The sequence below is a fragment of the Hirundo rustica genome, chromosome 2 (genome assembly GCF_015227805.2).
Source record: "Hirundo rustica isolate bHirRus1 chromosome 2, bHirRus1.pri.v3, whole genome shotgun sequence".
Taxonomy (NCBI): Eukaryota; Metazoa; Chordata; class Aves; order Passeriformes; family Hirundinidae; genus Hirundo; species Hirundo rustica.
This window is the reverse complement of record NC_053451.1, coordinates 111,906,103-112,162,016: the sequence shown is the minus strand read 5'-3', so window position 1 is coordinate 112,162,016 and position 255,914 is coordinate 111,906,103. Positions and strand designations below refer to the sequence as shown.

The window sequence follows — 255,914 nt, the reverse complement described above, 5'->3', positions numbered from 1 at the left end:
CAATGAAGACATGGAATACTTTTTGCCAAGAACCTGGGGGAGAAATAGATATAAAAGTGATCTCCTGACCCAGTATAACCCCATGAGAAGTTTAGTAAAAGGGTAAAAGTACATCACCTGTCCTGTTTCCAATTCTATCCTACTTTGATGGCTGGAGATACATTATATATTATATATGTCTGGGGGATTATATTAATAAAATTTCCATAAAAGTCCCCTAGCTCTGCCCTTGTCTCTATCTAATGGAAAGTGAAGGCCTCAGCCTACAAAGATCATCCTGAAATTCACTTCTAGCCTATCTTCTTTTATAAATATTCTTGGCAGATGCTGGCAATGAATACACTCAAGCAGTCATTTAAATTCTGCTGCTTTCTCAGGAAGGGAATTCTTTACAAATTATATTTGGTAGCATCTACTAATTCATTCATTCTCTTTCAAATGCCAACTATAGCCTGATCCTGTAGGAATGTTCACATAAAAAACGTCCCTTTTAAGCACTGAGACTCTAAGACTCAGCAGCGATAATACTTGAATTGCTGATTTTATTTTCTAAAAAAAAGTTTTATCCTGAAAACAGCACATTCCTGTACGATGTTTCCACCTTGCTTAAATTACACACTTCCCACTGGAAAAAAAAAAAAAAAAAAATCCATTTTCCAGTCTCTATTTATGGAAGAATCAGTCCACCTTCCCGAGGTTTCTCTGCAGTTCGGACAAGGGCAGTTTGCACTTTGCACCAATCAGCTGTTTACTGCCTTAAAAAATTCGGCTTCTATAGAATGAGTCACAAGGCACGGAAGATTCAAAGATCAGGGAACACTTTACTGTGCCTAATTTAATTGCTAAAGTATATTTACATCCTTTTCTGCATTGGAGATCTCGGTTTAGACCACAACTTAACATTCACTGGACAGCAGGTTTTGGTGAAAATGCCGTGGTGCAAAAATCAAATGCCCACTCTGGAGTGACATTTCACGTGACAGCTAATTAGGAACTTCAGCAGAGAGATGATGGACTTTGCACTGCCTGCTTCTGGGATTTCTAACACTTTTTTCATCTTTATTAAACAGCCTCATTATTTTGAAGAACAATAAATGGTTACAATTAAATCTTCTTTATGGATCACAGTCTTTCCTGAAATTACACTGTGCAAATATTATTACTTGTGAGATGAAATGAAGCTTAGTGAGTAAACCAAACAGATGCACAAATAAATAGACGTTCTTCAGTGAGCCACTCCTTTCTGAATAGTTTTGGGCACGTCCATTGATTTGTCCTTCCGCAGGCAGTGAACAGTAATTCCACGACCCCAATTCTGGACACTGAGGAGCAGAAGGCTTCAGCAGTCCTTTAGGCAACCTTTTAAAATCATCCATATTTTTAAGCAGAATATGAAGTACCTTCTAAGCAGACGTCTCACCAAGGCACACATTTGTTCAGAAACATCCATGTGGTTATCATCCCATAACTGCAGCGTCACAGGTAATAAAAATCATGAAAACTTACATTTTTGCATCCCCTGAATTCCTAAAATTACCCAACTGCAAAGCCAGTTATGAAATGGAGAGGGAGAAAGTTATAAAACTACAATAAACTCTGAAGTCAACACTGACAGAAAGAGGTGGCAGGTGTCAGATTAGATGAAATAACTTGTGATTGCATACCACGATGTGACTTCATTAAAGGTGCAAACAAATTTAAGCCTGAGGTTATGGAATTGACTTTAATTTGTCTTCATAACAACATCTAAAGCTTTCAGAAAATGTTGGCAGAAAAAGAAAATAAAGACAACTGTAAAGAAGCTCTATTTTTTTTTTTTTTTTGTCAGTATATAATCAAAATTAAAATAAGCCTTAGGTTGAAAGTCAGAAACAAGATGTGGTTTCTAATTAATTGAGTAAAATCATGTAATTAGGTAAAAAATCATTTGTGCTACTTTGAGCTTGAAAGAAAAAAAAAATATATATAACTAAGTGAAGAAATGCATTTTGCTTGCTGTGCTCAGCTGAGTTCACGTTGCTTATCTGTTCAAAGGTATTTATGTTTTTTACGTGAACCATGTCAGCAAAGGGAAATCTCTGTTTTTCAAAAAAGGTACCCACTGATCCAGTGCAATCACTGATCACTCCTGATCATTCATCCCAGTTAACTCCTAGGGTACTGCCCGGAAAGTCCTATTTTGGGCTGTTCCAACCAGGCATTTCCAACACAGGATTGCTGCTGAGGGACACATTCTTAGCATTTTATAAATTCAGGCCCTTCCAGAGAACTCAGCTACAGCACCCTCTTTGTGTCCTTTCACTGAGCCATCCAGGCATGGTCAGGGTAAGCTGTACCACTGCTTTTCAAGGGGTTTTCTTCAAAGGGTTTTCTTCAACGCGTGATCAGAGCAAGGCTTTGCTAACTCAGCCACCCCAGCAGAGATCCTGCAGCACAGGGATGCTGCTGCACTCTCAGCACAGGCATGGATCTGGAGGGAATGGTTCATTTTGCTCAGGAAAGTAGAGCCACAGGGAAGTTCCCAGTGTTTTTGTTTTGATTTATTTTGCTTTGCTTTAATCAAGTATAGCTACAACAGCCAAGCTCAAGTTGCACAGCATAAACAGGGGGACTTCTTCAGCTTGTTCCCATCCATTGCACCGTGCCACACTTTTGCTAACGTGATTTTAAAAGCCAAAACTTTTCTTTCTGACTGGCTTCTGTCTTAGACAAATTCCACACATCTGAATACAAAGATCATTCCAGTATAGTTTTAGATATGAGACTTCATTATTAAACATTACCGAGGTATTTAATCTCTGTTTGACAAACAAAGAATATTAAAAAAGATAAACTGGAGTATTTGAGCCACAGGAGGGTCTCAAAAGGTTCATTAGATAGAAAACCAACAGGAATTTAACTCCTAACCCCAAAGGATAATGGCAAATTGCTTCTCTTGGCATTTCAGCCGGATTTTTTTTCAGATTTCTCTACAGGTTAAGGAAAAAAGATTTGGAAAGAGTGACTTCTAAAACAAACTGAACAAAGATTTATATCTATTTGCAGAAGTATTAGTTCTCAGTGGGTCTGTCTGCATTCAGCAGTTTCTATATTATTATATAGTTTCAGTGTTGCCAGAGTCTGCTCAGTTACTCTAAATTTCTTTTGCTCAGGTATATATTTTATATCTGTTAATGGGAAAATCTGAGGTTTGTAACTTCCTGGGCTACAAATTGATAAGTGACAGTCAGACATGAACAAAATTTCTCTCTCTTCAGTACCTCAATAAACAGGAACATGGAAATGATCTTTTAAGTGTAAGCAGAAAGTACTGATGTTAAAGTGTTGTTTCAAAAACTGTCAGGAAGAAACAATGAAATTCACAGGTATTCAACACAGAAGACTAAGAGACTAAATTCATCCATTTTCAGCCAGAGAACATGACACACTTTAAGAGACCAGCAAAACCAAGCTCATGAAATAGGATTCCTCTAGATGGAACTCTTGAATTTGAAAGATGACAGTTGTGTAACAAAGCATCAAAACTTAGGAAATTATTCTCTTCCTCCACTGATTATTTCTCCTTCTGAAACACCTCCTCAGAGGAAAATGAGTGTATCTCACCTACTCAGCTCATGGCATGATGAGATACAGCTCTCCTGTGCAGAAGACTTGAATTCAAAGGACTTGAATAATGCCGTAAAATAAATAAGGTGATGACTATGACAGAGGTTTTGACAGGTGCAGAGAGCTCTTTATCTGTGTAGCTCTTTTCAGAGTAGCATTAAAGCTGCTAAGCAAAAATTCTAGATTTTACTCAGCTCTTGCCGTTGAATTTCCTACTAAGACTTGTCAATGTGCCTGGACTAGAAAAAAAGGGGGTTTTTAACATTCTTTTAATTAGTCTGTAAGTAAAACAATTATCTAAAACTACTTGGTAAGGTAATGGGCAACAAAAAATCAAATTCACTTAAACAGAACATGATCCTTTTCAAGTAATATGAAGTACTCACAGAGCCACAGAAGAGTATTCTACACCAATTTTGTAAGCAGTACCAGAACAGTTCTGCAATAATCTTTAAGACAAGGGTGATATCTTTTAAAACGAATCATTACAAATATATTGGAGAAAATGGGATTTATCTACAGGTCTAAGTGGTACCCTTCAGCTTCAGAAAAACACAAAGGTGCCAGCAGTAACACCAGAAATATATTCAAGGAGAACACAAGTGCAGATAAAGCAGAAGTGCTAAAACGATGAAGAGCTTTGCAGGATAACGTGTCCCAGCTGAAGCACTTGCAAGGTAAAATAAAATACTGTGAGGCAGCTGCTCTTAAAGCCTCCACAGTCACACTGAGGGGCCCAGGAATCAGCTGGATGTCAGGCCCTTGAACCCTCCATCAACACTGCGAGGAAAGGAGCCGCCACAAACAAGATCTCTGCACTCCAGCACAGCACACGCTGCGGAAATAACAGAGACGCATTAGAAAGCACAACGTGATAACAGGTGGTGCATGCTGACCTCTGCCAGCGACTCTGCAGTGTTTATTCTTTGCATTTTTAGCTTCACCTCTTGCCTGCTGAAAAACACGTTTTCTTCAGGCTACCTTTGAAAGGTACAGAGAAATCTCACCTGGCAGAAAGCATAATGTGCATGACCTCCTGTGGGGCACACGAGCATGGCTGGGCTCTCTCCTCGCTGTCTGCTGGCTTCTGGCTGTTATTAGAGGTGCCAGTCTCCCTCCAAACCCCCTACTGCATATGGAACGCATTTACCTTCAAAAGATTGCTTCCCTCATTGAATCTCTCCCAGCAGCAGCAGTGCTTTGGCTCCCTGTTCCTCTGGACACATCTGGAAATGCCAGTAGCCAGAGAGACTCCAGCACGGGCCACGGGCCAGGAGCTGCCTTTCCTCTCTCAGGGCTCCAAAGAGGATCCCAGCTCCTGCAGTCAGTGAAAACATCCAGCTCAGCTGTACCTCGCAGCAAGAATTAAAGCCTTGGAATACATGCACAGAATCATTTCAGAGACACCCCAGCCCAGAGTCAGCCCCAAGCACAGCCCCTGAGAGGAACAAATTGCCACGTGTGCTCCAGCGAGGCACAAAAACCCTGCACATGGGAGAAGATGGTGCATCAGGCACAAGACATATCAGCTGATCTGTTTCTAGTCTGACCTGAGCACTAAGGAGGGCCAAAGCCACTCCTGAGGGGTAACAGAGACCTCTGTTACTGCTGCCAGAGGAAATGGTCCCTGCCCACGCGTCCCACCGTGCACCCTGGTGCAGGAACTGGTCCCAGTGCTGGTACAGCTTGAACCAGAGTTTGGGGTGGGCCCTGGGTGCTCAGCAGGTGCTCCTGAGCCAGCAGGTGCCCATCCAACACACCCCATGCCAGGTCCTGGTGGGGACGGCTTCTCAGGAGACGTTTTGTGATTGCCACCGCGAGTTTCAAATGCAGCAGCCGGATGCTTGGGGGGCAGGGAGGGGGGAGAGCTGTGAACCTACAGCTCAGTAATGGAGTGTTGGGCTATGAAATCCATAGATTAACCTGGGAGAGGCTCTCCCTGTGGCTGCATTAACGCCAGCACAGCGTGCAGCTGTTTATCGCTCCCAAACAGCTCCTGCCTCTCGCCACAAAGGCTGCACGGGGCTTGTCTGGCCTCCTGCAGGCTCTTGTCACGCTCACCTCCGGCCATAAAGAATTAATTCATCACTGAAATGGTATAATCAGGATCTCAGGCTCCACTAACACCTGCTTAAATAGTATGACCATGCCTCAAATAATATGACTATGCCTCATGGAACACCAACCCCGCTGCTCTCAGAGTGCAGCTCGGTGCCCACTGCCTGTCTGAGAAGTTTTGGGGGAACAAGAAACACAGGGGAACACCTCAAACCCGTTTCTCCTCTCACGCTGGGCCCACCCTCGTCATCAGACACCCCAAGGTCACAGCAATATTACACACGCTTGAGGTAAGTCTGTAAGAGGATTTATTGGCCTTGGAGAACCACTTGTCTTGGACAAGCCACCGGTCTTGGATGAGCCACTCCTGGCTGTCAAGTAGGGACTGATCTAAACCTGCAGCAGCCTCTCCAGGGAGGAATTAAAAACTCCTTAAAGACACCACCAGCAGCCATCTGCAGGCTCAGAAGGTGCTGTTGCTGTGCATCCTGGACCACCCAGCAGAGCCACATCCATCTTCCCAAAGATTCCTGACCCACAGCCCCCTCTCCCCGGGGCACCACAGCGATTGCTGGCACCCCTGGGGCAGCAGCTCACCCACTGGGAAGCCCCAAGCCTGTTTCTAACCCCTCTCAGGGAGGGACAATGCACCCTTCTCCTTGTCCTGCTGCCCAGCTCAGCACAAGACCTTCCTCCAGGTTTCCCTGCCGAGGGCAGAGTCCATGGAACGTGGGATCCTGCACTGTACAGCAAAGGTACCTCCCTGCCCAGCACGCCAATCCTACAGCTTCTCTCCATTTTTCCTGTCTCTTACCCATTTTTTAGTGTTTCTCTGACTGATTATCAACTTCCATCATGAAAATATCCACGTGCTTTGTAGTTTCTCACTTTATTCCTCTGCCAAGGGTGCTCTCAAGCTCCTGTCACTGGAAGCACCGTGTGTTCTCTTTGTGCCACAGATCTTTAAATGCAGTAGTTATACATTACTTAGGCTGCACATATTTATCCCGAAAATAACACAGGCGTCTCTGCAGACCTTCACTGGGCCTTTGATGCACTCCAGACATCTTGCTCTCCAGTCTATTACTCAGTAGCACAACTAAAATAATTGGTACTTTCCAAGCCTTGGCTGTGTTTGTTTGACTCCTAACAGTGTGAGTGGTCAGGTGTGATACTGAGCTCAGAGGAAGCTGGAAGAAAAGAGAATAGATGAGTATGTGAGGAATTAGGCTGGTTCTTGTTTGCCTCTGTAGAGGGTGTAAGGCCTGCTGAGGGAAAAATCATGAATAAATGCCATTCTGAAAGCAAGTGAAGAAGATGAATGAATGACTTGGGGTTAAATGTTTATTAATAAAACAGAAGAAAGTCAATACATATCTTTTTATTGCAGTGGAGATTTGAAGTATTCTAACTTCAAGAGACAAATTTAAGCACTGAAGAGAAAAACCACGAAATATCTGCTAAAAAAGACCCAGGGTCTGAAATAGGATGGACTGGTTGCAAACATATTCCATTATTTAGCTGCACCAAGGAAGCTACCATGGGATATGCTCCTTACACGGTCTGTTTTCTACCAGGTTTAGGAATCAGAACTGCAAACAGAGTTGGAAAAAAGATCCAGCTTCATCCAAGGCTGTCAAATAAAAGGTCAGGAAGTTTTTCACTGAGTTTGGGTAAGGCCATAGGATTTCTCCTCAAGCAAAGTGTAGCACACAGTAATATCCAAAGCAGAAAAAATGCTCCATCATTTAAAAAAAAAAAAAAAAAAAAAAAAAAAAGAATAACTCAAGAGGCAGGCTCTTGTTTTATTAGGTGTAAATCAGAGGTGATATTAAATCCATATGGTAAAGGTTAACATGTAAGAAGGATTACATATTGATTGCAGCACTTTAGAACTGGACCATTTTCCATTAACATTTTCTCAGCTTCACAACAGGCAGCAACAGTGCTGCAGAATGCCTAGCAATTAACCACAACTGTAAATGCTAATGCAAGTTATATAAAGATAATAATGCCTCCCTTGCATTTGTGATGGTAACAAACAGCAGAGATTCCTAATATCAGCATCAATTCTGTCTCACAAACAAGGAAAAACTAAGAGCAGAAAGAGAAAATATCTAGACCTACTAATAAATTCATAAAGCTGAAAGTAAAATGATTCATCAGCAGAAAAAAAATGCAAGATCAATATAAAATATACTAATTATTTCCTTTTCCATTCCGCTGCGTATATGTCCTGCTCTGCTGCTTGCAACAGCAGGAAAGATTGTGGTATCAGGGCTCCAGACTCTGCAGCTCATCTTTCTGTGGCTGAGCAATTGTCCCTGAAGGCCACTAAATTAAACAGAGGGAGACAGAGCAGTAACACCTTTTTTCTACAGATATCAGAGGGTTAGACATCTCCCTGACACTCCCCTCAGTGGAACTGTAACACCCTACCCTTTTCCACATGTTAATATCCCAAACCTTCCAAAATTCCTTCCCAGTGGGCAAACTGGACTCCTCCCAGGCAGAAGGAGTTGGGTCAGACCCCGTTGCTGTGCATGTAAAGCTTGGAAAAATTCTCTTTTTGGCCTGCTTTCCACCCATCAGCACTGAATTTCACCTGCTGTTTCACTTTGTGGTCATGCAGACACATTTTCACTGCCCTCAGTAACTTGGTGCCATCACCCAGAGATGAAGTTATTTTGGCAAGTTATCTGAAATGTCTTCTTCTCCCCACAAAATAAAATCATTCTGTCAAATAAACAATCTCTCTTCTGTGAGCACACCACTCCAATTAATGGAGGTTAATTGTCTATAACAAACAACCATTCAATGTATTCATTACACTAATGAGATTTCCTTTTTAGAGGATTTATGAGTTGAAAACTGCAGTTCTGTTCAGTCAGCTTTTAACTGCAGGAAGGAAACGTGCTTGAATTTGGGAAAAACTTTCACTCCAAGAGAAAATTACAACCTGCTCTTAAGAAAAAACGGATATTCATCCACTAGTTGACAATTGGATATACCTGAGCAAAAAACAAAAAGAACTGCTTTCAAAGACATTCATTAACTCTATGTTTTGTAATACAAACGTGTGATACCACCTGTTACAATGTCTACAAGGATTTATTTTTTTAAAGCATAACTGGCCCTGATGAAGCAGTCTGTCTTCTTGTGTCACTCTCAGATTGCCACCACTGAGCTAAAGTCACCCGGTTCTAACAGCAATGTGCTGGAAGGCCAGCGGAAAGTAACAGCTACGATATTTTCCGTTCCCTTTCTTTAATGGTTCCACAGTTAAAATAATTTGCCTGATTAACCACTCTCTGTTAAAATTAAAAGGCAACTATCATCAGAGAAATTACCCTGGGTTTGGCACTGCTACAGCCAGACCTCTACATCTTGTTAATTTACAATTAGGCTGCGGATTGCTGTTCTGCTCTCCATCCACAGCCATGTTGGCAATGCAGACTATACCCCAAATCAGAACCGAGTGCTTTCAAGATTAATAAAGATATAGTGAAGCTAATCCATTAAAAAAAAAAAAAAAAAAAGGGCATTTCTGTACTGGAGAAAAGGAGGCTCAGGGGTGACTTTATGGCTCTCCACTGACAGGGAGGGTGCAGCCAGGCTGGGGGTCGGACTCTTCTCACACGTAACCAGAAACAGAAGGAGAGGAAATGGCCTCAAGTTGTGCCAGGTTAAGATTGAGTATTGGCAAAATTTTCTTCACAGAAAGGGTGTTCAAGCATTGGAAAAGGCTGCCCAGGGAAGTGGGGGAATCAGTCCCTGGAAGTGTTAAAAAAGACACATAGGTAGGGTGCTTGGAGACAATTTAGTGGTGAACCTGACAGGTTAGTGGTTGGACTCGATGACTTTGGAGGGTTTTTTCCCAGCCTCAATGATTCCCTGGTTCTATAATTCTTTGCACAAATGTCTGTGCTGATCCCCCTACATCAGTGTGGGCCACACACTGAGCCACTCTCATCAACGAGGCTCCAGGCTAAGCAAGGCCAGTTGTTTGTTCTGCAAAGGCCTGTAAAGACACTTTATCCCAAGAAATTTGAAACTAGGAAATCTGAAAAGCGACCACAGTGGTGACAACTTTTAGTCTTATGCACATGACTTTATGGAATTTACCTGCCACTGGTCTGGATTGTGCTTGGCCTCACATTTGAGTCAAACTCCACCATGAAGGGAAGTTCCTCCAGTGAGGTTGTCCACATGGAAGTGCACAAACAGTCATCCCTTGCGAAAGGTGTGTAAAAGCTAGACGACAATGTATGAGGGAGGTGCTCTACAGTACTGAAAGCAATTTCAGTTTGTTTGATGATAAAAAAGGCATTTATAGCATGGACAAATATCAAGAGAAATGGGAAAGGAAAAAATAAGAGAAGCCCCTCTAAAAAGATAGATTTAAAGCCTCAGGTATTTCACTATGCCAGAAGTCAAGTCATTCTGAGTCACTTTCACAGGGCCACTTCCACTTATCTTTTCCAAATAATCTGTTTTCAGCTTTCAAGAAGGGCTTGGCTGTGGAGACTGAAAAGTAGCATGGGCCACAGGGCAAAGAAAGGTGCATGAATGTTTATAAGCATGCCTACTTAAAAGTAAAAATTCACTTTCATTGTATGTGTAGGTTCATTTCTCACTTCAGCTACGTGTGAAGAATAGATCATTAAGAGCACAGACATGAGAAATGAAAACATTTGACTGCAACTCATCAGATGTTAAACTGGATGAGGTGTGATGGGGAACACATCTCTGGGCATGGCATGGACTCCACCACTGCTCCATTTGGGCTGAAGGAAGCAAAATACCAACTTAAGATCAATTGTTTCAGTCCAGGAAAAATCGCTGTGGCCTTATTCATTATGTTCAATTGTCCTTCTCTTCACATCTCCCAGACAGCTCCTTCTCCATGAATGGAGAGAAGAGCCCTCTGTCAATTGAATTTTGGTATTTTTAAAAAACTATGGTATTTTTACCAAATACAAGTTCCAATACGCTCTTCCAGACAATTCTGATGATGAAATAGTTCTAAATATAATCCACTTCTCTCAGTTCCCCTTTCCAAAGCCTTCCCACTAGTTCCATAAGCAATAAGTAAAACAAATATGAAACATTATCACATCCAAATTTGTACTGAGATTATATCCTGAGGGTCTGCTGCCACCCTAGATAATTTCCTAGAGCTACCTTTTCCAAACCAAACCTTTATCATGTGCCTTGGATATGTGATACCTTCCAGGTGAATGGGATTAGGAACATTTACATTTTATTAATGCCAATGAAACAGCAGGAATAGAAAAGGCATAAGTTTTTTTAAAATGAAATGTTTAGTAAGAGTAAATAAAAAGAAAAAAGTGAAAAAAAAAAAAAAAAGAACTCGCTATCACTTGATGAGGTGATACTACTCTAAACAGCAAATTGCAATCTTGTTTCAGACTGAAGATTGTTGCCATGAAGAGCAAAAGAACAAACTAAATCATCACACTTATTTAAAATGCTGCAACACCAGCAAGCTTATTGCAATATAATACAGTAGTAAAGCAATTACACTCTGAGATTAATATTTATAGAACATAATCAGGTTTTCCTTATTCAAAATTTTATTTAATAATTTGTGCGCCTTAAAAGCGTTTTCAAAGTCGAAGTAGGCTTTGAAATAAGTCTTTAAGGAAAGGTATCAAAACCCTGGCAGGAGTCTGGAACAATGTTCACTGCCCCTGGGAGGCCACATGTGGTGTGGCTCCTGCAAGTCTTGGCTTTAAGATTGAGGATGTGACTTCTGACTTGAAGGAATAATCACGAGAGAGATCAGGGAATGGATTGAAAAACGGCATGAATTAGGTGACGTGAAAGGAATTTGCAACACAGGACAGTGGCCATTCCATGACAAGAAACACACAAAAAAAAAAACCCCAACAGAAGCCAGATGCAGAACTTCACTAGGAGGAGGGAAAGGAGGGTCATTTTTGAATCCAAAATACTGTGACAGCGACAGACCAGCCAGAGCTTCAGAAAATTAAGTGTGGACATCCAGCATGACTGGTCAGTGACACAAGGACACAGTGACACAGTTCTCCAGGTTTCTTTCCTCCTGGTTCCTTTCTCAAGCAGGAGCTGTTGGTCACTGAGCACACAGTGCAAAGCTGTGACCAGCCAGGGCAAAAGTCTCTGCGGGCTATTGCAATACAAACTGTGTGCAAAAATGACTATTATTTCTGGAATACACTTAAAACTAACATCAGAGCACTAAATATATTCACTTTCATAGTGAGAAAGGTGTATGCCTTGATGTCCTCATCTGAGCCAGAGAAAGAACAATGCCCAGATTAGAAAAAGGGAGCGGGTAGCAAATCCCTTATACCCACAGCACAGGGGATCAGTGTCTGCTTTCTGCCAGCAGGAACTGACAGTATTTTGAGGTTCTAATTGTCAGTACTGCCAATTCTGAGCAAAATGTCTTCTGCTGCAACAAGCCCTGCTTCAAATTCCAAAATGCACATACACTTTATAACAGGGTGTGGGAGGGTTGTTAATTGCCTAACTGCACTCTTCAGGAAAGCATTTCTTACAGCTGAGTGTGTATAAATACTGATCATTTTAATTTTTATCTTGTAATTCTCACTTCTTTTTACTCTATAGTAAATTCCCAAAGTGCCTTATAAACTTGGTATGTAATGCAACTGATCAAGATACGATCTTGCTTTACAAGCATGTGGGGAGAGTCCTTCACTTTCCTTGTTTTCAAGGCACATCCTGCTCATAGACAGGACAAAATATCACCTGGTTCTGGGGTGCTCAGCATCCACTTTCTCTGGTGTTAACAGAGATTCCCAAATCCCACTCCTGGGACATCTCAGTGGCACTCAGCACACAAGTACTGCTTGTCACTGTGAAACACGAGCTCAGTCCAACACCCCCTCAGATGAGCCTGGTGAAAACCCCCTCCTTTGTCTCTGGAAATGGTCTGTGACAGCAGTGGAGCAGAAGACAGGCAGAGGAGCAGAAAGTGCAACCAGGCACCTTCATTGAGTGTAATGAGAGGTCACAGCAGACACAGAAATTGAGAAAACAGAACACTTGAGATTAAATGAATTAACTTCATTGCTGACACAGCTTCTGGCTTCAGCAGACTTGTGTTTTCACATCTCACCAAACACACAGCTCCCAAGCCTCCCTTTTTTTGTCTTCAGAATGTAAGAAGGCAAAATTTCTTGGTTTTACGATCTGGTCAGCTTCCTGGCAGTGGCTGTCAGCAGTGGACATCTCTCGACACCAAGTGACTAATGGAGACAACTTGCAAAGTATCAGTGCAATTCAGAGCAAAAAAGTCTCTCAGATTTCGTTTTAGGAACAGAATGTAGCATCTACCACATGATTCCCCTCTACAGTCCCTGTTAATAGCTCAGAGGTTCTCAGTACTTTGGAAACCATTGAAATGAAAGGGCATTTCTCTCCTGTGACTCGATCCAGACATGCCCAGGCTGATTGGGGTTGTTGGTAGAACTGAAAACAGTTTTGCCTTCTGCATTTTTTAAAACAGCAGCCAGCCATGTCAATCCAGCATTGTTTGTGATGTGAGTAGAACCAAGGGACTTCTATTGTTCAGGATTTTTTTAATTTCCCTCCATCTTATTTCCTTTGAGCTTCATATCTTGCCTAGCAATCCTGTGATTCACAAACGTATCTTCTTCATCTCTTTAGCAAAGATATTCTAGTAAAAATATTAGCTTGACTTGGGTGAACAATGCTGAAGTGTACTTCCAAGTGTTAAGTCTGGATTGAAAATCAGGAATTTGCTTTGATATTCACAGCACCTTTCATCCCTGTAAATATTCCTCTATAGGTTTTATTTCAAAAAAGGCAAGGGCAAATAATATGTTTGCAAGTTCACGTGGAGATATATAGTAATAAACAACAACTACAGAACAAAACAAATGGCAGGGGACTTAAGTGGCTATTCCAGCACTGGAAAGAGTAAGGTACAAATGGATGACAATATAAATGTTAACACATGCAGGAGAATAAAGGTGTAACTTCTCCTCACCTCTGTCAATACATTAATCCATATCTTACATATACAGGTGAAAGTAGAGAGGACCTGGTAATTCTGTTTTCAGAAAATGGACCAGACTGTGCTGGATCGCTGACTCTGCACCAGAGCTCACCATTTCATACAACCACAGATTATCTCAAGATGGAAGGGGTCCGTAAGAATCACCAAGCCCTTCTCCCTGCTCCGTTCACAGCTGCCTAGAATTAACCACATGATTAAGGGTGTTGTCCAGATGCTCCTTGTACTCTGATCCTCTGGCAGGCTTGGTGCCACGATCATTTCCCTGGGGAGCCTGTTCCTGGGACCAACCACCCCCTCCTAATGTCCAGCCTGAAGTTCCCTGACACATACTTAGCTCCAGGTATCTGCAAGCTTTCTTTTTAACTTTTTGTTGCAACAGTTTTTCCTTCTTTTTTTTTTCTTTTTTTTTTTTTTCCTTTCTTTTTTTTTTTTCCTTTTTTTTTTTTCCTTTCCCTGTCTGAAATAATCCCTGTGTTTTGCATGTGAACCTGGAGGGTGCATCAGCCAGAGCATATTCATTTAGCAGTTCGACTGGAAAAGTGCATTCTTGAACGCAGACTCATTCCAGAATGTCAGCTCCTGGTGCCTCGTGGAAGGCAGGGAGAACACTTCATGGTTTGTGACTTGCATCTTGAAGGGAGAGCTCTCACAGTGCCTGGTGCACTCCCAAGGAAATCACACCGGGCTGCAGACCCAGCGAGGGCCTAAACTGGAGTTCTTCTCTGGAGGCGCACGAAGCAGGCGAGCAGAACAAGGCAGCACAAGGCAGCACAAGGCAGAACAAGGCAGCACAAGGCAGTGCTGCTGCAGCCTGCTCAGGGTGTGTGCCCCCTCCTCCCTCCCCCTTCCCACAGCTCAGTGATGAGCAGGCTGCTTCAGCCTTCAGCAGTGACGAGGATGGGACTGCTTTGTGACTTTTTTTTTGCTGCCTATGAAATGCTTTCCATGAAGACTTTTTGACAGGTAGAAACTCCTGTGGACTCCAAAGCCCTCTTTTCTGCCTTTTTTTTTTTTTTTTTTTTTTTTTTTTTTTAAGGAATTCTTGATTTTAACGGGAGGATATTGACTCTGGCAACCAGGAGAAAGGTTACACGGTGTCAATCTCAGGTATGATGTGGAAGGAACTTGCACAGAAAAGACTGCAGGCAAATTAATGCACGCTGTCAATCTAAACCCACTGTTGCCAGGCATTCATAGCTTGTATCTAAATTATATTAATTTTTGACTGTCCATACTGCCAGCCTGACAGATGACTGGTTCATCTAATTGTTGTGTTTTCTCCTCATTAAAAGATACTTGCAAAAACCCCTCTAAGCAAATGCACAAGCTGCACAAGAAGAAGACAGTGGTGTTTTTTCCAGCCACCTTCGCACTGCACATTTCTGACACGTTTTTGCACCACGTTCCACATCAATAATGCTGCAGCAACCAAAAGGCCATGTAGGTATTTAATCTCTGAGTGCTGAGGGCACACAGCTACCGGCCCAACACTCTGCAAACATCCTTCAAAATGTGCTTCCACACCAGGGAGTTGCCACTGGAGACTCCTCAAAGTCTTAAGTTAGACTCATTTTAAAATAAAGCAGTTTTTGACACTAAATAAAACAAACTCCTAGCTTTATTGAATTACATGCAGTGCTAGAGAAAGAAGAAGAGAAATTGTGCCTTTAAACCATATTCTTGTGTCATCTGAGAACAGCTAGCAGGAGCAGAACTAAAACTTCCAAGTGATGGCAGACAAAAACACCCTTTGTCTGATTTATAATTTGTACGTATCTTAATAAATACAAATATCTTTCTTACTGCACACATACACAGGTCAGCAGGGGAGAAGGAGCACCAAGAGACAGTGGAGAAAGGGAGCAGGGCTACAGAATGAAGAGGGTAAGGGATAGACAGATCCTCTCTCATCCAAGGAGACTGAAGCAATATAAATTATTTTCTCCAATGGTGTCTCCCAGACACAGCTGAAGATGCTTTATTTGACCTTGCCCTATGCTTTGAGATTGCTCATTTCATTAAACCAACACACAAATCCAAAAAGTAATTATTTTCGTGAAGCGTGCCTCAAAGAGTGAAATATTATTGACTATAACTGGTATCCATTCTATACACATTGCCAAAGTGCAATTAATCATAGGCAGACATTGTAAACATTAGAGTTGTCAACGTTTAAAATCCATATAAATGCCTTTCCAGGTAATTAACATAAGGAAAGTATTCCCTCAGTTAAGGAAAGAAAACACTTAAGGAATAGCATGGTAATCTTAATTCTCTCAAAGGCAAAATTGTAAAGATTTTAGCGGTGACACTGTCTGAGTAATAAATGTAGGCTGCCTGAGATGAACACAAGAGAATAGATATACATATCTAGATATAGATATATAATGAAATTTTAAATAAAAGTTAGATTGTTTCCCTCAGAAAAATAAGGGTGGGGTTTTTTTCCTTTTTTTTTGTTCCTTTTGGTACTTTCTGACTCCTGAATACCATGAAGTTGAAAAATAATAATACAATATACAATGCCTGTGACATTAATCTTAGATAAAAATCCAGTCCACAAGAGGACCTTATTTTAAGTGTTATTGTGCAACTGCAAAAAGAGACACACAACCCTCGTTTTCTCTTCTCAGCCCCAGGAGAAGAAATAAAAATAGAAACTCCAAGGGGAGCAGGGCCAAGACAGCTCAGAGGGTGAGGAACTGGGTGGCCTTCACCTCTTCCCTCTCACAACGTCACAGTCATCCGCTCCCGCTGTGATCCTAAGGATATTGCCACTTTCCGAAATAAAACCGCTGTGGTTTACCAGAGGGAAAAGACGCTGAGAGTAATGAAGTGAGAGGACAGTCCTTCCTACCCATGTGTACATATACTATAATTCATGTGTGCTGCTTCTAGAACACCCAAGAACTGAGTCTTTGCATGTTCTTTGAAAAAGGAAGCGTACATAAACACATGGCAAACGCGCTCCCAGAAAGAAAGGCAGCTGCTAACAAACCAGCACCGAATGAGGTGACAAATAAACGGATTAGGTGAACTTGTCACTGAATTAGGTGACAAACCCACTGCAGGGGGAAGCAGAGGAAAGATCGAGTTGTAGCCCCAGTGCACTGAGGGAGCTGGAATTGCTCCTGGAAGTGCAGCAGCGCAGGTCTGGGCTTGGCAGCCCCAGCCGTGCTCAGAGCTGGTGCCACCAAGCTGCAGCAGCGGCTGTGAGAGAGGATTGGAAACCGACTTGAGCATCCTTCCAACACAGTGCTGCAAGAGCACTGACTTCGGGCACCATCAAAAAGTATAATAGCATTATATATAAAATAATGATTCATGTGCAACAGGTAGATGGATGTTCCTTAATTATTTTTTCACATAAGCCAGCACTAGGGCAGTGTCAGTAAAATAGAAAACAAACACATTTGGAGTTGCACGCAAGGTATAGTTACTGATAGAGTTTCATATTGCTAGGCATAAAAAAATAAAATAATTCCAAAAAAAGGGTAGAAGTTTGTATAACTTGAAAGAATAGAGTGAAAGAGACAGATCACAACACTAACGCAAAGCAAACAGCAAAAACTCCCTTTTAACTCTCAGGATTTAGGAAGACTACGCATAATATATTTCATTGTTTTCTGCACCATTTTCTAAATTGTTTGGCGTGGGCTGGTCTCAGAAACCGCCAGTGTAGTGGAACAGGGGAGTTTCCACCAAGGGATCCCATAAAGAAGTGCTAATGATGCTAATGAACGCCCCAGTGGCTCGGCAAGAACTCCTGATGCAAAGCGAGTCTGCGGATGCTGCTCCTGAGCACACTTCTCCTGTTGTGCAGTGACACACTCAACAGCCCCCTCCTTCACTCTACTGTTTTTATACTCTTTAAAGGCATGAATATGACTTTCCATCTTTTCAGCAGCGCTTTTTCTTCTCTGCTTGCATGAGTGGCTCCATTTCATTATCCAGTGGCACGGTAGATCTTGCTTGTTTTGACAGGGACTGCTCTGTTACAATTACCTGCTGTCGTTGCGGTTCAAGTGAAGGTGCTGCCAGCTGGACAGAGCTGTAAAGCAACACGAGTGAATTTCCCAAATGTTAAAGGCTTTTTTTTGAAAATCCAGGAAGCAATTAGCCACTGCTATATTTAGAAGCCTGCTTGTATGGGAAGGAGACACTGCCAGCCAGGGGTTGGGGGCAGACAGAGCCTTGATGCCTCCCAAACTTCAGAGATGCTTGACCTTTGCATCACATTTAAAAACCCTCCCTCTCATCTGGAAAATGTTTAGCGTACAGGAACATGTGACACTTGGCCACAAAATTACATGGGAATAAACTGCACTAAATCTTTCCAGAAGGATGTTCCACACCTTCATGTTCAAGTTCATGGCAGGCAGCAGAACTGGCAGAAAGAGTTTGTTCATCTGATGGGCTCAGCACCTCTTGCCTCAGCTAATCAGAGCAGGAACAGACTCTGGGGATTGCCAGCACTGCAGGTCTGCAGTCAAAAACATGGAAAGGAAAGGAAGAGGAGGTGGGATATGGCAATGTGGGCTGCTACAGGTCACCTGCTCCTCTGCCAGTGGAAGTTCCTCATGCCCCTGTGCACTCTCCTGGAGGGACACTGCCTCAGGACATACATGACACCTATCATCTCTTTAAAGGTTTGCCCACACACTGGAATCATGAAAGAAAAAATGAATGCAGCCTCATTCTAAGAAATGAACAAAGCACGATATTTCAAAGGTGCTTTTCTAAAAGATGACTAGAAGATGACAACTCCAAAGCCTTCTACATTAAGCCAGAATTTGCAACAAAACATGCAACAAAAGATACAGCTTCAGCAACAGATGAGTACACAAGGCTGAAGCCACTCATGAGAGGCCATGATCCTACGTGTGGGAGAGCAGTCTTGAAGAAAAGGGAGGAATTTCAACTCTAACGTGGCACCTGAAGCTAATCAAAATCTGGTACAATTATCTCAGTTAGAATGTTTTGCCAAATGAACCTCAATTATATAAATTATCTTTATTTGACATAAGACATAAGAATGCTTTTTGACATTTTTGCAACTAGTTTCTATTGAGCTACTAAGTACAGAAAAAATCATTACTATCTGAAAAATGAAAATTAACCTAACTTACTAGTTCCCTCTAAAAGTTCACGTGTAAGCCATAATTACATCATTCTTTCCTTTTTGCAGAATACACTAGGAAATATTTTCCTTCTCCAAAGCAGCTTTGTTTTCATGGAAACCTGGAGAGATTTCTGTAATTTTCCAACTATTACAGTCCCCAAACACTTTACTGTTGAACATGATTATTAGATCCACCAGTTTTGTCTTTCATTTGTGTGCTCCTAACAGATGAGCTGGTTTTGTGCCCCATCATAAGCTTACAAATTAAACTCCTACATGCTCTCCTGCTTCCTAATTTGGTGCTTTGGGACAGCACTGCTGTTAGCTCTCTTAAGAACAAAACCATTATTCAGATGAGCTACAGCAAGTTGTCTTCAAACAGTAAACTGCGACTTACAAAACAAAATTGGATTGCACTCGGCATTAGCTTCAACATTCAGCTGAACACAATACAAGCTTCAGAACATTCAATTTAACAATACATGGAAGAAATTCTTGCCAGAGAAGAAAAGGGAAATTTCCAGCAGAAGTCTCTTGCGTTAGTGAAAATGTTTTTGATGAGTCTTTTACATTCAGGTTCACCACTGGTGCCCCTTGCAGGCAGTGATATGGGCAAGTGAATATGGGCAACTGTTCTCAGGAGCAGCCTGTAATTGTCACTTCATACGGCACAAATAATTGCTTAGGCACAAATAAATAAATAAATAAATAAATAAATAAATAAATAAATAAATAAATAAATAAATAACGGTGTACTGTGTTTTCCCTAGACTTTAAACTGGACTATTAGTTTTTTTCAACCTGGAGAGACATACTGCAGACTCCCATTGGAGTGTGATCCAGTAATGAAGCATAAGAATAAGGAGACAAGTTAATCCATAACTCCTCGAGGCAATTAGGGTTCCTAAAAGTGCCAACTGCCAGGATGATTCTTGTGGTGTTCCAGGGATGCTCAGTAAATAGAAAATTCAGGGATAGCAAGAGCCGTGTCTTTGCAAGCTCCTGTATGCTCCAGGCCCAAAGCCACCAGCCATTTTAGGGGAAAATACAGTGATATTGGTGTCCTTGGTTACATGAGAACTGGAGTGTGCAGGATCAGGCTGAATCTTGCTCTTTCCCTAATGCTGCACTCTTGTTATGTGTGGTCATTTACTGGTCAGAAATATTTTCTAACATTTGCATAACTGCAAAAAGCAATAATTATTGACACTGCAGCACCTGCTGCGCTTCCAGGGGGGTTCGTGTGCCATGGGGGGAGAAGCTGAGCTGGAAAATGGTTTGGTCCTTCAATTTGTTCCCAGAGATAAGACGAGGCATGCAACAGCCCAGCCTGGGTCTACAGACTGAGACAGAAGTAAATTTGATCTCCTGGTGGTGAAGTTCAGAGATTAAATGAAGGACGCAAACACCAAAACCTGTGATGTCAGCTGAATAAAGCCTCCATCTTTTCAATTAAGAATTGTTTTCCTTTCAGGAGAGACCTGGGACCCACAAACCTGAGTGCACAAGCTCAGGTCCTGCCTGAGGCTCAGTGGAGAAGAATCTTCCCCCTTCAGAGGAACAAACTCATCCATCCTGTGTCCCACCAGGATGGCTCCTGGACAAATCCCAAGGCAGGGGTCAGAACAACACTAGGCTGCTAAAAGAAATACAGTAATGAAGGAAACAAAAAAAAAAAAACAACCCACCACCAACAAACAGAAAAACCCACCCACTCCCCCAAAAAATAGTAATTAAAAAAAACCCCACCCAAACAACAACACAACCAAAATGAAAACAAAAACCCAGACAAACAAAAATAACAAACAAACAAACAAAAAACCAAACAACCAACCTGGCATTTGTTAAAAACTCCAGAGCTAAAAAGTGGAACTTTGATTATAGAAAGTTAAAATCTTCCTGTTTCAAATGTTTTTAGTAGGAATACAGGGAACTACATGAAGGTTTTCATAAACCAAAGAGCACTGCACTTATGAGGGCTTATGGCAATGCCATTTTAATAATAATAATAGTCATGATTATCATTTTAGTTTTGTAAAAAATATCTCTTAATATGATTTGTAACTCAGCAAAAAAGCCTCTTGTCTAGAATGCAATTTAATTTTTCAAAAGAAATTACCAGCTGTGTTAGAATTTGAATCAGTTGCTATTGAAATATGCACAGCGCTTTAAGCACATCATCTTTCACAGGGTCTTGTTTCATACATGTATATATATCCTAGGGGGGAAAAAAGTCAGTTTTGTCTCTTTGGACTGGTAGGTGATGGGTATGGCTCTCTGCACCCTCATCCAGGTGAAATCAGGTCATAAAATCACTGTACCAAGGGGTCTGGGTACCTGTGGTAGGCTGACACTCCTGTCTCCCTGCTGCCCCTTCTGTGTCTCCCCTTCCACCTCTCACCTCTGTGAATGATATATTTAAGAATTATCATTAAAATCCACATTCGTCGCACAACCTTCATGGATGTCAACAAACCCAACTAAAAATAAATAAATAAATAAATAAATAAATAAATAAATAAATAAATAAATATAATTTCCCCACACTTAAAAACCAAAGTAACATCATCACAACACAGAACAAACCAGACAATTTACACAAAAACTACCCCTTGTCCTTTCACCACAATTAAAACTGAAGTTCCCCATCATTTTTCTACTCTCTAACATTGTTCAGCCTATGTTTTGCCCATTATCTCTCCCAATTACCATCCTTATCTCGAAATCCTCATGATCCCGGGTTTCAGCACCAAAAAGACCGTGGGGGGTTGAGCCTGGCTGGATGCCAGACACCCACCAAAGCCACTCTGCCACTGCCCTCCTCAGGTGGAAAGGCAGAGAAAACACAGCGAAAGGCTTCATGAGTTAAGGACAAGGGGAAATCACTCACCAAAAACCAGCACTGGCAAAACAGACTCAGCTTGGGGATATTAACTGAATTTATTAGTAACAAAATCAGAGTAGGATAATGAGAAGTAAAAATAAATTGTAAAAACTACTTCCTCCCATCCCTCCCTCCTTCCCAGCTCCCCCCTTTCCCCCCCAGTGGCACAGGAGATGGGGAATGGGGGTTCTGGTCAGTTCATCACACGCTGCTCCTGCCACTGCCCAGGGAGAGGATTCCTTCCCCTGCTCCAGTGCGGGATCCCTCCCACGGGAGACAGCTCTCCATGAGCTTCTGCAATGGGAGTCCATCCCACAGGCAACAGTTCTCCATAAACTGCTTCACTGTGGGTTATTCTTCCTTGGGGTCAGTCCCTCAGGCACAGCCTGCTCCAGTGTGGGTCCCCCACAGGGTCACAGGTCCTGCCAGGAAAGCTGCCCCAGGGTGGGCTCCTCTCTGCACAGGTCTGCAGGTCCCTGCCAGGACCCTGCTCCAGCACAGGCCTCCCAGGGGTTCACAGCCTCCTCTCAGCATCCCCGTGCTCCATTTGGGGTCTCCTCCACGGGCTGCAGGTGGATCTCTGCCCCCTGTGCCCTCCACGGGCTGCAGGGGCACAGCCACCCCAGCACGGTCTCACCGGGGGCTGCAGGGGAATCTCAGCTCCAGCCCCTGCAGCAGCTCCTGCCCCTGGCTCTGCACTGACCTTGGTGTCTGCAGGGCTGCTGCTCTCACGTCTGCTCACCCTGCTCTTCTCTGGCTGCCACTACATCTGCACAATGACTTTTTTTCCTTCTTGAAGTTGTTATCCCAGAGGGGTTACCGTCTTTTCTAGCTGGCCCAGCCCTGGCCAGCAGCAGATCCATCCTGGAGCCATCAGGGAATGGCTCTGCTGGACATGGGGGAAGCTTCCAGCAGCTTCTCACAGAAATGACCCCAGGAGACCCCCTGCCACCAAAACCTGGCCACACAAACAGGATACAGTGCCCGAGTAAGTTAACAATGACATCTCCAAGCAATGCCGTGAAACACAGCACTGCTAATTCATTTTCCTGGAAGGCACAAGATATTTGGGAAGAAGCACTCACACAGTGACTGATGTCCACAGAGGTACATTTCCTTGCCCTGGTTTAAACTCTACCACCCTTAGTTCCAGGAGACCCACTTCTACCCAAATCTGAATTAACAAGTTGTTACGTTTGATGCACCTTTCTTCCTCTCCACCTCTTTCTCTGTGTAGTTATCAGCTTCTATTTGGTGTAAACCCACTTCTTATTTCTGGGATGAGAATTGTGAGGTTAAAGCATTCTTTTTTAATTTCCAGCCCTGGGAAGAGTAAACACTCCTAGACTGGATGAAGCCAGGCAGATGGGTTTGAGGGTTTTTTCCTCACTTCGCTATTTTTCCTTAGGCAATAATATTTTCCCCATTGTTAAATCTCCCGTGTAATTTTCCTTTACTGCCCTCTTCTGATTTAGCACTTGGATATTAGGCAGGTTAATAGTGAATAGATAACCTGCAAGTTGTCCAATATTGTAAATATATTGTAAATATTACTGGCACTTGCCTCACTCTGCCCATTAGCAATGCTCACCATTAAATCTTCAATGATAACATACACATAAAACACCACCAAGGCTGCTAGACAAAAGCATCCCCAAGTAGAGTGGATAAATCAGAAAAATTTAAACAATATAAACAGGAGCTTCCATACCTTCTACAAAGTTCCATCACTGCCAGCAATACATTTTGAGATGATGTCATAACACATACATCACAAATACCCAGATAAGCAAGGCTTGTAGCAATCTTCCTCCCAAACAGCCAGCCTGCATGTATATTTGAATATCTTTTTGACAGTACTTGGGCTGGAGGAAAAAACAACATTTTTTTCCAGCCTCATCAAAAAGCAATTGACTTTTAAGCACAGGGTTTCATCCATGGCTGTTTATTTAGGGGTTTTATTGGGTTTAGCATTTTGCCATTTCACATTGATGCAAACAACTTATTCTATGTATATTTCAATTTTTTTTCTTTGCTCATTATGAAATTAAATAGCCTGGTATGAAATTTGAAATTACATGCTTTTATTTCTGTGTAAACAGCATCTCCCAATAAAATAACCTGTAATACAGTTATGGAAGGAAATTATTTTAGAAATTACAATTCTCAGTTGAATTTGTCTGCTTCCTTTATAGACTGAGTTACAAAATCTTTATAGACAAATGTTAATCTTTACTACATTTTGCTTTTGGAGTACTGCGTAGACTCCTGGGAGCCTAAACTGGGGTGTCTTTATCAATCATTGGACTTCAAGAATCTCACTGAAAGTCATTTACTGTGTCCCCAGCTCAGAAATGCTGCTGCTGGTCACTCCCAAGCCGTAGAGAAGCTCAATCTTCGCTTGCAGGATACGTTTGCTGAGCTGGTGTCTCACAAAAGAACACATCTGTCCCAGGAACGGCAGGCAGGCTGTCTGGAGCCCTCGGTGCCCAGTTTAGAGCAGCAGAGGGCTAACAGCACTTCTGGCCAGGGGTTTCTCGACTTTACAGCAGGTTGGTACCACCCCTTGGTTTGGATCACAAGAGCCAGGCTGAATGAAGACTAAGCCAGCCAGAAACTGGGAGCTCGGGGCCTGACTCCCGGGAATTCTTATCAAACCTGCTGGATTTCTGGGAGGGGATTGTCTGAAGCCAACCCAGACAGACAGACAGGAGATCCTTCCCCAGTCTGCCAGACAATCTTTAAAGCAGCTGCTTTAACCTTGCTGAACCAGATGTAATCAGAGCAGGTGAGACTCATCTTCTAATCACTCAGTCATTTAAAAAAAAAAAAGCCTTTGTGGCACCGCATGAGGAAGTTTCCTGTGAGCACAGAGGACAGGTGAAGGGAGAGGCAAGGGGGCACTGAACAGCACAAGAATGTGGCCCTAGAGAAGCTGAAAAGCCCTTACTGCAGCCTGACTGCCTGATCGTCGTGGGATGTGACCTCTTGCTGGTGGCACTTGGCCCTGGCGCTGCCAGGCAGCTGCACCGAGCCACAGGTAGGGATGGAACTGCACACATCCTGCTGCCACCCTGAAAAAAGCTCCTCCACTGTGGGCTGGAGTGTTTCCAGGGCCCCAGGTAGTGTCTCACTGACAATGCTTCTCGTGTTTAGAAACCACTCTCCCTTAATAGCCAAGTTAAGACTCTGTGTATTATTCTTACAGCTTTCACTCTCTGACTTTTTAATGGCCCGGCTATTAAAAACCAATGGAGTTTAAATGCAACAAAAGTAGAGCTTAAAAAAAGAATCCCCAAAGCCTTACTATTGGTAGGTGGTAATGGCTGAGTTAAAAGGGATGGTATTTCTGGGAAAGGATGGCTCAAAGGGAAATTAGGAAATTCTGGAAAGCTGAGCTGTCCATTAAAGAGAAGGTCCTGGCAGTGGGATGAAGTGTCACAAGACAGACACTGGCTGAGTGAGGTTCACGCAGGCTGTGGGATAAACTGGACAGAAAGAGAAGGGATTGTAGGGAGGTATGAGAAAAAATGTAAGAAATTAGGTAAAAATCAGAATGAGGCACTTGGCAAACATGGAAATATTCTCTAGAAAAGGTTTCGAAGTTCAGCGGTGTGCCTTGGATCAGGATTGATACAGACAGAGTATCATAGACACCAGGATTGAGAGAAAAATGGTTTTATTTACAGGTAAAATTAAAGAACAAAGCTATGCATTTTTGGACCAAAGAGAGGACAAAGGGAGTTTAGGAGTATTAAAAACTTGAAATTAACTCTGAGGAACTGTAAGTACTGGTTTTAGGTACAGAACTAAGAAAAGGCTGGGTATAACTATAAGCCTTGTTTCCATAACAGCAGACCAAGCTCTCAGAGCAGAATCCCTTCATATTTAAGGAGCTCAGCTGTGAACATCCCAAAATAAGGATTCACCAGCTTATGTCCAGTCAACATCAGGTCTCTAGAGTAAGAGCTATAACGTGCCATAGGGGATGAAGGTGTTTCTAAATAAGCTGTAATATCTGAGGAGGTGTGGAATGACTCTTTAATGGCCCCACGAATGCTGTGGAAATACTAACTGGTGTTTTGGCAGAGGTAGAGTGTGCTCATGAAGTGCACTTCAAGCTGTAGAGCAGCAAATGGCTAAGCAGACGCATGCTCACGTCTTCTCCTCTGCCTAACATGATTCTTTCTTCACCCTGGTGGAGTCTGAGCAAACTCCACTGCCTTTGGAGCACAGCAGTGGAGCATGATCAGCTCTGGCAGGAGAGCAAAGGGGTCCCGGTGCAGCTGTCAGCTGAGTGCTCCTGACTGGGAAGCTGTGACACTGCTGGCACATCCTCTGCAGAAGTCCCCACATAATGGATAATGCAGCAGTAGATAGGAACCAGTTGTTTCTCAGTAGAAATTTAAAAAAAAAAAAAAAAAAGGATATACATATGGACTGAAGAGCTACAGGAAGCTACTTAAATGCAACTCTTTACATGCTAATTGAGCTATGTATTAAAAAAAAAACCCCTATTCTTCATCATGAGAAAAATGTAAACTCTTCGAGGTTCTGCTGAAATGTAATTCTTTAATGGGGCAAGGTGACTACTTTTAATAAGGTGTTTAAGCAAGAGCAGGATGGAGGGGAAAGGCTTCTGTAACACCTGGGTCAGGAAACTCTTGGTTATTTACACCCAGTTACACTCAGCTAGAGGCAGCCCCAGGTGAATGGGGGTTTACAGCTTGGCAGTCACTTCTGCCACTAACCTGAGGTGCTGCTGAGTTTTATGTGACCAAAAGGACTCAGGGTCACCACACAGGTCCCTTTAATTATGTGTTCTACCTGCCCAGAACCCACGACATGTGAATCTCTTTCCAAAGGGAATATATGCTAAAAAAATCCCATCTGTGCTGCTTAATTTTTGCCTCCATTCCAATTACATCAGAAAGTGAAAGCTGTCTTCCAGATGTGTGGTCTTTATTTCACATTGCATCGAGCCCATCAAAATTTAAGATTAATTGACAAGACACAGCTCCATGAGACTTCTTAGTTTATGGGCATCCACACTGTTAGGGAAATGGAAAAGTCACAAACTCAGCGGTACAAAAAGACAAGATAATGAGCTGGGACACACCTGAGACACATTCTAGTGTTCTTTTCTGCAGGATGGAGAACCCATCCAGTAAAACAGACAGGAGGAAAACAAAAATGGAGACAGGAGTCTTGGTGGCTCTGTGGGATAACCTGGTATTTTGCAAATGATTGTTTATTTTGAATGGAAATATTTCTGACCTCTGATTTGCTCAGATAGCTACAGCCATGGTCACGGTGCAACAGCAAACCCACTTTGTTCTGATCCTTGTTCTGGCGTTTGTAAGACAGTTGAGGATTTCTGGTTATTAATAAATTGGCCTTAGCTGCATTTCCTTTCTTTTATGAAGTAGTTCAGAGAGGCAGATTTACCTTGGCGTAAGAGATGGGCAGATGGCAGGGCTATATAGGTCATGTGCTCCTCAATGCTGACAGAGGAACTGCTCTGTGCCTATACACTGACTGTCTCCTGCTGATTGAGACTGAAAATAACCATAAAAGCATGCCTTATAAACAGAAATACCTGAATCTAAGTATAAACATACTGCCTAAACTAATTATTATGGTCAATTTTATATATCCCCTGTGAAAATAAACTCCCTGATTAAAACGAGTGAAGCATCTGACTATCCCAAATATGAAAGTGGCACACTCTGCTGGTTTTTCTATTGTTCCTATTGATTCTTCTAATTAGCACCTTTGACTTCCAAATGGGTAGACTCAATGACACCAGCTCATCTAGGATCATGTCAGCAGCTGTTGACAGTCTCTGGTGCTTCAGATGAGGAAGACAAAACCCAATTTTTCAATGCAAAGATGAAATAGCCACTCCATTTCCTTATTTTAAGGTTTGTTTTTACTATCCTTTCTCTTCAGTTCTATGCATCTTGTAGTATGTTCTAATTGAGGACATAAATATCTTTTACGTTCCTCCATCTGGTTCTACTCCTGGCCTCAGAAGTATAGTACAGGATTGCTACCTATGATCCATTCTGTCTTTAGTTAAATATGGTAGGTTTTATCTTCTTTGTTTGATGTTTGGATTGTTTGAACACCTTTTTGCTCTTGTATCACAATTAAAAACATAAGAAGTGAAATATCTTTCCTTAGCTTTTTTAATGTGCACTCTACAGCTACATTTTAACTTCTTATCTAGATAATCCTAATACAGAAATCTTTTATATGGAGATTTTCCATGTCATTCCTCCCAGTTGCTTCTAAACTCTTCTGCCACCTATTCCTCTCACATGATATCTCGAATTGAAAGGTTCCAAATAAACATGCCACACTTTTATTCCATATAAATCCATAAATTCTTCCATGCCGCTCCTAGGCTTGCACTGACGTTTTCACTCAAATTTTTTTCCTTTTTACTGGTTGCCATTAACTTTGACCTCTGACAGCAGTTCAGGTAATTCTTCCAAAATGCAATCCCCACATTAATTTCCATCTGATGCTCAGTGACCTAGCTTAGCTGTCTCTGTAGTGCTCTTTGGTCTTCTCTTGTTTTAATTATCCCAGACAATTTTGTCGTATCGCAAATGTTGCCACCTCACTGATCATTCTTTTACAGATTGCAAATTACATTAATCACCAAGTACTGGTACTCAGCCTCAGGCCATTCTGCCACTTCTTCTGACATTTCTGTATCTGTCTCTCTGTGTTTCTGTAACAACTTTCTCTTCCTCCACAACTAGCTTTTTTCACAGGTTCCTACAAAGAATTTTTCAGAAATCAAGTATTTTTTATCATTATTCACTTCTGTAGAAAATCTTGTATTTTCCCTGATGGAAAAATGTTTGTTCCTACCACATTACATCCTCTTAGGTGCCTCGTACCTATTCATAATTGTTTAATCCAATTTACCCAGCAGTTAAGCAAAGCTCACAAGGGCTGTAATCACAAGATTGTCCAGAGCACTTACAATCTGTTCAGCTGTCTAATACCTTTGCAGTGTCTCCCATTCCCCATTTGAGCTGTAGCTCCCTGGAATAAAAGCCAGCCCTGTGACGCAGGCACAAGGCTCTGAGTTAACACCGGATTCTTGCTCCGGCTCTGCCAGCTCCTGGCAGTGTCACCTTCAGTAAGTTACCTAAACTTCCCACATCTCTCTCCTTTCTCCAGAGCAGGTGGTGCTTAACAACGTCCCAGATTTGCCAGGTCTCTGTTTGTCTCAGTGCTGATTCCTGGGGGTTTCTCTGATGCCCCCATCAGAGCATCACAAGCCAGGGTACGTGAGCACAGAGCAAGCAGCGTCTTGCTCCTCTGCGCATCCCTGAATACTCTGAGAGCTATCCAAGGATTTCCTTTCTGGGTGGAACAGGGAGCACTGAGCAGAGGCACAGCTTCAAACCACCAGCCCCCAGAAGCAGACACATCTGGAAAAGCTGTGCTTGAATTTTTTATGAAGCCTGATTATTAACGTTTTGTAAAATGCTTGGAGATCCTTGGTAGGAAAGTTTTACCATCCGCTAAGTATCAGTCTTCTATAAATATTTCCAAGTAGGGCAAAGTTGCCAAATGTTTGGGTTCAACTTTAACCATTCGAATGCTGGGCTGGAGGAAGTTCTCATGAGAAACCAAATATTCTTGCTGAACAAATGTTTCACACCACCCATGCTTCTGGTTTCTGTCTCAATAGCCCCCACTGCTTCCTGTCCTTTAAATGGTCCTTGTAAACATGTATATAAATATTTTTTGTCAAATGTGCGTCTTCCTTCTCAAATCCAGAACCTGATAGTATTAAAGCACTGATATGCTGCAGATATTAGTTTCAAGGTCTTAACATATTTAACATAATTAAATCATTTGAACAGTTTGTTCCATTATTGTCATTTTAGCACTGTCTTGGTTTTTGACCACATGAAGTATTGCACAGTACCCTAACTGCGGAAGGTCTGAGATAAATTACACCACTTGAACTTTGAATATATTTACTCAGGCAGTAGCTTGAAAGAAAGTTCATAGAAGCAAATCTATTAGGTAAATTAGGGTTGTAACTTCTTGGCAGCTTCATTTAAAATATTAGTCAAAATTAGTGAAGCAATTTAGTCCCATTCAAAATTATGCAAGACCAATATGCAAATAGAAGAGAGAGCGCTTTAGAAATGTAGAACAATTACTATTTGAATATATATGTATTTAAATAAATGCACCACAGAGAGACCAGCCAATGGCAGCTGGTTATCCTACAGTGTAGGCTGGCTTTGATCTCCATGTTGCACATATTTCTTTCCTTATTTCAGCAGAACTTTTGACTTTCTCTCTGCCAAAGCATCTAAATGGCTGACTTCAGAGCAAACTTTTTCTCTTCTCTTCCACATGCTGATACTTGAATCAGAAAATATTATTCTGATTTTGCGTGATATTTGTATAGGACACAATTCTTCCTTACCTCTGTATGCTGGGTTAAAAACAGATTAATAAAATAGTTTGATCATTCGTGCTGAGTTCCTGGCAACAGCCTGTCACACTGTAAAACTTTTCACTGAGTATCTCTCCCATAAGTGTATTAGGAAGACAGGAGAAAAAAAGCACATAGAATTGTGTTTGGGAGTAATAATTTCTTCATGTTTATGTCCAGTCTACGTGACCTGAAGGTCCACTCTAAAAGCCTGGTATTCAGCAGCGAGAAGAAGCAGCAAAGAAATTTTCCAGGGCAGGCTATATACTGAATTTGCTGGGGGATTCCTCAGGTCGTATTTCCCCTGCATTATCTCCCCCTTGGAGAAAGGTCTTTTTACTGTAACGGTTGAATATGAGCCAGGCATGCTTTCAGAGGGCACTTGAATTTAATTATCACCATCCAGAGGGCTGATTCAGGTAAACAGACAACACAAAGTTTGCAGATACTCAAATACACACTTAACCCTACATATTAGAGGTCCCAAGTTTAAGGAGCAGATTATACATGTGATCTTTCACCGTGCTACAGAATGGAACCCCAGGGCTTTAGAACTGTGTGGGAACAAGCTTTCTCTGTGCTGTTTCTCCTCAAAATGTTTTTCAGAACATTGTGCCTATCTGTCGAAGAATGACAAAGGTGCTTAAAATTGACCTTGAGTCAAACAAAGAGGAAAAAAAGATTTAATTTTTAGTCAAGAACCAAGTTTAATCAATTATTTTAATAAGATTAATTTAAGGGAGTCTCATGAGCAATCTTCTGCTATATTTAGGGCTACCGTGTCATTTGTGTAACACGGAAAATCAAAGAATAAAGAGGAAAAAGTAAAATAAAAAATCAGGCAAATGCATAATCCAGTATTAAGAAACGGGGCAAACAATGTAACCAGCTTCCTCTTATTTGAAGTGAGAGGTTAAACTTACAAGAAAACATAACTTTAAATTTTATTTCAAATTTAATTCTAACAAAAGCAGGGTATGCTCAGTAACAGCACAGAGGTCTGCTGAGGGTGACAGCTGCCGAGACCTGTGATGTTTTTGCATTGAAGATGGAAACCCTTGAGTGTTGAAATGGAAAAATTTTAATTACTATTAAATTGCCAGCAGTTTTTTGCCTATCTACAGTAAATTATTTCTGTAAACACTTTCAGCATTGGGGAGAACATTTCAGAGATGAGTGATTAGTTATGAGTGACAACCAGAGACTTCAAAGTGCAAGACCTGAGCATTTCCTGAGCCACAGCTCTGACAGCAGCAGCTGTAGAGCGGCCAGGGCAGGGAACCACAGCTTTCCAGAGCTCTGGAAAATGCCAAGAGCTGGTGCACAGAGCCAGGTTAAGCCATGGCAGTCACAGAGATGTCAGACAGGAATGAATCACTCAAACATCACCGTTCTGCAAGCTTGAAGAATAAAGCCCAGGACCAAAAATAAAATTAATTAAGGGTGTAACTTCACTGAAGACTGCAATGGACAGCACAGATATCTGTGGCAATTTGAAATCAGTGAGTTTTCAGGGGAGAAAAATAACCCATGCATAGCTTTGTGCTTTCATATACAACTAGCTTAGCATGTGAGAACACTCTCAGAAATGTTCTCATAGCTGCTTTAGTTTATGAGGTTTGAACAAAAGCATATAATCTTACAGCTGGGATGTGCTGGATGCTTGGGGACTAATAGACATCCATTCTGGTTGTGGCAGTCGTGGCAGAAGCTCCTGTGTTCAGTCAAAATGAGCTGGGTACCTTCAGCAATTTAAATAATAAGTCTTCATTAATCCATCTCATTTTCTAGAATGGTTTAGGAAATGATCACACGAGGGAGGTTGATGTTATCATTAGTATACCTAGCCTGACAGACAAGAAAGGGTTTAAAGATTCCTTGGAGAGACAAACGTTGCATGCAAATTTGTGCCTGACAGAGCTGCCAGAACCAGCTTTCTAAGCCTGGCGCTCTGCAGAGCAGAGGACACAGCAAAGAACTCCAGAAACAAGTGCCTCTGCCAGTGACAAAGCTCTTGAGAAGCTGAAGGAGTGAGAGGCCTGTGAAAGCAATCACGACATAAAGTTTTCTTCCACCCACTCCAAGCATGACAATGGTGCAAGTTCTCTTACGGTGATGGTGGTGAGGAGCTGGCACAGAGTGCCCAGAGAGTTGGTGGCTGTTCCATCCCTGGAAGTGTCCACGGCCAGGTTGGATGGGACTCTGAGCAACCTGGGATAGTGGAAGGTGTCCCTGACCATGGCAGGGGGGGTGGAATGAGATGATCCTTCCCAACCCAAGCCATTCTGTGACTCTGTGATTCTCTCTGAGCTGCATGTGGGTGTCAAGAGTTGCCAGCGCCACAACTAAAAATGTTCATGCTCTCATTCCCCAGAGATAAGTTTTAGCTGAAATTGACTGTCTGCCACAGGGATCTGGGAAATAGTACTTTAAAGAACAATATTCAGCTACAGAAACATGATTTGCAAGTTAAATGCAAACCTAGGAAAGTTTTGGTGGCTGCAGGCACACTCATCGACGTAAAAACTGGGCTGTGGTTCAAGGTCCAGAGTCAGACTTTACATGAATCAGGCAGATAAAAAAAACAGAAGTAAACACAGAATACACACTTCGTTTGTCAAACCTGCTCTTGCAAACAAGTTTTTTACAAAATGTAATTAAAACTATTTACATACTGTGCCCAGTATATTATTCTGTCTTTACTGATAATCTTTATCAAGCTCTAATTCGGGGGTGCTCTTAATGTCAGATGGATGCTTAGAGAGACTGTGATCATTTTTAAGACGTCATCGAAAAATTATTAAATGAGCAAAGGAAATTCATTTAGGGATTGAAAATGCTAAGAAAAGGGTATAGAGATTTGTCCTGATCCTAAACAAATTAATTCATCAAGGAAGAGGTAAGACTTGTCATGTGATACAGCAAGTAGTTGCTCCCAATGCAAAGGAGAAACAAGCTTGCATGTCCTGGCTGGAAAGGAAAATCTACAGCCAGCAGTCCCTTATCCTAGGTGTGCATTGAGAGTATTCTCATTTTCCTGGGACAGTGCTGCTAGAAAAGATAACAGCTTAGAATGATGACATCCCAAATTTCAACCCTTACGCTAGAATTGGCATTCCTGATACAGGAATGCCTGACATTTGTCAGGGTCCTGTTTAACCATTCTGCCCTGAAATATAAGTTTAGTCTCATAACCATAACCTCCATCATCTCCAGCCTCTACAGGCCAGCAGAAAATGTTAAAGGATGCACAGGAATGGATGCCAATTCTGATCTGTAGTTAGTGCTGTTAATAATGGAGTGGTACCATTGTAACATGACTTGTTACTTGCTTACATCTTATTCAACTGGAAACTGAAAACAAGAGCGCCAAAACAAGCTCTGGAGTGCTTACTAGGAATTCATGTCAAAGTCATAGCAACCAGCAGATACATGGGATAAAAAATGAGGTGGGGGAAGGTAAAAGGGAAGCATAATCTGGGATACCAGGAGCTGTCACCATTTTGTAAGAAACAACAGTGGGAATGCCTATAATGAAGAGCAATGACTGCAAACAGCAATAATGCTGTAAGAAATATCCTGTGGCCAGAGACAAACTTGACACACCAGGTGGACAGATGCAGAGGAATACGTGACACTTTTCTCCAAAGGAGAAGTATCAACACTGCCATTTCACCTGAGAAATTCTGACAGCCACAGCAGCTTGAGAGGAATTCGTTTCAGGACACGGCACAAGTGGAGAGAACAGACTTGCTGCCATCTGACAGCAAGAGTATTGATACTCGGGGAGATATTTCCAATTCCATGAATCAGTGCAGAGAACCTCAGAGACTAATTGAACATGTGCTTGTTCATTAAGTTAGATTAAGTTAGGAACTGAACTTCCTTATTATGTTAATGTTTAATTTCATGATGCAGAGGGAAGTTGCTGAGAACCTTGTCTTTAAGAGGTTCTGGCTTGAACCAGTTGTTAAACACGAGCTACAAATTGCACTGCTCTTGTTAGGAGCTCACACTCCAAGTCAGACAGATCCCTATCAAACTCCGTGGTGCCTGCCAGTTCCAGAACACGGAAATATTGAGGAGACATTTTTTTTTTCATTTCTGTGAAAGCCAGACAAGGAAAAAAATTCCTTTCTCATTACTTTTTTAAAAGCTAGTAATCTTCTGCTTCTCTTTTAGGGCATCTATTACTATATTAACAGAAGAGTTTAAAGCATCCTCCTTTGAAAGATCAAAGGAAAAAAATCCCTATTTTTTTTTTTTTTTAAGGGAAACTTGCTGGAGCTCCTTACTGCCTCCCCAGCATATCCAGAGTGATTATCCCTCAGAAATGTCTCTATCTGTTGAGTGTCTGTAAAGGACGCCCAGACAATTAGCTCAGATGGAGACCATTGGTGCCTAAAGTTAATGAGATGATTTCTACGTGATTCTTTGCCAGAAACCCACAGGATGAGAAAACAGACTTGACCACTGCTTGTCAAAATCTTGCTTTACCTGACCAGCTGGGCACTGGGTGTATTTGTACAGCAGAGGCAAACCAAGTGCCTTTCCCTATACATAATTCATTCCTGGTCTTTGTGCCCTTTATATCCTTGAGCTGAAATGCTTCTGGAGATGTACAGCTACTCTGGGCCACTTCTGCTCTCTGATTATCTTCATACCTCCAGCCAAAGGCACCAAAGGAAGGACAACACAACCCCAGTCAAGCCTCTTAGTACTGTGAGTCACAGCTTTTCCACTTATGGTAGGATTTACCAACTGATCTGACAATTACTGTAAATAAGTACTTAGCAGTTTGAAGATTTTTAGACAGCATCTCCTTTCTTCTGAAAGGAGAAAACACTTGGCCCTGTCCGGCTCTTGTTTGAAATAATCAACTATTATGACTGAAGTCAAGCTTCCAGTCTAAGAAATGTCCTTTATTAACATCTGTAATGACTGAGCACAGGCACAGCCGAAGTCTGTGGGTGTGGAGCACAAAATGGACATTATGGCACGGCACTGGAAAATCCTCAAAGAGAACTCAAACAGCAAGGGAATCTGAGGAATCTGAGTGGTGACAGCATGGGAAGGACACCAGTGTGCATTTCTGCTCTGGGCTGGCCTCAGAGATGCTTCTCTGTATGTGTGCCTCTTACAGGACAGAGGTTTGGGTGGACTGTCAGCAAAATGTGCTACTTCTGGCTATTTTCCTCACAGAAAAATTAATTATTCCTGAAGTTTTGTCCTTCTTAGGTTCCTGTAAAAATATAGTCCTCAGAATTTAGTTCTGCTAGATTCTTTTGTATTCCTTGTGCTAAGGACATCACCAGCATCAGACAGAGCTTCTGATTAGGAATCATCATGCATAAGATGAGGTTAGAACAGGAATTTGCAGCTCTTTAGAAAGTGTTTACCTATTTCCATGATCCTTGGGTTTCCTCTGCTTCTATGATAAGCTATATTTTACACTGGTGAAGGAGCAGAGAGATGTCTGATGATGCTGTACACCTGAAGCTGAGAGAAAATTGAGGGCAAGTCTTGTCTCCAGATGAGCACTGATGGCCAAAAAACCCCCTGAAGCTGGGCATATTGGCCCAATGTAAAAACACCGAGCAGAGCGTCACTGGGGACCACGCTTTACTACAACATAAATAACAATTTGCTCTCACCTATGTGTCACTCTCCTTTCCTTACATCAAGCTCCTTCCCTCTCTTCTTCCCACCTTCTGTTATATTCTCTGATAGTGAGAGCAAATAGGGCAGCAATCACAAAAATAGTCTTGCACTTAGCACACAAGCGCCTTTCCCCAAGGAAGAAAAAAAATGCCTTTGTGGGAGCATTTTTTCCTTCTAAATGAAAAGGTCCCAAGCTACTCACAGAAGTCTGCTGAGATTTGGACCATGTGCAGTGCACAGGTGATGATCAAGGGAGAATGGCTCAAATTTCTTCAAAATAAGGGAGAGCCCATAAAGGGAGCGAGCAGAGAGACGCTCTGTACTGGGTTTAGAGAGAGCTGTTACAAAGTGTGGCAGCCTTTTTCCTCTCTCTGCTGTCTCCAAACTTCACTTCCACAACAGCTTTTCAGCTTCAGCTGGAGTGTCAGGCTCCCAGCATAATGTGAGTGCTGTGGACACTGCCAGGGATGAGGATGCCCATGGCCAGTCCCCCTGGATGGCTGTCAGAGCGCTGCTGCCAACACACGCCAGAGCAAAACACGGAATTTTTCTCCCAGTTTTTCCCTCTGACAGACCTGAACAGAATTTCATGGGATGTGGTAAACCTTACTCCTTTGCCTTCCAGGAGAGTTTTTCCTCCTGCTAAATTTCAAAGATCTGTTGCAACGCATCTATGGCTTGGATTCCTGCAGGTAAAAAGTTTACAAGAGTTTTCTCAATGGTAACTTGGCCGGTCTGAATCAGGCAGTCAATACCAACTCTTTCCATTGCAGGTGGTTTTGCTCTTGAAGTATAAAAAAATCCTTGAAGTTTGGGTGTGAAGAACCATGCATAATATTCCAGAAAGGGAAAGCATAAGAGGGAGAAGGAAGTGGGAAGTAACTAAATGGTCAGGCAGAGGGTATTCACTCTTCTGTGAGGGTATTTCCCATCTAAAAACAACAACAACAAAAAGTAGGCTGCAAAAACCAGGAGAAAAAGAAAAAAGCTGGATGACAAAGAGGATGATGAAATACTTAGTAAATAATTATTTACAGAATTAGTATTCTCTTCTAAAGTTATAAAATGTGGCAAGCTTAGCTTACCCTGAGGCTATAGGGTAAGTGGTAAAGCCAAAGCTGTGCCTTAGAATCCTTCAGCTGTAAACCTTGTCAGCTTTTGTATTGCATTACTGCACATTAACAGAATAGTCATCTGGGAAATGCGGTAAGAAAAATTAGGTATCTTAAACCTCATAAATAGGGTTTGGAAAAGAAATTGGTGGCAGAATGAGGACAAAATAAAGGACAAAGTTTGGAAAGAAAAATGAAACACAGAATAAAACCAAGAGGCTGAGAACATAAGAAATGCTCTAATGGGTTCACCTAGCCCTCCTTACCCAAGAGGGAAGACTGAGATCAATAATGTGGCCTTCCTGGGTAAGGATATTATTTGAATTCCAGGTGAGCTGACTCTTAGGATTTATCTGAATGTGGAGAAGCTGGCTGTATAATTTGTACTGAAAACTGAATTTACACCTTTGAAAATGAAAAGAGTGGTGGCAGTAGGAGATACCTTTGAAAGTGCATGAAAGCCTGGTCACAACCTGCAACTCTTCCACTACCCCAGCACCTGCTGTTGTTGTACCAGGCCTGCCTATTCCGTCCAGGGTTTGGGGTTTTTTTAGTAATGATGTGTCATCCCTGAAATGCTTTTATTCCTCTTTGAACCTTCTGATGTTATTGGTGTCTACACCTTCCTGTGACAGCAAGTTGTCAAAAAGTTTGCTATCCAGTGTGTGTGTATAATATTCTTTTGAAAGTAGGGTCTGTCTTGAACTATCTTCCTCTTGCTTTATGGATGATCCCTTAGTTTCAACAGTGCAGGGTTTGAACAACAATTCTGTTCTCATCTTCATGCTTTTGTAAACCTCAAGTATACTCTACCTCAGGTGTCTTCTTTGCAAATTGACAACTTCAAGACTTTTGCCCTCTCTTTGCAAGGCAGCTGGCTCATCCCTGGGCTGTTTTTGTTGCCATTCTATCTCTGTTCCTTTGCAAACTCCTTTGCCATCCTCCTGGAGATGGGAAGGCCTGAAACATCCCAGCTCTCCAGCTGTGGGTGCACCAGAGTTTTATGTGGTGTGAAATATTTATTTTATTCTGCCTAGTTTTCGTGCCTCTCCTGACACACCCAATACTTCCTTGGCTATTTTTTTTTTTGATTGTCACTGCACCCCGCAGCAGTGGTTTCAGAAAACTGCCTGGTTGAGTCTGAGGGATCTTTCCAGAGCTGCAACCATCAGTTCCAAGTTCAGCATCCAGCAGGGATGATGTAGATGAGGATTTCCTCTCAGTGAAGTATTCCCTGCCACTTATTACACCAAAGCTCTTGTGGGCACTTTCTCTGCTTTGTGGGGCCCTTCTGGAGTTTCTATTAGGGTGGCACCTGTCCAGTCAAAAGAGCTTAATGATCTTGTACAAAAGAGAGGAGAGTGAGAAATGCAAGAAAGAAGGAAAGAAAGATGTGAAAGGAAAATAAAAAGGTCATTATTTTTCATTTGTTTGTGCTAGTACTTAGCATTTTGATATTGTACTTATAATGTGATTTTTAATTATTTTTCTCTATATAGGTGCATAACTGTAGCATATGGTTGCAAATGATGAAAAGATAAATGGGATTTTCAATTAGTTTTATTACCTGGTTTTAACCCCTCTACGACATTTTTAATTTAAAAAAAGTTTCAATAAAATCATCCTGGAGAGATTTCCTCTACAGTTCTTATAATTTAATCACATCAATGAGGAAAAGCTGCAGTTGGGGAGAAAAGAAATAAACACCTCCAGTAATGCAATCAAGACACAGCTACACGGTACACAAGGAAGGGGAAAATCAACGGAATGGCAAGGAATAGCTAAAGAAACTCCATTAAATAAAGGTTTGTGTAATTTTACAGTATTCCTCTCTCTTTTGATGTCGTCAGTTATTCTCACCTGGGACTGTTTCACCTTTGGAAGTTGATTTTGAAAGGTGACTTGTGATACTTCTCACAGTATCAGACTGGGTCAGCTACCCATCTTCAGTAGTTACCATAATTTCTGTTTAATTACGAGTACAGGCTAATTACAGATGAGGAAATTGACTTTTTCCTCTGACCAAGACCTGACTGGTTACTGGGTCAGTGTGAGCCGAGTGTCAGGGGAAGGGGATGTGGTCACCAGGCCTCAAGGGCAGTGAAAGCAAATCCCTCATTCCAAAGAGGCACCTCTCAGCCTGCTGCCCAAGGAAACAAGGTTCTGCCATGTTCACACTGCAGGTAACTTTCCCAGGAACTTTTGAACCTGGCAGTCAATTCCAACAGAATTAGTTGGGGGCAAGGTACACATCCCTGAGATAAGCTCCAACTGCTTTTTGAAGAGAAGTGGCCGCAGAAGAGACCTGGTGGTGGCTTCAGTGAAGAAAAGTGGCAGTGAGAGTCCTCTTCTAATTGAGCAACGGTAGACCGACACTGTGAAGGAACTTAAAAACAACTCCACTGGGGCAAAAAACTGCAGTTGGAGATTTATCTTCCCAGACAAACATCAGCCACCCGTCAAGACAAGCATTTGTGGGAAACTTGGCCTCCTTAATTACAGCGTGGCACAACTGGTGTGCTACACCTGAGCACTGCAGCTGCAGCCTACCCTGCCACACGGTAGATTCCGAGCTGATTTAATGAGAGACTTTTGCAAGAAGTCATCCAGGCCTATTCCAGGTCAACTGATGGCTTTTTAGGGTTCTTTTCACTGACAGTTTTTACAAGGACTAAAAATGCCTGTGCCTGTTGTCATCAAAACAGATCTTTCTCTTTTCATTTCAACCAAAACACATTTCTGCTGCCCAAAGTAGGAATTATTTTCAGCTCATAGAACTTGTACACCTAAACAATCTGGCAGCTTGTCAGAAAACTGGTAGGCCTGCAATATTCCCTCTTACAAAATACTAACAGCTCATGCTTCTCTTCAGTGTCATTCTCAAACGTTGTAAGAGGGAGGGAATTAATACCTGGGTTACAGATCAAAGCACCCAGGACCCCGCTGTAATTGGAATCCAAGAACAGGATCTGGTGCTTCCAACATCTCTGGGATAACAGAACGCTGTCAAACCACTGACATTTTTTGTTCTTCATCATCATGTACCTTTTACATCAAACTTTTAAATGAAAACACCATAAAGGCTCGGTTAACTGATAACTACTGTTGCAAAACCAACTTTTGAACAACTTACCTGCCCTGTGGTTCACACTGTGCAGACTGAATGTGTAAACCCTGAGAAGACCCCAGGCAAATAAACTTGAAAACACCACAAAGATTTAAGACATAAGTTTTCTAGTGCCCAAGCCCACACTCAGCTACTCCTTAGCATTTTTTGAGTGAAAGAGCGTTTAACCTAAACGTGCACAACCTTAACCACCCTGTCCAGAATCTGGCAGACAGGCAGCTCAAACACAGGCAGTGCTTTGGGGAAGGCCTACCAGGGGCTGTAGCACATTTCCTCATGTGAACACTCAGTGTCCTTCTCTTGCTCTTTCCTGATCAAAAAATCCCTCTCCCAGCCCTGAAATGACTGATGCCCTGATCTGTTTTCAGGCCATTATCTTGCCAGTAAATAATTTCAGGCCTCAAATGAAAAGTTTATTCTGCTCATATGTCAAACATTATGGTTACACATTTTTGATGAGATGTTGGATGTACATATTTCAGAATTATTAATTGAATCCCAGAATTCATAAGAATCCGTACTGGATACGTGGGTGAAAATCAAGAATGCTTGCTTGTGAAAGGGAATGACTACTTTGGAACTTGTTGGAATTTCTGATCACAAACATACCTGTAAATGCTTTGCTTGGATTATCATGCTACTGGGTCCTAGCTGCTGGCAGACTAATGCTCATATTTTCCTGAGCCCATTCAATCTGAAACAGAGTTACAGCACAGTTCACAATTGTTCCAGTAACTGCTGATGCAGTGGTATCCTTGCTGCGTTTGCTGGCTCACTATGCAACTTTTTATGATCCAGATCTACACACAAATTCTGCTCCAGACAGATTCTTCCCATGCAAATGAAACGGGAGGCAGCACCTGTGTTCACTCTCCCCCTGTACTGAGTGTGGACAACTGACAGGTTTGATAGATCCAACTTGCTTCTTGTGAGCCGAGTAAAAACACTATGGCTGCTCTGACAAACGCATTCTTTGCTCAAGGATGGGGGAAAAAAAAAACAAAACAACAAACTTCCTCCCCCCTCAAAAAAAAAAAAAAAAAAAAAAAAATTAAGTTCAGTCCATCAGGTAAACAATCAGCCACTACGCTCCTTCCTGCAAGGTACGTAGCAGGACCCTTCAAGTAGGCCAGATGCCCACTGGCATTCCATGGATGCTAGAGAATGGACAACCTCTCTTCAGCAAAAGCCCATTTTTGTTCAGTGTCTGCCAAGAAACTTCCTTCCCAGGACTACAACTAACCCCGAACCTGTGCCCCAGGATCTTGTCCTTTAGCAGATAGCCACATTTATGTGCTGCCTACTCCCAAAACCAACCCAAGGGTCCTCTGAAGTTCTTGAAGGGTTTGCTCTGTTACAGTATTTCAGCACAAAGGCTCCCATACATTATGCCTGCTAAACTTCTATTCAGTTTAAGCTGCCACACCTGGGCAATGTGGCCTGGTGTGACAGCAAGCACTCGGCATCCAGAGGAAGGCAACACCTCCATCAGGTGATGCTGCTGGAGCAGCCAAAGCATTTGCCCCATCACCAGCAATTTTCTTCCTTGTGCATCTTTTAGTTGTTTTTTATGTTAACTTCTCACGATGAATTTGCAGACAATTTCAGCTCAAAGCATTAAGTGAACACTCACCCATATTCTAAAAATTCTTACTGAGTGGCCTGTGTGGGACTCAGCCTTGTGGGCCAAAAGGAAAAAATGGGTGTCCACATTTAGCTGTGTGAAATTTAGAGAACAGTTTAAATATATCGGCGTTTTGTTTGCAGTCCAAAGAGCAGATGGTGGTTTAAATATTTTTTAAAGGTTTGTATGGGATGGAGCACAGACCCACAGGAATGCCTCTCACCCTGTAAGACAGCACCCTGCAGTGATGTAATTATTAGGCATAATTAATCAGCGTCATTATTTTCAGTGATTTTCTTGATTTTTTTTTTCCTTTTAAATTTGTCTGGAGACAGGAACAAGGTAAAGTCAGCTCTATGTTTTAAAGTCAATCTTTAAACCATTTCATTGGATGATTCTGCTCTGATAGTTTTTTTGTCTGTCTGGGGATCAATTCCATAATTCGCCCCGTTAATGAGTTTTAAGAAGTCGCATATGTGCTAAAGCACCCTGCCAGAAACAAATTCTTTTTGCGCACTGCAAGAGTTCCCGACTAATTCCTTCAAGAGACCTTAGCTTTCCTCCACAAAGCATCCAAATTTCCAAAAACTCGGAAAAGCACACACGTGCAACGTCTTAAAAACCACGGAACAATGAGCCAGGTAAGCACTCAGGTGTTTTTAAAATCCACCCGAAGTCTCGCACAGAGTTTTTTGCGCGGCTGTTGTGAGAAACCACAGCCACCGCTCACTCGCACAGCGGGAAGAGCGCCTGAAGGCGCGCTCCCAAAAGGTGAATCCACTACTTGTCGGGATAAAAGAGCGCTTTTCCCACTAACAAAGACGCTTCAGATCGCGCTGCAGAAAATACTCACATCCTGTTGGAATGCACAGAACGAAAAATACAGCACGGGACAAAGCCGTGCAAGCCCGGTTCGCACAGAGCTCCTTTATTGCCACAGCCCGGCTCGCGCACAGGCGGGCGCGCGGCGGGAGCCCCTCGCGCGCGCCCCGGGCGCTCCAGCCGCGATGAGAGGCGATGTGAGTGACGGGGGCGCTAACGCCGATAAGGGCCGTGAGAGCGATAAGGGCCAGCGGCACCCGCGCCCCGACCCCCTCCCCGCGCCATGACGTCACAACCCCCCTCCCCGCGCCATGACGTCACCGCGCCCCGCGCCTGCGCGAGCCCCCACCCCACCCCTCTCGCGCCCCCCCCCCCTCCCCGCCCCTCGCGCCTCCCCGGACCCCTCGAGCGGGCGGTTGGGGGCGTGGCCCGCCTCGCGCGTGCGCGCGCGCCCCCGGCGGCGCCCGCCCCCGTGACGGGCTTGCGTGACGGCGGCGGCACCGGGAGCGCGCGCGCGCCCGCCCGCCCGCCTTTCGGTACCGCGAGCGCCTATCGCGACCGCCCGTCGCGAGCGCCGCCGCTCCGCCGCCGCCTCCTCCTCGCGCCCGGGAGCGCAATCGGCGCCCGCGCCCGGACTCTTCCCCCGCCCTTCCCCCCTCCCACTATTATCCTCCCTCCCGGCGCTCCCGCTCGCCCGGGAACGCGCGCCCCGCTCCCGCCCGGCGAGGGAGCGACCCGGCGCTGCCGCCCGCCCCGATCCCCTCCATGGCTCCCGCGCCGCCCCGCTGAGCCGGAGCCGCCCGCCGGGAGCCGCGGCTGAGCGCGGGAGGGGGGCGGCGGCGCGGGGGGTGCGACGCGCGCGGGGAGCGGCGGCGGCCGCGGCAGGAGGCGGAGGAGGAGCGGCGGGAGCGGGGAGTCCCGGCGCGGCCGCGGGAGCCCCGGGCGGGCGGGCGGCGCTGGGAGCGGCCGGGATTTACCGTGGTGGCGGTGGGCGCTGAGCGGCGGGGGAGCCGGGCGTCCCCGGGGCCGCCGCCTCTCGGGCTGAGCCCCCCCGCCCGGACCATGGCCGACGACGACGTGCTGTTCGAGGACGTGTACGAGCTCTGCGAGGTGATCGGCAAGTGAGTGCGGCGGGGAACGGGCAGGGCAGGGCAGGGCTGGGCAGGGGGAGCGCTGCCCCGCGCCCCCCGCCCGCACCGGGCACGGGGATGCTCCGCCCGGGACCCACCTGAGTCGCCGCCGCCGGCGGGGTCCGTGCGGGGTCCGGGTCCCCCCCCGTGGCCGGTGCCCACCGTCCTCGTCACACGGGAGGCGGAAGGGGGAGAAGTGACCCCATGTTTCCTCAGCCACCATGATTAACCACCTCGCCATCGCTCAGCCTGGCTGCAGCAAGCGGCAACCACTTCCCACCCCTTTTCTTCTCCTCCCCCCGATATCCCATTCCTGGCACACCCATCGAGGATTGCCTATTGGGGAAGGGAAGGGGAAGATAGCTCTCCGTAGATCCACCTATTCCTTGGGTGTCTGCGTATTTGTGCGCCAGGTGTTGGGTTTTCCTCTTCTTTGCTGCATAATAACCGGCGTGGTAGTGACGCTCGGGTAGCGGTCGGTTCTCGTCCAGATCCATCACTCTCGTTCGTGTGGAAATGGAGATGTACAAGGCAGGAGGAGTGCTTGGCCTTTTGAGTCTTATTATGCAACTGCTGTTAAACCGATGCTCGAGGCTTGTGTGAAACCTGGGAGTTGAGGCAGTGGCTGGCGTTCCCCAGCTGCTGTTTCGGGTTACCGCTGTTGGATGAAAATGACAATTCGAGTCACCAGGAAAATGCAGAGACTCCCCCAAATCAGATGGTGATAAAGAATTAAACCTAAACTCCATTCTCTCCTGGCCTCGTATTTCTGTGACTGCTCAACTTTGAAATCCTTTCTTTATTTCTTCACCGTCTTTCATGTATTTTTCTGTAGTTGTGTCTGTGTTGCAAAAAGGACGTGAAAGATACAGTGATCCTGAGGCTGCCTAATTTTCTGTGTGTCTGATTCCGAAACTGAGATTGCTCTGCAAGCCTTAGTAGTGACACTGTTCAGTGTGCTTGGAGTTTTTTTTTCTTCCTGACAATGGATTTTATGAGAATAATTGACCGTGTTTTGATTATAAACAAAGAATGTTTCCTGCATGTATTCTCTTGCCCGCTCTCCACCCCGATGCTTTTCAGTGTATATGGAGTGCGGTCTGCTTTCAAAGCCGGGGCTAAAAATATTCTGGAATTAATCTTTTCTCGGGATTATACTGAAATGCTGGTCTTGGACATAGCAGGTGGCTTTGTTGTCAGCAGAAGTTTCAGTACTCAGTTCTCTTCGTTTCACGAGACACCACCACCTTGCTCCTAACACAACTTTTAAAAATATTAAGCTCCAAGGGCCTTGTTTGCCATTATAAATGGTATATAATTGCTTTAACTTGACGCCTGTGAGGAGCTTCTGTAGGAACAAAACTCTTATTAGAGGTGTTTTGAAGACAATTCGTGACACACTCCTTTCACGAGCGGTAGCATGCTAAGCACTGCAGTTCACGCTCAGTTTTATTCCTGCCCAGTTGCCATTGGAAGGAAGGTGCAGTGCTTATGCATGACTGCACACCCGATCGGAGGATGGATGATTCACAGGGGGCCAGATGTTTGCACATCTCCGCCGACTTTTTGTTCTGTGGCTGGAGAATTTCGAAGGGAGAGCTCCAAACCGGTGGATTAGGTGTTTAGCTGCAGAAGTTCCGCACGAGGTTTAGGTAGTATAGAGAGTGTTGTGATGTAACTAGATCTAACAGATAAATATTGAATCACAGTAGCATGATGATGCCAAGAGCACTGTAGCGAAAACAGGGTGTATCGCTGAAAATAGCAGCGGTGGTGGTGTGAAGGGCTGATAGCTGGTTGTGATTACTCAGGCTTTTCCGCACAGATGTCAAGTCAGTCCTCTAAAAAAAACCCCAAGCATTTAAAATAAATACACAACTTTCACATACAATTTGTGAGTGCTATTCCTGTTTCTTTGCAACGCTGTGCGGGTAAATTCCAAGGGACCAGAGGTGCAGCATCTTTATTTGGCTTACAGATTCTGGATACTACCCTGCCTTGTCCATAAGAAACTTGAGGAAAGCTGCTGTAAATCTGCTTTGAATTGCTATGTATGCATCTGACCAGACATCTTTCAGTGAAACATACACTAAATGCCTGCATGTTCTTGAGATTTGTTAGTGATTGATACAGTGATTTAGTTCCTGCAAAATAGCACATCTGGCTCTGATTTGCATTTCGGACACATGAAATACTAAAATGTGTAATTTATCTTTCCTAAATAGGTAGTTACCACTGTCACTTAGGCTAGTAAAAGGTTTTTCATAAAGGGTGTGGGAAAGAATTCTTTGTCTGTAAAATGTCTGAGTGTTTAGTCAAAGTTCCCATACAATTTACTAGAGAAATCAGGAGATACTTTCTTGGCTGACAGTAGACAGTCCAATTTGTTGAGGCATATTCTGATCCTTAGGATAAGCTTTAAACACTTCCAAATACAATAGACTGATAAGACTGACTTTGAGTAAATGCAGCAATAATAGCTTTTGGTGAGGAACAATTACAGGGCAATAGTATATGAATGAATTGATGGGAATGACAATGATAAACTGTTTATTATGTGACATTTAGTGTGTTTAAGTTCTGCAAGCATGCATTTTTCATTTTTGAGGGGTGTGGGTGGGAAGAAAGGCCAGGAGAGATAGAGAGAAATTCTAGTTCATGTTTTCATTAGAAAAAAATGTTAGGGGAAATCTTATTTTGCATATATTTCCAGTATACCTTTCCATTGCTGAAAGCTATATGAAAATACAAATTGGAATAACAATCCCAATTTCTCATTGAACTTTTTAAAGTGCCATTTATGACATTAACATTAGTCCTGTATTTTTACTTAACCAGACGTGTTATGTTTGAGGTTACTACTGTCCCTTCAGCTTGGTTGACACAAACATTCTTCAGCAAGAAGTGAATTGGGGATTTCTTTATTAGCCTTCAAAAATGTGTTAACATATCTCAGGATAAGTGATAGTGATGAAAAATACAGGTGTGCCATTTTTTTTCCAAACTTGCTTCCAGATGGCTTTGAAGAGATTCACCCTGTGTATTCCTTGAAAAGTACAACCTAAAATCTTTAAGGCTGTTACTATGTGGATCAGACCATGTGTTTGATTGACAGCTCAGAGACGGTACTGCTAAATGTACTTGTTTATTTTTTATTAGAATTTTCATTCAAAATGCTTTGATTACTTTGCAAAATGTAGTAGGTGTAAAATTGAAACATCTTGGCTACTCATCCGAGGTGCACACTGTTCTGAGTTTATCATAGGAGCTCCACATACACATAGCAGGAGTTTTCTTCATGCCAGAGAGAGAATGCCTGTCTTTAGTAGGTATTGAATCTAGAAGAGTGAGACAAGGTTTTTATGATAGAGCCTTGTTCTGCAAGGACTTTGTTTTAAATTACGTTTTTGTACCTCTTAAGATCCATATCACTTTATGTTAGCATTAGAGGAGAGCCATAAAGATTGTCTGACCTTTCTAACAGTAGGACTGGAGGTTGCTTAAAATTTCTCCAAACGTTTAAGTTGTAAATACAATGAGATAAAGATGATAGACATTTATTTGTGTTTAAAAGGACTTTGGTCACAATTGAAGTCATTAATTCTGGGGTGCATTAGGAAGAGCGTGGCCAGCAGGTTGAGGAAGGGGATCCTGCCCCTCTGCTCAGCCCTGGTGAGGATCAGCTGGAGTGCTGTGTCCAGTTCGGGGCTCCTCAGGACAGGAGAGACAGGGAGCTCCTGGAGCAGCTCCAGTGGAGGGTGACAAAGATGATGGAGGGACTGGAAGATCCCAGTGAGGAAAGGCTGAGGGAGCTGGGCCTGTTCAGCCTCCAGAAGATGAGGCTGAGGGGGATCTCATCCCTGTGTGTCAGTGTCTGCAGGGAGGGCTCAGGGGATGGACCAGGCGCTGCTCCCTGGGGCCCAGCAATGGCACAGGAGGAACGGGCAGGAGCTGGTGGCCGGGAAGTTCCACCTGAACTTGGGGAAGAATTTGTTTCCTGTGCAGAGACCGAGCACTGGAACTGATTGTCCAGGGAGTGTGCGGAGTCTCCCTCACTGGAGATATTTCAGACCCATCTGGGCACAATCCTGTGCCATGTGCTGTGGGATGACCCTGCTTGAGCAGGGAAGTGGGACCAGTTATCCCACTGATGTCCCTTCCAGCCTTATCCATTCTGTGATACTAATGGAATGTACACTTCAGCTGTATATCTTTGTATTTTTTTCTTCGTTTGTGGGCCATCACTGTGTGTGTAGTAGTGCAGATGTTGGCATTTTCAGTAGCGGGGTATAACATGATGTTTGGTGCTAATGCTGTCTCTGCAAACTTGGTTAAGGCTAATCCTCTTCTGCGCTGCATGCATGAGGATTTTAATTTGTTTTCATCCCTCTTTCCTCTGTGATGGGATGAATCTCTCTGCTTGGGCTCTTCCATCTATTAGAGTAGTTAAAGGGCAAGAGCATTGCTCTCTTCTCCTTCCAGGCTGCCAACACTGCTGGAACACCACAGATGTGAGCCGAGGATGCAAAGTTTTGGGACAGGGTTTGTTTGTTTGTTTTTCAATAAAATTTTAAGGCTTCTAGCCCACTGAAGTTAGACAAGGGTTGTTGGTTGCAATTCCATCCTAAGCTCTTACCTGGATTTGGAGGTGCTTTATATTTATGCCTGACTCTGTGAGGAAAAGGATGACAGAGCTCATGGATTCCTTGTCCAGGAAATACTTAAAATTTCTAATAATTGTAATTATTGTGGTAACAAAGCTATGTAGAGGTGTTTTGATGTTTTCAGTGGTATTGTTTTTCATTATTGCCTCCATTTTCACTCATAGGAATTAGAATGATGTTGACTCTCAAACATACTTTTATTCTAGCAAACTGTTGAGATTTTGAATTTCCTGTAAAACCAATGCAAATAACTGATGGGTGTAATTAATGACAAACGAAAATGTGAAACAACCGTAGTGTGTACTCACTGTTTGTAAAGGGGAGAGGGAGAAGGGAACTTCTTTGGGATATGGCAACTGATTTGTCTGGTTCAACTTTTGAGTTTTTAGTGCTGTTTGAAACTCTGCTAATAAAACATCCTTGGCTGTTGACTCTGTTACAGGATGTAAGAGTAACAGATTCTAATAAATATTTGATTTAAGCATGAGGTCATAATGTGCATTGCTTCAGAAAAAATAGTGGTTGATTTTTTGTAGTGTATAATTGCTAGAGTATACCCTTAGCTAAGTTATTCTGCTGTGGATTTTAGCTGTAGTAGTGACCTGTTTCTACTTAAGAGGCTCTGCCCACTTAAGAGAAGCAGCTGAACACAGAATAGAATGAGTAAACCTGATTGCAGAGTACAACATTTCAATCTCTACTGTCTATTTGTACGGCTTTTTCTAATATTGTCTTGATAACCAGCAGCACTCTTGTGTACATCCTTCTTGAGGAAGAATTCCTTCTTGGGAAGGGTTGTTAAGCATTGGAATGAGCTGCCCAGAGGGGTGGAGGAGTCACCGGCCCTGGAGCTGTTCATGAGATGACTGGATGTGGCGCTCAGTGCCATCTGTGGTTCAGTTGACAGAGTGGTGAGCGGTCAGAGGTTGCAGTCGATGATCTTGGGGGTTTTTTTCCAACATAAATGAATCTGTGATTCTTGTAATGTGAACAAGACAGCTGTAGTGATTGGGAAGTTGAGGCTTGCTTAAGAGGGGACTTTGGAGGAACTTGATCTGGGAAAATACAAGCTGAGAAAGATTGTGCAAGGGCTTTGCAAATATGTTTATGTGTTTAAACACCAGAGAGAAGGAAGCCCTGAAAATGAGCAAATCTGAGCAGACTAGTCCTGTGTAATTTCAGTCTGAAAGTTTGAAGATTTTAGACAAATTCACTGCTGAGATTCTGGATCAGATGTCTGAGAAGTTGTGGGATGAAAAAAGTGACCTTGACTTGAAGATTTGCTAAGTTAGGAGTTTGATATTTTTATTAAAATAGTATGAAGCTTTGTTGCCTTCAGAAAAACGGGGGCCGGGCTTCAGGACCTGTGATTCCTGATTCAATCTTTTGAATTTCAATTCAAACATAATACTTAAGATAAAATGCTTTAGGATAAAGAAATACTAGGGAAAGAAGAAAGACGTCTTCTATATCAACAGCCACTCACCTGCTTAGCCCTCTGTCTGATACACTGCGCTTTTTCATAATCTTTTATACAGATGTCACTACTATGAACGGTAATCAAGCATTATTAACCTCAATATGTTTCCAAAGATCACGTCTCTGAAACTTGTAGTCATAATAAATGTGTCATCTAAAGAATGATGCCTCCAGAAATCAGTGGTTGTTATAAGTAGGTATTTTGTGCCGAACTGTAGAGTTGATAAAAATAACTCTCATGAATGAAGGGAGTACATTTTTTTTTTAATGTGCAGCATGGCCAGAGCTATCTATCATCCCTTCCTATTAAAAAAATCAGGCTTACCTCTTAAGATAGTGTAGTAATCAGCTATTCTCACCAAAAGAACCCCAAGAAACTTCTTATTCTTTGCCTACATCAGGTAAGTGAGTAAGAGGAAAGCATCTAAAGCATGGGAAGAGAGTGCCTTGAGTTCAGCATAGCTGTAGACTGATACGTGTTTTGTGTGCCAAGTTAGTGCCTTCTCGTAATAAATTTCTGCTGCATTCAGAATGGGTTCCAGTGTTCCTTGGGAGATGTCTGTTGGTGCAAGGAATGCTGCCCTTGTTGGAAACAGCAGTGCACAGCAAAACTGTGGCATTTCAGTTACCTTCATGTTACTGGGTATTTAAGCTCTGTTTTACCAGTTTCTTTTTCTGGAAGTGAAAACAGTGAAGTAAGGTTCAAAGAAATTTTGGAGCTTGACCATAAAAAACCTTTACATTGTAATAAGGGTGTATTTTTTCACTTCGATTTGAATGAGAAGTCTTTCCAGAGATATTCCTAAAAAAACTTTTACAGGATAAATTTAGGACTAAAAGGACAGAAGACTATTGCCTAATGTATTCTCACAGGACAGAATTGAATATCCCTTGCTCTTTTACTTTCATTCCTTGTTTTTTTCCTAGAATAGAATAAGAAGGGGTAGCCAGAAAGTTAGTTCATACTTTCTGTCTTTTGTTGCAGTGTTCAAGCTTCAGTGGGGCTGTGCTTTCCTTCCAGGCTTAGGATTTGTCTGAATTCTTGTGTTGTCAATATTTTGCCAATTTCTCTATTGACTTAATTTTTTAAGAAGTCAGTAGTTAGAACATGTCTTCAGCACCTGAAAACATTTTTGGTTGATGCGTAGTTCTTACAAACTTACAAAGTGCATTGTGTTTAAGAAATGTGTGTTTAAGAAATTCTGAATATTTGCCTTCCACCAGGGATTCTAAGTAGCATTTGGTTGAATAGATTTTTACTTGGCTCCTACACCTGTTTCTTTGGCTACCCAGTGGCAGGTCACTGTTTGCAGCTACTCTGATTGCATTTTTAACTAACATCTCCATTTTCTTTTCTGGAGTATGTGGACATAAGCAGTTATTCCCAGTATTTAATAATGAGTAAATTTCCTGGGATATGTGAACTAAGAAAGCTGTAGAAAACTTTCCTCTAAACAAATTTTTTAGGTGTAAAAGCTGGGGTGTAAGTCTTGTACAGGCATTTACAGTGGTTCAAAACGTGTTCTGTTCAGTTGTTGGGAAGCACTTAAAGGTAAATTGCGAAACTAGTTTTATCTTATCAAAGTGTCGGTTCTGTTGCAGCTGAGATTAAGAAATCCTTAGAATTTCAAAGTGTGCCTTTCCTAGGGAACACACTATTCTTGGGTAACTCGTGACTTCATATAAATTCAGTTACCAGAGTTCGGAAGGTAATTGACTTTTGGGAATTTTTGATCCAAAGATCACTAGAAGTAAGGAAGGAAGTCTTAACTGTAGAGAGGTTGAGGCTTCTCAGCTACAGTGGTCTTTTAAGATATTCAGAACTTCATGAAATCTTTTTCCTAAGTGTCTTGTTATGTGGGTCTGTGAAAGACATAACGCCACCAAAGGAAAAACAAAACTAAAAACAAATAAACAAAAAAGAAGTAAAGAACTTCTCGTAAAAGAAAGTTGAGCTTGTCCTGACCGTCTCAGAACTTAGGCATGTTCCTCTATCTTCTTTTTTCTCCCACTTTCACTTTGGGGAGAGGGTCTTTGAGTGAAACCTTCGGCTGTGTCCTTGATGTTCCAGCTTAGAGAAGCCAGCCAAAGGAGTGTGTTACTGCTTCATTTCCACACTGGTCCAGGGAACCCCCGATAATTCAAATGCAGTTGTCAGCTGCCTCTTTTCTTTTTTGGCTCCAGATGTCATTCCTAATACTGAACTGAGGGGACCAGTTCTGAACCGTGGGGAAGCACTCATTTGCACTCCATTAGAGGGATCAATACACCTGTAAATGGAAGGGATAGTGAAGAAGCAAGTGAGATAATCCTATCTCCCATCTTCAAACCACTCCTCCACTCCCCTCCTTCTGGTTAGGAGAAGTTGATAGAGAAGGTGGGGGTGAGGGTAGCCTGAGAAGATGACAAACAATTTAGGGAATTATATATTAAGTGATAGGATCTTTTCTGCATCAATTGTGATCCGGACTAGTAATTTTTCCTAGAAAAGAGCTTTGTGGAGCTCTTTATGTTTGCCACGGTTGAACTTGAATGCAGCAGCAGCAGATAGGTTGAGTTTGGATGGGTTCAGAGACGGCGCTGGTCTGGCTGCATGCAGAGCAGGAGCCAGGGTGGGAATTGAGGTGAAGTCCTGCACCTCTGTGATCCTGCAGCCTCTCTAAGTAAATCATGATTCGTGAAGGAGAGCTGTGACAAGTTGTGGCTGTGCTGGAGGTTGTGTGAACGTGGCACCTTTCTGTTCTTTGTGCCCAGTGTGAGGGGTGTGTGAGGGCATCTTGGCAACAGGAGCTGAATTAAGTTTGCTGCTGCTGGAAGGAGGAGGTATTGCTCTCTGTGTGCTTCCATGCCCCGAGTGATCCACCCTTCCCCTGTGCCAGCTTCCACATTCATCTGATCTGCATGGGCCAGGTGCACTACAAAAATACTCACTTGTTACGTGGTTATTCTGCTGTTTTCCCTGGCTTGACCAGACCTGCAGTGCAGTCAGGGCTTGCTCAAGGTAGAGAGCTCAGGGATGGAGTGAAATAAAGTGTGCAGGCACTTCTCACCTTTGACAACAGTGAATTACCAAGATGATATCATAAAATGCTTTTTTTACAGCATGCTTGGCTTTTTTTGTATAATCAGGAAGTTAGCTCCCAACCCTTTTCTGCAATAATCCAGACAATGGTAAGGAAAGGGCAAGAAAAAAAGGGAACAATTACTTTTTTGAGGGGAAAGGAAACGTTCCAAATTAACATTCAATTATTAACACACGCGCACACAAAAAAATCAGTTGTTTTTATGGTCTTAATTTGTTCTTTCCTTCTTCCTATACAGACAAGACATTCCCTGTAATTAAAACCAAGTGCCAACTTTACATCAGGACCTCGCTTCATTCAGGTTTTAATTGGCAACAGCCAGTTAAAATTAGGAAGGCAACTAAGTCTGGGATTTTTGTTTGTTGAATATTTGAATTAATTCTTTGAAGCATATTAGCTTCTGACATGACTAGATGTTCTTCCAATGTGCATGTGCCTTGTTGGGTCCTTCAGGACTTGAAATGTTCACAATTGAGTGTACACTGAACAGCAGTGCTCGATGTTTGTGAGGAATTCTAATCTTTAGAGAAACCAAATCTGTTACTTCTGGTGCTGGCGTGATTGTGTGCAAAAGCTCTGATAGCATATTTAGGAATGTTCAAGGAATTCAAAACCAAAGTTTTCCTGAGCCACCTATTTTCAGATTTTGTTTTGCTCTAAACCTTATGTAAAATGTATTGTATTGATCAAGGATGTGTTTCAGTTTAAATTCCTACCTTTCTGCCTATTTGTTTTGTTGGGGTTTTTTTGTTTGGTTTTTTGGTCTTGGGTTTTTTTAAGAAAAATTCTGTGTTAGTGCATCTAGATCAAGTTTAGATTGAAAAGTACCAATTTCCATTTACAGAAAACACTGTTTTCCTTTCTGTAGCCCTCAAACTAGCAGTAACCTCTTTCTTACTGTGTTTTTGGAAGTATCTTAATTTCACACCCTCAGCACTACAGACATGAAAGGAACAAAAGGGGCTTTCAAAACTGACGGTCAGACAGAACTGTTTTGCTCAGTTAGAGCTATTAGAGTAAGATTATTTTTCTTACTTTTTCCTTTCTGGAAGAAGTAGTTATCTGTTGGCCGAGTTTCTCGGATGTTCAGCCCTTAAGGTTCAATTATCTTTAAAAGCATAAAGTAAACAGGGTGCTTAAAATATCAGAAGTTCTTTCCCTAATCTTAGATCTCAAGTGTGTCAGATTTTTTTTATCAGCTGCAGGCACTTGTAGCTGTAAAGTATTCAAAACTTCATAGCTGCCGTGGAGATACACTTTGAGGATACTTTCTTAACTCCTGCAGATGAATCTCCTCACTTGAATTCTTAGTTTGATGTTTTCAAAAGCTTGAGTCGTCTGTTTGCTATGTTGATAAGGGTTGTTTTCAAATAGATTGCTGACTGTAGAGTTGTTTTGTGGTGTGTGCTTGAAATACTTCAAATTTGCTCAGAACAAGGAATGGGAATGGGATCTTTTATATTTTTATTTTTTTTTCTTTGTGAAGACAATCATCATGGATGCTTTGTTTTCCCTCTTAGTGGATCTGGTGAGTTTTAAATGATCCCGTAGAACATCAGCTGGGCATGTTAAGAGTACCTCTGTTTTTACTGTACCTTGTAGCCTGGTGAGTGCTTTTGCAGGCACTGTGTGTTAGGGAAGGAAGGATTTTAGTATGAGTGTCCTGATTTCGGGAGGATTGCTCCAAGCGCTCATGAGAAGCAGCTGTCACTACACTGGTGTGGATTGACAAGTTCTGAGAACATGTCCTGCTATTAGGGAGGCAAAATCCACAGCAGAACCATTGGTTTGGTATTCTCCTTGCTGGTGAGTTACAATGTCTCTTGAGATTGCACTTTTCAATATCCAGGATCCCTTAGGTGTTGTGTTAAACAGCAAACTCAGATTTATAATCTGAAGTTATTCTCAGGGATGCAGTTAAGCAGAAAGGTGAGGTCACTCTGTGAAACTTCTGTGATTCTTTCCTTGAATGTTTGTTGTATTTCAGAATTGGACTTAGTTTCTCATATTGCGAACGTCTTTTTTAAAAATTTAAAGTGTGGCAGAGAACTAATGTGGGAAATTCTCCTCTCAAAACCAGGCTATATCCAGCCTCTCAGTATTTGTTTCAGTTGCAAAGACAAGGAAAAGTTTAAGAATAAAACCTTCCCGCAATGTGGTTTCAGACATATGGCTGGGACATTCAGAAATCAGTGGTGATTTGTGAGAATATTGATTCATGTTAGAATTTAAATGTGTATTTTGTTGAAAGCTGTTTTAAAATTCTTTTTCTCATATGTGCTAAAAATTGATCTGTGAAGTTTTTGCATATAAAAATAGAGCTTTACAGTGGTTTGTAGCAGTTCTTACTGATAGGTTTCTTTTTTTTTTGTCACTGAAAAAGGAAAAAAAAACGTGAATTGTTTACTGTTTGGACAAAGCTATAAAAATTACTCAGAACTTTCCTTTTCATTTAACTTTTGCTCCAACGCTCAGATGCTAGCTTGAGACTTTGCTGCCATCTCTAGTTTCTTGATGAAATTTATCTTGAGCTGCTATTTTGTCCTGCATTTTCATCTGTATTCTTAAAAAGACAAATTTTGGCTGGATTTCACAACTGCTGTTAGAAAAATTTGTTTTGTAAAGCTCATGAAGAAAATTGCTGTCCCTTGTGGGTTTCTTCCCTGTGGATACATTAGGTTTTTTCTAAGGAGAAATATCTTGTATTCTTCATATCTTGTATTCTTATTTGTTTCATCTTCAGATACAGCTGTAGTTAATAAGCTTCCTGCATTTTTTGCTCTCACTTTGGCTGTTAAAATTTGTAAGTCATGCTCCTGTTACTGTATTTATTATGATAAAAACAGTATATTCTGCTGGTTGGTTATTGAATATAGAACAGTTTAGGGTTTTGCTGTTCTCTTCAGTACCAGCATTTTACTTCCAGTTTGAGTGTCAATACGCCTGAATGGTTTTTAAATGTTTCTTTGCCAGTCTTCTTTTTTTTTTAGCATTTCCTCTGTGATGTGAGGCTCCTGGCACTGCCAAAGATTCGTTCTCTGGATTTTTTTTCCCCCTGCTTTGACTCACTTTTCTTTTCCTAGCAATTAACAACTTTTCCTAGCAACTTGTATACATTGTTTTACGTGGTGTATTCTGATGTAGACTGAGATCTCCTTTAGTGTTCTTCAGGCTCCCTGGGTTCCCAGCAGACTGTAGGACAGCTGTCAGTCAGAATTTTGTTCCCATGGAAACTGCCTTGGTGCAAAATCAGACTGCAATTTCAGTTTCTGAAACCTGAGCCAGCAAGAGGCTTCTCCTCAGAAGAACCTTTGAAAAAGTGTCCTCATTATAGTTTTATCTTTGAATCTGCAGCCAGCTGAGGCAGTAGTGTTGAGACCTGTGTGTGTTTTCTCTAGAGGGAGTGGTGCAGGGTAACCTGTTCTGTTACTGTCTCAAAGTCCTGACGACAGTTCAGGTATTGAATGTGACTCCTTTGGTTTGGTTTGGTTGGGCTGGGTTTTGGTTTTTTTTCTCCCCATCATAGTTGTAAAAGCTGTAGAGGAAAGAGCTTTTCTTTTTGCCGGTTGTCCTTGCCTCTGCAGCACGGAAAAAGTGAAGTTGTGTGGCTTCACTGCTTCTGCCTAGAATTCAAGGAAGAGAGATGGTTCTCTGCAGTTGAATTGTGTTCCTGTGAGCGTGTGTGGAAGAAGGAAGTTTATCTGATCTCTTCTCACCAGGGGGAAATAAGATCTTGGCCTCCTTGATTTAGCAACCATGCTTCCCAATCTGTTTCTGGGAAAATAAGGGTTTTTCAAAAGCAACGACACTTATAAAATAAGGGTTTTATACCTATTTAGTACGAAACTGCTCACTCTTTCCTGTACACTCTAACTAGCAGAAAGTGCTTTTTGTATTTTTCACATTTTCTATTTTATCTAATCACTGTGATTTTGCAGCAAGTGAGGGGTGGTCATCAAAAAACTATTTAAAAAATGCCTCTTTCCCCCCCCCCCCCCCCCCCCCCCCCCCCCCCCACTTATTTTAGGCTGATGCTGTCTTACAGGATAACTCCTGAAATCTCAGGAAAACTTACATACCTACTGCTCAAGTTAAAGGACTTCCAGAAATACAAATCTCCAAGAGAAAGCAGAAAGTTGTATCTCCAAAGTCCGAAGCATGTTTTGTGCAGGAGTTCATGTTTTGTGGCAAATGTTACACCATTTGCAGGGGTGTGTCATGCTGCCCTGTTAGTGTGTCAGAGATGATATCAACACTCTATGTTGGGTTGGGGGTTTTTTTAATTATTTTTAAATTCATTCACATGTAAATGGACTGGTAAAATGCTTAATTTTTTTGCCCATTCTTCACTTCTAGCAAACATAAATATGATCTTCCATCCTATCAGCTTAAATGCTCCTTGGAAATGTGTTGTTTATAAAGCTTCAGAAAATACACTGTTCTTTAATGATGTGCAAAAATCTTGTAATCAGTATTCCTTCAAGCGGCTCAAATGCACAGGGCTGTGCTGAGTCCAAAATCACATTTGATTAAGTGCTAGTTAAGTATTTCACTTGTTTAGAATTAAGACCCTGCAAAATGTGCAAAACCCCTATATTTTTGTGTGCTTTAATGGATGGGAGCTGAGTTGTTACAGCCAGAATCAGGAGCAAATTGTTGATCCTGGCACACTTAGTGCATGCAGTAGGAGTGGGAAAGTGGACAGTGTGCATCTGGTGTGAAAGTATTCTCTATTTTTGTGTTTGTTGTTTTATACCCCAAGTAGTTCCAGAGGTTTTCACAGTCCTCCCTAGTCCTATTTCTCAGCAGAGCACATTTTATGTTACTCCTCTTTTTTAACAGGTAGGTTGGGAAGGGCTATTGGTCAGTATTAGTGAGCTAGTAATCAAGGAGGTAAAAATGATAGTATGTTTGGGAATGATCCAGTGTCCAGAATTCTCAGTGTATTTATGTGTTTGATGCTATTCAGAATGGAATGAAAAAAGGTTCAGCTTCTCAGTGTTACGTTGAAGGTGAATTGCTAATTAAAATTGATTAGCATATGCTCTTTTACTGGTTAAAATGGTTTCTTGATTTAAGTTCTTGAGAAAATGTATCTAGTAGTGGAGACTCTAACTATGGTCAGATAGTTCTCATAAAAGCAGTTTATTAAATTATAGTCCATGATAGTTTATGTAAACAGTTGATAACGTTTATGCAGTGTATGAAAATCTTACACCTTTCTATAGGCAATTCTGTAAAATGGGAGTTATCTCCTTGTGAGGATGTTGACAGCAAATAGCAGAAAATATTCACAGTATTAATATCACGGCTCAAGTTTATCTTAATCTTGCCCAGAAAGGAGTTTCTGTGCAAGTGTTCATTTTCAAAACTTTTTATCTAGTAAAATGTATATAATGAAGTTCTAAAATAAACCATAAAATCTTATCAAGCAGTGTTCTCTGAGATGTGTTGCCCTCCCTTTTTGTCATTTTTGTTCATGTACTTGCTCTTTTGGGGAACTAAACTAGTCTAATGAAAGAAATCAGGATTAAAAAGTGTCTTTCTCCCCTCATCCCTTTGCTAAGTTTCCCGCTCAGTCATTCTCATCAGGGATTTTGGCCAGTTTTCCAACTGCAGTGCAATTGCTCTTAAAACTTTAATCTTCACCTGGATGGATATTGGGGAGCAATAGAAGCCATGAAAACAGTTAAACCACCAAACCAGTTTAATCAGAAAGAAGATGACGCATCTCTATCTTGAAGGAAAGCACAGATTATACATTTTTTTTATCTCCAAGGCAAATATTTTCTGCTTCTCAGTGGACTGATTACCTGTGGTTGTCATGTGCTGGAAAACATCAGTGGGAGAAGTGGCCTTTCAGTGATGCTGCTGTAGTGGTACTTGGAATCTGGTTTGCCACAGAGGGGTATCATGTAATTAACACAATTATCTATTCCTTGAGTGGCACCTGTAGAAATTCATTTGTTGAGAACCAAACCAGCACCTTTCTTGAATGATTGAAAAAAAAGAAAAAAGTAGAGGAGAGTCAGGAGGTCATTAGCAGTTTTGAATATGCTTTTTTTTTTTTTTAAGTGCTTTTAGTTTGGCATAGTATTTCTCCAGGTTGTATTTGAAGTCATATTTGGACTAAACCCTTGACAATAAAGCAATTGTTTCAAAGCTTTGTTTGGGCTGATAACGTGTGGAAAGGACAAGACTGTAAAAATTGAATTTTCTAGCCATATGAAGGGAGTCCTTTTGCAAACAGTTGGAAATAATCCATCTTGTAAGTGTGGCTCAACCCACGTACTGCTACCCTGGTCATACAATTGAACTGTGACATCTGTGAACTGTCTAAAATGATTGCTAGATACCTGTACTGTCTAATGGAATAAATACCTCTTTTCATGGATTGTTTTCATTCTGGTTCTGGCCATATGATCTGGTTTTGGCTATAGTAGTTGGTGTTGAGTAAGATTTCCATAATTGAAGGGTGGGAATATCTCTCTTGATATTCAGAGAGAACAGATCCAAGGTATACAGGAGATTTTATTTATTTTGCATTCCAAGTCTGCACCCAGAGGGAAGAGAGAGGAGGCAAGATCTGATTCTCAAGAGGTCTGCAGTATTGCTTTAGTCTTTTCAGTTGAACTTTAACCTAAAAATGGGGAAGGAGGCTTTGATTATTCAGTCTATAGTTTGTGTTTGCATTGAGAATCAGGAATAGAATCTCCGTTAGTAGGGGTAGTTAAGGTGGCAGCTCTTGACCTGTTCAGCTGCTTCTCACTTGAACTTGGAGAGAAAAAGCAGATAATTGTGACCATCATTCTTCAGGTTCCTTCTAACATGTCACTGGGTCTTCAGGAAGGAGTAAATCAGACTTGTTTTTTTACAAGGTAGGAGAGAATAGAAATGACTGCTTGAACAAACTGATTAAAGAAAACCTTGCTTAGTTGCTGCAAGTCCTTATTTTAATTAGTACATTAAATTCTGAAATATGGCCTAAGCTTACCCCAGAGAGTTTTATAATAAGCTGATAACTGTCTGTGGGGGCAAAAATGGGTTTGTTCATTTGCTTATTTCTAAGGCGCATGCTTAGCATAATTTTCAGTATATTGGGGGGGAAAAAAAAAAACCAACAAGTTTTATACAAACTGCATAGCTGTAAATCCTTCTTTTCAGCATTCAACCTTACTCCAGCTGGGAAGATTCATGTGCTACAGCCTTGAAACTTTTATCTAGTTCTTGTAGCTCTACTGAAGCTTCATCTCTGCCAAAGGCTGTGTCAAATTTATCATCTCCTGCCATGTCTATTGAAGTCTCTGACCACCAGTCACAGTGCATATTTTAGTTGTCTTTTGCCAGTTTCTCATTACCAAGACTGAACCTTGTCTGCACCCAAATTTGAAGCAGGTAGATGTATTTACTGTAGCATCTGCAAGCCTTTTTTTTTGGTCTTCAATTATTATTATTATTATTAAAGAGGTAGCTGGATGTTATGTTTTGTGAGAATTTGTTTTAATTCAATTTTTGGAACTTCCCCCCCTTGACTTTTCTTCAGGTCTCAACAATGACTGAAGAGTATCAGATACCTTACATCAGAAAAAGTAATCTATATTCAGAGAAAAGTACCTGCTGAAATATTTTTATGCTGCTCTGTCCAGACTAAAGATGGCATTTTTACTTCTTTTGGACCTATCACTCATACTGAGCTGCCAAGTTTTTGTCTTAATTAGTATTTTGCCATTGCTGCTTTAGGATGAATAAAACAACTACACTTTTCCAAATATCCCCAGCGCAGATGTTTTTGGAACATATTCACATCTCTTATGGGTTATTACACATAAAAGCTAATTAAAAGTTTGAGCTTTTATATTGTGACAAGCTAAAGGGATAGTTATCTGTGGTTTAATGGCATTGAGTTAGTCATTGGGCTTTTTGTCCTGATAGGAGGAAATAGGCAGCTTCCAGGGATGGAGTTCGACATTAAAAAAACCCAAATTTTGTATTTCTAAAATGCCATTTCGTTATTTTCCTGCCTTAGAATTAGCTATAGTTGTATAATGTGCCCGAAAAAGTCATTGGTGAGATCCAGCCACTGCTTTTGTCAAAGAAGAATCTACATCTGTGTATTAAATGGAATTGATTCAGGGCTATGTTTTGATCAAAGGTTTTGACCAAATTCTGCTTTGAGAACCCTGGCAGAGCCTTAGCTGTAGGCTGTGGTTCACTTTCTTAGTGTTCTGGTGTCATTATGTACTTATTTAAAGCCTCCTATATACCTTAATTTCACATTGTGTTGAAAAGAATTGATAGTTACATTCTGGAGCAGGAAGTCCAGATGTGGAGTTGTACAATCCTGCTATTCTAGCTGGGTGATTCTGTACCCAAAAATACACAATTCTGCAGGTAGCGGGGAATTTAGGTTGCATTCTTGCCTGTGAAGCAAACTACAGCATATAGGTTGAAACTTCTAATGCTGTTTATTCATCTTGTTTCATGCTGCTGTAAGGAAGTGCACTTCAGTCCATTAGAGTATGATGTGCTCCTCTTGGCTGTTTGTGTGTGAATGCTGGGGTTTGGTTTGGTGTTTTGTGGTGAGGGTTTTTTTGGGTTTTTTTGCTTTGAAGAGTCAGTTCTCCAGGTGAGCTGTCTTTTGTGCAGTAATAGAAAACACTTGTTTAGCGTGTATAATAACAAAAGTAGTAGCGTTAAAAATTGAAGAATGTCCTTAAGGATCATAAAGACAACTTTAACAAATCCAGAAAAAAATAGTAGGAAAAGGAAGAAGGAGAATAAGATGCCAAGATTTAAAGAAAACTGACTTTGTTTATAGTTGCATTTTAGATGCACATAAAAACTGTAAGGAAGATAAATGCAAAGAAATGAAGACTGTAGGAAAGTAGAAGCAAAAAATGTTCTAGAGCATACAAGTATTAAAATCCCCTTTGTTTCCTCACAAAGAATTACATATTATAATGCTTTATAGAAAAGGTGTGAAAAAGCAGTCATTGGTACAGACAATACATTGGAAAAATAATAATTCTGAAAGTTCCTGCAGCTTTTAAATACGTGACTGATTCATTGTTATGTGTGTTTGGTAAGTGGATGACTTCAAAGTTTAAGATTTCTGTAACAATCTGTGAAAAATCTACATAGTTTGTATAAAAACTAAAACCTAGATTAAAAAAAAAGTGTAACTTCTCAGTGTTATGCCTTAACTCTTTTTTTTTTTTCTGTTATTCCTGAAGGGGAGGGGGCAGGAATCATTGAAATCCTGGCCAAGCAGATTTTTGGAAGCTTGTTTTTTAATTGGAGCATGGTCCAGCCTGCTGATGCTGCAGGATGAGAAAGAAGGGGAACAGAAGCTGAAATAGGAAGCTGCTGAGAGAAAGATTCCTACTGAGGGTGACTTTAAGAGGAAGAGAAAGGAAAAAATATGGGTAAAGTAGGTTCATAGGAAGGAATAAGGAACAGAGATTGAAAAGTGAAATTGAACAAACAACCAGAGGATATCTTGTGATTGCCAGCCTGCAAGCACAGACAAAGTGGGTTGAAGGAAGGAAATGCAGCAGCAAGTAGAAATTTATTTACTGGTTAATAACAGGATATTTGTAAAGGTAAGAGGGAAAACATCCCAGATGAGCTAAAGGTTGTGGAAAAGACACAGCTGATGCTGGAGGAGGAGGAAGAGGAATGGAAGCAAGATGAGAATCATGAAAGGCAGGATTAGGATTAGTGAGGTGATAATCAAACACGAGAGAGATCATATTAGCAAAGCAGAGTGTGCAGAAGGGTGCAAAGACTGATTCATGAGCAGGGATGGAACGTTTGACAAGGTTATTGCCATCAAGTCCTCAGTATTCAGTGGCTTATAAGATGAATGTTTTTTTAATTGCAGTGATTTATTTCTTTATTTGTGTGCCATTTAGCCAGAAGAGCAAAAAGAGTAGAGGTTCTTAGTATGGTAAAATAAGATATGAACAAAAATGTTGACTTCAGAAAACTGTACTGAGCTGAATCATGGCGTAATTGTGTGTGGTAATAGTTGATTGTTGTCATCTATCTCAAGTTATATTTTCTTTGTTTCTTAACCCTTATATTTTAACTGATTAAATTACTCTGCTAAGTCTTCATTCTTGCTCTCCCTTGTCTCCATGGAGTGCTTGTAGCACAGCTCCCTTCATTTTAAATGAACTAGGTTAATTTAAATGTTTCAAAAATTCTGTGTTGTTAGCCTAGCTCCATCAGACTAAAGCAGGTTAGGGGGCAATTGCAGGAATCCCAAGGTGAGGGATGGAATTGTGTTCAACTCCAGAAGAGGAAACTTGGTTACAGCTCTATTTGATGGCTGTCCACCAGCTTGGATTACCTGATCCTGCTTACATGCACTGTGCTGCAGCTGTCTTGTGAATGCATAGAAATTCTCAATTTAGCAAAAGTCATTTGGGCCTTTTTTGGGTTTTTTTATACAAACTTGCTATCATTATATGAAAACATTATTGGTACAACCGACCTTGAAGACATTCACTGGACAGAATTTGTCAACTCACGCTCAGTTGACAGACTTTATTTTTAGGCAGTGTAAAAAATACAGAAGAATTTTTGTGCCTCTTGGCAGACTTTTCTTAAAATCTTGCTGTCAGAGCAGACCTTTCTTTTGTTTGTTTTGTTCACTTGGATTTTGGTGGGTTTTGGGGAGGTTTTGTTGGTGTTTTGGGGTCGGGTTTTGTGTGATGGTTTGGTTTTAATCTCCTAATGTTGAATGATCAATGTATTCTCTATTAACATCAAAATTCTGAGTCCTGTGGATTTCTCCTCTCTCTCCTTATTAGTACTTCTGTCTTTCTTCTGAAAGAATAAGTTTCTCCACTTTTTGAAATTCTTAGTATTTTGTTCTTTGTTAACATTTCCATATGATGCATATAAATCATAAAAAGAAAAGAAAAGAATCCTGCTGGCATTGCAAACTTAAAAATTATCCAGGACTACTTAGTAAGTGTGACTTTTAAAATTAGCAATTGTGACACTTCCTTCATTTCCTGTGATGTGCAGTGTGAATACTGTAACCAGGCTGGCTTTTTAAATCGAGTGTCTAGACTTGAATGAGTTGCACAGGAATCAGCATGGGGCTGTTAAAGGTGCAGTGATTTCCTGGATCCTCTCCTCACAGTGTTCCTGAGTAAGGGTGGGAGACAGAATTCACCTTCAGCTGCATCTGGCATCTTACAAAGAAAGAGAGTTGATTAGATGTTCTTGGAAGGATGTTGCCATGTAGAAATACTTATTTTACAAACGTAAACCTGAAAATTACCTTTTGAAGCACTGCTTTTCTACAAAAGAACCTTCTGTGCAGACATAATAAAAAATAGCCTTTCTCATACAGTATTTTTGTATAATGGCTTAGCAGAAAATAGGCATTGTAATTTTACATTTCCTTCTTAGAAATATGCAAGATACTGTGATGCCATTCAGCTTTCCATATCTCTATAGAATTGTGTGATTCTCTTATCTGTTGCTGAAAAAAAGATTCCAGTGTGTGGATGTAGTCAGAAGATGGGGGTTTGTGTCAATCAGACATTTATTTCTATTCAGTCAACAAGAGAAAATGGTGCTCTGTCCCTCCTCCCTGTGGATTTTTTCTGTCTTTTATGCTGCTGGAAAGAAGCAGGTCATTGTCACCTCTGCCTCAGACTAATAAGACTGGAGATTCTTAATGTATTATATAGTAGGAATGCAGTACAAATTCCCTTGCTGCTGGCCTCTTTCAGTGTCTTAAGATTTATAGGTAGGAAAAAGAAGAATATCCCTTTAAGCCTTTTTTTGCTGTTGCAGTTTTCTCTCCTGTATAATGATCCATCATTCCATCAGAGGCAGTAGAGTGGATAAATAAGATTTGTGTTGCATTGTTCCTTGGGCAAAACAAACACAAAAAGCTTGAGGACTCAAGAGAAGTGAATGAAGTTTTGGAAGTGAATGAATTATGCCATGCATGATCACTGTGTGTGTGCTGTTGGACCAAAGCAAAGAGCTTGGCTGTGTCTTCCTGATAAACTTTCAGCTGCTGAAAGACTAGTGCCAGCTAGTCCTTTACACTTCCTCTTCTCTAGCCTACTAAAGCTCATTTTCCTCAGCTTGCCCTCACGGAACAAATGTTTGAAATTTAATCAGATGCTTGATTTGTCAATTGTTTTCAAGGATCTTTCATCCCTACTTGCAGCTGGCACATTTTTTTTTTCCCTATTAAAAAAACCAAAATCACAGTAGATGAAGAGAAAGCAAATGATACTGTCTCTCTGGACTTCAGAACAGCCTTTGAAAACATGTCCCATAAGTTTCTCAGAGAAAATAAAGGAGTAGGGGCTGGTTGAGCACACAGTGAGGAGCATTGAAGAGGGACATTGAAGCTTTCAGTGGCACAAAGTCCAGTTGGAGGCCAGAAACCATCATTGTACCCCAGGGGTCAGCACTGGGTTCAGCACGCTCGTTGATGGCCTGGGTGATGGGACAGTCTGTTCCCTCAGCAGCTTTGCTGGTGACACCAAACCAGGAGGAGTGGCTGGTGCCCCAGAGGGTCGTGGTGCCACGCAGGGAGTCCCTGGCAGGCTGGAGCAAAGGGCTGGCAGGAGCCTCAAGCAATTCCACGAGGAGAAGTGGAAAGTGCTGCACGTGGGGAGGAACAACCCCAGGAGCCAGAAGGGCTGCCTGGCTGGAGGGGTGTCTGCAGGACAGTCTGTGCTGGTGGGCACCAAGGTGAACAAAAAAGGGACAGCGGCATCCTGGGCTGCCTAAGGAGTGTCACCAGGAGGTGAGAGGAGCAGTGGACGCAAACTGAAACATAGGACTGACTGAATGTGAGGAAACATCAGGAGTTTTACTGTGAGGGTGACTGAGCACTGTCACAAATTGCTCAGAGGGGTTGTTGAGTTTCCATCCCTGGAGATGGCTCGAAGAAGATGATTCTTGGCAGCTCGCTCTATGTGGCCCTGCTTGATCAAGAGGGGTGGACCAGTTGACCTCCAGAGTTTCCCTCCAACCTCAACCATTCTCTTACTCTGTGTATATGATTTAGAGAAACATTGCTCAAGGTTTTTATAAGCTCTGGGACAAGTTTCTCAGCAGGAGGTTGAAGCATTGAGTTTTTAATTGGATACAACCGAGGTTTGCATGTGGCAGCTGCTTTTGATGTTTTTGAGGTGGAATGGCCTCTGATATTTTATTCAATGTCTCATAGTTTATAAAAGCAGTGGGAATGGGACGAACAATTCTACATGCTCAGATTTGCTGAGATCAGAAATAGGTTGAAAACCTGGCTGTAATATACCTTTAAGTTTGTCATCTTAAGTTGGATCTTTCATTTAGTACTAAAAGTTACTGGACAGCACTTCAGACCTCATATCCTTCTAAACCTGAGAGCCATACACAACTTCCAAAACATTTGGAAACATTTCTTAAATGTCTCAATTCCTAATTGCTGCCTCATTCACTATGTGTATATGGCAGTGCTTTCTCCCACAGTGTGGTGCTATTGTGTTTAACTCTGTAAAGCTGGTAACAACTGAAACATATCATTCTTTAAAAGGGTACGAGACAATAAAGCGACAGCTAACAAGGATCCTAGTATTTTCCTCCTTTTGAACACCACATTCCAGTTAACATTCCTTGTAGAAGCTGTGAGAATGGACAAGATTTGCATGGAGTTATGTGCTGGTAAACCTAATTATTTTTAAAGTTTTAGTGGCTTCTCAGCCTCCTCTAATTTTGCATTGTAAAGAGAAGCAAAAAATGGAATGTTTTTCAAAGCCTGTCTTTCACTCCATCCATCACAGAAACATGGATGAACATCCATGTTCCTCTTGGTTTTTCCATGTGAACTTCTCTCAAGAAGGGAGATAACAACAGTAGGTAAAACACCTGGGTATAAGGTAGCTTTTCCACTTAAATCTCTGCTAAATTAATGCAGACATTTGAGTAGGTCGTTGGACCACTGTTGCTAAACTAGAAGTAAATAGTTGTCTGCACAGGAGTGGAAAAAGATGAGCTTAACTTAAAACCATTAGATAATTATGGAGTTGATTTCCCCTTTCCTCCCCTTCAAAAGATAGTGAAATTTAAACTGAAATGTTAAACGAGGGGGGTGTTACACAGAGATACACCTCACATTGAAAGCAGGTATAAAAAAATGGTTTATCATTAATTGTTTTATTTCCTGTAACAAAATCTGCCCAGCTGCTTGCAGTTCAGTTTGTTCAATTTGTTCTTTTCTTTTTTTTCCTTTTTTCTTCAGCCTTAATTGTGAATCAGGAATTTGTGTTTCCTAAGAGGAAGTTGTTTCTTATGACGGATTTACACTAATGCATCCATGAATGATTCTTAGAGCTCTGCTTGCCTTTCTGGCATGCACTTCAAGTACCTTAATTTTCACTCCATTGCATAAAATGAGTTCAGATTCTTTTTATTTATTTTTAAAAATCTGGCCATCACATCTTTCTTTTTCCCAGTTGCATCTTTCTACCTCCAGTGATATCTGTGCAGCAGTAGCATTTACTGTTCTCTGGTTTTGCCACGTGGGTCTGTGATTTTAAACCTCTCTCCTGTTACTGAGACCCAGTGCCAAAGACCAAAACTAGCTTATTTAAATCCAGTTACAAAAAACTATTAGTTCTTGAATTTGTCTTGCTGATTTAGTATGCACATACAGGCTTTTACTTGAAGGTGATGTAATGAAAGGTCTGTTTGCTGTGATTGTTCATGAGGTCCTTTAATGCAGCAATATTCTGCAGTTATTAAAGGTGTGAAAGGCTTTCAAGGGTAGTGTCGCTAACAACCTTAACAGGATGTTGCTTAAAGCTTTAAAATGTTTTGAAGAATCTGAAGCTTATGCAGTTATTTTTAAGTTATTGCATCTTAAATAAACAAATCGTCCAATAACTGTTAAATAGGCTAATAAGACTTATCTGGCCTTCCCCATGGTTATGCTATAAATAGATGTAAAGCCAGCCCTTGGCAGCAGGCTCCTTAACAGGCTTGTGAGTGCTTTACAGCCTGACCTGTGTCTGGGGGACCCACCTGGTGAGCAAGCTCACTTTTTAAATGGACCTTTTATTCAGTGGTGAAAGTAAATAAGAAAAGAAGTAAAATTTTTAGTCATGGGAAAAGAGGGAAAGGGATGGATCCATCTAGTGATTTTTAGCTCTTAAAATCTTCAAGGGTTAGCAGCGTGCCTCAGTAATTCGTTGAATTAATTCATTGTCAAACATCCAGGGAGTGTTTGGCTCTTCTCTGAGTATACCACGCTTCACCCATCACAATTCATATCATTTATCATTTCCTCAGTGATTAAAAAAGGTGTAAGTATGAAGTGATATGTAAAAGAGCATAAAGGATCACCTGCTCCAAACTTCAGCTCCAGAACAGTAAATGTGCAATACCTTTTCCATAGTTAAATTATACTTGAATTTGTGTGGTAACTGGAAAAAATGTCCTCAAAATTTGCTAAGCAAGAATAGGAGAACAGAGGTCACCTGAACTGATAATATATATCATTTAAATTTTTAGAGAAATGTTGACCTGATAGGGGTGTTGTCCGATAGAAATAATTATCTTGCCAAGAGAAAGAATTTAAAAATCCTTTTCAGGAAAGCGTAATGCTGTTTCTCTCATTTAAATGACCTTGTAGGCATTTGATAAGTAATTAGATCTTTAAAGAAGGACTATTCAGATTAATTTCTGAATCTACTTAAAATGGTTAAACACACATATATACAAAGTGGCTGGAGGGCATCAGAATTGTTGTCTATTATGCCTTATCCATAAAATATATATATATTTGTGATGATATGCTGTGCACTGTAATTGTTTCATGCAAAGCAGCGTGTCTTGGTTTCTGTACAGTACAGTGACACACAGAGGGAGGAATTTCATGAGGGGCAAAGCAGTTTCTTCATTAACAGGGCCAAGATTTGTGTTTTAGCTGCTAGTAGTATTGAAACTTTTATGTGCTGTCTGTAAGCTGGTTTTACTTAATAGTAGAATTAATTGTAGCAGTCACTTGCTTGGGAGTCTTGACTGCTTAGGAGATTAAGGCATGTTTCTGATTTGCAACTCAGTCACAGAGAAATTAATTTAAAAACAAAACTACTGAGATTAAGGGCTGGGAAACTAATAATATCTCATTGTGTTTGTGAGCTGAAAAATAGTATGGCAGCAAATTGCAGTTTGGGAGATGTTGGGGTTTTTTAATCTGTGCTCCTTTGTTCAGTGAGTGTTATTAATGTGTGCTTGCATTTCCTCTGAACATTATTTGTTTGGGGGTTAAGTACATGGTTAGCCTTAGTGCCAGCCATGTTATAGAAAATAGTGTCATTCTGTAACAAAATTGTTTTGTAACATAGTAGTGGCAAATACTTTATTATTAATATCAGTACATAAAGACAATTAATTTCAGGACCACATTCCTCCCACCAATTCTGACAAGTTCTGCTTTGGCAAGTACAGAGGGAAATAGAGAAAATAATTTCACTAATAATCGGAGAATGTATTATTTGGGGATTTTTTTTTGAACTCTTAATTTTTTTCTAGTATAAGATAAGTGAGAAATAAAAAAGAAACAGTTTTCTCAGGTGCACGTTGACATCTCCAAGCACAGTATTGTAGAGCTGTGTTTGTCTTGTATACTGTGTATGCATGTAAACATACTTTATAGGGCATCTAATCTGTCTCTTTGAAAATACATAGAAATTTGTCAGAAGGTTCTTCTTATAACATTATGGAGAAAAATTAACGTTTATCAATGCATTCTTGCGTGGTTTTGGGAGCTCTGTGTACCTCTGTGTCCAAGAGATTCTTGACAAGGAGCATCAGATGCAAATGAGTGTTATAATTAATGAGATTCCATTATTTTGGAAATAGTATAACTTATTAAGATGGGCACTGTTAAGTGGCTTTGTCCTGTGGTAAGGCCTTACAGCTAGTCCTTGGACAGTAATTTTAGTGGTTTTATTTCTGTTTAAGGTTCTCTAACCCAAGGTTGCAGCCTGAGCAGATGCTTCTTGTGAATGGCGAGACTGTTTTCAATTAAGTGCAAACAGAAATGAAATATTTTCCAACTCAGCTACCAGTGAGCAGTGATTCTTTGATATAAACCAACAATGCTACTGGTTTTGGTTGCAAGCACAAAAGTGTAAGACACAATGACAACTTTCTTAGCAAATTCCTTAACTCTGAATTTTTCTTCTTTATAACCTTGCCTATAACTGCTTTTCTTATATTCCTTATGGATCTGTTTATCTTTCTGTTCAAAACTAAAAAAATAATTTGTGATGCTGCATAAAACTAGATGTGAATATGTACCATAGAGCTAATGATCATTAAAGTGCCTGTGGAATTCCTGTCCAATTTCCAGGTAACTTTATTGCATGCTGTAAAAATCTCTGTACTACTGCTGTTTATTAAAATAAACTGATCTCCATACATCATCCTCAATGGCTAAAATACATCTCAGAGTAATAGTGATTTTTTTTTCCTAAAAGCAAAAAAAAGTTTGTCCTGTGCACAAACCGTGACCGAACAAAAACAATTTTAAAACGCAACAGAATGAAAACACAACGAACCCGAACCAAAAAAAACCCACAACAAAACAAAACCTCCCAATCACACACAACATACAGCCTTCCCAAACTGGTCTGCCTTTTATGTTGAAAGCCACATTATGTGTTTACAGAAGCTCTGCAGTGATTCAAGTAATGAAATAACATGAAGTGAATTAGGTGACCGTAAGGAATATGTGCAGAACTTAGTTCTAGGTGTTTAGTTTTCAATGTGTCTCAAATTAAGATACACAGCTCTGCAAGGGGCTTTATTTTGTTGTGAGTGTTGAGAGTAGCATCTTATTTTCTGCGTTAGATGTGCAGACTGCTGTTCTCTAAACTCCTCTTTTGTGGGTGGCTTTTTGAGCGTGCCCATGGCACTGACAGATGGTTCAGACTGGACCAGAGGAGAGAGTGCCCCTCTTTGTGTCTAGGAAATTTTGTCAGTGAGTGAGAGCTACTTAATTTTGTTTCCGAGACAAAACTACTGGTTTCCTGGCATTTTTAATAGTAGGAACAAAGATTTTGGCCTTAGACTTTGTGTATGTTTTGGGAATTGAATGTTGTTAGAATTACTGCTTATTCGTGATAAAATATTCTAACAGAATTGGAATGCAATCAGTAAAATGCATGTTGTTATGGGATTAGAGATACATTAAACTCTGCTGTCAGAACTCATTAGAGGAAGTATTGTCTACATGATTTTTTTGACCTGTATGAGTAAAACTTGCATAACCTCTTCCTGCAAACACTGTTCTTCCATAGCCATTATGGCCTGGACATATTACAGCATTGCTAGAGGTCTTTGCTTTATTTCTTTAATATTGGTAATGCTAAGTCTGTCATTCAGATAAGCAGTAGGACTGTAATTCAGACATTTAAGAGATTTCACTATTTCTGGACTATGGATGGACACCTGCAGTTCACATTCCTTGGGTAAATTGAGTTACATCTTTCTCAAATAGAATATTGTGTAGTCTCTTCTAAATACATACAAGTAAATACCATCTGTCTCAAGGTTGTTTGAATAAAACTTAGGGTTGACATTTTCATTATTAAAAAGTTTTTCGGTGAGTTGCATTGTTTTAAATAAAAACTGTGCCCTGCCAGTATTAATAAATTGAGAAATGTTATATCTGGCAAACTTGGCTTACTGATTTTACTAGCAAAACAGGTCTGTGTTGTAAATTTCTGACATCTAACATTATTCTTTTTCTAGTATTATCTGTGCATAGCTCTGCAGTTCAAAGCTGATCAGGCATTCAGTGCAGTACTTCTAGTTCCAAGCACTGGTTACAGCAGTTTGCTCTGTGCTTTTGAGTCTGACTTCTCAAACTGAAGAACAGAACGAGTTTTGTGCGGATTTTGTTAATTTTGTGGTACATACTGAAATTTCTTTCTAGCTGGAATGTATCTTTTGTTAGCAGATTCTTATATCCTGATGTGAACTGAAGGGGGAGAAAAGCACATCAAGTCTGTAACTTGAGCAGTGCCTGGGACCAAAACTACAAACTTCTGTAGCGTACAGCTAAACAAATCCCACTTTCTAGAGTGTCATTTTTGGAGTGTCATTTTGCTCACTGTCCTGGTTTCAGCTGGGATAATTTTCCTCCTGGTGGCTGGTAGAGTGCAGTGTTTGGATTTGGGATGTTGGTGTTAAGTTGTTGCTGAACAGCACTTAGAGGGCATCAAGGCCTTTTTGCCCCTCAGCCCATCCCACCAGCGAGGGGCTGGGGCTGCACAGGGAGCTGGGAGGGGACACAGCCAGGACAGCTGACCCAAGGGATGTCCCAGGCCACCTAAGGTGCTCAGTGTATAAACTAGAGGGCTGCTGGATGTTAGTCAGCAGGTGGTGGTCCATTGTGCATCCCTTGTTGGGCATGTAATAATAGTAATAAATAATTATTATGGTATTATTATTAATACTAATTTCCCCTTTTGCTTCTTTGCTATTTGACTGTCTTTGTCTCAACCCACAGCTTTCCTTTTTTTCTCTCCCCCATCTCACTGGAGCTGGGGAGTGAGCGAATACCTGTGTGGTTTGCTCCTTGCTGGGTTAACCCACAACAGTTACCAACATAGTGCCATTATTAACTAGTACTGAGACTGTGAGCCAGTGAAAGCAATTTTCTTAATATTATTATCTGTGGATAGATTTCGTGTGGATAGATTTCATACATCCTACATGCATCTTGCCCTCCAGATGTTCCAACTGTATATATTATGTTTTAGGGCATATGCCCATGATCCTAAAAAAACCTGGAGATAAGTTCAAATAACACTGGAAATGTGAAAAGGAGTGTAACTATTTCTGCCCATAGGTTACATGGTGTGTCTCCTAATAGAGTGTTTTTAGAAGACTGCTGCCAAAGCATCTGTAATAAATACGATAGACCAAATTCTATAAATCAAAATTTAGAATTTTATTGTGAGACAAAATAACAGTCTCTGATAGCTACGATTAAAAGGACAGCGTCGAACCCCGGGTTTCGGCACTGGGTGAACGCGGTAACACACTCAGTCAGTATGTCACCCCCCAAGTTCACATTTCTGGCTTGGAGCTGTCTCTTTTTATACACTGGATTGCTGAGAGAAACTCGGGACTCCGAGGTTCCCTCTTCCGAGGCAGCCTCATTAGATATTCATGTTCTGGTGTTTTGCATGGATTCACCCAGGAAGACAATGTCCTTGATTGCTGTGTCCAGGTGCTGTGTAGAGATGTTAATGTCGGGAGGAGAGGGATGAGATATCGATCTGATGTAATCATTTGGTTCTCCGGGTTCTCCATCTCTCTTTTCTGTTGTCTTTGTTTTCTTTTTAACGATTCCCAGCAGAGGTATCCTCGTGTCCCTTTTTGTGTAATTCTTAACATAGTTTCTCGTGTCCCTCCTGTGTAATCTCTGGCGAAGGAAATTCCTTGTACCCCTCTCCGTGCAGCTTTAGTCTCAGTTAACCCGTAGTATACTTGATTAGAAATAAAACTTATATTTATAGGGGGTGTAAATATATAAGATTACATCTTATATCTTTTAACACTTTAGGACATATATCACACATCGAAATGTTGAAGTTAATTTAGCATTCCATTTGTGAAGTCAAAAAAACAAAGAAAATTAAGAGATTAATTACGCAATGTAAATTTGAGAAAGAGCAAATTGAACTCTTCAGTCACTTCTTATATTAATTCTTCAGAGGGAAACAATTATTAATATGCGTTAAAATTTTTCATTTGTCTGATTTTTTTTCATTTTAGTTGCTGTTTTTTCTAGAGGTCTGCCTAACAGTGGTATGACTTAATGTTTCCAAGTCACATAAATGTATATCAGTGGTGTTTGAGAGGAGGATGGGTATTAACATGGGGCTTTATCAGAACTGTGTAAACCATATGACTTTTCTGGCCTTTCTCAAAGCATTTTTAAACACTCCAAAATTTACCCATTTAGTACTTGAAAATGAGCATATCTTTCCCCAAGAGCAAATGTGCAAGAAAGATACAACACTGTTAATCTCTTTCTGTTTGCAGTTTAGGTTGTTTTGAAGTATATGATGTATTTTTCTCTATTACCAATGTGAGATTTAAATTTCTTTGTAACAGAGAAATATTTTTTTAACATCAGCACACCTGCAGCGTGGGTGTGTCTCCATTGCTGTTTTTACTTTTTTGCTCAGGTCATGAGTGCACTTTTGGATTAAGTCTCTCAGTCATCCAACCTTAATGCTTTACTGCATTTCATATGGTAGAGTGATCCCAGAGTGGGAGAACTGAATTAATTGTGTATTAAACTAAGCTGAATAATGCACTCTGAACATAATGCTCTCCAGCTACGGCTGGGTGATTAGTCTGTGGGACCAGACTAACTCTTGTTCAGAGCAAGACCCCTGAAAACACTTTCAGTGTGAATGTTTGGATTCTCAATATTCTCTTGTTCTGCCAGTCTATTCCTATTGCACTGCACCTCTTGTGAATGTAGACTTGGGCTCTAGTACAGAATTTGGCATGATTTTTTGACTGGACAGGAGTTGCAGCAAGTTTCCAGTTGACATCAAGCTGGGTGGGAATTTTCACGTGCTGGAGGACAGGAAGGCTCTGCAGAGGGATGTGCACAGGCTGGGTCCATGAGCCAAGGCAAATTGTGTGAGGTTTTACAAGGGCTGGGTCCTGCACTGAGATCACAACAACTCCAGGCTCGGGACAGAGGAGCTGGAAAGCTGCCTGAAGGGTTGGAGCTTTTCCAGAGAAGGGAACAGAGCTGGCAAGAGCCTGGAGCACAAGTTCTGTGAGGACAGGCTGAGGGAGCGGGGAGGGCTCAGCCTGGAGAAGAGGAGGCTCAGGAGAGCTCTTATGGCTTTCTGCAATTCCCTGGCCAGGAGGCTGTGGACACACAGGGGCCGGTTCTCCTCCTCCAGGCAAAAAGTGCAGACATGAGGGAATGGCCTCAAGTGGTGCCAGGGAAGTTTGGATTGCGTTAGGAAACAAATCTTTATCCAAAGCGTTGCCAAGCCCTGGAATGGGTTCCTCAGGGAAGTGAAGGAGTCACCATCGCTGGAGGTATTTTAGGATGTAGTTTTGGCCCTTGAGGGGAAAGCACATGGGTTTGTCTTGGTTAATGTGGACAGATTTAAGCCTTACCTTTGGTCATATCTCAAATCAGAAGAATATCTTTGAAGCTGTTCTTATGTGCTTTTATAATTTCGGGGAAGAGTTTTTAAACTGACTCCCCTTTTGCCGGGAGTTTGGACTTCACAGCATTTTCTCAGTGCAGCATCCTGTGCTAGCCAGGCTAGATGTCGAAAAGAAACTACGGAATTTTCTTCCTTTGACCCTGAAGTTTTATCTTGACAGACATAAAGAGAGTAACTTTTACTGAAGGGTTTTATCATCTGGAAAAAAATTGGTGGGGTTGGTACCTTACTCTTATTTCTTCAGGGAAACTATTCTGCATGTGACTGAATTTTGCCAGGTTTAGAGACTTGACAAACAGCTTTTGATTTGTGACATCCCAGATGTTGGTTGTGATGTGTGTCAAGACTCACACAAACCTGATGGAGTGATGTCAACGCAGATGTGAGGAGATGTGTGTGGTTAACAGCACAAAACAATGTGGTTTAATGTACTGTGCATTCTATTGTGTAAATATTGTGACGTTACTGTAGAGCTGGGCCTGTTGAGCCTGGAGAGGGGAGGCTCAGGAAGGATCTCACTGATGTGTACAGATGTTTGGAGAGAGGGTACAAAGATGACCGAGCCAGGCTCTTCCTGGTAGTGCCCAGTGACAAAACCAGAGGCAGTGGCACAAACTCGAGCACCAGGAAACACTTTTTAACTGTGAGGGCTCCCAAGCCCTGGCACATATTGCCAAGGGAGATTCTTGGTTGGTGGAGATATTCAGAAATCACCTGGACATGGTCCTGGGCAGTTGGCTCTAGGCTGGAGCAGGGGCTTGGACCAAACGACCTCCAGAGGTCACTTCCCACCTGAGAAATGCACTTTACAGTTGAAAAACTGATATGGAAAGAAATGTGGGAAATGCAGGCAGTCTAAAATCTGTGGGAAGTAACGCTGGATTGCTTTAAATAGCTGGTTCTGTTTTAAAAGAAGAGGTTTGTGCACATCGTTTAGGAACTTGTTGATATGTACATATTGGAAAGTCTGCCAAATACTGCTCACTTACAGTTATTTTCTATTTGGCTTGTGACTTGGGAGATTTTTTTTTTGCGTAGGTGTTATGCCTAAAATAATCTCTGAACTTGCATAATTACAGAAGTGCAGTGTGGGTTATCTAATTGATAGTGAACTACATGTTTTGGAGAGCTTCTATGAAGTGATTATCTGTTTGTATACTAAAACATTAAAATTTCAGGATTTTTAATAGCTGTAGGATGAGCAAAACGGTTTTGTTTCAGCATTTTTTATCCTGTGATTCTCACCTAATTTAGATGTGCTTTTGAATGATAGGTTAACTCTTTGAATCTAAACTTTAGGCAAAAAATTAATTAGCTTTTGGTAGAAAAGTCATGGGGTGGGAATTTTGCTTTCATATGAGTGAGATCGTAGCTTATTTTATCATTAAGCTTCTGGCTGGAATAATCTTAGTTTTATTTGAATTAGTGTAAAACAGGAGGGTATCAGAATAAAAGAGAAGCCAAACCTATTTTGTAAATAAAACTCTTTAAATGTTTCTGAGCCCTGTCTGATTCTGCTAAAAATCTTTTGTCCTTTTACACTGGCAAGCACTCAAATTATGCTCTCCTTTCCTTGTTTCAAGCTGACTGAAAAAACATCTGTTTCTGAAGAAGGTGATCCTTTCCAGGGGCCAGAAGAGAACTGAAAGCTGACTCATAAAAGCCCAGTTCTTTGTGATGGGTTGTTCTTCACTCGGTCCATTTCTTACCTGCCCTACCCCTGTGGCCACACCTCTGCCCAGGATCACAGGAGGAACCTGGCAGAGGTGGGAGGACAGGATTTCCTCATCTCCTGATTACCTTTGTAGTAGTTCTTGTTAAAGCACTCATCCAGCTATAGTCCAGGTGGCAGCTGGAATAACTTTTGGCAGTTCCCCAACTTTTCTGCTTTGGTAAAATGTCCAGAGGTGCAGCAGAGCACAGAAGAGAGTCACTGAAGTCTGGCCAAAATAATCTGCTTGCATGTAAAGGAGGTGCATAAGAGTGCAAAGCTCTCTGCTTGTGCTGGAAATTCGTGTTAGGTAATAGGGTTTTTTATTGGTGGTATTTGGTTTTGACCCAAAATGGGGCCTAAATTGCATTTAAATTACTCTAAGGCATGTATGAAAATGTTTATACTCTCTTTTTTTTTTTAGTGAATTTGTGTTGTGTTTGTTATTTTAATGCATCGAGGGCAGCTGCTCCTACAGTCTGTCCAATGTACAACCTGCTCTCTGGGTGTGCTGGGAAGGAAGGTTGCTAGGAAAGCAGCCAGCCTTGGAAGACTTCTGTTCAGATGCAGTGTGGAAGTTTTTGTGCCTTTAACTCTGTCATTCAGTCACAGCTGTAATGTTCAAGCACTTTGGTGTGGCCTAAGTTGATCTTAAGGTGTGAAGAAAGATGCTCTGTGCAAGGCAGAGGCAGCTTAAAAGAAAAAACAGTGGATTCCAGGCATTTATCCAATGCATTGCAGTTGATAACCTGTGACTAATTTACTTTTTTTAAGTGTTTAGCTTTTAAGGATAACTTTTTGTGTGTGTTACAAATATGAGGGAAAAAGCATATAGTGAAAAGCTTTTGCTTATAGGAAGTGCCTTCATTAGTAAGACATCCTTCATCAACTATGAAAGAGCTTATCTCTAAAGATTTCGAGAGAATATGTGAGTTTTGAGTGCTGCAAGGGGGGCAGTGGAAGAAGTGTCATGTTAAGCTTCATGACCATGGAGAGAAGAATTTTAAGAGCTTACTGCAAAGTTGTAATATGAAGGAAGTCCAAGCAGGTTCTCGTCTGTTGCTGTGTTGGCAGCTCTAGTTGTTTTTATAACTTTCAGCATAACTTTTTGCAAGCAGCAGAAGACTAAAATGCTGTGAGAAAAGGAGCCTCATCCATCTGCATTTTCTCTGTTGGTAAATATGTGATATCTGTATTTCTTTGCTAGGTTGTACATTAAAGCACGGGAGCTATCTTTTTCCTCTGTGGTATCACAGGACTGTTTGAATTCCAAATGAAAAACTTCGTAAACTGCTTTTTTTCTTATCCCAAACTGGCCTTGTTTGCTCTCAGTAGAGCAAATGGAAACTTTAATTTAGGCAGGCTATGATGTGGCTTTTAAGATCTTTGCAGTTTTTCAGGGAAATTTTTAAAAAGTAGGGAAGGGGCCCTCCTATGTCCTTTTGGTAGATGGCAAGGTCCTGTAGCTCTGCATTTCACTCCCAGCTCCTGAAGAACTGCAAGGTGAAGGAGGGATGTCCCCTGTGATTCCCTTCTGTAGCTTATACCAGGGGTTTAGCCAGGCAGAGGGGACACCAGATATCGCTGCATATTTGCAGTGAGCTCTTGGGACTATCTGTGCTTATCAATGTGGAAACAAAACCAGATTTCAAAGCCTTTAGCACATCTTTTCTGTAAGAACTTTGGAAACGAGACTTTTGTGTTACTCAGATAATTTTTGTTGTTGTTGTTAAATTATGTCTATGGATTTAAGATGCTGTTAAATTGTTAATGTGCAACTATCAGCTGCTGCAAATAGTCTGCATTCTAAATGTGTCCCCTTTCACTTCTGCTGTGTGTAGAGGAATTTTCTTTTAAATTCAGGGCCTGCTGTTCCCAGATAAAGATCTGATGCACAACATGAAAATATTGATTAAAATATTTTTTGTAGGACTGTCTGTTGTTCGATTGTGATCTGAAGCTAAACCTTTGTCAATAGATGGGAAAGATTGATAGGCGAACAGAGGAGATGGGACGTAACTGTGCATTCTGACCAAAAATCCAGCTCTGCTGGACAAAATAAACTCCTCATTTAAAAACGTGAATATAAACCTGACAAAACTGGACTGCTCTCCTTGTGTTCTCTTTAGCTTGCAATTTGCAGTAGTGGAGATTTTCATGAGCTAAAGATGGTGATTTCTGCGAATTACACATCAGTAATTGTCAGGAAGAATGGTAGATTTCAGCAGTGCATGAGCTTACACTTTCACTGAGATTTGACATTTTTAACTTTCCTAAAGAAACAAAGTCTATCCTTGTTGTTCTATTTGCACTAATGTGCAGATTTTAGCTAATGGGTGAAAAGAGTAGAGGACACAGAAGAAAAGAGCTTTTAGCAGCTGACAAGAGGTATCAAAGTCAATCCTGCTGAATTGGGTTTTTGCTGTTCTGTGAAGTTAAATCTTGAAGTGCTTCAGAGTCACAAGCACTTCTCTGTCTTTTAGTCAATTAAAGTCTATGACTGCTGAGTTTTGCTCTACTATAATTTTCACAGGAAGGCTCAATTTGTTGTCTGATCAGCACTACATTGTTGATAAAGGCTTCCAAACACTGTCATATTTAATATCAATTAAATTATTGGGGTTTTTTTCATTGTTAACCCATTGTGTGAGATGCTTTTCTACTGGTGTGCTATAATAATAATTAAAATATCTAAGATAGGGGAAATTGATCCCTCAGATGTGCATTTTATGCAAGAGTGAATTAAACTGAAAACTTATTATGGTAGTAGCAGGCTTTTTTGTTTGTTTTTTTGTTGTTGTTGTTCAGAAGGCAATAATTTGGTATCTTGCATACTTGGTTTTTGAAGAATAGGAGCTACAGTAGAATTAAATATAGGAGAATGATCTGAGCTACTTAATGATGGCTCAGTAATGCAGTCTTAGATGCACTTAATTTTCAGAGAAGAAAGGCAGATTTTAAAACGATTGCAAGAGATTTGGTAGGAGCATATATTTGAATTGCTTTGCTGTGCCACATTTTAATTATGTGTGCATATATGGGGGGAGGTTTGGGGTGTGAATATATGCATCACGTATATCTATGCCAATATATATTATAAAAAATGTACTCATTCAACTCTTGGAAAGGCTAAATCTGGCTTGGGCTTCTCCTTGCAATTGATGCTGTTTTGAGTGAGTTTTGAATATTTGAGCAGGGAACTTAGTATAGGAAATTCTCATAGTATGCAGGAACCGCTGCTTTAAATATGTTGCCATGTGTTCATTTTAATTTGAAGCTTACTTTAGTACTATCAACCAATAAAGTTTCAATCTTCAGGGGATTGCTGAGCTTCCAGTGAAGCCATAACTTGTTGGAGGAGTTTATCTGGGGAGACTTCACCTGCAGTGCTGCTTCCAGCTCTGGGGTCCCCAGCCTGGGAAGGATGTGGACCTGTTGGATGAGCCCAGACGAGTGACAAGAAGATACCCCGAGAGCTGGATCACCTCTGCTGCCGAGAGGGTTGAGGTTGTTCATCCTGGAGAAGAGAAGGCACCAGGAGACCTTATTGTGGCTTGCAGTACTTTAGAAGGGGTTCCAAGAAAGATGGAGAGAGACTTTTTACCAGGCCTGTAGTGACAAGAGTATGTGCAACAGTTTTAAACTGAAATAGAATAAGTTAAAATCGAACATTAATTTGGATGTTCTTTGCAATGAGGATGGTGAGACATTATGCTTTGGTCCTTATGGTGCTCTCAGTCCCAAAACATAGCCCCATATTAGCTACTGTGAAGAAAATTAACTCTTCCCAGCCCACAACAGCACATAAGTATAAAGTGATTCTTTTCCAGGGTGATCAGCCTGTTGACACAACTGCTTTGCCCTCATTTTGGGGAACCTCTCCATTCCTAACCAGCCTTAGCTGCCAAAGCTGATCTTGTGCTCTTAAAGCCAGTAAACCCTTGCTGTCACCCTTCGACTGCATAAACATTTGCCCAGTTACTGACTCAAAAATTGCTAGAGGGGTATTTGAGGGGACTAACAACCATCATAAGCTTTCTTCAAAGTTTTGGACATTGGTTGTGGTTGGGTCTTGGTTTTCATGTTCACATGCATCACCCAAAGTATCGGGTGTTGGGTGTTTATATTTTTACATCTTTACAAGCAGTGTTGTATAGTTACTTGAAAAGCATGCCAACAGGGAGTTGTGTTTTGTGGTTGAGCAATCCTGTGTATTCTCTGCAGTCTACAGCACTTGTCTTTCTTTTTCTCCCTCGTCAAATTGTTTTGACTAGAGAAGCATAATAAAGGAAATATAGTATGATAATTTGATTTCTTCTTCCCATTCTCCTCATACACTTTTTCCTACATGTTGCCTTTCTTAGCAGTTAACTTCTGGTTCTGTTTTGCGTAGCCTTCAATTCATCTATAAATATGGTTAGACTTGAATTTTCAATGCAATTTCTAGTGTAAAGCAGCAGGCTGCTATGGTAGGGTTCCACAGTGTAGGTACATACTGTTAGTCCAAAAGCAGTTGGCACTTTTAAATCCTGGTTTTCTTCACATTTGTAACCCTATTTTTTTGATTACTTGGGATTCTTGATAGCTTCAGGAATTTGCCATCATTCAAACCAGAGGAGTAGTCGAACTCTCTATTTTTGCCTTTTTACTGCCAGGGAAGTTGGTGTGGAGATGTGCTTATTTCTCCATGTGTGCATAGCCTGGAACAAAGCTGGGAGCTGCATTTCTACTGCTGGGCTTCTTTCCAGTGACAGCAGCATCAGCTGCTTGTGGCAGCCAAATGAGCAACGCTTGGGGATGCCTCAAATAGGCAGCAGCAAATTTTCTTATTGAACAGTCTCCTAATTCTTCTTTAGGACTTCTACCAGTGTCACTGGATGTTTTTAATTTTGTTTTATTTTAAGAACATCGGTGCACAGGTGGTTTGGTGCCTTGAGACAGTAATTTAGGGAAGGAATTTGATTCTGTGGTCTAAATGAGGGGAACCACAGCATTTATCACTTGAGGTGAAGTCACTTTTGGTTTGATTTGAATTTGAAGTGACGTGACTGAAAGAATACTTCGACTTTTTGCTTTTTGGTGTGAGAACATAAGGAAACAAACTGAGATCTGCTCATGGACCCAAGGTGTTGCTTGACTGCTCATTTCACTGTTCAGTCCTTGAACACCAATAAAGGGCAGCTGGAACCTGGTGAAATGTCAGATGCTGTTCCTGACCTGGACCATGGATTCAGCTTCCTATTTTTGTCAATGTCCCAAAGGTCAGATACTCACTTGCAGAAGTGTGGGATGTTTCAGTGTGAGCACTTCATTTGGTTGTGCACTGATGAAGTCAGTGCTCTGATTCCTGCTAATTTTGTATTTCCAGAAGTAATTTGTTGTTTGGTGTATTTTGAAAAGCAGTAGTAAAACCCTTGTCCTCTCCTGGCAGATTGCTGGCACCCTGTGCTTCCCTGTCAGTGGTTCTGGCACAAACTTCAGTACAGCTGTGCTCAGAGCTCACTGGGAAATTCATCCAGGCAGCTTTCCCTTCTTGTAATGAAAAAAAAAGAAAGAAAAAAAAAATAGGAAAAGTATTTTATATGGCTTTTAAGTAAAGACTTTACTTAAACTAGGTTAGTTAAAACATTGTGGATTTTTTAATAAAGGAGTTATGAAATGCTCATGTAATGCATTGTGCTGCATGTGTACTGATAATTGTCATGTAGGTGGTTATAGTTCACGCAGGAACAATTGTCCTGCAGTTAATATGAGAGATTCTGTGTGGCTCAGTCTTCATGGTGGCGAGATTTTGCTAAGGAGAGACCTTAAATTTTACTTTGGCACATGAAGAGAGCAGCTGAATTTAAAATTCCTGAACAGTTGTTTTACAGGAAGCTGGTATTTTATGTTTAGATATTTCGGGAGGGCGTTTGTTACTATCCAGATATTTAGTTAGGTAAATAATTCTTCTCAGTTTCAAAGTTTTTTTCCTAGTAGCTGCATTAGCTTTTCCCAATAATTGTAGAATGATATTATAGTTTTAGTTTGTTTAAGTTAGCAAGAGAGATGAGATTTCCCAGAATCACAGCATATTCTGATTTGGCAGGGACCCATAGGGATCATTGAGCTCAACTCTAAATAAACTACTAAAAATTAACTTATTTCAATGCAGAAAAAGGCTGAACTAATACAGATGGTGTATAGACTAATTTTTTTTCTCACAGAGATTCCTGGACAGAAATATAATCTATTCTTAAAAAAAAAAAAAAAGTAATGTGTACTTAAAAAAAAAAAATAGAAAAAACCCACCCCAAACCAGAAAAAATACCATGACTTCAAACAGCAGTTTATATGCATTAAATATAAGAAACTGCTGTTCAGAAACGCAGCAGATCCAGATAGAGAAACTAAATTTTCCTCATCTGTGACAGATTTTTCATTTCAGTACATTGTTGAAAACTTCAGACCTTAAGTGGTCAGAATTCATTCATTTCTCTCCTGGAAAGAGAATTCAACAACCTTCTATAAATATCATAGCCAGAACGGGTTTTTTTCCCCAGTATTGAGCTGAATGTTCTTAATAAATCCTATAATCCTTCCATAGTTTAAAGTGTTATGAATGACCCTAAAGGCTGATGATTTGAGTATTAAATTCAGTTTCTGAGATGCTGGAAGTTTTCCAACATTTTTTAAAGAAAACCTCAAGGTTTTGTGCTTTCCATCATTTCGTACACAATTTTGATGACAACTTACGAAACCTGATAGTTTTGAAGCACACAAGACAGACTTTGTTTTCAGGTTACTTTTCCTTTTCCTAGCACATTAATATATTTGCCAGTCCAGAGGCCACACTCCTGTAAGAAGTACAGGAAAGTCTGTCTGGATCAAGATGTTTCAGCTAATTTGTCTTTATTGATCAATGCTGCAATGGAGAACTTTCTCACTTAGAAATTTGCTTTCTCTTGCTGGCCTCAATAACTCCCCTTTATTGCTTCCAATGGGTCTTGTGAATTGTTGTGCACATAGAAATATGCCTGAGCCTGTGCTTGTTGGTGACAGCCAGACTGAACTGAGATGCTGGGTTTGGTTTGCTTTTGTTGGGCTTTTTTAAAATACAAGAATTAATATTGAGCTATACAGGAAGCAGTTTTGATTGAACTATCAGAGTAAATTCTGTTCAGCTCTATGTGTGTGTTATGGAAATATTATTTTGTTTAACCACTGCTGTCTTTCAGGTTTTAGACTTTACTTTGTAGTGGTAGAAGATTAAATGGGAATTTTGTTGTTAGTCAGATATGGGGAATGGAGAGGCCTTTAAAGAAGTGCTGATTTTTTTGCATATAATAAAATATAAAAGTGCTACATTTTCAATTTTGAGGAACTGTCATATGTTACCGCAGACATAATACCAATATTTAAATGAGGTTATTTCCACTAAAAATGTTGAGTTTCTTCTCTACTTCTCTAGTGGCCTATGCAAGTTAGATGTGCCTTTGTCCTTTGTAATGAACCTGTAGGAAGCTTCTGGTTTTGTAAGGAGTAGTGTTGGGGTAGCTGAATTAGCGCTGGTGTATTCCAGGCAATGCCAAAAACACTTTTATAAATCGCATCTTCCAGTGCTTCTCTCTGACTTCCCTCTTGTACTTTGAGTTGCTGGCATTTTTTAAAACGTAGTAATATCCTAAATCTAAGTAGTCTGCATAGGATTAAAGAAGAAATTAACATTCAGAGAAGAAATGGTGTAAAAATGAAAGTTTGTCAGTTTTGGATTAGACCTCTGCCAGGTTATTTTAAAATGAAAAAGCGCTAAATTGAACTGTACTATTACAGTTAAAGTATCCTCATTGCAAGAGAACATTTGAGGGTAATGCAGAGGAGGACCTGGACAGCATCCAGAAAGGACTTTAGCAGTGGAAATCACAAGCTTCTGAAAGAGGACTCATCGCTTGAGAATGGAAAAAGTGAACAACCTGTGGGGTGTGTCACCGAGACACACAAAGCAATCACACGCAGACAAGAGATTTTCGCAGAGGTTCCTCTGATCCAGCTCCCAGCTGAAAGAGCGGAGAGAAGACACCCCTTTGTTTATTCTTTTACTTTTACACATTTGTGGGTCTAGCAGAAGATTGGCTTTTTGGGGTTTCCACCCATCAGCCTCAGTGGCCAGACCAATTGTCAGTTACAATTGTTTTCAGGTTAGAAATATGCAAACAAAGGACAAAGAATGAAAAACAAAGGATTTGTTTATATTACTTCTGTGGGAAAGGTAGAAAAACTGCTCTAATATTCTACAGTAACTAAAAGATCTGACTCCATTTATGAAAATCAAAAGGCTAATAAAGAAACTCAGAAAAACCAGGGTAACAGGGGTGGACTGAGGCTGGCTGACTGTCACCAGCTCAGCAGAAGAACACAGCTGTAGTGGATGACTCAATGATCTGTGTGTCAACAAGGCAGGTACAGGATTGTATACCAGGCACAATATTTCTAGCAGAGAAAAAAATACTGTTAGCATTGTGAAAACTCGTGCTAAGACCTCATCTGGAGTTCTGCTCACAGTTCTGGTTGCTTTTAAGAAAAATGAGAAGTGGAACAGATGCTAGGAAGAGATTCTGAAATGAGAGACCTTGTTATTAAAAAAAAAAAAAGTTGGGCTTGCATAAATCTGAGAAAGAGTAGAGGAAATAGTATCTTAGCTCAGCTTTGTTAGCAGGACTAACAGATTTAAAGTGGACATTAAAAGTCATAAAGGGGAAGTTAAAACATAACCAGAATGCAAGAGGAGAGATGGTGTAGGTAGTGGTTAATGCATCTACACTCACCCGAGGGTGTAATTACACGAAGGAGTTTTTTTACAGCTGGTGCCTGACATATTCCTATTTTTATTACTCGTCTTGCTGCGTGCAGTTGCAGCACAAATAACACGGCGGAGGCAGCTCTGTGTGGATTTACCCAAGGCTCTCAGGTCAGTTCCCTGGCTTCGCTGCAGGAGTGCAGGTGTGCAGTACTGGTGCAGGTCCCACAGGGGCTGTAGGACCCTGTGAAAGATCACCGTGGTCTGAGACAAGGTTGAGCTTTAGCAGCAGCAGTGCTAAAGCTCCTGTCCCAGCTCTTCCTTCCTGGGTCTGTCTGGACACAGCTCTTTGCACAGCTGTGCTTTAAGCCAGACCAAGCATCTGCCCTGACTGAGGAACAACACAGTGAAAAAGGGGAGAGTTGGTTTTTTCTGGGGTATTTTGAGTAGTTTTAGTTTCTCCTTTGATCTGTTTGAGTGTAACCATGCCCAAGCTGTTCTGGGATGATGCAGTAGGCAGAGGGGCGGTGGGTTTGGCCAGTGCTCTGCTGAAGAAATGCTGGCGAGGCCACAGCCTGGGATGGAACATGAATGGGAGAAAAAAGTTCTCGGAATGGAAAAGAGAAAAATAGTGATCATCATCTGCAGCCGATGAGCCAAGCCTGAAGGTGCTCTACAACATTTCTTCTTTTGAAGGCAAAGCTATTATGTTTAATACACTCCCTTTTGTTCCTGTAATTGAAGCGCTTTTTTTGACACTTTGCTTGCTGCTTTTTTCCTCACTGTTGAATGATTTAATACCTAAACTAGTTTTACTTTTTTTGTTGTTTTGTTTTGTTTTCATTCACTTCCTCCTGATCTTCTGTTCTTTTTCTTTGCAAGGAAGAAACAGGCAAAACCCTTGGTCACATATTAAAGGAGTGTGTTAGGAGAACAGCATCAGTTTTTCTGAGCCCTCTTGAGCTGTTGCTTTTGAGTCAGCCACTGGCATGTTGTGTTTTTCTGTGAAGTGTTACAGAATGTTTGAGAGTAAAAATAAAATTTTGAGGATTTTGATTCTATGCATTCATTCCAGTACTCCCAGTGGAAATTTATCACTGGACAAAGCATTCCTTATTTCTCCCCTCTCCTGTTCAAGCACTAGAATCTGTGTTTTGATTAGCAGTCTTCACTAGCCCAAAATCACTTCTTGCAGGAAATATAGATTCTCATCTACCTCAAGGTGAACCAGAGAGAAAGTTATATTCGTCATCAGTTTCTTGAGTTCTTTATTGCTGAGGAGGCAGAATGTTTCATTTCAGCTTAATGAAGCAATTTTGATTCTTCTTCCATACCAAGAGTTAAAAAAACTAGTCAAAAAACCCTTATTGGAAAGTTCTGTTCTCTGAGATCCTCATAATTATTTATACCTCAGGGAAATGTCTCATCATTTATCTGTGTGTGCTTAGTATATACATGCCTAAAAATCATTTTTGTTCTTTCTTTCATCCATCCTGAAATGGGACAAATAAATAATCAGTTACCTCCTTGAAGATTAATTCCAGAGCCATCGTTTCGGACCTATTGTGCTGTTCTAGGAAAGAGAAAAGAGTGTCCAGTGTGTAATCTTGCACCAAAAGCAAGTTAGGAGACACTCGTGGAAACATCAAGGAAGAAATGAGCTAAAAAAGGAATCTGTGGAGCCAAGAGCCTGAACTCCTTCCGGAGTCTACTTAGTAATTACTTGAATTTGAGGTCTTGACCCTTTGCTAGGAAATGACCTTTAATGAGTTGTTGAATACCAAGTAAGGGAAGATGTGAGGGCCGGCTCTTGAAGGCTGCTCTGTGTCCGTAGCTGTTGCTTGTGTTTGGAGCAGTGTCCACCCTTCAGTGTCACCCGGTGGTGACCTCGCCGTGCTGTGCTCTCACCTCCTGTGTGTGCGATGCGGCCCCTGGGAAGCCAGCCTGTAGACAGCGCTTCGCTGGGCTCCAGGACGGTGTGGATGGATGTAGACACGAGATCTCTGAAGCTGGGTTTTAGAAGATGAGGTTTATTATAAAGGTATGGGGCCTTGCTTAGAGTTGCCAGGCGCAGCTCGTGGCAAGGCCTAGGGAGTGGCGGAAGGGAGAGGTAGGGAGAGGAAACTCCAATAGAAGATCCTGGAGGAAAGGCGCCAGGCAAAGAGGGAGTCCAGCCCCCTGTGGACCCCTTATCAGGGGGCTTCAAGGTGAGCTGGAACAAGACTTGGGCCAATGGGGTTACAGATACCTGATACTTCAGGGGAGGGGTACAGGTGTGGGATGAGCCATACATTGGGGGTGAGACAGAACATCCCATTTGACCTTTGGATCTATCTACAGGTAACCTTCAGCTGGCCATATAATTGTTTTCCCAGACATTCAGTAGCTAGGACATCTCAGACATCGAAACTTGCTTTCTATTCCATCCCACCTATAGGTTTCACATTCTCAGAATCCAAGCAGTCATATTTATAGGGCTTTCTGGCTTCATCCTCCCCAACACCACCCAGCAGCTCCTGTTGGATCCTTTTCCACAAAGTGCATTTCCTATTTCTGTACTTGCTACAGCATTTCAAACAGTTCCTTTAAGACCATGAAACCTCTTACAATATTTATTGAAAACAGATTTTGCTTGTCTTTGTTTTGTGTTGAGAGAAATAATTCTTTGCAAACGCTTGTTTTTGAAGAGGGAAATAGTTTGTTTTCTTAAAAAAAAAATAGCAACAGGTACATGTTCTGATAAAATTTATTAAGCACATCCCTTCAGAAGTATCCTCCAACTTGAACCCTTTTGTGACTCTATGAATAAAATAGGAGAATTGACAAGGGTAAGGTCAGTGTTAACAGGTAATTGTGGAATTCAGAAATTAAGTATGTGTAAACATAAAAATACTTTCTGAATCCTTTGTTTGTGAAGAATGTTGTAGGTGCCTGGTGCTGAAATATGTATTTCATGGTAATAGAATAACAAATATAGTGAACATCTTATCTCAATGTTCTGCCTTTTCCATCCCCTCAATATCCCATCCAGTCAGTATAAAAGAAGAGTTGTTTACAAAGATACATTAAAGGTATTTTTACATACCAGCATCTGTTTTTAATGTATGTATGCCTAAGAGATTTGGTAGATATATAGAATGACTGATTAAATTATTCTGACTTTTTTGCTTAATAAGAAGAAAAATCAGACCACAAAGTTTGCATTTTTATTGGTAGAAGTGGCTGATCATTTAAGGATAGCTTATCCCCCTTTTAGCTTGGAGATATGAAAGACAGGACAGCAGAAGAAATCTTTCTGCCTGCATTTTGCTTTTGTACTGACAAAACCATGGAAACAAACTTCTGAATTACTTCAGAAAATCTCTAAAAATGAAGGTAAATATTTTTTTTTTTCAGTTTGCTGCATGAATTCCAAGTATACCCTAAGGTTTTCTTGGGGACTGTTTTCCTTTCACAAGCATTGGAGTGCTGCTCCTTCTCTGGTGTTCTTGTGGATGGAAAGCAATAGTTAAGATTTGGTGTTACGTATTCTTTTTTTTTCTCTTGGATTAATATTAGAAAATATCTATTAATATGTATCCATACTGGGATGAGAGCCAGTTAACTGCTGTCTTGTGCTTTGTTCTTTGTAGATTTCACCCTAAAGCTGAGTTTAAACACAGACTTGGTTTCAAAGATCTGAGCTGTTGAAAAGTAGAAATAGATAGAATGTGATAGAAATATTGCTGTCTGGGCACTCAGTTTTGTAGCTGGGATATCTAATTTTCTAAAGTATCAGATCTTCAACCCAAATGTTCTTCTGTGCCGTAGTCATCATAGTGCATTATTTTAAATTTTCCTTTGAGAATAAAACAAAAAGTGTCAAGCCAGCATTGCCAGCGATGGCTTTCTAAAAGTGGATGCCCTCTAATCTGAAGTGGTGTTTCACAGAAAGGTTCAATCACTATTTTAAGCCACAGTGCCATGTGTAAATGAGCTGATAATTGAAGGTTTAATTAATTTTGGGAATACTTAATTTTCGAAAGGTTCACTTCAATTAAAGGCAAAGGGAAAGTTAAAGAACAAGTACATGTTATAAATTGGGTGGATGAGTGCAGAGGGAAAAAGATCTGTCTCTTTAAATGTAGTAGCAAGTTGTTTTCTTCCCAGTAATTGTCATCAATTTGAATTTGAAGGTATTAACCATGTTAGTACAAAGCAATATTTGCTGCTTAGGTAAGCAAATGTACAGCCTTTAAATAAGAAAGAAAAAAAATTCTGGATATAAATGTCTTTTTTTTTTATGTGTATACAGCTATGGTATCTTATTCCAACAAACTGACAAAAACCCTTTGTAGAAAACACTTGGTCTAAAATGTTGAATTATGTTGCCTTTAAGACCTGTGTTACCTGTTTCAAGTTCTTAACTATTGAATCTTGTTAAATGAGGAAAAGGAGTGCCAGGTGTTTTACTTGTAAATGGAAGATCATTTTTAAAGGAGCACTCTGTTCAGTGGATGAGATATTACTCATTATTTAGGGTTTTTTTCTGTCAAAATGATCAACTTGTGTTTCTTTTTTTTTTTTTTTTTAAACGTAATGAAAAAGAATTAGCCAAAACACCTTGCTTTATATTAAGTTCCTCAAAAAATTGAAACTCACTTGGAAGAGATGTTTGTGATGGTCTGATATGATCCAAAATCTCAAATTTTGAAGCTCTGAAGCGAAGGACTTCAGGAAGTGTCTTAATAGGAATTCCATTCCCAGAGGTCAGCTCAGTTCATGGAGGGACATGGCAAGGAAAGAGGCTGTGGTATATTTCAACCACAACCTGTTCTCCTTCTTGCAGACCACCAGGGACTGAAGAAAAGGAGACTGAAAGCAGAACAGACAGATAAACTGACTGGATTGTAGTATAAAAAAGATAGTTTGCAATATATTGGTTTATGATCATTGTCCTTGAAGTCCCAATGACACACAAAGTAAAATAATTTAAAATTAAGGAGATGATAAAAAAGGCTTTGATGTTATCAAAGTTTTAGGGTTTTTATCATAATTCAAGTGTTGTACTCCTGAAGGAGAGAGTAATTAATAATTGATTTTCTTGACGTGTCTAGCTGATAGAAAATTAACTGCTCTGTGCTAGATAGTAAAGTTATCATCAGAAAATAGGTTGAGTAGGGTTAAGGTTACATCAGGCCTGCTCTGCTAATTTGAAATTTTGGACTCATGAAAAGACATGAGACAACCTCTTTGACATTTCAATCCACGTTTTCTGGCCTGTATGTACTCACTGACCTCATTATTGCAACACTTGGATTTCCATCTGCATAAGACAGCAAAAACACCCCCCCCACGCATCCCAGCTTAAGTTCATACATTTTGGATTTTGGCACACATCGTAGGTGGGACTCCAGGTGTTCCAGGTGTTGGAGTGTGCTGCTGCCAGCCGTGATAAAATCCCAGTAAAGAAGTCATCTGTCCTTTCTGCTTGATTGCATGTTTTAAGGATCCTCATGTTTGAGCTGGTGTAGTCTCAGGTATGCAAGCTGACTGCAGAGAAAGATTTTGCAAGCTCAGGTTATATCTGTTATAAAGGCAGCAGAGAGAGAAATTAAATGTAAAGCACATAACATGATTACAGTTTGTATGACTTAGAAAATGAAGTCTTATACAACTTAACTCAGTTACTCTTAATAAATAAGCAGGCTTATCTATCTCTGACAGCTTTGATGATCTGTGTCTGGGGTTACTGTTCCTTCCCCAGTCTGTGTCACCTCTGTACTTTAGATCTGTAAAATTCGAGCTGCAGGGTTGGCAGAATGAGCTTTAGAAATTGTCATTTAGCGAGGATGTGATAGACATTTCCCCATCTGCAGGCACAGCTGTTGAACAGCTCCTCATCTCAGCTGAGAGATGAATTGTTGGTGGTTGCTTTCCTTACTGGGTGGTTTCAGTGCCGAGACTCAGGGTGGCCTGAAAGACTTTTGTTACTCAGTTTCTGAATAAGGCTTGAAGCTCTTGTGTTGGGAAGCACGGATTCTTGCTTCCTGACTCAGGTTATACAGCATCACCGTGGGCTGTTACAACTTAATTTGTAAACTTGCTGTATGCCATTGCAGCTGGAGAGGACTAACTGCAACCATAATTTATTTAAAAGTTCCTTTGTGCTACCTGGCACATGGAAGTGATGGTGTCTGCTTAATTGGTCAGGGCATGTCTTGTGAGTGATTTAAAATTACCTAAAATTGGAATTATTCAAGCTTTTGTTGTGATGCTATTTTCATGGAATGCATTCATATAATGTAGTGTCTCAACAGTATTTTGGGGCTGTGTGTAGCTTGAGTATCAGAGAGTTTGTTTTGAAAAACTTGGAAGTCTGAAGTTTGTAAACAGCTGAGTCTTTCTTCAGGTTGTGTTTAAATGCACTTTTATTTCTGTATGAAATTGCTGTATTGTTTCAATAGAATGAGTTAATGGTGGGTGTCCCGGAATTCACAGAATCATAAAATGGATTGGTTTGGGAGGGACTTCAAAGATCATTTAGTTCCAACCCCAGTTCTTGTATTGTGTGCTTTACAGCACATTTCATTTACTTAAGAGTCTTTGACATTCTTCAATTCAAGTAGAGAAGTCTTTGTCATAATCATAGTGAAGTTTCAATATGGCCATAAATTTTGAGACTGTAGGGGTGTCTCTGTACCTTTTCTGTTACAGAACGGAATAAAGTGCTCTGAATTTTTTGTCCCAGATTTAATATGCAGGAAGGACATTACTCAAGTCAGGATTTTAAAATGTTAATGGAAGGAGGAATCAGGACATGGTTGTACAAGATAAAGGTGGGTTACACACAGATCTGATCCTCTCAGAGCTGCACTTTGTAGGCTCCTTTTTGATTTATATTTCCTCAACTCTGTCTGCTCGAAGCACATACACACGCTGTGGTGGCTGGGCAAGCTCTCCTGCCCAGGCTTGGCAAAACCAGGAGATCTAAAAGTAGCTCAGCCAACAGTGAAAAATTCCTGTTATTTACATAGAGTTTGGGTGCATTAACAGAATTTGGGGATCTGCCTACAAGTAAGGATATGGTCTTGTGAGGTATCTCTGCACTCCAGTGATCTGCTCTTCTATATCAAAATATGTTAAAAGCATTATTTAATGTCTCCAGAAAAGCTTGGGGTGGAGGGAGAGGAAACAAGACAATGAAAAGAAAGAGGATCATTTTAATTAAATACATTTAGTTTCTAAAGATTTATGACAATTTGGGCTGAAAGAAGGTGTCGCCAACATTATTCCAAAGCTGTGGTTTAGGTTTTGAAATGTTTTTAGATTAGCATAATGTAAATGTATTTTTAGTGTTTTAAAGCAATTTTACTTTGCTAAAAGAGGAAGCAGGAACTTGGAATAAGAAGGTGACACTGATCTATATAAAGTGGAACTTTTTCATAGATCACTTTTTGAAACATGGAGGAAGGATTCTAAGTCAATAGCTGCATCCTTCCAATGACAAATGAAGTCAAGTTGAATCTTTTTCATTTAATGATGAAAGTGGATTTCTATGTATTGGAGGCTTAATTGATCATCTTTTAAAAAATATCTTTAGTAATTTTTGGTAAAAGACCAAATACTGAATAATAGTGGGGTGTGGATTCAGGAGAGAAAATAGCCATCAGTGTGAGGGATTTCATTGTGTTTGGAGCAAGGAAAGAAGAAAGAAAACAAACATGCATTTTCTTGAGTAGTTCATTCTGTCTGAGTGCATCACGTGCCCATAGTTGTGCTAATAAATATCTTCCTTACTTGTGAATATTTAAATTGGGATTCATTGACTACTTTTGGTGTTCATGTTCTCTGTCAGTCTTGTTTCAAGAAATCTTGCAAACATGTTTTATGTTGAAAGAGTACAAAACCTAGATTTTAGCTACATGAGTGCAGGTTTGGTAGTGTGATGAATTGCACACTTCAGATCATCTGATGTGTAAAGGAATACCAGAAGCCAGTTATTAAGGTTTGTAAGTGCCCTCAGAGGGACATTTCTGCCTCCTCAGGGTACCTTTTATTTTGAGAATGGTGTTGCTTTGCAATCTCATTGCTCAGAAATGTGTCAACCAACTTCCAGTTCAGTTTGAATGGAAGAATTTGTCTTTCAAGTTATATTAAAGCATTTCTTTCACTCAGCAGGTGAATGTTCACTCAATAGACAAACTTCTGAACAAAGGCTTTTTCCATCCTCAAATTTTCTCTCACATCTTTTTGAGAAGACTTCAGAATGGATTTCTTTAGAACTTGCATGTCTGTCACTACATAAGTAGCAGTAAAAAAGGATTGATTTACTACAGCTAGTGCACTCTTGAAGCAATCCAATTCTGTTTTCATAACATATTATTTCATATCATAATATTTCATATTTGAAGGCTTGACCTACCCTGTTTATCTGATGGTATTGATTGTTATTAACACTGGACAGAAGATTCCATACTATAAGTTAAGGCACCACGAACTTAAATCACCTACTAGAAGTGTTTCCAAAAATACATATTTGTGCTGGTGGTTTTTAAAACGTTGCCATTAAGGTTGCCATATAACTTCAGTTTCAAAAAATAACTACTCTTTTTCATTTGAGTGCAATAGTAACATTTGTCTGAACTAATTCCAGTCTTTTCGTCTGTAATTTGTGGGATTCTCTAAGTGCCATAGATGAGAGAAAATCTTGAGCTTTTGTGGAATTTCAAAGTACTGTAATGGAGGTTGTTTGTATCTAATGATGCCAAACTTGAAATAAACTTAGTTTGTGTGAAACAGACAAACTGAAAGAGCTCACAATTCTGTTACTCTTGCCATTGTCCATTATCCTTTCAGATTAGGACTTAAAGAAGGAATGGGTTTCTCACCTCTGTTTTTCCCCCCTACCTGGATTTTGCATCTAAATAAGGTCCACTTAAAATTTAATAATAATGGTGTCAGTTACATATTGTATAAGGTTTCTAAGAGTACAGCCTTTCTAAAGGGGAAGGGTAAGAAAATACGCCTTTATAATATAAGAAAATACAGAACTCACATGATGTTCTTTACACCAGTCTAGAGTCAGAACTGTTAGTTTTACATTTAACAGGCAGCGAGGACGAGAGGTATATTCTGTGTGAATACCACACTTGGATGCAGAAACCTTGTTGAGAAGTGAGGGAATTGTAGCCCAGTGAGGAGGAGGAGGATGGTCCCTCATTGCTGGTTTCTCTGCCTTGCAGGGGTCCGTTCAGCGTCGTGCGACGATGCATCAACAGGGAGACGGGGCAGCAGTTCGCCGTGAAGATCGTCGATGTAGCAAAATTCACTTCAAGTCCTGGATTAAGCACAGAAGGTAAGAATTAAGAATTAATCCAGCTCCCAGCGGATAGGTTTTTTTCAGTTTGTCAGCCTTTCCCTATGTTTGCTGTCTTTATGATACTTTCTGTGTTATATTTTCTGGAAGTTTTTAAAGCAAGGACGTGTATCTCAAAATTAGCCTAGTGCTTGCATTTCTAATCTTTAGTAGTTTCTACATATATTCAGTGGTGATCATAAATATTAGAAAGATAGGTCAAAGGCGTTTCTGTTTGGATTTTTTTTCTTAAGAATTTGAATTTTGTGAACAAAAAGGCAGTTCTGAGTCAAAAAGCGTACACAGGAAGTAAATCAAGAACACATGAGTTTTGCTTATACTAGTCTAGATTTAGCAAGTAGTTTGCTATAAATGGCTGAAGACTTGCTATTAAAGTGCAAAATTATATAAAAATATATTTTTCATATAGTCAGGATTACAGGCAATGCTGCAGACCGCTACACTATAAACACAAGGCTGTAACTCTCTAAATGTTTCCTATTTTAGAGTAAAACAATGTTTTACAAGTTGAATGCACAACTTGTGTGTACGTAAAGTTCTTTTAACCTGCATGGAGAAGAACATTGGCAGCTGAATCACACTTGCTGTATTCTCCATGTCCTGTATGTTTTTTTGGAGATCATATTCTTTTGTACAGTAGTGTTTTTGGGGGGATTCCACTACAGCCATCAAAGTCCTTGTGAACCCAGCTTCAGCAAAAAAGGGTCAATGACTTTTGTTGGTATTTGTAACAAGCAGTATCTTGAGCCTTAATGACTAGCTTGATTTACAAAGTCTTGCTTGAATCAGAGCTCTTGCTTCAAATTTTACAAGATATTTTCATTTAAAAATGCCATTGCTGTTTCTTTTTCCTAACCCTCCAACAGAATATAAACCACATTTTCCACAATGTTTAGCTTCTGATTAGCTCCATCATGGTTTTGGCAAGTTACACCAAAACCATTGCGTTCTGAAATAGGTGAATGTTTATTAAAATGATCTGATATGGTTTAAATAAGTTTTATCCATATTCTTTTTTTTCTAAGCCTCATTTGAACTGCTGATAATAGGATATATTTCTGCCTTTGGTGGAATATTGCCTTCCTGGCACCGTGACAGTATAATTCAACCGTTTTGGGCCATAAAGAATTTCTGAAACGGAAAAGTCATAGGCAAAAGAGAATGGCCTCATCAGGAGTGGGAAAATAAAAGCCAACAGTAATAATAGATGCAGTGAAAAAAGGGTAAATGTGGATGGTTTGCAATTTCTGCCTGGGACTAAAGAATAAGGCTTGGGAGTATATTAAGAAATCTTGGGGTTTTTGCAATTCTGCTTCTGTTGTATTGTTGTAAATTTAATTCAAGGTAGCAGATCATTGAGGTATGATCATAAATATTTTCTGGATTTAGTGGTGCTTTGTCTTGTTTTGTGGTTTTGGTTTCAGATTGCTGTTTGGGTTTTTTTGTTCTTATTTTGGGGTTGGGTTTTTTAAAGGTTTTGAATTGTTGTGCCTTTGATTTGTAATATTAAGACACAAAGATGCATTAATGTGTAAATGAGCGTGGAGCAAATTCTTACCTGTCCCTAAGAATGTGATTTTTTTCACAAACTCTTTCGATATTCTGTACACTTTGATTTTCCTCTGTTTTTCATTTGGCTTGGTTTTTTACTTGGGTTGTTTTGTTGGGTTTTTTTGGCACTTCTACTCTATCCAGGTTCTAGGGAGGGATTAAAGATTTTTCCTCCAATTTGTTTGTTTATTTCTGATATGGCATTCCTTTAGCACTGTGGTGGGCAGCCACGGTGGTGCTGTTGGTATAAAGTAAATATACTTTTGAGGAAGCTGTTTGTAAGCTGTGTTAAAGTGTGAGCTGTAATGAGGTGGTAACATTAACCCTTGGAGATGTTCTTTACCTTTAAGTTTTGACCTCTGCAGGCTCAGTTTGCTCTTGAAGGTTATTTTTGCACAAGTGTCCACCTCCAGTCTTCCTGCGAGGCGCAGGAGTGGGAGACCAAGACATTCTGCACGTGAGGCAGCTGCTGACAATTCCTTCCTTTAATTAACATATACCTAGAGTGCTTAGAGCTAAAAGTCCCAATATGCCTCCACATTTTCAGATTAAATCTACAAAGTCTTTGTTCCTGAGTGCTTTTACATAAATAACCCTGTAGGATGATGTGTTTATGGGTGAGAACTTCATTTTTGTTTGTAGAAAGACAAAAAGCCGTGTGGACAAATTGCAACATGAAAAAAATGCCAATTAGAGACAAAGAAGAGAAAATTCTGAGCCTGATTGCACAGAGAGTTTGTGGAGAACATCCTCAGAGGTGCTCAGAAGTGGATTGCGTGAGGCCCCAAGCTGCCAGGTCTGTTTGGACCTGCTTGGAGGAAGAGCTTGGAGTAGGTCACCTCCAGAGAGTCTTTTCAACCTGGGTGATTCTGTGGTGTTTGTAACAGCTCACGTGTAATCTGTGGGCCAATATAGCTGCAATACTGTATAGGGAGAAAAATCATGCATAGCAGTACTGTGCTAAAAAAGAGATAATTTAAAACTAGTTTTGAGACAATTTTTAAAACTAGTTTAAATTTCTCGAACCTGTGAGGCAGCTGGGCACCAAATATGTTTTAAAGGGACTATTTTCTAAACAATTCATTAAGAAAAATACATGCTGGTATCTTACAATAATGGTATCTCCTTACGAGAGTAACAAAAACAAGGTAGAAAGCTTCTCTAGGTTAATGTGTTAGCAGCTGGTGTTATTGTGGGCATTTGTGGCATATGATGGAGAAGCCACTAGCTCACGAGACAAACTTTTATCAGGTATGATGTTCTTTCCATGAGGCTGCTGAATACTCACAGCATGTATAGACACAGACATCTCAAGTGATTTTTGTGTCTTGCTGCGTCTCTGCAGTGGTTTGATAATAGCGAGGAAAATTAATGCTATGTAACGATGCCTGCCAGCTAGCAAATCTAATCTAGGCTAAATTCTATTGGATTTATGTATTAGTATTCATGGTCTTGCATATTGTGTATCATCAATCTCTGTAGTGTTGTAATTCAACCATATTAATGAAGTATATTGACACCTTGTCACTGTTCGAGTGGCCACGTGATCTGCTGGATTAATGGTGGATATTTTACATGTTGACAGATTCTACTACAGTTTGCTCATGTCACAGAGATACGAAAAAATCAAAAATAAGAAAATGTGAAGGTTGAATATTTTTAGACATAAGAGTCTCTTTTGTACTGTTCAGTTTAGAGAATCCATGTGGAAGAGTACTCCATGCTCTCAGAAGCAGTAGTAGGAGACTCATTGAGGTCTGAAAAAATACATCCGTGTAAATAAACTTATTTTCAAGTACAGCTCTCAGTTGCTATACTCAGAGCATTCGTTATAAAACTGTGAGAAGCATGTTCCTTATTTCTGAATTTGTTACGGCTCACATCTTAATTTGACTGTCCATTTCCTCTGCTGCTCTCTTCACATCCCATGCATTTCTCATGTCTTTTGTTTTTCTCTGCACACCTTGCTTGTCTGATTTTCAGTTCCCTGCTCTAACACCAAATATCTCTTAAGTGCAGGCACATTTCTCAGGAAGGGAATGGTGATCAGTCCTTACTACTTAGTAAAAGCCAGTACACATTACTTATCTGCATTTTCTAAAACCCAGATTGCTTTCTCGGAACATGCTGAGTGTTTTCTAAAGCAATTTAAAGGGCAGTGTTCTGTGCTTATAGCATTGAAGTTGTTTTTCAGGATTTAATTCAACATATATTAGATTCTCTTACCTGTAGTTCATTTCTGTAGAAGTGTCCTCACAAAGAAGGTGGTTACCAGTTCTTCTACAGCCTTCTAATAGTCAACACCTTATTTATTAGGTTGATGTGCGTGGTTGATATACGGGTTTGTATGCATTCAGGCCACTGTGAAGCTGAATAAATAAGCTGATAAGGAAAGATTGAAGTTTCCTTCAGAACCCAAACTGGTTTTTCTGGAAGCAGGCTGTGAAAACAGTCTGCAAAATGCTTTTGTCTGTGACAAAGAGCAAAATTGTAGCCAAGAAAGCAGGGTTTTAAATACAGTTCTTGGACTATTTGTAGCACAGAGGGGGTAGGATAATTTAATAGAAACTGGCCTTGCTATGGATCATCCACTTTAGGAGAAGAATTCTGAAATCATTTAATGGGGAATTGGAATGAAATCTGGGAGAGTTTTGTTGTGTTTTAGTTATTGTCTTGTGGGGGTTTTTTTCCCCACAAAGGTGCCCACAGATGTTATCTCCGTCCTGAATAACTTTCAGGTTGTGAGTGATTATCTTAAAATTGAGACCTACTCTTGTTCTGCTTATTGCATTAAACAGCTTACCCTTGTCAGTTTTCTTATTTTTATTTATTTAACTTATTCAGACTTTCGGTTTTTTAGAATCATTTTGTCAAGGCAGTGTTTTTAGAAGCTTTATTTAGTTCAGAGTGAAGTTGCATGACAGTAGCTTTAACTTTTGGTACTGGAAGGCTGTAATGAATCATAAGTTATTTTTCACAAAAGTATCTGTGAGATTCTGCACTTCCCTCCCTGCGTGCTTTCAAGGGTTTCAGAAAAAAAAATGTACAGTCAGCGTTGAGCTCATCTCTTTTGAGTAAAAAATGCTACAAATCTGTATGTCATCATATTTCATGATACTGCACCATATATAGACTGGATCTGAAGAAAGAACGAGTGACTCATTGCCTTTGATTTGGAAATACCAACTAATCTGGAATTTCTGGTCCTTGTCAGTTCTGTGTTGTACAATATTTCGCAGATCAAGGGCAGTGTCTTCCTGTGTGTGACATTATTGGGCCCACACCTGAACTCTTGTGCCCTGTTTGGGGCTTCACAATCCAAGGGATGCCACAGAACTAGAAAGGTCCCTGCAAAGGACATGATAATCAGGACCCTGCAAGATATCACGGGCAAAGAGAGGTTGGAGAAGATTTGTTTATTCTGCTAAAGAGGAGGCTGAGAGGGTGTTACAATGTGGTCCTCAACTTCATGAGCAACTGCATAAATGTCAGAGCTGAGCTGTCCTTGAGTGGAAGCTGCTGGAACATAGGGAAATGGCCGGGAATTGTTGCTTTGGAAGTCTCAGGTTCAGGTTGGACATGGTTTTCCAGAGTTTGCTCGATGAAATCACAGCAATCCTGACCCAGTGTGTGCAGTAATCTTACACTGAGTGAGGGTTGGAACCAATGTCCATCAGAGGTCACTTCCCTCCAGCTTTTCTGTGATCCAATGAAAACAGGAGGAAGGCACCATTGCAGGTTTTATTTCATTGAAGGTAGAAAATATGAGGATATTTCAGAGAGTGAAAAACTCTGTTCAAACTTGACTTTGCTTATAAATTACCATTTTAACCCTATGAGAAGTCATAATCCAAGTATTTAGTGATTGTAGTGGTGCAGGTAGAACTGTTACACAGGAGTTTCCTTGAAGATTCATCTAGTGTGTGTGTCTCAGTAGTGAAGAGTTTGAGGCATCTTTTTATAGACCATAAAAATCACGTGGTATTAGGGACACCTCTGTTCATAAGAAAACACACAAATGTGGAATTTTGAAAAGAAACTCTCTAAAATCTTGGTAGGTGACCATCGTGCAGTTTATGTTCCTGGTACTTTAAATACACTATAGTTTCTGTGTGTGCTGTACAAACAATAAAAGCAAGTTGGGGTAAAGAGGTAGGAAGAATTTGAATTAACCATGTACCTGTGGTAATATAAAGTCAAATATAACAATAATGCTTTTTAGGATTTTTTTTTTTTTTTAAAGAATGTCTGGGTCACGATGGAAGGGACCTTTAGTAGCTTGTGCCTCTCAGGAGGACTTTAAGATTGATACTTGCAGTCATTTTGATGTTTGTAATTTCCAGAATCTGTGTTTCTGTGGAATGCATTGTTCCTATCTCAGTTCTTCTTCTTTCACAAAGGGGTTCAACTGGTCCTGTTTTGGTACAGGGAATGTTACCTGAACATTTCTAAGGGGTTTGCTTGTTTTAACTTAATGAGGGATTTGAGGTTTCTTCTTTGTTTTTCTGGAGAAGCTGTCAGCTGGTTTGGTTATGGATATAGTTCTCCTCCTTTCTGTGAGGAGTACAGATTTCATAGATGTCTTAACTTTTATAGCTCTGCTGTAACTTTCATAAACAAAGTGTCATTAGAAATAAATATTTCTATGCAGAAATGTAACATAAGAGATGGAAGCAGGCTTTTCCCCAGCAGACACTTGTGTAAGTGTGGCAGCATGTTAACCATAAAACAGGAATGCATGAACACACAACAAGAGTTTCTTCCCAGGGACTCATTTTTTCCTTGCACTGCAGAGATGGTGCATGTGTTTTTCTGGTTGAAAATAAAGAATTCAGTCTTGGGCCCACGTTTCACTTTTTTTTTTTCCTTTTCCTAGTGTAAAATACAGCATTTTGTACTGGGGATCTTTTTTTGTTTGAGGATTTTCTGGCATGTGCTCAGATAGAGGCTTCCAGGAGTGGGATACTCAGTGTCACTGACCAAATTATCATTGTTTTGACCTCATTTGGAGTCACACATATAAATTTGATTCATCCCAGGAAGCAAATATGATGTTCTATAGGGAAATACGGCCTATTATCCAGATCATAAGCAAAGAGTTATAGAGATCAACTATATGGTATTACTTTACTTCAAGAACATAAAATTTCTGGAAATATTGATGCAAGCATATTAACAGCAGTGTTCATTAAACATTTTTCTTTTCCATCTTCAGCAGAGAAAGCATAGCTTGGGAATTCATTACACCCACTTTAAAGCATAAAAGGATATTTACCTAATTTTTTTTATGCACTGTTGCTTAAGTAGAAGGAAAATCATTACGTTTTTATGTGTTGCAAGCAATTGGTTCTTTATTCCTTCTCATCAGTCTCCAAAACAAGGACAGCTTTGTTTGCTGTTTGACTTCAGTCCCTTGCCTTTAAACCTGTGTCTGATTTTGCTGGGTTTAGCTCAGCTCTGGACACAATGGCCTTGCAGTGCACTGCTTCCTCCCTCTCTTTTAATCTTTACTCTTTGGCTACGTGCTGGCTCTGACAGCTTTGTTCTTCTGCTCTTGGTTGCACTGTGGTGCCATCATTGTGAAAAATGACTGTTGTGTCCAGTGGCTGAAACCACTGTGCGTTTGTTGCCAGAGTTTTACGTAACATTACCGTGAAAGTGCTTTTGAGAAAGGTGTCATGCAGCTGAGCAGCAAGTGCAGGCAGCATTTCCCAGCTTTATAAATAAAAAATGGTACACTTTACGGGTTTCAAAATGCAATTACATCAAGTGTATTTAACTGCCATTTTAATAAATATTCATTCTAAGAATAACATATTAGAGTGCTAATTAAAAAATTGCTGTATCTTGGAATTCTTAGAACACGTATAATAATGGAGATTGTTATGTAATTAGCACTAAACAGAATTTATGCAGCAGATAGTAGATAATTTAACTGTTATTTTTGTCACATAGCCAAGTATTCAGTTAGCCAGTTTGGGGTTTTTTAAGTAATCATAATTGATTGAAAAGTGCTCCTATGGTAATATCTCTGTAATCTTTTTTCTCTCTTTATATGAGAGGCACTAGAACAGCTTACCCAGGGAAATTTTGGGTGCCTCATCCCTAGAAGTGTTTAAGGCCAGGTTGGATGGGGTTTTGAGCAACCTGGTCTAGTGGGAGGTGTCCGTGCTCATGGCAGGAGGTTTGGAACTACGTGGGTTTTAATGTCTTTTCCAACCCAGACTATCCTATGGTTCTATATCACCTTCCCATGTATGTGAAATAAGAAAATATATTCACGTTTGTGAAGAAGAAAATAAGACCAATGCCAACAAATATTATTATGAAAACTTCCTTTGATCTTCATGTCATTTAACTCAGTGAAATAAGGTTTGTCACTTAAAAGTTAATTCCTCTTTGTACATACAATACAGGGCTTAGGGAGCATTTGATTAAAATCTTTACTGAAATAACTCGTGAATCTATTTGGAGTATTATCTGTTATTATTATAGACAATATCTATGATACATTATACACTATGTATATTATAATCTATATTGTATAAGTACTGAACCATTTTTTAAGGAAATAAACATAATTTATGCACATTTTTATCATTTCAAGTGTTACAAGACATTTGTTAATTCAGGAAAACTTCAATGAAGACTTGTGTTTATACATCACCTCATCTGGACAAAAACTTGGTGGTCTTTGAAAAGAATGCAAGTTTCACTGAAAATTAAACTTCAAAATATTTTAAATTCTTATTAGATTTGGCAGAAACTTTTTCAAATAGTGCTTGTGATCCAGCATGAATCACAGAAGTGAAAAGGTATGCTGCAGTTAATACTACTTCTTCCAAACAGAATGATGCCTGTGGGTGTATTGAATAGCTTACAAAAGTCTTGGAGATAACTGCTACGTTTGTTTTGTGGGGGTTTTGCAGTGCTAAGCCTGTCATTGAAATCCCAGTCAGCTACAGGTGCGTCCTCAGTCAGTCACTCGGAATGTGATTCTGCTTTGCAAATCATATCTCCCAAACCATAGTGTGAAAGATTGCAGTTGAGCAGGATTCTAAAGAGCCTGATCCTTGCTCTACCCAAAAATAAAATATCACAGGCACACTTCACTATTGTTGAAAAAATTACTTTAAAATCTCGTACTATTTCAGCCTTGTCTGTCCCTTTACTGAACATTTAGTTGGATGTTTAGGACATTTAAGAGTATGATGACTTATGTATTTGCATTTGGTATTTAAATATGTGAATTACAGAGTAAGAGATGTCTAAGAGCTCTGTGTTGTGTCAGTCTAAAACAGGCCTGAAGCACCTGAGGATAATGAGTTGTTAAAGTGTATTTACACAGACGTGCACCCAGAAGTGCTGACAGAGCTTAGAGCTATCACTGAGAGGACATTCAGGGTAATCTTGAGTGAACAAGGTGGCTGGGATAAATGCCTAAGGACTGGAGAAGAGCAAACGTGCTGGTCCTGGTGGGCACCAAGGTGAGCACAAGCCAGCCATGAGCCCTGTGGTAACGAGGAGCCACTGGTGTCCTGGGCTGCCTTAGACAAAGCACTGGCAGCCGGTGGAGGGAGGTGGTCCTGCCCCACTGCTCAGCACTCCTGGGGTCACAGCTGGACTGCTGCCTCCAGTCCTGGGATCCCCCGTCCAGGAAGAACTTGGAGGTACCAGAGAGAGCCCAGCGAAGGGCTGGCGCTGGGATGGAGGGACTGGAACATCTCTTCTGTGAGGAAAACTGGGAGGGCTGTTTAAGCCTGGAGAAGGAAAGGTTCAGGAGGGATTTGATGTGTACTAATTAATAAAGGAAGGGTACAAAGAGGACAGAACCAGGCCCTTCTCAGTGGTGCCCCCTGACAGGACCAGAGGCAATGGAATACAGGAGGTTTTGCCTCAGCGCCAGGAAACGCTTTTTTAACTGTGAGAGTGACCAAGCACTGGCACAGGTTGTCCAGGGGGGTTGTGGATTGTTGGAGATATTCAAAAGCTGCCTGGACACAGTCCTGGGTAATAAATGGGGTCTTGGTGGCCCTGCTGGAGCAGAGGGGTTGGACCAGATCACCTCCACAGGTCCCTTCAGGCAGTCTGTGATTCCACACAGGCAGCTCCATAACTTTCTGATGGGTTGATGGCTCTCCTTTGAGGAGCTGGCAGCAGCTGAGCAGCGTGGGTTTTGGGCTCTCCCCTGCCCTACGTGCTCTTGTTTCTCTGTGCTCCTTTGTGGGTGTGCAGATGAGGTTTTATCACATAACCTAATGTTTTTCTTTTCTAAACCCCTGGTTTAATTATAGCATCCTTCTTGCTTAACAAAGCAAAGTGTTTGAGACAGAATTTGAGTAAAGCAAATTTGTTTGAATAAGAAATTCAGCTTGGAGGGGTAAGGAAGGTTATTCTTGCTCCAGCTATCCTAGAGCAATAGACAATGCTTGGAGCTTTTACCAGTACAATAAGCCAAATGACAAAGGTGTGTTTCTTCACCCTGTCTGCAAAGCAAAGTCATAACTAAATTTTTAAAAATCTGGAAGTACACTTTTAAAAAGATTTCTTCTATGAACTCTCTCAAGTATTCTTTCTTAAACGTTGTTGTCTTTAATTTCTGCAGAATTCATGAGGTATGTCCAACTCCTGTTCTGAAAAAATGAAAATGCTTTCCAAACCATTTCTGTCTTTGTACACACTCTGTACTTGTCTAATGAATCGTGATTCTTGCCAAAAGTCCAGAAATAGGCTCTAGCTGTGGTTGCTGGAATTCAGGCTGGTTACAAACACAGGGAAGATAATAAGCATCAGCTGTATTTTCAAATATTTTCTGTTTGTATGCTAGCATGTATTCTGTTCTGGTTTGTGCAGTCAACAAAATTTAAAATTAATTGCAGCTGAGCTGCAGTTTCTGTTAGTTCATTGATCCAAAGAGAACTTTTTTTTGACTCTTAAATGCTGGGGTTTGTTGTTTTGTGGATCTAAGAATATTATGTCACTGTGGCATGATAAATAATGATCTTTATGCAATAGCACTGTTAGAATGACAAACCTGTATCCTGCCATCACAGATGTAGGACATGGGTAAAACCCCTCTCTTTTGGCTGTGTGAGTTTTGGCTGGGATAGTTTGAATCCATTGCAAATCTTGCCTGAAACATTAATTTGTTTGTTTATTTATTTGGTTTATAAAAGCAAGATTCCTGGGTTTTGATCCACAGATTCCTATTCTTTTGTAATGCCCAGAGTTTTCTGCTAAGTTTGGTAGATACATCACAGCCTTGGGCAATTTTCCCATCAGTCAGCTTCAAACATTCCTCTTGGAGCTTTTCTGCACGTTCTGCTGTTTTGATGGGATTGGAGATGAACATGGTTTTGAGCTGTAGGCAATGGAAATATGCAAAAGTAGTGTCAGCAAACCTTAATGGACCCCCTAAATAATTGGTTGGGAGTGAGAATTACAGAGTTTAAAATGGGGGGCACATTTTTGATATATAGTATATATCAAAATATATATATATATTGTATATCAAAATGTATATATATATATGTCTGTATATTCATAATAAAATGAACACACATAGCATAATCCTCCTACGATCTAACTGGTGTTCCAGCTGAAAAAATTAAGCGTGGAAAAAAATGGTGAAGCCGAAGACCAGTGACAAACTGCCACGATCTGTACTGCAGTTGTGGAGACTGCACACTGATCTCCATGGAAATTTTCATTCTAACATCTGCATCAGCAAGTACTTATGAGTAATACATGAAATATGTAGAGGCTGAGAGATCTCCATAGTATGTCATTATGTGGGAGAGTGTTTAGTCCAGTTGTACACATGCCAAGCAATGGTTATTTCCCTGGGTAAGAGTTGCTTCAAAAGGGGAAAAAAAATACATTTGTAATCTTTTTGAGAAAAGACAAATATTAAGAGAAGCAATTAAGTCTACTTGATATGAAGACAGATGGAAATGCTTGTGTTTGGAAGCTATCTTGTAAAAATATATCTTGGCTAACATACACAGTAGAATACTGAAGCTTTTTAGCTGCTCAGTCAAGAGAAGCATGAAAATTTAAATCATTTGAAGACCTGAAAATCCTGAGGAGATCTGTGAACTTGTTTCTTCAAGACTTTCTACATTTTATCTCTTGTTCGAGTTCTACCATCTCTACCATCAGTTTTCTTCCAGTGTATTACTTGTTCTAATGGAGTGAAAGAAGTTAGGTGCAAGCAATAAATTACTGTCTATACAGTTATGTTTTAGGAAAAAATCCACTTAATAAAACCTTGAATGGACATATTTTATATTAATTAAATTTTATCTTAAATATTTTCTAGTTCTGTGTTTTAAAATTAATACATGTATAAGCAGTAACTTTAGGAGAGACGTGTGTTAACCAGCTCTGTGTGCTACAGAGCATTTTCTGGCATGGCATTTTCCAGCTACAAGCCATTTATTTTAATGATGACATTTATCAGGGACAGTCTACTCACACTGAATATATTGTATGTATTTGATTTCCTAATATGAATGCAACCAACAAGTACACACAGTGACAGTGAGTAAATTGGCAATGTAAGTAGATTCACTGTGATTTACGGCCGGTTTACTTAAAATCTATGACACAGATTTTCATGGGAGTTTGTTTTTTAAGATAACTTCATATGAGTAAGATTAATGTTGTGTTTCTTGCTTGGGGGAGAGGGTTTGTTCTGTGTATTTCTTTTGCCTAAAATATTCAGTGGTCAAATTTTTTTTCTGTTTTTTGAAGTTGCTGTAGAAGGAAAGGCCCAGTTGCAAAAGAGACCAGTGCTAAAAGTAATGTTTTGTTGTTTCAGAATGTCTTAGCATTTGTTAAGGCAGTTAAATGAGAACTTCATTTTAATACTTTAAATAACTAAAAATTACTTTACAGATATATTCTAAGTTCCACTGAAAGCTCTTAGCAGAGTCAGCAGTATAAACCCCAAGCTTCTTGCTTTCCTTTAGAAGACTAAATAAATTTAGATTTTAAAAATATAGCTTTATCTAATGTGACAGAACCAGTTACTATAGATTTCTTAATGTCTATCACTTTTAATGTTGCCTGTGATATAGTGACAATTTACAGTTGCAGGCCTTACTGAAAATATTGCCTTAGTTTATAGCATTTTGAGTAGTGAAAATGACTTAGGAAATACTACTTTGCCTGAGCAAGGTAGATTTTTTTTCTCCTTTTCCAAATCAAATGAGGGTTTGAATTCAAGTTGCCACCACAAAACTGTTTCTTACAATCTGTGTACGTTACACATCTCTTTTCAGGTCTGTACAGGTTATTGTTGCTGTATCCTCTCGTGTCCTCGTGGTTCTCTTTGGAAAGCTGTGCCAAAGCGGAGCCTGTGTTTCCAGCACAAGTGGGGCTGACAGGTTTGCAGAGAAGCTTTTCATCTCTGATGTGGTGGTTCTACAAGAACCAATCTGGTGCTGCAGGCTGATCGGGCACCCACCATCTCCACCTCTTAATAGCTTGTCTGATTGAGGGGAAAACCAGTAAAGGAACTAGGGTTCCCTGGAAGTGCAGGATGGTAACACTGAGGACTATTAGATGCCACTTCCCATCTGTGCAGTGTGAGTGTGAGGATCACTGCTCTGCATCTCCTCCCCTTTCCCCCTCCGGAGGACTGAACAGCTCCTGGCTGCTAAAGAGACAGGGAAAGCCCTACTTCTTCACTCCAGCTTCCTTACTCTGTACTCCTGTGGCTTTGTTTGTCTTTGCTTTGGTACTTTTGTTACCTTTGGGCTGATTTATTTTAATTCAAGCTGGGGGGGAAAAGTGAGTAGAGGACTTGTACCCCAAGTCTCCTCTACTGTCTTGTTGACTGCCTTGCTTCCTTTTTTAAATGCACCTTTTTTAGAAACTTGTTAAGGTTGAAGAGGAATTATCCTGTTAAGGAGAAAGCATACGCAAACATAGTTTGAGTTTATTAAGCTGAGAATTTTGATAATCCCTTTAAGGGAAGATAATTCTGTGTGCTGTGTGTGATTCTGGAACTCTGAGAGAAAGTGGCGTGAGATAGTCAGAAAACAGAAGAGATTTTCACTTCTTCGGAGGGTTACCAGTGATCTGTTTAAGACAGGGATATAGTCTGAAGTTGGAGTAGGAGCTATAGGAGCATGTATTGTAAATAGCCATGGTTGATACCTCAGTTCTTTCCTAAATAGCTCTTAGGCATTGTTCTGGGGTTCTTTTTGCCTTAAACTGCAAGGACCCTAGCTGGAGAAAGTGCATGCACAAGGTAACACAAAGGAGTGAGAGGAGAAAACCTCGGATCTTAAGCTGCAATAGCAGCTTATCTGTGTTCTTGTCTACTTGGTAGGATTGGTCAGCAAATAAATAACAATTAAAGATAGAAAATATGCACTTCGTTCTAGAAATAGTCTGGGCTACCAGGCTTTTTGCCACCAATTTCCTTGTTTTGGTCATGTCCTGTTTAGTTGGTGCGATCTGTCTGTATGATTAACTCCTCTTACTCTGGATTACTGAAGGGACTTATTCAGCTCCTTTTGTGTCACCCTCCTCTCTTTCCCCCATCACATACCCAAATGAAGACCTTTCTAATTTGGGGAGAATTCCAATCAATTTAATTAATTTTCAGTTAACAGACTTCTAATTACTGATCCTGGTATTGAAACAAAGTCATTCAAGCTCAGGCAAAACATCTGTTGCCTCCCCCTCCCTGGTCTCCATCCCAGTGGCCACACAGTGGCTTTTTCACTCCTAAGTGAACACCTGGTCATTTGCTGATGCAGGGCACTGTTTTGTTCATTGCTAATCCCTCTGTGTTTTATAACACGAGAGAATCGTCTGCCTTGATTCTGTTGAATTTAGTAACTAGTGAGGAATTGTGGGCTGTACGGTGGCAGTCAAAGCTATTCACAGCTTCAGGGCACATTGCAAATGCTGGGCTGAGGACTGAGGGCACTTATATGTGCCAAGATCGTTGGAGGAAATAATATTTTAATATCTATTCTGGATGGGTTTTTTTCCCTTTTATGAAAAATAATTCACTTTTTGAGGTCTTTTTCTGTCGCCCATGTAGTAGTAACTACCACAAGAAGAATTGTTTTCTTCAATGTTATGAACCCAGACAGGGAAAGAAGGTCTCTTTATAAAATTGTGTCTCTTCTGGGTTAGTATTTAGAAATGTTATGTTGTAGAACAGAGCTTTAGAGCTGGTCATGCTGTGGTGACAGTTTGTTTGCAGACAGGAAGGCAGGTTCATGTCGTGAATCAAATCTCTATCCTCATGGGGCACTGCAGTAACGCGATTCCCCCTTGCTCTCAGCACTATACTTCAGTATCATCTTTGCCTCTTGCAAACTGATTGCTTCAGAGAAGTGGCTGCTCTGAAGAATGTTGTGTCAGGTGAAGAGCATTCTGCAGTCCTTTGTTTTACTGAATTTGTGATTATTCTTCTGAATAGCAAGCCTTGGGCCTTCAGTACCGGTACTGTACTGCACAGTACCTGTGTTTTGTTGCCTCAGATTGAATCTGTGTTTGTGATTGTCCTGGTTTGTCTGCTGCCCAAACCAAAAATCAATTATAGTTGGTCTGGTTCTGAGGTTACTTGTAAAAAGTAGAAGCTGATAAATGTGGGGGTACTGGCTTTGCTGAGATAAGGCAAATTTCAGGATCTGCTTCATATCTTGTCTTCGAAGATTCTGCCCTCCTGTATCAGTTGATACAAAACTTCTGAGTTTTGCATCACCCCTCCCTTGCTCCACTTAGAGTTTGTAGGTACTGGGTGCATAGTTGTGCACTTGTGCGTAGTTTTGTTTTGCCCTTCTTGTAATTAATGAGGAGAAGGTGAGAGTTCCTTACCTCACCGAGTGAACCAGATTGTGGCTTTGCATCCCTCCAGGTTGAACTTTCCACTGCAGTTGTCTGAGACTGTGAGAGCTGAAGGAATCTTGTTCCTTTCATGGTTGGATGGAGCCTGTCTGGCAGCAGACAGTCTTGCTGTGTTAGTACTAAGTTAATTGATGTCACTTTGACGTTTGCATATAGGAAAAGCTGAACTGACTGAAGAAGAACCTGATTCCTAACAGGATTTAGAGATTTTAAAGGACTACAGTGATGGAACACTAATTTTCTTTGCAGTGTGGTATGTGTTGTTAATTGTTTGTGTAAATGGAGATCTTAGTAGCTGCTGGACCTCTGAAGCGCTCTGGGAGGGACAGAAGAGCAGTTTTGTTTGTGTTCCTAAATTACTGAGGTGTAAATTGTCATTTTCATCTGGTCTTTAGGCTTTTGCACAAAGGCTGACCCAGAAAAGTGTTCTGAGATCTGGTAGCTGGCTTTGGTGGCATTCTCTCTGTTACAAATGGGCCAGGAGACCAGCTCCCTTTTAAAGGCCTTTATTAAGGACAGCTCTGGGTGGGGAACTCGAGGGGTCGCGCACACCGCCGCTGCTCCCGATGGATGACGTGGAGGAGGAGGTGGTTCAGTTTTGCCCTCTGACAGAACTGGGGCTTCCGTCCTCACGAGAGTCCCTGGGAAGACAATGATGGCTCAAAGTCTCGGGGGTGTCCTTCTGGTCAAGAACTACCAGGGTCATGGTGACGACACAAGGCTGGCTCCAGTTGATGATCCGAGGTTCCGTACCGTTTTGCTGGGCTACAGCTGTTATTTCCAGTCCTCAGTTATCTGGTGGCTCGTCGTCTCTGGGGGTCTTTTGTGCCAAGTGTATCTTAATTTGCATATGGATATGTCCTTGGGCGCAGAGTCTCCTGGGAGCAGAGGTGGTGACGCTGGGCGGAAAGGGAGTGCTGGCATAGAGTAGGGAATAGGGAGTAGGGGTACAAACAAACAAGTTTTTGCTTATGAACTATTAAACTTAGAACAGTAACTTTTAACAGTAACTAAGAGCTCCTGTCTTAGGAATTTATTTCTTACACTCTCCACCTGATGTGTTTCCAAAAAGGACTGTGTGTTTCAGGGCTCGGGACTCAGGAGAGCTTGTTTAAACAAGCCAGCTCTGTTCTAGGTCTTGCCTGAGCCTCCTGTCTGGGCAGGGCTCTGGTGGATCCTGTTGCAACTTCTTAGATCTTGAAAGATGATAGAAAATTTTTTACCCTTTCATCTGATGCTGTCTTGGTGTGTTATTTCAGTGTCCCAAGTCCATTCTCCAGCAGATTTTACCCGTTCAAAGAGTGATCAAACTTCAACTCAAAGATTGGTTATTGCTGAAGGTTTGGTAATTTGCAGTATCAGGTGAGGAGTATGGTGAACATGTGTTATAGTAGTGAGGAATATCTGTATACTAGCAAAAGAAGAAAATTACTTGACTTCTAAATTTAAAAAATTGAAGCTTTTGTGAATTTTCTTATGAGGTTGGGAGTTTTTTGTGCTTGCTAATTATAGTAAGTGTAAATAATAGATTTGTATCTCAAAATCCTTTTTCCAAACTGGAGGCGATGAATCAGATTTCATGACTACCAGCAGGCTTTGTGTAATTTTTATCATGTGAACTGTATCAGTATTTTAAAGATAAATTTGCAGTTACAAAACAAAGAAAATACTCTGTAGAAGAAATGGGTGCTACATTTCAGCAGACATTTATACTTCTGTACAGTTTTCATTAACATCCACTGTAGCTGTCCTCAAAGTTTTATTTGGTATGTGTTTTTGCAAAAACTCTTAAAAATTGATTATGACACATGTGTTGTTTCCTTTGATTCCAGTATTTGTTGCTGACAGCACGCAGCGCTTTTGTGTCTATGATTGTTTTTAAGCTGGCACAAGTATCACTTGAATAATATTGCTTGTGGTAACAAAAGGCTTAAATGGATTCCAGTTTCATGATTTTCTGTGGCATTTGAGAGACAGAAGAGCAAGCCAGTTTAATTTAATAAATTTTCAAGAATGCAGAAAAGTTCAAAGCTTTATGCTCAGGTTCAGTGCTAAAGGTTCAAAGCTGTAAAAAATGTGTTGAGCTTTAATTATTCTGTTTTGAGTTCAAGAATGTTATGATGCAATTTAGTCTGGTGTTAAATCCTACTTACCTAGGAATTATGTATAAGCTATCCAAACTGACTGTAATATGTAGTATATATAAATATATATATATATAAATTGTATTAATTTCTCTGTGCTCTGGGGCCATTTTATTTCCTTAATTAGTTGTTCATGACTGAAGATTTATGGAGAGGATGATTTAAGCAGCCAAGTCTTAATTCTCCATGGTAAATGGAGACTGAGGTGTACTGTAGCTAATAAGAAAAAATAGGTGCAATAATACAGCTATAGTTAGAAAGCATTTGGATTTGCAAAACATGTACAGTGTGTTTTTTATTATCTGTCAAGGCTTGTGAGCTCTATTGTAGCCCCAGTCCAGAACTGACCCTTTGGAGAGCATCAGCCCCATTTTCCTGGCGCTCCATTTCAGTGGGTGTTCATTGGCATTTCCGCAGCTTATGTTTAGCTGGGCTGATAAATCCTCAAGAATCAAGGTCCCTGTGACTTTGAGGTGACCTTACATGATGCTAACTCAAGTCCATCATGGTTGATTAATCCAGTATTGACTGGCAGAGACTCTTCTGTATCATCACGCCCTGAAGCAGCAGAACTGCTAGGCATCTACTGCATTTAAGCTCATAAATTCTGCTAGGACCTGAGCTGCCTTTTAATTCTGCTGCAGATGCATATACAACCTGCATAAGCAGCTCATGGGTTTGCAAATTTGAGTTTTTATGTCAAAGTCACAGATGCATAATTCATCTCCTTTCTAGAGTGGAGGGTTGCACCCCTCCCTGCCTTGGATTCTCATCTTCCTGCTGCAGCATTCTGGAAAAGCAAGAACAGGTTGTGCAGCCTGAGACACACTGCACAGGTTGCTTCACCAAAAGAGGTTTGTGAGGGGAGGGAGGTCGGGCTCAGAAATAGTGTTTGCTTCTTCCTTCGAGAAGGGGTGGGGAAAACGCCTTGTGCAACTCCCTGTGCTTCAGATTATTTTCAGAATCTGGACAAGGCTGCTTTCAGCCTGAGAGTCGTGTGTTGTCATGTTAAGAGATAGTTTTAATTTTTGTCATGCAGAGAGGAAAGGTGCTCTAAAAAGTCTGTGGAATGGGTCAGGGCCCTCTTTAACTCAGATGACTGATGTGTCACGTTTTACATTTCCATGTACCCTATCATGTCAGTGATATTCTTGATCCTTGACAGGCATTTTACTTGTGAGGAAAGGAAATGTGGGTTTCTTTTAACAAAAGAACCCTGCTAACAGTTTGTTACAGTGCTCTTGTAAAGCTGTTTTGCAGAGAGGATACAGATTATTATCGGGTTTTTTACTTCTGTGGACTTGGATAATTTCATATATATTCTGGCTTATTGTTGTTCTGCGCTTTAGAGCAAGAAAACCAGGCAGAATTTCTGAAGGTTTGTTCTTAGTTTAGTGGATCATTCTTTCAGATCTGGACACCCTTGAAAGAAATTTGTAGAAATTTGAGTCAAACCTTTTAGCACCTCAGAAAAGCTCATTCAATTTGAAAGAGTTTTATATGCAAGTATTAAACAGTCTTTGCTCTGTCTAGCAGGAGGAGCAATCCATTATTCCCAGCTGGGTACTATAAGGCTTTATATATCCACGTCAGTCCCTCAAAGTACCCTGTGACAGTGAAGGAAATTGTTGTGTATTACAATGTGATTCTTGCTGTTGGCATCACATGAAAGTTCAGAGGCAGTGGGAACTCTCTGAAAAGTTAGGTGAAAAGCAATCCAGGTGTATTGTTTGCAAGTCCAGTCTCCTACTTTGATACAATTTCCAGGTTCACAGATTTTTTTTTAGCTGATCAAACTGTTTCTAACTCAACTTTCGCTAAGTATGAGTTTTAGGGGGGTTTTTTTGCTTATCACCAGATAATAAAGAAGGGAAATGAAATGCTATTTGCTTAATGCTTGGGTGAGCTTAAAGAAAATTCTTCCTGTCTGTATTGGTGAAGAGAAGTTGTCCTTTAAATAACATGAGAAGTGCGTGAATGTTATGAAAGATAGTATCTCTGATGACCTGTAATTGCGCTGGGACTCAATTAATAGGCAAAGTTGTCACTGGATTGGTTCTTTATGGGAATATGTTACCTCTGTCAGCTTAATCTGTTTAACAAAGGAAAGGATAAGTGACAGTTTTTAAAGATTTGTGGTATTTTCAGCCCGTTGTAAAATCAGAGACAAGTCAGGCAAGTTAAAACGGTATTCCTTGAGGTGTGACCTCAGTGTTGCTAGAAGCAGGTTTGAGCTCGGTTGCATTGCTTGCATCATTACCATCTGATTTCTGTGGAATTAAAGAGGGGTGTGTTTTAAGAGCGTTGGTTTGAGAGGCTTGGAGGAGTATTGCAACTGCACAAGCGGAAAAGGGACAATGTGCTTCTTAAAAGCATTACAAATTTGGTATGGAGAAGTATTTTATGGGTATCTGGCAAGTAGCAGCAAGTCTAGTTAAAACTTTGTTGGTTTGTTGGTATGGAATCCTGAAAATGCTGCTTAAAAAATCATTCTGTAGTGAATTTTTTTAATGACTCAACTAAGAAATGCACGCCAGTTTTACAAAACTTGATTTATAATGTGTCAGTTAACAAAGAAAACAACAACGACACAAAAATTCTGTGACTTTTGGTAATAATTGCAAAGATAAGCATGTGCAGAAGTGGAACAAACCAAAATTAAATTTTCTTATATCCTGGATTATTACTGCTTGAGAAGAATATTCTGGTTCCTGACATTGTTCTGTCACTGCATCAGAAAAGAAGTGGTGCTAAGGTAGTTGTTCTCCAGCGTTCAGACATCATTCCACTACACGATTTCCAAGCAGAACAGAATTGGCATCGCTCTTACGTTTGCTGGGTAGTTGTCTATTACTCAGGGTGCACTGTAGGTGCTGTTTGTGCTGAGTTCTATGTGCTGTGCAGGGACTTGGCAAATTCAGGTACTGTTCTACCTGAGAAAAACTGTAAATTGACCTGAGCTGTTTGCCAACTAAAACACCATCAGTCACTAAACTCTTAGAGTTGGACTCCTTTCTAGGTGCTGGTGTTGCTTGGTTTGTCTCGACTTGGGCAAAGTAGATGAATTCCTTTCCAGCATTAGTGTGCAACTGGTTTTGTATTGGCTGTGTGAAGCCCAGCAGTTCAAGACCAAAGAAGCTTTGATCAAAGCAAACAAGTGTTTGTGTTTTGTATTTGTATTTTGTCTGTATGAGAAGCATCTTAGGCAGTCAGTTCCCTATCTGAGTGCCTTTGGGCTGTTCCTGACTGTTAGTCTTCAGCAGCAGAAGCAGTGTAATGGATTATTTAACCCTTCCTTGAGTAGGAGTTACAGACAATTTGTCTAGACTAGCTGAATATGTTATGAAGAGATTTCCTTTGTGTCTTTAAAATACCTGAGTTTTTCCTGTAAAACTGAGATTCCTTCTTGATAGCAAAAAGCAAAATTGCCTGTCATTACATTTAGGTAAAGGCTAAGTCACAGAAGAAAAGACATTTCAAACAAAGAAAACCCAAAACCCTTCAAATGTTGGAATGATCTTCAAGAGAAATCACTTAATTTTTCAGGACCACTTAACATCCTCTTCTTGATAATGTTCCATTGCCTCCAAGGGCACTTGATTTAATGTCATTACATTTTAGTTCATGAGTACTAAAAACTCACTTAAAGGACTGCAGCGTCTATAACCTTTAGCTAACCTCATCAGCCTCAGTGAATTCTGACCAAAAGATGTCAATGTTTGGCACAAAAATGTTGTGCCAAACTAAGCATAACATTGGTAATAATGCTTTTAGCACATTCTGAGATAATACATTGCCTGTGTTGCCATGGCCAAAGGCTGGAGAGGAGCCCTGAACACATACATGCACAGACACACACCTGCTGCAAAAAGAACCCTCCAGAAATGAACAAATGTGCCAAAAAATGAAACCAAGAGCTCCACTCTAGGTGAGTAACCTTCAAAAAAGGGGAAAATCCGGTGATTTAAACTGAACTACTTGCAGATTTTAGCTTTCTAAAGCTTTTTGCTAGGCTTTATAGCAATAAACACAGACTGCATTACAGTTGGTGGGTTAAATGAAGAACTTCTGATTTATGAGAGCAAACTAACTGTGTTCTCATTGTGTTGTACAACTCTCTGTGTAGTAGGGTAGAGGTGTGTGGCCATCAGCTCCAGAGGGCTCTGGTTGGAAGTAGAGCAGAGTCTGGTCTTGCACAGAACCTGGATAAAAAGGCGCTTAGCGCTGGATGTGCCTGAATTATTTTAGAGTGGCGTGTTTTCTTTGTTCTTAGGCCTGAAGTGTACTCATCATTAGTCAAGGGGCACAGAACATAGAACTGGCCCAACACAGAGCGCTCTGAACGTGGCTGAGTCGATGCAGGCTCCGTTTGTGTTCAGCTGCTGACTCCGCGCAGATCAAAGCCGGAGCTGCATTGCCACCTAGTGAGAAATCTGCTGGGATTTCCACGTGGAACTGCACAAATAGGACACTACAGAGGGACAAGAGGAATATCACCTGACTGACAAGCTCATGCCTCAGTTTTAATTTGAGGTGCAGTTAAACATATGAAAACATAAAACTGAGGCAAGTTAGCAGTTTTGTGATAATACTGTGAAATCTGGTTTTCTGGCTTCTTGACTCTTCAGGAGGAGGACAGCAATTGAGATTTGAGACTGTTGAGATTTGACATATTGTCAAATTTTCTTTTTTTTTTGCTGCTGTAATCTGGCCATTTGTTTCTGTTGCCAGGTTTTCAGTGCTGTTGTGCTCAGGGGTGTTTGTGCAGGTTCCCAGGACTGCCCAGAACCAGTCTGGTGGAAAAGCAGCTCCAGCAGGGAACTCCACCAAGGGGAGAGGGAAAAGGATTGTTTGCACTTGAGGTGGATCAATTCCTTGATTGTGTTAATTGGTGCAGTTGCACTGGCATTGCCCTGGCATGAAGGGAAAGATGGTGCAGGAGAGGAGAAGGAGCTGACAAAAGAGGGAACAACTGCTGGTTTTAATGGGGCTGCTACTTTAAAGTGTTACTTTTCATTACAAGAAAGCACAATCAGGGTAACTTTATGAAATCACAGCCTTCCATTAATTTCAGTAAAGTCCACTGTGACCATACAGCTGGGAATTTTGCCAGTTCAGTGCTCCAGCCACCATGTAAAATTCTTTTATCAAATACACACCTTATGGTATTGTGTGTACCAGTTGTTTCTCTGTTTTATTTTTGTTCGTTTTCAAAAGAAATTTCACGGCATACTCTTGACAGATCTGCTGCTGCACTTCCTTCTTTTAAGGAACTCGTATCACAAAGTGTTTAAAATTGTGGTTTGCAGTGTAAAAACCTGTGGTCTATGGCACTTGGGAAGGTGTTGGGTTTCAGGCTTTTACACAGTGCTGGGAAACAGGTGGGAACGTGGGATTTAGTAAATGTTATCAGTAGTGAACCCACTTTCATGACTTGATTGATCACAACTTGAGAGTCAATGACTATTTTCAATTTCCTTTCATTAATTATTGAAAACACTGCAACATTAGAAGTGTTTCAGATTTTACGGCACAGGTTGCAAAATGTCTTCAGCAGCAATTCCATTTCTATCTTGAAGGCCTTTTTAAAATAATTTATGGAGTTTGTAACCCTGCTTCTGATTATTATATTCTTTCTTGAGTTTGAAGCTACTTTGCCACAGAGAAAAGACAGTTTGTAATTAATTTTAAAAAAATAATAATAATCCAGAAAGTATTGCTTTCACATTGTTATGCTTCATCTTTCCCTTTTCCCCTACCTCTGAACCTGCTATTGAGTATTAACCAAGAAGACATAGAATGTGCAAAGTCTTAGATGAGAGATATCTAATCTTCATTCTTCCTTGAAAAATGTTAGATATTTCTTCAGTGTGGTGGGTGCTTTGTAAAAAGTTGCTAATAATTACCATTTAATTAAGTGAAGTGGGTTTAGATTATCTGCAGTAGGCAGCTGTTAAATACCCTTTTGGGCATTCTTAAACACTTTTATTAGTTCAAGTTGATTCATTTCCTAAAATACACCATCTTATTTATGAAGCATTGCTTATTTGCATGTCAGTAAAGGAGAGAAAGAGAATAAAAGGAGAGAAAGTTGTTTTCATGGAGACAATGGTGCAAAACAACTTACGCTGTCAGATACTTGATTCTGGAAAAGTCTGGTGGATGTATCAGAAGCTGAGAGAAAAGTGGGATTTTTTCACACCCAGTTCCATGTTCATCATAGCTGACAGATTATAAATTGAGGAAGGAAAATTGCCTTTTTAAGTCTCCCAAGACACCCAGCTTCAGTAAAAGGCCATTAACATGTTTATATTTATGTCCAAACACTGAGAAAGAATTGAGTAGCAAGTGAAAGTTACTCAGAATTTAGTGAACGTCTACAAAGTCTACTTCCACAAAATGAAGATTTCCATAGGCTTCATCATGGAGGTCTCAGAAAGGGAAATATCAGCTGTGACAACATCTGGTTCTTGCTTCGTGCCAGCATTTTGTTTCCAAATGCTACAGTAGCATTAAAACAAAAGATACTGACAGGAGATGGATTCTCTCACATTGCCATGGTACTTATTGATTCCCATGGCATTTTTATCAAGGGCCACTCACAGCTACATGCATTTCTTTCTTTGTGGTGCCTGTTTTGGGCATGTTTGCTAAGGTACAGATGGATTATGAAGTAAAGGTTTGGTGACAGTGGAGACCCTTTCAGGGAAAGGTGTACCTGTGTTTTGCAACATCCCAAGCAGCTTTAAAGGCTGCTTTTCCAAGTCTTATTTTCTTTCTCCTTCTATATTCCTTTTCTTTCTTTTGAGTTCTGTAGTCGAGGTTGCTCATGAACCATTTCCAGTGCTAAAACTGCAAAACAGTGTGAGCCAGTGGAGACAAAAATAAACTTATATTTTCCTTAACTGAGTTAGCGCTGAAACGGTTTTGGTGTGTGGTGTGACAAGCTGCAGGCTGCTGGAACAGAGGGCAGGAATGTGTGTGGGATGAAGGGGGAAAGAGCCAGCAGTTAAATCAGCTTGGCTACCCCGGAGCCTCAGCCACCCCACAGCGCGTGGGAGGAGAGGCAGGAAAAGCTTTTAGCGCTTGTTGAGGCAACGAGTCATTAACTGGTGGGATGTGTCTGTGTGATGAGGAGTCGCTCCTATCCCAGAAAGACAGGAAGTGCTGTCTTAATTAAGGGAAATGGGAATACTCTCTAGTGGAAGAAAAAAAAAAAAAAAAAAATTAAAAAGAGCAGATCTTTGGGGCAGAAACATTGCGGTTCTGTAGTATAGGAGTTTCACTGCCAATGTCAATACAGGATGTTCCCACCTCCAGCTGCTCGTTCCTGTTGCAATGTGCTGGCTGCACTGAGAGCTTTTATTACTTCCCTGATGTATTATTAGAATAATAAAGCCTAGAAGTAATTCGCACAGCGCAGCAAGAATGGGCGAAGAGAGGAGATAGGGAAATGTTTTAAGTCAGTATTCCCCTGGAAGTGTGACCTCAGGTACGATGTGATTGGTTCAGCTGGAATTTGGTGTTGTGCAGGATGCTCCACAGGGCTCTTCCAGGATGATTTGAGGCAGAGGTGTGTAGTGTCTGCAGCAGAAGGGGAAATAGATCTGGATTAAATGTAAGGGATTAAATGTTTTTGTTATGACCGGAGGGAAAGCCGCTCAGGGCTGTGGGTTCCCGGACATCCCCAGCGGGCCTGAGCTGAACCCGTCAGCCTTGCGTGTGGTGCTTGTGTGAGGATACACTGAAGGGGGGTAGGAAACACTGGAGCCAAGTGTAGGGGGTGTGGAACAAAAAGAGGGAGCAGCAAGGTCAGGGAAGGAGGAGATTCACTATGTCAGAGCAGATGGAGAACCCTGCAGTGTGCTGAGCAGGGCCCTCACCGCTGCACCCCTCACAGCTGGGGGCTGGAGGGGAGCTAAGCCCAGGAAAAGGAGCAGGAAATTCCTTGGTTTCATGTTTTTCTTCTTGATTCCCTCTACTCAAATCAGTAAGTACTTGTTTTAATTGGCAAAAAAATTTCGTCAAGGCTGTTTGGCTGAAAATAGCTGATAAACAATCTCCCTGTCTTTGTCTCAACCCATGAGGTTTTTTGTTCTTGTTACTTGTATTTTCTACCCCTGCCCGGCTGAGTGGGAGTTTAACATCTAGCAAAGGCTAGCAATCCACAGGACAAAAGCCAGAGTGTGTGTGTGTGTGTGTGTGTGTGTGTAGGGTGAAACAGCTGGGGCTGGGAGCTCAGTGTCTCCCTGGTCTGTTCAGGCACGTTCCAAGGCACACAGTCCAGTTTAGCTGTTTCTGGAAGAATTCCATTGTGGCGGTCAGGAGCTTCTCCAGGATGCTCACCAAAGGATGGTTGGTGAAAATAACATAACCAAGTTGTGATATATGTCCTAAAGTTAATTCGTGTTGATAGATAAAATTTAATATCATCTAAATAAATGTAAGGTTTTATTTTAATCCAACAAACTCTGAGTTAACTCAGAGTTAAGCAACTCAGAAGAGAGTGCAGGAATTCCTCTCGCTTGAAAGGACAAGGGAGGGGGAAGCACGAGACATAACATGATTAAGAATTACCAGGAGGGAGACACAAACATGCATTAACTACCAGGAGAGAGACACAAACATGCTTTGGCTACAGGTCGTCAAAAAGGAATGTAACATCTGCTCTGAAGTTACTTCATGTTAATAGAATATAAATTGTAATACTGAATGTATGATTATAAGTCCTGTATAAAGTAGCATGTTAGAAGTTAGGTTTTGTTTTAGCATTTTGTGGGTTAATTTGGGAAGACGGGGGATTCAACAAAATACAAAATATCCCTAGCCTGAAAAGGTGTGGGAGGGACACAGAAAGAGCTTGTTTGAATTACCAGAGAGGGGGCCTAGAAACTATCGCTGCCGGGAATCCCTGAAAGGATACAAAAGACAACGGAAAAAGAAGATACAAGTCCGGAGACCAAGATAATCACTTCAGATGGATATCTCTACTCGTCTCCGCCGAAATTAACATATACACGACACACCCGGGCTCGGCCATCAACGGCATTGTTTCACCCTACCGGTCTATTCAGACTCCCGATACCGGGACTTGAATAATTAATGAAGACGCCTCGGAGAGGATAACGTCAGAATTTCGGACTTCACTCCGCGATCTTGTGTATAAAAAGGGGTGGCCGGAGACCAGAAATTGTGAACTTGGGGGGGATACCAGGCTGACAGAGCTTGTTATCCGTGTTCACCCGGCATCGATCCCGGGCTCGGTGCTGTCCTTTTAAATTGTGGCTTTCCGAGACTGATATTTTGTCTCACAATAAAATTCTAAATTTTGATACTTTGAATTTGGTCGATTTTATTTATAACACAAGTGAACAAAGCATATTGATTTTCCCTTTACAACTCAGTACTGCCATGTCTGTTTAAATTATATATAATCATATCTTGCTGTGCAAAATATATAGAAGCGTTTTAAGCAAGAAGCTTACCGATGCAGATACTTCCTTTCAAAATACTGTCATACCCAAACTGTGGATGGAAAACTCATCCTTTAGGGGTCTGAACCTAGAAAATCAGAATGGTGTATGTATAAAAATGACATGTGTGACACGTGCCTTCCACCTTGCTAAGAAACTTGGAGCTACCTGTCCCAAAAAAAGATGGGGCTGCTACAGTCTATGCATGTCACTTTTAAAATGATGAAATGATGCTATTATATACGCTGCTAGAGATCATCTAATTCGTCCATGAACATAGTTTGAAAATATGTTCGGTATATTTGAGATGTTTTAAAATGTTGGGTATCAGATTTTGATAGGAAGTTAGGTGTTTGCCAGAATTCTCAGAGATGTGTAGGATATAAGGTTGTTAATTCCCATCGGAATTTTAAGTGATGCTCATGTTTTATGTTTTCTATCAAAGACTGATATATCTTTCTGTGCAATTATGTAGAGCAGTTATCTTTTTTAGTACTTCCAACAATTTACTTTCAGTGTCACTAGCCACACATGAGGCTGCATTTTCTCTGTGTGGTGATTATGTCTGGGAATTCCCTTTTTCATCTTTAAACTTTTCTTCTTTGTCACCAAAGTCTGAACTTTCCTGCCATGTTAACAACCTTAATGTCTCTCTAAATGATTAGCGAGGTCTAAAATGGAAAGTTTAACATGTCTTCAGTTGCTAAAACAACCCTCAAAGTTTTGTAAACAGACTGAAATTCTGGGATATTTATTGGTTAACAGTTGTGTAAAAGGATACCTTGTAAATGCTTTTTAAATTATGATGTAAAGTGTGAGTCTGTGTGCTAAATAAGTTAAATGGAACACCAAGTCGTTTTCCCTGTTCCTGGTTGTGTGACAATACCTTTGATGCAACTCGCAGAGGAATTTCTAAAGCTTGTGCTTTTAAAACTTAGAGTTCCATTTATTGTCACTGTTGTCGATTACGTTTGATTTTGAAAAAAGTGCTGACAGGGAAAGCCTAAAGAATGAACCAGAAAGTAATTTCTTCAGCCATATCAAGAAGAGAAAAATGAATAAATGAAGGGTTCAGAAAGGATTCAAATGAAGTTAAATAGTCCAGCCAGTAAAAGATGACAGTTCGGTTTCGATTCCAAGACCTTGCTTTGCCTGAGGATATGTTCTTTCAGCTAAATTTTGTTTACTAGTGAAGGAGACTGCTGGAAATATGGGACACATGACCATTAGTCAATGACACATCACCTCTTGCTGCTAAAAGCCAACTTACTCCATTGGCAGATTCTAGAGTTGTCCTGAATCTTTTGTAGTTGTCTGGAATATGAAAGGCTAATTTGAATATGGGATGTGTATCTGAGACCTTTATTACTACATGACATGGCTCAAATACTGAGCAGAGGTTTAGAAAACTTAACAGGAGGTAGCAAATAGTTCATACAATGTTGTATTCAGAATGATGCCACAGATAATATTGTGGCTCACAAGATAATAATGGGGTTTTTCTTAGTCCTCAATCATTGGAGCAACCAAACATCTGCTTGGGTTTGTGTCGCATTTCAGAACTGGAACTGTGTCTGTGGGTACTTGTGATTCTATTTACCTCTTGAACCTGCAGAGATAAAATCTAATTCAGTCTGGAAAAAGAAGCTGATAAAGGATTGAGTAGATGCTGATGTAATTTTTTTTAGGTGAAAACAGTGAAACGTATGTGTCATCTCTGCCTTTTCTCCTCCTCCCCTTTCCTTTTTACTGGTCTTAAACATGACTTATTTTGACCTTTGGGTCTCGATCCAAATGTACTTCAGAATCCATCATCTCTCTCCTGCCCTGTGGCTTTGTTGAATCAGTGTGGTATGTACTTGTCTGTCTCTTTATACCTCGTTTTCTTTTTCTTAATAGGCCTACTGTTGAACAAGTCCCTGCTGTGTTTAAAATAGGACTTTGTTCTGCTCTTAGCCCCAAGACCCCTTAGTCATAAAAAGCCTTGTTCTGTAACTTCTGTTCATTTGTTTTCCTGCTTGGAGATTTTATTTTCCAGTTTGTTTCTCCTTCCTCTTGTGCTGGTGCTCTGTCTGTGAGAAATTGTTGCACTCATCTAATATTACACAGAGGAATGAGGGAAATGGCAGCATATACTTTTCTTCCTTTCAATTCTAATTCCTTTGAAATAAAGGAAAATAACACAAAATATTAATAAAGGGAGCAGCCAAAATAAACTGTTTTGAACACAGTTTTTGCCTGTAAATAAAGCATCACTTTCCTGTAATTTCCTTTCGGATATTTTCACTTGGCCTTCCATCTGAACTAGGTATCGGATACAACAGTGAAGTGTTGGTGGCATTAAAGTTGTACAGTAAGAGACAAAACGAAAGCAGCTATTTTCTGAAGATCATAGTCATTTGCAGAATCACAGTTCTTCGTTCTCTTACACTGCTCCTCAGTGTGCTTGTCTCTGATCCTCTTTAGGAAGGACTGGATGTGTACTTGAGTGAATCTCTCTGCCTAGAAAAGGGGTGGGAGCCATTTAGTGTCAAATTATTGCCTATTATGATGGAAGGGAAAGTTACAGTGTGGCTTCAGTAGTTATTCTGCATTAAGGTGGTGTAAGAACTGATAATGTGAGTATTTTCCATAGGGAAAGACATACTGCTGTTTTCTTAGTTTGCAGAATTTCATCTACATAAATAGATGGACAAATAAAGGCCAAAATTTACATTCATTTCTTTATCAAAATTTCTTCTGTATCACTGAATGATACTTCTGTTTGCTGTTCTGCTTGCAATTCCTAAGGTGCCATTACATGATGGTTTCTAAAGGATTGCTCTGTCATTTTGCTTTTCGATTGTATTTTCAAGGTTGTGAGGGAGGGGACACTCAATGCAGGTGTAATACGAAAGTTCTGGTAACAAAATTTACACTTTGTGAATCTGAACATTTTTCTTGGATTGAAATTCAGTCATTTCCAAACTCTCAGCTTTTCATTTGAATTTATAGATGGCTGAAAGATCCAGAGTCCAGCATAAATCTGAGTTACCTGTTAAATGCTTCACATAAAAGAATGTTCATCTTGCTGCTTGCATTTTTCAATATAATTGATTCATGTTAAGAATGTAAGAGGGCAAATGTGAAAATAGACAATTATCTGGTGTATATCCTCAAGTAAAGAAATCGTATTTTTATTTCTCCGTAAATGTATGTGTGTAGGTCCTCCGTGATCAATGACCAATTGTACATAAAGAGAATAGAAAAGTAAAATGTCTGCTTCAGAATTCAGACTGATATTTTCCTCACTTACCAAATTATCATCAAAGCTATTCATTCAAGATTTTGCTATTCTCTCTAGAAGTAGATAAGTTAAAAGAAAAAAGTTTGATGATGATAAATAACAAAAATACCAAATAGTTTCAACAAAGAAGAAAGAAAATTAATTTGGGGTGGTTTGGTTTTTTTGCATTTCTTTGTCTGCAGAAGGATTGATTTGTGATCAGAAAAAGTAAGAGTGTTATTTAAAACAAAATCTCTCAAGCTTTGAGAGATTTCAGAGTGGTTTTTGCTCTTCTTTTAGTTGCTTTTTCCTGCTTTATTCACTCTTCTCTAGACCAGAGATGCCAGCTAATATATGCTGATTAAAATTTATGCAGTGTCATTTCATATAATGTGATTTTAAAATAAATACTGTTAAAGGAGTAAACTGCAAGAAATTTAAACGTAAGAAAAATACTTCTTTACTGATGAGGATGATCAGGTCCTGGTGTAGGTTTTCTGGGCAGTTGTAGAGTTTTCACACCTGGACATGTTCAGAGCTCAGCTGGGTGTGGGCCTGCACAATCTGCTCCAGTTCACCTTGCTTGGAGCAGAGGATTTCGAGTAGAGACCTCCAGTTATTAGTAGTTCTGTAGTGTGGTGAAAGTCTGTCTTCTGCAGTGATGTTAAATATTTAGGGTGACAATCTCAGTGTAGTCTGCAACTGTACATTAAAGGAACTTACGTCGGTAGAGTTCTTCAGACTATGACCAAGGAGATCTTCTCTTAATGTGTGAATTCAAGAATCTCTTCAGTTATGAGAGATATGTATTTGAATTAAGCATAATTAAATATCATCTTGTCAGTGTTCTTTATAAAGATTTACTAATTTATAAGAAAATTCAAATGTGTACATCTTTCCGAACGCTGTGTTCTAAATAGCTTGAATATGTAGCTAATCTGCAACTACCTTCTTATCTTCCACAGACCTGAAGAGAGAAGCCAGTATTTGTCACATGCTGAAGCATCCTCACATTGTTGAACTGTTGGAGACATACAGCTCAGATGGAATGCTTTATATGGTCTTTGAGTTGTAAGTTTCTCTCCTTGCTTCTACCTTTCTGTGTTGTCATTTGCTAAATAAAATCCTGAAAGTGTCTGCTCACGCCTGGAGGTGTTGTAGCTCAGAGGTCTTGAGAGCTTTGAAAACATTTATTTCTGGCAAGTCCAGGTTGTCCCAGTGTCTAATTGGTGAACACCAGGGCTTTCTAAAGACAAGCATGATCTTTTTTGATGGCTGCAGGGTAGGAGGACGGGTTGAAAATCTGCTGGTAGACATCACCTTTGGGGAACTGAGGGTATTTTGTTCCAGTTGTAAAATTCTGTTTATTTTTTTCCCCACACTGTTGCTTCTTTAGCACTGCTTTTCTATTACTAGATAAGAAAGTAAAGTTATTGGTGTATTTAAGTATTCTTGTAAATCAATATACCTGTTCACAATATATGAAAAGAGGCTTTTGTCTAAAACACTTGTTTTGGAAGTTTGAATGTAAGAGTTTATTTGTAAGAGGGGACAAAATAAGACTTTTCAGCAGTGGATAGATATTTTTATTCAACATCAAGAAACAAAGAAGAGGGGCAGCCCCAAAATTACCACATCCGTTCTTTGAGAGAAAATTACTAGTTCTTCCAAACTTAAATTTTTATCTAAATGGGAAGGATACAACCAGACATGTGAAATGGTCTTTAGTGCATGTTCTGTATTTGATCTTCTTTCTCTCTGCCTACCAGCTCTTCTTTTTATGCTCACTATATATTCATTCCTAGTCAGTCTGAGCATTTGTACTCCTTAAATTTCTCTGATCTTCTTATGTTTTCTGATGGATTGGAGCTGCTGATGTTGGAGTTACCACATCATACCAGTTTGTTAGGTAAAACTGGCTTGCCCTCTAGAGCCAAGAATTTGATTTGAGATGTCCACATAAAAAATACCACGTTTTCATGTGATTTACCACTGAATTAGTAGAAAAGCCACAACAAAAACATTAGATAAAGCAGAAAATTGTTGTTTGCAAGTCTTCTGTGTTTTTTAGATGAGTGTATAGACTTACAGTTTTGTGAAATAACTGTTCTTTGCTTTCCTCTCTGTACATTTTGATTCAGTACTGACTTTGCTTTTTATTTTGAAAATCCCAAAGCATGGACCAAGGGGCTTTAATTACCCTGTTATGAAATAATTATGTACACCTGGGTAGTCGTACTCAGATAATTAACAAGATTTGGAAATGGAGAAAAAAGGGTTTGCTTCCATTTTTGCCATGCTAATAGCTCAGAAATAGGAGACAAAAGCAGTAATTATTTTTTAATGACAACCCTATTCTAATATGTTTGTACACATAAAAAGCAAGTCTGAACAATTAGAATTACTACACAAATACTGCACCTGACTTCAGGCCACATGAAAGAAGGAATTACAAAGCTAAATTATTGGAGGGATGATGATTGTTTATCATATGTACGTCCTTGTCTCCTTTGTACACCAAGCTCATCAGTCTTTTGTAGCAGTGATAGAAAATGAGGCAGTGGGAGCACCTGTGCTCGAAATGTGGCAGGGAATGGAAGAGCTGTGGCGGATGTGTTGTTGTGCTGGAGGGGATGCTTTGGCAAAGCGATTCAGCAGCAGACTGGTGTTTGTGTGGAGCGAGACTGCATTGCCTGAGTCGGAGCAGTTAGGGGCACACTCTGAAACTGTGACCATAAAAACAAACTTGGAGTTAGCGGAAAAGCATTTCTGTACACGTAGGTAATTGATTTTCTCCCATACTGCTTTCTGTTTCATTGTGGTGTTTTTGTAACCAGCTCGACTGATTCGTGGCAGGTTTCTGTCCGCAGTAATAAAATGCATTTCATTAGGGTCTAGTTACTCTGAAGTGACCAAAAATGGGGAGACAACACAGATCTGCAGAGGAGAAATAAACCCAGCTGTGACGAGTGATTTGTGGGCTGGCAGGTGCTTTCCATGAAGGCAGGCCCAAGCACATGAAATGTGTGGAATAACCAAACCTAAAACTTTGTGCCATCCTTTGCACATAAATGATAGATTGGTTCACTGCTGTTTCATAGGCTGTGAGCTGCGTGGGGCAGCTGCTAGGAGGACCCTGAATATCTTGCCAAACCTGCTGATACAGGAAAAGTACAAGTGAAATAAGCAAATGTAGCATGTCCTTGGTACCAACTGATTGAAGCACTCAGGAAAATGTACAACTTGTGCCCAATTTTTAAGCTTTTGTGAAAAGAAACATTTCAAAAATCAAACCACGATTCATGGAAGCACCGATGAACAGTAGCAATGGGATTTAACACCAAAAACGAGCTCTGTTTTGAACCCCTTATTCATACACAAACTCAAGCACTCTATAAAATGTCCTATATCTCAGATTACCATCGGGCTCCTTGGTGCTGCTGTAATAAATTGCACTGAAGCAGGTGGTCATAACAGATGAAGTGCATGTGTAGAGTAAGAAGCAGACCCTATCCCAGAAGGTCTTGTTGCTAAGGTGAGAATATTATTTAAAAAGTATTTAGGTGTCACTGTGTTACAAGTGAGAGAGGATCTACCTGTGCAAATGATTTCCCTCACACGCATCCCAGCTGCCCCCCCAGAGGGACTCTTTACTCTAAAGGAAATGATCTTTTGCAGGCTCTGGAGACACCTTACATCTGAAAAAGGCCAGTTCTACTGTCTGTAATAGAGTTGTAATTTTCTTTCCCATTCTTGGTGTTATTTGCTGGCAGCTGTACAGAATCATGGGGTCATTTAGGTTGGAAAAGACCTCGTAATATCATCAAGTCCAGCCATTAACCCAGCAGTGCCAAGTCCACCACTAAGCCATGTCCCTAAACTCCACATCTGCACATCTTTTAAATAACCCCAGGGATGGTGACTACACTATTAACCTGGGCATCCTGTTCTCGTGCTTGACAACCCTCTCAGTGAAGAAATTTTTACTGCTACCCAATGTAAACCTCCCCTAGCACATATTGATGCCATTTCACCTTTCCTGATTGCTTTTGTTACCTGAGAGAATAAACACTCTGACCTGGCTACGACCTCTTTCAGGCATTTGTAGAGATAGATGAGGTCCCCCATAAGCCTCCTGGTTTTATTTAGAATACTGTTTTCTCTGTGGTATACAAGTGTCACTTAATGTTCTATTGCTTATTATATTTTTTCCTAACGATCACTGATTTTTTATCAGTTAGAATACTTTGAGAAGGGTCAGAGCTGCTTGCAGTATTTCTAAAAGAAAGCAAATACTGAAAACTAGATTTTAGACTTATGAGTTCATTATTTGGAGTTTATCCTCAGTATATATGGACTGAGAGTACTTCCATGCTGAAGAGCTCAGATACAGGAGCAATGAGTGCATTCCAAATACTTTGGTATCTGGTCACTTGCAGAATATTGTCTCACCACTGTACATAGGTGGGTTTGTTTTTCTTGGTGCATTCCAAGAGAGATTTATACCTTGGGACATTACAAGAACTGATCTGTTAAGATTTAGCAGTTAGGAGAAATATATATATTTATTTATATATAAATATAGTTGTATACATACAGCTTTGCCATTTAATGTGGGTAACTTGTAAAAATGCTTCAGGTTTAAAATCTCAAATTCATAAAAGCAGTACTTAACAGGGTTGCAGCTGGCTTATTTGAGGTAAGTGAAGATGGCAAATATATAAAAACTGTCCAGGTGAAGGGGAAAATGCCATCATGCACAAGCCTTGAACATACTCAGTACAAAAGTCAGTAAACTCAGTTATGAGCAGTATGTCAGCTCTGAATTTTTTATCTTACATTTATTAAGTAATAATTCAGTTCCCTAAATGAAGCAGTGCTTCTAAAGCTTTCCCATTCTTCATCAATAAATTAAATTGTAGGCCACATCCTATTAAGTCTGCAAATTCAAAGCTGTCATCCCCCAGTATGAAACCACAGATCTCTTATGCAGTATGCTGTGTGTTCCTCACTCACTGCTGGTGTCAGAGTAGATTTCTGAGTATATACATGTATAAAAATATTTATATTTACTTATTGTAGATATAGATATAGATCGATAGATAGTTCATGTCCCTTCCGTGAGCTCCCTCTGCTGGTGGCAGGGAATTCTCTCAGGTTACGACTGTTCTGATTTTTCCCCAAATTTTTTGCATCATCCACTTATGTCTTCAACATGAATATATTTGTACATTTACTTCAGTGGATTTTAATTTATCTTTTTTCTTTTTTTGTGGTTTTCGCATGCTTATGCTGATAGTTGCAAACTCTTGAAGCTTCCTGAACTTTAATTCCATCAATATTCCAAAACTTCATTACTTTTATATCATACAAGGCTTTCAGTTTCTTCAAAGTCATCTTGTAAGTGGTTGAGCTCTTGCTGAGTTTTTAGTCTGTTGGTTCACTGAATTTTCTGGGATTTCTTATAACTGAGGTTGACTCTGGCTCTTTTTCAGCCTCAGCTAGACAAAAGTCTCATGATTTTCAGGTAAAATTCAATATCACGTATTGAATATATTGTATCACATGGAGAGATACAAGCCCTCTTTAAACACAAATCAAAATCTACTCTTTAAAAAAAAAAGATTTTGTCTTGAAAAAATAGTCAGTTGAAGTCAAAGATTAAAGTATACCTGACTCATTTTTGTGTTTGGGAGGCCAACATAGTTCATCTTAATGGAGTAAAACTTTCAAACATTTTTGCCAAGAAGAAATTCAAACTGGCACTTACTGGTACAAAATTTCAATGAAAAATGCTGTTATATGTAAGTGGGAGGTAGAAATACATGTTAAAGACCATGCTGAGTATAAACATTTTGTATAATAGAAAAGTTAATGTAAAAACATTACACTCCTCCCTCCGTGTCTCAGAAACTATTGATGCTGCTAAAAAGCTTGAGTGCCTCTGGATCTTTAATTTCACTGACTTGTTATAAAGTACAGATAATTAGCCTTCTAAAGGGTTCTGCTGCTTCAGGAGAATGGCATCTCCTTATTTTTGGTAGCTGATCATACATTTTGTATATTCTGCATTTGAGAAAGCATCAAGAGGTTGACATGAGGGATTTTTTTTCCCATGAGCCAGTGAATTCCAGGTTTATGCTGCTCTCAGTGAACCTGCCCATGGCTGCTGTATGGACTCTGATATTCTCTGAGTGATGTTTAGCCCTGTATGCACACCTGGTGTCGGGGTTGTGCAAGACAGAAAAGCTGTTGGGGAAAAAACCTACAGAGGAATATATTGATGCAGTGAAGAACAGATGTGGTTTGGCAATATGGGGTTCTTTGCACTCTTCAGTGTGCTTTTCTTTTGGTCACCAGTCCCTCTTATCGTTGTCAGTGCTCTGTCCAGATGATAGTACATTTTGCATGAGGGAGACCTTTAGGGTCTGTTTGGGAATTAAAGCTTCTGCACATGGCTTGTGGCTCCCTAAGCAGAAGTTTGGCATTGCAGGTATGTTACAAAGCAGAAGTGATGCTGATATTCTGAGCAGCTTACTGAAACAGCCCTGGGAATGTTGGCTGTCCAGATGCCCTGGAAACTCTGCCTTTTGGGTTTTTACTCCCTTGATTCTTTTTGGAGAGTGAAAAGAAAAGGTGTGAAGGCTGAAAAAGTCATGTTACATTCAATATTTCTGCAAGTGCCTTATTAAACATGAGTTATGCAGTTTTTATTGTTCCTGTTAACTCTTGTTACTCTCTTCTTGCCCCATCAGGCTGTGAACATTTCTAGATACCGATCTGCCTTAGGTCCCTTTCAGGAGAGGGAAAAGGAGGGCAGCAGCAAGCTGCTTTCATTTTAGAGAAATGGCAGCCTAATTTCAGCCTAAGATCTATGAATATATCTGCATCCAAAGTGTAATGCTGCTCATTGTGGGAAGTTAGATGATCAGGAAGATGAGGGGAGAAGAGGAAAAAGGTCTCGAGTTTCATAGCTGGTGATACAGTATGTGGGCTGTCGGTGTTCTCAGGTGTCTATGAGCTGTAAAATCTCCTCTTGGCTGCTTTATTATCCAGAAGAGAATGCCAACTGGCAAGACTGTACTGTATTTCTAGCGTATTTTTTAAAGTCTTCATTTAAAATTCAAATTTAGTAACTTTTTTTTTTTTAATATACTACAGTCATTAGTACTGAGGTGCACTTGTAATGCTTATAAGAACACACTTTACCTAACATCAGGAGCTAATTGTTAAATTGCAGTGTCCTCTTTGCAGGGCATTGACTTTTCTTGCACACATTGTTCAATGAGCAGTTTAAGCAATAAAGTAAATGTTTGGTATTGGTAATGCTTTAAGAGAATTGTTACATGACTTGAGTAAAGTGGTTAACCTGTGGCAAGCCATTTTCTATTAGATTACCCATTAAATTAGTGAGTAATGCACTGTACTTGCATCTAGAATACTTGATGTAAGATTTATGTAAAGGAAATAAATAGATTTTTTTAAGGCATTTTTGTGTAATTCATTGTAGTTATCAGTTTTAAGCATTTTTGCCTCTTTTTACCTGCAGTATGGATGGAGCAGACCTGTGTTTTGAAATTGTGAAGAGAGCAGATGCTGGATTTGTCTACAGCGAGGCTGTAGCCAGGTATTTATTATAATTTTAATTAATCCCTCAGGATAAATAGAAAAGAGTAGAATATACTGTTGTGCAATCTGTTAGCTAAAAGTTGAAACTTGGAATACTATAAATAATCCTGTTTCCACACTCTAGATATTTATTGCAATAATTAGCATAATCAAAGTAGAATTTTGGAGCATTTTGCCATTTACTAGTTACAGATTTAGATGAGATTACAAAGTAAAACTGTATTTCACATCCAGTACCTAGCTGGCTGTGTTTGCCTTTATGGATCTCTCGTATGATGGCATTAAGTGATTTGCCTGACTGGTCTTTTACTGGACTTTTACTGGTCTTGCTAGGTGGAGTTGGTTTATTTTTTCTTTCTTATGTATCATTTATGGTCACTTCACCTTTTCACTTAGGAGATTAACTAAGATGAAAGAATCTATGAAATTACAGAAGGGTAATGAAGCCCACTGTCCTAGTGGCTTGATAGTTGAGCTCAAACACAGGATTCTTTGTTTGCTTTTCTCAACACTGTAGATTTTTTAGCACCGTAGAAACCAGGTTGGAGGAGACATCAATGTCTGTATCTCAACCTCCTGCTCAAGGTAGGGGCAGCACAGCATTTGTATCGTGTTGCTCAAGGCTTTGTCCAGTGGGGTCTAGAATCCCTCCAAGGAGGGAGATTTCACAGCCTCCCTGAGCAGCTTGATCCAGGGCATTGTTATGTTCCTGTGGAAAAAAACCATTCTCTAACCAGCTGGAGCCTCCAGAGGAAAGGGATTGCCTCCCTTACCCACAGTAATGCCCTGATGCAGCACAGGATGCTCTGGATGTGTTGGCTCTGCTGTGATCCGTGATCTTAGGGCATCCTTTGGACACAGTGGAGGAAGAGATTGTTCGCCAGGCTGCATCAAGAAAGCCAAGACCTTGGTGCAATTCTTTTCTGGATGAACCAGGCACTGATATTCATTTTTTCTTTCTTTTTTCTTTTGTGTTTTGTTATTAAAAAAAAGTGGAGGGTCCCTGAATTCCTTGTCATATCAAGCAGAATTACTGAACATTTGAAACCTTTACGAAAACCTGGAAAACACGGATTTTTCTTTTCTAATTTCCCTTGGCTTCAATCAGAAAAATTCTCAAATTTTAGATTGTATTATTCATTATTATAAACATAAATTCCACTCTACAGAGCTCTGTATATTTGGGGTTAAATTGGCTGATTAATTTTATACAGTTAGACTTTTAACATTTAGATTGTTAAATGTGCATAGTAATTTTTCCTGCAGGTTTGTCATGCATAATGTGTTTGTTTTTTCAGTCATTACATGAGACAGATACTGGAAGCTCTACGTTACTGTCATGATAATAATATAATTCACAGAGATGTGAAGGTAAGGGGGCTTAATTACTTTTTTTTTTCCTTCACCACAATAATGCAAATGACTGAATTTCAATTTCTATAATTTAGGGAAGGGTGGAGCTGTAGAAAAGAAATCTATTTGCTGAATGTGTCTTTACTCTTACTGTGTCATGTAAGATTAAAGCCCACCCTAATTCCACCAATATAGAACATTTAGGAGGTCTATATTCACAAATTACACTCGCATTTGATTACAACTTGCTTTGAAAGTCAGTTTAATCTCTAGGTTTTGAATATTCATATGGAATCTGTTTGCATTTTTTTTCTTGTTAGGAAAGTGTGTGTATAAATTAATTGCATAAATTAAACTGGAATTGGTAGTTTATTGGCATCAATTTGACAGCATAATGACAGCCCTCATTCACACTAAGATTTCACAGAGATGCACATGCTTAAATGCCACAATATTAGTAATATTATCTACTTCTTGGAGACAGTCCAATAAACATTTATTATTATAAAAACCTTCTTTAATAGAAATAAATTTGAGAGGAGAAATGCAGTGTTTAAGACCAGTCTGTGTGTGTGTATTGGTTTTGATCTGGCAAACTTTGTACTGTTTCTATGGATATTTATGGAAGTAGTTTATCCCAAAGTATTTTAATGGAAGTAGCTGGGAGTTTTAACCTAAGTGGGCTTGACTCTGCAATTTGAATATGCATGTTTTTTGTTAATGTCATTGCCTAAAGTAGCTATTCCCACTTCTCCAAGAGTTTGGTTCCATCCAAAGTGAGTAAAGCCCTGTAGGAATTAAGGAAGATTCTGGCAAGCTCTGATGATGTAGTTTGAGAAGTGGCTCTCGGATTTTAGTGAATAGAGAGGATTGAGGGAGCGTGAACTGTGCTTCAAACTCCTGCAGGTGACCTGTGAGGGGAGGGAGTACAGACACTGAACTGGTGATTTTTATAAGGATTCATTTGATCTTCTGTACCCAGATCTTGCAGACCGTTCCCAACCTCTTACTCCTTTCCTTTTAAAAGCAAAAAGATTATTATGTAACAGGCTTTCTTTTTAAGTTTGGTGTTTTAATAGTCATTTCTTAAAACAGATACTAAAAATGGGCTCTTAATTGCTGGTAGAATGTTTCATCTTGTTCTGTGTTGAAGATTCTAGGTACTTTTAATTGTTTGGTTGTGATACCAATGAATTTCAGACTTAACATCATCTTTATCTTTGTGAAAACCCCACTTGTTTTTCTTGGACCATGTTCTTGAAATAACCCCAAGTTTTAGCTTCAAGGGCCTCTGATGGAGGCCCATTTTCACTAAGGGCAAAGGAATTTATTTTACTGCTTATCCTATCTCTTAGAACATCAGAATCACAGGGTTTCATTTTTTTGGTTTTTTTAAATACCATCCTTAGAAATAAATCTGTTCAAATTACATGGGTTAGGAAAAAGTGTCTAAGGTATCAGTCTAAAGCAGTGTAAACAAGCAGTGTTTTGTTTCAGCAGAAGCAATGCAGAGCTGTAGGGTTTGGGAGTAGAATACATTAAACTAACTGCAGTATCCAGGCTCTAGATGTCACTGTAGACATTGTTTTGAAAGGAAGTAGACTAAATGACCACTTTAGAAATTACCTGAATGGGTAAAAGTGCTTTAATAAAATCTGTAATGTTGATATAGTCAGGTTACATTTTTCTCTCTTTTAGACTTTCTGTGACTGTTATTTTGAAATGTAAAATGCCTGGTTGTTTTCTGCTGCACAGGAGAATTGGCACCCTGTAGCCCATATAAGGTTTGGGTGTCTTTCAGCTCTTTTTGTGTTCCCTTAGCTCCTGGCTGATTAGGAAGGGAGGCAGTTTAGAGTAGACAAGATTAAAGTTTGCTGTTGTCTGGTGCCAGAGACCTTACCTGACTTTTCCAAGTGACTGCAGCCTGGGACAAGCTCCCTGTGCCCCACATTCACCTCTGATGACAGAATCAAAATGTGAAAGCTTTCACAAGATGGGCTGTAGTTGTCCTGATTGCTGTCACTGCTCTGTGAGACCAGATGTTTCTTGAGCCTGTGTACATCATTTGACTCCCTTCAGCGTTGCTTAAAGGCTTTATAATCAGTGACAATTACACATTTCCTTCACCCTCAGTTAAGGTGATCCTGCAGTGCTTGGAAGCAGGATCATATGGTAAGGAAAACAGAAGATACAGGAAGGTAGGAAACTCAAAGCAGCTGTGCATCAGAAATGGGAATGTCCAGAACTTTTCCCCTTACTACAACATTTGTTCCTGTTCTGCCAACCTACTGATAGAGGACTCAGCCATTCCATTTATTTTGTCATAACCTTGCTGTGCCAGGAATCCCCAGAAGGTGGCTATTGAAAGTAGCAGCACTGAAATGGAGTCTTTTCCATTACCAAATGTTATTACAGAGCAGTTTGTGTACAGAGAAATATCAATGTAAGAGAACAACGAAAGGGAAAGGGGAGGGATATGGGTTTTAAATGAAGTTCTTGTATTTTCCTGTAAAACTCTTGCTGCAATTTGAGTACCTTTTGTCACTGGCTTATTTTTGCAATAACTTTAATAGAAGGGGTTTTTATCAGTAAAACATCAAGAGGTTTTGAAATCTTTTGTGAGCTTCTATTGTTATGTAGAATTTTCCGCAGTTGCAAAAATCTTGTCATAAAAATACCTTTTGATATAACTGATGTAAGAGTAATTTAATCACATCAAGAGCTTTAGTTTCTCGGGTTTTATCCTTGACTCATTCCAAGTACTCCAGCTTTGTTTTATGATTTCCACATAGTTTGAGTATCTGTATGTGTTACTGCTTAGCAAATTGGTGTGCACTTGGGGTCAGGGTGAACCTGTCAGCAAAATGCAGCCGTCCAAAATTTTCATTATGGCTTTATCTTGGTAGGTGTAAATGCTTGTTTCCAACGTGTGATCATCGAAATAGATGAACCTGCTAAAGCAAAAACACCCATATTTTGCCTTCTCTGTCATTAAGATTCAGTTCAATATTTCTGTGCCTGGGAGTCAAAACCAGGGAGTTTTTCCAGGGAACAGAACCAGGCATTACGTTCTGCACTGTGTCCTATACACATCTGAGTTGGTCCAGGTGACCTGAGACTTGATCTGTGGATAGATTTGCACAGTGGTTTTTGCACTATACAGAGCTTAACCTGTGATATGAATTCTGAGAGTGCACTCAGTTACCACTTCTGTCTTTCCTTGCCTGAAGTGCTTGTAGCTCAGCATTTCAGATTTTGCTGGTAGAGTTCAACACTCTTACGCTTCTGCTTTTTAGGCATACCTAAAAAATGAGTAAAAGTAGTATATATGTGTTTGTGTGTTTATGTAACTGTATATTTGACTATTTAAAAAATAACCAGACTAGAATCTGTTCTTTAAGACCATCTTCCCTTTTCCATCTCTGAATACCCAAATCAAGAAATCTGTTGCATGTTACTTTCCTTCCCCTCTTTTCACTTTGAAACTTCTTTTATGCTTTTGGGGACATTCAGTAATAATTGGTGTTTTTTCTGTATTTTCTAGAACTTACTAGATCCTTGAGATTCAGTAGCAACTTCGTAGTGAAGATTTTGTTGCATATTAAATTGTGTAAAAGTGAATAAGGCTGCAAAACCACTATCAAAGGTCCAATTGAAGTGTTCTACCTGACCACTTTTTTTTTTCTGAGTAACACTTCCTCATTCAATGTACAAGTTAAGAGACTCCAAAACAAAACTTTCAGTATTTTTTCTCAGTGTTTCTTCAGGCAATGCTCTTTCCCCCCGCTTATTGTCACTCCTGTGCCTCTGCTTCCTATCTCAAGGTCCCCGTGCTTGTTTTGTCCAGCCCTTTTCCTATTGACCTGTGAGTATGTTCAGAAGCAGTTTTGCTGAGAAGTGTATTAATTCTGCTTGGCCTACCTGGAGTTGAAGATTTAAAAACTTTCTGGTCACTAAGTTTATGTGTTTCAGTCATTTTCTCACACAGTCAAAAAACTCATGTCTTCTGATCGATGAGTTGGCTTCCCATGCTGCACATTTGAATGGCTTAACCAAAATTTTGAAAAACACTTGCAGTCTCTAAGCTGCTTTGCAAATCAGGTGCTGTGCTTATTTGCTTTATGATTTTATGTTCACTGCCATAGAAATAAATTGGTTTATTGTTTTTTATTAAACAATTCAGATGTCACCTGCTAACTTCTGATTTTGGCATCAGCATGTCTAAGCAGTGCAAGAAGTTTGCCACATGAGCTGTGCTTTGCTGTAGTGTTTTTCTAACTCTCCCTCATGCCTTTAAGTTTTGGGGGATTTTTCCTCCATGAGCTCTTGCTAGACAGTGCAAGTGCTAGACCAATTCAGGACTCAGTTTGTAGTTTCTCAGATTGCCTGTACTGCACTAAAGCTTTTCCACTATTTGAAACAAGAAAAACTTTGATGCAGTTAAGAACTTTTAAGGACAGCATCTTGAGCAGATTACATAGGAAAAAAGTCAGGCATATGTATTTTTTTTGGTGCTATGTAGAAGTGTTGGAGTGGGATCTTGCTAAGAGGTTGTCACAAAGTTACATTTAAGTAGCAGTTCCCAAAGTTTCCTTCATTTTCTTGCCTTTCTCATAAGCAATGGGGAACAAGTGGTTTTGACTAGAAAAGTGTAAGAAGAATGACTTCAGCCTATGCTGCCCTCAAAAACTGTGTTAAGAGAAGCAACCCCAGCAGGCATTGTGCTGAGATAACTGCAGCTACATTCCCTATAAAATGTACTTCAGGAAGGACAGAATTGGTGGGGTTTGAGTTTGTGTCTGTGCAAATTAGAAGAGCATTTTGGTAATGAACAGCTCTGCTCACCCAGACTTGCAGCTGATGATCTAAATCCAGTCCTGTTAGCAGCACTTTGCCATCTGGAAAACTTTAACTGCTCAGTTCTGTCTTGCTGTAGTTACCTGGCCCTTGGATGTGTAGCACAGTTGTGGTTCAGCCATCCCAAGGAAAACGTCTGTGCTTTGTTCAACCTTCTTGTAAAGGAAACCTGTGTCCAAAACTCTTACTGATAACAAGAGAGAACTGGGTCCTCAACTTCAGCCTAGTTTTTGCCTTCTTCCGTGACTTTTTAGGTAAAAGGAACTGTCCACAGGTCATATGTAAAATGTCTTTTGTATTACGTGGATGAATGGGTATTACACTGTTCACTGTATGAACTCCTTGGATTCATTTGGATCTACACATTGAATTTATTATGGCTAATGTTTGTATAGTAAGCAAGATCATTTGAAAAGAAAATAGAGTATGTTATCATTTTATTTAAATATTTACCATTTTATATCAAAGCCTGCCTAAAGGTAGTTAAAATTTGTTTTTATTATTTATAGTCTAAGAAAATCTTTCCATATTCCTTCCCATTTCAATGAAAATACCATTGTTGCGTTTTTGATGTTCTGGTGTGGATTTTGTAAACAGGCCATAAAGACTTTTCTTAAATGTTTTATCTAACAGAAAGGTTATAACTGGATCTAAACTGCTTTTAGCAGCAGCAAGACAAGTAAGGAAATTTTTAATTTCCACTAGATAGTTTAACCTTGGACAGTCATTTTCTCTAAGCAGCACATAGAACACCGGCCTAAAAATATGATATGGAAGAAAGCAGACAGTTAATATTATCTGGATGATGAGAATGTTTCTTTTGACTGTCCTGTAAATTAGATGTTTTTCTCCAATACAGGTGTTTTTTTGTATTCTGCTCAGATGTCTGGTAAGAGAATAGTACGACCACAAAACGGTCATAAAAGACAGGAAAAAGCACCCAGTGGCAAGGGAAGCTGCAATCATTGCAGGACGTTCACCAGCTTCCACCCTGATGTTGTAGCACGTGGGGAACTCTGCTGAAACCCTGTGCTGGACGTTGTACGTGATGGCTGTGGCTGTTACGCAGAGCACGGTCAGCCAGATAACGACGCACAAATATTTCGCGAACTTGGGCCGCCGGAAGTTCTGCAGCAGGCGCCCGTGGAAGCTTCCTGGGAGAGCTGGGGAGCACTGTGTGCCGCTGCTCTTCTTCAGCGTGGCGTACTGGCTGAGGGCGATGGAGCACAGGATGGTGATGGTCACGTACATGCTGACGTGCATCACCAGGGCGCCCAGGTTATGGGCGACCCCGCACGCCAGCGAGCCGTAGGGCCAGCGGTGCCCGTCCGCAAAGTAGGCAGCCAGGAAGGGCATGGTGCTGCAAACCAGCAGATTGGCGGTCACGAGGTTGGCCAGGTAAATGTACTGCGTCCTTCGGGTGGGCGCTTTCCGTGAGAATATCCAGGCGGCCAGAACGTTCCCGAAGATTCCAGCGGGGAGCAGGCAGGAGTAGATGATGGGGAGAGCTACAGTGGTAGCTGGCGATGGCTGAAGACATGATGTATTGTTCATTTATGGCAGTATTTCTGGAGTGGTCAGAGCTGAAACACAATTAAGAAATTAATCTTTGTATAAAGTGAACCTGACATTTTTTCTCTGCTCTTATCTCTGCTGTTTCTTTGTCTCTCTGACTTTTAAGGGTTCCTTTGATGCTGTTACCTTAAGTTTGCATGAGGTTTCAGTTTGGGCATTCTCTTCCACTGAAATTTCATCAAGAAAAGTTAAACCCCAAAGCTTTGATATGCGTAGAATCTAATAAAATAAATTAGGAAGCTGAAGGTTCAAGCTAGGGTCTGGCAGTAACTTCCATGATCTTGGTTTATTTCTCAGTCTTCTGGAACGTCTGTAACCTAATTTGGAAACCACTTACAGACCATTTAAAATTAAATCAGCAAATTAAGTGCAAAGAATTACTTTAATTCCAGAAATGCTGAAGAGTATCTGTACCTCCATTTAACTACAAATTAATCTGTATGCTGCAGGAATCTCACTATATATATTTATTCTATGCTCATGTCTGTATGTAGGGTTACTTTATCACAGCTCTGTCAGAGGTACATTTAGCAGCTCAGTCTATATGTTTTAGCACATAAAATGGTTGTTGAAAACTGAAGTGTATTAATTGTTTCCAAGCTTCTTTCTCAGTCTTTTCTCAATTTCCAGACTGAAAATAAGCAATGAAAGCTCTATGCAATGACTGTGTGTAAAAACTGACATTTCCGCTTACAACCCTGTAGTGGAGAGTTTTTACTGTTGTATGCATACACATCCATACATGTTTTAGTGGAATGTATCCTAGTTAGCTTTTTTTTTTCATATCAAATAATATGGAAAAAAATAACATATTTCAAACTTAGAGACTGATAATATATTTTTTTAAACAGCTGTAAGCAAATGAACTCAGGTGCTAAAGAGGATTCAGTGTAACAATGATAAAAAGCCCAGACACCAAGTATAAGAAGTGTGCTGTAGGCAGTGTTTGACAAACTTCCAAATTTAACTAACTTTTATAGCTCTTGCATTTTAGTGTACTCTGAGTTGCATATGTATTGTTGAACCAAAATGTATTAAATTCTTACATTATAATGAGTTAAATTTACAAAGTAATTGTTGAATTTACTGATTTTAGAAGTCTAATGAAAATTTTTGTGTCATTGACCAAATTTTGTCAAGTAAAACAAAGAAGTGGTAATTTTAAGCTTACCTATAAAAGCTGCAGGCACCTTCCTTTGCTGAGAGGAAATATTTCTGTCTGGTGTCTGTTTTATCTCCACTGCTGCAGTGGAAATGATGGCACTGGAACCTGGTGAGTACAGTTAAAACTTTCTCTCTGACATAAGTAGGTTTTCAGAGTGAACACTTCTCCTTTTACAATGTCAGGAGGCAGGTGGGCATTTAAAGTCAGAAAAGATGATGTCTGTACTAAAAAGGCTTTAAAATTAAGTCAGGATCAGAGCTCCATTTGGGGGAAAAAAAAAAGATGGCAATAGCATGGAAGAGCAGCTGTAGCAGTCCTTTAGGTACGTCACAGAAACAATCCTTTATATAGTGCTTTCTTCCTTTGGAGGGTGGAGGGTTTCTCTTTAGGGACTGCCCACTTTTCTTTGTGCTGCTATTTATACATGAAAACTTGTCTTTTCAGTGATGTTTAGCAGTTCTTCAGCTCCACGAGCTGTCACCAAGCTGTCTATTCCCAAATCCCACGTGCAGTTGTGCTGTGTCCGTGTCTGTCCTCACACGAGTGACCAAGTGGGCACATCTCTTCAGTCTGGTCAGATGATGGATTGTGTGGAAGCAATTTACAGCTGATGCATCCAGGGGTTCTGGCAGAGGAAATGGACTCACTGTCCAAGAAATGCAGTGTTTTACACAAATCCAGAGGTATACACAGGACAGTTTCTTTCCTCCACAGCATAGGTATGATCACAGATCAAACTCTGTTTAGCTCTGCAGAAGTTGAGACTTCTGGGTTTTCTGCTTTCTGAATAAATCTGTGGTTGTAAGATAAGGCTTTCCAACACCTATAAATAAGTTCCTTTATGAGAACAGAAATTTGGTAAGGTTCTTGTTTTGCTAGTTTGGCTTTATGTTTAAACGTGGACTACAAGAATTCACCTCATGATCTGTTATCGTTGTTCAGTCTCATTATTACCACTTTTTTTACTAAAATAGTGGACATGTAAGCTGACTTCCTATTCTGAATTCATAGTTGAATTCATTTACAATTACATCTATTTGCTGTGGAGTATTAGTAATTCGGTTGTAAAGCTGTAATTAGTTTGCACCTTAATTCTTGTTCTTATTAGATTTAATTCTACCTTTTCCACTTTTGCATATATACTTATATTAAAAATCATTCTAACAGAGAGAGTTTTCTATTTGTTGCATGTTTATTAGTTTCTTAAGTAGTGTTAGAAGTCCTTGTTACTGTGGTGTTCCACTGAGGCTTAAATACAAGAATGCATATCCTGAAAATTGCTGAGTAAGGTGAACAATTCAGTTAGCAGGGTTTTTTTTAAATAACTATTATTATTTGGTTGGTTATTGGATGTTGCCTGTAGTATTTATAATTTAATGATAATAACTCATGTTGCAAGAAGAGATAACTGCAGCATTTTTTTTCTGAATTACTGTATGGTAGTAGATTGTTGTAGTGAATTAGAGTCTATCAGACTTTATTTTGGAATGGATTACTGAGAGCAGTAGCAAAGTAATGAGGTATTACAAGTTTTTTTAAAATGCCACCTGTCCCAGGAATACAGTTGCAATTGGTTCTAAGCTGTAGCAAGCACCTTTCTTATTCTTTTAGTGGACTATTTCCATTCACCTAACTTAAAAATGGTGTGTTTTATCTGAAATGTATTTGAAGATACTCAGATGGAACACATGCATTTTTTATGCCATGCACCCTTAAGTTCTTCATAATTATTTTTATGTTCATCATTCACCAAAATGATTTATATTTTCTCTATTCTCAAACCATGGTCACTCTTAATTTACAAATATACTAGATTTTATATTGCCAATAGGCAGCATATGTTGCATTTCATCATTATATGCAGATAACTTCTTTTCTGGCCCTAAAAACACAAAACCCACGAAATTCCCAGTGGTGAAATTCCTCAACTTCAGCAAGGCCTTGACACTGTCTCTCACAGCCTTGTATGTGCTGTCAGAGCATCAGATTGAAGCTTCCATATGTGAACTTCCCAGTTCTGGGAAGAATGTAATTCTTACTTGTTTTTCAGTGATACAAACTGCCCTCCTCTTTTATGGTTTCATTGACCAGTGTCATAAGGAAAGTGATTCCATTAAATGTTTCAGTGTTGTGTTACCAAAATAATTGCTCTTTGTCTGCCCTCAGAAACACCAGTTTGCAAGTTAAAGTTATATCATTTCAATGCGAAAATAAAAGCTGATGTTGTGGTTTAACCCTGGTAGGCAGGTGAGCCTTCACACCCGCCCCTTCACTCCCCCTCCATGGGATGTGGAGGAGAAACAGAAGGGTAGAAGTGAAAAAGCTTGTTTATGAGTTTTGCATCTTCCCCTTGTTGTTCTTGCGACTGCTGTGCTGCAGAGCAGACCTCCCGTTCTGGTGCTGCCTCCTGCTTCGTCTGACACACTCTGATCAAATCTGCCAGTATCTGGGTTCCAAAGTAGGTGGTTGTGGTTTTATCCCAGAAAGCACCTAAATCCCGCTTACTTCCTCTCCAGTGGGCTAGGAGGGAGAATTGGTAGGGTAAGAGTGGAAATTCATGGTTTGTGATAAAGAGTTTAATAAGCTGAAAGAAAAAGAAATGGGCAGAAACAAAAAAAGACAGGTGATAGAAAGCAGCCCCATCTGACCAGTGCCCAGTGAGTTCCTGAGAAATGGCAACAAAGCCAAATGTCCTCCTTGGCTTTTATTGCTGAGCATGGCACCGTGTGCTCTGGGATATCCTTGGGGTCAGCTGTCCCTGCTGTGTCCCCTCCCATGTCCTTGTGCGCCCCCAGCCTCTCACTGGTGGGGTGTTGGGAGAGACAGTGAAATCCTACTTGTTGTGCAAGTGCTGCTTAGCAGTGGCTGAAGCATCCCTGGGTTGTCAGCTCTGTTTTGATCACAAGCCCAGACCACAGCCCCATACTGTGAAGGAGTCTATCCCAGCCAAAACCAGCACAAGACTGGTACCTTTTGGGATTTGAGATTCAAGTATGTGGTACAGGTTTGAGTAAAGAGGAGAATGAGGTTCATGCAGTTATATGGGGATGTGTGTTCAGTTAGCCTTTCAATACAGAAAGCAAAATAAATAGAATTACCTTCATGTGTAAATTCACCTGAAGGCTCAGGTAATTAGGAAGCACTGGGAACAGGAGAAGTAAGACACACTGTTTGAGTGACTGATTCTATGGTCATTTGACACGTCACAGTGTGACTTCCAGCAGGTCTCCCAAGTTGTTTCAGGACTGTTTGTTCATGAGTAATATTTTTTTGGAAGGCCTGATGTTTTACCCTCAAATCTGGGAAAACTGATTGCAGAAAAACATATGTAAGGATAAAATATTTTAAAAGAGTAAAGATACCTGCTTTTCTTTCTTGATCAGTAGTAACTGCTTCCTACATGACCGTGCTGTCTAGTTTCAAATCCCTTTCTGAGCCAGTTGATACATATGGCCTTTAAAACATTGAAGCATGGATTTATACTGCTGTAGAAATCCAAAAGTTTTACTGATTGCTTTCTGTGGTTGTTTCTTTGTTCTGACTTCTGTTCCCTTAATGCTGTACTTTGTCAAGATCATTTGTCATTCCTGTTCCCCTCTTCTGTGCCATGCCTGCTCTTAGAGGGTTTTTTATAGGTTTGTTCCCTTTCAGATTTTCATTTCTCAGCTGGGGGGTTGATTAAATTAATGCAGTTTGGATTTTCAGTATCAAAACTGTGTACTACTCCTTGATCTTCTGAAGAGATCTGAGTCTGTTTTGGCCATACTGCTGTGTCCATGAATTACAAACCATGTAAATGAAAATTCTGATCTAACACTTGGTTTCTTTTTAGAATTCTTTTTAGAATTCTTTTTAGAATTCTTTTTAGAATTTTAGAATTCGCAGTTTGTTCAAGCCGCTGTTGTTCACGGCTGTCCTCTCCTGAGTTCCCCAGCCCACACCCCCACCCCAACCTGCTGTTCAGTATCATCAACCAGCTGCTCACAGAATAAGATTAGAAAAGAAAGAATGATGAGGTAACGTATATATCTTGTGAAACTATGGTTTATAAACTCTACTAGATGTACCAGAATTGATGTAAGTATGTAGAACTACAGTATTGCATAGTAAAATTGTGCTGTACAAATACAAAACCAAGAGGAGCATTAATATAATAGGATGAAAAAGTTATAGATAAAAGATCATGAAATGTAATTACTGTGAGAATCAGACAGAATATTGTACAAACACCTCCACTGTATGCTGAAATGTTTAAGAAAAAAGGCAGTTACCATCATATCTTTATGAAATTACATGTTTGTGGGAATCTTTCTTTTGAAGATTAAGAAACCCTAATTTTTTAATTTAAAAAATAAATTAGAAAACAAAATAGACTGGCTAGACATTGTAATTTGTTTAACATGTTTATATCCAGTTCCATCAAATCTGAATAATGTAAAATCACATCAAAATTAAACCAAGTTTATATCTAGCAGAGGTGAAGCCTTATGTTTACTTTATTCAATCAGGGTATTATGAGTATCTTCTGTAAAATCAGAATATTGCATGGAATTAGTAAAAATCTGCTCATTTTGGCACAGATTTGGCATTAAAAGTTACATGATCCATTAGAGAAGTTACTGGTAGTCATACTAAAACCAACTTCTTTACACCTTTTCACTTGAGCAGTATTGTTTGTATGTGTCAAGATAATAAATCCATATTTTACAGAGCTTGATGTCTGGCCTCTATTTCTTTCACTTTTCTGGTAAGGCCACTTTCACTTTTATGCCAGACATTTAAGTTATTCATGGTTGTGCTGCTTTAGTCATCTTTTCGCCAGACATCCCCCACCGTCAGCTCTCTGGTTCTTGAGAAATGTTACAGTTTGAAATTTGTTTGTGCCTAAATACATAAAGCTGTTTAGTTTTAATCTGAGAATATAGCTGTAGCTGTGAAACGTTGCTGTTACATTGCTGCACACATGGCATCAGCAATTATCTAGATTATTTTAATCACATGGAAAGAAAAGACTCCTGCCAGGGAGGAAGCATGCAGCTGGAATGTGTGGCTTTGGAAATCTAGGAGTAGACCAGTGGCTGAGCCTGGCTGATCTTTTTGCTCTGTTCTGTGAGTTTATGTTCCTTGCTAAACTACTTTGTGTAGCTGCAGTCATCACATTTGTCATATTGAAGGAAATCCTAGGAAATACCCACCTGTCATCTCTCCTTCATTATCTTGAATTTTCTGAAAGCGTTGCTTGCTTCTCCTCAGGTGTTTGACCTTGACACTCATTAAAATGTTGGAAATGCAATGGCCTTGGTAGGATTGCATATTTTAAATTTGCTGCTTAAGAAAGCTAAGAGTGTCTTTTGTACTTAGAACTGAATTGATACCTGTTGTATTCTTCACCTCATTTTGAGATGCATGTTGCTAAAGTCTCAAATATTTTCTTTAAAAATACATTTATAAATTTAGTTAGAATACTGATCTTTTGGAAACCCATCAAAACAGAGAAAACCGTAAAATATATGAAATCTGTAATGGTATCTAGATCTTTCAAATAGGACAATTTACTTTTTGCAAAATTCATCTATTATTTACACAAGCTACTAATATTAATGTGTATATACAAGTTCACTTTTACAGCTTCAAACCCCTTTGTGGAAATCTTCCTAAGTTAGTGTTCTAGTTTAGTCCAGTACAAAATGTCTGAGAACTTCCTAATTTGTTTTCTTGGATAAACAAGAGTGAAAAAATGCTTCTGTAAAGTAACTTCTCATTTTCACAAACAGAAGTAAGACTTCTCATTTTTCTTAACAGGAGGAAAGATGCAGAATTAGTAGCTGTAGAGTCGAAGACTTTGCGATCTGAACTTGGTGGCCAGGAGTGATAGAGATTCCTTTAAACATTCAAATAATAGACTTCTTCCTTGAGTAGCTGGAGTAAGGAGTGGTGGTAGATAATCGCTCTTGAGCATATTGGCCAAGTTTTATGTCTGAAGTGCTTTCCAGGTTTAGGCTTGACTCTCCATGAAGTTTTCTGCAAATCAGTTGGAATACAGTCTTACGGACACTCCTGGACATTAGGAAATACATAACTGGGTCTAGGCAGCTGTTAAATGATGAAAATATGAGCATCACCTCATTGCACGTGTGAATGATTTCTGTCCAGTAACAGGATGGGGATTGCAGCTGTGATGTGATATAGACAACCCGGAACATGTGATAAGGCACAAAACAGATGGTGAAAATTATGAGGACAATGAAGGAGTTTCTTGCTGTCTGGGTGTATTTTCCTGCATTGGGAAAATTTGCCCTTCTCCTCGAAATTTTCAGAAGATTCTTGGCAATTTTAACATAGGAAAGTATCAAAAGGAAAAAAACTATCCAAAAAATCAGTACAGTGATATAATTTAAAATCGCTTCTGTCTTCTCTGCGTTCTGTTTGCTTCGGTAATGAAAGCACTTGGTAGAGTTGGTGACCTCAGTATTTAGGAAAGATGGTGCAACTACCACTATAAATCCTGTCAGTGCAATGGCCCACACGGTCCAACAAATCTGCACGCTCCGGGTAGTGGTCAACATCTTTGGACGCTTCACAGACTTATTTATCTTTATATAACGATCCAGACTAATTAGTCCCAACAGTACTATGCTAATGTACATGTTGGTGTAAAACAGAGTTCCCACAACCTTGCAGAAAATCTGCCCGAACATCCAGCGGTTGGTGGCGTGATAGAGTATCCGGAAGGGAAGGCAGAAGATCAGCAGAAGGTCTGCAACAGCCACGTTCAGCAAGTAGACTTGGATGGAATTCCTTTTCTGATGAACGCACAGGAAAGCAAACAGGGCTGTAATATTTCCAACCAATCCAACGACAAAAACGATGGAGTAAAAAACTATCAAAGCGAGTGACAGTGAGTTGTTGTCATCCAAGGAACAGCTGGCATCGTTGTGACTTTCTGAGGCGTTTATGGCCAGGTTGCTTCGATTGCTCCAGAATTCTTCCTTGTGTGGACCAATGGTTGGTAAACCAGCTGAAGTTGCATCCATCATTTGCAAAGGGTTTTTAGCTGTTCTGCAAAGAAACAAAGAGATTTTAAAAATTAAATCTCCGTTCATTTGTCTGTTTGCTTTATTGCCTACAATCTAATGAGATGTAAACATAAAATGCTAAAAGGAATAAATGCACCACAGTATTGGTGTAGCTGAATAGAAGTTTCAGCCAGATACCGTAAAATAATGTAAATCTAAGTAATCTGCAGGCAAGAAAGAACAGATAGTGTAGAGTACTCACACAGGTGACTATTTCCGTAATTACAGCATTATTACTGTCTTGTGTTGTTTTAAAAGTCAACTATTACATTTTCCTGCAAACTTTTTTTTTTTAATCTATTAAGAACAAAAAAAAAATTAAGTTCACTTCTTAGCAGCATTTCTAGAACAGATTTTTAAATAAGGTGCAGGGACAGATAACCATAACTAAGTATTCTCAGTATTGATAGAAAGTACATAGAAGTATATCAAAACAAGTCTAAACTCATCTGTGTTAATTTTAAATAATTCAGATGTCTCACATGCAACTCACTGGTTCTCAATTAAAAAAAGCATTTGTCAATTAATATTTATTTGGCTACGTACCGTGTTATAAGTAACCCTGTGAGACAGTATTATTGCAGCAGCTTGTCTTCAATAATCTGTACCTTCACATAAATTTAAGTGGTTTTTCGTTCTCTTGACTATTCCTAAGCCAGTATTACACAAATAAACTACTGCTAGCTGGAGATCACATTAATGCAATGACAGGTTGCTTTCAAGCCTTCTTTGTTTTCATGGTTTTCTTTGCTTGTTGGATAGTTTTTAATTTCACTAAGCTTATTGCTGACCAGGAAGGTACAATGTGAAAGAAAGAAGTCAGCCTTGAGGGTGGAAGGAAAACCAGAAAAGTGTGTAATATGCAGAGCAGTCACATGAATGCGTTTAGAAAGATCATTATCACTGATAAGTAATGAGAAAACTTTAGTCTTCAGTTTGTTTATCATAGCAACAAGAAATGCCATTGAAAAGTTTATTTTAAATATTTTGTTCTACAGAGGAAAGAGGTTTTTTTCCTGTAATCTCACAAAATTTTCAGAAGTGGTTTTGGCACACCGAGTTTAGCTGTCTGGCAACTGTTTTGGGAAAAAAAAAAAAAAAAAAAGAAAAAAAATACTGCTGTATATGTAATTTTAAAGTAGCTTTTATGCTATGTCTGTGTCTAGGCCATGCGATTTGCATACTAGGTCTTAAAAAAATGAAAATTTACATTTAATTCTGTGATGCAGCCAACAGCAGTGAAAATGACAACACTTCAGGTAAAATTTTTTAGAAGACCTAATGGACTTACAGAATCTGAATTCTTGAGAGGAGAGTTTTCTGACTTTACAATTGCATTGAACTGGTAGGATCTGTTAGCAGTTTCAAAAACAGCTGTTCTCACACTTGCCACATGATATTGTCAGGGCAAGTAATTCCAAGAGGTTGATTTCAATCTGCGATGCTTTCAAATACATCTTGAAACCCGTCTACTGCTATGACTTCATGTTTAAATTGCTTTTCTGTGAAAATGTTTGATCTGGGGACTTGTATAAGCAGAGACAAGTTTAGCTCAATGAGAGAAAGACTTGGGTTACGCTGCAAATGGATTGGAAACGAAACTTTTCACTGCTTTAAGTTGTGTCACCTCTAAGCGAGCGGATGGTCTCAAACCTAGATAATACTTAGAAAAGGATTTGGAGGTCAGTAACACTCTGCAGTTAAGAGAAATGTTAGTAGAGATTTATTTCACTACAGCTTAAGTATAAAAGAAGCCACTTACCATTTGTGTGTTAAGAAATGTTGCTGGTTCTGAAAACCACTGGTGAGGACGGAGGAGAAACGTGCAGATCCTCTTATTAGAAAGCTGCAGCAGCAGCTTCTCTCTGAAAGTGGTGAGCTCCGGCTGACTCGTGCGATTGGCAACAGGGGGAAGTTTTAACTGGTGTTGCAACTGGTTTGCTTTGTTTGTTTAAAGGCATTTTTAACTGGCAATACCCAGTTTATTTGGGCTCTGCTGGGAGAGGTTCTCTAATGAATTTTTTCTCAGTTTTGCTCTGAATTGGAGATTTGAATTGTTTTTCTCAGAGATTTGTTTCTGGTTGAGCAGTGGTTTTTTGGGTGAAGATGATGTTGGTACAGTCTGTCATCTCTTTAATACTTCATGGAAATAGTGTCACTTTTTCCAGTGTAGGGAAGAGATAAATCATCACCACAATGGAATGGTACTTTTTGTTAATGTTTCTATCATTCTCCCATCTACCTTTCTCCTTGCCTGGGATTAGAATTGTTGTTCTTTCTCACTCTAAACGACAGTGATGTGAGGATGTGAAAGTGCCTGAAGTGTGCAGCTTAACCATGTCACTAAGGCAGAACTGAAATACAATATGCAGCAATAGAACCACCTGGTAATACTCTCTCAAGTGGGGCATAAGGAATTGAAAATTGCATTTATAAATCCGAAATTTAAGAGTGGATTCCAGAAGACCTGATGTGACAAGGCCTAAATTTAATGAAGATCTCAAGAACATTGTCTTGAAGGTCTTTGTTCTCATATAATTTGAACTTTTACAGAAAGGTGTGGGTGGTTAGAGATGATAACTTTACAGGTAGTCAGACTGAACTTCTGGTGGTTCCTGTGCACTCTTGGAAGAGTTCGTAATTTTGCAATTGAAGCAGCAATGTATTCTCGGGAAGTCGTGTACAAATTTGAGGTTCTTCATTTTCAATAATATGGTATTGAAAAGGGAGGCTTTGAGTAAATGCAATAAGTTACAAATTAAATGCAGTTGTTTGAGTATGTATATTTAATACCAGATTGTGTTCTGATAGATTTTGTCTATATGTTGCTTCCTCCTGCAGCGGTCAGTACCCATCCAAATTGTTGTATAATATTATTTAGTTTTTATACCTTACACCTCACTCTTACTTGTGGAAAATCAAAGGTATAGATGGCTATGGTTGAAATCCAGTTTGGACACCTAAAGGATATCTCTCACTGGAATATCTCAGGGGTATCCCTTTTCTTTCCTGCGCTTGAGAAGTGCTGAGTGAATTCTGTGATTAAGGCTCAAAACAGTGTTTTATGTTCTCTGTGGAAAGGGTAAGACCCCACGAAATGTGTCATAGGCAGGATCTTTCAGCTGCGCAACTGGAACAGTGTAAGGGTTAAAAGGATGAAAGACAACAAAGAACAGTAATACCAGCTAAGAAATTATAGACAAGAGTTTTTTGTCTCCATTTTATCCTGATTTCACTTTGTGTTTCTTGCTAGTTCTGGTAAGTTCTGAAAGGATTTTGCTTAGCCTGGGGCAATAGAAAGGAAGCCAATATAGAAAGAGGAGTCCGTGCGAGAAAAGATAACTGAAATTAAGAAATTATGGAAAAAAACCCCAAAATCTAACTTCTGCTCACAGATTTATGAAAGTAAGTTCTAAAATACAGATTGTATTTCTCAAACAATGTAATAATTTGTCTGGGTTTTTTTTCTCTTTTCAGCCACACTGTGTACTGCTTGCCTCAAAAGAGAATTCAGCCCCAGTAAAGCTTGGTGGCTTTGGGGTAGCAATTCAGCTAGGAGAGTCTGGGCTAGTTGCTGGAGGTAAGAAATTTTCCTTCCAAGTTATTTAGTATTGTGCATGTTGTACTGCAGAGTTCTGTTCTTCTGACACAGCCTGGCCTACAAAATAAGAGCTCAAAAATCATCTTTCACTAAAGATTTTGTTAACCTGGTAAATGCACACAGCCAAGCTAAATTGGTAGTGGAATGTAATGTGCATTCACACATTGAGTATTAAATCCCTGTATCCCTGTGAATGTTACTCAACAGGAGCTCATGCTGGTTTGAGCAAAATAAAACCAAAAAACCCCAAAGACTTTTCCACTTTCATACAAGCTTTGGTTTAATTCTTCTGTGCTTGGTAAAGCAAAGAAAATAAAAATGCAGTCGTTGAAGCACTTGACTAAGGACTTAGTGCAGCATCGTCAGTGCTCCCCTGTTTGACAGGCAATTCCTGTCAAAATGCTGTGCTGTTTAATAGCAAAATTTTACTAATTTTCACGTGTGATTCTTTCCTGTGTTCCAAAATTTCGTTGTAATTATTGCATAAAACATCAATATCCTGATACGTATGTATATTTTTTGACTGTGTTTTGTTTTCTGTGGATTTTATTTCCTCTAGCTGCCTTCCATATTGTTCCAGACAATAGGGTTATGCTTTAATCAGCCTGCACAGATGAAGACCCAATCAATTTTCTGATGCTTTCATTGCCAGAGTAGGAGACCACAACAAAACATTTTGTTAGTTTTAATATTTTTTCATCAAAGTTAGTAACCTCCTCCAGTACCATGCTTCTTCAAAAACTCAGATTTCCTAATTTAATCACTTAATGTTCTGTGTCAATTTGACTTCTGTACGTTTTTAAAATTACAAAACAAAGCAAATATAAACATACCAACAGCTTCCATTCCCTTCCAGATACTGCTGATACCCTGGAAATATCCAAGTATCTTATTAACTAGTCAGAAAATACCCCTTCAGTTAAGCTGTAATAAAAAGGTCATTCCTTTCTTTACTTTTCTTGTGTTACTCAAATTATCTGTACCTCAGCCACTGCTTTTTTTAGTGGTAGTTTCTACACTTTTGTCTATAATTATCTCATTTTTCCTCTTTATGTTCTGCTGAGCAACTTTCCCCACTTCTTCAGTTTCAGGCACTCTTCTGGAGGTAGTCAGATGCAGTATACTTTCAGACTACCAATTGTCTAGCAAGAAACATTTAAGTTCAACTTAAAAAAAAAAAAAAAATTACTGCATTTTTCCCAAAGTTTTCCATGGTCTTCCTTTTGTGTTGCTGTTCCCAGTGCTGTGTTCCCACTCACTGTTCCTGTGCCCGACCTCCATGCAGTGATCAGTGCTGGGGGTTCTGTTTGCAGCTCTTACAGAAGATCTCAAACCTCATCACTGTGATATTTATCAATATCTTTTGCTTCTTCCACCTCAACTTCTGCCATGTTGGTCTGCCTTCACATCCTTTTTTTTTTTTTCCTTTTTCTCAGCTGGCATTTCCAATTTGCAGCCTTTTCATTGGCACTTGTAGCTTTCAGCTTCCAGTTCACTCATTTTCAGGGGTACTCAGAATAATTCCACTTTATGTGCTGTGGAAAGTCTCCTTAACAGACTCCTCTCTTTCTTCTCGTCTTGCATTCCAGTCTTTAAAGCACAAAGTGTCTCTGTTATCTGGCAGTTCTTTTCCCTGCTGGAATCCCTACCTGAAGACAAATGACTAGACAGTTCCCTACACAGAACTGGCAAGGTCTTATTAATTCTGTTTACAATATAACCCATATGTGTTCTATGCAAGCTGTCAATACTGGCTGTTTGAACTGGGCTATAAATCTCTTAGAAATCGGTGTTTATCTACACATTTGTTTAAGGGTGTTGCTCATGTGCCCTATGGATAAGTTTTGTCTGAATAGTAACAATAATTTACAGGCACTTCTTATTTCTCAGTAAATAAAGTAGAAACTCTCCAAATAGAGAAGTCTAAGCAGTATCATAAGCAACATGTACACTTTCACATTGCTTTTCTAATTTTTAGTGAAGAACATTGATTCCTCTTGACATCGTCAATTATTTCCCTTTTAGCATGGCATTATTTCCCTTTTAGCATGGTAATGCCTGCATTTGGTGGTTAGTACATCAAAAAATTAATTCTCTATTAAATAATTCTATCATGGCGTTAAGAAAATTTTACTGACCTCAGATCCCCATGAACAGTGCTTTGTTCATGCTGTTTTTCCTACTTTGGTACACCTGGCAATCCCAGATTCTCTGTAGCCCCAGAAGAAGCTAAAGGGAATTTTCTCCCTCAGTGTGTTTGAAGCCAGCCTTCAAGCTTACAGCTTTTTGCTTTGTTTGGGACTGTAACATTTTTTGACTTGACTAAGACATCTCTATCATAGTGTGCATCAATTGCTGGGCAAGGATTTTTGTAGTAAGTTAAATTAAACCCCAGGTATTAAAATCTTTTGATACAAGTCCAAAGACAGACTTGAGAAGTTTAGAAGGATTTGTAACTACAGGGTTCTTTGAAGCAGGTGGATGGCTGTTTAACAGAAGTGTGAGAGAGCTCATGACATCATACTAGATGTCATTGATGAAAATGTGTGTGGAGAAGATTTTAGGAGTGATTGTATTTAATCAGCTAATCTAACTCAGATTATTTTTAAGAAAGTTAATTATTAATTATTATTTACTTTATGTAAGTAAAATAAAGCACCAGAAAAAAAGGGCATAGCCATCACTCATGTCTTCATAAGGCCAAATATGCTTTGTTCCACTCCACTTGCCCATAAGCTGCAATAAATGGCCAAGAACCATATGTTGTCATCTGAGATCCAGGGAATAGGTTTCATGACCTACCAATCTCTGAAGGTCTCTTCTAGCTTCTAATCTTATGATCAGAAGTGGAAAATCGTGCTAAGGGCTTCACTTGAAGCCTTGAAATAGGTACTTTTTAAAGGAACTCTGGCAGTATACACAGGAGTTAGAGTTCATCATAATTTATAAGTGAATTCCTTTATGGAATAGCAAGTAGACAATAAAGAGTCTGTGTTGCATTGCTAGGATGCATCTGGAGCAGTAGAACCTCTGGGAAGGCAGTGATTTAATAGACTAACCTCACATAATGATCTCTGTCTCCTTCCTTGAAGAGTTTTTCTCACAGGGCATAGTATGAATTGTCACAATATTTTCTTAAATATGACATCAGATTTATCTGATATCAAATATCTTTGATGCTAAATCTTGGGGTTTTGAGCTAGCATATGGAATAAAAGTCCAAAGGAACAAAAAGCATTGAGTTCACAGCTGGTATTTCCTTCACTTAATCTAATTTCTCCTGGTTCCAACTAGTGCAAAAAAAGGTAACTCCATAGACCTAAGTAGGATATGAGGTTCTTTATCTGTGGATAGTTAACTGTGTTTCGCATTTTACCTTCAGCAGCAAAATGTCACAGATACCATAATGCTAATCCAGTCCAGTATTCATTTTCATGTATTAGTTAGATGCCCTAGTCTGCATCAAAATCCTGCACTATCCTGATGTAAATTATCCTCTTATTGGAAAACATGTGTTCTTAGTAGAAGTACAGCACATAAATACCAAGTGCTCTTGGTTCCTTGTGAGCTGCATTTTTAGACTTCCTACAAAAACAGCAAAGGAAGGCATTTCCATAAATTTCCCTCTAAATAAGACCATGGGAATCGAGGGGAAGGTGGCAGATTTTTTCAAGTTCCTTGTTTTTTGTTTTGTTCTCATCAATGTAAAAATGATCACAGAATGGTTTGGGTTTAAAAATGACCTTTAAAGGTCATCCAGTCCAACCTCCTGCTATGAGCAGAACACCTTCCACTAGATGAGGTTGCTCGGAGCAACCTGACCTTGAATGTTTCCAGGCATGGAGCATCTGCCACCTCTCTGAGCAGCATCTTCAGTGCTTCACCAAACTGGATCTTGGTGGTTTTATAAACCCCAGGTTAGAAAACTCCTATTTTGTTGTTGGTTTTAGTGTTGGAGGGTTTTTATACTGCGCAGACTCTTTTTCCTTTTCATCATCGGTGTCTGATCGGTATTTCGAAGCTTTCATTTGTTTTCCAAGGAGAAGTAAAATTTTGTAAGCTGAGGTCCTACACTAGTATTCTTCCTTCTCTTACAGAGTCGAGTTTACACTTCCTTTTTTTCTTGAAAAATAAAAGAATGTGGGTCCCTTCATAGCTTTGCCTTTAAGAGACTTTGTTTTATTTAAAAGATACAATGGTGGTTTACTATCTCACAGAAATTCCACTTCACATCTGGGCTGATTTGAGAGTGCTTACAGAGGTCTAATGTTTTGAAAAATCATTTAGGTTTACTTCTTCCATCATAGTTTTATGGCAGAAAAGGCCATTGAATTAATAATAATTTGTCTCGTTAACATGTGAGCTTTGCTTTGTTCATTTTCTGGACACTCATATCCAGTTGTCCAGTTGTCTGCTGATGCATCTCTTAAACACATTTTCTTCAGACAATCTTCTGTGCTGAAGCTGAATTTCCCCTTTCACCCCCACACACCTTTTTTTCCTTTTTTTTTTCTTTTTTTTTAATCTATTCATCTTCTCTGTACACCTGCTTTAAACATCTCTATTGTCTGGAGTAATGTGGAAAGGAATTAAGAGTAGTAAAGTACTGCCCTAGCTGATCTGTTGTATGTGATTCTTGGATTCCTTCCACATTATTCTGGACATCCCACTCTTTTAGAAACACATTAATTTATGAGCATATTTCTTACTACACTATTGTGAGAGGTCAGATGGTGATGTTTATTAGTACCTCACTTTTTTTTTTCCTAAAAATTATTTGTTCCAGTTGTTTCCTTACACATCGTTCAGATACTACTGCTGTTGAAAGACTCTCCTTCTGATATCTTGGTCATCAATCCCCTGCCTTAGGGATGACAAAATCTGATTGGGTCTCTGTATATACTCTTCTTCTTGTGGAAAGCATAGCCCTATTGTCTGGAATAATATGGGAAGAGTCATAGAAACTAAATTATCAAAGGTAAGTCAAAATTTATCTTTAGTGCTTGTAAATGATGTCAGATTGACAGCACCTGAAGACTGAAGCTCTCTGTTTATCCACAGGAAAAATCAGCAAAGTTAGCCACTTTATAAATTTGCAGGCAGCCAACATGCCTTAAAAACTGGCTGGTAAGAAAGTTCACCTCTAGAAATAAGTTACCCTTACCAGTGTAACCTGGATGTATCTGTCTAGGCACTGAGTGCTTCCTAACTCAGCCAACACTTTGTTGTAGGCGTTTACAGTGAAATGGATGGAGACAGGTATCACACTGACTACATACCACTGCTGAGTCCTTGTATAGTGATGATTTTCAGTTATTGCCCCTCTAGAACAGAGAAGAAGAACCCAAAAATACACAGGCAGAAAATTGATTCCAGTCTTCCATATGATTTTGTCTCATATATGGGTGCAACTAAAAACCCTGTGTGTGTGCATGCGTGCAATCTGTATTCAATTAAAATGTTGGTTTTTTCATGCACATTCATTTGAATATATCCATGAGTGTGCTTATATTCTGAAGAATAAAAAGCCTGTGGAAGGAAGAAGTGACCTGTTTCAGAGAAAAGTGCCTTTGCTTACTGTTCTTTCTCACACTGCCTCCAAAAAGATGCAGACTTCCTCCCAAAATACTGGAGAAAATTCAAATCTTCCAAAATACTTTAAAACTGAGCTGTTGAGAAGAATTTTAAAATTTTACACTGGACATATTTAGAAGGATGATTTTCTACTAAAAATTTTGAGCAAAAGTGATATTTGATCTAAAGGGCAGTGAATATCCGTGGTTTTAGACAACTTTGCTGTCTATTGACTGTATTTATGCTGTTACTGATATTCCTTACAGTTTTTGTAGTTGCAACATAGGAAAACCCCCCATCTTTGTAAGTTCATGTGTGCACTTCGCTCATTTTGCTGAGCTAAATGCAGTTCAAAAGTGCAGCTCAATAGTCCTTTCTCTGGTCAGTTTTTAGAATAACTTCAAAATCATCATTTGCTCCTTTGATGGACCCAGTGGAGTGGTCACAAGGATAACAGCTGGCCTAGAAATTACTTTTAAGATTCCAATACCTATGTACACATATATATGCGTTTTTTTAATCCTGTTTGACTGGACAGCTCAGTCTCAACCAGTGAAGTTTCTGCTTCTTCTGGGTTTGCTTTTTCATGGACATAAAATTGTAATTTCCACCACCATAAGTATCCACTTCGTCCCTCTCATCTAAAGTATCAGGATCTTGTAATCAGCACTAACAAGGTGACAAAACCAAATGTCTCTGTTTCCACTGATTATAATCTAGAAGTGGTAAATGGCAGGGTTTCATTAACCTAGCCTAGTCATGTTTTTCATTTCTTTTGTATTTATGGAGTTCTCATTTTAAATTTAAAAGTGAGTATTAGGGTTTAGTAGCACTGTTTTTTTCAGTTTGCTTTTAAGTAACATCCATTTTTCATCTAGTTTGTGCAGCAGCCTGTTGGGGACTTAAACAGCTGTGTAGTGTTGCCTTTTACTAAAGCACTCTATTCCTTCTGCTCCATGACAAGCAGTTCATCAAAGTGGATTTTTATTGTATCCTGGGTTTGGACCAAGCCAACAAAGGTCAAGTACTTCTACCTGTGGTGGAAGATACACCTTCTAACTTCCAGGGGAGCAGAAAGAAATGTGTGATGATCAGAGAGGGACTGGGTTTTAACCATCACTTGTGTGTTTATAAGAGCCCTTGAGCACTAAATGAAGGTGCAGCTTCACATTCTGATGTGTGGTCACCAGATGAAGCAAAACAGGAACTTTCAAGTATCAAATAGATTCGGGTAGTGGGAAACAAAGACAAAAAATAAACCTTGTCCTCTCCTTACCTTCTCAGGGTCAGCTTCACTCCTTCACTCCTGACTCACCCCCCAACCCCAAGTGGTTCAGGGAGGATGAGAAATGGCAGTTCCCAAACTCCTCACTTGCTGGGCAGGTTTTTTTTCCCTTTCTTACGCACACTTTCCCTACAGCACTGCTGTCCTGGCTGCTGGGCTGAGCTGTGCCCTGCAGTGATCCCATTGGAGCTGTCTGTGGCTGGCATGGGGCAGCTCCAGCCCCTCCTCACTGGATCCACCCCTGCAGCCCCAGTGCCAGCACCTTGACACCTAAATTCCTGCACTCCATCATGCTGTTGGATTGCTTTTATGGCATGTGTTGCTGCAAAGTATGCTATTTACACCAGGAGAAAATGGAATGTTTGCAAGGACACAAGATGTTCTGTAGGTTACCCTTCACTGTAGTGAAATGCAGCAAACTTAAGTGCATTGACAAAAAAAAAAAAAAAAAAAACAACACCAAAGTCAAAACCCAAACCTTTAAGCGTTGTCAACCTTTAAACACATAGTCATTTTTGTATCATGTTCACCTTTGCAGTTTCCTAGTGAAACCACAAAAAGTTCCTGAGCTTAGAGGGGTGGCACATAGTTGTTGAAAATACACATTAAATCAACCTAGATATCATTTGGTATGTAAGGTTCACAGTTTCATTAGCTACTTTATCCACACAACTGTAGCTTAATGCCTCTTTTAAACAGCTTGTAAACCCATGTGATATTTTGTCTTGTGCTGACTTCTCCTGTTTGTCTTTGGAGTAATCCCTCTTCTCCACACTTGTCAGATTTTATAGCAGCAATTATAAAGCACGGTGGGAAGGCAGAATTTTCAGAGAATATACGATTTTCCATTTGTATCGATTAAAAAGATTTAAGTGAGCTTTAGTACCACAAAAAAAATTTTTTTTTTTCAACATGTGAGAAAGGTTACACCTGCTCCAAAGTTGCAAATGGGTTACTCTGCACCCAAGTCTCAGGAAGTTCCCACTGAGGCAAACAAGACTTGGGGTAAGCCAGGCTGCTCTGTGGTCTCTGATGATCTCCTGAGTTAAAGGTTTCCAGTCTATGGTAGGCACACCACGAGCATCACGTGAGCAGTCTAAAATCCTCTTTGAACAGGCAGGTGTTGCTGCTTGTGCACAGGCAGAGCCTGATACAGAGCTGGAAATGTTGATCCTTTTCCTCTCACCAGTGATGGCATCCAAAGGGGAAAAAAGTGATGAAACCTTATAAATTTTTAGGCACATAAAAAAGGCAAAAATAAAATCGTAGCAGCTTATGCATATTGGATGTGTATATGAGTCCCATTTTCCCTGTCTTCCCTGCCACCAGGCATCTAGAAGAAGGAGAATCATCTAAGGAGATAATTCTTTACCTCATATATGGGATCTTGGAGATTTGGCTTTGAGGTTTCTCGGTTCGGCTGAAATACGCCCTACACCTACAGAGCGTGTGCAGCCCACAAGAGGAATGAGTCATCTTTCCCCTGTGCATCTCCTTCTCTGGCCACACTAAATATCCTTCCTCTTTCCCCTGTGATACGAGGGATGAGCTGGACCTGCAGCATCTTGGTGGTTTGTTCTTTTTTAGTTCAGGAAGGAACTGCCCCTTTGCTGTCAGGTCAGCCTGGACTCCAGGGACTTTTTATGATCCCAGCCTAGCCTAGTGATGAGGTGACATCTCTTTGTCACAGACAGATCCCCAACATTTGTTTGGCAGAGGAATTCCCTGATAAACTGGGAATGAAAAGGTTTAACAGCAAGCCACGTGAAGAAGTTTGACCATGGTGGTGGTTTTTCTCAAGAGTATGGTTAAAAAGCTGCTGTCTTTCTGACAATATTTTAATTCTTGGGTATGTGCCCTGCAAACACCTCAGATTCTCTGGGCTGCGTTTTAGGCTCTCCTACCCAGCAGGTGCTACAAGCCTGGAATGGGGCCTCTGAAATCCACTGTAGTAAGCAACAATGATTTATAAAGGGGGTGCTAGTGGTGACAGTTTTCTTCACTGATGTTCTTTTTCTTCTGTTGGTACTTGGTGGACCCAGGGTAGTCCAAAGACTGCAGTGTTTGTGTCAGTCATAATCTGACCATTCCAAGCTTAATTTTTGCAATGAAAACAAAACTCTTTACAATGGGAAACATTTTTAAGGAAAGGTGAAATGTTCATTGCTTTTATTTGGCTTAATGTGTTGCATAGAAATTGAATTAAATTATTCTAATCAGTTTTATCTGCTCATAAGATCAGCTGGTACTAAATACATTTTGTTTTCCTAGGAAAACATTAATTACATTTAATGAAAGCAATCTGTGAAACAAATTAGCATTATCTTTTCATCTGCAGTAAGATACTTCCCTCTTCAAACAAATGAATAACACATTGGCTGGCATTTTGCATTTTTGTTGGCAGTTTCAGTAGAACAGCCAAGGTATGGGCAGAGCATCAGACCAAACTCTGCTCTTGCCAATTAGATGCAGCTGTTACCCGTGTGGACTAGAACTCTAGAGTATCTTTGTATTTGCTCTCTGAATAATTCCTGTTTCAAAGATTGTCCAAATTGATGGGTTTACTTTTGTATGTCAAGTTTCACTGAAGAGTCTTAGTGCTCTTACAAGTACTGTTTCACAGTCTGCCAGCTAGGGTAGAATATGCCTCAATTTGTAAAAGTAAAAATGAAGCAATAGGGAAAATGCTGATTTATCTCACTGCATATATATCAAAATATAAAGGTGAAAAGAACTGTGTTAAAAGCTGTAAACCATGAACAAGATTTATTAAAACAGTTTTTGTTTAATGCAGTGATATTCTTCATTTGCATGTTTGACATGCATCACTTTGACTCAATTTTCTTTTTGTTTCCATTTAGGACGTGTAGGAACACCTCACTTTATGGCTCCAGAGGTGGTAAAAAGAGAACCATATGGGAAGCCTGTAGATGTTTGGGGTTGTGGTGTGATCCTGTTCATCCTGCTAAGCGGTTGTTTGCCGTTTTATGGAACCAAGGAAAGATTATTTGAAGGCATTATTAAAGGCAAATACAAGGTAAATGACAGCATACATGAATCCTTCTCCAGTGAGATGAGCTCGTAGGTAAAATTTCTGGAAGTTGATTTTTGTATTTAGCCTGATTTAAATTTAAAGCTTATGGAAATCTGTCACACAGGAGGAGAGATGATTCTCCCTTCCCAGTCTGTCTTGTACCTGATGTGTTTTGTATCATTGCTAGGAATTAGAATAGGGAAATATTTGCTCAGGTGAAATAATAAATGGGTGTTAGAGCCAGCCCCTAGTTGTACATTGGGCCCAGCAAGCTCAAGAGGTTTAGCTGTGAAGTGGAACATACTCAGTTTTATAGACTGGTTAATTTTTTTGATCAACTAACAGGGCTGTCGTAACATTCATCATCATATTGCCTTGATTTAAAAAAAAATGAATGTTATTTTACAAATGCAGGCAGACATTTTTCTTCTTAGTACCGTGTGCAGTCAAGTGCAGCTGATGATTCAAAAGGAGCCACTTTCAGCCATGGGCAGGTCACACAAGTGTGCAAGTGTGCACACAAGAGAAGCTCTCACAGAATCAGCCCCCAGACCATCGTGGAGGCAAATTTAAAACTTCAACTTCACTGTTTCTGTGGCTGTGTCTAATATCAGCTTTGCTGTACTTTGGAACCAAGGCCATCCATGAGCTGTGCATTAGCAAATTACAAATGGAAACTCCCACAGCTGTCTGATAGTCTGATTTATTATATCACCTTAACAGCCTGCTAAAATGTGAGTGACAGCAGTGTTACTGTACTTGGTCAGGAACACGTACTTCATTTTTTAAATTTTATCATCCTAGAAACAGCAGCATTTCTTCATGGCACTAGTTTTGGGATTGCACAGACTGACAGATGTTCCACTTTATGGAAGATTTCCTTACGGAATCTCTTAAGCAGCTACAGCCTTCTGGAAGGATACAAGTTAACTTCTCTTTTTTTTAAAAAAAAAGTTACAGCCAGCAGCACATTGTATCCTGTTAGTTCCTTTTCTGTTCCTGTTTCCACAATAATTTGTCTATTCAGTGAAAATCCTGTCAAATTTGCAATTATCTTCATTTCATTAGAGCTGAAAAAGAAATTACGGATCACATCTATAAATGTGCATTTCATAGCCAGATAACGTTGCTGAGTGCCCTGATTCAAAGTGATCATTTTTGTAAAGGCTGATTTTAAGTAAAATGGACCTCTTCGAATGACCAGATTTTAACATTGAAAAGAATCTGGTTGTAATTTTGAATTTGTTGAGAAGTTGAAAGGAATTTATTGAGAAGAGCCATTGTCCATAGCACCTTCAGGACAGGACCAGAGTAGTTGACAGTATTTTCTTACTCCCTTCTTACCCAGAATCACTGACATGAAATTGTGGGTTGAAACAGATAAATTCTCATGCCATACATTGATTTCAGGAGTAGATTTAATTTATGCATTTATCATATGCATAATTAACAGTTAAACAGAGCTTAATTGGTTTTTGCTTTATCTAGTGAATGGTCACTTTTATCTGAACAGAATGTAGAGTAGGTAGAAATTATACTATGATTATGACATTGTACTAGGGACATGTCAGGGCTTGTGTTTTCAATTTGTGTGCCATTTCAATAGTGTTCAATTTCTTATAAGTTACTAAAAAACTTAGAAATTTTCTTTTACATTCATTTACATGGAAATGTTTGCAAGCATCAACCACTGTTAAATCTCGATTATTATTTTTCATAAACACCAGGTTATTTTCTACATTCCTACTACTAATTTAATTTATTTTTCTTGCTCATAATCAGATGAATCCTAGGCAATGGAGCCATATTTCTGAAAGTGCCAAAGATCTGGTGCGCCGCATGCTTATGCTGGATCCAGCAGAAAGGATAACGGTGTATGAAGCACTGAATCACCCCTGGTTGAAGGTAGTAAAAGCAGCTGTTGGCATGCTAGTTTCCTTTTTAAGGGAGAATAACATGTATTTCTTTGCTTCTCTGAGCTCTTCAAAGTAGACATGAACTGTACAAAATGGGGGATAATGTGCTTTAAATGCTTTGTAGGATTAGAGCCTGAGATTTTGATAATTGCCAGGCTTAAACTCTTGTGTAAGAGCAAACTTGGCTGGGCATCTTCAGCAGCACCAGAGTGCAGGGGGTAGGGCTGCATAGCATAAAGCTTAATGAAGGTGTTAATGTGTCTTTGTGGCTCTCAAACTCCAGAGGAGTAATTTTTGATCTCCTTTTCACTCACTCATATCTAAACCTCTTTCCTGTTACTCATGTGGCCATGCACTCTGTAGGTTATTCTACTGAACTGTGCTGCTTCCTTACATTAGATTCTTGAAAATATCTCACCAAAAGGGAAGGAAGTAGTGGTGTGTTTCTCCAAGGCTACTGTGACTGCATAAAATTATATGACACCTGGTAGTCAAACTATTTTTCAGTGGTGGCAGATTTTTGCAACACACTTTAAGCCAGTGGAAGAGTAGTTGCTGCACACTGAAGGTTTACAACAGGAGCAGGAGAAAATACACCTGTAGCTTCTCAGCAGTCCATCACTAGTCTGTGCTAAACATTGGAGCTGGAGAATGATGGGTGGTGCTGCAGAACTAAGAAGTGGCAAGCACTGGTTCAGAGCACTGTATTTTCTCTGGCAGAAGGTGATGAATGAACTATTTTTCTTGGTCATCCTTTGCTTATTTTTTGTAGTGGGTGTCCAGGGTAAAGAGAGTCATAATACCATTAACTTAAACAGGGCACTTATTTTGAAAGGGGGCTAATCTGGTGTCTGCTGCTGGACTTTCTTTATGCTCTACAAGAGAAACCCACAGAGAAAGAACCTGGGAAGGACAGGATCATGTGCTCTTCTCCCTCCAAATAAATTGTGTAACCACCAGTGAATGGAATCATTCTTCCACTTCTCTGCTCTCTTTCTGCCTCTGACTCTTGTATTCCAAGCTGCAGAATGGTCTAGCTTGTAAGAGGAGGTCAGAAGTGTTCACCTCTCAGAAATTACAGTGGTTAAGGCAGCTCTTCTGAGTGTTGGGAAAGAGCAGGTTGAAGCCATTCCACTCAAAAAGAGCCAAAGTTCTATCTGTTCATCAGGGACATACACAGCATATCAAATACCAAAGTGTATGGAAATGAACACCATTATTTTGGAACCCCAGAGTATCATACAAACACAGGTGATCTGTTTTTCCTGCTTGTAACTGAATTTTTTCTTCACTTTGATACTGTACCCACACTGAGATGCCAAAGCTAGTGCTTGGTTGAGGGTCATTTTGGCAGAAAACCTGCAATTTTTGTTGTCGGAGCAGCTAAGCTAATTAGGTTCATTAAAAAGACAATTCTGTAATGTGCATGTGCAGGCTCTGCCTGCACAGCTTTGCACTTCTGGCATCCATAGTCTCATTCTGATCATGTTGTTATTTGTTGGAAGTCACATGGTTTAGTTTATGACAACTTTGTTTGCAAGCTCAGGCCAGGCATCCTACCAGTCAGCCCTCTCATTTTTGCCTACAACAGTCTTCTCTGCTGACTCAGGACTTTCTACACCATTTATAGCTAGGAGCAAATACAGCATGAGACAGAGACATCTTTAGTGCCATAGAGACACTGCTGTGGTTTCAGTCTGATTCAGGAGAAGCATGTGATAAGCACAGTAAATCAATGATTTTATATAGCTTCAGGGGGAAAAGGTAGTTGGCTGCTGCAAGTTTTGTCCCTTCTGTCACTGCAATTGCTCATTGCCAAATTTTTCATCTGCACCTACAGTGGAGAATTTTTCCTGTACCATTCCCTGGCTGGCATTGGGTTGGGGCTTCCTGTCCTGTTGGACATTAACCCCACCTCCCAAACTTACTGAAGTGTCCAGCACCCTGTAAAAAGTGCTTGAGCATGTTGCTTCTCTGAGGTTTGTGAATTCCAAAAAGCAGAACTACTTTCTGCTTGACAGCTTCAGAGTTCAGTGCTAGACAAAGACTGACAGCACAACAGTAAAACAAAAGACTGGGGTCTTACTACAAGGTGAGAAACAATTACAAAAAGAAATTATCCTTGGCCCAATTTAAGAATTCTGCCAAAGTACTTTAATCCCTCTTAATATCTTGAAGTTTTGCTTAAGTTCCAATAAATCCTCATTCTCCTTATGGTATTTATGAGCTGGTACTTTCCTTGTCCAGTTTCTTAGTGTCAAGAGGATATTAAAAGCCTGTATTTAATGTTCTTCTGGTTTGTTTTTTGTGGGGTTTTTCAAGGAGAGAGATCGCTATGCATACAAGATTCATCTTCCAGAAACAGTAGAACAATTGAGAAAATTCAATGCAAGACGAAAACTAAAGGTAAACTGAATGTAGTGTTAATATAATTACACAGCTCAAGTTTTGTGTGATACCTGATTCATTTAAAAAGTGCTAAGAGAAATCCATGCTTTGAAGTCGGCAATAAAATAAAAAGCTGCAACAGGCCTTCACAGGTGTTTATTGAAATGATGTCTTAGAAAGTCTGTTTGTTCTTTCTTTCTTTCTTTCTTTCTTTCTTTCTTAGTGCATAGTTTTCAAATTTCAGTGCAAATTGTCTGGTATCAGCCAAGGTGTATATGAGGTATTCATCTTCAATCAGTTCAGTGATTCTGCGTAATATGAATTACTGGAGGGAATCATGCAATCGCTTCTGTTATTATTGTGTTACCTTTATAATAAAAGGAACATAATAATTTTTAATGTCTTTGTTGAAGAAGAGCAAATACATAATCTTCACTTTATTGTATTTAACTGCATACTCATTTATTTCTTAGCCATATTGAAAAGAATGTTAACATCTTAGCCCAAAACAACGTGGTTTTCCTTCTGTCATGGAATGTTTAACAGAAACATTTCTGAATTCACTGAAAGGTTCACAAAATTATGACAGAAACATGGAGCATTGCAGTTCATGGGCTGTTTTGCAGTTTGTAATAAATCTCAGAGTCAGGTATTCACACTGAGCTGCTGCTTTGCAAAAGCTTCAAGTAGCTGATGATGAGGATGCACAGTTGCCACAGCTCTTGCTCTTAGGTGGTTTGTATGCCCAGGTAATACTTCCATTGAAATGCTATCTAGTACATTTTAGAATATGACCTGGTTCCTGTTCTAGGTGCAATTTCAGATATTTCCTGGATTTCTTCCTGGGGAGGCCACTAGATTTAGTTTCCTGAGCTTTTATACCTTCATTATTTTTTAATGCCACTTTATCCAAAGCACTGTTCTGCAGTAGGTTTCATGAGATTTGTCCATGCTTCCATTACTGTGAGGCATTAAAACCTGAGTGGTTGAAGTCTAATTTACTTGAACAAGTAAATATATGTCAGAGCAGGTAACCATTTTTCCGGGTTTGTAAATTCCCCTGTAACACTCATTCTGGGACTCTGTTATTTTTAAATTATGCATTATGGGTGTCAAAGTATTCTAGTGCTGCCAGTGTCAAATTATGACAACCTCTAAAATAAAAACATAGTGTTTTGCTTTAAAGAGTGAATTTTTATTCCTGCTAATCCATTCAGTCTAGGTAAGAGGAAAAGATAAAGAGATTATTTGGTTCACATAGTACTACAATGTGAATTTATGCCTCAGTTACTATTTCAAAATGCATTCACATAAAGACCTATTCTGATTAATCCCCTTGCAAATAATATTTTTACTGTTTATTTGTGTATGACCAGCTCTTCTATTAGATATGGTCACTGATAAAAGGTGGGCAGAGCTGAAGACTAGAAAATTTATTTGTTCTTCACTGAAAAGGTCAGCACACAAGAGACCTCAGGAGCTTGAGTGATCCAAGGTGTCTGGAAATGTTTTGTTATCCTTCTTTGTGTAATTGAGACTGTGTGGGTGTTTTTATTCAGGGGGCAGTACTAGCAGCTGTGTCAAGCCACAAATTCAACTCCTTCTATGGTGACCCCCCTGAAGAGCTGCCAGACTTCTCTGAAGACCCCACCTCCTCAGGTATTTTAACAGAAAGTGGTTTTTTTACTGCAGTCAGCATGCCTTAAGTATATACTGACCAATGCACCACATATTTACTAATTTCTTGAGATTCCATAGAATTGAATAGTAAGTTAACATTTACATGTGAAAGAATAAATAATTTTCAGTCACAATGGCATTCACAGCTGGCAGAAAAGAAGGGAAAATCTTGACACAGTTTTAAGCTTCTACAGAAATTCTGTCTGTTTTGTTTTTTGTTTTTTTTAATTTTTCTTTTATGTACATTTAATTACAAACAGTGTTATAATTTCACATTTCTCTTTATATTACTTGAGTATAAAGGCTTATCGAAGTTTTGTTTTGAATTCTTAGGCAGGAGCAAAGCTCGAATACCTTACTAATAGATATTTATTTAAAAAAAAAAAAAAATTACGTACCAAAGTTTCCTGACCTCGTGTTTTAGAGAACAATATGATTAAGATATGTCCTGTTTAAAGCACACTGGAGAGTATTTCTGACCCCCAAATCTTCAGAGAGACACAATACATGCACTCACCCAGCATACCTCAAAGGGGAAGATAATACTTGTGCTGTGATGTAGGCCTTGGACAGGACAGTGACTTTACCCAAGCAATCCTTTTGTCCATAGCCCAGATTCAGAAATTTAAATAAACTGTCAGTCCCTAAACTAACACAGCCCTGTCTTAGTTACGTATCTTAATTTTGACATAACATTGCTCAAAATATTTGCAGTGCAAAAGTCTGGGTTGGTCTGTCTGATCTAAAATTAGGATTTAGGATAAATTTAAATGAACCTTTAAGAAAAACTAAGACCAAAAGGACTGTCTTTAATTTTTCTAAGCAACTTAGGAGTACTGGCAGAATATTTTAGCTATATACTGACTTTTCTAGACAACATTTCAGGAACTTAATTTGTGTTGATTTGCTGTGTGATAATTCTCTGTCCCAATATTATGGAAAATTATGTATTGACTGCATAAACTAATTATTTATTTCCTTCCATTTCATATAAGCAAGTAATTGTTATAAATTATTTCACTGTCATTATTGTAAGAATTATATGCCCCATAAAAATGGGGGCAACTTTTCTTGGTTGAAATTCTCCCATTTCACTTCTTGGAATCCCAAGTTCGAGCACTAAAATTAAAAGATTGCTTCATCCTTAGGTATGGACACTGTTCATAATTCCCATAGAAATGAATGAGAATCTCAGATCATTTATTGCAAAAGAGTCATCAAATCACTCATGGCTTAAGTTCAGCCAGACAGCTTTTGGGTACCTGTACTTGCAGTTAAGGTGCCACCTATTCTTTGAAGAAAGGATGAGTCGGTTTTACTTCACCTAGAACTACTTGCGGTGCCTTAATTTTTGTTTCCATCACTTCCCCCATTTCAGTGGTGAATGGCCACCAGCTTGACTGGCAGTGGCAACTTTCCTAATCTGGAAACAGCAGTTCTGCTTTCCAGTTTCAGTCTCACATCAACAGGACATGTGTCTTCCTCAGAGTGATGTAATTGCAGATATCACTATAAAGGAAAGTTCCAAGTTCTATTTTTTTCTGTTCAGAGAATACTTGAATCCAGTGCACACGTAAATTGTGCAGAATATCTCTGTTGGTTCCGTTGTTAACTTGTGGTCATCTCTGAAATAACTGACACAAAAGCTTGGGATTCTCAGGAAAACAAAGTTATTTTCCAACCTGACATTGTTGATCAGACTGATGGGGGATCACAGTGATCAGGAAACCATGCTAAGTTCTCATTTATGTTTCTCTGACCCAGTACTTTAGCTGATAAAATATTTAATATTGAACACTGAGCCTAGCAAGAAAAAACTCTACAACTCTTTCAGCTTCTGGAATTCCTAGTAATGGAAATCTATTTTGTTTCCTCTTCAGAAGTACACTAACGATATTTTCAAATATTTCCAGCTTGTAGGATGGGTCTTGTGATGATTCTAAACCAAACTAGTTTGAAGAAATTAAACATAAAACTCAAGAACTGCAGTAGAAACTTGATTATCTTAAGGTTATTTAAGTTTCCTTCCTAATATCTCATAATGTTATTCCAGACCATAAACTCTTAATGAAGAGCATTTAATATGTTAGATCTGGTTGCCAGTTATTCCTCACATAAAATTTCATGAAGCTTATAGCTGTAATTAAATGGCTTGTCAGAAACAGGCAAATACAGAACTCCTTCAGAGATAAATATACAGAAATATAGATGCTTATTAGGTTATGCAAATTACATTTCCTGTCTTCCAGGGCTTTCCAAACACAGAAGCAGAAAATTTCAGTTCTTTTTCCCCAGTTAATCTAGAGGTGTTCTTCCTCAAAGTTCAGTTTGGAAACCTGGGGTTGCTGGAACCTTGAAGCATCTTTGTGTCCTCCCAAAATATTATCCTGGTATAGGAAGGCACTGCAGGCAGCAAGTCAGATGACTTTTGTAGGTGCAGAATCACAAAGGATGTTCTTGTTAGAGAGTTTTCCAGTGATGGTCAGCAAATTGCATAGCTAAAGTAGATGGGAAAGAACAGAGATAAATTTCGTTAAAGGTCAGCCAGGTTTTTTTCTGTACACATCTTCCTTTCCTGTGCACAGTGTAACAACTCTTGGTTCCAACAGGCAGCAAATGTGTTGAATATTTTTAATATGCTGAAACAAACATAAATCAGAAGTTAGCAATCAGCAGCCCTGAAGGCTAAATCTGTCACAGGAGGAAAAGTGGCCCAGTAAGAAGTATTTGAAGTGGACCATGAAATACATAAGGTGCCAGGGAAGTTCAGTGTTTGCTCCCTGCTGCCCTTCCCCATCTGACTCCCTCCCCTTTCCTGCCCAGTGCCTGGCCCTTCTACCTCCTGATTGCACATTAGCTGTAGACAGGATTTCCTGTCCTGTCATATGCTGGCCACTTGTCCCCCAGCAGAGTGTACAGACATACAGTTTTCAAGTGTTTTCATAACAGTGCCTCAGGCTAAGGAATGAATGTCACAGTGTAAAGCTTTTCATTTTTCCTCCTTTTGCTTCTTGGGGTTTGACTTGAGAAGCTGAATTGAGGATGACTGTTTCATATGGAGTGTTAATTACATTCAAAATGGTTAACTTTTCAGATCAGCGCTTAGAAAAACGGATAAATTGAAAAGGGTTTTTGTAACTTTATGTTTCCAAAAGCTTTTTGTAGCCACATTTTCAGAACCAAGTCAGTGCTGGAGTTAAGCCAGTGGACAGTCCCTAGTCTTTGGAAAACTGCTTAACTGACTTTTAATTAAAGCAAACCTCACCTTTTGGTTAAAGGATGTTACTCTCTAATGTCTGCTGGAATTGCTCGGTCAGTGGCACACATTTCTGAACTGTGACTAAGAGGTTTCAGAACAGCTTTTTGCCACAGACAGTTCTGGATTCCTGTAAGGGATCCTTGAGCTGTCTTTTGGGGTAGCCTCAGAAGAACCTGAGTGGCCAAATGTGCTCGTGCACCTGTGCTGAGCAGTGCCCTGCTGCAGCACTTCCTGCATTCGTGGGACTGCTGAGCTCTGTGGTCACTCTGGAAGCACATGAAGGTAGAAGAAGAGTTTTGCACTGCACAAAGCAGCCACACTGAGACTCCTTCAATGCTCCTTTTCTCCAGCTGCAAGGCACAGATTCCACACAGCGTTGTCACAATGCTTTTTTGGTATTTTGTCTCAGGGTCGATGTGTGCAAATTGAAATTTTCACCCTGTTCTATTTTGTCAGACTCAATGCTGTTGTGTCGAACGAGAAGCTCCTAACAGCATGAGATCTTGATTTTTAAATTTGATAATAAAAATGGGGATAAAGTTAAATCTCTTAGTCTCTCAGAGTAAGGTCAAACATCATAGATAATGGACAAGTTGTAAGCTCACTGTTTTCAACATACATGGAAGTAGCTGAACTCACAATTTAGAATCGTTAGTTGTTTTATGTGATTTAGAATTCGTGAAATACTGTCAATACAAGCCCATATCTTAAAACCCATCAGTTTCATCAACATAAGTAAGGAGAAAAACTCTACTTTTGTTATGCAAAAACTACCACTGAATTTGGAAATGTTTTCAAAGGGTGTTGTGTAACATTTTAAAATACAAACGCTTGGGGAGGGAAAATCTATATCCACCTTATAATTGTTATTAATTCCTTTGCTAGTATTACAAGCACAGCTATCAGTTTTGAGTTTGTGTGTTTTCCAGTATTCCATTGTTAACTTTATGATTTTTCAGCTATTGAGTCTTTGCTCTGGTATGTTTAAATAAAAAATAAAAAGGGCATAAAGACACTGTTAATTAAAAGCAATAATGAAGAGGTTATATTTCTAACTGGTTCACATAACATTTCTCACTGAAGCTTCTGATTTCAATATAATGTTGCTAAATTTTGCTTACTAAGTACATTAATGTGGTGTTATACATCATTTGCAGTGTGTTGAATTATTTTATCATTTCACCTCTTCCAGCGTTTTTACTAAAAATCACTTTTTGTCCATGAGCTTTTTAAAATAGTTTAACCAATGTTGGGAAAAGTCTGGTATTAACAAATCCCTAGCACTGCATCCATGTGCTGCCTTCCCAATGCCAAGTGTTTGTTTCCCTCCCATCCCACTCTGCCAGTGCCATTTGCTTCACACATAGAAAAAAAAAAAACATATTAAAAACTGGGGGGGGATCCTTGTCACTTTGTTGAGACTATTTTGTGGCTAAATTAGTCTGCTAGGTTGCAGCTTGATAAATGGCTTGTTCTGAAATCTTCATACTGTTTGTTGTTTGTCCAAACGCTGCCTTCCTTCTAGGACTTCTAGCAGCAGAAAGTAGGTATCCCTTTGTTTTCCTTTAAGGCATATCAGTCAGCTATGGTGTTTTGTCTTTGCATGTTTTAAAAAAATCCGCTTTCTTTTGCTTCTCTTCGCGCTTCTCAGTTTTAATACTGCCTGTTCAAATAAAATTATATGGTATGGAGTAATTTTGTGGACAGTATAATATATAATCAACTGTATAATTAAGCAGAAGGATGATTTCCAGGGAATTCTGAAGATTCTAATTTAGAGGCAGTATTAAAATTACCTTGAATTAAATGAGTTTTGGGGTTTTTTCCCCCAATATTTCATATTTGCAACACAACTGAACTCAAACTTAATTTTCGTTGAATTAATAAAGTATACAATAGTTTGGTTTTGCATTTTCCTTCTGAAGCTGTTTTCATGGGCTAATGTTTTGGGTTTTTTTTTCTTCCTACCACCAAACATATACTGTAATATCAGTCAAATATTATATTCTTGCTCTGTGCTTGCATGAATTCTCCTGATTCTGCTGTGTTGATGTGATACCTGATCTATGCATATGCACTGTGGGTATGCATACACCTGATTTCAATAACTCTCCAATACGTGTCTCCTCAGTGAAGGAGTGTTGTTGGCATGTAGGGAGGAGGTTCTGCTGCAGGGCAGCTGCACGCTTGGTGAGAGACTGGGAGCACAAGCACTTCTAAAACCTTCAGACTATACTTGGCAGAGTAGAAGGTGTGAAATTTTAGAAACCACAGCCATTTCAAAAACAACTAATTCAGCATCTCCAACAATAAGCTATAGAAAGTGAGGGTTTCCTGCAGTATTTTAAGGCTTGTAGATGAGCAGCTCTGCTTCTGCCCTAGGTCAGGACATGTCAGCAGGACATTTGTCCCTGTCTCCATTTCTGATCAGTCATGGATTTTGTGGTTGTTGTTGTTTGGTTCATTCTTTTGATTTTACAGGTTGTGGGGGAAATTTTTCCTTGTCCTCCTGTTTCTCCATTTCAGAATGCCTGTCCAGTATCACAAGAGTGAAAGTACAGTGGATTTTTATACAAAAGTTTTGTGATAGTATTATTTTTAAACAGTTGTAGGGAATAGAAAAAACACCTCATATAGAGCCTGTGCCATGATTTTTGGGTTTTTGTCTGTGCATAGAGACTTTCCTTCTGCAAACTGACTGTAAGAGCGTGCTGCTGTCATGCTGGTCAGAAAGGGGTTTTAGACATTTTTGCAATGAGGAAGAAAGGATCTAAGGAAGGGATAGTGAAGGACATTCATCTGTTAAAATATTTATTTGTTTAGTTGCATGTGAGTGCACTTACTTGTAAACTACAGGTCTGGTCTGGAAAACAAGAGTTGTGCATAGTTCTTCACCAGCACACTCGGCTGGCTTCTGTCATATCTGTGGCTGGTTTTACAGTGAGGAGTAGCTGGGAAGAGAGTTAACAAACTGTGTGAAGGTGCCAGGTTTGGAGACAGGAGAAGGCTGGAGCCATGCCTACCCTCAGTGCCCCTGTGTGTGCAGGATAAAATTAAGCGTCAGTTCTCTCTCTTCAAAAATTAACCTCAGTTTCTTGCTGCCCTCTTTGTCCTCTCCCCCGCCACCTTCTCCCCCCCACATAGTTTTTTGTTTTCCGTACATAGTACTGTTGTCTACATTCCTTCTGCTGTTTGGGAACACTTAATCTCTTGTTTTCTTTTTTTTTTTTTCCCTTTATGTTTCTTTTTTTTTCTTTTGTTTTGTCTATTTCTCCGTTTTTCTCTCCTGCACCTATTTTCTTTAGGTTTTTTCTGACTTTTCCATGCCTTTCTCTCTTTTTTTTGTATTCCTTAGATTTTCTTACCTTCTTTAATGTAGTAGATCCCAATACCCTTCCATTGCACCAGCTGTCTTCATTTTGAATTTTTGTCAACTCCATGAACCTCCATCTTTCTAGTTCTCTTACTACATTCTTCCTGATTGTTTCATATATATATAGTGTATGTATATACATATATATTTATATTATCACTGCCTTATTTGCTTCCCAGTAGTTCACAGATCTGTGTGCATGTAGGAGCTTATTTGTAAGTTTATAGGGTGTCTAAACTTCATTGTTTTATTTCAGTCCAAGAAGGAAGAAGTCATGAAATGCTATATCAGCTCAAATTTGAGCAGGACAGAGCCTTTACTTACCTCACATTTTAATTACACTGCTGTGTATATGTCAAATATGTATTTCCCCTCTTATTTTTAAGCTATTGTAGTCGTATGTATACACCTGCTTTGGCTGTCATCTGTTCCTGCAGGGTCAGTTGCTCTGGAATACAGTGAACAGCAAAGAGCAACAAATTGCTGTGTGAGATCAGAGGCATCTCAACTCCAGTGATTTTTGCAGTTGTTATTTCAAGTGATGAGGAGCAGCTGCTGCTCAGCTGGTTTTCTCCAAATCTGAGAAGTTCCATCAGTTAAAATAGTGGAAAGGTCTGCACTTTATAGTAATGCCCATGCTTGTTTTTCCAGGAGATTGTATCCTGTGACTTCATTTTGTGATTGTAATAATTGATCTCTTTAAAACATAACAATTTCTGATGATTTTTCATCTTTCCTTGCTGGATGTACTACCCTCAGACTTCTCCACAAAGAAAGTAAAATGTAAATCCTGCCTTCTGGGATGCCTGTGCTTTAAGAGCCGGGATGGTTTTTTAATTTCATTTCCAGCAGCTGCCCATGAGAAGGCAGCCAAGAGATGAGGCTGAGAGAAATCAGATTCTGTTTATTGTAGATTGGCTGGCATCAGGACTGAACTGTGATATATAGAGAAATTGCCAATGACAGCAAAGCCTTGCTTAGTCATTTAAATACCACTGTAAAATCTTCGAGACAGTTACTTACCTAGTTACACAACACGAAGAATAGTTGAAAAGGCAGTGAAATAAAGGTCGTTTGTAAGAATGAACAGGATTAAAATCAGGGGCTGGTGTCATGAACTTCATTTCATGTGGTTTTACAAATTTAAGAGATTTAGATTTTTCCAATGTCTCTAATAAAAGCATGCTATTATTATAATGGTTATTAAAAGTTCTTCTGCAGAGTTATTTCCTGGCACAGTAGTTGCAGGAGACTGGCAAAAAGGTCACAGGTTTATCGTTTTGTGTTTAAACAATGTCAGGCTTCCCAAGTTCTGGGTTTTCATTACTCAGACGTGGGTTTATGACTGACCCAAGACTTAAATGAGCATTTGTAATCTTAAAGTAATCTAAAAGTGTTAAAAAATAAATCCAAGGGTTCTTTTGCCCTCTGCTAGAATGTGTTTGCAGTCAGGATGTAATCTGTGTTTTGTAGCAATGTCTGAGTCCCTTTACCTAAACAATTCATTTGGCCATACGCTGTTGCAGATCACATCACATGGAAAGATTTTGATTCCATTTACTAATTCCATTTACTGCTTATTGCATAACAGAGAGAACAAGTTACACCTGCCTGCTGTGCTGAGAAACCTCAAAAAAGCAAACTTTTGGGCTGTTTTTTACTGGGGGGACACAGGACTACTGCAGAATATGTAGGCTATTCTTGGAATAGTATTTAAAATTCTCTTTTTCTCTGTTCTGGGGAGAAGTAAGCAACTCCTCCCTACATTTAAAGTTCAGTTTCTCTAGTCAAGCCACCTGTTGCAGACTAGAACAGCTGGATGTTGTAGTAACAACACTATTTTACCAAAGCTTTGCCTGCTGCCAGCCCGATGAACCAGTGTCTGTAGCAGCTTCAGGTGCACTGTATGAGAGCTACAAAGACTCTGGAGACAGAATTCAACTGTAAAAGAGAGCTATTTCTGACTGGCCATCTCCAAAAATGAGGTAACAGAACCTGCACAGAATTCCTATGGTAACTTTTGACTGCACACTGTGTAAAGAGAAAATCCCAAGTTTCTGCCTCATAAAGCAAATACGTGTCTCTGATAAATAACAGATCTGCCTCAGTAGGCAGAAAAGTGCTCAATTCATCTCTGTCTCCTCAGAAGTAATTTGGTATCATCCTTGAGAAGTCATTCCACTAACTACAAAAGCATTTTATATACCAGTACTGGCTGCAGGAGGCTGTCATAAGCATTCTAATGTGGTTTTTCTTCTTTTTTATATATGACAGCCCACAGTTTTCAACTCTCCAGAGTTGGCAGTCCCCAGGAAACTCTGAATAGCTGCAGCCATCCTTTCTTAGGTATTCTCAGGGGAATACAAGAAAGACAGAGTTGTGTGCATGGCCCACTGCTCCTTTGGACACTGAGGTCATTTAGTGTGCATTTACAGGAGGATCCACAGAACCATGTTTGGTGTGGATTTTGTTACTGTTTCTGCAGAGAAGAGTCTTCTATTTATATCCCTGGAATTGCAGCCTTTCCTGTGCAATTGGATCTGGTTTTGTAGTAACATAAGGCGCAGAGTGAGATTCATCTCACCCAAAAGTCGGAGCTGTGAGCAGCATCTTCTGACAAAGTTTCCTTTATGGAGTCTTAAAAAACAAACAAACACAGCCAGTCGAGTTCATCAGCTTCCTGATTTTTCCTGCCTTACTAATATTTATGCACCATTCTAGTTTTCATGTTTCTAGATTCTGTCTGTAACTGCTACCAGACCATGAGAAGTCTGAGATTTTAGCTTGTATGACTGTAATAATTCGCTTAAGTCCTTCCTTTATCATCTGTTCTGAGGCTAAAATGGGTGCACTTGAAATGTTGAAAAGAAGTTAAATCCTAATTCAATAGGATATAAGCTTTAATTATAAATATTGAGTTCCTTTACACTTCCCTCAAAGGTTAGACATTTAGCTTGAACAGCAATCTTTTTAGAAACAGGTGTGCTGTAAAAGTTGATTTATTTTATTTTATGTAGGATCTCTTCCCTGAATTTAAAACTCTAAACTCTCCTGGAAGGAACTTCTCGACTTTTTTAACAGATTTCTGTCACAAAGAGAGTTCAGGTGTTCACAAAAATGCCTGTAAAATTGTTTTGTCACTTTTTTTAAGCACAAACATGCTGTCAGTATATTGCTGCTATGCCATTTTCTCATGCAGGTGCACATTATTTGTAAATAAGTGAGGAGCATGGCAGTATGACTAAGCATAGGATTGTAGGATAAAAAAAAAAAAAAAAAGTAAAACTGTCATTTGGGAGATTAACAAAGTCACTGTCAGAAAGGCCCATCAAATTTCTTAAAGACATTCATGGAAATTTTATTTTACAGCCTTCTATTCTATGTGACCAATGGACAGGAGAAAAACAAGACCAAATGATCAAACCCTGATTTTTTTTTTCAAATTCCCAAATATTCAAGAGGTTGTTGAGATGCAAATATTGAAAAATCATAACTTTCATTTCTGTTTCAAAGCCTGCAAAGTATTCCACAGAATAAATTTCCAAAATAAATAATACTGTCAAATAAAAAATGTGGTGGTCCAGAGCATTTGGTGTTTCATGATAACACAGCACTGCAGGCAGCTTTGAACACACTTCTTACTGGTTCCAGGTTTGGCTCAGGTTTTGGTGATTATGGACAACACTGAGCAGTATTAGGGACTCTTAAGATACCCAGGCCTCTGAAGTGAATCTTCTCTTGAGTTTTCCTTCAGTACTCCAAATGCACAGAAAGGGCTTTGAACCTGGAAAAAGCAGCTTTGCTTGAACATAAAATAATTCAAACTCCGAGCGTGAAAAGAGCAGAAATAAAAGAGAATTTTAACAAATTTTCTTCTGCCAACTAGATCCTGGAAAGTCAAGCACTTTCCTTCAGGCTTGGAGCTAAGTCCATAACTGATGTGAACATGGAAACAGTGCAGTCCCTTTTGGGTCCCTGGGTAGCTTTTTTCCCCTTGCCTTTGAGACTTAGCTGTGATCTCTCCATCCTCTTACCAGCAGATCCCCAGTCCTTACATTTTCTCAGGTGGCAGAGGGATGTGGATGGTTCCTTCCAGCTGAGCAGCTTTGTTCATTATCAAAGAGGAAGCAAATATTTCTCTTTTTCAGTGCACCCGACCTCATGCACAGCAACTACTAAAAGTCACGCCGTTTGTTTTAATTGCTGACAGCCACAGATTTTTAAAAGAATGTAAATAAGTACCATCAAATAGGTGTAAGTAGTCAGACACACTTGATGGGAGAGAACTAAAAAGTTTTACTGCTCCTGAGACATGAGTTGTGAGTGAGGGGGATATTGTGGTTCTCAGACCTTGTTGTACAGAGAACTGTGAAGAGAGTCCTAGGCTGAGGTTTGGACTAAATGTGATGCAAGAGTTTCTAGATTTGTAATTTATTTCTCCTTCTAAGCCATGAGGTTGTGAGTCTTGTGTAGTAGTTTTCGTGTATTTTGTTACGTTCGTTCCATGTTTTCGAGATTTTCAGAGAAATAAGTTAACTTCTTTCCTTGTGTGGTGAAGAGGCAGTTGGGTATATTGTTTATATTACATTCTGAAAATGCAGTACAGAAGGCTTTCAGTTAAGGAGAGCTAGTAAGAATTGTTCATGCAATAGAAGGTCGAATTTCAAGGATTGCAGCAATCTTTTAGATGTTATCTATCTTGTCAAAAAGACACGGGCAAACTTATAAGTAAACAGAATAAGCATATTGGTGAGAAATTAGTAAAACAGAGAATTTGGTATCCAGAATTAGGAATTTATTTATGAAAAAGCGTTCAGAAATTCATGCCAGACCACCAGCATTGTTGCAGACTCTCACTGGACATGCTGCTTTCTTAGCAGATGCTTTTAGCACAGTGGAAGAAGTGAGGACATGGTCCATGGGTGTTGCGATAAGCCAAAGCTGGCATTCTAGTACAGCACACAGGTGGCAACCACCACTGATACTCTGATTTTTAAACAAGTTGTTCCACACAGAACCACTATAGGCTGGTTCACTGTGGATTTGTGTTTCTTTGTCCTCTCCTGCTGAGAGTTCAGCTTTTCCTCGTGGACTTCCACCTTCCGCAGTGCCTCTTGTTTCCCCTTTTTGTCTCCATAGCTCTCTCCTCTCTCTCACCCCCATGCCATATAAAAATCATCCCCATCATGCTATGACCCAAAACAATGCCCTGGTGAAAAAGCAGCAAGTGTAATAGCTGGGAAGGAGATAACCAGGCAAGCAGAACAAACAGAAGAAAAACAGATTACAGCCTTCTTTGTCCCCCAGAGGATTTGGCAGTCAGGTGTTTCTCCCTCTTCCCTCCTTTATCCTGATGCTGATTTTAAAAATATTTGTGAAAGCATTGGTTCTTCCTGGTTCTATCGATGTTTCAGATTTGATTTTGAAATAATTCTTACTGATGTTTGAAAATTTTACAATATGTAATTTGAAATTATCTGGCAGTTCAAAAGGAGAAATGAAGGTTTGGGGTGGGAATGATGAGGACAGGCCAATAATCCAAGTTACTCCATAAGACATCGTTGGAAACAAGGCTAAAACAGAAGAAAGCTGAGCTTAATAAAATTAGGTTTTAACCACTCTCCCATTAAGCCATTTCTTATGTGTAATTATATTATCTGTGAGCACATTGGATATATATAAAATTTATTCTGTGAGTTTTCCTGTTAAAAGTCCAGCTTTTCTAAGCTCCTGTTCCGGTTGTACCAGATGAATTGAAAGTTTCCTTTTCCAAAGTTCAGTTTACCATGAACCTTTGCTTTATTGATTTTTTTATTCTCTTTTTTTTCCCCCTGTTGCCCCATAGGAGCAGTCTCACAGGTGCTGGACAGCCTGGAAGAAATTCATGCACTTACAGACTGCAGTGAAAAAGACTTAGATTTTCTTCACAGTGTTTTCCAGGATCAGCATCTTCACACGTTACTAGATGTAAGTTTTTTGTGACAAAATTTTGAATATGTTCTTATATCTGTTGTTCATTGGAATTTTTTTTTTTTTTTATCCTGAGCATACTACCTTTTTTTGTTTGATACCAAAATCAATTTCTTTAGTTGTAGAATACAAGAATCATCCACTACTTTATGCAAAAATACATTTTTAGGACTGTAATATAGAGTATTTTAAAATAGGTAAGTGATTAAGAGTTTGAGTTAATAGGTTTGCTTTAAAATAACTCATCAGACTAGCTTTTTTTCTTTTAATAAGGACCAGATTTTAGTTTTTATTTTAAACATGAATTGCAACTTTATAACTGTACATATTCTATTATTAATATTAAATGTACTAATCTTAGGCCAGTTCTGGGGATATTCTTACAAGTGTGAAATTTTTTGTGTAAAGCACCAAGGTACGCTCATTTCTCTTTTACACTTGGACACGGTGTGTGATCGGCTCAGTCATCTAAAATCTGTGTTGCTCTGTGGTTCTGGAGAGCTGTTTTAGTCCTTAAGGCAGCAGGGTCTTACTGAAGGGCCAAAACACTCATTGAACGACAAATTCAAAAGCACATCATGCTGTCAGTGACTTTGTATCTGCGCAGCACTGAGGTCTAAAATAAAAGTCAAAAAAAGCAGCAGAAAAAATACTTTCCCTGATGTTTTTCTCTGGCTTGTGTGGATACTTAATGTTGAAGACAGAGGACTTGCTTTTCAGACAGGACCAGCTTTTTCTAAAGCAATCTACACCTTGCACTGAGGAAAAAACTCAGGATGGAACCAAATGCAGGGAGGCACCTTGGCAAGTGCCGTGACACTGCGGTGGCAGATCTGCAGAACAAAGCAGCTGGCACTGAGGAGCCACTGCTGACAGCTCTCTGTGTTCTCAGGGCTTTTTCTTTATGCCACTTGTACTGCAGTCCTGTGACTGAGTAACCGCTGGTAGGTGAACAGCATCTTTTATTTTAATGTTGTTTGAGAGTAAATAATGCTCTGGTAACGCTGGTATGGTAAAAAATAAAGAATGGTGTGTGGGCATAGTGAGATTAATTTAAAAAATGCACTCCTGGATCAAACCAAAATGCTTGTGTGATCACATGGATGATGACCTATTTAGTACAATGTTTTAAATTGAACAGCTCAGTGAATATCACAGATCTAACAAGATGTGTGTGGTTTTTACCCAGTGAAAGAGCCACAGGAGTAGGAGTCATTCCAGCTGTCTGATCTGCAGGTAGATGATTATGTTTGCAGAGTCTTGAGGGAGTTTCTGCAAAACTGTTTCTGCTCTGGTTCCTCTGTGCAGCTTTGCAGGAGCACAAGCTGAATGTAAACAGTGCCACAGGTCTTTTGCTGTCCAAACCCTTTAAAATGTAGTGAATGATTTGTACACTTGTTAGAGTTTGATCAGTCACTTGAATTCTGTTCATTCCTGAAGTTTAAGGGATTCCAGTCCCCACATCCAATCTGGAAGTGGCCCCAGCTGCTGGGTTCTGAGCTGGCAACACAAAAGCTGCTGGCAGAGCTTCCCCACAGCACAGCTGCCCCTGGGACTGGAGCATCCAGAGACAGGGAGTTGGCTGCTGAGTGATAATGGCATTGCTCTGGCACAGCACTGCAGTTCTAATCTTTGTTCTCTGATAACTGTTTATGCATTTTACACCAACAGTCATTGGATTAAATTATATGAAGTGCACAGGAGGAAGGGAACAGGAGCTCGTGACTTTCCTGAATTGCATCTCCAACAAGTCATCTTTGCAATTTGCATTAAAACATGGATCTTTTTTTCCCAATTTAAGTTCATCTAGCTTGTGTCCCAGATGCTTGAATTACTTTTTATAAGGCATGCTGCAGTATAGAAAGGCCATCAGTTAATATGAACAAGAAATAAAAAATGTGGAGGGGAGTAGAATAACATGAGTGTAGTAAGAACCAAAACACTTGTGTCACTCATGCAGAAAGGTTTTAGATATTTATTAACCATTTGATGTTATCATATAACTTCAGGGGCTTTGGTAAACCACATGGCCTTAGTTTCAGTATTTTTCTGGGTAACAGGTCTGCCAGACATTAACTCATGCTTCTGCAATGCTTTTGCTTTTTTCTGCTCTTAACAGTACCAGTCTGGTTCCTAGTACTTCATTCATGGCCTCTTAATGGTCTGTTGTAGCTTTTCAAATAATAAAAACCAGCAGTGAATTCACACAATTTTCACATTCTTCATCAGTCATTCTCATAAACAGAAAGGGGTGCATTTGATTAGACCTTAGAAAGATATCTGTGAGAACAAAATGCCATCAAAAAGCATTTTTGTTTTAATAGGCTGTGTGGAAAGGAGATGATAGAATCTTCCCAAAGATGTTTTGATTAGAAAAATAATAAATAAAATTCTGAAAGAGTGCAGTGTCCTGGAATACATATTTTAAAGCCTGAAGTAAGTTACAGCAAGTTACATTATTTGAAAGGGTATCTTTTTCATGTCAGTAACTTGAATGTGGGAGATTGGTTTCTGGTTTTGTATCAATACTATTCCAGTTACTTACTCAGACTTCTGAAAAAAAAAATCACCAGTTGTACTTGGATGAAGTTCTGTCAGGGAAACTGTTTATTGCTCTCAGAGTATTTGGGGTTACTGAAGCCACCAGACCAAGTAACCTATAAACCATTACATCCCACTAAATAGGAATTTTCTATTCTGTTGCAAAGTTGTGGCTGTCACTTGGCATTAAACTGCTGTTCCTCTTCTGTGGCCATTTTCCACTGTTAAATTTGTTCTTATGTTCCTACTCTTTCTCAAGAGTTACCCTTATTTTTAGATGAAGCACATGATGGTAGATCATGCCTGCTGCTGAAATATCTTATTTTGCTTCTGAAATAACTTTTTCTGAAGGCCAAGAAAAAAAAGGACAATCATTTTGTTAAGGGTGCAACTTACCAATGTGTTAGGGTTTTTTCAGATCACAAAACAGAAATCTTCTTTCTCAGTAATTCATTAACTTGGGTGCTATGAGGACAGGCACCTCTGAAGGCCACCGAAGGCATCATCCCACTGATTGTTTTTAATTGATTAATTTCTTTAGATAACTGTCTTCTAAGATTCTCTTCCAATTTACTTGATGGCCAGAGGTGTTCAAAACAAGAGGGGGAAAAGTGCCAACTACTTAGAAAGTAGTTTATATTCACTCTCAGGCAAATCCTGCAGTACAGAAGCATATTCTGGTGTGGGTTTATTGAATAGTTTCATTGTGTGTTTTTTTCATTGTTTTACAGAATCCTATTATTTATGTTGAGTGGAGTTTTTCCTGCACTGCTGTTATTAAAAACTTAATTGTGTTTACTTCAGAGAGTAAAGAAAAGGCCCTTCTAGAAACAAGCATATAGAAATATTCACTGCCTAAAAAAAATTATTGTTAAATGATTTTTTTTTTTTTTTTTTTTTTTTTTTTTTTTTTTTTTTTTTTTTTTGAGTAAAAGAGTAACTATGGTTTTGACAGATTTTTCTTTTTTCTTGCTTCTGTTAAATGTGTGATGATCAAAATTTTGGTGAATCCTGTAGGACATTTCTCTGTGTCACTTAGAAATGTCTGGGTTTATGACTATATAAAGCTTTATAGACTGTTTCATTCCAGAATCCAATTTAGATGATAAAGAATGCAGTACAGTATATAAATAACTTTATGGAAAAACAGAGTTAAAATTAAGTAGTGAAAGCAGTTTTTTATTACTATAGACAGATTTTTAGAAGCCTTATCAAATGCTTGAATTAAATTCTTTTTTATTGGCTTTCATGAAAGGCATCCTGTCCTGTGTCAGCAGTACTGATAAAGAAGTTGGAAAGAAATGTGAAGAGGTTGCTAATTTTGGAGGTCTTGACAAAAGATTTTACCTCAATGATTATTTATTTTGCAAAGTATCGTGGGCTTCAAGGCTGTGCTTAGTGGGGAAGAGTTTTACACGTGTTTCATCTCTCTCAGTTCATCACAGGAGTTTTGTAAACCCAGGAGCTGCTGTTTGGTGCAGCTGCCTGCACTGGAGGAGATAAGAGAAATCATTCTGTTGAGGGGAGTGCTCTGATCACCTCTGCAGGGCCCTGGCTGGGCTGATTCTGAATTTCCAAGTGAGATTTTCACCCAGCAGGAGAACAATATCAGCTTTTGTGTGACGGGGGCCTCTCTGCTGGCTTTGTCTGCATCTGTCTGGCCCAGGGCAGAGATAGTTCTTCTCTAGGCTGATGTCTTTTGGCTGGTAACTTGAAAACTTTATGTTATTTTCATAGATGGAATCCTTGAGGTAAGTGTTGTTATTTATGTGATAGAAATGTTACAAGCTTTCAAGAAAGTTAGTTCTATTTTTAGTGGCTTAGCACATTACACACGTGTAGTTTTAGCTAAATGAGGTTAAATAAATTTTGCTCTGGCCGTTCGTGTCCTATCTATGTGTGCAGACACTTCTTTCTTTTTGGAGTTTAATTTATATTCACAGTGCATATATTTAAGGCATACTGATTTCTCAGAAGAATCTCACTTCTGTGCCTGTTATCCTTTGTTGCTCATGGCAGTGTTTCACAGGAACCTGCATCTGTGCACACTTCAGAATTTCTTTAGGATTTCTTTTGAGCTCTGTCATCCAAACGGATTTGGTCCTGAAGTCCAGACTTTTAAGGAAACATATTTTCTCTTTTGCTAGAATGAATGTTGTTGGAGCCTCAGTTTAGCTTCTTACATGGTTGGCTGAAGCTTTCTGCTGGGTTTATTTTGGTTTGTTCTGTTTACCCTCCCAGTCTGGATCTTGGCACAGTAAATTTGAATGTCCTTTGTAAAAGTTGCAGTTATTCAGCAGTGTCCAGGCATGGCTGATACTGTAGTCCTCTAACAGTTTTTTAAACTTTCCATGCATTTATCCCTGATCTGCTCTTTTTTGAGCAAAGTGTATTATTTTAACAGTTTTAATGTATACTTGAGAATTTAAAAAAACAGGGGGGGGGAAGCAAAAAAAAATTTTGATTTTTCTCTTCAGGATGCTTTCATTTCCTTTTTTCTTTTATTTTAAATCATTGACAGAATGGTGGAATATCTATCATATGATGTAGAAAATAAAATAAAACCAGCAGATATGTATAAAAAACTTAAATACTTTCCTAGATTGTCCAGTTTTGTTGTGTTTTGATTTGAATGATAATGACTTTCTATGTGAATCACATAGTGTGGTTCAAGGTTTTTTTGGATGCACATTGGTCCTTGCCCTCTTGAATACTGATTTTGTTAGCACTTATAGGGGAAACGTGTTTTAGTGAAACCTGAATGCTTCTCTTTTGTGAAAACAGATCACAAAGCGTTGCTTAAAATCCCTCAGAAGATGTTATGCTTAAGTGAAATAATACTTTATCATTTTTAAAACACATCGTTTTCATATTTTTAATAGTCCCTTATTTCATGTAAGACAAAATTTTTCACGTAAGACAAAAAGATATTTCACCTAAGACAAAAACACATGGAAAATATTTGTTAAAAATAAAACCAGAAGAAACTATGTTGGCAGGAAGGCACCTTGCTATTTGGGGACTCAAATCTGGCTTTTATCCCGGTGCAGAGGCAGCGTGCTCAGCCCCAGGGAGTGGGAGGGACTGTCCCACACTGCAGTGGGAACTCCTTTCCCAAGCAGTGGAGATGGAACAATGACCCAGCTTTAGGGAGAACTAGGAAGAATTCCTTCAGCAGGTGGGCTGGATCATCACCACCAGAGCAGTGCTTTTGTTCTCTCACAGGTAACTTCTCTGGAAGCTCTGTCTGAAAGAACACAGAAAGCAGAGGCTATCCTGGAATTCCTTCTGCATTGTCTCATAACCATTCTCTAAAATGCTTTCCGTTTTCGTCTTCCATCATCCCTTTGCATTTCATTTCCTCTGCTGCTGGGATAGGTGGATCGCTTTGCCACTCAGCATCATCTCATTGTTTTCTTGTTCTTCCTGTTCCTCTGCCTTACGAATTAAAGGGGGGTTTTATTTCATATTTAGTCTTCAGAGCAGCGTTGTTGCGCATTTTTGTAATACGTAATAGTGATAAGTGAGTGGGTCTCTTAAACCCAAGGTTAATACAAATATGAGCCAATAGTGACTTTTATATTAATTGAGAGTAATTTTTGAGAAATTTATGTTTCCACCACTTCCCAACAATGCAAAGTTCTGGCTCAGTTTTCATGACGCTGTGGGAGTTACTTTGTTGTGCTTAACCTGTTTTGTTTTTAACTAATATTCTGTCATTTTGAGTGTTTATAAGCTTGATACTAATGTGGTGAATCCTCAAGTGAAATTCAGCTTGATAATGTACTTTAAATGGGAATTTTAGTAGTTAGCCCATTCTTCTTGGCCTGATGTCATCTCCCCTGTGTAAAAGGTGTGTCATTGTGTCTGTGTGCACCAACATCTCTTACTCTAAAATCCACAGACTTCTTTTTTTAATGTGGAACTAAACTTTCCTGCTATTTCAGTGTATTTTTAAGTTATTGGGCCCTGATACATGGAAGAACAGTAGCATTGTATTCCTGACACTTGTGGAACATTTAATTAACTTCAATGTTATTGTCTTGGGATAAATAGGATCAATTTCATATTTTACTATCTACATTTTCTTCACTCCTTCTTGCCTTGTGTGTAGTTCAAGTTCCTTTTTAACCATAAGGGCTACATGTTCTGTTTGGGGCTTTTTCCTTATAAACCTACAGATTCTTAAATTTATTATTTCTCCAAGAGCTTGGGAGCTTGAGAAATGACAGAAATAAAATGCTGCAGCACCTGTGCCACAAATCTTTATTAATGCTTCAGCTTTCTGAGTGCTGGGAGTTCAACTTTGGAGTGATACTTCAGTGTGCACCTAGTTTACATTCAAAAACCCAAAGGCAATGTACAAACAGCCCAGTGAGCTCTGCTCCTGTGTCTGAATTCTTCCAGTCCTTCAGGTATTTGGCTGGGACATGTTGAGTGTTCCAGGTGCTGGTGATCTCATTGTAGTGTGTTTTTATTCTCAGAGGATCCTTGTAGAAAATGTATGTGAATAGGGAGAAACAAAAATAGTTGTTAATTCCAGCACCTCTTGGTGCAAGGTGTGCTCCGTGTCCCAAAGCAGGGGAGGAGCTGTGTTCTTGTTAGTTACAGTGGATTTCACGAGTTTTATGGGTTCTGTATCCCCCTGGAATGAGGTTCACGGTCATTAGCATTTTCTCTTCAGGGTTGTGATCCAACCCTGATGAGGAACTTTGGCCAACAGGATTGGGAATTCAGCCCATTTGGGACTAACCTGACTCTGTTAGTTCCTGTTCTTGGTTATTAGTCCTTATTGGAAGGTGGGGGAAAAGACAGAAGCAAAGGGTTTTCTGGGGGCTGTAGCAAGGTGTTGTCCATGGAACAAACCTCTTTATAAAGCCCTTCTCCATTGAGGGAGTAGTTTTTTCAGGTGCTTATCAAATCATTTAGGTTGGAAAAGATCCTTAAGGTCATCAAGTCCAGCTGTAAACCCAGCACTGCCCAGTCCACCACTTCACCAGGCAGCCAGTTCCAGTGCTTGATGACCCTTTTGGTGAAATTTTTCCCTAATATCTCATCTAAAACCTTCCTTGCACAAGTTAAAGCTATTTGCTTTTGACCTACCCTTTATTACTTGGGAGAGGTCAACCCCCAGCTTGCTACTCATTTGAGTGACTTGTAAAGAGTGCTAAGTTCTCCTCTGAGCCTCCTTTTCTCTAGACTAAACACCCCAAGTTCTCTTCTCTCCCTATTTAGACTTCTGCTCCAGACCCTTTACCAGTGCCTTTATCTAAACTCCCTCCAGCGCCTCAATGTCTTTTATATTTCCTTTTATCTCATCATTGTGTCATCTCTAAAAAGCGCTTTGCCTTGGTCTTGTTAAGATCAACTTCAATTATATCTGATGCAGTAAAAAAGAAAAAAAAAGTGACTCTGTTATTGAAATAATGGGATTTTTGTGTCCTTAAAGTCACTAATATGTTAGAGTACCTTGGGAAATAATGTTCTAAGCCCAAGTTTTTCCCAGCACTATTACTGGTACCCTCCAGAGTGAGAATGTTTTGCTTTTTTTAAAATGGGACCTTCGAATTTTGTTGTATTGGCTTTCCAACTGCTGTGCTGGTTTTGTTGGTGCTGCCATGTGCAAAGCAGTACCTTTATCTCATCCTCGTTTGGCATATTTAATCTTTGCAAAAGATGTTAAAACATTTGCAGTGTGAACAGAATAAAGTCTGGTTTCGTCTGTGTACTGTCTGGCATGTCTTTAACATCTGCTATCCCTTGTGGAGAACTGCAGCTTCTACAGTCAATGAGATTTTTATGATGAGGATTAATACGAGTTTTCCTCCAAACAGACAAATTACTAGGTTGGAGTCCTACTTTGTAAGGAAGTAAAATGCTGTCAGACACCAGAGTTTGGGTTCATCATACATTAATGAGGCATTTAGGGACACCTGAAATTAAATAGAAGAAAATCATGTCTGCTGTGATTTTGAGGAGTAACATAACCTTCATTCTCTGTACTTCTGTGAGACAACTTGAAATAAATAAATAAAAATCTTCTTGGTAACTGGAACAAATCCAGAGGCACAATTCAAAAAGTCAGTTGTGGAGGAAGAAATGCACACACCCTGGCATTTATTCTGTACAAATGTAGTCCTTTCCTTGGCTCTTTTGCCTCTGAAGTGTTAAGGCTTTGATTTTACAGAGTAAGTGCATAGCACTTGATAAACTCTGCTATAAAGGAGTATGTTCTACAACAGAGTTAAAATTTATTTGTAGCTCGTATGCTGAAGGTAGAAACTTCACCCCTTGCAAAGAAATAGAATGTACAAGTCACATAGTGCTAAAATATCTGTGGGGTCTGAACCAATGTAATCATAAATGTGCCCTTGAATCTGTTTTTCACTGTATCAGTGTGTGGAGCTGCAGAGATTTGTGTCGTCTTTGTTTCAGAGTGAACTTTGTGTGATTTCCCCACAGTTCATGACTGCCTGCAGTTTTGCTACAGCGTTGTAACCTTTTGAGAGAATTTAAACTTGGATATATTTTCACTTTTGAAGGTTTTGATCAAAAGGTAAACAACAGATATACCAACTCTTAGCTGCGTAACAAGATGAAAAACCTTTTCAGTCTTTTTTACCTGAACCTTCTGGTTCCCCTCACGTTTCCAAGCATACAAAATATACCAATGGAAGACATACATTATAAAATATTGACTGGTAATGTCTAATGCCACTGGGAATCTCTCTCTGTTGCTGACACAGGTGAAGGGCTGTGTGCTTTTCTCACAGCTCTCAGGTCACCAGATTGCCGCTGGCAGACCCTGTGATGGCAGTGAAGAGGATTTCTTTCTGGGATCCTTTTTACCCTTTGGATCACTACAAAGGCAATACATGCACTGTCCTTTAGCTGTGGCTGGGGATTTGTTTTCCTTCTCAAAGGAGCCTACAATCATTTCAGGGTTCCACCTTGGCTGAAGAGATACCAGATCTCTCACCTGTCATTTAATTTATGCTCATCCTCAGTAAAATAAACCTTCATCATTCGTGTTTTACTAAGGTTCTGTTCTGACAGCTCAGTAGGATCACGTCTGACAGGCAGTCTGTTGTCATGTGTAACACACTGAAGGGTCAGGAATTTTAATCTATCAGTTCTTGAAACAGATCAGCTCATGTATCTCCTTCTCCCACAGCAAGACCATTCTCCCACACCTGACCCCTAGGAAACAGGTGTTAGCTTCTGTGTGCCCCAGAAATGTGGTCATTAACAACCTGTTAATATGTATTAAACCTTCTCCAGTTGGCATTCAGCTTCCCTGTGTGTCAGGATTTCAGGGTTTGTGCCGTGAAGTTTGTCATTCTCACTCTCTAGAACACACTTGTTTGCCAGTCACCTGCAATGGGAACTGAACTAATGCACAGAGAAAAGTGGTTTTGCCCAGTTGAGTTTCTCTCCTCTGTTCTCACCTCCAAAAGTTACATTTCAGTTTAAAAGAAGTGAAGAAGCCCAGATGGGGAATGATCCAGAAAAAAAAAGAAAAAGTAGCTTTGAGTAAAAGCTGAAATTGCATAGGGCTGACTGAGTTTAGCTGGCATTATTTTCTCTTACATGTAGTAGGTAAAGGTGTAAGAAAATCTGGGTTTATGTTTATTTCTGATACAGGTAGCACCAAGTGTAACTCTGTTCTAAAAGACACATTATGAATACATAAGAATATAGATGACTTCTAAAAACAAGGTACGGTTGGCCTGCTTTTTGCAGATAGAAGTTCCTCTAAAAATTTGAAGAGTATGTATTTCTGTCATGTGAATGATCAAACTTAAAATTGAAATTCAGGGTCCAATTGCTATTGCAGCATTTTTTACTGGGAAGATGATTCATATGTTGCTTGAATGTGAATATGCACAGAGGAATTGAGTATTTCAAATCTGCATAAGCCTTGTCAGGGTTACTGAAAGGCTGAGTGCTTCCAGTAAGAAGCTGCAGCGTTGGCAGCTGCCAGTTTTGGGGCATGACAGAAGCAAACACTTGTTTGTTCAGACAGAACTATTGTTCTGCTTCAGACTGTCTTCTGTGAACACTCCATCAAGGAATCTTGATTTTAGCTGATAAACTGCTTCCTGAGCCCTTTCGTTGAATTAGTTTTATTTGCACTGCTCAGCATTTCACTGGGTGAGGAACTGGAATGCAAATGTTGATTATGATGCTCCTTCTTCAGGGAGTGTATAACAAAACAAGATTAGAAGCTGTGGAGGGCTGTAACCTATAATGCTCTAGCAAGCACAGGACAGAGTCTGAAAGGTGCTTTGGACTTTGATACAGGATGGAACTGTAACATATTCTGTGGAACTATGCTGGGAAGCAAATTTTAGGTCTCTGATGCTACTAAAGTGGTGAAAATTAACTTCATGCACAGTTCTTTACAGTGGAGAACAGAGGGTTTGAAAAAGTAAACTGTCCTTAAACAAAGTTGAAGACCTCTGCTGTGACCTTAACTACTCTGTTTTCCAGTAGGAGTTATTAGCTTCAGGGATGTGTTTCCTTGAGAGCTTACAATCCCAGGGAAAGAGGCACCCATGGGAACATTATAATATTTTGCATGGAAAAGGAGATATGAAACAGAACTGGCAGAAGAAAGAAAGAAGTGATCTAGCATTTACCTAATTGACCCTTTCATTTTAGCCATTCTTTGATACTGCTGCTGGTGAGTATTACTCAGTGAGTCATGAATTTCTTTCAGTCTCTGGGCACATGAAACCTCTGGGGTGGATGGAAAACCAGGACAGGGAGCAGTGGGAGGTAACAGAGCAAAAACCCTCTTTGTTAGTAAATGCTGCTGTGCAAGGGGCAGCACCTCCAGAAGAGGATTTTTTTGATGGTGCAAAAACCTAAAAGTGATGAGAAGCAGCCCTCTAATATCACTATATTGAATATGGTTAAACTGCTCAGAAAGTTCATTATTTAAGATCATATCATAATGATTATTTTTATATGTTTCAAAGTGAGGGTTTAATATTTGAGATTGGCAACTGGATCCCCACAAAATGTTTGTTTGTATTGAATGATCAGGGGGCTTTATGCTGTAGCAGTTCCATAGCTCTTGTTTTAAGAAGCTTCTCATTTACCTCACAGAAGCTCTGAGGTTTGGGTAGATAAGATACTTACTGATTTCACCGTGTGATCTGATCTTTATTACATTCAGGATCAGACCAGGCAGTGAGGCTGAATTTCTGCTACTTGTGACATATCTGAACTTTTCAGTGTGACGTTGAATGGGGGCTGCGTTGGGACAGTATTCTGACTCCTCTTACAGGAAATGGTTAAAAAGGAATTTCTGCACATCTGAAAAACTAGTCAGAAGAGAAGAGTTTGTTGTTTTGTCTCGCCTGCCTGGTTGTGTTCTAGGCTTTGGGCTTTCTGCTTTAAGTATCAGAAGATACAAGCTCCCTTTGTACAGGCAGAAGACAAAAAGTCTCAACGCTGCAAAAGCTGGTCAACTGATAGCAGCTCAAGTTGTGGGTATTCTCTTCATAGCTTTTGTGTTCTAGCATGCAAAATTTAAATCAAAATGTATGTTTTTGATAAGCAGTACTATTCTGTTTATTAGCTATAATGTTCGATGTATGTTTGTTATATCAAGTTTTGTTAATACATCAGTTGGGATTGTTAATCTTGTCTAGAGCAAGCGCTCAATTTCAATTTTCTTTCTAGGAAATGCAAAATAACTGATGCTGAGGGATGCAAAGTATTCAAAAGTCTGGAAATGCCAAAAGTTACATATATGCGGCATTTAACTTTTTTATTATTATTATTATTATTAGAATTTTTCCATTTATATGTTTACACTTATTGCTTAGTGAAACTGTTGGAGGTTGGGTTCCTGGGCTGAAGGTCAGGGTTATCTGCTGGGAAGTAAAGATTTCCCAGCAAAAAGAAAGCCCATGATTAGGGCACACATTTTGTCCTGCTCTAAGTCTGTTGGTATTGTGTAGAAAAGCTTTCTGTAGAGGACAGTGAAGAAAGAGCTGGTTCATTCTTCTCCCCAAGAGACCACCTTGGTCCCTGTAGCACTTGGATTTGCAGGGCTGCTGGAAGGTGACAGCATTGCGAACACGATGGGTTTCTGTGGTTGAAATGTTGTAGCTGACTGCACAAAGTACCACAGGGAGCATACAGAGCCTGGCTGTACGTGTAATTAATGTTCACTTCAGTCTGTGAGCTGTGCAAACAGGTTTCATTCCAAGTTTTCTTACACACTTTGTAAAACACTCATGTAAAGGTGTATGAGATTCTTATGTCCAAGGGAGCAAATGTTCTTTTTAATGTGTCTGAATGAAATGCCTCTACATTCAAATGCTTTCATAAATTAATTATGTAAGCTGTAAATTCCTTAATTCCTAATTTGCTTTTGCTACAGCTAGTATTAAAGTGCAAAAATATTGAAAAGTATTGCAAAACCTTTTTTTTTTTTTTTTTTTTTTCAAATATTACAAAGGAGGCAGGATTGCTTCACCAGTTCTGGTGCATTAATGCACATTATAACCTCTGCTCCTCTTTCCTCGGGTAAAAAAAAACCTCCAGGAACTAACTTGAGTTAGAGTATCATTTCCAAATGAAGATATCTCCTCGTGCTAGTGAATCTAGCAAATCCACATCCTTTCTCTGGGTGAGGCCATGTCCCAGCTCCACAGTGAATAGATCCCTTGCCTTGGGTAATATATCATCCTTAAACCTTAATGCAAATATGAAGGGTTTTCTTTCAAGTGCTGTCAGAGTTCCTCCTAAGAGTTTGGTGCCTTCAAAGCAAACCTCAGTAAGCAGAAGTCCTAGAAGATGAAATTTAAGTGCCATGCCTCAGCATGAAGGCGCTGTGGAAAAATAAATGCACCCGTGTTTAGTCTGAACTTTGCCTAGATTTTTTTTTTTCTAAACATTCTTTGAGGAAGTCTGCTCCCTAATTTTCTTTTTGCCTCCTTCCTAATCTCAGAAGATAACTCTCCCACATCAGTGGGGAAAAAGTGGTTTCTGTAAACTGCTGGTTGTTTTGGGTCACAGTAATGAGGGAGATCAGCAACTTCAGCCACTTAGCTTTTCAACCATTGCTTGAGAGAAATGTAAGAATAAAGCAATTAATAAATTCTCAGTATTATTAAATTTTATATTTTACTATTACTGATTATTATATTAATAGAGTAATTAATTTAAAATATTTTCAAGGTAACTTTTCTTAAAAAAAAGGAGAATCCTAAGGAGGAGAAAAGATGCAATAATATTCATGGTGGGTAGTGTGCATTTTCTGCTGTGCTTTGGTCAGTGCTCAGTGCAGTCTCTTAACAGGCATAGAAGGTTGGTACTTTGTAACTTGGGAGTTCAGGTAGATTTTGTTATATTTATTTAAGAAAAGGTAAAACAAATAAGTGTGTACACAAATAAAATATCTCCTTAACTACAAGCTAGCAGAAAGATTTTCTCTCAAAGCTTTCAACAGTGCTCAAGGCTGCTTAAACTGTGGAGTTCAGTGGTATTTTGGCAGCACAAGGTGAAGTTGTTGCATTGGAAGAAACTGATTTAGCTTGACTTTTCTACTTTTCTTTCCCCAAAAGAGTGATGTAACTGTCCTGCAGGGAATGTTTTTTGGAAGTGACGCTGTTTGCTGGTTTTGTGCTTATTTGTGTATGGGCTTGAAATGTTCAACACATTCGTTAAATTGTTAACCCAGGGAAGTGATGGTGATGTTGGATGGCATTTCTGGCAGATTATGTATCTGCTAAAACTGAATGGTATTTCATGTCATGTGAGAAAGAGAAGAGGGCACTTCTGTGTCCTGGCAAGATTTCCTTTTTTCAAACATCCAAGGCCAGTCTAAGCCAAACTGGAGCTGTGAACTTCCCAGAGGAAGCTCCTGAGCACTCCTGGCTGAGCAGCCTAAATGGTGCTTTCTTGTCACCTCATCCTTGGCAGTGTTGGGATTTGCTGAAGGTTTTAGAGTCACTTTTGTATTTTGAATGCTTTTTTACATCCAGTGTTTTGAATTTCAGTTAAAATTTCAGTATTTCCAAAGGTGAGAGATTACCCAACTTCCCTGGGCAACTTGTTGCAGTGTTTCAGCACCCTTGTTGTGATAAAAATGTCTCTAATTCCCTAAAAATGTTATTTGTGCTGTTTTTTCTGTCTTATATATCAAAGAAATAGTCTAGCATAATTAGAAAATAGTTACAGGCATGACCATCTTTATATCACTTGAAATGTAAGCCAAAAGGTTTTATTTGAAAGTACTGCTTATTATAGTACCTGTTTGTTCTTAAGTATACATTTATTCCCTTAAGACATGCACAATCTGTTAGGTTTGTATGAAAAAGAGCCTGTAATGTCTTATCTCTAATTTGAAACTTGGAGAAAGATCTTTCTTCCATTGTGCTTTGCATAGTTGGATGGTTTTTAGAAGGGTTTTTTTAATAAAAATAATTAATGTGGAAGGCTTGCAGTAGTCTGTTTAAATACAATTACATTCTTCTGTCTAACAGAAAATCCTAGTAAAATAAGGTTACCCTTTTTTATGAGTACTCATTCTTGGAAAGTTTGTTTTTCTGTTCTCAGAGTACTTGGCTTTTCTAACATTCTGTCTTGAAGAGCATTTTCCCATATTCCAAAGTTTATTTAAATTACTGTTCAGAATGTTTGAGGGTTTGATTTATTAAGAAAAGTGAGATATGCAGGTTAACTTGATTTTATAGGAAAATGTTTGGTTTATAGCATTTATTTAAGATTCATAGGCTCACTTCTAATAGAAGAATATAGTTTCTGTAAATATGTGGCAAAAGCCTGGGAGGTTTGCAGAAGCCTTTAACCTCCTGAACTTTCCCATGTCATCCTATGAACTCAGAATCTATGGCACTGTTCAAATCAGGAAATGTTTAAAAATGAAAAGCCAAAACCCTAGGCTGCTAGATTTTGTATACAGAACATCTGGGGGTTTTGCAGTTTAACAATCATCCTAATCCTGGTAACATAAGCAGGCTATTGTAAACACTCATTAATTTATATAAAGTAGCATATGATTTCATTAGTTTGTTTTCTTGTTATTTCAGCTTTATGACAAAATAAACACAAAATCTTCACCACAAATCAGGAATCCTCCAAGTGATGCTGTACAGAGAGCCAAAGAGGTAATGGCTTTAGAGTAACTGTTGCTTATTTTTCTTCATTAAGATGTGTATTCTGCCTCATTATCTGAATTATTTCTGGAATGCTACCATTGCTTACTCAAGTTATGTAACAAGTTGCATGAACTTGCAGAACTCTGTTATCTGTGTAAGGATTATGAATATTACTCAGTTTAATCATTTAACCTTTTCTTCAACAATACTGGTGTTAAAAGGAACACTCCTGCTGGGAAATCGCAGTATCTTTCCTGTTCAGGTTATTTATCTGCAACAGAAATCTGGTGTTTATAAAATTCAGTCATTAAAAAAAAATATTTTGAAGTATTCTCTTTTTAAATTGAAAAAAACCCAAGTTTGTCATAGATAGGTCTAAGACTTGGAAATGCAATGAAGGTGGCCCACTAAGACTAAAGATAGACACAGATGTTCTTAATTCTTATACCTTGCAAATAGTATGTTATTTGCTTATTTATGGCAAGTACTAAAAAACCCAAACCCATTGCATTATGTATTATAAGTAAACATTTGTGCTGTTGTTATGGGTAATGTCATAGGAAAACAGTGTTTATTGTGCTATTAAAGGAGAAATAGGTAATAACTAAAGTCACACTAATAGATGCCCTCAAGTCCTATTTTGCAAAATTTGCTGTCAGTTAATCCTGGGGGGTGCTTCCAGAAGCAAAATACTCTGCTTTCATTGTCCAGCTAGCTGCATATGAAAATTAAGGTGTAAAAATCAGGTAGCAGGGAAATGAGTTAAAACTTCTTTACTCCTCCTTCCCCAGTGATGAAGTGACTCAGATTTTATAAAATCTGGAGCTTGGAGGTGGGGGAGCAGATGGTGTCTTTAACAATTGGGTTTATGAGTGTTTTTAATTCTGCTTTTAAACCAATAGTTTTAATAAATTGAGACCATGTGTGAAAGCAGCAACTGGTGGAGGTCTTGAGTGTCACCTGTTAGCGCTCCATTCCTGTCCCCGTGTATTTAGCTGTCGGAGAAATGCTGTCAATTAAAAAAAAAAAAAGAAATTAAAACCCCCACCAAATAAAAAAAAACCAAAACCTGTTTCCTTCAAATTTCTGTTTTAATCTCTTTTAGAGAGAACATTGGAACAAGGTGTTTTATTCTCTTGGGGTGGCTGGGTGGGAGCACATTCTCTTAAACCTGTTCCTGTGTCAGAAATATCTGTTTATATAATAGTTTGGGGATATCCTGACTGAACAGTGAGGGGTTTTGTTTCTTCAATAGCTTTAAAATGAAGTTACTATGGGGCATTTCTCATGCTTATTTTGCAGGTATTGGAAGAAATTTCATGTTACCCAGAGAACAATGATGCAAAGGAGCTAAAGCGTATTTTAACACAACCTCATTTCATGGTAAGCAGATCCTACTCTTGTTTGGGCTTTATTCTTTTTATTAGAAAACTTAAGTTCAGGAAATTCTTAAAATCTGCAAGTGATGGAACTACATACAGTACACCTGTTCATAAGTATTTCTAACGTGTTGCTCTGGCAAAAGAATTCGTATTGCTGCTACTGTTGGTCCTCATTACTGTGATGAAAACTGTCAGCAGTTTGGTGTAATGTAATTGTGGAGCAATTTCACTGTGGTTTTGGAGGTCTGTGTCGCACATGGAAAGAAGAATGAATCTTTTTGGATGTCCATAGATAGAGCTGGGATCCTCCTTTTTCCAAAGGTCTTCTTGGGATAAAGGTGTGTGAATTCATTGCAAAATAAGTGTTTATTTAACAATATTTTACAATAAATCTGTCGTTTGTACAGTCTGTTGAGTTTATGTTACACTTAATGTGTCTGTTTCCCAAATCTGATTTGAGGGTAATAATTGTACTAAATTCAGGGATATTACTGCTTTGTAATTTGGTTCAAGTTGCTGAAGTCCACTAAATTGAAGGATTTCTTTTGCTTATGCTGTAGGTGAAGTTCATAAATTGAGAAACAAGCATGTCTGCTTAAATCTGCTATACACTATTGTCAGCTTACAATCATGAATTTGACTTTCCCTAACACAAGGATTATATGCAGGGGGCTTTGTGGAATTTGCTCACCTGAAAGCTGAATTACTGTAAGTCTGAAGGATAAACATAATTTCCAGGATAGAGTGAACTGAAACCAGCCTCCTCTTCAGGTATAAGATGAAATCTGGGTAGCTGCATGTCCCAGTGTGTTCTTTGGATGGCCCCTGTAGCCTTGGCTACATTTGTTTTTGTACTTTAAATCAGATCAGGAGCGTGTTTTTAAAGTGAATCTCCTGATTGTTCCTTAACAGTGTTTGGTTTGTATCACATAAGGGTCTCAGAGCATGCAAAACAACTTTCTTCAGATAAAATTAAACTGAAGTATGTGCCAGGAGCCAGTGTAATCCAGCAGCTGATGGACACTCTGTCCACAGGGCAAGTTGGAAGCTGGTCAGAAGAAAAAACCCCTGCAATGTGTTCAGTGTGTACATCAGGTCCTGACTAATCCAGTTGTTTTACTTTTTGATTCATTCCTGTTTCACTATACTAATTGCTAATGCAGACATGGACTTTGTGCCTGTTCAGCAACACTCTGATGTTTTTCCCTGGAGATGGTACCTGTCCTCTCCTAAAGTTTGTAACAGCTCTGGTTCAACATTTAACAGAAATACTTGCTTGAAACAGAATACAAAACAAGATGGAATGGTACTCAGCCATACTGTAAAAAAGATTTTTAAAAAGCTTTTCTGTGATACTCCCCTTCATTTAGAATCTGACAGGTTCATTTGATTTATTGTTTTTGTGTGTGTAATTACCCCACAGTTTTGCTAAACATTAAGCGCTGTGAAGAAAAAAACATTTTTTAAGTATAAATTATTTTCAGAGTAGGCATCAATAAAAGTGATTGGAAAAATGAGTTGAAAATCATCTTTTTAAGGTATCTCTGTTCCCTGATACTCTCATAAATCTAAAACCATTTGTCAGAATTTTTTTACTGCAAATCTGTGAAAAGTATTTTTCATAAGGAATAAGGTGCAATTCTATAGCAGGTAGTTTTGATGAGGAGTAATTCCAGCAAGTGAGTCTGTGGTATCCCAGGCTAAATATCCAGTTGGTGAAGTCCCATCTTCCCTTTTCCTCATCTTTCATCCCCTCCCTTGTAGTTCTGGCATTCATCTAGAGCTGCACTTTGATGTTGCCCTGGGCTGAACTAGTAGAAAATTGCTCCAAAAAGCCACAACTAACCATTTAGTAAAAAGAATTTAGGATAACAGGAATGCTGCCAGAGCCAGAATGAGCAAGGGAACAGAAACAGTTCGTGTTAGGGAGGAATGTAACGGAGCAATTAAACCAGCATGAGCTGGTGTGGATCCACACCTGCAGATACCACGATCTCCAGATGCCAAAGGGACAACTCCATCCTCTCCATCATTCCTGCTCCTGCTCCCAGATGCGGCTTTATGGGTTGCAGACTTTTAACAAAATTATTCTTCCATTTCTTGCATTCTTCCAGACTTCCCTTCAGAGTGAAAGCCTTTATATTTTAAAGGAAACTATTAGGAAAATGAATAATTGTGTAAAACAATATTGTGAGCCCCCACTCCATGTGTTTGCCAGGTTACAGACCGATTACAGACCAATACTCTGGTTATTAATGCACATTAATTCAGTAATCAATAAGGTGTGAGAAGTAGGAGTGTGCATTAAAACCTGTATGATAATGGACTGTTTTAGTTATTGTGGGTTTTTTTAATCTAATTTGTATCCCTAATCAGAAGAAAAAAGAGTATAATCTGTCTTGTTTACTTAACCACAGTGTTAGTGGGCTAAACTGTGTGCAGGCCTTTACAGAACCAGAGCCAATAAAGCGTGATTGTAACAAACCTTCAAGGTGTTCTGTTGTTTAAATTTTCTTTTTGCCCTCATGTGCCTTACGGCTACAGAAATAAATTATCGATTTATTCTGTGCATGTACATTTAAAGAAATGTATGTAAATTTTGCATGAAGGTCTTTCAGTAGATAATTAATTTAAGAATTCTTAAAGCATTGTCAAGTACCTCTTTTATTATGTATGTACACATTTCAAAGAGCTTTTATTCCATTACACAACTTTCAGTAGTTTTTCAGATATGCCAGTTTCATATGTAAAAATTCTATTATATAAGTTTAGCATGTTTTAGCAATTGGAATATTTTCTAGGAGACTTTTGCTTAATGACATTGAAGTTTTATCCATCATCATATGCTTTCCTGTGCTGTTCTCTGCAGACAGCGATCCTGCAGTACAGTAGAAAGCAGTTCTCGTTAAACTAATTTTTAGCAGGATTATCATGTTCTGCATAGGAAAAATGGACAGGAAAAAAACACATTATCAAAATCAGCAAAAATGCCTGAAAACAGACATCTTTAAGTAAGGTCCAATAGGAATATCTTTATTAAATGTTTTCAATATTAAATTGAGCTTGCTATACTTTAATGTATTTCTGAATTAGTGTTCATTTTTGTGAACATATTCAGAAGGCATTGAGTATAGTTATGGACCTGTAAAAATGCTGGAAGTGCCACATTTTAACTTCCTACAAGGTGAATATTATTGCTAGAAATAATATGTAAAGCAGGGCAAATATCAAATATGATAAAAACGTAAGGACCTGAAATACATAAGAAATGTATTTTATTAAATACATTAATATTAAATACATTAATATTAAAGTGTGGAGAGTGTAACAGATACAGGCAGGGGCACAGAATCACCTCCAAGGTCATTGTGTCCAACCTTTAACCTACATTGTAGTAACCACCCATGAATGGACATACAAATAAATCAAATTTTAATTAGATATTGTTAACGTGATTTAACTTACTTATATAGGTCTCTAATATAAAATGTTGCTTCAGTAGTGCAGACTAATGCAGGGGAATTGTTCCAGGTTTGGGCTTAGTGGTTGACAAAATAAGATGAAAAATAGGAAATGCAGATACAGGTTAGTATCTAACTGAAAAGAGTATGTGTGTAGATGGGCTTGAAACACTGGAAAAATGGGAGGGAATGTGGGCAAAGCATTATTAGTTGAGGGAATTTTGTTCCATCATTATAGCGCTGATTTCCCAACTATAGTTTCAAATCGATCTGAGAAATGGGAACATAAAGTGTTTAAGAAATTGCCTTTTGTAACATGGTACACTTTAGAAATGCTGTTGAAGTAGCCAATGAAAGCTAATGAAGCAGTATTTTAGCAGTTTGTTGGTTTGCACTGTAATTTTTGTCAAGCATTGTAAACTCAGGGTGGTGGTGCTGGGTCCAGGTTCTAGGGGAAGGGGAGAGTATGGAAGCAATTACGATAGTAAACAACAAAAAAAATCAGTATTCCTTCTTTCAGTTGGTATTGATCCGCAGTCTGCCTTTATTAGAGTGAAATACCATGGGATCTGAGTAGCTTTCCATTTTACCAGAGCAATTATTATAGAGTGGCTTGCACAGAAGGGTGGATTCCTGATTCTCTGTCTATGCACATGAAGATAGATTCATTCTGACGTCCTGCAGTTGTTGAGAGGATTAGGAGAAGAGAGGCAGCATCATTCTCATTGAAGTAGCTACAGTAAAAATCACACTAACTCGTGCAGGTTTTACAGTCCCAATGTGTGGGTGTAGGTGCCCCTGGTCTGAAAATTTATCTTAGACTCCTTTAAAGAAAAAGTTCTTCAGTAGGAACTGTGGCTCAGATATCTTGGATTTCCTTGACTTTCTGAAAAGCTTTAAAAACACTCAGGAGGAACGAGCGAGGGACATCAGAGATGATGGACACCTGACCTTTTGTTGCCATGCTCTCCTGCAGGCCTTACTTCAAACTCATGATGTAGTGGCACATGAAGTTTACAGTGACGAAGCGCTGAGAGTTACCCCTCCTCCCACCTCTCCGTACCTGAACGGGGATTCCCCGGAGAGCGCCAACGGCGACATGGATATGGAGAATGTAACGCGGGTCCGGCTGGTGCAGTTCCAGAAGAACACGGATGAGCCCATGGTATGGAGGGGAGCTGTCTGGGTTTGGAAAGACAGGTGTCTGCCAGGGAAAGCCAGAGCTTCCCTTGGAATGGAGAGTGTAAACCCCCTCCCTCTGAATTACTATAATTTTGAAATGAAGAGGCTTTCAGGCAAAGATATGGGAATAGAAATAAGTTTTTTTACTCGGAATATTAAAAATAAAAATGTAGTAGAACAAAAAAAACAAACAGAAAGTAAAACACTGACAGAATCAGAATGCAACCTAACATCCTGTTGGTCAGGGTGTTGGCAGCAGTCCAGTTAAGTCCTCTTGGAGTGATAAATGTGGTTCTGTTGGAGCAGAGTAGTGGTTAGATGGGTCCAGTCATCCTGTGGAATGCAGTGCAAACAGGCTGCCTTGGTGTTCTGAATCTCAGGTTTTATCCAGGGAGAAATGCTTGGCTTCTCCCACTGGGTGGAGCATCTCCCAATGGGATGATGTCATTGTATCAGTCATGCAGTGCGCCTCGATGGCCCATTAACAGCAGATATCCCCTGGAGGGAGGATGGGTCATGGAAGAGATAAAGGGAACACCTCCCAGCCAGCTTCAACAGATGGCAATAGAAAATATACTTTTGGTTCCATCTTGCATTGCAACCAAAGACAGAAGCTCACTATTTGCCTTGACTCTGTGCTGGTGAAGACCAGTGCTGTAATGATTTTAATGTCAGTTTCCTCACTTTAAAGTGGGGTTGTCAATTAACTGGAATAGTTCAGCAGCCACTGTAGATATTTATCCTCCTTGAAATGCTTTGTTTGCACTGCTGCTGTGCCGCTGTCGCTAGAGGACACGAGAAGAATGATACTCACACAGTTAAGTTGTCAGGGCAAAAAGAAGGGAAGTTTATTTTCTTGACCTTGCTTATATAGATTCTGGACAATGACCAGGGATTGGAGAATAAGGTTGACACCTCTCCACCCCACTGGTCAAACTAGAAGTCCATCAATTGTCCCTCCTCAGAGAGGAATGCGAAAACAATCATTTTGTTTATGTTACAATCCGTGAGAAACTCCACTACAAAAATGCAAACAATCAGAATGCTAAAACTCAGGGCAGCGTGCCACTAGGGCTGGGTTTGTCTAAAAGCAGCCTTGTAGTAGTTATAGCAAAGTGGTCCTTAAAGCCAATTGGAGCCTTTGCACTTCAGTATAAAATCACATTTTTAACAAACCAGATCCTTATATACTCACATGTTGAAGTATTGCATCCTCACTTATAAATAGTATTTGGTTTTATTGCTCATCTTGAAGTGAGTGACAAAGACTTTATTTTAGCCTTAAAATTTATACCCTGCCTACAAGCTTTCAGGAAAAGTGACTGTTCTTAACCACCCAAGAATCACGGTGCTTAATGTTTTATTTTAAAAGCATAAACATTTCTCTTTTTTCTAGGGAATCACTTTAAAAATGAATGAGCTGAACCACTGCATCGTGGCAAGAATTATGCACGGAGGAATGATTCACCGGCAAGGTAATCACATCTCATGAAGAGTTTTGTCTTCAAACACAGTTATTTTAGATCCTTTTGTACAAACTGTGTACATTCTCCTGATTTTGATTGCTGCTGTTCGTAGCAGTGTCTCTCTGTGCCTGCATGGATTCCTGCTAACTGCTTTAGTTACCTTCCAGATGCAGATGTCTGCCAGTGTTTTGAGGTGAGGGCCCACTGTGTTTCATTTAGGTCTTAATTAGGATAATTACTATCTTATTACTGACTACAGCTCAGCAAGAGATGGAAACACCAGTAATTTCTGGAGCTGTTCTTATTTAATCCTCTCTTTAAAAAAAAAGAATCCTTACACAAATAGGAGTACTTTCCCTTGCAAAAATGAAGGACCTTTGTCCACATTTTTTGAGGATCTTTATATTTTTGGTTGTTGAGAATCACAGAAATGGGGTTTGAAATAAAAATATTACTTGTGCCTAGATTCTAAATCTTTATTTTCAGTTTTCACTAGCATAACAGATACTGCAAACATGCTTTTTATTCACATCCCCAGTTTTCTCCTTGTGATCTTGTGTGTTCAGATCAGATTCCCAAAAATAACTGGGTTTTGTCCTGCTTTAAACAGATGAACTTCCATACTAGTTTGTTGGCTGCAAGTTTGGATTGCAGCCATGAAAGCGTTACTTTGGTTTTTTCCAGGCTGCTGTCTTTTTCTTTTGATGAAAACAAAAATTTTCTTAATTTTTCAGACCTAAGTTCCCTCTAGCCTACTCTCCTATTTCAAAGGAAGCTAGGAGCAGGTAATTGAGAAGACAAAGCATATATTCACTTTGTCTCATTGTAAAATCTGTCAGGAAGCAGGAAAGACAAAAGTTTTAATACAAGCAAAGATGCAATTCAAAGAGAATTCTATATTCCTTTGGAGGACCTTCTGAATTGATTTTTTTTTTTTTTTTTTGCCTTCTGAAAGTGAGTTTTAAAAGGAGATTGCTCTAAGATTCACAGGAAAAAGATTTTCTTCCAGCTGTGCTTAGGTAATGGTGATGTTCTGCACAATATTGCTTCACCTGACTGTGTTCCATAATGGGGCTAATAAAACTTTTAAAACCTGCTAAAACTGGGTGAAATATCCAACTGTGCCCATTAAAACTCTTCTTTTTAATTATGAGTGTCTTTTCTTTCTAAAGATTTGGGAAATTTAACCTATTCTCTATGTGCTTCATCTTGCTAAGGTAGTGGTTCTGCATTAGTTATAGTTTGAAAATGAGCTGTACTTCAGTGTTTCTGTAGTATGGTCATTTTTTTTTTTAATACTTCTAATTCTGTTAGTGTTCTAGATGCCTCTTAGCTTCACTGCTTCATTCAGCATACCTGTATTTAGAATATTTTTACTGAATACAACAACACAAATATAATTTTACTGTGCTCTCAACACCATCTTTGAATCCTGTTGGTAGGGCCTGTGCCTTGTATTGGTTTGGGGAGTGTTAGGTCATTTTTCTCTTTTTGCTGTATGGAAAACTGCCAGGCAGTATCAGCAATGTCTGGATAGTAAATCTACTGTGAGGATTACAGGAACTCTATAATTTCAAGTCCAGCAATATTAAACACAAACTGCACAACTCCCAGTCACAAAATTGTAGCTGCTGTGAAGTTGCCTCCTGTCTCTAGGCGAGCTCTGTCAAGTTCTGGTGATTGAAATTGTTCTTATTCCAAAGGTGGCAGAGTTGAAAATGGAAGAAAGGCTTTTAAAGATTCCATCTATTTGCACCTTCCAGAGCATTCAGTAAAAATGAAACACCAGTGTCAGTCATTAGAAATCGTCTGTCTGTTGTTGACATGTCTGCCAAATGTCCATTCTTTATTCCCAGTTTTTATGTATACTTCTCCTTATAGTCATGAAATAACAATATTCACTTCTGTCAGACTGAGAGAAATAGGAAATGCTGCAGAAAAGGGGATTTTATTAGATAACTGAATCTGATTCTCAGTCTAATATGTAATTGTATCAGTTTTATGTTTTGAATAATATCCAAGAGTCTTTATATTATTCCAGGCCATATGTTGCTTTTGATTCAATATTATTGTTTAATAACAAAAACATGTTTTTCCCGTTTACTTAGGGAATGCCTGGGCATCTCTTGCTGTGTATTCACTGCACTCCGAAAGATTTGTAGCTAATACAAAGTCCTTTTCTGAATCTAATCTTAAAAAAATATTTTACTCTTGTTTTCTCTTAATGCCTCTGTATGACTATTAGTGCTGTGTTACAATTATTTCAGTTTGTGGAAACATGTCCTGAGGTGGTTGTGTGTTTGTTAACTCCACAGGTACGCTACATGTAGGAGATGAAATCAGAGAAATAAACGGAATAAGTGTGGCAAATCAAACTGTAGAACAACTACAAAAAATGCTTGTAAGTGCCTCAAGGCTTCCTCATGTCCTCTATAAAAGTTCCTGCCTTATTTAGTCAAAACATTTGCGTGATTGTGTTCTAACTTCCCTCTTTTCTTATGTTCTTGATAGACTACATGTCCATGCAACAAGAAGTTCTTTCAATTTGTAACTGTTGGGCTCTCAGTTACTGATGTTACAAATTTAAAAAACATTACTTTGAGCTCAGACAGTCTTGTCTTTTTCCTGGAAAACTCCACCTTTGGCCTTGCTAGTAGAGTCTGTTTGATATTTCCAGAGCACTTGTTAATTTTTCTGCATACAACCTTAACCTTGAGATCTTGGACGGTATCACTGATCCTAGGCAAGCTTAAAGGGAAGTAGCATTTTTGGGGGGGTCACTGTAAGCCAGCCAAAGAGAGAAAGGGGAAAACTCTGAGATCTCTTGAAGTGATCTGCTCACATTTCTAACCAGATCAAGTCCTGCAGTTGTCAGCCGTGTGGTATTCACAAGTATTCACATTGCCATTTAAGAAAATACATTGTCACAATCTGCTGCTACTCTGGAGTTACTACTTGTTATAAATATTCTTACACAATAGTAAATGCAAAGTAGCAGACCCCATGTTCTGTTTTGATGAAATACTATTTTTGACATTCCTAACTTCAGTACAGTAAAGTGCAGCTTTCCAGAAACTGAATACAGTTTTGCTATTTAATATGTATGATGAAAGGGAAGAAAATGCCACTTTGGTAGAAAAGACAGTAGATGACAAGAATATAGCTGCAAAGAAAAGGTTGACATGGCAGAAACCTGCACATCTCTGAATCTCTCACATTAAAATGCAGTTCTGGATTCTAGACATTCAAAACCTGCTCAGGTGAGCAAGCTGGTAATGCATGTTCATGCTTTGGATTAATGAGGATAATTTGAATGTTTGTTTATAGGTGACACGACAACTTATCCGTAGCATTTCAGCTTTTCATACTTGGACTGTGATGTTTTCCTTTCAAGCATTAACAGTTCGGGGATTTTCTCTTGTTAACCTCAAAGTGCTTCTGTTTTCACAGAGGGAAATGCGTGGAAGTATTACCTTCAAGATTGTGCCAAGTTATCGCATGCAGTCTTCATCCTGTGAGGTAACGAGTTTAATGACCCATCCCCTTTTCTTCCTCAGTCCTGTAACTAACTGCCTGCTGATGGCTGAATGTTACTGCTTTCTGGGAAATTGTTTCTGCCTGTCCTGTTAGATCACGCACACCAATTTTACAACAAAGATAACGGAACAGGAGTAGGTCCCACCTACCTACTCAGCCCTGCCTTCATATTCATCTCATCAGCACCTTAACTAACTCTTTACAGCCTATTAAAGAAAAAAAAATAGGAAAGGGGATTCTCAACTTACGCAGTTAGGAAGCCCCTTTAAAAAAATGACCATTTAAACTCATACTTCAGGAAAGCTACTGAAGTTCCTAAGCTGAGGAACGATCCTCCTCTTTTTTAGACTTTAAACATTATATTGCTCCTTCGGGCTGTTAAGGGTTAATTGCAAAACCTGTTTCTGTATAACCCTGTTGAGGTAAATTTGTGATGGTCGTGTGTAACAGTTACATGTGGCTTAATATTATGTTTCCATGAAAAAAATGGTCTTGGTCACTACAGAAGAAAAACAGATTTCGAGCTGTCGCTGAACCAGAAACTCGGTACTACGGCATCTGCGCAGCAACGTTTAATTCCCTTCTGCTCGCAAAGTTCCGTTCCAGATTGCAGCTGAAGGGAATTAAATAGTAGAAGATGGCTACTTGAGAGCCACTGTTCCAGCCTGAGCACACAGATGGCATTTGCAGCGTGTGGATGATGCCAATCCCTCCGTGCCGCACGCTTAACTGCGCAAACTGCTCCCGAATTAGAGCTCCCCGAGTGAAATCGCAACCCCTGCTGAAGTCAAGCACCTTATCTTAATTAGAGCTCTGATTTCGCCCTAATTGTTCTTGTGTCTCAGCAGATGCTAGAATACACAGAGACTGCTATTGTGGTTGTCAGAACAATCCGTTTTGCTAGGAGAAAAATTACTGGTTTTTGGTCGCCTTCGGGACTTCTAGTTGAATTCAACAAAAACGAAAAGGTTTTAGGGGTAGAAGGTTTGACAGATTTTCACCTATGAGGCCAATTTTCCTAAAATAAATATGAAACCAAAAGTTTTTCATTAAATGCGAAGGCTTTGAAAAAAATTACTGCGTGCTGACATTGACTTCTGTGCTGCAAAGAGGAGCAATAACAAAAGATACCTCACTTCCCAATATTGAAATACAGAAGCTGGTGAAACTGCAGACTTGCTGGGAAGATGATTATTTGGAAAAACTCAGCACACAGCTTTAAATTAATACTATTAGTTTTCATTTTAGTAGCAGCAGGTCATCTCTTTTCTTTAGCTTTGTGTCCTTAGGCTTTTCATCACTATTTACTTGACAGAAGAATGAAAAATAGACCCTTACCTTCCTTTGGAAAAAAAATGACAAAACTAGAAGTGTGTGATCAAAGAGAAGAAGAAATCATGTCTAATTATCCCACTTTGTAGCATTTAGCATTCATTTAGTGAGAGATGGATGAGCCCTTTACAGGTCAGCCACATTAAGACTTTGGCTTGGTTTTCATTAGTCACAGGTGCACACAAAAACCCCCAGTGTTTTTAAGTCATCCTATTAAAGCATCACTAGTCCTTTGAGATTTTTTTTTCACAGAATTTTTCAGGAAGGTGATTCATATGATGAATCAAGTTCTTAACCGTTGATAAAGGCTAAAAATTAATGTAGACTGACATTGCTAACACAGAAATCTTGCTCCTCGTGCCCTCCAGCAGGATAAATAGAGAGGTATTTGGTCTTCACTAGTATAATTTTCCTAGTTAAGGTTTTTTTTTTGCAACATTTCAGTGTGTATTTATGTTTGATTTCCCCCCTCCTTCAGTCATGGGCTGGTGCTCATGTAGTGTGGTTTTATAAGAGGAATATAAAACAGAACTGGGGACTGGGGGCTTTGAGGCTTCTACCAGGATCGCATCATTGGATTGCAAAGCATCTTGTTAATCTTGAGTGAGAAAAAACTACACATTAATAGAATCAGAGATGAAGTGCCTTTTATTTACAATCTTAGGCATTCCCAAAGGTGAGGGGGGCATGGAATTTTTTTTTTTTTTTAATAACTGGGATTTGAATTTCACTTGCCATATTTGCCTTCTTTTATGGTCATTCAAAATAAGTGTTATTTTCTAAATACTGAGCCATTTCTGCATATGTAGGGAAGTCTGTTTCCTATGCTATGTAATTCAGGGTCACAAGGCAGTTTTTAAAATGCCAGCTGAATAATTTCAGGTTTCTTAGTCATTTGTGGCTTTTCCTGCACCCACTCCTTCCATTCAGTTACCAGACCTTATTTCATGGAGCAAACCTTGTTTGACAACATAATACTTTGAATTCCCTCGAGTGAAAATTGGATCTGGTGTGAGGTGACCCTATTTAGTCACTGGCATGGCAAATGACCTAACACAAATATTTAGATAACAAAGGGTTCAGGGTGTTATTTACTTCATCAGGTACCAAGAAAATCACAATTTTACATAAACATGAACTTAAGTAACTATTGCAACTCATCCTTCGTATGGCTGATGGCTGTGTACTCTATTCACGTTTCAGTTTTATCCCAGTCAGTAAGCATTTTGCTCTGGCTACGTTTGCATTCTTACTTTGTACTGACACAACAGCCCAAGTAACATTTTATAGTGTCAGATATTTGAGAAGTACCTTTTTTTTAAAAAAAAAAAAAAAATCTTTATAAACATTCTTTATGTTTCAGATTGCCTTTGTGAAACTCTTTAAGTTGTTTCATTAAGAAGAAAAGCCTTTATACATAGGAGATTTTAAAACCCTGGTGGTAATCACCACGGATTTTTTCTTTTATCTTCCATGGTTTCCATTAGTGCTCAAACATCAGGAGTTTTTATTGTCTTAAACCTTTTTCATATTTGTATTAAAAATACTGACAGAAGTGCTCCTTGAGCAATACAGAAATCTAAAAATATTTTCAGAATTTTGGGAAGTCTGTCTGTTTTTGTTGGAGGTTTTGGTTTTGTTGGTTTTCTTGTTTGGGTTTTTTTGTTTGTTTGTTTGTTTTAATATCTGGCAACTATATCATTGATCCAGCTGTTTTTGTCAGTATCTAATTTGATCAGGTCATATTAACAAGACATCACTGAGTTCTCTGTAGGTTTGCATCTCTAATGCATTGTTTATCATTTATAAACCACACCTAAAACCAAGGAAACAACAGGAAACTGGGTTTGCCATCATCTGGAAATAACTGTGGTTGTTTCCTGTAAGGCTCTGCCTCTGTGGCTCTTCACCTGAATAGTGATGACCCCAAAGATTTCTGGCTTTTTTTTGTCTTGGGGCTGGAGAAGGCTGGGAAGTCCAGACAGTAAAGTTTACTAAAATATAATTATAATAACCTTTCTACATTACTCAGAATCATTGGATCCTCCAAACGTTTTTCTGCCCCTACTCCCAGGAAAAGTAGGGCTTTTGCTGATTTACTGGAGAAACAAACTCACAACCAAAACTGAAGTTTTCCATGCCAGTCCTGTTATTCTCCAAGGATCTCTGTGCTCACTGATTGGTCTCATTAGATTGTTCATAGTACAGTTTTTCTCCTAACTTTTGAGTCTAGTCTGGACTAGACCTGTCCCTAGAAATTTAAGGATCTCTGCCTCTGCAAATGTGACAGAACAGCCTAATTATGTAAAAGTCACAGATAAAAATACGTCTCTTGACTAACTTGTTAGATTATTTCTGACAGTACTGAAATCACCAACAGCACTGAAAATGTATATTTTCCTCAGTTTGTTGTGATGAACACTTGCTTTGAATAATGTGCTGTCTTGTGTTGAGAATTGCTGGAGGAATACAAATCAAAATAGTCTCAAACCAAGAAAATTTCCTTCAAAGGCAGAATCTTTCAAGACAGTCCAGAAATAGTGGCGTTATCTAAAGTTGTTTTTCTCCAAATGATTTGGGTGCTTGCATCAATTTCCAAAGCTTTCCCTTGTTTTCCCTTGCTAAACCGTCACTGTCAACAGTTCTTAACAAACCATATTTTAAAAAAGATAGTTAAAATTGAATTTTCACCTCTTGAAAGTGAGAAAATAGCGGAGACAGAATTGCAGAGCAAGCAGAAAATCTCTTTATAAAGCAAGGAAGCCTTTTTGAAAAAAGTTCTCCTGGTTACAGTTTGAGAAAGGTGATGCTGATAATCCATACACAAAAAAAAAAAAAAAGGGGGAATACTGATGAATACTGATTCCTTTAGGCTTTTTTTTTTGCTTTTGCTTTTTTTTTTTTTTTTTTTTTTAAGTAATGAGTGGTTCATTTGCTCTTATTTGAATATTTTAAACTTGTGCTGGAGTGATTTTATAATTAGAATTAGAGCTGATTTCCCTCACTCTGTTACACACTGCAAATGCTTGTGGGAAGCAAGTTTTGTTCTTGTGTTTGTGGCATTAATCCCTGATTAATGTTGCATGAACAGTTTAGCTCCAGGTTTTTAATTGTTCACAAAAGGTACTTGTATTGATAAAATATGGCAGGGTTAACTCTGTTTTTGTAGAAGACTGTTTTAGCCCTTTTTCTCTGCTGTCCTTGATGTTACACAAAATGACCAGACATTCCTAAGCTGACCTTTGACATGGAATATTACATTCCAGATTTCCTTTGAGGGTAAATGGTTTGGTTTTTATCTATGTATGAGTGGATTATTTTATTTTCAGAAGAGATGGCTCAATTACCTGACCTCATGGAATTAAGCATTATACAGTCAAAATGGCATGTGAAAAGGATTGCTCTGAAAAACCCCAGCAGAAATTCCAGTTATCCTTCCTGTAGAATTTCCCAGTGTGCACACAGTGTCTGCTGTCTCGGAAGGGCAGCCTGGGTCAGGGGAGTTGGCTTTTTTAAAGTGCTGTATTTGGGCAAGGTTTGATACTTTAAAGCCCATATGAATGTTGGAGGAAAACCCTCATTGTGCTTTAAAATGCATGAGAAGGGAGGAGGGAGAATCCAGCTTTCTCCTCAGTGTCTTTGAGGCACTGCAGGGAGAGATGCATCTTGCTGAGTAGAGACTGATCAGCACTGACAACCACCACATAGCTGAAAAAATAATCAGAAACACCTTTAAAACAGGATATGGGCGTGATTCTATTCCAAACACTGGTCAGAGAATAACTTTTGGGTATTTTAACCAAGACTGGTGTATGACTGAGGGCTGGTAGCACTGTCAGCCACAGGAGATCTCAGAAGTCCCAGTCATTAGAAAGCTGAAAGCAACATAAGAATAGTTATTACTCAGATAAATCAAAATGTCAAACCTGAATCTTTAGCCATGGAAAAACTTTTCAGATCTACAAGAGTTAGTGGTGTGGAAGCTTTCACAAATGAAGCAGCTAAGCAAATGGTTATAAGGCTGTGGATGTAACTGTTCTTTGAAATATATCTGTGTTCCTGTGATAGTGTTGTGTTGTTAATGAACCTTGTGTCTTATTTCAGAGAGATTCCCCCTCTACATCCAGACAGTCCCCCGCTAATGGTCATAGCAGCACTAACAATTCTGTTTCGGTAAGATTTCCAGTTCCACACAGAGAAAGTGTGAAAGTTTTGTTGGTGCTCATCTGCCATTACTGTTATACTTATCATGTGGTCAGTGGAAAATTTTGTCCTGCTGAGAGAACCCAGGTTATTGGATATGTAACACCCCCTTTTCTTTTTTTTTTTTTTTCTTTTTTTCTTTTTTTTTTTTTCTTTTTTTTTTAGAGGGCTTTTTCCAACATACTCTTCTCATTGAAAGCCGTACAGTGAATTCAATGTTAATAACTGTACTGTGACACTTCAGTCATCCTTAAATCATTGTCAGCACTTTCCTCAAAACTGAGCAGAGGTTTAAAGTGGAAACTTTTATTTCCATCCCAAACTTCGGAAGCAGAGTTTGAAGGAAGAGTAACTGTGCAGTCGGTATCCCAAGACATTTTAGATTTTTTTTTTTATTATTATTATTTTTGTAAGCTTTGTGTTTTGAGAGCCCTCTGGAACGTGTACTAGTTTCCGCTATCTGAGTTAAGGAATTGGTGTGCTCTCTGCTGTCGTGGTACGTGCACATACTGTGTGAAACATGAGCCTTGCCTGGATATGGAAAGCAAAAGGAAGTGGCTTTAAACTGCACTACAAACCAAGCTATTACCATCACATCTTTAACACAAAGTACTTCTGTTTTGTATGTCTTCGGGTAGAAAGGTGCTGTCCATCTCCCGTTCTTCCTAAAGCACATTAATGTTAAAATTCGTGTTGTTTATCATTTGTTGTTGTTTGCACCAATGTAGTAACTACAAACAAGTTTCTTCAGTGAGTGCTGTCAATATCATGAGTTCATGGGACTAGCTAAAAACAAAAACACAAAACCAAGTAACTATTTCTTTAACTGTTAATAAAACTTGCAACTTAGACATTATTTGCCGCAAGGTAAAGTGCTTATTAATTAGTAGAATGAAAAATAACTGTGTGAACGAAAAATTTAAGACATTTTTGTGGATTAAATTAAATTTAGAACACGAAAGTAGTTGTAATCTTAATTCTCAGCACAGCTGATCACATTATACATTTTTTATCATAGTTTTTTTAATATTTATAATAGCCTCTCTCTTTTAAAAGCAAAACTTGATACTTAAGTGGAAAAGGCGTTCACATAAAGAGCCTCTTTCACTTGGTGGTGCTTTTGTGTTGAAGATGCTGAATTATTTATTAAAAAGCACATTCTCTATCTGCTTAAACTTTTTACCTGCTTTCTTCAGCTTGCTGCTAAACAGCCTGGGTTTGATTTTTCTTTAAGAGAAAAGTTATTTCTAAACATGGGTCAATGCTTTATACTTTCGTCTAACTTGCCATTTTACTGTAATGTAGTATGAATCACTAACATACAGTGTTATGTACCCTTAAAAAGTAAAATGAAAATTTCTTCTCCTGGGTTGACTTTATTCTGCAGGACTTGCCATCGACAACACAACCAAAAGGACGACAGGTGAATAGATATCCTCCATGGGCATTTTTGTAAACTTAGCTGCTAGCAAACATCCCTGCTTACCTTTTCCCCCCTTCACGTTCTGTATGTGCTGGACTAAAACATTTAAGCTTGGAAAACTTGTTCCATTTTTTTTCATTTTTTCTTTTTAACTCATTTGTTTGTGGCTAATTCAAAATAGGTTGGTTTTTTGTTTTTTTTTTTTCCATGTGTCCACATGTGTGAGAGTTACAAAGTCATTGTGAATTTAACTGGAGATGTTGATTTAGTTCAGAACGCATTAATAGACTTCCTGTTTTGCAGTGACCTGTGCAGGTTTTAATCTTGGAGGAAAGCTCAAATTTCTATTTTAGCTGGAATGAAGACAAGTAGGGCAGGTGTCTAAAACTCTAAAATACTGCACTGACAAAGAGTGTAAAGCTTGAGTTTATCTGAAACTAATTATTAACATTAACAAAGTTTTTCAAAGAAAAACATTAAGGGCAGTTTCTGCAGAGGTTTGATAAATCTGAAGATGGTCTCTTAAAATTTCAGTTCTAAGTCCCACATTCAATAACCTCCCTTAACTTTGTTACCTTCACCTGGTGGTTGTGCAAGTCAGCACAGGTCAGAGAAAGATCTTCCCTCTCCAGAAGATTCCGAGAAAGCACATGGGGCTCCTCAGAGGATTCCTCATCTTTCTCTTTGCAGTTTTAAGAATTTTTGTTCTTTTACTGCAGCCTCCAGATGAGCACATACTGTGATTTGTGATCCATCTCCAGTAACTGCTCCAGTTATTTTTAGTCCTTCCACTATCAACCTCTGAATTTTTAACCCTGTAAATCATTAGCCTCCTTGTCTACCAGGAATTTTTACAATAGCTCTTGCAGTTCCATTCAAGTGGTCGATCAGCTACATTAACTCTTGCCTTTGAGACTCTTTTTTACTGTTGTCTGGAACTGCTATTGCAAGGTTTGCTCTCATTTCGCTTCCCATTTTTAAAGCCCTCTATGATTCTTTCAACTTCCCATTTTCTTCTGAAGCTGCCTGAATGTAAACATGGAAAGGCTCCATGAAACACCTTCCAGACATTTATGTTAGGTTTTCATTTGCTCCTTATAGGGTTTTTTTCCCTAGGAGAAGGAACTTTGTTCAAGGCAATACCAAAGTAATGGTGTTTCTCTTACTCATACCATTTATAATTACCTGATTTTTTTTTCAATTTTTACCTGATTTTTCCCATTGAAGCAGCATATTTTTCTTGTCATCCTGGAAAACAGGGCTTGGCTAATAGATATATATTTTATGTGTAAGGAAGTCTGTAATGTTCCATGAACTGCCAATATATGGTGGATAATGGATCAAACTGGAGCAGGGACTCGAAAATTAGGGAAGTTTCTAGGCAGTAAAAATACTGCTGATGTTTCTTGACCTACATGAATAAACTTCAGGCAAAATAAAGTATTGGCTCAATATTGATTGCTTCATGGAAAACAAATTACTAAGTAAACATAATTGGTTTCAAAATACCCTATTTCTCAAGTAATTAAAAGAAGTTGTGTTGCTTTTTTAAACTCAATGCACAGCAGGAGCGAGGGTCAGATTTCATGTATTAAAAGTTGTCAGCTGATGCTCTCACTGCAAACCAATAAAAATCCATCAGATGTGAGATAAAAGTGATTAGCCATTTTAAGTTAATTTATTCATATGTCGAGGTGCAGATTGGATTACGTTTTTAAGTGCCATGAATGGTGCTAACACTGCATAGCTACAGCTATTATTGGAGCACAGAATTTGAGCAGAGTTGGAAAGAGATTGTTACAGTTTCTAAGAGGGATATTACCTTGCAATGTAATTGCTGGGGATTTTTAAATCTAGTCTATTTTTAGTAAGAAAATCAGCAGTATGTGTATACAAGGCTGTCTGAGATGCTGCAGGGTGATGTTGGAAGTTCATGAACTGTAATTTTGTTTTTAAGATCCTTGGGTTCCAATTAGCATCAGGGCTCCAATTAGCAACCAAAACTGGAGATCACTTTTATTTTTATTTTCTAGGGTTGAGACCTCAGTAACACACAGGGAAAGGATTGGTGTAATCTTTTCAATTATGAAGTCTGGGTTCTTTCTGTTGATGTTCCATAGAGAATAACTTGCTTAAATTGTGAACTTTATTTACGCAGGAGCAGACTTTTACTGAAAAACCCATAGAGAGAATTTCCACATTCCTCCTGAGTAATCCTCTGGTAGATACAATACAGGACTTCCTAAAAAAATTTTTTGATGTTTTAAATCTTAAAAATTTTCATTCTGAAGGTCACTAATAAAGCCAAAGTCCTTTATGCTGCCCACTAAAATTTCCTGTCCCAGGAATTTTTAAAACATACCATGGGACTTCCGTTGGAAAGTACATTACAGATTGAGTTGTAAGGTGCTGGGTTGTGTTCTGTAATGATTTGTGGTAGTTAATAACTGTTTGAGGGACTCCCTGTGTCTATTACATTTTAGCTGTTCAGGTTCTATAGAACGTAGAAACCATGAGCTGTTGAAATAACATCATATGTCTCCATCATTTGCTGGAGGGGGCATTTTCATTTTCAACTATCACTTAATGCTTTGGCATCTTCCTTTTTTGTTTCTTTCTTTGCTTATTGCAACCAATATGTGTAGCTGCATTCATTCACAGATCAGATTTTCACCTGTTACTCTGAATATCATACCAATGATGATATTGCAGTGTCTCTTACAAACTCTTTTGTTTTTGTAGATCTATGTAAGAGCACAATTTGAATATGATCCAGCAAAGGATGACCTCATTCCTTGCAAAGAAGCTGGCATCAGATTCCGAGTTGGTGATATTATCCAAATCATTAGCAAAGACGATCATAACTGGTGGCAGGGTAAACTTGAGAACTCCAAAAATGGTACTGCAGGTCTTATTCCTTCTCCTGAGCTTCAGGAATGGTATGACTTAAGTTTTCTATTAAAATGAACTTAGTTTTGATTTTATTTCTGTCTTTCATACTCTTCATTGTTGTATAGCTGGCCTTTGAATTCTTTTTCTTACTTTTTTTTTTTTTTCCCCCCCTAAGTTAATCTATTTATTCAATTTGTGTGGTATTGATTTTTTTTTTTTTTCTCATGTATGCACAGCAGTAAGGGCTACATGCAATTTCATATGTGTGGTTACATTAAAAAAAATAAATTCCTGTGCTAATAAACATTGTGCTTTTTGGTATACTGTAGGAAGCTAGGATTGAAGATGGCTACATGCAGATTGGTTATTTAAGAGGGTCAAATTAATTTCTCTTTCAGCTTCTAACCAGGGGTTTCATTAGTACTGTTTACATGCAAGTGCTGCAGGAATAGGGAGGATTTTCTTCCATTTTTCGCGTGAATGTCAAAAAGCAGAACAAAATCACAGTACCAGTGGCAGGTTCAGTGAACAGCAGTGGCACTGAACAATGCAGAGCCCTTAAACAGCCTCTTGCAGGAGCTGTTTAGAAAAAATTTCAAAATTTTTGCCAGCACAAATTCTGGCAAGCGAGTCCCGGGCCTTGGAAGGTACGGCCATAACTTAATGAATTTTATCAGCGTGGATAATGTAGCCCAAAATACTTTGTCCAGGGTTTGCTACATCACAGAACTGGAGCTCTGCCCAGCTGCTGTGCCTCCTGGACTGGCGAAGGGAGATTTTGCCAGAAGAGAAACAGAGGCAGACAAGACCTTCAGCTGCACCTCCTGAGCTCTGTGCAAGCCCTGATGTAAGGGAGGCACAGGTGCACATTGCAGCAGGGTCCCTTGCAGTGCTGCACCCGAAAGATCACCTCCAAACAGTGCCCCAGCACAGCACCACTTGCTCTGCAGGAATTTACACCCTGGTGGTCTTGCCAGACTCTGTGCTCTTCCATTCTGGTCTGCTGCAGAGTGGTCTGGATTCATTCCAGGAGCTGCCCTTCCTCCCAAGCTCACTTCATCTCTGAGCTTCCATCATCTACCTCTAAGAAAATGTTCTTACATCAAATTACCCCTGTATTTATGTTCTTTGAAGTCATTTAAAAAATTGTTTTAAATGTTTTACTGTACTCGTGTTCTATAAAAAAACTCTTGCTTTTCTGATTCATTCTGTGCAGCTTTTTTAAAGACCCTTGATTACAACAGAAAATGTTTTTTCTCCTTATGTCAGGCGAGTTGCTTGTATTGCCATGGAGAAGACCAAACAGGAGCAACAGGCCAGCTGTACTTGGTTTGGAAAGAAAAAAAAGCAGTACAAAGACAAATATTTGGCAAAGCACAATGCAGGTATGAACGGAAAATGCAGGTATCTGTAACAGGTTACATTTTTTGCAGTTTAAGCCTTGCCATTAATTGTTCAGCTACCGTGTAAGCTTAATGAGTTACTTAGGAAAATATAAGTAAAATTCTAATTACACCAACAGTACTCTGCTTGTTCTTTTCTATTTAAGCATGGAGCTTAGTCAGTGAGAGGCAAGCTGCCACAAAATCAGTGCATCATCGTTTATCCTGATTGAGGCTTAGATTGTTTGGGGGTTTATGTTTAAAGCAGCATTAGAAACAACCAGGATATGATTTTTGCACCCTATATAACCGTACTGTGCTCTACAGAAGACTGTGCTGTAGCATCGTTGTTAATATGTATTTATAGTTACAGATTACATATGTGAAAACATCATGAAAGAGCATTTTTGTTGAAGTGGTGCAGCTGGAAGTGGAATAAGAGGCATTGCACAGTCACTGTGTTATTTTGCAGTTACCAAATAGAACCAGCTGTGGAGGTTTAGCCTCCTTGCAGTGATTTCTGTCTGAATCCTGAGTTTGAGGCTTTTGTTTAGACTGCTGAAAAAATGAATTGTTCTAGAAAATTTTAGAAGTGTGGAGTAAGAGATCCTTGTCAGGCAAAATTCATTAGTTTTGGTAGTAAAGATGATCCTGTCATTTATGAGCTGAAATGGCTTCTTTTCTTTTAATATAAAATACTTTATGTGCTGAAACTGCTTTTCAACACTTTTCTGTTGCTTCTGCATTGATGGCATATTCAGTGATGTTGTTGTGGTCTCCTGAGAGACTTGCAGAGATTTTTATTAGAATCACAATAGATATCTGTCCAAGCAGTGGAATGAAAGTATTTTATATTACATTAATTTCTGGGGGATTTTTTCAGTTGCATTCTTGAACACAACGATTAAACAGTATAAATCCATATTTTCATGTATTTGTCTTTACCTGCACAATGTGTGCAGTATCAGAGCTCATCATGTGTCACTATTACAGAATATTTCCTTTTCCTTAAAAGCAATTTGAAAGTAAATTCTAAGAAAGTCAAAGGACAGTAACTGTTCTTTATACTCTTTAAATTCAGTGTTGCATTTAAGATGTTCACAGGTGAATATAAAACTATTTGTTACCCTGAAAGCTCTCACAAGCAGAGAAGGAAAGCTTAAAGTAGGTTCCTTCCTTTTTCTGGTGTAACAGAATGTTTCCCCTTCATTGCAGTAGCACTCAACCACATTTTAATAATTGTAACAAAAGCTGTGGAGAGCAAACTGGATTTTATGAGCCAGAGTCTTTCACAACACTGATAGCAGTTGCTCCCAGCACACATTCCCCAGCCTTGCTCCTCCCATGCTGTGAACTGGATCAAGAACAACCCCAAAAAAACATGGAACTTCTTTTTCTTTAGGGCAGATACATTTCTTACTGCAGCTCTCAGTGCAAATACAGAGCTAAAAATGTCTGTGTGACTAAGCAGGTCCTGCTAGAAGGGAGTGAGCTAAAGGAAGGATAGCCAGGGAAGGAGAAGGAGCAGGCAGAACTGTAGGAGCAGAACAGGCTGAAAGATTTCCTGTCAGTTAAATTCCTGAAAGGAATCTAGACTTTGCAGTCTTGACATCGGGGGACGTTTCAGAGTAGGTTGGCACTTTGACTCACACAGTTCACCTGCCTTCACCTGTTATTATCTTCATTTGCTTTATATCAGAGCAGGTGTTTGCCAAAAATTAGAAATACGAACATTAAAAATTATGATAATGATCATAAAAGAAATTGTTCCCTTCAGAATAGCTTTCCTTTTCCCCTAAGTCAAAAAGTTCATGTGAGTACAGATTGAAATCAAGATTTCTTGTAAAAATGTTATTAATCTTAGTGTCCCTGAGGTACTGAAGGTGATGCCAGTAATATTCCAGGGAATGGTACCAAATAGAGGATATTCAGTATATGAATACTGGGAATTGCTTTGGTGCTCATGCGAATTCAGGTTTAACTGAGGTGGCACTGAATTCGCATTCACTAAAGTTCTCTGTCACATCCAGGATTGTTAGTCAGAAATCTGGCAACATTGCCCTTTGCAACCCTTCAGTGCTTCTGTTTCAGAATAACCATATCTTTTCTTCTACTGGATCCAAAACAGGTTATAATCATTGTCAAAAATGTTGCTCTTACAGGAAAGTAGAATTTTTTTCTCTTTATATCTTAGTACAAAATTAAATAAATTGATCAGCAGTGTGTAATCTGTTTGGACTTGTGTGTTATTTTTCTCTATGGGGTGAGACTGAACTGGGGTGCTGAGAAATGACCCAGTAAAATATTTCATAGTCAGCTCAGATTTGTGTGGCCAGCTAATGATTTCAGAGCTGGTGTGGTATATGAGACATTACTGGAAGTAGAAATGAGATTATTCTGCAAATCAGACGTACTTTATGAAGTAAACAGGAGATTATTTCAGTTGCTTTTTAGAATTAGAAGCGAATACATTCTCCTTTACAAGAAAAATGTAATCCTGTTGTTCTTTCCTCCATGCTTCATATTAGAGTATTAGGCAATTTCATTATGTTTTATCAGTATAAAATCAGTTTTAAAACAAAGCCCACAGAAAAAATGAAATAGCTTTTCCATTATTAGATTCACTGACATTTTTATAAATGGTCTAGAGATACGCTGCAGTGATATCCAGATGTATTTTTTATTTTGCTGAAAGGGCTTCAGAAAAGAACAGAACATGCCAGAAACATGCTCCATATTGTGCATAACGTAGAAAATTGCCGAGCTTTTATAAAATATGTTTATCGTTTCTTAATGTGATTTATTTGCCTTGTGTTTAAACTATTGCATGGTAAAGTTTATTTTGTGCATATACTTTTTATTTTACTAATATATTACAAGCCATATCTCAATGACCCCTGTACATTTTTCATGCTGTCTTACTCCCAATGGCCTCTGTGCATGTAAGTAACCTGTCAAGTGACAATGCCTCTTTATTTGCTTCTTACTGTTTCCTTTCAAGAACTCCTTTTCTTTTAATAGCTAGTTAACACAGAAGCATTGAAGTTCAGTCTTTAAGTGTGCCCTGTATTCCTCCTATCTTTGTATATTAAGAAATTTATCGTTTTTCTTTTTCATTTGAGAACCCCACGATCATTAGTTAAATCCATGTAGACTGAGACACATCTTCACCATACTGCATTGTGATGAAGGCATTAATATGTGTCATTTCTGATGTTTGTTCCTGTTGTTTGTATCTAACATAGCGTGGTTTTGTTCAAGGAGAAAATAAAGGATTGATTTTTATTATTATTATTATTATTATTATTATTATTAAATGGAAAAAGATACTTGCAGGCTTAGGTGGTTAGCATGTGTTTAGTGTGTTGTAGATCATTATTATGAAATGAATTATTTATTTGTTTAAATACTATGAAGTTGCAAAAAGGACAAGAGTAAGAATTCCGTTGTGGAATGGAGAAAAATATGACTAAATTCGTGCTTTTAGTATTTGGGGAAAGGTTGAAAGAGATTCTTCTTCAGGATGAAATTCAAAATGCTCCAAATGGACTAGGAAGTTTTCATATCTGTATCTTTTTCAAGGCCTTAAAGAGCTGAGTGGGTCGATTGGTCGATTTGTAGTTTCACCAAATTGAGGCTGTTGGAATTTCTCAGGTAAAAGGACTGCCATCCAATTGAAAAACTGAGGTATCCACACTCATCCTAAAGGATGGATATAGCTGAGGTGGATACACCACTTAAGACTGGGGCACACTCAGAGATTCCATAGTTTGGATGGAGTCTCCCCTGCCTCCTTTTCATAGCGTGCAAAAATACAAAACTGAAAACTCCTGTTCGTTATTCTGCTCCACAATTGCTGGCTGCTGTAATTTTTACAAATATAAATAGCTGCCTCCTGGCTGCTTCTTTCATTAGAATTCAGCAGGAGTTACCAGAGATGATGCGTTACTGGGCACAGGAGGAATAAGCTGTTATTAATGAACAAAACTTGATTTGTCAATCATTATATTCCCTGCCAATTGACAGCAGATTGATAGGCATGATGGAATTCATCCAATTTCAACTGGCGTTGAAATGATATCTGAAATAATACTTTTGCAATTTTTCCCTAAATATTTTGGAGGTTCTTTTCTGTAATGCCATCACCTTTCATTAGAATTCTTCATTCTGTCACGAGTTTTTAAAAGCATGTCACTTTAATTAGCACGTGTGTTTAAAGAGAACTCTAATTACAAGTAAATGGTGTGGTTTGAAAGAATAAATAACCACAAAGTATTAACACTCTGTGCATTTCTCATAGATCTTGTTAAAACATGATTATGAAAGTATCCCTATCTACAGTGTAAATAGATGTTCTCATATTGTATTCATGTCGGTCACTGTCTACAGATTTTTCTTTAGTATTGCTATTTCTTAGGAATGCAAACGTGAATGGCATGCTGTTATTTCTAGCTGATTTTTGTGGTCTGCTGAACACTGCATGAAAGGACATGCAAACTTTGCTGAGCACCTCGGTAGCTTTGTTACTGCTCTTAACAGATTTTTAAGTGAACACTCTTGCTAAATTGCATAAGGAATGAATGGTTTTGTTTTCCATGACATGTTACTTTGTATTATAAACCTAAAACTTGATAAAACTATCATTTGTAGCAGAATTTGTCGTCACCCTTCATATGCCTTTTTTTTTCTTACCCTTTGGGGCTTTCTTTTGTGTTTTAGTGTTTGATCAATTAGATCTCGTCACATACGAAGAAGTAGTAAAGCTGCCAGCATTCAAAAGGAAAACACTAGTCCTACTAGGTAATCTTCAGTTATTTTTCTGAACATAGCATCACAGCTTTGAAGCCCTTCTGGTGGAATATTTCTAAATGATTTTTTTTGTGTGTGTGTTGTGGATCAGGTGCACACGGTGTCGGAAGAAGACACATAAAGAACACGCTCATCACAAAACACCCGGACAGATTTGCTTACCCCATTCCCCGTAAGTAGCAGGGTTCGGCGTGCTGCAAAATTGTTTGTGTCCTCCTTGACAACACTCCCCTTGTTCTACTGCCTGTGTTCAGCTCAGCTGAGACAAATCCTGCCTTAAAGGTGGGAGCTGTGAAGGACTGGGTGCGTTTCGTTGGCTTTTTCAAAGGGCACGGTGGAAAGTAACACCACTTGTGCATCAAATGTTCCTTATTATTCACAAAACTTCTTGGTAGACATACTTCTCTCTACCCCAAATGTTTGTCTATTTTGAATGAAGGATTAAGGATTTCTCATTCTTAATTGTGTATAATTCTCATGAGAAGAAATACGAGCTGGATTTAGAGGAAACCTTTTAGTGTTTTAATCACTTTACACCGCCAAGTCTTAAGGACTGGTATTGCCCTAAAATAACTTCAAGTTTCCAGAGATGACACTAAGTAAAAGAAAAGACAATTAATTTCACTGCTTACCAGTGGGTGGTTAGGAAGAGCACAGAGGTGTTATCCCTTCATGACAATATCAGTACCCTACAGGAATTGCAGATCCCATTACATGATGTCTTGGAGATGCATCTTTTTTCCTCAAGCTAAGCGCACCAAAACAAGAGCATCCAGCCCCTACCTGTCCACTCTATTTCAGACTGACTGGCTCAGGAGTTACACTCACTTAACTTTCTTCACAGAAACTAGTTATTTTATCTGCAGATGCTTTTTAAATGGACTCACCATGATAACGTGCCTGCATTAGGTTCCTGCTCTGTGGAAGCACTGAAATAGTTTCACTGATTTTCTAAGACTGAAAATATGCATTTTCTGCATTCCTTTACAAAACCATGGGGTGGTAGGTAGCTTTTGAGATGGGCCTTAAATTGGGTGAGGAGTTTGGGAGTGTGTTTTATGAAGAAATTACCTCAAAACCTGATCAAAAATATCAGGTCACACACAATGGCAGTTAATTCTAAATATTAATAGGACATACTTCTCTCACCACATAAGTCTGTAGAAGCAGTATTCCAAAACTATGTTATTCCTATTTAGCTTTCACCTCTCTTGATCATGGGTAATCAGGTTTTTAAACTGCTTTTTCACACTCATAAAAACTTAAATTAAAAAAAAAAAAAAAAAAAAAAAGGGAAATGCAGAAATGTTTTTAGGACAGAAGAGGGTTTAGGAGAAATATCAGTATCTTAAGTACAGTAGACCCTAGGGACTCTGCTCCTGCTTTTCCCAGCACATATCCCTCAAACTCCTGTTTTTTCCAGTGCCTGTCATTCTGACTGTCTTGTACTTCATTGCTCTATATGTGATTTTACAGCTCATAATTCACTGAATAAGTATTGAGAAACAAACAGAAAAAAGAAGCCATAAATAACCTTAATACTGCTCCTGTACTAAAAATATTTTGTATTTTCAGACACAACCAGACCTCCAAAGAAAGATGAAGAAAATGGCAAAAATTACTACTTTGTATCACATGACCAAATGATGCAGGATATATCAAACAATGAATATTTGGAGTATGGCAGCCACGAGGATGCAATGTATGGGACAAAACTGGAAACAATACGAAAGATCCATGAGCAGGGACTAATTGCAATACTTGATGTAGAACCTCAGGTAACTAATCAGAAGTGTATAAAAATGGGACTCGTCACAAATCCTTCACCCTTATTTCATTGAGGTGTTTTTATTGATTGCACACTAGGTAAGTGCTTCATAAAGTGGTGTGTAACAAAAGTCCTTGGACCACCAGGATATGGATCTGTGGAATTCTGGTAATCACGTGGTTAGAAGAACACAGAGGAGAAAGAAAAACCAGGCTCTCAGGAAACACTGATAGTTGATTTATTCATTGTAGAAAATCTGTGGAAAATTCTGATATATTTCCTTTGAAACATCTGTGTAGTCATTACTTTCAATTCACAGGGATTTGTTTACGTATTTTGTTAAGTGAAACAACATGAATATAGACAATTGTGGTGTTTATATTATTCTAGCAGATGGAAGGAAATGGGAGGAAAGACAAAATTGTGACCGGTGTTATCCGCTTAAATTTGCTGACTTGTTTCTTCTTTGTGAATAGATTCAGGAAGTTCACATTTTTCTAAGAATGTCACAATTTCAGGAGAAATGAGATACCTGACTAAATTTTTTAAAGCAGTTCAGCGTGTCATGGTGTGGTGGTGTTCTTAAAAATAAAATCCCACGTTTAACAGCATTCAGGGAGAGCAGCATTTATAGTTCGTTCAGATGGAGCAGCTGTTAACAGCAAACTCTCCTGATAAACTTTTTCAGTATGCGTTATTCAAGAGCTATACAATTCTCAGAAGTGATTTTAATCTTTGTTAGAATGCATTTACATTTGGTAACAGCTGCCGTTGCCACGTTTCCTCCAGCTGGTGTCCAGCAAACCGCTTTCCTGACCAGCTTCCTCATTCATCCATCTCGGCTCGCTGAGGCCAACCTGTTTGTGGATTTATTCCTGCTTGACTTGCACCACTTTGCTGTTTAAAAACTCCTAGTTTTATGGGTTTTCTTGCATTTCACTTCTGGGCTTTGTCTCTTGTTTGGAGCAGGTTGGCAGAGGTGGTTCTTGTTGGCGGCTTTGAAGCAGCGGAGATGAAAACCTTTTAGCTCAGGGAAAGGGTGGATTGTGGGGGTTTTGTTTTTTGGGGTTCTTTAAAAAGAAAAAGCTTCGGAGAAGACAGGAAATCGAAAGAGCAAAACCAGTGACCTTTAGTAGTCTGACTTTATCTTGTCCATCCCTTTGAGTTCAGCTGAGATATGTTTAACCCACTGTCCTGCGCTTCAGTCGAGCTGGGATCTGTGAGTTTCACAGATGGCAGCTCTGTGTCACTCAGTTCCTGAAGGCAGCTCTGTAATGAGAACTCTTCTCTTTTGCAGAGATTTGATTCAGGGGATTGGAGCTGTATTTACTGCATTTAGTGCTATGTTCAATTTTTAAACACTTCAAACTTCTCACGTCACATTTTCATTTTTTTAAAAAAAATAATTTTATGATAATGAAATTTATATTCCAATCAATATTCTAAAACACAGTTGGCTCTTTTCCCTATTTATGGCATGTGATTTTTTTTTAACATGGCATTTCAGTTTAAATGTCAACAGAATTCCACACTCTTTGAGACTCTATGGGGAGAGAGAGAGGCACTCTGAAAGTGCTAAAGCTTTTACTGTGTCATAAACTCACTTTAATTAAGGATAAATATCTGTTTTGACCACCAAAAATGTAAAATAATATAAAAAAACTGTGTGTCTGAATTACTAAGGTCTTGACTCCAATTCATTTAAAAACAAATTCCGTGTTGGTAGATCATGGATTTTTTGTTTGTGTGACTAAACTTACTTCACATTAATTGTTGGAGCTTTCCTCTAAAACATCTGACTTTTTTTTCCCCCAGGCATTGAAGGTCCTGAGAACTGCAGAGTTTGCTCCTTTTGTTGTTTTTATTGCTGCACCTACGATTACCCCAGGCATTAATGAGGTATGGCACCTTGCAATCTGATGTCCTGGCAGAGACAGAATTAACGATGAGATTCAAATGTGCAGATAGGACTCTTTAATTGTCTCCTTGTCTGTAAATGAAGAGGCAGAAAAATAATTGAATAACAGCTTTATTAAGTTGATTGACGTACTTTTACTGTTTATGAACCGATAATTCAGAATGTGGGCTTCAAGAGGAAGGATCCATGTGCTGTATTCTAAAATATTCTTTTATTTCATTCTCTGCTCCAGCTCAAAGATCCATTTCCAAATCATTGGCACAAATCACTCAGTTGTGAGTTGCAATGCCAGCACTAATCCACCTTTAGCTTGAACATTTTCTCTGCACAGCAAATATGTATCAGAAATAGGCTCATTCATTTTGACAACTGTCCTCTAAGAATTGGAAGCTTTGACCCAAGGGGTAATTGCTTGTGGAATAAGGCTAATTATTCATGGGGATCCACATCATACATTTCCTACTTAGTATTTATAGGTTATCTGCTGTGCAGATTGCTGCTGATTTCAAGGATACCAAGCAATTCTGGATTTAGCTGACACTAAGGCAAACTCCATTTTCACAAACACTTAATTTGCTCAGTCATCTTTAAACCATGATATGAAAGTATTTAACGTGTTGGATTTGATCGTGGATCTGTTCCAAATATCCTAGATGTCTCTTTGATCATCAAAACACAAAGTAAGAAGCTGTGGCACTACAGCAGATTTCTCTAGAAATGTAATTACAGTGTCATAAGCATGAAGCTGTGACATCACTGCAGAGGCTTGCAGGAAAAGAATGAGCAAGACAAACATTTAAATGCAAATGCCCGGAATGATGATTCAAATCAAAGGTGGAAAGTGAAGAATTTTGGCTTCTAGCTGGAATTTTAAGGACAGCTGATGCATTCAGCTAGTTCACTATGATGCTATACTGGGCTACTTTAGCCCTGAAATTGGAATTTTGATAATCTTAAGCACAAGTGCACGAGTGAAAGAGGGATAGGAGGGGAAAGAAGGCTCTGTTCACTTTCACAGCGTTAAGTTATGTCATTTCACTGTGACTTAGGGACCCACAACCTAATGGTACAACCCAGGAGTTTAAAAACAAAGATCCCTCAGCGCAGCACAACTCACCATGTTAGTGAAGTGACACTTTGTGTAACTGCTGGTGGGATGCTGTGAGTCAGTACAATCTTGAAAAAATACTAGAATTGTGTCATCTACACTGAATTTTCCTTTGTGTAAACAAATAGCATTGCCATACCTGTCTCACCTCCCAGATGTCTTTCTTTGGCCTCACTCATCTGCCAGTGGTCCTTAAATTTTGATCTTCCAGTTGTAGGATGTAATACAGAGATACTTGGGACAGTTCATATGAGGGAGAAAACGTTTTCCCTCATACACTGGGAAGAGAATAGAAATGTGCCTTTTATAGTAGTGGTAGGGAAGTACTTCATGGCAAAGAATTTGTAGAAGTACTGTGTTCTAAATATTTGCATTTGTGCTGTAAAACCTGTCTGGTTTAAGCTCCTGTGACAAAAGTCTCTGTGCCCGCAGGGTTTCACCCAGGCACATGAATTGCTGAGCCAAAGCCACACCCACAAAACGTGCTAATTTATTAATCAGTTAAAATTAAGAAAAGGGAGGGGCAGGGGATGGTAATAGCAACAGACCTTACCCAAACACAGGTTCCCATTTTCCAAGGTTTTCTGGGCAGATAAGCAAAGTATGTCTGTGTGGTAGCAGCCTGCAAGGCAGCAAGCAAGGGTGAGGAGTGTGTGTTTCCTATTCCCCGTTCATGCTTCCCTTTTGAAAGGTTCATTTGCATAATGAGTGTCCTTTTCTGTTGATCATCTTGCCCTGCCTTGTTTTATTTTACTTGAGCTTTTGCAAACACTTCTGTAAATGACTGTCCTTTTTTCCCCTCCCCTCGTTTTCTTAAATTTCATCTTTGCTTTTCTTTTCATTTTCCTGCGTTCGTACTAACTGTACATAGCTGCCAAAATGGTGCAGAAAACTGCCCGTAAGTACCAGCTAGGGGCTCACAAGGTAGTCCTGGCTATTGCAGTAGTTCTAGAATGTAGATACGCTTGTTCCCATTCAACATTACTTTTGCCGTTGGAGTCCAAATTTTTGCCCACACAGCAAGAGTCAGAAGACAAAATCTTATCCTTTCCAGTGAGCGTAGCACTGCGCCGTGAGCAGCCCTGCAAAGCACGAGACCAGTGTCAGTCATGCAGGGAATCTCCCAGAGTGCACCCACCTGTCTGGTCACAGAGGAAGCTTAAATCAGATGGTTGTTGTGCTAAAACAGAGAGGAGAGAGGGTATCAGGAAACCTTGGGCTAGTTCCTCTTTCCTCCAGCTGTTCCTACCTCCATTGCCCAGACAGCAGCAAATGGATCACAGGCTCCATTTGTTTGATGTAAAACTTATTGGGCAAAATTCTTCAGACTTTTAGCTGTGCTTCCTCCCTTCCTACAGCCAAAGAATAAAAGGAATTTTTCTTAGGAAGTGTGGAGCTCACCAGCTGTTTCAAATTGCGAATTTCTTTCTGTTGAAGCAAAACTGGCAAAGGCCTGATGGTGTTTACACACTGTCCTCAGCCTTAGATGGGAATATTAGTAATTTTTTGGGCTGGGCTTTGATTGCCACAAGTGGCAGCTGTTTGTCCTATGTACTTTCAGGCCAAAAAAACCCAGCCCTGAGAGAGTGAAGATGCCACTGGTGGCCTCTATATCCGTGGGGGTTATTTCATGGATAAAGCCTTGTTTCACTCCTTTCAGCTGTGGTGGAAGAGGAGAGATTGAATTAGGAAGAAAAACTAATGGACACACTGCAACAAGGCCCACATAAAATTCATATTGCACAAGAGCTGAGGGAAGAAGGAAAGGCAGATGTTCTGCTCTCCCAGATTGTTAAAGTTCTGAAGTTGTGGCCATTTGTTTTTCTGCAGCTTGCTGAACATTTTGATAAATATCTTCTGTCTTGACACTATTGAGAGCACAGCTGCTGAAGAATTTCATTCTTGGAACATAATTTGGGATGTTCAGTATGAAAAATTTATTTAAGACATTTTAGAGAAATTGAGGGGAACTTAATACAGCAAATACTTTGATTACAGCTAGCTTCAAAGATGAGTTTTGGTATTTAAGTCTTGCAGACTCAGAAAACAGCCAAGTCTGGCATGTACAGATAGATACTCTATCACAAACACAGGTGACATTTAGTCCCAGAATGAAACAAAAATCAAAAACTTTGGTCTCTTTTCCTTTTGCTGAGCTTAGGAAAGTTTGAACATAATTGAAACTTGGTGCAATAGCTTATCCCAAACTTATTACTGCACATAAAAGAATATTAACAAAGTAGTGATCTATAGTTCCAACAGGCTGAGAAGCTTAGATATTCCAAAATAGAGACTACTTTGATCCCAGTAAAGCTGGATCTAGGAGAAGAAAAACTGAAATTGAATGAATTTTTGAAACATTTCGTTTTGTAGAATCTATGTGTGTAAGGTAAACTTTACCAGCTGGCTTTTTTTATGATGAGATAGCTGTAAGATTTCCAGATTTTCACTGTCAGTCACAATAACATAGATGCTCTAGTGAGAAGAGTCCATACCTGTAAGTAAAACTGACACTGATGGGAAATCAGAATAATAATTCAAAATCTGCATAAGGACTTACAGTTGTAAGGCTTCCAGGGGCTGTCATGAGATCAAAACTCTTTTCAAGGTGCATTATGATTTGGACAACACAGACTATAAATAAAAATTAATTTTAGCTGGATACGTTTAAAGCACTGAAAATACTCTGTAGGACAAGTTATTGACCTTCTTTTGGAGGTTAATTTAAGCAGGAAAGGCTCAATGCTCAGCTGGTACAAATGGAAGTCTCTTTTGGAATCTGAGAGGTTGGAAGTTTACCTAACTAGGTTTTGGCTTAAAGACACTGGGCCATATGAACTATTGCAGAAAAATACTTAATACTACTATTGATCCACATTGTTCTGTTTGTTAATAGCATAAATTAAATTTGCGCACACTGGAGTTTTCTACAGAAGTTCCAGGAGTTGCTGGTGGCTCAAATTGGCCCATACAGGGAACATCCCTTGTGCAGAAATGCATGTGAGCAGTATTTGCCTGACTTGGAATGAATTTTGTAATAATTTTCAAGTGAAGAGAATGGCACCACACAGCCCCCTCCCCATCTGAGACTGCAGCTTCAGGAGAGAAGCAGAACTGTAACTTTGGCAGAGAACTTCTCCTCCAGAAGTGGTTGGTTTCATTGCTGCAGGGAAGGAGAACTGTCTCAGAGCAGGTTGTTTCCTTGAGGGGACCTGAAAGCTGTTGTTCCACAGCTACTTGTCACTGTAATTACAAATACTTGGGAAGCTGAAACAGAAAAAAAAAATAAAGGCGGAGGTCATCTTAACAGTCAGATAAAAACGTTCACAGAGTAATTTCGAGTGAAAAAGCTGTGGGCACTGTGTCTGTACTTCTGCAGCCTAAAACTCTTTAGAAAAGTGTATCCCAGCTGATGGATCAAGTAGAGGGAGCCTATGGCTACTGCAGAGCAGCAGGAGTCATTTTGCACTATATCCACCCCAAACCTGTGGGACAGGAAAGACTTGATTGCTTTCCTGTGGCTATTTCAAGGTTCCTGAGAACAGCAAATGGGTTTGTTGGGTTTTTTCTTAATTCATAAAGCAATTTGCAGGAAGAGAATTCGAACTTGAAATTGCTGCAGAGCCCTGGGAAGAAGCTTTTTGCATCCAGGATCTCCCACTGAGAGGGGCTGGCAGTGCCCTGCTCTGAGATAGAGGAGCGATGCAGGGCGAGAACTTCCTTATCAGTAACTTGTTGTTAAAGGAAGCAGACCCAGAAGGTTGGTGTAGAGCAGAAAACATTACCAAAAGTGTGAACAGCTGATACCTGACAGCCTGTCCCCCTCCTCCTGTTTCTCATGTTCTCCCTGGGACACAGGCCCGATAGCTCTTCCTTGTGCACCGTGTCTGATTTGTTCAATGCGGTCTCCATTGCTGCATTTCCAAGCTTCCATCCTCTCCCTTGCTTTTTATTTTTTTTTTTAACTCTAGAGCTGTGTTTTGTCTCCAAGAATATCAGTAACCGAGCGCTGGTTGAGTGTCAGCTTCCAGGGGGAGACTGTGCCCTTTGTCCCGCGCGATTCCCGTAGTTGTAGGTGGGAGAGCTGAAGCACCTCGACTCCCTGAGGCCTTGCTGCCCGTTCCCCTGTCGTGGCAGCGCACAAAACAATGCAACTTTTCTGTCATTTTTTCTCTCCCGGCCGCCGAACAGGACGAATCCCTTCAGCGCCTGCAGAAGGAGTCGGAAATCTTGCAGAGAACATATGCACACTACTTTGACCTAACAATTATCAACAATGAGATTGATGAAACCATCAGGCACCTGGAGGAAGCCATCGAGCTCGTGTGTACAGCATCCCAGTGGGTCCCGGTCTCCTGGGTCTACTAGACCGGGAAAGAGAGAATTGAGGAGAAAACAAAGAATAAAAAAAAAGAAAAAAAAAAAAAAATCTGTCATTACTGGGAACCACCTCATACATGGAAAACCTCTTCGTTATTGACCTTGTGTCAACAGGTCTTGGCCCCTAGAGACTACCTAGATGTAGTGTGACCTAAAATATAATTATTGTCATGTCCGAATAGATAGGAGGAGGGGGAGGAAAAGATGAAACACTAATTTAAAGAGACAGTATCTTTTTTTTTTAATCATTTCTCCTAAACTTTAATAAAATGTATCTTTAAATATATGTATTATTCAGTCCTTTGGAATGTTATATTTTTGGAAATCGTAGCTTTTTATTTCAAGGGCCCCTAAAAACTGCACAAAATAGATGCTGCTTTCTATAATCTATTTTAATAGTAATAATAATATGATTCTGTTACCTTAACTTGGGGGTGGAACACTACATTCTTTTTAGAGTCTGATTTTATGGTTTGGAATACTTTGCTTTCCTTTATTTATTTGAAGTAATTAGTCTAGTGGTTACGAAACAAATTCATAAATTTTAAAGGCCTTTTTTTTTTTTTTTTTCGCGCTTTTATTTTTCTTTCCTCTCCTAGGGTAGTATTTTTAAGTACTTTTGTGTAACATCCAGATGATGTGATACTGTCTCTTTGAAGAACTCTGTAAAAGTTTTAGAAATTTGAAATTGGGTCTTGACTCTTAATGCATGTGGACAGTCGCAAGCGTTCATGCCGTTGGTGTATCTGTGTTGATAAAACCTGTAATCTACAGCAAAGTACATTCCGTTCATGGGAACACGTACCCAAGGGAATAAAGCAAAATATTATTCTGACTAAGTTGTAAACCTATGCACATCCCTTGCATTTTGGGCAACTTTATTAAAAAAAAAAAAAAAAAAAAAAAAAAAAAAGGAAAGGAAAAAAAAAAAGAAAAACTGATTTTTATTAATAATAATCATGTAGTGAAATGTGTTTGTAATTTTGTCTCAATTTAATTTGTTGTAAGGTGGGAGGGGGCAATTACTGGTTTCGCCATTTCAGATCTGTGTTGTCTGAGAGTATTAACGTTTTAATTAAGTTGAAGCAAAGAAATGCTGATTTTTAATATGTATGTAATTGTTTAAAGATGCACACATTTTAAAAGAAAATACTGTGCAATGAAGAAACCAGTTTAGACATTGCGAAACTGACTATTCCAAAAGACTCATCTGCAACAGCCCTGTAAATTCCTTTAAAAATGGTAATTGACTCTACAGTCTGACCAATTTTTTTTTTTATTTTAAATATACTTCCTTTTATGTGTTCAACACTTTAATGCTTTTGGGTCCTTCATTTCATCACAGGGAGTTTCAAGAGCAAATCAGTGACTCGTGCAGTGAGGAAAAGTGTCTTAAAGTCTGTAAGGGAAGCCTTTGTAGGGGCACAGCCTGCAGTCTGTCCCAGGGCCTCTGTTCCTCCTGGATCAGCACAGGCTTCCTTCCACAAAGTTGGAATTAGGGCAGAGCCAACTAAAAAAAGTGTAACCATGGGCTGACCTGGCACTTCATTTCCCTTCTTGATGCTCTCTCTGGCCCACAATTTGCATTTTCTCTGAAAAAAAAATGGTTAAAAGGCAGCAGGCATTGCCACCTCTTTCTAGGTGCCAGAAATACACTGTTCCTTAAAATGACTTCTCCTCAAAGTTTGGTTGGCTGTGCTGATGTATAATATGAATTTTAGTGTTTATATTAAAATGGTGCAGTGATACAGGATTTTTCCTCAGAGTGGAACTTCCAGCTGGAATTGGTCTGTGCGCTGCTCCGGTTGTTCGGGACCGTTGCACGTGCAATCAGAAAAGGGTTCCCCAGGTCGAACCTTTCTCACAGGGGCAATTCTGCTGCTAATTTTCTCCTGCCTCCTCCTTCTGCAGGTTGGGTGGTGAAATCTGTTTACAATTCTTGTAAAATCCACAGCTGAAATCTCAGTCTGGCTGTGCCTCTTCCCACCCAGCCAGGGCAGGCAAAGGTGTTTATTCCCGGCAGCGTTCGGAGCCCACGGAAGGGAAATTCATCCATCGCTTTACCCCACCTGCTGAATGCCCTTCATGCCACAGCTGGAGTCACAGTTCTGTGGCTGCACCCCAAAACAAGAGCTGTACCCGAGTCTCTTGGGTTTACAATTAATGGAATTAATGGATGGGTCAGCGTGGACCTCACGTGCACAAGAGGGAAACGAGAGGAACTGTCAAAGTAATTGTAGGTGCTGTTCCGGGTTTAGCCCTGAAAGAAGGGGTTAAGCTGATGGTGCAAGCTGAGCTACTCAGTGAGTAAGAGGTCATTTTTTAAGTGGCTGCGTGGTTTAGTCCAGGGTGAACCGTAGCTGATGTCCTGCAGGCAGCTGTCGCAGTGGTGAGTCCGCACTGGCTGAGCTCGTGGAAGTGACAGGTTCATTCGCTCTCAGAACTACCTCTTTTCCCAGCAAAGCACAAAGATGGGAAGACCTGCTGAAAATCAAGCAGTGGAGTGCTTCTGATGTTAGAAATACAAACTTCTCTGGTGAGCATTGGTGTCTGAATTCAGTGACACGTTTTTCATCTCAAATGTTTATGCCATTAAACAGGTAAAGTAATTTTGATAATCCGAGTATAGTCCATGATAAATGTTTAAACTACACGCTTTTGACTCTCTTAATGTGAATTTCTCGGAGTTTCTGTGTATCCAGCTCGTAAGGAAAGAAATCTCACAAGGCCCATGAGGGTGCTTCTGCCTTATGTAGATGACAATAAGTAGTGATTTTATGTAACAAATACCTTTTCTTCTCTTAAGTGGAACTGCCCTTCAGTTAATGCTACACAGTAGAGGGATTGACCTGGAGAGCTTTGTTTCTTTTATTCTCACTGTATACCCTTTTATCAAGAGACAAAAACTGTAAAGCACGTAGTTAGCATCCTGTCTTGCCTCCTCTTTACCACGGTCTGTTTTCCTTGTAGGAACCTTCGGTAGCAAAAGATTAAATTGGAAATCCCACCAACCTAAGTTGGTTTCACCCCACTTAAAACCTAGGCTTTAAGGTTCAGCAGATCCACAGCACACAGTGAGCTCCTTGAGCAGATTTCAGCACAGTCCCAGACAGAGCAAGCCCAGGACTTCTCAGTCTGTCCAATCCTCCCACGCTGCTCAAACCCTTCTGAAGTGTCTCTGTTGTTTTTGTGGTGCATAGAGGGCAAAAGGCTGCAGAAATTGAGCTGGAAGCTTCACCTGCATAGAGAAGGCTCATGCAGGGACAGAGCTGATGTGAACAGTTTTTTTGTGTTTGGGTTTTTTTTTAAAATCTCCAAGTGGAGAAAGGTCCTCCTGGTACTGTAAATATCACTGCATAATTTAGAGCGCCTCATGGACTTCTCTAAATTTATGCTGAATGTGACCTCAGAAGCAGCCCTGGGATTGGGAAGAAACAAATGTTTCTGTTTGCCCCTTTTATACTTTATTTTTGTACAGGGGCTCATAGATTTGTAAAGAAAACTTGATTTTATCAGTATGCTGCCTCTCAGTCTGACTGATGCCTGTGATTTCAAGGTGTTAAGTTGGTCCAATAAATGTTCATGAATCTCTGCTTCCATTTACCTAATAAAAGTACACTAGGTTACTCAATGTCTCAGAGTGGTAAGATTATTGCATGGAAATGGTAGCTTAGTTTAGACTCCCGGCCACTGCCAGGAGGACATTCCAGATCTCATCACTAAACCCAAATTCTTCCACGTGTCTCAGCAGTGGTTTTCTTTCTATATGGTTTGGTCAAGAACAATGCTGATCCACTCCCCTCTGAAGACATCACTGCCTACCTCAGAAACTTCATGAAGGTTGCTCGGTTGATTTTGAAAAGACAACGTAGAAGATGAGGTGTTGCAACTTGAGGGACATTGGACTGGTGTGTGTACTCCAAAAACTGGGTGCTGGAGCCACTAGGAAAAATTAATGCACAGACTAACCAGCATTTGTTCCATTTTTATTCTTTCCTATAAGGAAATCATTTCAAAATACTTGGAAATGCTGCCAGAGCTTCCAGGGGTGCTTTGCAAATCTGCACTGAAATCCTAGATGCAAACAGTTCTGGCCCCATTCTCTTCCACTGCAGATAGTATTCAGCAACTTTAATGAAGGCTGTTAGAACTCTCAGTTTTAGGCTTTAAAATATGTGGTAGAAAAGGATTTTTGAAAACTACAGAAAAAAAAATATATATTTCCTGACTGTAGTAAAGAGTTATCTGTTTTTATAAGCTAAATTGACAGGATGAGCTAAAGCAGTCACCATAAAAAGTCTGCTTTTTTTCATGTAAAGCATATTCATTTCTTTAATAAACCCATCTCTCTGACTAATTTCTTCTCTACCTTTAATGAGCTCAGAGATAGTCATAACTCTTACCAAGGAAACTGCTGCACGTTATGTCAAATAGTGACATATAAATCAAAATTTCTGCACAACAGGAAGCACATCATTGACCAGTAGAACAGAATCAACTTCTGAATAATTGTGCCTCGTGTCCACACCATGGGGATGAGTGCACAAGCTTAGGGTAGAGGAGGCTATTTTTCCTAATGCTACACAGAAAAATACAAAGCCACTTCCCACATTTCAATGTTTGCAGTGTTTTGGGAGTTTTCTGCTTGCCAATAGGTAGGTGCACCAATAGTAATTTTTACTTTCTTCCCCTTAAATGCTTTTAACAGTCTCCTGCTCAAATTCTGTGAAAGCTGGGCTGAAGAAAGTACAAAGTGCTTCTTGACTCCTTACAATTTAGCCTCAGAGTTAAGCCTCTTTCCCAGACCTGTGCATGAATAACTAATTAATTCTTACCTCGGGAATACATTTCTCAGTTAAGATTTTGGGCAGAGAATTGATGTTTTTTCATGTAATCTTTACCTTTCTAAGCAAAAATAGTGGGAAGGGAGTGTTTATGCATTTCCATGCATTCTGCTGAATCTCTTAGCAACTGCCATGGCACAATCAAGAACATGAAATCTGGCCACTCTCTGTGTTTTAGTAAAACAGAGCTTGAGCCTGCATTTGTGTTGTGGAAAATAACTGTACTAGTATCTTGAAAGAATTTGTGTTGATTATTAGCAAAGTAATACTTGCAAATTTTCCCTTAGCAGCAGCCATAACTTGTTTTAGTGTCTGCATAATGGAAAAACACCCATGAGGAAGGGTGGCATTTGTTTATTTTTAAGTGTAGCCCATCTCAGAGCTGGGACCTGAGTCTGTGTTTCTCCATTGTTGGCCATCCAGGTGGAGCCCTCAGCATTCTTCCTAAAATGTAAATATATGGAAAATAGAATTGCCTCATACTTGGGTCTGTCTTTGTGTAACCATGGTGGCATCACACTTAGAAACTTCATTTTAAGGTGCCTTTTCCTACCGGTCAAAAAATGTGGTTTGTCCCTCAGTATTACTTGGTGTCCTTCATTTAAAAGATCTCTGAAGGTTTATGTCCATCTTAAGCAAAGGAAACCTTCTGTGATCCATGGCACATGCTGCAGTGGTCTGGAATTCCACTTTCCAGAGGGAAGAGATGTTCCTGCCCTTTAAGGCAGAGCTCTGAAAGGGCCAAAACCCAAGCACAGCAAGATCTTAAAATGATATTTCACAACCAGCCTTCATAACTTCATCAAGGGCTGCTTTAGCACATGGACTGGGAAAAAATGATTTGGTGGCGCTCTTTGGCTGAGCTGCCACAGGTACAGAGGGACAGCAGCAAAGAAACAGAGCAGGCAAAGGCAGAAGAGAAAGGAGGACACAAAGAGCACTAAGCTGAGAAAGTGGCACTCTGAAAACCAAAGTGGAAACTACTGAAAAGGAATGGGGCAGAAACCAAGAATTCTGAAACTTTGATTTACTATCCAATTTCCTCCCTTGATAACAAACCTCCTCCTGATAACAACAGGCATCCAGCATGGTTTTCAGAAAGTATTTGGTTCTGAATGGATGCTGCAGGCTGCAGGCACAACAAAACATAGAATGGAGTTTTTCCTCCTTCTGGTTACTTTGACATCCTCAGGAGAGGAGACACCAGGAAGAAAAGGGCAGCTTGTGTTCACCCTTCAATAGAACAAGGTGGGGCAAAAAGGTTCTCATGATCTCTGTAGCTGTTCCCTCAGCTACAGAGGGATGTGAAGGCTGATCCCAGACCCCCAAGGGTCACATCAAGGGATGCCTTCACCATCATTTGATATCGAGGAGCAGTGAATTCAAACCATACAAAAAGTTGGTTTGATTCTGTGGTTATTTTGGGTAGGGTTTTTTGTTCGTTGGGGGGTTTTTTTGAGAAGCAAAATATAACAAGTAGTACTGCCCTTTTTCAGAAAGCCACAAGCCAGCTAATGAAAACCTAAGCTTCTTGCTCAATAATTACTGTCATTCTTTGTTTCAGTGATGCATTCCAGTATCAATTCTACAGTTTTCTGATAGTAGATGTTTTATTGGCAGTGTTAGCTACAATTCATGGAATTCTTCCCAGTCACACAGTTTGTTTCAAAGGTCTTAGTCCAGCCATTAATATATTAGAGAAAGCAGGGTTGCAATTTATTTTAAACCCCTTCATTTCATATGACAAATTTTGAAATTATTGCAATGAATTTAAATAACTTTACATATAAACAAAATGAATGGATGGGTCTATCAGGTTTCTATTCACATCAGGAACTTAATCTCCACTAGCCTTTAAGAGAAGCAGAAAATTGCCTTAAGGAAAAGAAAAGAAAAATCTTAGATTAAGGAAAAGCATACATAAGGAAATAAATTATGCAGAAAGTTGAACTAATTGAATATTAAATCATCTCTTTTGGTTTCATTATAAAGCCTTCTTTAAGGCTTTTTAAAGGAAAAAGTTAATTTACTTATTTTTATTTAGATTAATTATTTTTAGTTATTTTACTGCAGATAACTAAGCCTGTTACTAACTAGCTGATTTTGGTGGGGTTTTTTTGGTTGTGTTTTTTTTTGTTTTTTTTTTTCTTTTCTTTTCTTTTCTTTTCTTTTCTTTTCTTTTCTTTTCTTTTCTTTTCTTTTCTTTTCTTTTCTTTTTCAGATTTTCTTAGGCTATTGGGTCTACCAGACTTAGTTTTTAATACATGCATTAGGTCATTCTGCAGAATAAAAGAGTATTTTGAGATCCATAGCAGAAGGTGAGAGTTCATATGTAATGGAATCAATTTCCCATAGAATTCCAGCAAGCTCTGTCCCTGGAGGTTTTAAAAGATTCACATGGATAAAGTCCTGAGCAATCCAGCCTGATACCAGAGCTGACCCTGCTTTAAGCCTGAGACCTCCAAAGATCTCTTCCAGCTGAATTACCCTACTAAAAAAATCTGAAAAAATTCAAAACTTACTCGGCCATCTTCAGTTCATGTGAATCTTTGTGCCAAGAAAACCACAGAAATACATAAAAAAGATCTTCAGTTGTGGTCAAAAAGCACTTCAGTATTATTCCACTAACAACTGTAGCAGGCGAAATCCAGTTACTGGAATGATGGATTCCAGGGAATGGACTTTGTCTCCATATTTGTTTATATTTCATATATACAGGCAACTTTAATTATTCATATTTGGATTATGTCATTGTGTTACTGTAAGTCAAACAGAGACTTGTTCAGCAGGTATCAAAATTTCACCCCAAAATTAAAATCATGTACAGCACTGTACTTCTTATACCAAAACTGACTGCAGTAAAAAAATAAGAAATCCAAAACCAATCCATAAACACAGTAAAGCTCAGCAAGAAAGGTCTGCAAGGGGGGAAAAGGCAAGAAGTTGGCATTTGCTTTGGCAGAAGTAAATGTAGACAGAAATCTCTCTCCTATGTGACTGGTCATTCAGAATTGCTCAAAGCAGTGAAGGACTGTGACAAAGCCTCCATAACACATTTTTCTTCTCTCTAAAGCGTGATGGAACCTGATGCCTGACCTTTCCCCTAGGCAAGAGACCAGATTTAAAGCCTTCAGATTAAATTTGGCCTAGAAATTAAGACTGGGCAAATGGGAGAGAAAGAGCTATTTTCAGGGAACATACTAATGAAATCAACCTAATAAAACATAAATTAAATTCAATTTTTTTTTTTTTTTTTTTAATAGCTGCAGGTAGGTAAATAAAGGATCTGGGAAGTTCTCGGAGTATAACAAAGCATCTTTGATGCAAATAAAAAATTAGCGAATCAGTTATTTTGTAAATTTCATAGAATCATTAAAGTTAGAAAGGACCCCTAAACACTTTGAGTCCAAACTTGGACATCATTTTATTTTTAATATCCCAAAGTCACTGTCTTTGTTCTACTTGCTATGACAAACCTCATTTAAAGAAAAAAAAACAAAAATACTATACTGAATTTAATAAAAGTGTTTGAAGGTAGAATGCCCAGCATTAGCCAGTTACTTTTCCCATAAAGAAAAATAGTTTTAACATTAATAGGCATATTAACTGTGGTTGAAAGTGAGGCAGCAAGGCAGTGGTAAAATACATGTTACACATGCTCATTTTTCCATGCAGCTTCACATACCTCATTTAATGAGTCGCATTTCTGTAGATTTTCAGTATATTTGTAGTTTTCCAAGAGATTCCTAAACTTACTGTGAAAAACTGGACATTCTGAACAGGTACCAAGGAATTTTAACTAACACTGCTTGCAGGTAGGTCAGGCTTTAGAACATGACATGGCAATAGCTCCAGGTGTTTCCTTGAAAATTTGCAGCTACACATTAGAGCAGTTCAGAGCTACCAACCTAAACATACCAAAGTTTCCACTGGGAGACGAAACGCACGATGAGCGTGTTTAGGGAAATCCTTATCTGGAAAAACTGAGGGTCTGCAGCATGTACATAAAACTTTTGGAAGGTTTTCCTAAATTCCTTTTAAAAACCCCACTGTTTAAAGCCCTGAAGACATTTAATTCAAGCGCACACAGCCCTGAACAGCCTGCTGCAGCTGCCATTGCATGAACCAAGGGGGGTTTACTGGTTGATACTAAGAGCTGAGTTGTAACCTAAATGACTCTGTAATCAAAACTGGAATTATCAGTTGGAAGTATTTTAATTGGAATTGAAATTTATTTAAAAGTGAGTAAAAACTGCTGCTTTTTTTGTCAAGGACGAGAAAGAGTCATTTGTGGAAGTGGGCTAATCCACTAAATGGGTTTTCAGATCGCTTCAACACAATTGTCTGCCTTGCATCTGTACAAGTAGCAGTTTCCTGAAATGAGTTCAGAGCAAGGGGATGAAATTACGGGAGCACTCATCTCTTAGCTAACAGAACCAGAGTGAGAGATGGGTGAATTGTTGGGTAGAGTATTTCATTAATAAGCAGTAAATATTACAGGTTACAGCAGTGTTACAGCACATACCACTCAATGCTGAAGCACCCACCCCAGGCTTATGCAGAAATTACGTTTTTAAAGCTCTGTCATTTTTCACTAAATTCAACAATTTCAATGTCTAGACGTCTCCTTACTCTGCCTTGCAGCCATTTTTATTTACTAGGATGGATGTAACAAAAGCAACAAATCTGTGTCAAAACCACAGCCCAGTAAAGATTATTGGATAATACATCAGTAAAGATTTATGAAGTTACCCCATAGGTGAAAAAAGATAAATCCCACTAAGTTGTTTTCTGTTTATTACAAAAACTTCCAAAACTTTTTTTCATTTATTGTTAGGGGAAAAATAATACAGACAATAAACTTTACAATGGATAAAAAAGATTTGTCTCTGAAATGTACAAGTTACCGATCATGCCAGCTCTCCTAAAGTAAAATATCCTGGTTCTCCACTCATCAAAATAAGCATTTCAGCGATGGCTTTGGGGTGTTGCCCAAGTGTTAGGAAAGGAAGAGGAGAGAGATCCAGGAAAATCCCTTGTTGATTTGAGCAGCTGCCCCTGCCCAGAGCAGCCTCCAAGGGATTTCAGCCCCGGCCGTTTGAGGGTTCCACTCTGCCAGCATCACCTTGTTACCATTTGTGATTTTAAATTAGCAAGATTTCAGGTAGAAAATGAAATGTTTGAATTGTCCTGTGGGCCGCTGGGCTCAGTGTTATCCCTTTGGCTGTAGTTTGTGATATTAAGCCTCTGAGCAATGGAAAGACTCATCATAATTCGAGAACCTTTAACTTTCAGGCTTGACATATACTTTTATTGATATGTTTTTAACATATTTATCTGGTTTGATCATTAAAAGCTAAAGAGTGACAGATCACGAGGAGTGTCACTATCTACTTCCCATCCCCGCCTGTTGTCCCAGCTGTGCTGCAGCTGGGTTCTTCTGCAGGCTCTGGGGCTGTCTGGGTTTCACACACCGAGTCTCACACTAAGAAGGATCTTTTAGGATCCACAAAGGGATGAAATCCTCCTTGCCCTGGTCCCACAAACTCAGTCCTGGCTGTGTGCAGTAATGAAGCATGAGGGAAGGGTGACACTGCTGCTCAGTCTAAGCTGATACTTCAGCTGTCAGGTTTTTTATCTTTTGTCACTTGAAAATTTCTGAACTTCACTTCAATAATCCACATGCTCACTTCAAGAGCTCATACTGTGATCGGGATACGCAAAGCAACTACACGGAGACGAGAGATTTCACAGGGCAGAGAGTTCCTCTGAGCGAGCTCAAGGCTGAGCCAAGCCCAGAGCCCCCCTGCCTGTTTATTTCTTACTTTTTATACATTTGTGGGTCTGGCTGTGGATTGGCTTCTGGAGTTTTCACCTTCCAGCCGAATGGCCAGACCAACTGTCAGTTACAATTGTTTTCAGGTTAGAAATATGCAAACAAAGGACAGAGAAGGAAAAACAAAGGATTTGTTTATGTTACATGTGTGAGAAAGAGCAGAAACTGCTCCTAATATTGTACAGTAGCTAAAAAGTCTGACTCCATTTTATGAACAATCAAAAGGCTTTAAAAAACTCAGAAAAACCAGGGTGACACTCATACCTAACCCAATCTGGATTTTGAAGGTACCTATCCATATGAAACAGTAGGATTCGATGAACAGGTAGAAAGGTAAGTTGTCCACTCAGAAAATAAATAGGCAAAGGCTCAGAAAGAGAGCAGCAGATTTGGCACCTGAGAGCTGTGCAGGATAGGGTAAATCCCTTCACCTGTTCCTGCACTTCCCCTCCTGCACTGTCACCTCTGATCTGCTCGGGATGTAGTAAGGACCCGTCACCACGTGTTTTAGAGAGTCAGCCAAGGCTGCAAGGTGCTCCCAGAGCATGCAGGTGCCAACAGTTCCAGTGGTGAGGCTGAACAGTCCCAGCCCAGCCCCTGAGCAGCGTTTGCAGGCACTGGCCATGTGGGGTAACGGGGGTTCCATCAGAGATTTTACCCCATCACAGTAACTTTGGTATTCAAACCAGGATATCAGTGGGTGGTGCAGATGCAGGCATGGCATCCACTGCCCCAAAGACAGGTTTACTGAAGCTCTACCTAGCACTTTTACTACTGAGCTGCACAGGCAGCATCCTGTGTAACATCTTCCACTGGGATCCCTTCCAGCTCCGAATATTCTGTGATTCTGTGGCTCCAGTGGCCGAAGACTGGGAGATGAGAAATTCCCAGGGCTGGAAGACAGGAGCACAGCTGCTCAGCAGCAATGCTTCACTGAGCCAAGGAAGCTCCCCACAGACCTTAAAATCCAAGACCTTGCAGCCTGTGGGGTGGATGTGGGTCCCTTTGTAGCTGTTGCTTGTAGCAATTTGAGGTTTATTTCCAGTTCACAGGTTTGGGGCACTGTTTTTCTAAACCGTGTTCTCCAGTGTGACACCAGTTGCAGCTCTCCTTCTCCTGCTGACCTGCATCTGCCTCCTGTCTGGCTTGTCAGACAGAGTTTGTTTTCCAAACTCTTTCTGACAAACAGTTGTGTTTTTTTTTTGTTGTTTTTTTTTTTAAGGGGAGACCTCACCGTAGCCTTTCAGTACATAAAGGGAACCTACAAGACAGATGGAGAGGGACCAGGAGTATATGGTGATAGGACAAGGGGGAATGGCTTTAAACTGAAAGAGGGAAGGTTTAGAGTAGGTATGAGGAAGGAATTCTTTACTGCGAGAGTGGTGAGGCACTGGTGCAGGTTTCCCAGCAAAGCTGTGGATGCCCCATCCCTGGAAGTGTTCAGGGCCAGAGTGGTTGGGACTTCGAGCAACCTGATCTAGTGGAAGGTGTCCCTGCCCATGGCAGGAACTAGGTGATTTCTAAGATTCATTCCAATCCAAACCATTCTATGATTCAGTGACTTGACCTGTTTTAGTGATTTAATGAAAAAATTTTCCTCTCAAAAATGTACGTTCTGTATCCTTGAGGGCTACATGGTGCTTTTTATTGGTTGGTGTTGGCATTAATGCCTCCTGTGCCCTGTTAACCTTAGGCCAAGGGGAGTCCTGAGCTGGCCCTCAGGTGTCCTCAGGTGTCCTCAGGTGTCACAGATCCACAGCTGAGACTTGGTTATAAAGTTTGGCAGCATCACTGGAGGAGCCACCACAGACAGACAAGATCTGAGCCAGGAACACAGAAACGCAGCCCTACTCTTAGGAAAATAGAAAATCTCCATGACTCAAAATCAACTTCACTTCCTCAGAGAATCCTCTGGTGAAGGTCTTTGTGTCCTGTGGCACAGAGCAGAGATGTCTCACCCATCCCCAGAATTTGTGGTTCATTTGTGTCCCACATTGCCCATGATCCATGCAGTATTGGATATCTGGCTTGCTCACAGATGCTTTCCATGGAGACAAAGGGATCTTGGTAGCTCCCACAGGACTTCCCACCATCTAGGTCTCTCCTAAACAAAACCAGCTTTTCACTCCTGGTTAATGAGAAATCTTAGTTCCATGACTCATTTATTTCTACCACCAGCTTTATCACTGATGTGCTTCCTGATGTGGCAAGACATGAGCTGCACATTCTCCAGACCAGGATGTACTGCTAAAGGCATAATAACCTATGGCATTTTATGCTGGTTTTCCTATTCCAGCCTCTGTTACTTACAGGGTTGGTTTGTTTGTTTTGGGGGTTTTTTTTGCTTTTTTTGTTTGTTTGTTTGTTTTGCTTATGCCAGTTGATCTACTGGCTCTTCACAGCAATTCCCAGCTCTTCCTTTCTCTAAAAGACTCAGCCATGCCTGTGAAGAGTTCAGGTTGTGTCTTCCTGTATGTGTTACCTTCCATATGCCAACATCTATTTTATCAATCTTATTGCTCCAAATTACCTGACTTTCAAGTAATTTGGAATTCATCAAAGCCTCCTTTAAGCTTTGCTGGCCTACAAAAATTCTACATCTGCAAATTCACTGCTACTTTTTGACTACTGGAATAATCAATCGTCGGTTTCAGCACAGATATTTACAACCAGCTTTGTCTGATTGCAAGTTTATAATTTATTTCTGTGCTTTGCTCTCTGGCTCTCGTACATCAGGAATGTTCCTGTCCACTTAGAGTCTGATGTATTTCTTATTGTCACAGCACATTGAGATGTAATCACTCAGCACTGTGAGGGATTGCTGCTGCCAATTCCATCCCAATTTATGTGTGCACAGCTGGTTGCCCTTTGTTACTGATTTATCACATCTGCCCACCCTGGCACCGTGCACTCAGCCTTGTTCTCATCATCAAAAGCCCACAGGTAAAACCACGTGTGTTTTCACACATATTTTTGCACCTGTTTTCATGTCACAGTTTGTTGACAGTCCAGCACATCCTCATCTCACCAGGGGCTCGGTGCTTCCTTGCTTGTCCCCTGATCTGCCCCCACAAAGCCCAAGAATTCCCTAGGCTTCTTCCCAATATCCTTGTGCCTGAGTCTGCCCTCAGTCTAAGCAAACTGAGCAGCAGCTGAGCACCATCTTTCCCATTTAGCTTGTCCCCCTTTTAGACACAACAATAGCATTTTATTCCAATTATCACCAGTTAAACCCACTTATGGCCCAACCCGACTTACATAATATTAGGTGAAATTATAGAGAACCTAAACAGCAAAAAAAGAGGGAAGGGTTGAGTGTAGATTTTAACTGGGCCATTGCAGTGATCCAGTTTCCATCACAGCTGGCTCTGCTGGAGCAGCATGGTGAGGCTCAAGGCTTGGAGCAGAAACCAGCAGGTGAGGAGAAAGGAGTGGAAAGGAGGGTGTGGAATACAAGGAGAGGAAGAACAAGGATGCCTCAAGCCTCATTGCAAACCCCAAACCATGTCAAGAAGCTCCTGACACAGGTCAAAACCCACTGAATAAGCACAAAGTGAAATCAGCTGTTAATCCACACAGCAAATACTTAGAATAAATATTTACATGAAGAGTGAACCATCAGGTGTGTACAGAAAAACTAATGGTAGTTTTTGGTCCTTTTGAAATGCCTTGGTATTTTTCATTGAGAATACAAGCTTTATGATGTGCAAGTTCAGAATTAATTCTAAAACAGTCCTTTAAAAGACAGATGAAGAATGAAGTACAACAAAAATCAAAGGATGTGGTGTAGGTCAAAGTTGAGAACTGCAGAAGAAATTAACTTCTCCCACTCAAGGCCAGAACTAACCACAGAGTACAAGCTCAGACTGGTTTAACTAACCACAGGATGGTCAACAAAATTAGGCTTTGGGTGAGAGGCATAGATGATTCTCTGTCCAGAAATATCTATTTTCTGTATTCGTCTTTATATTGGTGTTTAAAATACCTGCCTTGCCCCATGAGAAACGGAATTTTGGTGCTGATCTTGCACATATTTAGGTTTATGTTTTAAATATTAGCTGTGTGTTTTTCTTTGAAGTAATACTTGAGATATCTTTTTTTTTTTTTTTTTTTTTTTTTAATTAGAATTTCTGGTCTTTATTCCATTGTTAGCATTTTCTTTAAAGTTCTTTTAAAACTACTTTGAAGGTTATTGCAGCAGATCCTTCAAACTCCAGTGATCTCTATCAGATTTGGGTGGGGGAAGAGGAAGGACCAGTATTTTTAGTGTTTCTGCAACAATCCCATACCCTGACTCTGCAAAAGCAGGCATTTACAAAGCACTGTTTTCTCACCCAAATGAGCCCTGTCGTCTGAAGCTCACTCTGGAGCAGGAGTGACCATGACAGGTTATGTTCTTGCAAGGTTTAATCCTCCTGAGCAGGCACATCAGTTTTCTGGAATTTAACTCTGTTGATTTGAATTCTCTTGAATTTGTGACCACAGAAATCATCAAAGAAAAACCAAGCAAATTAAAATGTAGGTTTTTTAAAAAGCTATCAGCCAGATGTTGTGAAGACAAGAATTCGACAAAATTCTTGAAAACCCTTTAAATCTGGCCCTGAAGTTCCTGAGTCTTGGCTGGCCAGCAGCTGTCAGTCTCAGACAGCAGCTGCTGCCTCTCTAGCAAAGGACAGTAATTACTCACATCCTGCACTTCATGTTTCTTTCCAAAGCAGAAAAATATGATAACCCACAAGAGAAGCAAAACAGCCAACAGCTTCATTTCACAGGGGGTCACTGGCAATAGCTGCAAATTTAAAGGAAATAGAGGGGACGTAAAGGTGTTCATGTTAAAACACTGAGTATGATCCTAGGGGTGCAACACAGTAGTAGAATTCTGAGATTCAGGGGTTATATCCAAAATCAAATCATTTTTTTATTTACATTGACAACTCCCCTCTTGTAAACTCTTGTAAAGCATGAAAACCACTTGCACCAGTGAAGAGCAGTGCAGTGTCACCAGATACCACATTAAAACAAATTGCCTTGTCCCAGCTGCTTCAGCCTGGGAACACCAGCTCTCCGAATAAACCTCGGTCAGAAGGTGTATCCTAACTCCAGGCAGCTCACGGCCATCCCACCATCCCTTCCCACTGCTTCAAACAAAATCTCAGCACTTCATGCTGGGGGCAGGGATGGAAGCAGCACTTTGCTGAAAAATATTAGCAGTTATTCCAAACAGAAAAAAGTTTGGCATCTTTGGAGGTGTCCCAGTCCAGAGACAGATTTTGAAAACGGCATTGATTTGTGAAGGGACTCTGAGCCATAGACTTGTAGCCAACAACCCGTTTAGCTTTACCAGCTGAAGCACAGTTCTGATCTAAGAAAGTAAAGGGAAAAACCAAACTATTTATTCAAAAAAATGTAATTATGAGTTGTCACTTGCCCATGTAATCAGAGAAACAAGCCATTTGCTAAACATTTAGAAACAAGAATCATGAAAGGATGAAGCAGGCAGTTCTAGTGTCTCCTCAAGGAATGAGCAACATAAAGCAGAGGAGCAAAGCGAGAGCGATCTCAGGCTCGCAGACCTTTCCCAAACCACCCGGAGTGCCCACGTGCAGGCTGCTCTGTGCCACTGGAAACACACACTGCTGCTCTCCCAGCCCAGAGGGAAGAGCAGGATTTCAGAGCAGGAGAGCACGGAGTCTGTCCTCGTTCCTGCAGGGAAGGTCCATTACAGCCACACGCTTCCCCACGGCCACGGCTGTGTCAGGGCAGCACGGGGAAAGCTTTCTGTGCTTTCTGTCAAATGCCAGGAAGGTATTTGACCACAAGAGACACTCAAACCATCAACGCCCAAGGTCAGTGTCCCTGTTGTCACAGAGCTGAGTGCAATGTACAGCCCTCTTGTCCATCACTTGACAGCACAATCTCTGCTAAAGCTGACATTTTAAGACACTTCACGTTCAGATCTGCATCTTGCAGATAAAGCAGGAGCATCTTTGAAGCACTAATTGACTCGAAACCACTCAAGCATTGCACAGAAAGGCGATCTTCAGCTTTAATGTGCCCTGGCATGGAAAATGAATGTGTGGGTTATAAAAACAATTCACTCATGAGGCATCCGTACTTATAGGAAGTGAAATACAACCGTTTGTGTCCTACCATCTGTGCCAGACCTATTGATAAGCCTCCCCTGACAGGATGAAATAGTGCACCTGTAAAGGCATCCTTAACCTAATATGCCTCTACAGCACTGGGCTGGACTAGGTTTGAAAAACAACCTCTTAAAATACAGAGATGAATTTAGCACTTAAGAAGATTAATGGATTCATAAATAGCCTGGAAATCCAAACTCATTGAATTTAGTTCACGGAACAGGTCAAATAGGCATTTATCAAACCATCTGGCATTTTGATTCTCTGGGGAAACTGGTTGAGTTAGAGATAACTGAGAAGCCATTGCAGCAGGGAAGGCTTGGTTTTCTCTGTACTCAGCTTTCCTCTGGAAATCTCTGGCACTAATTAGAAGGCAGTAGATCTTCTTGGACAGAAGTGTATTTCTATATAGTCACTTATATTTTCAAGTGTTGTTGCTTAACACAAACATAAGCACAGTCAAGTTCTAAGTGAAAGTACTTATGTTGCAATAAATAGCTTGCCATTTGCTCTAGGCCATGAAAGGACACTCATGTGCACCCATTTGAGTAGCCTACAAAAAAAAAAAATAATCACCAGAGTTGTTCAAAGGTCTCAAAAACAAACAAACAAACAAAAAAAACCCTTAGGTTTGAGCACTTAATTTATTTTTGGGAGTAAAATATCAAATTATTTTATTAATATGCTTTGATACATAAAACCATTCTTTCTGGTCATATTAGCAGCTTTCATTGAAGATTTCAAAGATAAAACACTTAAGATGCTGTATAAAAGAAAATTATCAGTATGGCATGATACGACACAATACATGGTACATATTAGTGGTGGAAATACAAAATATTTCATAGGGCCTGGTTGCATTTGTCATCACCATGCTCTGCCCTCGTTGCCATGCCATGAAACAATCTACAAGTAAAAAAAAAAAAATTATATTCCTTGAAACAATATATTCACTGAAAAGTTAAACATGTTGAAATTATGGAAATAAGTAGGTTAAGTTTAAGTAGCTTTGCTTCAGCAAAGAATATTTAGACAAACACGGGTCCATCTGTTTCTCCCTCACCAGTGCCAGGATAACCGGGGGGAGAAGGGATCAAAATCCTGCCTGTGGTCACGGCCAAAATGCTGTGCCCATCCCTGGTCTGCCTGGGACAGGCAATGTGCCCTCCCTGGGAGCTCTCCTCCTTTTCATGAAGCCTTGTGCTGCATCCCTGGGTGTTTCCCAGGACTGCCCTGCTCCCTCCTGCACACCCCGGGGGAAATCAGGAACAGTTTCCCGTCGTTCAGCAGTGCCTGCCGTGGGTGTGGGTGTCCGTCAGGACGTGAAGAGGGGCCCGGTTTTGCAGCCTCGTCTTGCTCTTGTGAAGTCACCATGGGACACCTCGCTCTCACGAGTCAGCCCGATGGTACAAACACCCCACAGACAGACCCCTCTTCCCTCCATTCCCAGCAGGGAATGTCACATATCCATGGCAAAATTCAATCTTAGTGCTGCTCATCTCCCAGTGAGTATCCAGGAGGCTCTGGGACACCCACGGGGCAGGTTTCTCATGCAGAGTGGGACCCAGGCCTCAGCAGCTCCCAGGGGAATCTGGAGCCAGATCCAACAAACCCAGCCTGGAAGAGTTTGGAGCCTGTTCTGTATCAGAGGCCCACAATAAAACTTTTCTCTGATGACCGAGTAGGTGAAGGGTCTAAACACGAAAGCAGAGCCCCTGCTCCATCCAGCCCTCGGACTATTTGCACAGCAGAACAATCACTGTGAAAAGTGCTGGGAGGCACAAGGAAGAGGAGTCAGCCTCGGTTCTGTCCTCCCCCGTGCCGGAGGAAACCCCTTCAGTCTGTCCGTCCGGCTGCGTGGTGTTACTGTACACCTCGGTGGCGTTTGCCACCTCTTCGGGAAGGCCCATCTGGAGCAAGAGTTTGGAGATAAGGCTGTTGAACTTGCTCTCTGTCGTAGACCAAGGCTCCTCGCTCGGCGTCGGCCCCTCGGAGGTGACATTCAGCTCCACCGGGTCGAGGCAGTAACCCTCGGGAGACCTCTCGAAGAGCACGTCCGTCAGATCAATCCCAGCCACGGAGGAGGGGGAGGCACACGGAATATCCCTGACCAGCCTGTAGTTCTCCATCCACTCCTTGAGCCACTCGATGCGGCAGTCGCACTCCCAGGGGTTGCGGAAGAGGTACAGGCGCCCCAGGAAGTACACGGGCTCGAACACGGAGAAGGGCAGCGTCGTCAGGTTGTTGCTGTTCAAGTGCAGAGCCACCAGGCTGGTGAGGTTCTCAAAAGCCCCTTCCTCGATGTAGCTGATCCTGTTGCGGTCCAGGTAGAGGAACTCCAGCTCCCCCAAGTCCCGGAACCAGGTGTTGGAAATGTTCCTGAGAAAATTCCCCCCAAGGTTGAGCATCTTCAGGTGCCTCAGCCCATCAAAGGAGTTTTCTGGGAGCTCACCGATCAAGTTGTCGTTCAGGTACAGGTACTCCATCCTCTGACAGCCCTGAAAAGCTCGCTCGTGGATGACATTTATCTTGTTGTCCTGCAGATTCAGGTATTTCAGCTTGGTCAGGCCCTGCAGGGAGTTGTAGGCCACAGCTTCGATCCTGTTTCGCTCCAGGTACACGTGGGTCAAGTTCTCCATGCCCCTGATGGCGCCTGGGATCCTTCGGAAGTTGTTCTGGAAGCAGAACAGCTCCTGCAGAGCGGGCAGCTCGATGAAGATCCTGTCTGGGATGTTGAAGAGGTTGCAGTCGGCCAGGTCCAGCCTCACGAGGCGCCGGAGCGCGGTGAAGGTCCGAGTGTGGAGATAGCGAATGTACTCGTTGTGGGCCATCTTCAGCTCCGTCAGGCTGGGCAGCCCCTTGAACGCCCCCGGCGTGATGAAGGAGATGTTGTTGTGGTTGAGCGACAGGGACTTGAGAGAGGGCAGCGTCCCAAAGGCCCTCTCAGACAGGAACTTGATGCTGTTTTTATCCAGGTTGATGGAAGAGGCTTCGCAGGGGAACTCGCTGGGGATCTGCCCCAGCCCGGCACGGTCACAGAGCACGGAGCAGCTCCTCTCCGGGGTGCACACGCAGCTGGGAGGGCAGGAGCGCACGCAGACCCACACCCCGTGGACCTGTGGGACCCAAAGGATCACTGCCACCCCACAGAGGCGGGGCAGGAGAGAAAAGAATGCATCGTTAGCAAATTAATTAGTCACAGCAGTAAAAAGAAATTACGCTGTCTATTACACTTTTTCCTCCCCTCTAGCCAAGCTAATTGCCGCCTGTACACCAGTGCTGACTGAGGATCTCTCGTGTAAAATTCTTAAAAATCTTCTGGGGCTTCTAAACCTGCTGAGAATATATATCACCTAGAACATCGTATCTGATTAATTCCTGTCCCCAAGAGGGGCCTCAACTAGAATTCAGTATTCCTCAAGTGTCTCTCTTGGGGTGTCTCTGCTGCCCGATGGGGACAGGGTTTGGCCAGGGAGCAGGCAGAAATGCATTGAAGGCCCAGCAGCTGTGGGTGGGCCACAGCACTCTTGGGTGTGGAAAAATGTAGGGCAGTGTATGCTGAGCCTGGCAATGGGCAGGGAAGATCAATTAATTGCCCAAAGTATGTCAAATCCATACTTTTTGCTTCTTTTTTTCTTCTACTCTTTCAACCTAATGTTTCTCCATCAGAGCCATGAGCTGGCCCAGCTCTAGAAGGGGAACTCTCATCTCTCAAGGTGATGCAATGCAGTGTTTGAAAACACATTCCCACTGTGCACTGGTACAACAGCACGAGTGAAAACAAACTAAGAGATATTGTTCAACTGCTGGCTTCATGATCTCATCATAGATGAGAAACTCTGCATCTCCAGCACAGGTTTTTTCTCCTTTGCCAATTCTAGAGACAGTCGCCATTACGTCTGATGGGAGCAGCCACTTTGTCCTTTATCAGCCTGACATGAGAGGTGCAAGGCTGTTGTTTCCTCCCAGGTTAGTCCCACACAGGCAGGTGAACAACAAGGAAGAGAAGGAAGCTCTTGGGAGAAATGAGAGAAGAACTAAAAGGAACAAAAGGACTGGGAGACATCAGCCTCCACAGACAGGCTTTTTTGTGGGGAAAAACCATGCAGTCAAATAAAATCTGAAAAGTGATTTTTTTTAAATCAAAATGCTTTTCCCCTCTGAAAGGGAGAAAATTTAGGTCAGATATATGGAAGAAATTCTTTATTGTGAGGGTGGTGAGGCGCTGGCACAGGGTACCCAGAGAAGCTGTGGATGCCCCAGCCTTGGAAGTGTTCAAGGCCAGGCTGGATGAAGCTCTGAGGAACCTGGGCTAGTGGAAGGTGTCCCTGCTCATGGCAGGGGGTTTGGAATGGGATGATTTTTTAGGTCCCTTCCAGCACAACCCTTTCTCTAAATCCACGAAAATAAACTCACTAGAGAGGAAGAACTGAAGGCAGGTTTTTTAATTGCTCTCCCAGACACAACCTACTTTCTCCTCAACAAAAATGAGCAGCCCCACCAGTGATCTCCATGTAGTCACAAGCACGAAATGGTGCTATTCCTGCTGACTGGTTTTCTGCTGCAGTTTATTAGCTCCCTTACAAACATAATCCTTTTCTTCTTTTTTGTTCAGCAAAACATGGGATACCAACAGCTTTGCCAACAGCCACCTCTCTTACTGCACTGCTGGGATCAGGGGGTTTTCTCCACGCTCCTGCTGAGCATCCAGAGGGGGACAGCCTCTCCCTGGGGTTTGCAGTGGGGATTGCCCAATACAGCTGTAATCCCATGGGCATTTTTAATTATCCAGGCTTGTGAAGTGATATGCCTGGAAGCATCAGCTTCAGCAAGTATCAAGTTTTATTTTTGCAGTCCTTAAGGATTTAATGTACAAGACAAATGACGGTTTGGGCTACAATTGCTCTGCCTTTCCTCCATCCTTTCTAAACACAACATGCATGGGACAGTATTTAGGAGTTTACACTGCATGTGTAAAGGAGACTTGTAAAACCAGTTGTTGGGCAAGTCCCCGCTGAAGGGCATCAACCTGGGAGCTGCCCTGGGGCCTGGGTCTGTTCAAACCATTCTGGTTATTGCATGTAGGAAAGGTATTTAGATACACAGAGAGCATCACAAAAGGATGAGCCGTGGCCTCTTCATCAAAATTCAGGTCTCATCATGCCTGGGCACACTATTGTGACTGGAGAATTAGCAAAACAACATCACTTCAAGGATAAATGACAGTGAAGGACTCCAGGAGGTGGAAAGGATTTTAGATAGGTTCTCATTTTGTTTGTCTGCTCTTCCCCTTTTCCCCATGCCCTTATCTAACAGCCACAGCTGAAGGAAAGTCCCCTTCAGTCCCCCTGATAACAGCTGGAGCCTAAGGACAAGAAGGGGAACAATATGCTGGTCTCAGATTGCTCTTTCTTTGTACAACCTGCCCAGGGGCTGCCTCTTTTGCTCTCCTCTGCACCAGTCCACCCTCTGCGTGCCAACAGGGGCATATGTTGTTTTTGTTAGGCGGTTACATAAACTGAGGGCCAGACAGATTAAGGATTTGCCTGCTCCCAAATGTCTGACTGCAGGTGGTTGTCTGGAAAATAATGAATGCAAGCGTTGCTGCTGGTAGGGAGCCTTGTGTGGGTTCAGGGTGACATCCAGAGGGGCATTTGTGCACAGGCTGTCCTAGACCTGAGGCTGTCCTGAGTGAGCTCCATGTCAGTTCCAGCTGCCACAAGCTCAGTCACATCCCTGGCCTTCAGAGCAGACCTCTACCCACTGCTGTGCACATGGTGGGCATTGTAGGAATGAGCCTGCTGATAACCAAACCCCTCCTTCCCCTCCCTGCTTCTTCTCTAATCACAAAATAAAGGGAATGGCTGCCCCCAAACCATATCCAGCCTGTTTTCCTTATACTCAAGTGTCAAATCTGGGTCTTCTGCTAGTGCCATTTCACAGCAGACTTCTAAGATCTGTATTTGCAAGTGCATCTTTGTGATGTGCAGGACATGGAAAGCAAGAATGGGACGACCATCCAGTGAGAAAATATCCCCCCAGCAACAGGAGCTCAGAGAAACCCCTCAGCAATGCAGCCTTTGTGGGCAAATTCCCCTCTTTCTC

At 39.7% G+C, this 255,914-nt stretch overlaps 4 protein-coding genes across 13 annotated transcripts in view; 1 reads left to right on the top strand and 3 right to left on the bottom strand.

Moving 5' to 3' along the window:
* Positions 1-43,538: 43,538 nt before the first annotated feature.
* On the top strand, positions 43,539-234,297 carry CASK (calcium/calmodulin dependent serine protein kinase). Of its 10 annotated transcripts, none has more exons than XM_040056681.2 (27): positions 43,539-43,687; positions 94,887-94,999; positions 126,294-126,399; positions 132,878-132,955; positions 134,256-134,328; positions 152,461-152,563; positions 162,305-162,480; positions 164,260-164,382; positions 166,716-166,799; positions 168,341-168,440; positions 173,246-173,263; positions 180,939-181,060; positions 196,675-196,752; positions 198,046-198,126; positions 202,563-202,751; positions 204,165-204,243; positions 206,550-206,635; positions 207,685-207,753; positions 213,208-213,276; positions 214,694-214,729; positions 217,472-217,668; positions 218,891-219,006; positions 223,738-223,803; positions 223,904-223,984; positions 225,388-225,590; positions 227,396-227,479; positions 232,798-234,297. In XM_040056681.2, the coding sequence occupies exons 1-27, from the start codon at positions 43,629-43,631 to the stop codon at positions 232,972-232,974; spliced, it is 2,766 nt and encodes a 921-aa protein (XP_039912615.1). In that variant the 5' UTR covers positions 43,539-43,628; the 3' UTR covers positions 232,975-234,297. The 10 variants fall into 10 exon arrangements, with proteins under 10 accessions (XP_039912615.1, XP_039912614.1, XP_039912616.1 ...); XM_040056680.2 differs by having other exon boundaries at positions 223,723-223,803; XM_040056682.2 differs by lacking the exon at positions 173,246-173,263 and having other exon boundaries at positions 223,723-223,803.
* On the bottom strand, positions 139,678-140,721 carry GPR82 (G protein-coupled receptor 82). The gene has a single exon (XM_040056696.2). It carries the CDS (start codon positions 140,719-140,721, stop codon positions 139,678-139,680), a length of 1,044 nt encoding a protein of 347 aa, XP_039912630.1.
* GPR34 (G protein-coupled receptor 34) lies at positions 146,073-150,937 on the bottom strand. Its single transcript, XM_040056695.2, has 2 exons — positions 150,746-150,937; positions 146,073-148,966 (listed from the first exon to the last, which is right to left on the bottom strand). The coding sequence occupies exon 2, from the start codon at positions 148,942-148,944 to the stop codon at positions 147,799-147,801; it is 1,146 nt and encodes a 381-aa protein (XP_039912629.1). The 5' UTR covers positions 148,945-148,966; positions 150,746-150,937; the 3' UTR covers positions 146,073-147,798.
* Positions 234,298-250,705: 16,408 nt separating the features above from the next.
* Positions 250,706-255,914, bottom strand: part of NYX (nyctalopin) — a 9,888-nt gene continuing 4,679 nt past the window's right edge. Inside the window, exon 3 of the mRNA XM_040055832.1 lies at positions 250,706-252,945. Within this exon, the coding sequence (XP_039911766.1) occupies positions 251,546-252,945 (1,400 nt within the window). The 3' untranslated portion in view covers positions 250,706-251,545. The remainder of the gene's footprint in view (positions 252,946-255,914) is intronic.

Coding starts and splice junctions, on each gene's coding strand:
- GPR82 (XM_040056696.2), bottom strand. CDS start 140,721: ATGAACAATACATCATGTCTTCAGCCATCGCCAGCTACCACTGTAGCT.
- GPR34 (XM_040056695.2), bottom strand. CDS start 148,944: ATGATGGATGCAACTTCAGCTGGTTTACCAACCATTGGTCCACACAAG.
- CASK (XM_040056680.2), top strand. CDS start 43,629: ATGGCCGACGACGACGTGCTGTTCGAGGACGTGTACGAGCTCTGCGAG. Junction 95,000..126,293: donor TCCTGGATTAAGCACAGAAG/GTAAGAATTAAG, acceptor TATCTTCCACAG/ACCTGAAGAGAGAAGCCAGT. Junction 207,754..213,207: donor TGCAGTCTTCATCCTGTGAG/GTAACGAGTTTA, acceptor GTCTTATTTCAG/AGAGATTCCCCCTCTACATC.